This window comes from Pygocentrus nattereri, chromosome 20 (genome assembly GCF_015220715.1).
Source record: "Pygocentrus nattereri isolate fPygNat1 chromosome 20, fPygNat1.pri, whole genome shotgun sequence".
Taxonomy (NCBI): domain Eukaryota; kingdom Metazoa; phylum Chordata; class Actinopteri; order Characiformes; family Serrasalmidae; genus Pygocentrus; species Pygocentrus nattereri.
In genome coordinates this window covers 24,150,599-24,398,653 of record NC_051230.1, presented here as the reverse complement: position 1 = coordinate 24,398,653, position 248,055 = coordinate 24,150,599, and the positions used below count along the sequence as shown (strand labels likewise).

At 38.6% G+C, this 248,055-nt stretch overlaps 12 protein-coding genes across 32 annotated transcripts in view; 4 read left to right on the top strand and 8 right to left on the bottom strand.

Annotated features, from left to right (window-relative positions):
* Nucleotides 1-1,495, bottom strand: part of ebf2 (EBF transcription factor 2) — a 38,508-nt gene extending 37,013 nt beyond the window's left edge. The window contains exon 1 of one of the 2 annotated variants that reach the window (XM_037531624.1): nt 949-1,495. In XM_037531624.1, the coding sequence (XP_037387521.1) occupies nt 949-1,082 (134 nt within the window). In that variant the 5' untranslated portion in view covers nt 1,083-1,495. The remainder of the gene's footprint in view (nt 1-948) is intronic. The other variant, XM_017716302.2, reaches the window with a different exon arrangement.
* Nucleotides 1,496-7,258: 5,763 nt separating this feature from the next.
* dguok (deoxyguanosine kinase) lies at nt 7,259-25,063 on the bottom strand. Of its 3 annotated transcripts, none has more exons than XM_017716321.2 (8): nt 24,976-25,063; nt 24,043-24,109; nt 20,095-20,204; nt 15,900-16,096; nt 12,419-12,566; nt 11,481-11,596; nt 8,906-9,005; nt 7,259-7,965 (listed from the first exon to the last, which is right to left on the bottom strand). In XM_017716321.2, the coding sequence occupies exons 2-8, from the start codon at nt 24,089-24,091 to the stop codon at nt 7,939-7,941; spliced, it is 747 nt and encodes a 248-aa protein (XP_017571810.1). In that variant the 5' UTR covers nt 24,092-24,109; nt 24,976-25,063; the 3' UTR covers nt 7,259-7,938. The 3 variants fall into 3 exon arrangements, with proteins under 3 accessions (XP_017571810.1, XP_017571809.1, XP_017571807.1); XM_017716320.2 differs by lacking the exon at nt 24,976-25,063 and adding an exon at nt 24,458-24,531; XM_017716318.2 differs by lacking the exon at nt 24,976-25,063 and having other exon boundaries at nt 24,043-24,535.
* Nucleotides 25,064-27,336: 2,273 nt separating this feature from the next.
* mob1a (MOB kinase activator 1A) lies at nt 27,337-33,739 on the bottom strand. The gene is made up of 6 exons (XM_017716323.2): nt 33,482-33,739; nt 31,611-31,777; nt 31,273-31,366; nt 30,820-30,953; nt 30,377-30,540; nt 27,337-28,933 (listed from the first exon to the last, which is right to left on the bottom strand). Exons 1-6 carry the CDS (start codon nt 33,493-33,495, stop codon nt 28,856-28,858), a joined length of 651 nt encoding a protein of 216 aa, XP_017571812.1. The 5' UTR covers nt 33,496-33,739; the 3' UTR covers nt 27,337-28,855.
* An 843-nt stretch (nt 33,740-34,582) lies between these two features.
* mthfd2 (methylenetetrahydrofolate dehydrogenase (NADP+ dependent) 2, methenyltetrahydrofolate cyclohydrolase) lies at nt 34,583-41,552 on the top strand. Its single transcript, XM_017716311.2, has 8 exons — nt 34,583-34,861; nt 36,950-37,134; nt 37,919-38,041; nt 38,258-38,410; nt 38,739-38,846; nt 39,054-39,146; nt 39,354-39,479; nt 40,740-41,552. Exons 1-8 carry the CDS (start codon nt 34,782-34,784, stop codon nt 40,886-40,888), a joined length of 1,017 nt encoding a protein of 338 aa, XP_017571800.1. The 5' UTR covers nt 34,583-34,781; the 3' UTR covers nt 40,889-41,552.
* A 956-nt stretch (nt 41,553-42,508) lies between these two features.
* Nucleotides 42,509-53,715, top strand: arl6ip4 (ADP-ribosylation factor-like 6 interacting protein 4). Of its 2 annotated transcripts, XM_037531634.1 has the most exons (7): nt 42,509-42,632; nt 42,958-43,131; nt 43,996-44,169; nt 50,404-50,757; nt 51,833-51,950; nt 52,044-52,113; nt 53,184-53,715. In XM_037531634.1, exons 2-7 carry the CDS (start codon nt 42,969-42,971, stop codon nt 53,238-53,240), a joined length of 936 nt encoding a protein of 311 aa, XP_037387531.1. In that variant the 5' UTR covers nt 42,509-42,632; nt 42,958-42,968; the 3' UTR covers nt 53,241-53,715. The 2 variants fall into 2 exon arrangements, with proteins under 2 accessions (XP_037387531.1, XP_017571811.1); XM_017716322.2 differs by lacking the exon at nt 43,996-44,169.
* Nucleotides 53,716-60,916: 7,201 nt separating this feature from the next.
* Nucleotides 60,917-137,808, bottom strand: LOC108438467 (membrane-associated phosphatidylinositol transfer protein 2-like). Of its 12 annotated transcripts, none has more exons than XM_017716284.2 (29): nt 137,183-137,808; nt 118,476-118,518; nt 114,887-114,973; nt 109,453-109,673; nt 103,087-103,301; nt 101,348-101,469; nt 100,149-100,382; nt 97,596-97,919; nt 97,102-97,197; nt 93,246-93,350; nt 92,426-92,484; nt 91,699-91,749; nt 88,301-88,545; nt 87,772-87,961; nt 81,320-81,439; nt 80,684-80,910; nt 79,260-79,435; nt 78,240-78,410; nt 76,700-76,840; nt 73,352-73,519; nt 72,604-72,867; nt 70,915-71,063; nt 69,371-69,487; nt 68,970-69,086; nt 68,343-68,497; nt 66,341-66,490; nt 65,718-65,901; nt 65,307-65,435; nt 60,917-64,189 (listed from the first exon to the last, which is right to left on the bottom strand). In XM_017716284.2, exons 4-29 carry the CDS (start codon nt 109,528-109,530, stop codon nt 63,824-63,826), a joined length of 4,353 nt encoding a protein of 1,450 aa, XP_017571773.1. In that variant the 5' UTR covers nt 109,531-109,673; nt 114,887-114,973; nt 118,476-118,518; nt 137,183-137,808; the 3' UTR covers nt 60,917-63,823. The 12 variants fall into 12 exon arrangements, with proteins under 12 accessions (XP_017571773.1, XP_017571769.1, XP_017571776.1 ...); XM_017716280.2 differs by having other exon boundaries at nt 92,426-92,487; nt 137,183-137,807; XM_017716287.2 differs by having other exon boundaries at nt 72,604-72,729; nt 92,426-92,487; nt 137,183-137,806.
* Nucleotides 137,809-139,812: 2,004 nt separating this feature from the next.
* Nucleotides 139,813-141,908, top strand: c20h12orf65 (chromosome 20 C12orf65 homolog). Its single transcript, XM_017716329.2, has 2 exons — nt 139,813-140,304; nt 140,392-141,908. Exons 1-2 carry the CDS (start codon nt 140,050-140,052, stop codon nt 140,620-140,622), a joined length of 486 nt encoding a protein of 161 aa, XP_017571818.1. The 5' UTR covers nt 139,813-140,049; the 3' UTR covers nt 140,623-141,908.
* Nucleotides 141,195-143,894, bottom strand: LOC108438487 (cyclin-dependent kinase 2-associated protein 1-like). The gene is made up of 4 exons (XM_017716326.2): nt 143,761-143,894; nt 142,440-142,537; nt 142,207-142,333; nt 141,195-141,817 (listed from the first exon to the last, which is right to left on the bottom strand). Exons 1-4 carry the CDS (start codon nt 143,825-143,827, stop codon nt 141,750-141,752), a joined length of 360 nt encoding a protein of 119 aa, XP_017571815.2. The 5' UTR covers nt 143,828-143,894; the 3' UTR covers nt 141,195-141,749.
* An 8-nt stretch (nt 143,895-143,902) lies between these two features.
* On the top strand, nt 143,903-148,666 carry kmt5ab (lysine methyltransferase 5Ab). Of its 3 annotated transcripts, none has more exons than XM_017716316.2 (8): nt 143,903-144,918; nt 145,245-145,322; nt 145,476-145,608; nt 146,070-146,250; nt 146,611-146,701; nt 146,783-146,842; nt 146,931-147,121; nt 147,849-148,666. In XM_017716316.2, exons 2-8 carry the CDS (start codon nt 145,320-145,322, stop codon nt 148,057-148,059), a joined length of 870 nt encoding a protein of 289 aa, XP_017571805.1. In that variant the 5' UTR covers nt 143,903-144,918; nt 145,245-145,319; the 3' UTR covers nt 148,060-148,666. The 3 variants fall into 3 exon arrangements, with proteins under 3 accessions (XP_017571805.1, XP_017571802.1, XP_017571801.1); XM_017716313.2 differs by having other exon boundaries at nt 145,240-145,322; XM_017716312.2 differs by having other exon boundaries at nt 143,903-145,322.
* A 623-nt stretch (nt 148,667-149,289) lies between these two features.
* rilpl2 (Rab interacting lysosomal protein-like 2) lies at nt 149,290-152,594 on the bottom strand. Of its 2 annotated transcripts, none has more exons than XM_017716324.2 (4): nt 152,141-152,594; nt 151,675-151,826; nt 151,033-151,170; nt 149,290-150,168 (listed from the first exon to the last, which is right to left on the bottom strand). In XM_017716324.2, the coding sequence occupies exons 1-4, from the start codon at nt 152,432-152,434 to the stop codon at nt 150,147-150,149; spliced, it is 606 nt and encodes a 201-aa protein (XP_017571813.1). In that variant the 5' UTR covers nt 152,435-152,594; the 3' UTR covers nt 149,290-150,146. The 2 variants fall into 2 exon arrangements, with proteins under 2 accessions (XP_017571813.1, XP_017571814.1); XM_017716325.2 differs by having other exon boundaries at nt 151,675-151,823.
* Nucleotides 152,595-155,482: 2,888 nt separating this feature from the next.
* On the bottom strand, nt 155,483-165,393 carry LOC108438476 (RILP-like protein 1). 3 transcript variants are annotated; one of them, XM_037531626.1, is made up of 10 exons: nt 163,602-164,554; nt 163,137-163,150; nt 162,631-162,781; nt 161,494-161,612; nt 160,202-160,468; nt 159,856-160,047; nt 157,955-158,112; nt 157,700-157,801; nt 156,489-156,576; nt 155,483-156,093 (listed from the first exon to the last, which is right to left on the bottom strand). In XM_037531626.1, exons 1-10 carry the CDS (start codon nt 163,633-163,635, stop codon nt 156,088-156,090), a joined length of 1,131 nt encoding a protein of 376 aa, XP_037387523.1. In that variant the 5' UTR covers nt 163,636-164,554; the 3' UTR covers nt 155,483-156,087. The 3 variants fall into 3 exon arrangements, with proteins under 3 accessions (XP_037387523.1, XP_037387524.1, XP_017571794.1); XM_037531627.1 differs by having other exon boundaries at nt 163,895-164,554; XM_017716305.2 differs by lacking the exon at nt 163,137-163,150 and having other exon boundaries at nt 164,412-165,393.
* A 2,408-nt stretch (nt 165,394-167,801) lies between these two features.
* Nucleotides 167,802-235,464, bottom strand: hip1rb (huntingtin interacting protein 1 related b). Its single transcript, XM_017716294.2, has 32 exons — nt 235,071-235,464; nt 201,084-201,147; nt 200,773-200,915; nt 199,933-199,989; nt 199,728-199,814; nt 199,322-199,398; nt 197,461-197,522; nt 195,972-196,112; nt 192,302-192,359; nt 190,741-190,816; nt 190,412-190,573; nt 189,556-189,608; nt 189,369-189,441; nt 188,460-188,643; nt 186,573-186,661; nt 186,361-186,477; nt 186,110-186,211; nt 185,777-185,971; nt 178,779-178,926; nt 177,249-177,335; nt 176,925-177,032; nt 176,608-176,744; nt 175,378-175,488; nt 174,988-175,046; nt 174,850-174,880; nt 174,461-174,523; nt 171,250-171,350; nt 170,969-171,074; nt 170,397-170,520; nt 170,193-170,254; nt 169,869-170,096; nt 167,802-169,465 (listed from the first exon to the last, which is right to left on the bottom strand). Exons 1-32 carry the CDS (start codon nt 235,161-235,163, stop codon nt 169,457-169,459), a joined length of 3,207 nt encoding a protein of 1,068 aa, XP_017571783.2. The 5' UTR covers nt 235,164-235,464; the 3' UTR covers nt 167,802-169,456.
* Nucleotides 235,465-248,055: the final 12,591 nt, after the last annotated feature.

Below are 248,055 nucleotides of genomic sequence, written 5' to 3'. Positions count from 1 at the left end.
CTCATATAGAAATATGTGTGTGTGCAGCAGTAGCTAATTTTGGGGATTATAGTTCTGCTGCTGAAACATATATCAATGATGGACCCTCTAGTTTCTCCCAGCTTTTACACACATGCACAATAATGAAGCGGGTCAGGCGCTCTTTGCAGGCGGGATGCAGGTCTCTAGGCTAAAACCAGCACACATTATGTATTACTTCAGGTGTATGCATCTTTTAACGTACTGACTGCAGCGTGTATATAAATGCACGTTGGTCAAGTCGCTCGTCTAGTTCAAGCTGTAAATGGGTAAAAGTTGGAGAAGAACACTAAATGTCGGAGCATGGCTCTCACTGGATCCCGGAATTGTCAAACGAGAAATTCAAAGATTTAACGATGTTTTGAGTTCTTGCGTATGTTTATCCGTGCTACGTTTATTATTGTGGTGTTTTGTTTTTGCTTATTTCGTTTTTACAGTATTCTGATATTATTTCACTTTTTTTGCAATTCTGGAATCGACTGCTCAGGCCTCATCACTAGAGAATTCGTAAGAACAATATTCAGCAATTGCAATAAAATATCATTTCATTATTAAAACCTGTATTGGTGTTTGTTAGAACTCCTCGCAGGGCACCATCCCTCCGCCTCCCTGGCACTTTAGGGTCACGGTCAGTAAAGCTCCAGACCTGTTGATGGCTCATTTTGGTAAGAGAAAATGTGCATTTAGGGACCTTAAAGCGACCAAACTGATCGAAATTTTCGTCCTTAAGTGTTTTGCAATACGCAATTGGTGAAAATCAGGCCTGATTCATAAACGTGATTCTGAACATTTCTCATGTAATGTACTTGGAAGAGTGTGGATTGAGTTGACCTCAGACCGCTCAGCTGTCTGGAACCGGACACTTTCATAACTGATCAATTGCCCACCATTCGATTAGTTACAATCGCAGAAATCTGTAAGGTGCCTTACCTCTGCGCTGCTACATTTGCATCCACAACACCGACATTCCGCACCCATGATCGGACCGAATCCATTTCTTCCTCAAAACTTCGCTCTTTCACACTGGCAACTTCTCCAGCCAGATGCTCCTGGGCTCCGAACATCTACAAACACGCCGTACAGTCAAGATCCGCTCACCTGTGCGAAACTGGCACACGGGAGGCCACGAGAAACGGTCCAAAAAGTGTCCAAAGATGCTGCTGACTCCTCGATACACAGTAGGAGGTTTTTAAACCGACATCGAGAGTTGAAATACTTTTGAAGCAATACTTTTTTCTATCTCATCTTCAGAGTTTCTCTACGGCTTTGAGAGCAGATGTATCCAGCTTTGAGACGCAAACATTGTTCAAATGAAAGTCGGGAAAGTGTGCTCTGTCTATTTGAAAAAAAAAAACAAGAGAGAACGTTCACTTGTTTCTACAGGAAGAGTGAACTTTCCTCTAAAGGCTGCACAACAAATAAGAAAGATAGCCCACGCACTGCGTCCATCCACGGGCAGTCCGCTGTATGAACGCTTACGGCGCTGGTCCCATAGCCCCACACTGAAAGGTGAGGATACAGGGAATCACAAAGCGTTTGGAAACGGTGAGGGTTTCCCCCCACCTGTATTCCGACAAGCTCCGCCCTCGTGCTTGGATTGGCTGGTAATTCATACTTAGACGCTGGTCGTCCTTTCAGCGTTTGGGGATTTTTTTTTTACCGCCTGTATTGTGGAGCGCACCGCCTCCTGTGAAAGGATTGGCTATGAGTTTATGTTCGCAAACCGAAAGGCAGGCTGCGTGTTTGTGTGTGTGTGTGTGTGTGTGTGTGTGTGTGTGTGTGTGTGTGGTGTGTGTGTGTGTGTTTGGGGGGTGCTATCCAATCCCAGCGCGGGGGGGCGGTACTAGTCGGAAAACAGGTGGGGAAAAACATGCGTTTATCACTCGGAGAACCTAAAGATGCTGCAAGAGATGAATGAGCGACCAGAAAGTGGAGGAGGAGTCGAGCCCTGTTTGGATGGAAAAAGTGAGTTTTAAGGCCAAAAACTGCGTAAGAAAGGTCTAATTCCTGTTTACCTTTTTTCTTCGTTTCCTGGGTATTAACGCAGTTATAAACCACCTCTCATGTTACTTCTTTAGCACTTGCACCACATTATATGGTCAGACGTTTTACTTAGAAAATAATGGGAGTTACTGATAAACTCAATATTATCAACAAAAAGGTTAAGGTGCGAACGGAACGTTGCAATCCAGCACAAGAGAGCCACAGGGTTTTATTTGTTTCCATAAACCATTTTATCAGAAAAGCGGATTTCACTTTCTTTAACCAGTGTTATGACTTGTGCAGCGACTGCACTGGATGCATGAGATCTCTGACACTAAAAAGGTGCTTTCTTTAGATTATATTTTAATATTGTGAGACGTTACAAAAGGGGTACGCTTCATGAACCCCAGGGAGTTGATATATTGGGCATATGACTTTGTGATCGAACAGAGTTTTAAACCTGAAGCCCATAGCCTGACAGACTGACAGCTGCGAGCGTGAGCGCAGCAGGCAGGCAAAACAATAAGATTTCTCCAAACTTTTTTGCATTTCCGCTTTTTTTCTCTTCGCGCTCTGAAAAGGGAAGGCCTTTCCATCTTCTCTCCCTCCTGGCTGGGGCCATTGTCTGTGCGTGAGGCTCAAACGTCTAAACAATGAGTGTGACCCCCCCTACACATACACATATATACACACACCTCCACCCGGCTTCCACCAGCCATCTGCCAGCGCGCCACGGACTCAGCTGTTCGCCCAATTATGCAGACTGTCGCGGAATCCACACACACACACACACACACACACACACACACACACACAGGCCCACGAATCCTATCAGGCAACTCTAGCATTGACTGGCTGTCCCGTCCAGACCCTAGTTATTGGAAGTTAAATCATTTGCTCATTGCACGTTCATTCTTACATTTTCCTCTCACTTCCATAATTCACACGGCAGCGCACGCGTCATGGGTTTATCCTGCAGTACAGTTGGACATGCATTACACTGCAGGGCATTTATGAACTCGTTAAAATATATACCACTTAATGCACTGCCAGACATGTTCGACTAACGCAAACAATAAAGGTCAGAATGGACTCGCACCATCAGCTGAATTCTGATTTAATTAAGGTAATTAAGGTAATTAAGGTAGTTAAGGTAGTTAAGTTTAGAAGAAATTTTATTATGTATTTAATAACTGTCAAACATTTTACTTCTTTTTTTTTTGTTCATTTTTATCAGTTATATTTTAGCAGCAGGTGTCGGGCAGCACAAAAGACGTATCATAAGGCTTTTTGGCTTCTAAGAACAACATTTTTATCCCAATTCTCACTATTTCTGTTGGCTCAAATAAAAAGTGTGAAATCTTTGGGCGAATTTTGCTTCACGTCCAGCTGAGCCAGTTGCTGTCCATCTCTAGGTTTAGGGCAAAAGGCCATGCTCTGTTTGAGCATACGAACAAAGACCTATCGTGTGCCACCGCACGCTTTCTCTCCATTCTCTTACTCCCTTGGGGAATTATAAGCAAACGTTGCTGCCTTGTGCTGAGGCTAAGAAGGCGTTGTTTTGTCCGCCACATGTATTCAGGAAAGCCCCGCCCACTGCGCCAGGACTGGCTAGTTGTATCGCGTCTCTTTCTCTAGGAACAGAAAAGCCCGAATCGCCTGCACGTCCCAGCGCAGGAGGCGGAGCTTGTCAGAATCCGGGTGGGAAAGTTCAGAGCGTTCGCATTACGGCCTTAACCCGAGTCTAACACCCACCAGACACAACAGGTGTAGCCCACTCAGACCACAACAGTGAAAAGTCACATCTTTGAGAAATGCCATACATTAGCGCTCATGCTGTGGAGTATAATACTGTAAATACATACTGTATACTTTATCTGATGCATTTCCGTATGTATTCGTGCAATAGCCGTAATTATTAGGACAAATGTCTTCTAGAAACCACAGCTTGCCTGAATGAACTGAGCATATAACCTGCATTTAGCATTGCCTTCGGTTCATATGACGTCACCACAACGTGTTACAGAGAAAAGGCGATTTCTAAGGCAGTAAACAGAGAGATGAACCACTGCTGTCGCGGTCTCGCGGACAGATAGCACAGGCCTGCTGACTCGTAACAAAAAGTTCGTTTTGGTGCTGCGCCATCTGCTGGTGAAGAGTTTTTTATGTGGCGAGATCGTCTAAGGGGGTTACGTGCGTGTAGCCACGGCAAAGAAACGGCAACAACCTGTAAAACAGCTTTTAGATGTATGAAACATATTTATCACAATCTAATCATAACAAAACAGTTCCAAACGACACATGAAAAAGTTCAAGTATCAGTCATATGGTCAATTATTCCTAGTGACCGACAGTAATTAATATGAATGCTTTCATTCAGAAATGACTAAAAACATCCAGATATCAAGAAAACTCCAAGAATAATCAAAATATTGTCTTGGTAAAATCATGACTGTCCATTGCAACACCTACTATTAAGGCTACTTTAGCCCTGATACCTCGGAACAGAACTAAACATTTCATTGAAATATTATTGAACATAATTTTGTAAGATTAACATTAAATGAGGCCTATTGGTATTTAGCATTTCTCATTCACAGCAATTATCGTCAAACATCAGCAATCTGGCTACTCGTCAGTCATTGCTGTTTATAGCTTTTCTTCACTTAACCTTACTACTGCACTTCATTTCCAGCCTTGCATAGCCAGCCAACATTAAGATATCACAGCAAAATAATATTTTAACCCTCGTAATATAGACAGGATGTGTGGCGCCCTCAATTTTCCTGATTATATGGTTACCTGGTCTCTATGGCTATTAACTCAGTGTGGTTTCATTCCCTCACTGTAATGTTAACTACTGTTAATTTCAGACATGTGCACACCAAACACAATGCATGCTTTTATACAATGTTAAGATCTGTATTAAACACAGCAAAAGCAGAGTTACTTATAGCAACTCTTTAATTTAGTATGATGTGCATGATAAGGAAACTTCAATGTGGTGCCAGAGAATACACAAACACATTTCTGTGCCACCTAAACTGTAACTTTTTAAAGTAGTGTTATTTTTGTTATCGAATTATCATCATTATGATAATCCCAGTAAAATAATGAGGTATTAATTCTTAATTCACTAAGGTGTTTGAAATGCTACGTTAGCTCGCTCTCATCTCTCTATTTGCTGCATTAGAAATCGCTTTATGATAAGGCTTTTTTTAAATGGATGTACACATAGCAGAAAATTAAATGTCACATTGTTTTGTTGCATAAAAACAGTGCAGTTTTCCTGTTTGCCTTATGTTTAGTACAGGACTGCTTCCACGATTATAAAACATTTATTACATTTTTTAATTAATTGATTTCATTAAAACAAATACATTTTAGTAGATTGTGTTTAACTCATAGGTCATAGATATCTTTGTCTCTCTTTACTTCTGAAGTTTTGTAATATTTCCCCTCATTAAAATGAATCAAGCATTACGTCTTTCTTCTGTGCCCCACAAATAGGATGAAAATGTATTTCATTCAATTCATTTTTCTGTTTTCTTTATTTGGAGATATGACTTGTTCTGCCATTGTCGGAATTCCAACTAGTGAACAGGCCTTCAATAAGCTCGATGTACCTTAAGACCACTTGCAACTTTAATGTGAAATATTACAAAAAAATAGCTCAAAATAATATACACACATTTTCTTTGCCAGTCACTGCCAGCTTTGAGATAATATACTCTTTTAGTCTGAATTTAGTTTGAAATATGTGTCTATGAGCAGGGACGGTTGTTTTTTTTGCATGCAGTTACAAAAAATGCTTAAATTTGACCATATTACACCTCTAGACCTATTAACAGTGGTTTTAATGGAAGCCCAAAGTCTATAAAGAAAACAAGGTTTATAACATTTGTTTGGTGAAAATAAATCTTGGGTTTGCTTTTTTATGTTTGGTCTTTATTGAAAATGCACTGATGAAAGAATTCTGCTGTCTGTTTTTGTAAAGATAAGCAGGGCCTGAGGAGCAAACAAATTTCAGTAGATATTGATTGCTTATATAACTTGTTCAAATGTTTTTCTAACCTCTCAAGTCTTTCGTCCTGCTTAAAGTGGGCAATGTTTTTCTGCTCTTTGGTAGCATAAAATGGCAATAAACAATGTGTTTAAAGATGAAATATGGCTGTGATGGTTTCAAAAAGTTTGATTTCCAGAGCAGGAGTTCCTTTCAGGTCACACACCTTCACACAATACAAACTTTGAATACAAAGTAAAAACAGGGAAGATGCTAGTCTCTGCAGAGCTGTGGCCTGAACTAACACAGTGACACTCCTGCTGTAGAACAACGATTCTATACTGTAGTCCAATGGTTCTCAAAAGCAGTCCTGGGGATTTTTTTTTGTTTTTCCTACTGTAGGACACTTGACAAAGAATATGAGAAGCTTGTTAATTCATTATTGAGATTAAATCAGGTGTGCAGGGTGAGGGTAAGCACAAAAGTGTGCAGGACTGGGATTGGGAACATTGGGATTTACCCTACTCCTAGAAGGCCATGCATACGGTCAATTACTTACTATCCCAACGCACATCTCATCTAGCTCAACAGGTAATCAGGTAATTATCAAGCCTTCCCTGTGCTGGAATAGATATTTTGGGTGGTGGAAGAGTCAGTACTCACAACCTAGATACCGTTTCCATTAAATCTTCCTTGCACTTATATAGACTGTTCTAATGCTCATTCTTGTAAGACTCATAAAATACCCAGCAAATTGAATTTCTACTGAAATAAGTTAACACCACCTCTTCTCCACAGGAAACAACCTCAAATTTCTTTTTATTTGCTTTAACATAGTTTAACATATTGGAAAAAAACACAACAATATAAAATGTCCTATAATATTTGCACAAGCGAAATTTTATAATTTATTTTTCCTTCTAATATGTTAAATTCAGCAAATAAATAGTAACTGTATACTAAAATGTGCAGAAAACGGGTTTGTTCTTTTTTAACTCACTAAATCAACAAAACAATTTTGTATATAATCTTTGTATAAAGCAAATAAAATAAAATAAAATGGTCTTATCTGTCAAACTTGTGTTACATTTGTGGGTGCATGGCAATCAATGTCTAAAACATATAAAGAAAAGTTATAGAGTGAACAAGACTACTGAATATGTAAAACACATTCACCTTTGGTTAGGTCTTAGAAGAGAAAGGCGTTTGCTTTAAAACAGTATGACACCATGCAGAAATGACTTGCAACTTAGATTTATCAATAAACATTTTAATTCTCCTTAAGTTGGAGCACTATATAGAGCTAACTTCAATATCCAGGAAAACTACATCACCCAGATATATGGCAACACTGCAGGGAAACTTGAACAGTGAAGCCTAGCCTTCTGAACAAACATACCCTAGATATATGACAGAAGATGATGTTCAGGGGAGAATGTTTCACTGATATTGTACTCTAGGACAAGCATACCTTGACTCTGTGCCCAGAAAACCAACCCACTGCACAGCCAAAACAGAACACAATGATGTAAAACATTCAAACGTGAAATAATTGAAACATTTCACATAATGTACAACTACAACACATAAAAAAATATTAAATATTACACTGGTTTATGCATATGATACTATGTTTCAACATACTGTGGAAAACAATGTCACTCACTGACATTTTTGTCATAGCTCCAGTTTCTGATACAGACGGCTTTGTCAAATTTGCAAAAAAGCAAACATATGAGCAGTGATCAGGTGATCTAGTTAGGTCCAATACAAAAACATGGATTTTGCTCTGGAATGGCAGAATGCAGAAGAAAATCAATTGAACTGAAGAGTAAACTGCTGCTCTAGAGGAAAACACCCCCTCATGTGTTGGTTAGAGCAATATGCTGGATGACGATCATTATATTTGACAAATTGGTGTTTGGTCTTGGCATTTACAAGTCATGGAAGAAAATCTTAACCTGCAGGCAAGAACAGAAAAAAATAATACTTTGCTAAGCAGTGAATTTTTGTTATGACTATGACATTTAAGCATTACAAAAACATCTAAAAAGAAAGAAGTGATTAGTACATTCTGTTTGACCTATATTAAACTGCAAACAGTACAAAAATGACATTTATACACAATACACATTTTTGACCTTATTTACCTTACCTGTTTGTTTTTAAGTAAATATACTCTCCAAATTTTTACTTTACAAATAGAAAACGTTGGGACATAAGCATGCTTAACACAGTCACATCACCTTACCTTTTCACTACACTCGACACCCATTGACCCAGTTTTGACAGCAATATTTTTGCTACTGTTCCTTTATGCAAGTCCTCAGCTGCCACAGTTGTCACATTTTTGTGCTTCATAATGTCCCAACTGTGGGAGACACGGTTAAAACACTTGCAGAATGTGGCTTGGCACCGTAATGTTGAAATAAACGTGGATGTATGTGGACATGTGCCTTTGATTCCTTATACTTTTTAATGATATTGAGGAACACTGTTCTTAAACTGGTGGATTATTCACAGGCAAGCTTTGGCTTATCCTCAGGCCTACTTCTTTCATGTCCAAGCATGATTACACAACCTATTTAAAATGTTCTTTGAAGATTTCACAATATTCCTAGTCTTAAATTGCCCTGTCCCAACTTTTTTGGAATGTATTGCAGACAAAAACTTCAGAACGAGCGTATATCTATTAAAAACAATGATATGGTAAAACAGGCCATTTTAAATCTTTTCTTTGTACTATTTTATATCAATACATGAGAAATAACTGCTTTTTATTTGCATTTTACATACTGTCCCAAATTTCTGCAGTTGAGATTTACAGGTACTCATGCATATAATTTTACTCCAGTTTATAAAAATCAAAAATGCATAGATTACAGCAGACACATACTGTACCTCTTTAATAAGCCTGGCCTGAACCTCAGGATCTTTCTCAAACTCCAGACCAGCATCCAATACCAGTACAGGAAGATTCTTCAAGTGATCAAAATGAACCCTGCAGTAAAAATTAGAAATCTTCTACATCAGTAATGAAACCAAAGTAATTAAGCACAACCAAAACAGCGCCAAATATTTTGTGGTATATCTAACTTGTTTACCATCACTCACTAACTACAAACTGAGCTCTTAAATGAATGGTTGGGACAAATAAATCTAATTACACATTTTCCTCTGTCCTCTAATGTTGTTAATGAGCCAAGACATACTGAGTCCAAACTTTACTTCTTTTGTTTCGCACTGCAGCTATGAGGCTAATGAGGCTAACAAGTGACAAAAGCTTACACACTTTATATTTATATACTTTATTTGAAGCAAAGTCTTAGAAAACCCTAAATATACATGAAAATCGTATCCAAATAATATATTTTTAACAAAACATACGCATCACAATTCTTGACACTCCTAGTAGTCTTTCCTTTACTCCTCCAATCATATTTCCTTTCTGAAATTAGATAAAAGTGAGGTGACCTTCACAAATGGACAACCTGAAAATGTCTGTAAACACTGCTAGGCAGTTGTAGAAAGAGTACTGAAAATCCTTACTCAACAGTCCTAGATCTTTAGCAGTTAGCAGCCCCTGGGCACAAGTGTTTGGTGGTTCCCTACCCGGCTCCCTTTTTTTTGTGGTGACTTTTTTTTATATCACAGCAATTTAGATGCATGTTACATAGTTACATGAGACCCAAGCAGCACCATGATGGCAGCACACCACCTGCAGTGTTGGGCACACCACCGCTATAAGTGCGTTCTCACATGTTAACACACAGCAGACAATAAGTCGACATTTAGGAAAGACATGGAGAGCTGTAACACAATGACAAATTCATTATTAGTTTCTGAATGCTGCTAGTCAGGTTCTCACTGCCACTGCGAGTCAGTCAGCTGTTTAGATTTTCTCAAAAGTGTCCACAGGGGCACACGTCCATAAAGCCCACTGGATGATCCAGGCCTGCTACTTAAGTAACAGTGCTGTTCCTATATTGACAATTTATTTAATTTTAATATTACTAAAGGAAATAAACTGTTTACCTAAAAACTTCAAGAGTAACTACTTCAGGTTATTTTTTTGAAAATCCATAATAACAATCTGAAAATATCTGTGAGCTGACTTGCCTCACATAACTGAATATAATTTACAAACAAAACTAAAGCCTAACATGATATTCAATGAGAACAAAAAGCGTGAGACAGATTATCGTATGCTCTGTTAGTACACAAGTAGTTTTCTGACTACATGTTTGGATTGTCCTTCTTCTAGTAAAACCTCAAAGATTTGATTTAGCTGCAAGTGTTTGGCTCGTTCTGTTAAGATGTTAGGCCAACAATTAAGATGTTTAAAACTTTAGAGGAGCTGTAGTAATTTTTTTACTCCTATTTGCATATTTGGAGAAGATGGTAGCATTTTTGGATCACCAAGGCCCAATCACCTTTCACCCCTTGCCTCCACTAATTAGGCCTTAGTTTGCCCCACTGTTTTACATGTTCACGCCTAGGGGTCAAAATATTTGTTAAGACAGAGGGGTAGGGTAAGGTGTTAGAGCTACATTGCCCTCCAAATGGAGGTTTTTCAGAGGCACCTTCCAAACGGAATGTTACGAGAAAAGAAAAAACAGCAAGATAGCTGCACAAGCGATTAAAGAAACCTACAAATATAAACATTATCCCAGTTAAAAATTCCATTGCCATTGTATTGTCTTAGTGTAATGTTGTTTCAAAGTACTATGGTCCTTTTCTTCATAACATGCATAAAACAAAAAAAACAAATAAAGGGTTTAAATTAAAATAAAATAAATAAATAAGCTGAATTCAGCAGCAAGGTTACTGAACTTTAACGCTTTTTGCTATCACTGCTTGCTGGGTTGCCTAAAGAGCATCGCTAGTACTCTGTTAACAAAGTACAATTAAAGATGATTTCAAACACTACCCCTTGTAATTTGGGTTCCAAGGGCAAAGTGACACTGGAAAACAAGGGGTAGGGGTATACTTTGGCCCAAGACTCCAACACTACAAATCAGGCACCTCCCTGACAACAAACTATTTGAAATGGGTAGCAGAAAAAATCTTTTCCTATCATCAAACCAAGTGCCTGAAAATCAGGACAATGATCCAAAACATACATCCCGATCCTCATACATATTAGGTGATCACAAATAGACCTGCTTATATGATTTCTGATACTGTTTGAGGATTCTCTGTTAAAAGGATAATAATATGGACAATACTTATTGCAACAGGTATGTACTTTTGAAGATCTTTAAACATAAAAAGGTATATGCACCTTTTTTTTTTAAACAAAGTTAACCTATTTAGGGTAACCATTTGGGTAAAGAGGAAAATGAAAATAAATACAGGTGCCTGAAGATCACAAGATAAATGCCATAATTTTTTAACCTTGCTGTTATGTATACATTTAAGTTCCGAGCCATCGTTCTACTATAATGTAGCATGTAATAATGAGAGGCAAACTCACTTTGTAGATTTGTTAATGAGCCAGTTTTCATGCTGCACATGCAGTGTGTCAAGGTAGTCCAACTGTAGCCCCCGTTCTTCCTCCCTACCTCGTTTGCCCAGCCTCTCCATGCAGACCTATGGGACAAAATCACAGAGCTGATCTCAGTCAAGGGATTGATAGAGAAGATGCTTACAAGATACAAATCAACATAAATCGGAAATCAGAATATATTTCCCCAGAACGTGACCTTTTTCTTAGTGAAACACAAAATCTGGGCAGGAAATAATTGGACATGGACATGATTTTATTCTTTTAGAACTTTTCTTACACCTTAACAGCAGAAGCAAGAGAAAAAAGGCTGCAGGAAAAAAAAAGAAGACAGGTTATCATTAAAATTTGTATAAGGTTAGCGACCTAACGTGTGAACAAGAGACTAACTCGTGTGTGCAGGTCCCTCTGCCATTAGCTAACACCTCACAGCACTGCCTAGGGCAAACAGAAAACAGGGCAAATTCTGCCAGATATTTGCACTCTCTCACTCTTAACATAAACACAGATTGCCAACATAAACAAGCTGAAAAAACTGATAAGTGAATATTTTACAATGAGACCAAGTTGACTTTAAAAGGAAAGATAAAAATCTCATTCTGAACACCCACTATTCTGAATTTAACCAAAACCAATCATCCTTGTTAACAGTTTATGATCCTAATTATGGTAATAAAATAAAACTTAAAAAAGACACAACTTTGAACTATTAACATAATATGAATATTTATAACTACATAATTTTAATGAAGTCAATTTCAAAGTTATATGTCGATTACTGCCAGTGTTTCTTAGGTTTACCATGAGCAGACAAAATTGAGCACACAAAATTATTTCTGTAAGCGTACTGGATTAGGAGTTTAGGGGATGATTTAGGGAGATTAGGAGTGGTGAGAGAAACAGCACACCTGTGGAGAAGCTCTAAGGTAGATGATCCCTTCCAGCTGTACCTTAGGACCAAACTGCTCAACAAGGAAAGAATGCCAGTCCTGATACACAGCCCACTCCGTTGAATTTAGAGCACCTAGCTCAAATGAATTCAGAGCAAAAATGTACCTAAAAACAAAAGAAGACAGATAAGGTTGATAAGACTTGCTACAAGAAATAGGGACTGTCTAAAAAGTGTGTGCCCAAGTCCAGACTGCAGCACATGTGTTTTCAAATCATACCAAACAACAAAGGAACAACATTCAGCACAGTTTGTTAGCATGAACTAATAGAGGTCAATGAATTAGTGTTGTACTGTAATAGGATGCCACCAGTGCAACAAGTTAGTTCACAAAATTTCTTCCCTCCTAGATATTCCACAATGAGCTGGGAGTAGCAGTATTGAAAAGTGGAAGCATTTAGGAACCACAGCAACTCAGCCAAGTGGCAGACCATGTACAGTAACAGAGTGGGGTTGCCAACAAACGCTCTGCTGTCTCAATAACTGCAGAGCTCCAAACCTCTTCTGGCACTAACATCAGCACAAAAAACTATACACTGGGAGCTTCATGGCAGGGGTTTCCATGGTCAAGCAGATGCCTGCAAGCCTTACATTACCTAGCACAATGCCAAGTGTTGGATGGACGAGGCTGGGTTTGGGGAACATGAGGAGAACATTACTTGCCTGACTGCATTGTGCCAACTGCAAAATTTCATGGAGGATGGATAATACTATAGGGATGTTTGTCAGGGATTGGCCTAGGCCCCTGTAGTTCCAGTGAAATATTAATACTTTTGCATACCACAACATTTTGGACAGTTGTGTGCCTCCAACTTTGTGTGAATAGTTCAGGGAAGGGCCTTTTCTGTTCAAGCATGACTGTGCCCCAGTACACCAAGCAAGGTCTATATAGGGATAGCTGGGTAAGTTTGGTGTGAAAGAACTTAACTGCCTGCACAGAGCCCTGACCTCAACCCGATCAAACACCTTTAGGATGAACTAGAATGGCCCTTTGGTCCAATATCAGTATCTGACCTCACAAATACTCTTCTGGATAAATGGGCAAAAAGTCCCACAGACACACTCCAAAATTTTGAAGAATGCCTTCAAAGAAGGGAAGCTGTTACAGCTGCAATTGGGGGTCTAACTCCATATTAATGCCTATGGATTTAGAATGGGATCTCATAAAAGCTCCTGTAAAAGTAATGTGTAAGTGTCTCAATACAATTGTCCATATTGTGCATTATTCAGGATTTTTAAAAACATCTAAAAATTGAATTATTTTGCTGCTACAATAAAAATGAAGAGGTTACAAAGGACAGTTCTAAAAAAAAAAAACATCAGTATTGTATAAATTTTTTTTAAAAATTTAAAACAAGCAGATACAAGAATTAGTCGAGGCCCGGGTTAACAACGACCGCCTCTGGTGCTGTTGACCAGCAGGGTGCCGGTGGAAATTGGACTACTGTAGGTCGAAGACCATCAAAGAGGAGAGGAGGAAGGTGGGTTAGAAGGCAGTGAGAGAGAAGGAAAGGCAGGAGTGTGGAGGTTAGAGTAGGGACTCTGAACATAGGGACAATGACTGGTAAAGGCAGAGAGCTTGCAGACATGATGGAGAGAAGGTAGATATTCTGTGTGTCCAGGAGACCAGATGGAAAGGAAGCAAGGCCAGGAACATTGGAGGTGGATTCAAACTGTTCTATCATGGTGTAGAGAGGAAGAGAAACGGAGTAGGGATAATCCTAAAGGAACAGCTTGTTAAAAGTGTTCTGGATGTAAAGAGAGTGTCAGACATGATCATGAGCCTGAAGTTGGAGGTTGATGGTGTGATTTTGAATGTGGTCAGTTCATATGCACCACAGGTTGGTTGTCAGTTAGAGGAGAAAGAGGAATTTTGGAGTAAGATGGATGAAGTGGTAGATGGTGTCCCTAGAGAGGAGAGATTAGTGATTGGTGCAGACTTCAATGGATTGAAGCAGCAGTTTGGTTTCATGCCCAGAAAGAGTAACACAGATGCAATTTTTGTGTTGAGAGTGTTGGTAGAGAAGTACAGAGAAGGTCAGAAGGAGCTACATTGTGTCTTTGTGGATCTAGAGAAGGCATATGATAGGGTGCCAAGAGAGGAACTCCGGTACTATATGAGGAAGTCAGGTGTAGCTGAAAAGTATGTTAGGGTGGTGCAGGACATGAGGTATGAGGATAGTGAGACAGTGTTGAGGTGTGCAGTTGGAGTGACAAATGGTTTCAAGGTGAAGGTAGGGTTACATCAGGGATCAGCTTTGAGCCCCTTCTTGTTTGCAATGGTGATGGACAGGTTGACAGATGAGGTCAGGCAGGAGGCTCCATGGACCATGATGTTTGCAGATGACATTGTAATCTGTGGTGAGAGTAGAGAGCAGGTGGAAGAGAATCTGGAGAGGTGGAGGTTTGCACTGGAGAGGAGAGGAATGAAGGTCAGTAGAGACAAGACGGAATACATGTGTGTGAATGAGAGGGAGGCAGGTGGAAAGGTGAAGATGCAAGGAGTAGAGGTCATAAAGGTGGATGACTTCAAATATCTTGGGTCAACCATCCAGAGCAATGGACAGTGTAGAAAAGAGGTGAGGAAGAGGGTGCAGGCAGGATGGAGTGGGTGGAGACGGGTGTCAGGGCTGATGTGTGACAGAAGGATAGCAGCAGGAGTGAAAGGGAAGGTTTACAAGACAGTAGTGCGTCCTGCTATGATGTACGGTTTGGAGACTGTGGCTCTGTCTAAAAGACAGGAGGCTGAGCTGGAGGTGGCGGAGATGAAGATGCTGAGATTTTCGTTGGGAGTGACAAAGATGGACAAGATTAGAAATGAGCAGATCAGAGGGACAGTGAAGGTGGAGCAGTTTGGAGATAAAGCCAGAGAGGCCAGGTTGAGATGGTTTGGACATGTGTTGAGGAGGAATAGTGGATATATTGGGCAAAGAATGTTGGAGATGGAGCTGCCGAGTAGAAGGAGAAGAGGTAGACCTCAGAGAAGGTTTATGGATGTAGTGAAGGTGGACATGGAGATGGTTGGTGTGAAAGTAGAGGAGCAGCCAAAAGAAGAAGAAGATTTGGTGGTCTAAAACCTGCTAAGGGGAGGTAGCCAGTCTAGAGTCTAAAAACAAAATTCTTGACAAAATTAGAAATGATTTACACCTTTCAGCATTAGTGAACCTTGGTGAAAGACTGTGAGCTCTGTGACAAAACATCAGCTTTTCTGAGGCCATTCAATTAATCAAGGTACTCACATAATCGAATAAAAGTAAATAATATTGATAGAAAAAAAATGTAGACCACTCCTATTATGGTCCCTTAAATGTTCGATGCGTTTTAAAAATACTGCAATGCATAATGTTAACTGACTATGTACATAATAATATAATAGTTTATATCATGCATCCCCAAGTCAGACCAGAGCACTGAACTCTCACTCTGCCATGTGTAATTACCTGTCACTATAGATGGAGCGTTCATACACCTGTACAGCAGTGTCTCTGGATTGCATTAATTTCGCAGGAGGTGGCTGCAGCTGGGTACGCATGCGACTCATGCAGGAAAATGTCTGGAAGGTATAAGACCAGCGCTTGGGATCCTGATACATCATCTGCAGCAGGTTGCTGGTCGTTTGCTGAGGAGACAGCACTATCTGCAGAGATAAAAGCATAGAAGTAATGGAAATGTAAAAATATGCCTTTTAATTAAAAGAAGCCCAAACATTGTTCAAATGTCTACACGTGAATTTAATGAAGATAAATGGAACATATTAGTCTGTGAGAACAGCACGCCTTGCTCATTTCCCTTTTACTTCACACTTGGACTGCTTACAACTTAGTAGTAAAGAATGAAAAACCTACACAATTTCATGTTTCTGTGTTCAAACGATCCTTTGATTTAACCTGTAAAAGCATTTGTAATCAGTTATTGAAACTAGGGTGATTTATAGTCTAGCAATGTGTAGAGTAAACATTTGCATAAGCATTTTTGACAAGGTTGCTTTAAAAATGTATTTAACTACAGATTACTATTTTAACTACAGATTACCAGTTTTAAAAAAATATGTACCCTTATCTAAGAGATTACTTTATAAAAGTAATGCAACCTGATATTTCAATTAATTTTGGATTACTTGTTTTTTATTTAAAGATGTATAATTAAACAAAGAAAAGAGAACAGACTCCTCCGATGTCCAGAGCAGACAATGCTCTGGACCTGACATTCAGTAGACCAACCACTGCATCGATGCAACCTACACTCCATTCCTCCCTCATCTTTCGTTTCAACTATCCCGGCCACCTTTCCTCATCCCAATTCATTTTCTTCTCTCTCAACTGGACACAGCTAAAAACGTTTTCCTTTCTTCACTCATCTGCAATTAACTTTCTGTGTCCTCTCTCCTCCAGGCCAGCTAGATCCTCCCCACCTGCCCCCTGGAAGATAGGTGTCCTGCGCAGTAACCATCTGTATCAGCACCTGATCCACACAAACTCTTCAGCATTTTCTCCTCTCTGCTCAACCCTTCTCCTCCCCCTCTATCCTCTTCTCTCACTCCCGAGGATTTTGTCACCTTCTTTGAGGAGAAGGTTCATGGAATCTGCCAGTGTTTTCCTTCTGTCTCCACTCCCTCTTGTTCTCAATCCCCTAACCTGTTTTTCTTCTCTTTCTATACATGATGTCCTATAACTGATCAAATCCAGCAATCCAACCACCTGCCCACTGGATCCCATCCCATCCACTCAGCTCCAGGCAATCTCCATGGATCACTTTTCTTATAAAAAAAAGCTCTGATGTCAACAACTACAGACCGGTATCAATCCTAATATTCCTCTCAAAAATTCTTGAACGTTCTCTTTCTCACACAGAACTAGCTCCAGGAACCTAACCAGTCTGGCTTCAAATTGGCACACTCAACAGAAACTGCCCTTATATTAGTAACTGAGAAGCTCCAGTCAGTAAGATCAGCCAAATGGTCATCTGTCCTGATTCTTCTCGACCTCTCAGCAGCTTTTGACACGGTCAACATTACAATACTTCTGGACGTCCTCACCAACCTTGGTATCACTTGGTCTGGGTGGAAGTGGTTCAAGTCCTATCTGGAAGGTTGCTCTTATCAGGTAACATGGAGAGGGTCCACATCCTCTCCATGCATGCTCTCCACTTGTGTCCCACAAGGCCATGTGCTCTGTTCTTTTCTCTTTACACTAGTTCTCCTGGTGATGTAATATTCTCTCATGGCTTCTCTAATCACTGCTATTCTGATGAAACTCAACCAATGCTTTCTTTATCACGTTCTGACACACACAGGTTTCCAGTCGCCTCACCACTTAAAGCTCAATCTTAGCAAAACTGAGCTGCTATTCATCCCTGCAACTACAGATCTTCATCATGATCTTGCCATCTCATTTGAGAACTCTCTGATTGAAGAGGCTAGAATTCTTGGTGTGATTCCAGTTATCGTTCTCAGCTCACATCGCAAACCTAACTCGGTCATGCAGGTTTCTCCTGTACAACATCCAGAGGGCCTGACCCTTCCTTCCTATCTTTCTCACTTGAGAGTCCACATAGGTGCTTGCTCAGTCTCTTGTTATCTCAAGGCTTGACTACTGCAACTTGCTCTTGGCTTGTCTTCCTATGAAAGGCTTCAAGCCTCTGCAACTCATCCAGAATGCAGCAGCATGGCTTGTCTTCAATCTTCAGTCACGTCACCCCACTGCTCTGCTCCCTTCACTGACTTCCTGCAGCTGCATGCATCAGTTTTAAAACCTTGATGCTAGGCTACAAAGCCAAAAACAAGACCAGCCCCTCCCTATTTGATGTCAATGGTCAAAACTCCAACTACACCATAAGCCCGTCAAGGTTTGAGTACAGCTTGGCTTGACTCGCCATCCTTCAAGACGCACGGAAGACAAGCATCAAGACTTTTCTCTGTACTCGCATCCAGGTGGCAGAACAAACTCCCACTGGCTGTCCGAACAGCAGAGTCTCTCGTGGTCTTCATTGCACTATGCTGTATTAAACTTGTCCAAGTTGATACCTAGAGAAAAGAAACTTTTGTTTCTAGCAGTATCTGAGCTCAGGACTAGCTTTCTCTATAACTTACTGCAAACAAAGATATTTTCTCTAGACAAACAAAGCACTATGTGTAAGTCACTCTGGATAAGAGCATCTACTAAATGCTGTAAATGTAAGAATAATTTCAACAATATTTTTCCAACAAGAATTTAACTTAATACAAGGCAACCACAAAAATAGCACTGTTTTTTTATATATAAAGCAAAACATGCAAGACGTGCATACTTGCAGTGAAAAAGGTGATGTGTTTCGAAATCAAGGCAGAGCTCCCCAGGAAAAGAAGAGAGTGACTTTAACAGGAAAATAAAATAAGAATGGGTACACTGAGACTAAAAAACACAGGGAAACAAGTAATAACTGTACAATAACCCAGTTAATTCAACATGCAAATGCAATGTAGTTAAAATATATTGATCTAGTCATATACTGGTGCATTGTGCTTGGACTCTGATGATCGTAATTTGTAGATGCTCCCTAATCAGCTCTCAGAAGTTTCAGCAGTATACAGAAATCAACATGTGCCATGTTAAAAAAAGGCGTTAATTTCACACGAAAAACTAATCGGAACCTAGAAGACGGTTTCAAATCATTTACACATATTAACATTTTGCACCCATCATTTAAAATTTTAAGATTTTGACATGACAGCATCATGCAGTTGCTGCAGATTTGTCGGCTGCACATCTATGATGCGAATCTCCCGTTCCACCACATCCCAAAGGTGCTCTATTGGATTGACTGGTGACTGTGGAGGCCAGTGGAGTACAGTGAACTCACTGTCATGTTCAAGAAACCAGTGTGAGATGATATGAGCTTTGTGACATGGTGCATTATCCTGCTGGAGGTAGTCATCAGAAGATGGGTACACTGTGGTCATAAAGGGATGGCCACGGTCAGTAACAATACTCAGGTAGGCTGCGGCATTTAAACAATGCTCAATTGGTACTAAGGGTGCCTAGAAATTATCCCCCACACCATTACACCACCACCATGTGTTGTTTACAAATTCTGACCCTACCATCTGAATTTCTATCATCTTGAACCAGTCTGCCCATTCTCCTCTGACCTCTCACATCATCAAGGTATTTTCGTCCACACAACTGGTGCTCACTGGATATTTTCTCTTTTTCAGACCATTCCCTGTAAACCCTAGAGATGGTTTTGCATGAAAATCCCAGCAGATCAGCAGTTTCTGAAATACTCAGACCAGCCTGTCTGGTACCAACAACCATGGCATGCTCAAAGTCACTTAAGTCACCTTTCTTCCCCATTCTGATACTCAGTTTGCACTTCAGCAAGTTGTGTTGACCACCTCTACATGCCTAAATGCATTGAGTTGCAGCCATGTGATTGACTGATTAGCTATTTGTGTTAACAAGCAATTGAACAATACCTAATAAACGATACCTATGATACATTTGAGAAGAGTTACTGTTTATTATAGTAACAATCACAATCATCATATCGCCTCTTGCCATAAGTGTTAACTGACAACTAATCTCACTACACTACACTTTTTGCAACTACTGCACTGCTTGTTAGTCTCGTGAATTTCTAGTTTCTGGTTCATCTTACTTGTGAGGTTGCTTCCTCGACGTTTTGCCACTTGCTGACAGGTTCGGGTGTGACTTCCCAGTTTTGTCCTGCATTCTGCAACAACTTTGCAAAAGTCGACTTCCCAACCGCTGGAGTTTTCAAAAACAAGAATGTGGCAAAGGTATCATTTGACAACGCCCATTTGAATTAAACAAAACAAATTGTTCTCACTAAAAATGGAAATGCAAAAATATTGTAGTGGCACCTTAAGGTGCTTTTCCACTGCATGGTGGTACCAGCTCATCTCGACTCTCGGTACCTGGTATTTTAATGGTACAATCAGAGAACTTGTAGAGGGGAGAATTATCACTCTGTAATATCTCAACCGCTAGAGGGCGCTCCCGAACTTTCCAACATGATTGAGCTAATATGGAGAATTTGAGCAAAATCAGTTTATAAATGCTTTAACATTTTTAATGTATAAAAATTAATTTTCTGAACAAAGAACAGCGTAAAACATTTTAACAACACTGTTATATTTTTAGAAACTTCTGAAAAAATAAGTTAAAAATTATGCCTCAGGTACGTTCATATCATTCAGCGTGAACAGCCAATAAGCTGCACTACTTGCCAAATAATAGTCAGCACTCAGCAGCAGTAATACCAGCGTCCTGCTGCCCAAAACAAACGTACCTGTACGTTTCCTTTTTTCTACAGCAAACGAGTTTTAGGTAGCAGGATCCAAGCATTACTGCTACCGAGCGCCGACTGGCTGCCGAGTGGAGCAGCTCATTGTCTGTTGGCGCTCACTGACGTCATGGACGTATACGAGGTACTGTTTTAAACTTTTATAAAATGAGCGCAAAAGCCCTTAAAAATAACACACACACTTATCTTTCTGGGTTAAAAACAAAACAGTGGTGGTAAAATGTTTCAAGCGTTTACCCAAACCCTCTATATTAGCACATTCATTTGGGACTCGCTCGGGATCGCAATCTGGCAACCTGGAAGACATTAAAGTTAATGTCATAAACCGGTGCTACCTTGTCCAAATGTCCCACTGTACCACATGTTTTTAGATAGCGCTCTACATAAAACTGTAGGTAGGATATTGATGGCACTAAATTACCCTCAGAAAATGCTACCAGCACTGAAATCTATACGTAGGACAATTTTATAGCCTAAATCTCCTTATCAGAAAACATTACCAGCATTAGAAGAATACTTAAATGACAGTAAATCATTTTATCAAGGAGTAATACTATAAAGCTGAGTCTCTTACTAAATGAACATAAAAAAAAAACAATAAAACGATTGAAACATTAAGTTACTACACTATAGTAATGATACGCCCATGCTCAGTAGGACCACTCGATGTGTAGGACCACTAGTTAGAATACAGGTTTTACGGTAAATTCAGTCCCGTCACCCCCCACCCCCACACCCGGTTCCCCCTCACTGCGCATGTCGAAATCATGACGTCTTCAGTTGCTGCTGCTCTGCGGGGCTTTACATCCATTTGTATTTGTACCGTTATTTCGTCCTTTTCCTCGCGGTAAGCGAATTATCACATTGTTTGTAGAATAACTTGTAGTTAAACACGTTTTAAAACATAATCTGTTGTTCAGACTTCAATGATTTTTAAGATGTATTTATGCCCCATGTCCTCATCCGTCTTGCTAAGTTGTGTAAATAGAAACATTTGTTGCTGAAATAAATAAACTGCATTACACAGCACAGAAATTAGTCTGTTATTGTTGTTAGACTACTCATCTCAGTACACCTAGGAATTAGTTTCCCTGTAGTCTTTGAAGCTGAAGACTTAAGTGTTAATAGTACTAATGTGACTTGTCTTTACAGTAACTTTTATTCATATTATAACGTTACCACCTTTAGAACTGAAAATACAGGGGCAACGCCTTTAACCAGGGCCTGAGAAAAGTGGTTTCCCCTTATTTCCCCTTATATTTTACAGCTGGAGTGGATTTAATGTACAACACTGATGCTGATAATCTATATCTATGCATGATCAATTCACTCAGTAACTTTTACTCATGTTATACCACCTTTATAACAGAGAATACAGGGGGGACGTCTTTAACTACAGCCTGAGAAAAGTGGTTTCCCCTTACATATTACAGCTGGAGTGTATTTAAATGTACAATGACCCCCTTGTATTCCCCTTGTAACAGTGCTAAATATTATATAATATGAATAAACGTTACTGAGTGAAATGATCGTGTACAGATATAGATTATCAGTATAATCGTTCTACTTCAGTTTCAAAGACTAGCATTAGCGAGATAACCCACGTAGTGTCTTCTTCTACTTCTTTCGGCTGCTCCCTTTAGGGGTCGCCACAGCGGATCATCTGCCTCCATCTTGCCCTATCCACTGCCTCCTCTACTTTTACACCAACCATCTCCATGTCCACCTTCACTACATCCATAAACCTTCTCTGAGGTCTACCTCTTCTCCTTCTACCCGGCAGCTCCATCTCCAACATTCTTTGCCCAATATATCCACTATTCCTCCTCAACACATGTTCAAACCATCTCAACCTGGCCTCTCTGGCTTTATCTCCAAACTGCTCCACCTTCACTGTCCCTCTGATCTGCTCATTTCTAATCTTGTCCATCCTTGTCACTCCAAACGAAAATCTCAGCATCTTCATCTTCGCCACCTCCAGCTCAGCCTCCTGTCTTTTAGACAGAGCCACAGTCTCCAAACCAGACATCATAGCAGGACGCACTACTGTCTTGTAAACCTTCCCTTTCACTCTTGCTGCTATCCTTCTGTCACACATCAGCCCTGACACCCGTCTCCACCCACTCCATCCTGCCTGCACCCTCTTCTTCACGTCTTTTATACACTGTCCATTGCTCTGGATGGTTGACCCAAGATATTTGAAGTCGTCCACCTTTACGACCTCTACTCCTTGCATCTTCACCTTTCCACCTGCCTCCCTCTCATTCACACACATGTATTCCGTCTTGTCTCTACTGACCTTCATTCCTCTCCTCTCCAGTGCAAACCTCCACCTCTCCAGATTCTCTTCCACCTGCTCTCTACTCTCACCACAGATTACAATGTCATCTGCAAACATCATGGTCCATGGAGCCTCCTGCCTGACCTCATCTGTCAACCTTTCCATCACCATTGCAAACAAGAAGGGACTCAAAGCTGATCCCTGATGTAACCCTACCTTCACCTTGAAACCATTGTCACTCCAACCACAGTTCCTATCACAGGCACCCTATCATATGCCTTCTCTAGATCCACAAAGACACAATGTAGCTCCTTCTGACCTTCTCTGTACTTCTCTACCAACACTCTCAATGCAAAAATTGCATCTGTGGTACTCTTTCTGGGCATGAAACCAAACTGCTGCTCACTGATCTGAACCTCTCGCCTTAGCCTTGCTTCAACAACTCTTTCCCATACCTTCATGGTGTGGCTAACTTTATACCTCTGTAGTTACTGCAGCTCTGCACATCACCCTTGTTCTTAAAAATGGGGACCAGTACGCAGCTTCTCCCACGTAGTGTATGAGCAGTAAAACATCTAACAACACGTGTTACGATTTTAAACGTGTTTAACTACTAAAGTCATTCCACAAACAACGTTATAATTCGCTTACCGCGAGGAAAAGGACGAAATAACATTACAAACACAAGCGAATTAAGCCGAAATAAGCCCCGCAGAGCAGCGTCAACTGAAGACGTCATGATTTCGACATGCGCAATGAGGGGGAACCGGGGGCCTGAGTTTACCGTACTAGCGGCTCTGGTGGTACTACTTCTCTCGGGGTACTACATCTACAGTGGAAAACGAAGTAGCTAGTACCAAAAGCGGGTCGAGTCGAGGCTTTAGAGGCTTAGTACAAAACAAACACTTCGAAAATGCATATTTTATAATGCAAAACTGCTGCGTAAAGTCGACTCCACTGGGCTTTTCGCACAAAGACTTGACGTTAAATGTTCTTACCTATGTTACCTTCGATGGACACCCTCTTCACACGGCTGATTCCATCCATTCGGTGAATCAAACGACACTGGGACGAGTTTGAAAAGAAACGCCTGGTCAAGTGTAGTGCCACTGTTACTGTGTGAAAACCCATGGCTACACCTCAGACTTTCATTCATACCCCTTTCCTTAATCCCCCACAAAGCAGAACGGCTGATTAAACAGGAAACATGTTTAAGCGAAACACAATACTCTTAAATACGCATTTAACTCAGCATTGAGTCAGAAGTCATGATTTGAATCAACCACTAAGGGTTTACGTTACTTTACCCTCCGTTACTCTAAATCACTAAAGAATGGTCGCAGTCCGAGTACTGATGATGTAACCGAGCAGTTTATATAACCCGTGTCTCTAAGTTAGTTTATCTCACACAACCTGGGAAACGTGAAAGAAGTCGCATGGATCGTCGCTTTCGAGGTCACGTGTACAAACACCGTCTAACCGGTTTGCCAGACTGCAGCCCAAGGACCCCTTGAGTCCGCCTGACTTAAAATCCTACCGGCTCTCGCACAGCCACCACTGACTAAGATAAACTAATACAGAGCCTTAAATAGTTGGTGGAAAAAGAATTAAAAATTTTATTCAGAAGTTTAATTAGACGAAGGTGGGGCGGGCGATTTATGCTATTCATACGTTTAACACGGAAAGCTGCATCAGCTCTTTTTAGCACTAGAAATTATTTTTATAACCAACACCACTTTCACCGTCTCCCCAAAAGCGATCTTCGAAGGGAAGTTATTGGCTACGCTTTTATTTTTTAAAACTTAACAATACAGTACAAAAGAGGTGATACCGCATTCTTAGTAACCCGGAAACCAAGAATTAGCTTGCTATGTATATTGTATCCACCACTATTGGTGCGAACCCAGAATCAGGCACATACATATACACACCAACGCCGTTGACAGACAGCCACTGACTCGTCCAATGAGGCTGCGCTTTGGTGGCGACGTGAAGCCTGGAAGGGGTGCAGGAACTGGGAGGCTGCGTCAGAGGCCACGTTCACTCCCCTGGGTTTCGGTCGCGGGTTTCGCAGATTGGATTAATTAGACATATCACAGCCGTTAATCGGCCTCTCTGGGCGGAACCTTCAAAATAGCTAGATATGTGTCTGACTTTTACTGTAGATTGAAGACCCCCCCCCCCACACACACACACTCTGTTTCGTGGGTAGCAGTTGGAATAAATTCAGCCCGAAAACAGTGAAACAACTATTATTCCTTAATAAAACAATAAAACCCTTCACTCCCCTGTACTCCCGCACTCAGTTATACAGGTTCTGTCGATTTAAAGTCACATAAGCACTTTAAACTCTTCTACAATACACTTTTTTATCCTTACAGTCTTCTTCCTGTACAGTGACAGCTTGTTTGTCACTCCCTCTTGTTCTGTACCAGTCAATAGTGACTGGCTGTGTCGTGGCAAATCACAAAATAGTTAAGTGCTATTATATTACCTTCAGAACACATGGACTCATGCAGGTATTTACTGCCACAGTTTGATAAGTGAATTAAATAAACTTTTATGAGATTTGGATTTGCGCACATCGAATAGCAAGCCTGCATTAATAGTATGCGCGAGTGTTTATTCAAGGCAGCTTAACCAATGATCTTGTGCTTGCTGTAATATACTCAAACCACAAGATGTCACGGTTTTCAATTCTCCGAGGCTTCGAAGCATTTTTCGGCAAAATCGGGGGAAAATAATAATAAGTAATAATAATAATAATAATAATAATAAGCCTCAAAGCTTCACAAGACTTCATTTAGCCACCCTTAATGTGTTCGTAAACAAACGCACCAAAAAGTAGCACACAACGGATTTGCGAGGTTTTGCAGTTAAGTGTAAAAGTTTGCATGATAAAACGTGCAAACGTGCTGACTCTGGACGGGGGTCCACGAGAAGTGAAATAAAGACGGAGAGAGGAGAAATAAAGACGGAGAGAAGAGAAATAAAGACGGAGAGAAGAGAAATAAAGACGGAGAGAAGAGAAATAAAGACGGAGAGAAGAGACTGGCCTTCACACCGGTTTAAGGGGAGCCTGGCCACCATCAAAAAAACGACTGCAAAACGCTAAAGGGGATCCGCGAGCGAGTCCTTAATGAATGGAGGTAAAAGGAGCTGATAACAGACAGTGTTAAAGGCCAAGTTGCTCAGTTTTACAAAAAACCTCCACGTGATGACGGAGGCGTAGATCTGTAGATCTTCCTCTGAGTTAGATATCAGGTAGTTTAAAGAAAGTCGATAGATATTCTGTGATGAAGAAATGACACACACACGCAACCGCTTCTAAGACGCTTCTCCTTCTGGACCACCGGAGGGGTGGGGGTATGTGCTGGAGCCTATCCCAGCTGCCATCGGGCGGAAGGCAGGATACACCCTGGACAGGTCGCCACTCCATCGCAGGGCATGAAGAAATTAGTTACACTGAAATTAAAGATTGTATGATGTCTCTTAAAGATACTAAATCATCTGTCAGTGATGGCATAACTAGTGAAATTTATAAAACATTTATTGCACAATTGATTGCTTTATAAAAGCCATGTTTATGTAATCCTTTAAAAAATAAAGAATTATTTGCATGCCTGAAAGGCCTTGTAACATTCATTCCCAAACTAAAATAAATTATATACAGAAAACTGGAGAACAATTACTCTATTAAATAATGACGCAAAACTTTAAACTTTGCCAAAAGTTTAAAAAAGGGGACTGGACAATGTAATTGATCAGGAACAACACAGGGCAAGGCGGTGGGGGAGCTTGAGGAGGAGATGGCATGCGAAGTGGCCCAGGACCAAATGCCTGCAGAAAGACTGGTGAAGTCTTCCTCTGCACCAATGCCACCATAATTCTTTTCAAATCAACCAGTTTGATGTCATCAAACACCCACAATGTAGGCCTTTTTGATTGTATATTTTCTCAAAAGCGACCACTTATATTTCTTTCATGCTTTTTTTCAGAATAACAAGAATTATGTCTTAACTAATAATAAAATTACAGATGAGCTATGACTCCTTAAATGTGAAGTGAATATGAATGGGTGTACAGCAGCAATTAAACACCTGTGTGAGGAAACACATTCACTGAAGATTCATTATCAGCCAAGTCAGCATAACTGTACAAAGCACCGAATTGCTTATGGCACACATTTAGCACTTTAATTAGTCCATGCCTCAACAATTTGAAGCTACTTTAAGAGCTATGTTATGCACATAGTGTTTTATTTTTAGGAATAGAAAAGTTGTGGAAGACACTTAAGAGTGCAAGACAGCAACTGATTGTTTATTTAACAATTTTGAGTACAAAAAGCACAGTTTTAAAAAAAAACCTGTAAGGCACAAAAAGTTCAGCTCATGCTAGTAAGACTAAATGTAAGCTAATATTAGTACAAACAGTAAAATATAAGAATATGCCTATGCCTTACATTATTCTGACATGGCTGGAAATCATAACCTAAAGCAATTCTTTATTTGAAAACGCTGTAAAATGGAAGGTGAAAACTGAAAAAAGGTGAGAAAGTTAAAGAGAGAGAAAACATCACCTGTATAAAAATATAAATAGGTACTAGTTCTCTACAGTACATTTTAGAGAACTAATTCAACCCTTTTGAAAGCTCAAACTTTTACATTTACTCAATATTTAACTTGATGTGCTACTGTAGCAGCACAGAAATCAAGAACATTTTGAACATTTGATATTTTACAGTTATGTAAAATGAATGCAAATAAATCTGTAATACTAAAATATAAGACATCCACTGGCCTGAAGCGTACAGCTGATTCCTCAAGAACTGCAGATACAGTAGACACAGGCAGTGAGCATTTAACTAATGGCCAAAAATAAATAAATACATTTGATTTCAGCTTGGAGGAATTGTATCCTACATTGCATTTATTTTGTCGCATGAATATACAATACTTTGGTTCTGTCAAATATTACCAAAAAATAAAAATAAAAAATAAATCTATCACAGTGTGCCAGCACAAGCCATTGGTGATATTTGATACAGGAATAAGAATGACTTAAATGCATGTAAAATAAGAAGACTGTAACTAAAATGTGAACAAAAATACTGTGACTGTATAAGATTTTAATATTCAAGACAACTAACCTGACCTAAGATCACAAATGTATTTTCAGTTTAAAATAAACTTTTGCCAATGGAGTGCCAATAATCTATACTCACAGTGAAATATGTACACACCGTTTCTGTCATTAAACAACTTCATTAAAATTAAAAAATTGAAAGATTACAAAAGGTATATTTTGCATTACTGCTTGTATAAAAATGATCCAATGTTTTAATAAAAAATTCTGATGGAAGGTTCACTTAAAACATAATTATCCTCCCACACTTGGTCCTTTTGTTTAGTTCATAAGGCCCAAATAACAAAGTGAAAAAATCAACAGAACATCTACAATCAGTACATCAGTACAATCGAGACATGTATGTGTACTTACATGTAACCTTGAGTAAAATACTGTAAGTATACTGGAAAAAACCTGAATGATTGATAATGATTGATCACCATTCTAATCTTTTTTTTTTGCCAAAACAGATCAAAAGGTCATGTACTGAAAAGAAGCTGAAATTTCTAAAAACGAACTGATTCTAGCATTAAAATATCCTACTTGAGCTTTTAAATAACTCCGTTGGAAAAGCTACAAGACAAAAGAACAACACAAAGCCAAAAAGTGAGTATAAAACACAAAGATAAAATGTTGAAAAGGTGCTTGGAGGCACTAAAAGATGACTCAATGATGAGTATGTATTTATCTGTCTTTGGTACCCAGCTTGTCAATAAGGTCCTGCAGGGGAGCCAGCTCTCTGCGGTCAATCAGGTTGAATTCCTAATCAAAAACAAGAGACACTGAATGAAAAGAGGCACTGAATGGTCCATTTTTTGACGCATTACTTAATACTTTCATCTGTACTTGATTTACTTGATATATCGTCTTGTATAAAGTTAAATGTAGCTCACATTAGCTCACAAGCTTTCAGCAAAAACTAACTAACTAACTAACTAACTAACTAACTAACTGTCAAAAGCAGAAAGGAAATTTGAATGAGAAGCAGACTTCACTCTCTTCCTTATTCTGGCTGGTAACATCTTTTCTGAGCTATGTGGATGCTTTTGAATAAACAGACTCAGGCTTTTTAAGGTTATTCCAAAGTAAACAACAATGTACAGCACCACATCTGAGCATGAATCCACCGGAAAGAGTCTTAAAAACATCACTCTCATCAAACTGATTGCTGCAGACATGAACACCAGCATTTACTCTAAAATTAGGACCATCCACTCTTTGGACTGACTGGAATCATTTTGAACTTGATGTGTGCTTGGTTGGAAATTTCTGGAATCGCAGGTATGGCAGTTTTTCTTTGGAGGAACATAGCAAAATGCCTGGACTGTGCCATATGATTTGGTTCAATCTGAAACAAAATTATGTGCTAACATAAATGGACGAATGAGAGAACCTGGAAATGTGAAAAGTGCCTTTTAGCTCCATATTCAATGTTGTCCCATCTGTTTCCTTATTTTATTTAGATTTAATATTTTTAAATGTAAGATTCAGTTTTAAAATTGTCCACAGGTGTGACAACATTTGTAATATTGACAGACATTGGAACAACGTGGAAGCTCAATGCTTTAGGAGAACGCTAACCGCCAATTCAATTCTATTTCATATTACCACTTTAAATGCATTATACTATATAACTGGTCTTGTTTCTAACAGAGCTGGAAAATAGTCTGAACTAAATGTCTGAGCTAAAAAAAGCATTTTCTGTTTAGACAATGAGCTCTTACAATGTCCTCTGTACTTTGTTTATTTAAAAAACACTTTTCTGTAAATGTATCCAGCCAAATGCAAATGAATGCATCTTTTGCATTCACAGAATGACATCACACCTGTTTGACATTTTTTGCAGACAAAATGTTACCCATCAAATTATGAGTGGGAACACAAAGATCTACAACTTGTAGTTTTGTAAAGTGAATGGATCATTATATGCATACAACTAATGCGACTGATTCTGAGATGGGTCCTTCTAAAACTAATAGTGGAAAGTGAGGAATATTCCCCTGGACGTTCACACAAGTGGATGATAATCATGTTTCAAACAGAACATCAAACAACTTTTTTTTTTTAAATCATCCATTTAAAAATGGTCATTTATCAAATTTAAGAATTTCATAATGTAAATGTTTAATAAAAATGACAAAATATCATATCAATAACCCAGATGCTTAACTCCAGTGAAGACTGCATTAGTCTGTGTTCTCTTACCTGCACAAAGAAGATGAAATGCTTGAAAGAAGTGTTGAGATGGGCCTCTTCCTGCAGTTGTATGACAGAGTCAAAGTGCTGGTGGTAAATATGGGCATAGACTCTGAAAAGGCGTTTAAGAATGGTCTTTGCCACTGACATGAAGTTTTTTGGGAAAGGCACACCTGGAAAAGAGAAAAATAACTATCACTATGCACCATGGGCAAACTACTGGTGCACCACACCACTGCAGTACGGATTTGCAAACTAATTTCTTCAGACAAAAACACACAGCACAGCTAGCTCCATTTTATCGATGGGGTATTCACAGTATAGTCATTTTTCCCAAAAAGTTGTATATAAATGAATTTTAAGGTTATTATACATCAGTATATGAAAGCAAGCAATAAGCATTATTTTAATTGATTCTACAGTAATTCCTTCTGAATGAAAACCATGCTTACCAATTTTGGAAGGAAAGATGGTTTCATCATCCAGCTGATCTTGAACCCAAGTCATCAGGTAGTCAATGTATTTTGGAGCAGAGCATTTGATTGGTTTCTTTATATTGGTGCCATCAGCCCAGTGATACTCATACCTGTAGAAGCATGACACACAATTGAGTGTAAGGGTGTTTGGACAAAATACCAAAACTGAGTTTTGTCAAAACTCCATTGTATGCAAAAGTACGCTAATAAGTTTCACTTTCTATTTAAGGAATAAGAAGATAAAATCAGCATGTCTGATTACATATAGTACTCAGTTATATGCCTGAAGGAATAACAAATATTAAAACATCTATTTAATCCAAACAGATTAAAGACAGTAACACAGCATTTTTGGGAAACATACTAGGAACCCAAAAGGATAAAAAAAAATCAAAACAGAATCCCTAAATCAAGAAGATTATTCTTTACCTGGGACCTGCAGACATAACAGAGCAGCTAGTCTCAGTGCAGAATTCAGTAATGGTGCCATAGAGCATGTTGATCTGGTTAAAGAAGTCCACAGCTAAAAGAGACAAAAACTAAAGTAGTTGATCAGGCTAAAGAGATTCCAGCATCATTTTGTTCATTTCCCAAAAGACAAATGTGCTGTAAACATTGCAGCAAAAAAAAAAAACAAACAAAAAAAAACAAGAAATGAAACTTGAAAAACCTCTAAAAGATTATGAAATGCTCTAAAAATGAAAAACCTCTCTACTTCCTGTTTTTTTCAAAGATCAGTTCAAAACAATACGAACATAGACACTCACTATTGACAGCTATCCATTCGTTAAGGTCTTCTCCCTCTGGCAGCATAACAGCAGCTCGAAGGTTGCCACTTCCCAAAGTGGCTTCAGCATGCTTCAAGAGCTCATACTGATGAGAACCCTCTGGAATGTTTTTCTTTGGCTTGAACGTCTTTGAGGACCGACTTCCACTAGAGCAAAGGCAAATTTTTTTCTTTTCAATTCAGCCTTTAAACAGTTTAATTAAGCATGGTTTAAATCATCACCCCAGTGCCTCGGTACCAAACAGTACATGACGCTCATCTGTGTCAGGGTGAAAACAACTGTGATAAAATTCTTCCATCTGACAATCATACTTTTCATGCTTCATGTAAATATTGTCTCAGATCCCAAGGTGACTTCTGTTGTAGTTGTTTAATTGTATTTTTTAACAGTCCAGGAAGGACTGCATATCTCTGATAATTCACTAATGGGCTGCGAGTCCCTACTCTGAGGCACTCTGGAGCCATTCTAAGTACCATTAATCGTAAAGAAAAAGGTAGAAGCAAAAGGTGTACACCATCATTTTAAATGGTAAAAAAACCAATAGGAATGTATGAAGAAAAAATAAACCAGTCATTACACAGTCATAATACTTCAGAAGAAGCAGCAATATGACTTGGACATGTATGACTGGCAGTAAAACTGACACACAGTTTTTTTTATTACATCACTGTCAATGGCAGCAGCTACACGAGATCTAAAGCATCTTAAATGTTCCGATCCAATCAGATGACAAACGCATTGCACCTTCACCTTGTAGCAAAATGATACATACAGCTAAAGCTCAATCCCTCTTATTTATTTTACTAATTGGGGACAAGACTGATGGCCAACCTAAGACAAGCACCTTAAAAAACAATTAAAAAAAAAATAATAATAAAAAAGATGCCTGTGGTTAGCAGACAGGCCAGTAACACGCATAACCAATGTATTTAAACTTAATATTAAAATCTTAATATGCCTACACCATTCAATTATTCTGGTCCCTAGAAATAGGGGAACTATGTAAAATGGCTGTGACCCTACATGAGCTGCGTGGTTCTTCGTATAAAGACGCAAACACCCTTGAAGCTACACTTCACCCTCTTACTCACATTTATTTTATATCCAATGTGCTGCTAAATACAGTTGAGGAAGTTTAAGTGACACGGATCGAATACTTTCCATGAATTAATGCTATTCTCGCTGCGTAGCACAAGTTATCATGTATGACATAAAGAACAGTGCTTAAAATAAGTACAACATCTGGCCTAATATGTCGCTGATAAGTCTTTAATTACATTGTTCTGTTTTATTTATATCGTCAAAGTCATTGTAGTTGTCACTGCGCATTTAATTATTACCAGGTAGCTAACACTTCTAAAAGGTCTGCTGTCGTGATAAAACATAGTCAACCAGCAGCTGGCTAGATTAGCGTAGTTATCTAAGGTGCCTGACGGCCAAAACAAACCTTTTAAGGGACAAAAACGTCAGTTTCCTTCCAACCGGTAAGCCAAAACAAATTTGGTTAAAGACGGTTAAGGAAATTTAATTTAAACAAAGTTTTGTCGTTGAGCTTTGTAGTTAGATGTGCTGATCTATGAAGTAGAGTATCAAGCTAGTTACCATATCAGGTTAACCGGCTAAGTTAGTTATTCGGCTGACACGGAGTCGTTTTAGCAGTAACGATAACGCTAGCTAGCTAGCTAAGCTACATTAGCTACTACTATCTACTCCTTAGCTCGAGCCGAAACTGTTTAAAATAACATTTAACTGTTTAATAACCGTGTTGGCCAGCTAAACAGCTACCATATTAACATCTGGTGAACGAACTGCTACAACTGGAAAACAAACGTTAAACTTCGGGTACTTACAATAAGAAACTCATTTCCGTTAACTTCGCTTCAACTTCAAGTAGCGTCGGTGCAGAACCAGTTCACCAGGTAGAGAGAAGTATGGCGGTTTAATCAAAATTCTTCACGAATACGTTAATGAATGCATGAAACCAACGTTATTTTTAAACAAAGTCTTTCTCGAAGTTAACCTGAAAAGACACGCAACATGAAAAGTTCTTGAAACAGGAAGTGTTTGCAACAGCCCTGTGTCCCTTGGTGTGGGTTGACGTAGCCCAGAAGGAAACGAAACGAGTACAGTGCAATGGGGACGCCGTACATTTCAGATTTTTCGAATTGCTCAAAACGGTAGATAGCGTACCACACATGCAAAATAAAGCACGGTTTACTTATAGCAGGTCTTGAACCGACACCAGCTTCTGTGTATAACTTTATTTTGTCTCTTTAATTTATGCAGGTAGTGAGAGTTCGAGAAATCTTGTTCTATGTACCTCATTATTTGTAAGTCGCTTTGGATAAAAGCGTCTGCTAAATGTAAATGTAATGTAAATCTCTATGCTCAGATTTCACTTTTTAAAAATAGTATCCACCAGTGTTTTCTTTCTGTAATCTGTCAGCATTATTCAAGTTTAGTTTACTGACATATGTTATTACGAAGGTTTTCCGAAACGATTTATAGACCACTTTCAAGAGTTTTCTCCCCCACCCCCGGATATACGTTGTTGACAGTGGTCTTTACGCATACAAGAAACAACAGTGCTACTGATTAATATAAAATTTACTGGAGATGAATCCATTATATCTTAAAACGTTAGATTAAAAATGGTTACATTTGCATGTAGAGCATTTTTCAAAGAAACTCTTCGTTATTATATACTATATAACTACACAACAAAGTGCATGGACTACAGTAACAAATATTTTATATATATATATATATATATATATATATATATATATATATATATGTATAGTGTGAGTGAGTGTGTGTGAGTGTGAGTGAGTGAGTGTGTGTGTGTGTGTGTGTGTGAGAGTGTGAGTGAGTGTGAGTGAGTGACCGCTGTCCTGCGCTTGAGGAGGCCAATAGGCGGAGTCCTGCGATGTAATCCATCCCATTCTATGACGTACACACCGCAGGTTAAAACGGCGTACTGCCCTCCGGTTTCTCTGACTGAGGAAGGAATCCGGCTCTCTGTCTTCAGCCCTTGACGGCGCCCTTCTGGGCCCTTTTTATCTACCGGTCTGTCTGTCTATTTATTTATTTATATATCGCCTTCCATTTATGTATATACATTCGATTTGACGTCACAGAGGCTGCATCATGGCCACGCTGAGAACACTGCGGAAGCTTTGCCAGCATACTCACCATCAAGCATGTAGCCTTCATTTATCGGCGTCAAGGTACGTGGTTTTCCTGCTGCTAACAAAACAAAGTGGGTGTGTTAACACAACGCGTCGTTTGTATCTTACATAGTTCCGAACAATCCAGAGAAAGCATCATTTAGCGTACTACTCAAAGCCGGCTTAGCGGTCACGATTTATATATTGACGAAATGGGACCGTTGTCATCACTTGTAGATCCTAGGCGATATGACAGGTCATCTTAGGACAGAAGTACGTTAGATGCTGTTCCGTGGTTCGGTTGTTCGTGTTATGTAACAAATATTTTAACATGGAAGCTTGCTAATAGTGCTAGTGGCACTGTGCGCCCCCTCGCGGTTTGCCGGTAGAAATCACTCACTTGTGGCTGATGAAATCGTTTAGAACGCTTGCAGTGAAGCAACCTACCGCCTTATCAATAGTACATAATTTTGGGTGTTATCTGTTCCCTCTCGCTTCAGGTCTGTATTTTTATGTGGCCACCTAAACATCGGCACGTGCTTGTTCTTAATAAAGACATGTCTTTACTGTGACCATATCTTCTCTTATTGGGTCGAGTGGCTAAATTGATGGGGCGCTGCGTACACTTCCCGCGTGCCTTACACACATGACTTCGTTACAAGTCACCATGCACAAAACGTCTCTCATTAAAGGACGAAACGTTGGAAATTCTGGGTTGGCATTCACAGACGAATCCCAAGTAAAATGAGTTATCCTTAGACTCCTATTGATGTTCTCGATGGTGATGATGACTGTCACAAAAGCTGATTCTAGATCAGTCTAATTCCTAAGGTGGGTTATGAATTCACACCCTGATTCTCACGGCCCGTGCAGTTTTTTTTAAGTCTTAAATTCCTAAAATGGCCATATTTATTTAAACCATGCTGTAAAAGTGTAATCAACATTAAGCAGTTTCCTAGATTTTTTGGTTTAACAAGTACAATGTGTTGCCTTCGGATAGGAACTGAGATTCAATAGATTAAAAGAAAAACAAATCTTACAAGTTCACGTAAAGTCAGAGAAACATATAGCAAAGAGTTGACCCTGTAGGCATTGTTGCCATGAGGCAAGTGTGAACTGCCCAAATCATTTAGAGAAAACAAGGCTTTGACAAGTGTAGCTGATTCAGTAGTTTGTAATACGACATACAATTTGGAGCTGAACATTTTTTGTAGAGATTTGCTCTCTCACGTAATGTGAGCTCTTAACTTATTGGGCAGGTCTTTGATGACTAAGAATACCTATAAATGTGTGTGTATAACAACAATAGCCCAGTTGGAAACCACTCCCTGTCACTGAAAAACTGTTTGCTGCTACATCAAGAGGCCTCTTACATCATGCCAAATGGCTCATTACTTTTCAATGTGGCCTCTTATGTAAGCTAAATCACATTCAAAACAGTTAACAGTCTGAAATTGTGATCTCCAATCACGACTCCTCATGAACTCTCGGCGCATTCCAGACTGGAAGGCTTTGGTTTTGGGAACTCCAAAAGGCTTGCCTTCAGTCAGACTGTAACATGCTACCACCTCTGCTATATTCAGTCTACCATCATGTTCAAGGAGGCTCAGTTTCATTGACCAAATTTACTTTGGGACTCACTGGAGAGGGAGTGTGACTGTTAGCATTCACTATGAATATCCAAGACCTGACTGCTGTGTCTTACCCTGTTATGATTCTCTGGTTGTTTGATTTGTTACGTGAAATGACTATTTTGCTTGTATTTGTAAAAGGCTTTTGTCTTTTTCAAGTTATATTGGCTGATTCGAATTTAGAGCTAAAACTAGAGCTGTTGCAATTGCTTGATTGAATTTGTTTACTAGACTTAAAAATAAGAATGTAAAAAAAGTACAATTATTGATTTAATACTTACCTTATCAGTGAAGGGGCAATAATTAGTGCATATTTTAAGTTATCCTACTGGTTGCTCAAACAGTAAGAAGCAGAGCCTGATGGACACATCAATTTATGTGCCTTCAGTATCAGTGATAAAGGTTAGATTGTTCTTTCTGATGAAGGAACGTGTTCAACAACTGTTAACTTCATAATTATGGTTAATCGAATGTAATTAACTGACTAATTGAAGAATTTTGACTCCTCCGTCCTCAGACAAGAGGCCGTGGTTATCTCGGGCAGGAAGCTGGCCCGCCAGATCCGTGATGAGGCACGTGCTGATGTGGAAGACTGGGTCTCTGCTGGTAACCGACGACCCCACCTAAGTGTGGTGCTAGTGGGTGACAACCCAGCCAGCCATTCCTATGTGCTGAACAAAACTCGTGCCGCTGCTGATGTGGGTAAGAACAGAAATTTAACCTGGATATTTATTCACTGGAATGCTGCACAGATTTTTTTTTTTTTTTAGATCTTCCGTCAGTTTTCCTTATGTCTTCATGCTGAGTGTAAAAGTAAGGATAGAGGGAATGCATCATTCTCACACTTTGACTGTTCTGAAGCAGGCATGCTCCAATATAATTGTGTAATTGTTAAATGAGTGTGTTAATGATTCAAGTAGGAGTAAAAGTAGGGTTACCTATAGAATGCAGTGTACATTCTTAATACTTGCATATATTGACACAGGAATTAAAAGTGATTATATATACATGCATGCACACGCGCACACACACACACACACACACACACACACACACACACACACACACACACACACACACACATATATACATAAGCAGTGGTGTTAAATTTGGCAAAAATATAGTTCCCATCTCTGGATTGGAGTGTATCAAATAGAATGCTATAAATGTGTGACTCTGTTCTTCGTCAAATTTGATGAAAGCATCTGTTGCCCCTGGCACTTACTGATAAGTGTTATCTTGCGCCTCTTTTCCCACGTGGTGTGCCTTTACCATTTTTTTCATATTTCTGTCCTTTTACTTCTGTCTCAACTAGGAATGCACAATATGATTTAAAGTACTAGTGAAGTGGTTGTATTACTACACACTGCAATTATATTTTGTATCAAAAGCATGTTCATGAGTTAGTGAGGTGAGATGGTTAAGATTGGTCCGCTTCATTTTGAGCTTTTTTTTTTCTTCTTCTTTTTTTTGTCTTTATGTGTAGGCATCAGTAGTGAGACCATACTGAAACCCTCTTGCATTTCTGAAGAAGAGCTGCTGGAGCTGATTGACAAACTCAACACTGATCACAGAGTAGATGGTCTTCTGGTCCAGCTGCCTTTGCCTGGCAAGTTTATACATCATTACAATTTATTGTGGTTACTGCTTGTTTTCACTACATGCCTTTCACAGTATAAGAGGTGTTATATTTGACTTTGGATAATCACTTTTAACCCAGAGGTTAGAGACAAGAATATCTGATGTTTCATAGCTGGATCCATACATGTTATTGAGTCTGGTATCTGGTCTTTGGTCTTTGACCCTCTCCATCTCTCATGTGCAGAACACATTGACGAGCGCCGCATATGTAATGCAGTCTGCCCAGACAAAGATGTTGATGGCTTCCATGTGGTCAATGTTGGTCGTATGTGTTTGGACCAGTCCACTATGTTGCCTGCCACACCATGGGGAGTGTGGGAGATCATTAAGCGTACAGGTACATACGAAGGCTGAAATCCATATTATAAAACAATGTGGGGGTATTGTCACAGAATGATTTAATGCTTGTAAACTTCAATGACAAAAGGCATAGTAGTGTTGTATTGTCAAGGACCTGTCAAAAATATCACAGATATTTTTGTGCAAATAATTTGATTTAATATGAAGTAATGTTCATATAATAGATGTTGCACTTGGTAAGAAGCGTCATTGAATGTGATATGTGCTTTATGTTTAGTGAAATGTTATATTTGCTTGCCTTTAGAAAGATCTCACAGTAGGAAAAGCCTTGTTTACTTGTGTAAGATTGTTCTCTCTATTAATAGGCATTCCCACGCTCGGGAAAAATGTATTGGTAGCTGGTCGTTCGAAGAATGTGGGTATGCCCATTGCTATGCTGCTACACACAGATGGAAGGCACGAAAGGCCAGGAGGTAAGTCAGATTCATCTGGAATGTACAGATTTAAAGGGATAAAATCAGATTTTTCATATACTTGAATATACATTCTTTCTTTAAATTGTTGTCTAACCTCTGAAACCTTATGACCATGAGAATAGCTATTAGTTTTGAGTCTTCCTTTAATGCAGAGGAATATAATGGTTGCAGAATTTTGCAGTGATGCACTTCTGTTTCTGCTAGGTGATGCCACAGTAACCATCTCCCACCGTTACACCCCTAAGGAGCAACTTCGCCAGCACACAAAAATAGCTGACATCATTGTTGCAGCTGCAGGTAGCAATTCCGCTATTTTTCTAGTATTTACTTGTGTGTTTTCAGTCAAGAAAATGTTTTGCAAAATTCATATTGTATTCATATGTAACATTAATAAAAGAAACATAAGAGATTATTGTGGCTTCACACACAGTTACTTTCTATCCTGCCACTACAGTTATCTCTAGCAATTTCTACTGGTCTTCTTATCTCTGACCTGTCATGCAGGTATTCCTAACCTCATCACTGCAGATATGATAAAGGAAGGCGCAGCGGTTATTGATGTAGGCATCAACAGAATACAAGACCCACTGACTGGAAAAAACAAGCTTGTTGGTGATGTGGACTTTGAAGGTAAAGAGGGAAGAGAGTAGACTACAGTCTTATTAATCATCTTTTTAATCGTCATTTGCCTAATCAATGTACTGTGTTTTATTTGTTATTTTATTTTTTTGATAAAATGTTGTGGTTGGCTGCAGTAAATCAAATGCCCCTGTAAAGGTTACAAATATAGAGCTTGCAATTGATTCACCTTGGACTGTACACTTGCACATTGTGTTGACACGTTCATTTGCTAATGTTTCTTAGTATTTCAGACACTTTATTTTTCGGATTTTTGGTGATACACACACACACACCCACACACACACACCCACACCCACAAGAGGCTTTGTGATAACTGCTTAACTGGTAAGATCACTGTAGTATATGGCCTCACATGGATTCCTGCATTTGTAAAACTGTAACACAGTCTTTTGTCGCTTAATGTTTTGTAATGCTGGAAAAAGTAACTGAGCTATTGTTACTGCTATACCTTTCCACCTTTACAATAAGAGCAGTTGCAGTTGATTGGTGCAGCAGGGCAGACATTTGCCAAAAAACTTGTAGGAAAGGTGGCATTTTATGACAATTCCTTGTTAAAAGTGACTTATCTCTTCAATATGACCCATTCTACCCTCAATGCTTGTCAATGGAGATTAAGTGGCTGTATGCTTGAATTTCTGCAGCTGTAACTGCAATTTTTGTTTTTAACACAACTTGAACATGCCGATTGTTGATTCATTTGATGATGAATGGACTAATAAGTTATTACACACTTTAACATGTATTTAAGACTTTAACCAAACATTCACACAAAGCAATCGAGACTGTTCTCATACTTGATTCCCCAATGGTGGAACAAGCTACCTTCCACTGTCAGAGCAGCGGCGTCCCTCGCTATTTTTAAGAAACTCCTGAAGACAGAGCTCTTCAGGGAACACTTACTCTAATCGCCTCTTGCAATCTGACCACTACCAACCTCATCTCCTTCTTGCCCTCCTTCCCTTCTCTACCCCGCTATTACCCTTTGGCCTCCTTTAAGGCCTGACTATGTTTGTTCTATGTACCTCATTATTTGTAAGAAGCTTTGGATAAAAGCGTCTGCTAAATGTAATGTAGTAATAATAATAATAATAATAATGTAATAACATAGATGAACATACATTAAAGTTAAAATCACTTGAGATACATAGATTTGTTGTGACACCAACATATTTATGTAAATTGTTTGTGTGTACAAACCCAGTTGAAGTTGGTATATTTCAAACTGAATCTGAATCTCTTTTCATTCAGGTGTGCGAAAGAAGGCCAGCTATATCACTCCAGTCCCAGGAGGCGTTGGACCCATGACTGTTGCCATGTTAATGAAAAACACTATTAAGGCAGCAAAAAACCTTCTTTTGACCCCTCCAGAGAGGGTGCGCATGGTAGCGTCCTCTTAACACTCTTGGCCACCCTTCCCCTGCATTTCACATTCCATACCCCTGTTTGCTTTGGGAGGATCTCCCTGATGGGAATGCAATAGCTTTAAGTCCTATTTTTGGATACCACACTCTTTGTAGCTCCTAGCTCCACGTAGGTCAACTCGGTTCTACAAAGTGAATGACTTGGAAATACTAAAGGTTTGGCAAAGTGAATGTATTAGTTTTGTGCATTCACACATCTCCAACTAAAACGATGAGCTTTGTATAATGTGTCTAGATAATGTGCCTCAAAAGTTCTGCTTACTTAACAAAGATTCATAAGTTTTGATTTTACAGCTTCTTATTTATGCTTTGTTAGACTCTTTGATAGGTTGACAGTTGCTCATTCCTTTGAAATGCAAGCATATTTATTTATTTTCAGAGTAAATGTAACATTTTGTTGTGCACAGAGAGATTCACATTAATATTAGAATTTCAGTTGTTCTTTTATGCATATAAATAGGAGGGGTGATCCTGGAGCAGTGGTTTAAGGGAGAGAGTGGAAACAAAGAGACACTAAAGCGGAAATGTTAACACCCAAATATGACTGGTCAGATTTCTATATGGGGAAAAAAAGCTTTAAGTTTACATTGCAAATGCTTTTGTACATATAGGTCAAATAAATAACAGTATTCAACTCAAATGTTGTCTTTATTATTTTGTTCATTTTCTTGTTTAGCCTTGTCCAAACATGGTTCACTATGCAATGCTCCCACAGCCCCAGAGAGGGGGAGGTGTGTTTTTGTCAATCAACATATGTTTGACTTCAATGTTATTCCTGAAACTCCCTGTTCTGGCATCACTGTGTTTCCTTCTTGAAGTCATGGTTACTAATATCCTCTGCCATTTTTTACATTTTGGTGTAGTTTCCCAGACAGAGATTAAGCATAGTCTTTATGTAGAATTTTGTATGTAGATTTGTCATTAAATGTAAAATGTATTCCAAAAATAAGTTTAATATATTTCTTTTTTACTGTTAATATATTACTTACAATTGCAGTAAAAAAATAGAATATAAATAAAAAGCCAACAAAAACTATTGAAAATAAATATAAATCATTGTATTTGTATTGTATCAATGTATGAAAAGAGGGAAAAAAAGTGCTTAATGTTTTTGTTTGGTTCTTCCCAAAATGCCTTCCAATGTATTTGTAATCTCACCTAGAAAACCTACATACCCACGTGTTTTAAGAAAAAGTGTATTTAGAAATAAGGAAGGAAGGAAAAACATAACTGGACACTTGCAATAAAGGGTCATCAGGTTACTTTTTCAAAATATATTTTTCTTCAAAAAATACATTGGTATACATTGAAAATGTATTGGTTCATTCCAAAATGCGTTCTAAGCACTAAAGTGCATTAAAAATATATAGAATGTCCAATGTATAAATGCACTAATGCATATGAATTTAATATGAGTTGTTTGCTTTTTATTTCCATGTAAATATATACCAAATATGTTTGCAACTGTAAACAACAAACTGTTATTCACTGTTTAAATAAATACCATAAGCACATGTTAACCCAACGAAGCCTTCAATAACCGACACATCGCTTTATTTAGCCAACTTTAAAATCTGCCCTCCGAACGGCAGGCGGCAGTACGCGCGTTTGGGTTTATACAGTCTGCCAGGGATACGAAGGGCACAAAGTAGAGAATTTCCTCAAGTTTCATGTGTTTACCTGGCGTTTTTTAATAAACAGACTGATCGCTGATTCCTTGGTAGGTAACGCGATGAATCGCTAGTTGCTTGTTGCCATGTTAGGTTGAAAGTCCATTGGTTATACTGTTTCAGAGATAACGTTAGCTAGGGAGCTAAATTCAAAAGCCTTGCTAGCGAGGTGGTAATATGCCAGTTACGACACATCTCTGTCTTGTTTTGGACCTAAAATGAAGTACATAAATGGTCAAGGCACCTGCCGTTTACCAGAAAAAATGTTGGACGTAGGGCAGTATTCGGCTAAAAAAGCATTATTTTATGACCAGTGTGGTGCTCTATATGGAGCAGGGAGCCATTAGAGATTTACATGTTTGTAAATATTAACAGGTACAGTTCATATGGGGCGAAGCCGGTCTCGTAGCAGGTCTCATGAGAGGTCCGCAAGTAGGAAAGGAAGAGCGCGAGGACCAGAAAAGAACCGTCGGAAGTCCAGGTCTTCATCTTCAAGCTCTAGCAGTGCTAGTTTAAGCCCTCATGCATGTGTCTCTAAGAAGAGCACAGGTAGGCTATTTCTTGGTGTTTTTTTTTAATGTAACAGTCACAAAGACTACTCTTTCCAAAGCAAACGCTATTTAATATATATTTTTTGTTTTGTAATTGAACTAATCCAAAACCTAGGCTACCTTTATAACAGTGGTCACCAACCCTGGTCCTGGAGATTACTTTCCTGTTTAATCTAGTTCCAACTGCAATTTGGCCCATCTTCTTCTTCTTTCGGCTGCTCCCTTTAGGGGTCGCCACAGCAGATCATCTGCCCCCATCTTGCCCTATCCACTGCCTCCACCTTCACTACATCCATAAACCTTCTCTGAGGTCTACCTCTTCTCCTTCTACCCGGCAGCTCCATCTCCAACATTCTTTGCCCAATATATCCACTATTCCTCCTCAGCACATGTCCAAACCATCTCAATCTGGCCTCTATGGCTTTATCTCCGAACTGTTCCACCTTCACTGTCCGTCTGATCTGCTCATTTCTAATCTTGTCCATCCTTGTCTCAGCATCTTCATCTCCGCCACCTCCAGCTCAGCCTCCTGTCTTTTAGACAGAGCCACAGTCTCCAAACCATACATCATAGCAGGACACACTACTGTCTTGTAAACCTTCCCTTTCACTCTTGCTGCTGTCCTTCTGTCACACATCAGCCCTGACACCCGTCTCCACCCACTCCATCTTGCCTGCACCCTCTCTGTCTTGTTTTGGACCTAAAATGAAGTACATAAATGGTCAAGGCACCTGCCGTTTACCAGAAAAAATGTTGGACGTAGGGCAGTATTCGGCTAAAAAAGCATTATTTTATGACCAGTGTGGTGCTCTATATGGAGCAGGGAGCCATTAGAGATTTACATGTTTGTAAATATTAACAGGTACAGTTCATATGGGGCGAAGCCGGTCTCGTAGCAGGTCTCATGAGAGGTCCGCAAGTAGGAAAGGAAGAGCGCGAGGACCAGAAAAGAACCGTCGGAAGTCCAGGTCTTCATCTTCAAGCTCTAGCAGTGCTAGTTTAAGCCCTCATGCATGTGTCTCTAAGAAGAGCACAGGTAGGCTATTTCTTGGTGTTTTTTTTTAATGTAACAGTCACAAAGACTACTCTTTCCAAAGCAAACGCTATTTAATATATATTTTTTGTTTTGTAATTGAACTAATCCAAAACCTAGGCTACCTTTATAACAGTGGTCACCAACCCTGGTCCTGGAGATTACTTTCCTGTTTAATCTAGTTCCAACTGCAATTTGGCCCATCTTCTTCTTCTTTCGGCTGCTCCCTTTAGGGGTCGCCACAGCAGATCATCTGCCCCCATCTTGCCCTATCCACTGCCTCCACCTTCACTACATCCATAAACCTTCTCTGAGGTCTACCTCTTCTCCTTCTACCCGGCAGCTCCATCTCCAACATTCTTTGCCCAATATATCCACTATTCCTCCTCAGCACATGTCCAAACCATCTCAATCTGGCCTCTATGGCTTTATCTCCGAACTGTTCCACCTTCACTGTCCGTCTGATCTGCTCATTTCTAATCTTGTCCATCCTTGTCTCAGCATCTTCATCTCCGCCACCTCCAGCTCAGCCTCCTGTCTTTTAGACAGAGCCACAGTCTCCAAACCATACATCATAGCAGGACACACTACTGTCTTGTAAACCTTCCCTTTCACTCTTGCTGCTGTCCTTCTGTCACACATCAGCCCTGACACCCGTCTCCACCCACTCCATCTTGCCTGCACCCTCTTCTTCACCTCTTTTATACACTGTCCATTGCTCTGGATGGTTGACCCAAGATATTTGAAGTCGTCCACCTTTACGACCTCTACTCCTTGCATCTTCACCTTTCCACCTGCCTCCCTCTCATTCACACACATGTATTCCGTCTTGTCTCTACTGACCTTCATTCCTCTCCTCTCCAGTGCAAACCTCCACCTCTCCAGATTCTCTTCCACCTGCTCTCTACTCTCACCACAGATTACAATGTCATCTGCAAACATCATGGTCCATGGAGCCTTCTGCCTGACCTCATCTGTCAACCTTTCCATCACCATTGCAAACAAGAAGGGGCTCAAAGCTGATCCCTGATGTAACCCTACCTTCACCTTGAAACCATGTCACTCCAACCGCACACCTCACCACTGTCTCACTATCCTCATACATGTCCTGCACCACCCTAACATACTTTTCAGCTACACCTGACTTCCTCATACAGTACCACAGTTCCTCTCTTGGCACCCTATCACATGCCTTCTCTAGATCCACAAAGACACACTGTAGCTCCTTCTGACCTTCTTTTTACTTCTCTACCAACACTCAACACAAAAATTGCATCTGTGGTACTCTTCCTGGGCATGAAACCAAACTGCTGCTCACTGATCTGAACCTTAGCCTTGCTTCAACAACTCTTTCCCATACCTTCATGGTGTGGCTCATCAACTTTATACCTCTGTAGTTACTGCAGCTCTGCACATCACCCTTGTTCTTAAAAATGGGGACCAGTACACTACTTCTCCACTCATCAGGCATCCTCTCACTCTCCAAGCTTTTGTTAAACAACCTGGTTAAAAAGTCCACTGCCTTCTCTCCTAAACATCTCCATACCTCCACAGGTATGTCATCTGGACCAACTGCCTTTCCATTCTTCATCCTTTTTAAAGCTGCCCTCACTTCCACCTTACTAATTCTCTGCACTTCCTGATCCACTATCTCTCCCCCCGTTGTCATCCTCTCTCTCTCGTTTTCCTCATTCATTAGTTCTTCAAAATACTCCTTCCATCTACTCAGCACTCTCTGTTCACTCACTAGTACATTTCCCTCTCTATCCTTTATCAGCCTAACCTGCTGTACATTCTTTCCAGCTCTATCTCTCTGTTTAGCCAAATGATACAAGTCCTTTACTCCTTCTTTACTGTCCAGCCTCTCATACAGCTCATCATAGGCCTGATCCTTTACCTTTGCCACCATTCATTTTGCTATGCAACTAGCCTCACAGTACTCCTGCCTACTTCCTTCATCTCTCTGGTTATCCCACTTTTTCTTAGCTGCCTTCTTCTTCTGAACACTCTCCTGGACTTCCTCATTCCACCACCAACTTTCCTTGTCTTCTTTCCTCTGACCAGACGAAACACCCAACACGTTTTTGCCAGTTTCTCTCACCACCTTAGCTATAGTTTCCCAGTCCTCACGTAGCTCCTCACTGCCCCCAAGGGCCTGTTGCAATTTTTCCCTGAACTGCCTGCAACCATCCTCCTCCTTCAGCTTCCACCATCTAATCTTTGGCTCTGTCTTCACTCTCTTCCTCTTCTTTGTTTCTAATCTCATTCTACAGACAACCACCCTATGCTCCCTTGCTACACTTTCCCTTGGTACCACTTTACAATCTCCAGTCTCCTTTAGGTGGCATCTCCTGCTAAGGATATAATCCACCTGTGAGCACCTCCCTCCACTCTTGTATGTCACCGTGTGTTCTTCCCTCTTCTGAAAATACGTGTTCACCACAGCCATTTCCATTCTCTTTGCAAAATCTGCAACCATCTGACCTTCCGCATTTCTGTCTTTCACACCATACATACCCAGCACCTCTTCATCCCCTCTGTTCCCTTCACCAAAATGTCCATTGAAGTCTGCACCAATCACTAATCTCTCCTCTCTAGGGACACCATCTACCACTTCATCCATCTTACTCCAAAATTCCTCTTTCTCCTCTAAATGACAACCAACCTGTGGTGCATATGAACTGACCACATTCAAAATTACACCATCAACCTCCAACTTCAGGCTCATGATCCTGTCTGACACTCTCTTTACATCCACAACACTTTTAACAAGCTGTTCCTTTAGGATAATCCCTACTCCATTTCTCTTCCTTTCTACACCATGATAGAACAATTTGAATCCACCTCCAATGTTCCTGGCCTTGCTTCCTTTCCATCTGGTCTCCTGGACACACAGAATATCTACCTTCCTTCTCTCCATCATGTCTGCAAGCTCTCTGCCTTTACCCGTCATTGTCCCTATGTTCAGAGTCCCTACTCTACCCTCCACGTTCCTGCCTTTCCTTCTCTCTCGCTGCCTTTTAACCCGCCTTCCTCCTCTCCTCTTTGATGGTCTTTGACCTACAGTAGTCCAATTTCCACCGCACCCTGCTGGTCAACAGCATCAGAGGCGGTCGTTGTTTACCCGGGCATCGACCGATCCGGTATGGCAATCATATTCGTGATCCGCATGATAGTTTTGGCCGGATGCCCTTCCTGACGCAACCCTCACCATTTATCCGGGCTTGGGACAGGAATGTTAGATGCAGGTTGGAACTAAATTCTGCAGGAATGTAGAGGAGAACGGTTGGTGACCACAGCTCTGTAAGCAACTGCTAAAGCATTTTCAAATTCCTTTTGTATTACTGAACCAATCAATGAACTCAGCTAAATGAGGCTTGAAGTTAGTTACTTATTCGCAGCTTCTGAATTGTTTGGCACCTTATTCACAGCATCTTTCGCCAGCTGAAGTTAGCTCCTTATTCGCGGCTTCTCTTTTTGTGAATGTTGGTAAAAACGCTACATTCTGTAGTTTTTACGTTCAACAGACTCAGAAAGACTACTGATGGAGACATACTAAAGAAGGAGTTAGGAATGTGTACTGTGTTTGCCTTACCATTGTGTATATGAATATTATAAGGGTGAGTTTATAGATTAGATTTAAAGCTAATCTTGATCTAGATTTAATGTAATTTAATTGAAAAGTTTTTTTTCCAGTGTGCATAAAAAAGAAATGGATAAGAAGCTGAAATTTCAGAGGAATTTATTTATATGGAGCGAAACCAATAGCAGATTCTAAACACAGAAAAATGCTGTCCTTGAAAAAAGAAAAAAAAAAGGTAAATAAAAAGTAGCAGTAATGCACACGAGGGAATGAATTGGAAGCTGAAATTCCAAATGGATACTGAAGGCCTTATTCACATCAGGCCAGAATTATATATCCCAGACTGAGATCCAGTCTACCCCCGGAAGAAAACCTTGTTATTGTTACTGTGCAAAGAATACGTATACACACTTGACTCTACAAATGAAAAAGTAAAGATCTTAAATAAAAAGTGAAGAACTTAAAAAGCTCATGGGCATTAAAACTTATAAGGCTTTTTAACCAATGAGAAAAATATTTTAAAAAATATACTAGGAATACAAGGGAAAAAAATTATTATTATTATTAAAAGTAATGGTTTAGGATGTTTTCGTGATGTGGAGGTGGATCTTCTTTTGACGATTTGTTTTTTTTAAGCTAAAACCAGGTTTTCCTTACAGTGGGAAACTGGATCTCTGGGATTTGTAATTATTTTGGCCTGATTTGAAAAATACCAGCAATATTCCCCTGGAATTTCCACTCCTTATTCAATTACTTGTGTTCCATGTGCTATGTTGCCAGTTATTTGAATGTAATAAATCAACTTGGGCCAAACTAAAACTTGATTTCCTTACAGTGGGAGACTGGATCTCTATCTAAGATATGTAATTGTCCTGGCCCGATGTGAATAAGTCCTTTAATATCCCCAGTGGAATTTCAGCTTCTCATGCATTTACTCATGCACTATTGCTCAATGTGCTATGTTGCCAGTTATTTAAGTGTATTAAATTGGCTTGGGCCAGGCTAAAACTAGGTTTTCTTTACTGTAGGAAACTTAAACTCTATCTAGGATATGTTATTATTCTGGCCCAATGTGAATAATGCCTTCAGTACCCACATGGAATTTCAGCTTCCTGTTTATTTCATTGTGTGCATTACTGCTGTGTGAGCCATGTTGCCAGTTATTTTAATGTATTAAATCAGCTTTAACCCAGGCTAAAGCCAGGTTTTCCTTACAGTGGGAGACTGGTTCTCTGTCTGAGATATGTAATTATTCTGGCCATATGTGAATAAGAACTTCAGTATCCACCTGGAATTTCCGTTTCCTGTTCATTTCATTGTGTGTATTACTGCTGTGTGAACTATGTTGCCAGTTATTTTCATGTATTAAATCAGCTTTGGCCAGGCTAAAACCAGGTTTTCCTTACAGGGACAGCATTTTTCTGTGTTTAGAATCTGTTCTTGGTTTCATTCTAGGTAAATAAATCACTTTGAAATTTCAGCTTCTTATCCATTTCCTTTTGCGCACATTTACTCATTCTGCCTTATTGCCAGGTATGTGAGATTGGAAAAAATATTCAATTTAATCACATTAAATTTAGATTTTTAAAATTGTATACCTTTATAGTCATAATCTTCATATTCACAATGGTAAAGCAAATACAGTACACGTTCCTAACTCCTTCATTATTATGTCTCCATCATTAGTCTCTCCGAGTCTGTAAAAAGTAAAAATTATACGGCATATGGCGTTTGTGAACACTTCCTTTTTTTACCCTCAATCGCAAAAGGGAAGCTGCAAATAAGGAGCTAACTTCAGCTAGTGAATAAGATGCTGTGAATAAGGAGCCAAACAAATCTGAAGCTGCGAATAAATAACTAACTTCAGCCTTGCGCTTCCTAAAGGAACCGGAAAAGAATAGGAAATGGATCAAAATTCTGATACCAAAGCTTTTGTTTGACCATGAGACATTTTCTTGGCATTAGTGGCAAATAACATTGCATGTTACCACACTCAAGAGTGTTGTAGACATAATGTAGGACAAACGTACTTATGTTTGCAACAGTGGTATATGTTGTATACATTGCGTGTCCAAAAGTATCCAAAACCCCTTCAAGTTACTGAAGTAAGGTCTGCCCACTGCTGACACAGGTTTTCAGTTGTGCGACAGCTGGGGACAAACATCCTATTAATACCCTTAATGCAACAAGAATAATTGGATGAACAAACCTCTGGACACAGAAGTTAATTCTCAAGATAGGAATTAAGCCTAAGTCTAGACTGAAATCATTATCAATGATGATTCACCTGCAATTAATTCCAGGACTACACTTTACCATGTCTGGGAAATCAACCCTTGGTGTATAGGTAACAAAATTGCCACCTACCTTTTAAGTGGACCTAACAGGTCATCATGCATCAAATCTGTTTTAATACACATATTTTGGTAGCACAATTTTAAACGAGTTATTTGTCTGTAGCATTTCTTGTAATCCATGCAGGCCATATCAGCTGAAGGCATTTTTGTTTACTCACCATCTTCAGCTTTTGGTGCTGCATTAATAGAGCTTTTCAAACATAAATATTTCAATACTGGTCAGCAACCAGACATTGTAGAAAACTGGAATTCTATTCATGGCTTTAACTGAAAAGTAAGAAATATATTTGTATTTAGACCAGAAAACAGAGAAGAAAAAACATAAAAGAAGAAGGAGTTCTTCGTCATCATCGTCGTCTTCATCACGTAGTTCATCATCTTCCTCCACCTCATCCAGTGATGAAGAGGCCAAGAAGAAGAGAAAGCGCAGAAAGGCCAAAAAGCAACTTAAGAAAATGAAAGCGAAGGAAAAGAAGAAAGAGAAGAAGGAAAGGAAAAGACTAAAGAAGATGAAGAAATTAGCGGCTAAAGCTGAGAAAGCAGCAAGTAAAGCACCACTTATGATTTCTGTTCCAGTATCAGTTCATGTAGAAAAACCCCAGTCATGCTTAGAGACCTGGCAAAGTGATGATACTACAGAACATGGTCCAGGTATGTGAGCCCTTTAAGCCTTGCTGAAGTATCTCTGAATATATAGTTGGAATATAAGTGATAAGTTATTTTAGCACTTCACATTACAGAGATAATACAGTTGCTACATTATAAGGTACTTGTGTCTCTTGTTTATTCTTATTCACTGTTTTTACAGATGCACCTAGAAGTGGGGATAATAATTATTGTTATTGTGAATAATTGCATCACAGTATGTTATGCATTTCTGAGCATATAGTAGATATATTCAGTACATAAAGAGCACTAACTGCATGTTTCATTACAAAGAGAGCATAATTAGTTCTTTTTAACTGGATTCAGTGCAAAGCAATGTGCAACATTGCATAAAATCATTGTACTCATGTTTTTTTTCAATGTGGCTTTACTGGATCATTTTTCCCTGTGCCACCTTATTATACCTTGAAAAAACTAAATATTGTGATGCATATCATGTGCATATAATTTTTTTCCATATCACCTACCCTGTAATTAAATGTAGTTATACATTTATTGACTGTAGCTGATTTTCTACTACATAGTTTATCAGCCACTCTTTACCCTTTATTTACCAATGAAAAGTATCCACCATAGGGCCACCACTGACAAGATATTTTTCAGTGGTGGACTATTATTAACAGAGTAGTGACACTGAAAAATAGTGTCAAGGTAGTGTGTTATTTGCTGGTGCAAGTGTACCAGTATTGCAAGGATTTTTGGACTCCTCAGTGGCAAGGTATTCCACCAATTAAATATCAGAAACTGGACTAGAGGTTGACAAACACATTGTGTTTGTGAGTTGGTTCAACACAGCATATATTAGCTACAGTCAGTAATTGTATACCTACAAATGTATACTTGATAAAATGGCCAGTGGGTTTAGATACAAAGTAGGAGTTAAAAAACTTGCAACTCAGTGTGTATTTTAGAATATAAAAGGCCAGAAATGGTTATTAAAATTACAAGGAAAAATGCAGTCTACACTCCTGAAAATGTGTGTATAAACACTGCTGAAGCAGGAAACATTTTGCTATGATTCATTTAGGATTTAATACTCTTGTCCTTTTATTCCCGTCAGCGATGACTGATGAGCAGAAGGCTAGTTTTTCTACCAAGCGGCCTATGACAAAGGAGGAGTATGAAGCCAGACAGAGTGTCATCCGTAGAGTCCTTGACCCTGCCACAGGGCGCACCAGGTGTGTAGTAGAAATGTAATAGATAAGTACATTGACTCATTACTCATTGGATATGTATGCCATTCACTGTCATATGTATTTATTTTTTCACAGGCTTATAAGGGGAGATGGAGAGGTTTTGGAAGAGATTGTCAGCAAGGAGCGGCACAAAGAAATCAATAAGGTATACTGTAGAAAGTAATGAACAAAATTTACTCTCATTGCTGTCCATGAGTAAAATTTTTAAGTGAGTTTAAGTGACACTTTTTAATTCCGCAAACGGAGAAATTTCACCGCCGCATTTAACCCATCCGTTAAGTGAAACACCACATACACACTAGGGGAGCACACTTGCCCGGAGCAGTGGGCAGCCCTATCCACGGCGCCTGTGGAGCAATTGGGGTTTAGGTGTCTTGCTCAAGGATGGCTCAAAATGGACTGTTGGTGCTGGGGATCGAACCGGCAACCTTTCGGTCATAGGACCAGTTCCCTAACCTCCAGCCCACGACTGCCCACATAGGGTGTCCCCGAGCAGGGTGCAAACCGCCACTGTACAGATCGGCGGTCCGTGACGTTACCACCTGGATGCAATTTTCCTGTAATGGTATGCTTTAGAGTAAATAATGCATAATGGATAAATAATAATCATTCATTTTTAATGAAATACCTCTGTTTGGCTATTTAAATTTATAATGAAATTACAGAGTAAAAATAAATTATGAGTGTATTAATTCAACAAGCAATTAGAGGAAAGAACAGTTAAATTTGAAATATTTAGTTCTTATAGCCAATCAAAAACAGCAGCAGCTGCAACAATACTACAGAGAGATTTGGCTAGTTAAGAGGAGATCCTTTACCAGCATGTACACAGAACATACTTTATCTAAACTGTTGTTTTAAAATTAAGTAAATAAACTGAAATCTTCCCACCCAACTGCAGCGTCGTATATGATGACACCAGTTTCAGTTGGCGCAAAACCTTTTCTTGTGCAGCATAAACAGCATAAGCCTTATATAACTTACACATATATCTGATTTACAGTGCCTGAGTATGTTTTTACTCAACGATTCTATTTTTTTAAACTTTTTGTTTGTTTATGAATGCATGCTTTTTGCTCATGTATATAAATACATCTGAAGACATTACATTAAATAAAAACAAACGTATCTGAATACTCATTTTCCCTTACTTCATATAAAACACAACTTTCCATAAATGTACTCTGAAATTAATGTGGGTTTATCTACCAACAGCAATCCACCAAGGAGGATGGTTCTGCATTCCAGAAGAGGCTAGGAATCAACAGGTAGAGCAGCAACGGATCCACATAAAAGCACTCAAGCCTGAACCCTAAGGAATCTCAAAGCACATCATTATCATCATAATTATGATAGTTGTCCTTTAATTTTCATTGCCTTAGATCCACAGAATTTGTCAAAAGATGATCAGTCAAATATGTTATTTGAGCATTTGGCATATAATGCATAAGAGGTCATAAAAGATGCAGTTCCTATATGACATTGGTTCACTTTTCTTTTTTCCAAAGCTACTTCTTGAAGATCTTCAGAATGCTGTGTACGTTTACATTTGATTTGGTAATTTCTTCAGGTAATAGTTCTTTTCAGGGCACATACAGCAATGCAGTGATTCACTTTTGTGATTGTTGATTAGAACAACCCTCAACCCTCTAAGGAACAGTATGACAAGGTCATCCATCATGCGCTGACACAGGTCACAACAAATGTAACAGCATAAATGAATTATTACTGGTGTGGTCTTACTGAATGCAGCTGTCATTATTGTCATTATTTCCACATTTAGATTCTATACAGAATCTGAAATTCAGTGAATCTGATTGATGTTTTATACACCACTTGTGAGCTGAAGAATGCTGTAATATACTATAATGGTCAGAGGTATGTGGACACCTCACCTAATTATGGAGTTAACGTGTTTTAGCCACAGTTATTGCTAATAGGTTAATAAAATCAAGCACACAGCCATGCAATCTCCATAGACAAACACTGGCAATAGACTAGGTCATACTGAAGAGCTCATTGACTTAAGAACGTGACACTGCCACCTTTGCCATAAATCAGTTTGTGAAATTTAGTCAATAGTAAGTGCTAATATTGTGAATTGAAAGTCAAGGAGCAACAACAGCTTAACAGTGAAACAGTAGACCACACAAACCCACATAGTGGGGCTGCCAAGTGCTGACGTGCGTGCGATGTGTCCATCCTCTGTTGCATTACTCGCTACAGAATTACAGACTGCCTCTGGAAGCAACAACAGTGCAAAAACAAGAGCTTCATGAAAAGGGTATCCATGGCCAAGTGTCAGCTGGTATGGAGTTAATTGTGTTAATGACGTAGCACTGCGTGGTAATACCACTGATTACTGCAGCTACAAGTTACTGCTGTCGTGAAATAAAATGTCAGGCTTGGCTGTTACATTGTGGGGGTTACAAAGGCTGAGAATTCTTCAATGGTAGTCACTAGAATAGGCTTCATATTTCAGCATGCCATTTTAGGGAATGCACTGCTCCAAATTACTGTCTTCACATTAATACACTGAACTAATTTTAGAAGCAATTTAGTTTCATTACTACAGACACTGCTAGGCAAGTGTGTTGCCCTGATTTTATTTGATTTGTTGCTGTAGTGATAACAAATGGATGCTAAAATCTAAAGAGGTGAGGTTTGTCTGCGTTATTTCTGCGTCCCAGGCCACATACTAGCACACTTCATAGTATGCGCAAAATAGTGCAAATACCATTAGAATAACACTTATTAGTGTTGCAGGTGAAGTACAGAGGTGTGTGGTTTGGGACACAGCATTAGATCAGCCAGTTAGAGGTCCAGCTACAACAGCTGCTTATTAACCGCCTCTACTTGAAAGTTAGAGGTATTTGTTCACTAAGGGTAATTTATGGAGGTACACTGATGTTTGTTTTTATTCGCCAACTTCATTCTACATTTAAGGATCTTCATTGTTACTTCAGCACCATTTAAGGGTTAACAGAAAATTCAAATGAGAAGCTGGGGCCATATTACAGAAACTTTCTATTTTTTTGTTTTAACTTGAGATCTGATGGGTCAAGATAAGATTTTCAGAAATTTGTGTTACAGAAGCAAATTATATCTTAATTATCTTAAATCAACTATTATCTCTGAAGTAAGAGAGAAGTAACAAGAAGAGACTTAACCAGCAAGTAATTAACTTTAAGTACTATAAAACTAAACATAAAAAAGATAAAAAATATTACCAAAAATATTAACAACATAAAGAATTCTAAATAAGTAAAAAGCCAAGATATTTACATTTTAACAATATTTTGCCTGAAATTGACATGAAGTATTGTACATGAGTTACAACATAGTTTAAATATAAAGCTCAAGAATATTTACACTATAGAGATATTTTTAGAAAATATATTGCACATGTATTGTTGATTTATATTGCACTGGGGAAATGGTGAACAATTCACAATATGTTCTGTAGGTGTGTGAGGTCTAATGGGGCTGGAGGAGGTTCTACTGGGAGCAGTGCTAGTTGTACAGTATAACAGCAGCAGGAAGGAAGGACCTGCGAAAGCGCTTCACACTTTGTGTACATAGTCAAAATTCAGTTAGTTAGCCAGTCAGCTAGCTACCGTTACTGATATAAAAATACTGATGTAAAAATATTCCTAACTTCAAGTTTAGTTCAAGAAACTTGCCTGTTGGGCTGTTTATCAAAGCGTCGCTGCTGCCCAGTTTCAGTTTTAGTTTCCCAAAGGCTGTAGTTGACTTTTCCACTTAATAAACACACAAAGTTAGGACATAATGTAGGAAACTTTTAGTTCTCTCCATTTTGACGTGTGTGAACACACTATGCATATTTGGTTCTGCATCAGACGCTGTTTCGGCAAAGCCTGTGGTTCTTGGAAGCAGATATTATGAAAGAATCATTATTATTGTTGTTGATTGTGATGATGCTAATCCAAAAGCTCACTGAGTGGAGTTTGATTTGTTTCAAATGAGGCGCTTAAACCCTCAAAACTAGAGACATCTACAGACCAGTTACTCCTGTGGGAGCCACAAGAGTTTTTGCAGTGAAAATGTGATGGACTGCAGCTTCAAATCACAGTCCACAGCTACATCTCCCTTTTTTCCTTTTTTCTTTTTTGACATCTGTGCAAACTTTTTAATAAGAAAAAAAACTTTGTTTTGTGGGCCACAAATCAAATTTATTTGTCTAGTGCTTTTTATAACTCATATCACAAAGCAGCTTCACAGAATTCCAGTAAAGACAAAGTTTTAACATGACATGTAAAATCCCCCAGGTGAGCGAGCCAGGGGCGACTGGCAAGGAAAAACTCCCTCAGAGCTGAGGAAGAAACCTTGGGAGGAACCAAGGCTCAGAAGGGGGGAACCTATCCTCCTCTGGTCAAACTACCTACAAAGTTATTATACTACTAATATTAATAGTAGTAGTAGTAGTAGTAGTAATAGCTAGGAGCCTATGTAGGGTGGGCAGCTAGTCCAAGGCAGGTGGCGGTAGCTGGGGCGTGGGCAGCTGGTCTAAAGCTGGTAGCAGGAGAGCCCCACAGTCAGTCGTCCTTCAGTGTCCGTAGGGAGATGGAATTAGTTTTGTTCTGTTTGGGTGTATGTAAGACAAAGAATGTAAACATTTCCAGAGTGTGGCTAATGACTCCGGCAGATCTGACTATAACAGCTTAACTAAAAGGAGAGAACCAGAAGGACACACAGACACAGGAGCACCCTGAAACAGTTTGGCATCCCTCCGCTACACCGTCCACAAACCTGAGTGACTGCATGCGAGCAGCGGGATGACAGCACCAGCGTCTACTACACCAGCGTTTACTATAATTCTCTGTGTCCATGGACCCCTGGATCTGCTGCCTTTATCTAAGGGGGAACGTTAACTACCAAAAGCTAAACTGAACAAGTGAGTTTTAAGCCTAGATTTGAAGATTGTGACTGTGTCTGAGTCCCCAACATTTTCTGGAAGATTATTCCAGAATTGGGGGGCTTTATAAGAAAAGGCTCGTCCCCCAGCTGAAACCTTCTGAGTTCAACGCTTTACAGTTACAAACAGGTGGGCCTTATTGACTTTGATGTGTTCTCATCTGCTTTGTCCCTTGGTTTGCAAAAATACGTGAAGTGTGGCTGACTCATCTTAACCACACACATTTGTTGGTGCATGTCACGTCTCAGTCAAATGAGGATTTTCTGAAGACTGCCAGTGCAATTTCTGTATGGCCTTTACAGAAGTCAGGTGGATGGTGTACAAACAGGTAATTCAACACCATTGTTACCCTTCCCAGCAGTGGTTATTCAACAAAAATGACTCCAAGATTAAGGCATAGAATGTTCTGGGAGATCACAAAGAACAAAAGGGTAACATCTAAGGATTTGCAGGGCTTCTCACACTGGCTAATGTCAGTGTTCAAGAGTCCACAGTCAGGCAAACACTGAACAAGAATTGTATGTATGGAATGATATAATGAAGAAAGCTATTACTCTCCAGGGGGAACATTACTGCTTGTTTAAAGTTTCCTAAAGGCTACCTGTATGAGCCAGAAGATTGCTGAAATAACATTATATGGATGGATAAGGCAAAATATATTTTATGCCTTAAATGAGATGTAATATTTGACAAAAGCACTGCATTCCAGCATAAGAACCTCATCCCAGCTGTGAAATGGCAGTATTGTCATTTGGGTCTCTTTTGCTGCTGCTGGAACAGACCATGAAATTTTACAAGAGAATTTCTACAAGATTCTATGAGAGAATCCATCCCTGACCAGAACCTCAGCTGAAGATGGGTCCTGCAGAAGGGCAGCGACCCTGAAATAAACCAGTTAGTCCACAAAGAATACTTAAAGCAGAAGAAATGTTACATTTTGGCATCGCTCAATTAAAGTCCAGTAGAAATGTTGGTTTATCCTACGTTCACACCGGCAGTGACTTTTTGCCATGTCGCCCAAAACGCGGGTCGCTCATCACCTGGGTGTTACTGAACTCCAGCGGTACCTGTTGGTTGCCATGGTTTCACTGACGCCAAGCACAAATCAGCTGTCCCGCCAAAAATAAAAGTCCTGGCGATGAATTATTTTTGTGCTTATTTTTATTTAATGCCCGTGTCTCTGCAGTCAGTATGTGTGGGAAACAGTATTTGGTCTACTTGAGGCGAACGGACCGCCGCCGTTATTCCATCTCTAGTAGGAACATTTATCTAGGAACCAAGAATGGAGCGTGCTTCGCTGCTCAGTGCTCAATTCCTCAATTCCTCCTCAATCCCGCTCCACTTCGTCACGTGGCCGACTGGTATGACAGAGCTAAAGCCGTTCTGTGACGAATGAGCCAAGATTCCTTCAAGTGACTGTACAAGGCTGATCAACAGTTGATCCGTTTGGTTGAAGTCATTGCTGCTCAAGGGGCAGAGGTGTAAATTCAGGTCCAGAAAGTAAAAATCCTTCCCAGGATTTTGTTCCAACTCTGGAACAACTCTGCTGGTGGTTTCATCTAACCAGAGAAGCCGTGAGGTTGGAATAAAATCCTGGGAAGGATTTTTACTTTCTGGACCTGAATTTTACACCTCTGTCAAGGGGGTCACACAGGTTCCTGAAAGCAGAGGTTCACATACTTTTGCTAACAGAGACATTTAATGTTGTATCACGTTGTTGGTGTAAATGATATACATATAAACTATATAAATTGTGTTATTTGTTTCACTGGCTTCTTTTATATAGTTATGACTTAAATGAAGAGCTGATCACATTGTATGTCACAAATTCGCGTAATGATAAAGGGTTCACAAGCAGCACTGTGGGTAATACAGCAAGATTTCTTAGTAAGATTTTTCTTCCCATTAAAGCGTTTTGCATGCTGATGTGGCCCCATGTGGTGCAGCAGGTGCCCTTTTTATGCCCCTACCATTCAAACAGCCTGCTACTGGATTTATGGTTTTTTCGGTTTGGTCCATGAGCAAAGGTACCAGTGTTTTTTTTTTCTTTTTCTTTTGGCAACGACACATTCCAGCCCCATTCTTTTTTTTTTTTTTTTGTGACCAGCTTGGATATATTAAAGGGTTTGATAGCCTGGTTTAACACATTTTGAGCATTTTGAACATTTTTCTACTAAACTCTCGGGTTTCATATTGGTATCTATATCTGTGCATAATAATAATAATAATTTTAATATATAACATTTTGATTCCTGGAAAAGTCACACAGGAGCATTTAAGCAATTTTTAAAAGTGCTACAAAGGTTTGGAAGAGTGTGGTTTAAGGGTGAATAAAGAGAACTGCTCCTTATTCCAGAGCAGGATCATGTATCTCAGTCACTTGATAGACTCATCCTGTTAAAAAAAAACCAGCCGATTGAAAAGTGAAAATGCCCAGAAATGCACGATCATTATGGTAATTTTATGCCAAGCCTGTCTACTGAGATTAAACCAGATAGCTAGCTAGTTAGCTAGCTGTTAGATAGAGACAAAGAATGGATCTAGACAGACAGCTGCCAATCTGTTTTTGAGAGCACCAAGGTGAAACCAGTATGCACCAGTATGCACTATGATCCCAGACTAAAAGTGGACTCCTTATGGGGTAGGGTCAATTATTTCTCACCAGTTATTAGGTGGCGTTTTATTTTTGCTGTAAGTCATTTTTAGTTAATTCTTGTATTGGCTTTCATGTTGATCACAGACTACAAACATTTAGTGAAAATTATTGGATTAAAAACTGGTGTTCCTACTTTAGCTGCCACTAGACTTCAAAGGTGGTCACTGATTCTAGCTGCATATCAGTATGATGTACAGTTTAGCATGCTAATGCACAAATGTTGAAAGAATTGCCTGCAAATCACCCAGAAATAGTCAAGGAGAAAGCTTTAGCCCCATCCAGATCCAGACATACAGGCTTACATCAAGGACAGGACTCAGCCAGACACGGTGCTTGTTTATAATTGGAATTGGCCTAATCATGGCACCAGGTTTTTCCTTTTTTGGTATAGAAGTACTCCACATTGTACTATGAGAAAACAGAGTTGTTGATAAGATGGGACGTTAGTGGGTTTTAAGAAGAAATTTCTCCCTAAGAATGGTGAATGAGGCCCATTGACCCTACTTTGGATGTGATGGGTCTGGAAAGGTCCCTAGAGTAATCCTATAACACGGGACCCAGATCAGATCATTGTGATGTTTTGTCTCATGATGCAACTAAAGAGGAGTCAAGGTTGCATTCAGGAAGCTCATTGTTAAGTACTAGGTCAAGGTGGCATGTGAAGCAGATTAAATTTGTAGGAACAGGGGTTCTCATGATAGTAAAAGAAGTATTAAGGTAAAAAATACTCTAAAAAAAGATGTGTGCATACATCTTTTGTTTCTTTTGAGCAACCTTCACATTGTGTTTTGATTGGATAATAGAGCCAAGTTTAAAGGTGCAACACTTTGTATTTGCACATTCAAAAGTAGCATTGAGGACAGTGATTTTCTTTTCTTTATAAGCAGTGATGTCCCGACCAATGAAGAATACAGTAAAAAAGAGGTCTAACAAAATATGTAGAGAAACAGGTGGACTGCAATTGTAGAACTACAAACTGCCCCTATGCGCTAAGTGGAACTGATTAAATGCACAATGAGTGTAGATACAAGAAGGTGTACTTAATTAAAATCATGGTCATTGTATAACATTTAAAAAAACAAAACATTTCTAACATGGCAACTTTACAGAAGATGGCATAACGTTTTTGCAAGACAATGTAACATTTCCAAGCTAGTTTAGATCACGTTTATGGGCCCATTCATGAAATTTACACACAATGTAAAGGCCACCTGCTATGTTTAAAGGATGTAGGAAAAAAAAAAAAAAATATATATATATATATATATATATAGTATTTATAAACTACATATAATAAAAAAAATGAAAAGGGAAATGCAGTGTCTTCAGAAAACTTTAAGTGCACAAAACGTCTTATATAATTTAATATTTTTAATAATACATTCATGACCTACAGTCAGATTTGCATGGTAGCAAAATAAGCAAATAGAATTCAATCGCAATTGCATTTCGTGATGCACTGAATTGTTTGTGTATGTGTTTGTGTATGCATATCAGTAGCAAAAACTGTTTCCAAGAACCAAATTATATTTTAAGATACTGCAAGGGTAAATGCAAACTGTTAGCTCAAAACAAAACATCAGATATATGCCAAATGTCTGTGGACTTGATTTATTTACAAATGCACCATCAATGTCATGTTCACATCAGACGCTTGTCCCTTTTGTGCATTGTTTTGTGCCTGTTTATTGTTTTGTGCCAATAAAACACACTATTAAAAGTTGGTCACTGAGACCTAAAATATATTTTTAGAGTCATTTTTGAACGTATCAGTCGTTTTTTAAAAATCATGTCATCAGACAATAATTAATAAACTAACACTTTGTCTTTGTGCCCAAAAGATGCATAATTATGTAATGGAATTTGGGGGAAAGAGGCACTTTGGCTTTAAGACTGTGAGTTATACCTGCTCTGACACTACTAGATCCTGAAACAATACAATTTTTACAATAGACTTTTTATATTCGCAGAAACTGGGCAAAAGAAAAAGAAGGGTCAGGGATGAAAAGACTCATGACATAACTAAATGACTGTAAATGTAGGGTACATCTTGAAATAAAACCTTAAATCGTTGTGAGCAAAATGGGCATTTGATCGATTTAATCAGTTGTTACTGTGAACTGATTGACTGATCCCAAGAAAACAGATTACAAATAGATGTCAAACAAAGTTGTTGTCTCTGTGCAGTTGTTGGCACATCTGGTACTAGACTAGTAGTGCTGGACGGCTGAATTCCTGTACAGTGTGGTGATTTCTTTGCTGAACCTGATTCAATGTAGCAGTTAATTATCACGTTTAGTACTAACAGGGGTGTTAACACGTGGAAATTATCAAACCATCCTGGACTCCAGCCCTCAGCTCCCAATCTCTGTATTAGTCAAATACTTCATTGGTACAGCAATATTTATGAATTCACATCCACATTATTTCAGTATCATAAACCTCCATATGATCATGTTTTTAAAAATGACATAAACCCTTACTCTGTCCAAATCCAACACTGAATACATTTACAGTTTTTACAGTATGTACACAATATTGACCATTTTTTTATTTATGAACTTACAAAGTTATACTATACAAACTTCTTATCATATTCAGTGTAACATCAAAGCACATCCAAGGCTTCATGTGCAACCAAAGAAAAGTTCTAAAAGAGCTTGTGATAAATGAAAAAACTTTGCTCAAGCCTTTGATGACACCAGTGCACTTCTATGGCATGAAAGAGCAAAGCGACATCAAAAATATTCTACCCGCTGAAAGATAAACAGAATCTATTAGTATTCACTAATAATTGCATATAAACATGTATTGGGAATAGATTGACTACATACATCAGCAAAAACAAATTACTCTCTTGAACAAAGAAGCAGAAAACTGTCAAGTAAATTCTTTTTAAAAACAATCATGATAATAAAACATCATCTTGTAATTGGATATGGCCCAAAAGATAGATATACCAATGTTGACTACTTTGTACATCAATGTACATATACCACTTCATAATTATACAGTCAAAGTATGAGTCTTTTTGTGCATATTTACTCACATTGTCAAATGATCTCCCATACAGGACAATCTACAACAGAACAGCAGCTTTACATGGTAAAACTGATTGTTTGAAGCTAAAATAGTCAACCACTAATCTAAAGAAACATTAATCCCAAAATTCTTTCTTAATCCCTGTCTTTTTCTCACACACACACACACACACACACACACACACACACACACACACACACACACACACACACACACACACACACACACACACAGCCAACAGTCTTACATACTTGATAAAGAGCAGTTTACAGAAATCAGTACACATAAGTAGAGAAGGTGGATAAAACCATGTTCAGACAAAAAAATGTTCAGAAGTCAAAGTAGAGGGACAAAGCAATCAGTCTTGTCAAGATTTGAGGTTGTGTGTGCAATATGTGAGGCTGAACATAATGATACTTTTAAAAGCATTATCATAGTTTTACAGTGTATTGTGAATTTGAGACACTCTTAGGAAGGTAACCAGGTCTCCATGTGTCCTCATTTTTGAACTCCTCAGCTGAAATGAGACCATTTGACCATTATAGTCCAGTAGACTGCGTAAATGCTGTCTCTGTTCATGGTGGATTTAGTTAATGTATTTTTTTTGTAGCACCATAGGGGTCTACTGTTGTTCATTTGCCACTTTTGACCTTTGACAGCTCTGTTCACTCCTCTTGTGTTATAAGTCACTTTTGGCAGTTCTAAAAGAATACTTCAGCATTTTTCAGTTTTCAGTCTAATCTCTATTAGCATACTGTCAGTTACAAAAGACAGTAATTTGAACGCTATTGCCAGAATAAACTTCTAAAAGAAGCCATTAGGAAGCTGCTTAATTCTTTCAGTTAATGCTTATGCAAAACATTTTTTGTAGAATACTTTCATGAATCCACAGAATTTTTAAATTAAGTTGTTACTAGTGTAATAGTGAGAGTTTTCACAGGCTCTGACGTGGATGCCAGAAAACCTTAAGGAAAACCAAATAACCAGAAGTGCTTTTTTGTCTGTTCCTTCCTCAATACATATATGGCAAATAGAGATTATTCTGAAAAACAGTGGAGTAATAATTTATAGGTCAAAACTCAATCTGTGTTGTTCATAAACTGAGCATCTTTCTTCTAAATGTTATGTCCAATGTTCAATATTATTCTTTCTGTCCACTTTCTGTATCACTCCATTCCTTTCTTTCTAAGCTTCTCCCAGCACCCCATTTGTCACTCTTCTCTAGCTTTTGGGGTAGAAAGGGCGTGACTCTAGCTTGGAGGTGCTGCTGCGCCCCCAGCAGCCGGCTGCCAGGCTCATACTGCGTTGGGCCTGGCCACGCTCAGGCCGTTCCGTGTGCATCCGCTCACCGTCTGACTGGCTCTGAGTACGCTCCGGCTTCACGTGGACGCTGGTGGGTGAGCTGGGTGCTGGCTGTGATGACATGCTGCGTAGGACGTGGTTGCGCTTGCGCAGGAAATCTGTGTTGGCTCCAAGGCCGAAACTGGCCTTGCGTAGAACCATGCGTGCACTGCTGGCTTTGGCTGGACGAGAGCGTTGTGTGTACTCGAGCTGAGAGAGGTGGGCCGCATAGCCATCTGTTATGAACTGGAAGTAAAGAAGGACAGAACTCTGTCTGTTTCCAAGAAAATGTATCTAACATTTATGTTACACTGTGCTGTTACTGTATCTTGATTTCTGCTATAGCTAGAATGTCACATTAGTCTAAGGTCAAAGGTTTAGAATCACTTGTCACTCATTTTTGGCAATAACAAATAACTTGTACAGTGTAGATTTAAATATTAGAAACTAAAGACCAAGGCCATTTTAAGATGTTTTTTAAAAACATTTTAAGTATTCAGGAGATGTTAGAAGTTATTAAGAAGTTCATATATCATATATTGTAACGTATTTATGAAATAGTTTGTCCACATCTCCACTGAGATTTAATAACCACTTATTATATTGACCACACTTCATTTTATACAGTCTCTTTAGTATCACCTATTGCACTGTTCATCATGCTGGACATATCCATTAGAACGGTTCTAGCATCACATTATAATACTTTCATATATATTTTATATTATTAAAACATTGATACAAAACTATTTAATGGTTGTGTACTCTATTTGTCACCCTTTAATGCTTATCTGGCGACTGCCAGTGCCAATACTTACTATTGTTCCTTTACAATTTGCGTCATTTTGAAATGCAAACCACATGATGCCAAGTAGGGTTGTATCTTTTTTCAGTACGTTTTATCATAATACCTTCTTTTTTGTCCCTTTCAGAAAAACACAGATTTTCAAAGGATGTGAATTCACCCAGTGATAATTACTTGCTATCAAAAAATCCTCAAACAATTTGTTTTTGTAGCCTTTATAGCTGCTGAGGTAATGCGGACTGTTTCTCAGCCTTTGGGTGCACAAAAGATCTGTTTGCAGTTCTGACCTAAATCATTAATTTCTTTTCTTTTTTTTGCATTTCTAAATGTGCTTTTATAGTTTTGCGTTTTGGTATTTCCTCAAAAGAGATTGGTTAGATTTCTGTTTATACATGCAAAAAACTGTGACATGCATCACATCCAGTCCAAGTCACTTTTTAAATAATAATTTATAACTTCTTGTAGTCATCATTGCATCCAACAGCTATATCGAACAACATGAATGTCACATTTTGCATTTTACAAATGCAAAGCAATAGCAATGCCTATTAAGAGTACCTGACACTGATGCTGCATCTTCTTGGAGGGTCTGCCAACAATGTAGATCTGGGAGGGAGACAGGCCGATGGAGGTGTATACAGAAATATCTTTGGTGGAGCCGTAACCTGCACATGCTTTCATGTGAGCCTGTAGACACAAAAGTATGGCTAAATGAAACATAATTTTCACAAAACACCAGTTATGCTCAAACATTTTCATTCACGTATGCTCAGACAAATATCTACTCCAGTTTATCTATTTTAACTTAAGCTCCCAAATTAATGGCAAATGTGTTATTGGTAGTGTTGGAGTACCTCTGCCATTCTAGATGATGTTAGCTGCCATTTCTGGTTATCAGAATCCTTTGATCACTAAAATCAGTATGAGTGACGAAATTCATATAGGGCAAGCCCTGCAACACATGCATACCTCAGTGATGAGTGACTTAAGGAAGTTAGCCTTGTGTCTAAGTGGGTCATGGACGAGGCCATCGCAGAAAGATACAATGCCGTGAGGGAAGTTGTGCTGGGATAGCCAAGCCACCACTCGCTGCTTCTGCATGTCTGGTCGACCTGTCACGTAAATGATCAGGTAACCTAGGTCCTGCCAGTGTCTACAAACAGGAACAGGAGAAGAATAGGTTAAGACCATGAACACAATGTAAACAGGAAATAGAAGATATGTGTAAATAAAGGCCCAGAGACATACTATTCAGTTATACCTGCAGGATTCAACAGGGACATGAGATGTTAGGAAATTTTAAGAAACATATGGTATGCATAGCAGTGTGTTTCTATATGCCCTGCCAAATCATTCAAGATTATGTTCAATGTTTGCATGTACTTATTTCAGTCTTCAAAACGATTTTCTGCTGCCCTGCAGAAGTTTCACCCAGATACTACATACTTTTCACTTTGCCTTGGGTAGAGAATACAAGCAGAACCTGTGCATGACTAAATCTTCAACAGTGTACGGTCTTTTGATTATTGTTATGAACAAGCACTACTTGCACTTGCACAATAATTAGTGTGTATGCCTGTCTTCTGCCTTACCTGACCACATCCACTGCACCTGCCCGGACTTTAGGATCACTACCCATGATGGACACACTAGCAGCGAAAGAGCCATCTATGCTGAACACCACAAATTCAGTGCCAGGAGGGAGCACTGTCAGATAACTATCAGCATAGGTATGGTCACCTCTGTTAAAAAAGAATAGATCAAATAAGAATGGAATACATATATTTCAGCCTAGTCTACTGTTAAAACTGTCAAAAGTGAATGAAAATAGTTCTAAATGACAGTTGATGATCTGTCTTCTTTATCACTACAAATCAAAAAGTGCCAGAATACAGACATTAAGTAATGAAAAAGTATACACATGTAAGAAAAACAAATTTAAGGTACATAGTTGGACATTTTTGTACTTTTGAGAGTACATTTATATTGATGATTACCTCAATGAACAAAAATATACCTGTACAGTACCTTTTTTTCTGACCATGTAGGGCTGTGCAATGCTGATATGAGAAATAATATCTTATGATTTAAATGTAAAATTTCAGTGTGTATCTTACTGGATGTGCAGCAAGTACACAATCTGAAACTGGACTCAGGTAGGTGCGTAATTGCTCTAATGGCACCTACTGCTATATTTCTTCCAGTATTATTTTGTCACACTAGTACTGTGCACATCATTCCAGAAGATATGTATGAATGAATGTATGATATGTATGAAAGCTTACATCACAATGATAATAAAATGTGACGAATTCTACAGCCCTAGCTTAAATACTTCAGTTAACCACAAGCAACCCAACCACAAAACCTTCTCTTCCATTAAGCCTTGCAGTGAACTTACATTCAAACATAAAAGCCTTTTTTTGAAAGTAGAGCAAACCGTTATTCTACTGGAACCAGATGCTGCTATTTCTGAAGCCTTTATCACCATGTGCGGGTGCCCTGAATTCATTTTCTGTAATAGACTCTGCAGCATATTAGATTCTTCTCAGGCTGGATGGGTAAGCAGGTAACTGGAGTAGGTAAGCTCATTTAAGACCAGTTTACTTTCTGTTTACCTCTGTTTAACTCCAATACAAATGTACAGCTCACAACACCGATTATCTCCCCTGATAGCAAAAGCCTCACTGAAGTACAGGTTTAACAATGTATGATTTTTGGTGGCCTCTGTTATGTTAGCACATAATGTGCTTTTGACTGAGGGACAGATTTGTAGTTTTCATCTAGAATCTGTCAATCTTCAAAAATACCCACAAATCTTTTCATTTCATTCAACATCAGTTGTGCTTACAAATCTCACAGCAATGGTACATCTTAGAAATAGGGTAGGATTACAAATGAAGACTGGATTGGCTTATAATATCATTCATGAGTGATATCTTGCATTTTACCAGGATCAGAAAACAAATAATTTCAGATAATCACTGACTTTTTGGCAGCAGAATTTCTAAGATTCAAACACTTGACAGGGCAATGAAATAATGAAAATAAAAACAAGAAACATAAGAGGTTATTATCAGAAACCAAAACCACAAAGAACTGACTCATTGTCCTAAAAAATAAAAAATATTGCAATATTTTTGTTATTAAAGACTGCAAGTTCTGTCACTATATTTTCATATTGGTCAGGAAAAAGAAGACTAATTAACCCAAAACTGCTTCAAGGGTGTTGCAATTCCTTGTACCCCCAACTCATAACCCCACAATTCTTTCCCTATAGGTTGCTGTTAAAGAGAATAAATTCTTTAGGTAAAATTAATGTTACAGGTAAAATTAATGTTAAACATTTTGAAGTGTTTATTTAAATAAAGACATCTTTATCACTTGTTCATCTTTATAATCTTTATATTTGTTACATAATCCAGTGTAAACCAGTAAAAGAAACTAATCCCAAAATTATTAATAGAAAAAAAATAGTTTAAAATCACATGGCTTTTTTAATTTACATAACAAGCAAGTGATGCAAGTCTGGAATCCCAGAACTGTCTAATTATCAATCACTTGTAAGTTTATGATCTTAAAAGACCATCTTACCTGACTACCATCTTAATTGGGTAGACGCCAACACCAAGTCGTTTGCCCTCTTGTTCTGGAATTGTGTAAGAGATGCGGCCACTGCTGTTGGTCACCTCTGTACAAAGATATTCCCATTCCCCTGAAGGTGGCTGGGTCATAATATGTACATCCACCTACATGTACACATAAACAAACAAACAAACAAACAAACACAAGCTATTCAGTCGTTTTGCAACAGGGGTGTTAAACCATTCTATAAAAAACCTAATAATTCAATGAACAGAACTAATTTTGCATCCATCATTTGATCTGATTCTAAATCTTTAAATCATCTAATGTTTGACAGCCACCAATAATGCATGAAAGCAAGTGCAAGGCTTTAGAAAATACCTGAATAACTACAGAATGACTGTCTGTCTTCTGGCACAATTCCTCAATAACAATTTTTATAGTTGTACACTACCAATGGCAAATGACTGACAATGCAAAAATCCTGTAGTTGATCTTTCACTTATACATTTAAATAAAAATATGCAGAGAGTCTACTACTTGTCACATGTTATGTGTGCACAATTGTTCAGTTTGCCAGCTGGGAAGGTTAAACATAGCTTTATTATTTGGCATTCATTTTGTTCAACATCATACCTTCTCACCAGCCAAGGTTACCATATCAAGTGGTCCATACATAAAACGTCCTGTCACAACCTTCGGAGCATCTTCTGTGAAAACTGAGTCATTTACTCTGTGATTGGCCGTCATATTCTGTCAGTCAAACAAGAATATCAATAAAATTCCATTATACAGATGACAAACCCAATTAACACTGGTAAAATCTCGAAACTGAAACAATTGAAACACCTAGACTAATTCTATTTACTGCCAAACAAGTCTTCCTGACAAAAACCTTTCCCTTCACAGAATTTAGGAAAGATACTGGTAGACAAATTACCGATGCTATTGTAATGACCTATTTCAACTGTAGCCCCATTAAAAAACTGAAACAGCAAACCTATTTTTGAGTTTACATTTTCTTCTGAGCTACTCACTCGGATCTTAACGTGAGTTCTCTTCCTCAGCCATTTTTCACGTGGCTTAGAAGGTGTAAACTCTGACACCTCTCTGCCATCCAGCTCCAAAATACTGGAACTGTCATGCCTCATGACCTAGAGTGGAAATGCCAGAGAAAAAAGGGTATGTGTGTGTCTGTGTTAGATAAGTGTGCAATTACAACCTTGTACATTTCTCATACACAGTCCATATGGTAAAGCTTAAAACATTATGCTTTCAATAGCCTTAACAACAAATCATGACTGAGTAAATTGGGAAGAATGAAACAGATAAAGTATTTTTGTATAGGATGTTCAAATCTTGTAGGTAAACTTGCAGACAGCATTTACAGAGAGTCTACACTCACCGGCCACTTTAATAGGTAATAATAAATCGTATTTAACACAAAAAGCTAATCAGCCAATCACATGGCCATGACTCATTTAGCATGTAGAGGTGGTCAAAACAACTTGCTGAAGTGCAGACCGAGCATCAGAACGGGTGATTTCACTCAAGAAAGGTGATTTAAGTGACTTTGAACGTGGCGTGGTTGTTGGTGCCAGACGGGCTGGTCTGAGTATTTCAGAAATTTCTGATCTACTGGGATTTTCACGCAAAACCATCTCTAGGGTTTACAGAGAACGGTCAGAAAAAGAGGAAATATCCAGTGAGCGGCAGTTGTGTGAATGAAAATGCCTTGTTGATGTGAGAGGTCAGAGGAGAACGGGCAGACTGGTTCCAGATGATTGAAAGGCAACAGTAACTCAAACAACCAACCAAAATCTCTGAGGAATGTTTCCAACACCTTGTTGAAAGTACGCCACGAAGAATTAAGGCAGTTCTGAAGGCAAAAGGGGGTCCAACCTTTTAGTAGCAAGGTGTACCTAATAAAGTGGCTGGTGAGTGTATATTGTTCCACTCAGCGATGATCAATGATGGCTTCAAACAGTTGAAAAACACTGGCAAGCTAGTTTTTATTATTCTATATAGGGTTTAAATTGGGACATTCTAAAAGTAAAAACCATTTGTATTTGTATATTTTTGCCAGGACTGTATGCTAACCTCAAACTGAATTTCATATGTGTGCCACATTTAGGGCAAAGAATGTGTTAACACTGGAGTGAAATTCATGGTGCACAAAGACTAGGTGTATTTATCCTTCAATAACTGTATTTCTACAGAACATTATTTGTGGTAGATTATTTGCGATAATCAGGTAAGGATTACAAAACATTATAACAGTAACTGAACGTGTTGGCAAATTTCAGCTTGCTAACATTAGCAACCTGCTAACGTATGCATGAGATACAGCATCTGTCATTTCTCTTTACTACAAAACGTTATTGTACAATTTGAAACGATCCTACCTTGCATAAATCCAAGCTGTAGATTGGAAAGTGTATAGCATGTAGCGTGAGAATATACTGGATATTGCTCAAAATGAACAATGTTAGTTTAAGAGTCCCAGATACTGTACATTATTATTATCTTACCCTTGACTGAACATTGCCCTATGTTCTGTTCAACCCCAGTTTGATCTTACCTGCCTCAACAAGAAGGACACAACGTCTGTGGACTCCCAGTATGAGGCATGAAAAAGATGGGGCAATGCCACAGTGGGGAAGGCTGTCAGTGCATCAGGGCAGTAGAGTGCAAAGTCCAGACGCTTAGTGCCCCACCAGCGGGCAGCAACTATTAAAAGGGTACAAGCAAGTCAGGCTTAGATCAGGACTAATTGTTCATTGTTGAATGGTCAGCGAGAGTAGTCTCTTCATGAACAAAAAATTACGCATAATCATAGCCAATTTACATGCTAGGATAAACGTCAAAATACACCTGTTGCTGTTACAGTATCATGGCTATATCTTACAAAGAAAAATATACTGAAAGAAAAGTTAGTAATATGGACCCATTTCACATTTGCAAACAAATAAAATACATAAGTGTTTAATTAGAGAATTATAGGTTTAAGCTGCTAACTTCTAGCTTCTAGCTTATTTTCTGACTTCAAATCTCAGGATTTTTATGTCCTGAGAGTGACTGGCACTCTGTTCAGAATGGTTCATTTGAATTCAAATACTGCACAACGGCCGACACACTACATCTTGCACTATTTCTTAAATAGGGTGCAAGTTTGAACACAACCAGCAAGTCCTATGTTGTAACATGATGTTTTTAAATCTAAATAAGCCAAACGCTGTAAAGAGTTCTCTAATAAACTAACAAAAAAAAATGATAAAACTGTGGAGACATTGGTACTGATATAAAAATTTTGTTGAAGTGTCTGAATTTAAGTGCCCACTGTGCTATATGTATGAAATAGGTCCATTAAAGAATCTTTATTCAGATTTTGAATTATAATTTGTGTCAGTTTGATTAGTTAAAAGGCATTGGATTAATACACATTATTCAGCAGCCAAAATATATGTCACACAGGATAAGAAAAGATATTTACCACAGGGCACCCTGGTGTTTCAAACCACGAAGAGTAATTTTAGCAAATAACCCTGACAACAGTTGCAAATTTCCATTTGATATAATTATTTATAATTTGGAACCCAAGAGAAAACAGGACTTGAGAAAGCAGCAAGAAAAACAGCTGTGGAAAACCCCAGATGTGTTAGCAAAGTTTCAGGATAAGAGTTTAGGTGATTTCTTGGGTTGTCAGAAGCTCCTTTTCAGGGCTGTTAAAATGATTTCCTTGACATGCCCTTCATGACCACTGTTCTCTAGGACCATCAAGAATAGCACAAACTATAATACATGTATGATATATGTAAAAATCTTGATAAAGGACAACATGAAGAGGCTTTGGTCTCACAACAGCTTCACATAATATCTTAGCAGCAAGACCTCTTCAAGAATAAACTCCTCTTCATGGATAAACTATTTATAGTCAGATTCATGAGTATTTGTACCTCAACAAAGTTATTGTTACTTTAGTTGTCTATAACAACATATTGAAGTCGAAATAAAATAATGAATATGAGAATGAAATGGCTGTAATTCCTACATTGTTCACCCATTTCTTGCTGTGCTAGACAATAAAAATAGCATTTTCAAATATGTGTGGACTTTGTACAGTAGGTCCATAAACAATAATCCTGTTTCCACTTTCGCTTTCCCTATTCAATGGTCATGAAGGTTTGGAGATAAAAGAGAGATTTGTTAGATTGCCAGGTGGAGGACAGAAGATGAGGGCCAGCGGTGGGTGTGGTCCAGTGTTGAATACCTTCGTCAATGTCTGGCTGTGAGTCCATAGAAACCAGATCACACATGGCAAAATCCAAGGAAGCTGTGTTGGTTCGCTGAAAACCCAATGGAGAATATGGACTTGCCTCAGCATCTGGATCTAGGTCTGGTGATGGCAAGAAGACACTCTTTTCTTTTCTATGTGATTTGGGAGAAAGGCTCCTTGGGAAGAACTTTTGAGACGTCAAGGCGAGTTGGGCCAAAAGGCTGGATTTTTTCGTTTTATTAACTTGGCTTGTGTTTGCTATGACAAAAGACATTAGATAACTTGAACTCAGGAATTTAGATTTCTTTTAAAAAAAAGATTAAAATAAATTTGAAATTTACCTAACCAACCTATTTAACAACTGATCTCTCATCATAAAGATTCAAATATAAATTTATATAATTTGTTTTAACATGTTTTTGACACTGAAAAAGAACAAGCTAGACCAGTTTAATGGAATAAAATGCAGTGACTTTTTGCATGGACTGCATGCATTTTGTTGTGCATTTGCATTTAAACAAGACAATGAACATAAAACACAGAACTAAAACCTTCCTCCTTTACTTTCTCAAATGCTTCTGTGTATGTTCTGTTCAAGCTAACTTGTTGAACTGCTTGGAGGAAATGCGTGTGTTGTAAAGGGCATGTGTGAAAGACAAGGGGTTTATGTGATTGCATGTGTGTGTGTGTGAGAGAAAGAGAGAGAGAGAGAGCAAACAGGGCATGGTTAGGGCACACTTACTGTTGGCTATGTTGGAGGCAGTGTAACTGTCTGCCATCCCTGAGACCTGGCTGGCAATGCTGACCTCACTGGCTCGCCGCACTGGTCCCCGGGACTGGGGGGCGGTTATGGGGGAAGAGGGGTACGAACTGTCCATGAAGACACCACCATGAGACTGAACAACATCCGCTAGTGAGCCGAAACAAGGAGAGCCCATTAGACACACATCCTCAGAGACTTTGGAAACACACAAACACACACAAACACACATATACATGATGATGATATGAACAGGATACAATGCATGGTGAATTTGGCACTGTATTAAGTTTGTGAGCCAAAAGAGGGTACTGTGGTAAATAATGCAATTCCTGATGTAAGTAAACTTACAAATTGACGTTTGTGTACCTTGTAAAGACTACTTTCAAATAATTCCTTTGCCAGTAAAGTTTTGCATTCTTTTTTGAGGCAGAAATGAATATTTATTGGAAATGGCAGGGGTTTAAACCAAACACCACTATAATATTATCAATGCACTTTTTATTTAATTCTACTTTTAAATGGGTGTATTAAAAAAAATAAAGCACTGTTTTAAATTCATTTGTCAAGTTGCATAATAAAACTGTTTTCCGCTGGTTCCCTGGCCATTTACGGGGTTAATGTTTAGTTGTAAATAGCAGAAGTTTAAAACAAATAATCAAAATATGTATTCAGTTTAACCTACACAAAAGGCTTATTGTTAAACACTTATTTAGATGATTGTAATGTGTTTTTAGTGTCTGGATTTAAAAAAGCACTGTTTTATGATCACTACATATGTCTAATTCACTTATGTATTTTACAAACACAAATGTAATACTGAAGAAGGCCCATAACTAAAGCAACTATGGTAACGCTTTATTTGGAGTGGTCCTTTGCGGATGATCAATACACTCTTACCAGATTATCAGTAACTCATCAACAACGTATCAGTGAAGTAGCAGTAGTGCAACATCTGAACACATTGAAGTAAATATCTTGTAGATACTGTTCATACATTACTTACATTAAGTACATACATTGTTAATATGTTAGTTCCATTATGCAAACTTAACCTTACCCAAAACCTAAACCTAACCCTGACCCTAATCCTAACCCTAACCTTAACCTCAACCCAAACCTAGTCTAACTCTCATGTTTTTAACATGTTACTGAGAGCCTGGTGAGTGTTTGTTTCATCTAAAAAGAACCACTCAAAATAGAGTAGCACTGCAAATATGCACATAAATCATTGAATCTTCAGTTGTTCAGATGTTCTTATTTCTCCAACTCAATACTTACCAAGAAGATTACAGCTACACAGCATTAAATAGCTTAAAATAATGTGTTGCCAAAAGTTACATTCAAAGATATGCAAGGTACTGTTACATACATACTGTAAAAAATATATATATAAAAATATATTCTCCCCATGTCTCTCTTGGAGACAGGATACATTTGAATTTATACTGCTACACCAAATGTATTTGCTACTGAACGAAGTCAAATACTAATGAACATTAGGTAGCACACAAACAACACCTACTGGTTCATTAAGAATGCATGACAACAGTGTAATTATACAAGTATAATTACAAGTAATTACTTATGAGAAACTTCAATGGCTACAAGCCACTTTGTGGCTAAAATGACCATTTGATATGAATAAAATGTTGGCACACCTTAGTTTAAACATCGCAAATGAGATAAAATCAATAAAGCAAGCTTTGTGACAGATACAGGTTACTCAAAAGCAACCAGCAAAGGTGGTTCAGAAAGTAAAAATCCTCCCCAGGATTTTGGTCCAACTCCCTGGCTTCTCAAATTAGCTTAAGCCAACAGGAGAGGTGTCCAGTCAATGAGAGAGGACTGTTACTTTTTGAACTTAAATTTTTCACCTCTGGCAACCAGCAGACTTCACACATGAACACACACATGCACAAATACAGGAAGAGAGAGGCAAGACATGTAAATGAAGATACCTCATTGTGGGCGCACACATTACCCATGTGAATCTACAAATCACCCATCCACAAAATGATGGATGTTATAGTTTACTAGTGTACTTATCAAAGTTTTTTCAGACTTGTCTTTTATATATGCATGAATATAAGAATTCAGGGTAGGGGGCCCTTCATAAATATTTAATATCTTCATAAATTTGGGGGCAGTGCAAAGTTGGCTTGGCATGGTCTGGACTGAAACTGAACTTTACGAACACTAAAAATGTGAAAATAAATGCCACAATGGCTTACACAACCAGATGCCAGACAGGCAAAGGTTGAAGTTAATTTTGGCAGGTTTATACAGAAGAGCATACATTTACTCCTTGTGCAATTACATTTGAATATAGCAAAGCAGAGCTATTGTTTTACAACCTAACAACCCTTCTTTATTATGAAAAAAATGACAGAACTTAATGTTATATAAGTTGTAAATATATCTAAAATGTAAGCTACTTTACACAACAAAACTGCAGCTGTCCTGAAAGTGGAAGAGCCAGAAAAATTGAGCCCATTTTCAGCGTGTAAATTCAGTTGGAGTTTTTTCCTGTATGGGTAAGGCTGAAAAAGTTCAAGAACAAGCAAAATGGAATGAATTCAACAACAGAAATTAGTGACACATTGATAAGGATCATTTTTAAGCAGATTATGATAACACAGAATTGTAATTATTGGCTGGTACCAATATTAATAACCAATTTCATACATTTTAGTTTATATTAATTAATAACTAATCTTTCTGAATTTTAAAGAATGATACTGTAATCCTATCACAAAGTGCAATAAGCAGTAGACAGGTCAAAACCTGAAGGCTGATAGTCAATTACTCGTACATAACCATAGCATAACTATATCAGACATGACACATTTTGTAAACATTTATGTATTTAGTAGATGCTTTTATGCCATACAATGTGTAATGGTGGGTGAATTTAACATTAGGAGTCTTATTATTTAGTCTATATTATTTAGTGGTTTTCTTGTCTGGACAAGGGACAGATCTTCCAATATTCCATGTGTGGCGTAGTGGCATTATCACCTATGCTCCTATGCCAACCACTATATATATATATATATATATATATATATACACACACACACACACACACACACACACACACATATATATATATATATATATATATATATATATATATATATATAGTGGTGGGCACTATATACGTGCATTAGTAATTATTGGCTGTAATTCAATTATCAAACCACTAAAAATAATTTAGTTCTCTCATTTGTCAGCTAGTAATATATCAACCACATAAATCATGATGAGCCATCATGCACCCCAAACACTCAGCAGGGAATGGTCAGACAGACGGCAGAGGTTACACACAGTCGAGAGATGAGGATGTGGCCCTGGACGTGTTCTTAGGCCAGTTGAGTACAGGCACGGAGATGCATGTCTCACTGACCACTTCCTGACAGTGCTGCAAACTCTCCAGCAGCAAGTGAGGGTGAATTTGCACTGTCTCCACTGAGTAGGATAAAGGGTAAAGAATCAAAAGTGACAAGGGAAGAACAGTGGGATCAAGGTTCGGTGAAAGGAGAATAGGAGGGCAAAGGAAAGGGAGAAAAAAAGGAAGTCAAGGAATGGACAAAAAATCATAAAGCAGCAAAGACATAAAAAAACAAGGGCCATGTTTCATTAACCTGTTTTACAAGTCCCCCATTAACTTGCCCTTGACACAATCCTTTGAGTAACTTTCTTCTGACATATTAACGGTCAACACATTATTCCAGTAAGTGAAATGAGATGAGATTGGATGAGCACTATCAGTTTAACACCCCTTTGTCGTACCTGAATCTGATAATCTAATCTGACTATGCCGTGTGAATCTACCCGATTAGCCCAAACACAAGCTTTTAACATCTTTTAACATTTGAAGTAGAGATGACATGATTTTAACATCATGTCATCTCTACTACAAAGTGCACCAGTCAGTTTTTGCATTTCATTTCATAAAGTTAAGCAAAATTGCATTTATTTCTGCTGAGCCTGTTGAGCCAACATAAGTAAACAGGGAGAATGCAGGCTAAACAGCTTGCTAAAAAGTAAGCTAACAGTAATTACCCCTAAATATGGCCAATATTCAATATTTTCAACAAATAACCAATTTTGGCTTATTGTATAAACTGTAATGCAGATATTGATTATTGTGTTCTAGAGGAATTTATAAAAATGCACAAACTGCACTTAAATACACCGCAACTGATTGGTTTAAGGGTCACAACAGCCGAACAAAAGGAAAAGGGGTATTTACAAATGGAACTAAAGTTAATATATAATAGATAATAAAATGTAATAAAACATATTGCTAGGTGCATTTGTGAACCAAAGGGTAACTGTGATAATAACTTAACCCATGGCTGTGCAAACTCAAGCTTATTTTGGGAGGCAAATGCACTCCATTCATTTTTCTGTGACCCGCAATACCCACAAGTTGTGGGTGTGGCAGTTAAAGTCAGAAGGGCAACTTAACAGGGGCATGAGAGACAAAGGCAACAACAATTAAGTCTATAAATAAACTGGAACGATCATGACGATGATGCTGACAGGTAATGTTAGAGCCCAGCAAAGACTTCAGCAGATAAATAAATAAATAAATAAATGCACACATTTAGGATTAGGATATTAAGATCTGATGTCTATGCCAAAACAAAAAAGTTGGTAGTAGTTCAAAAATATACAGTATTAAGCGTTTTAAACAGCAGTAAGGCTATGCTAGATTAATGTTCTCTGTTGATATCCAAATATGGATCTTTTTATTCAAAAAGTTGGCCATTTTATAGACTGCCATTTCAAGCACACAGAAAAAAAGCTATTTGTTTTTAGATGCTAAAGCAAGCGCTCAGAGAGGTTTCTATCCATTTACCGAGCAGGGCAGAGTTGCCATCCCCCAGAGGGAAGCGTTGGTATCGGGGCACGTTAAAGGGAGGCAGCAGGTGGAACTTCTTCTCTAGCAGGGGCTCCAAGCGCGAGGCAGATGGGTCAGCCGGGTGAAAAAGGTTGTAGACTTGCTGACAGGCAGGACGCAGCTGAGCCACTGGGGGGCATCAGAGGAGAACACAGCCTTACAATTCCTGAAGTTCTCAACGCTACTGCAGTAGGTAGCAAGTGTGGTCAATGTGACAAAAATATAACAATGAAACTGGCGAAAAAGTCATTTGCACAATACATAACCAAATAAAAATAATTATTATATAAATCCAACTTTGTGTAAACTATTATATTATATTACAGGTTTATAAGATGATCAAGGAGAAAAACTCAAAACTAATAATATGAGTCTGACATCCAGTCAACTACTTGTTGCAGTTTATGCAGTTACTACATAGTGGTTGCTTTGGTCCTATAAATATCCTTGGTACATGCAGTTTTTCAGTGGTCTGGAACTACTGACGATACCCATGACACCCATGCCATAATTTATCATGACAATAATAACATGCTGTCATATTGCACACAGCACACAGATTCTGCAAATGTCCTTATTGGTCCAGTCCAGCATTATGACTGGGAGGTCAGACATTTCTTAATTATTTAACTTTGTTCTGAAATCATATCCATAACATTGCTTTGACTGCTCCCTTATTTAGAAACTCTTTAAAATCAGTGGCTTTCAGTTTAAAGGTTTAAAGTGTAGTTTTTACAAACTTTTTGCCAACAGATATAAGTGAAGCACAGTATTGCTTTGGGCTGAGGCAGTACAATCCACAGTTGGCATTCCAGCTTGTTATCTGAAACAATAACTTAATCAAATGACTATTGTTGTCTATGAAATACCTTCTCATATGAGTACCATTTGAGATAGAATACAATTCCAATAATTACATTTAGATGGCTATTGTCATTTCTTTAATATTTAGGATGCTGATACAAAAATAGCTCTTACCATCCAGCATAGGAATTACAATCTTCCTAAGGGCAAGGACCAAGCCCAGAGGGGACCCAAAGAGGAAGAAGTCTGCGACTTCAAAGTCAAACTTCCCTAACGCACCGCCCTCCAACATTGTACTGTTACTGGATCTGCGAGAGCTTGGATCATTTCTTAGCACAGTGGAGTGCAAACTGGGAACACAAAACACATCAGGACTTAAAATCTATTTTTAATTTTTAAAAACTTTTATCTAATAAGCTCAGTAGTTGTTAAGAAGAAATGGCACTCTCTGAAATCTATATCTCATTAATTATATCAAGTGCATAAAAAGCACTTCCTAACTGCCTAAGCCACCTCCTCACACGTAACCACGTGAACTGAGAAGCAGTACATCTTAAAGTGTTTATGATAGTTTTAGTCCATCAGGTAGTTGAGTAATAATTATCAAACCTAATTGAGAGCTAATTTAAATGTGTGTAAACTAAGGCATTAAAATAAGCAGTATCACATCAGGCTATTAAGCTCTTTAAAATGAAAAGCTCATGAAAAGTATAAAATGTCAAAAAGTAGTTTTAAATCCAGCTATGATTTTATTGTTTGCCTACTAAAGAAAGTGTCAGCTCAAATGCATGTCGGGATTCAGAGACTAAGATATTCTATAGACTATATCTACTCTGCTGTATTTCGCCTATATTCCTTTTAAAAATTAAGTAATTAACTTAAAAACCACATATTAAGTAACACTAAACAATGGAACTCCTTTAGGTTATACAACCCTGTTACTTTGTTTAAAAAAAATTGGGACAGGGACATGTTTATCACTGTTCCCTCACCTCTTCTTCTCTTTAAGAATACTCTGTAAGTGTTTGGGAATTGAGAACAGCAAAGCTGTAGTTTTGAAAGTCAAATGTTTACCTATTATTGTTTACAGAGCTGATATAGGATTTCAGCTGCACAACAGTTCTGGGTCTCTTTTGTCATTATTTTATGTTTCATAATGTACAATCAGTTTTCAATGAGTGACAGGTCTAGACATTTTGCACAGGGTCCCAACTGGTTTGGAAACAGAATTGTACATTTTTGTCCTGTATTGAAATTTGTAATTGCAACATGCATGCATTAATGGGAGAGCTTATGCCAGTTTGCTTTGTTTTAATGTCCAAAATCTATATGAATTGTCGATCTGATAAACATGACTGTGTCAGGTCTCCATGGTGCTTTGCATCTTGAAAAAGTTTCTGTTGTTATTGTAGAGGCACTCTGGAATTCACATGTAGATAGCTTGGGGAAACTATTAAAACATTAAAATTTTTATTTACATAATTTTACAACTCATCTGAACCATGTGGACACTGTATGGAAACGTGATGAAATACTATATTGACACAACAGTGTCTGTTCAAATAATATGGCATATATTTAGTGTCAAAAATACAGACCTGGACAGAAAGGCTTGGTGCTGCTTGATTGTATCTATCTCATAGGTAGAGGAGTCACTCCTCTTTCGGGGAAGCTGCCTTCTAGGGTCATCAGGACCTCCAGTGTGGGGGATGTCAATATTACTGCGGCTAAGCTGTCGGCTACCCTCCAGGGTGGACAACATCCCTGAAGAAGCTGTGTCATGGCTGCAGTTGATGATAATACCAGGGGACAGGAGATCTGGATCCTGGGGGGAATGGCCAGCATACGGGTGATGTGGGGGGGGAAACTTAAGAGAGCACTGTAAACTAACTGAACATTTCAAGTTCATTATTTGAATGTACATATACAGTGTGTTGCCTGTTATTAATTACGTATCCCTACCTTGTATTTACATTCATGGACAAGTTTATAAGGTGCACCTACCTATAAATATATGTATTCTGTCTGTAGCCCATCTGTTGCTGCATAATTTTAGTCACCCTCTACCCTGTCCATCAATGGAAATAAACCACCATAGGACCACAACCGATTAGACTTTAAACTATAGACTTGCTAATGAAATGTCTAAATCAAAATTAACATCTATTTCTGTATAGGTGTAATTTCACTGTTACCAGGTTGAGTAGAGTGGTGTACCAGCACATTGGTCTTACCTGAACGCTCACCACACTCCCACGCCGACTACTGCTTTGGCTTTCACATACTGTCTGACTGCTGCTGCAGAGTGCATCAAACCCCAGGATGCCCCCAACACAGTCTCCTATCAGACACACCTGGAAAACAAAAATAATACAGTTGGAAAAGACCCAACTCAAAACAATATACAATCAACAGTGTATATATATATATATATATATATATATATATATATATGTATACACATATACACACACACACACATGCATATTATATATTAAAAAGTACTCAAGTAAAAGTTGACATGAGTAACATTTTTACTCTAGTTGTGCTTTTAAAGTTATACTATTATGCTTATAAAAGTACATGCTCCTGTATGTATTTAAAGTAAAATGGTAAAAGTTTGTCTTTAAAAATTTTTTCTAACTCAATTTTTAAAGAGGACCTTTTTATTGAGGACCTTTAAGTAAGGCCAGGGCCAGAATGAGAATTATTTCAGACAGGGAGTTACATAGTGCAGACAAGCCCACCTCAACCTCTACAAACACACACAACACACTGATGTCCTGCGATGTCATTGCAGCAGGGTATAGGCTATTTCTGACAGCAGTGCAGTGATCACCTTACATATTTCAACATTTTTAACCTGGATACTAAACATAAGCAATAAATCAGAATGCCGAATTCACACAAATAGAGGCAACACTGAAACAGCCTTACTATAAAGCATGCATCAGCTCAGCACAGACACTGCCCAGAGATGACAAGTCGACAAAGTTAAAATCAGACAGTTAACTGCACACAAGGCAGAGGTGAGTTACTTATTATTATACAGCTTTCAATTCATTTGGCTCCTTTGTTGCAGTGCCTTCGTCGACGACTGAAGTTATTCGTAGCTTCTCATTCAGCAGACAATAGTAAAATAAAGGAAGTGTTCACATTTGCATATTTTCGCATTAGCTATTTCCATTTTGACAGACTCAGAGAAACCAATGATGGAGGCAGAATAAGGAAGGAACTAAGAAGGTTTACTATGTTTGTCATACCATTGTGAATATAAAGAATATGATTTTAAAGTAATAAAATATCTATTTCAGGCTAAATTTTTAGTGCTGCTGCTAAAATTTTACTTTGCAATCACAGCGTATACAGACAAATAACACATTAAATGCAGTGCATAGTAAAATGAAACTATTTTTTCTACAGAGTACACAGCACTTGAGGTGCTTCAGTTAACTGCCAATGGAAACAGAAATAGCCTGGCTAGAGATGATAAGAATGAAGATGCAGACAGTGCAAGACCTTTAAAATTAGCTGAGTGTAAATATAGGTGAAAGTTTATTACTGTAAAATTTGTTCTTTAAAACTCTATAAAAATAAAAATAGACATACAGCTACTTTTTATTATTGACTCTATCTATCAATTTATTTATTCAATCTCTCTATTGATTTCTTACTGATTCTTATATTATTGATTCTATTGATTATATATATATATATACACACACACACACACACACACACAAAACACACACAGTATCTAACAAAAGTGAGTACACATTTCTGCAAATATTTTAGTATATCTTTTAATGGGACAACACTATAGAAATTAAAACGGGATACAACTTAAAGTAGTCAGTGTACAACAAATTTACTGTCCTCTGAAAATAACAACACACAGCCATTAATGTCCAAATTGCTGGCAACACAAGTGAGTACACCTCACAGTGAACATGTTCAAATTGTGCTCAAAGCGTCAATATTTTGTGTGACCGCCATTATTATCTAACGCTGCCTTAACCCTCTTGGGCATGGAATTCACCAGAGCTGCACAGGTTACTGCTGGAATCCACTTCCACTCCTGGTGGATGTTAGACACCCCCTTCCGCTTGAGGAAGCCCTACAGCTGCACAGGTTTACATCTCATACTTGGCCAGTTCATCACCTTTACCTTCAGCTTCCTCAGCAAGGCAGTTTTCATCTTAGAGGTATGTTTGGGGTCATAATCAAGTTGGAAAACTGCCATGGGCACTGTGGGCACTGTGAGGTGTACTCAGTTGTGTTGCCAGCTATTTAGAAATTAGTGGCTGTGTGTTGAGTCATTTTCATAGGACAGTAAAACTATACTGATATACAAGCTGTACAGTGACTAAGGTATATCCAACTCATTTCTATAGTGTTGTCCCATGAAAAGATATAATAAAATATAATCATATAAACAAAACTTTGACATCATGCATAACATTTTTAGTTTATGGTCCAGGTTTATGTTCCAAAAAGGAAAAACAAACAAAAAAAACAATTCATGTTTTTTTTTTTTATAGCTTTGCTTTACAACTGATATGACTGACTGTCCACTGCAACAGACATTTTAAAACAACATAACAATGTGAATAATATATATATAAGCTTAAAGTATAAGACCAAAGGATGGCTTTGTTGGTTAAAGTACTGTTACATTTTTATTGTAAGAGAATTGATTGTAAACCACAGAAACACAAAAAAGGTAAAAAATGTGCTGATTTTTCCATTGCTTTCAATCATTCCCTCTTTGTATTCCTGACACTGTTCAGACTGGCTCCTAATGGCTTGCTTCCACTGCAAATATCTCTCCAAGATAAAGTGGAACTATCAGCAAAAAGATTAAAATTAATCATTTTAAATTAGGCGATTCATCAATTTTTTTATGCATAATTACAATACTATTAATCTAATTACATTTCATTTAAATTAGCATAAAATCTTATATTACCTTATAATTATAGTAACTTATAAAACTTATGAGCCTAAATTAATTGGAAGGTGCGAATAAGTAACTAACTTCAGCCTCGTTAAGGTGTACAACTTAGGTCACTGCCACAGTGGGCAGACCCAAAAAAGACAATGTGTGAAGACAATGAAAACAACACTGCAATCTTAAAAACCTAAACCTAATGAGGATACTGCCACAGCAGGCATGAAACAGGTCTGTGGTCTTACCTGTGATGACTCAATGCAGTAAGGTTAGATTTTTATAAAGCCCATTCTTACAGAGTATCACAAAACTGAGTACACCCCTCACATTTCTGCAGATATTTAAGTTTATCTTTTCATGGGACAACACTGACAAAATGACACTTTGACACAATGAAAAGTCGTCTGTGTGCAACTTATATAACAGTGCAAATTTATTCTTCCCTCAAAATAACTCAATATACAGCCATTAATGTCTAAACCACCGGCAACAAAAGTGAGAACACCCCTAAGAGACAGTTCCTGAAGTGTCAATATTTTGTGTGGCCACCATTATTTTCCAGAACTGCCTTAACTCTCCTGGGCATGGAGTTTACCAGAGCTTCACAGGTTGCCACTGGAATGCTCCTCCATGACATCACGGAGCTGGTGGATTTTCGAGACTTTGCGCTCCGCCACCTTCCGCTTGAGGATGCCCCAAAGATGTTCTATTGGGTTTAGGTCTGGAGACATACTTGGCCAGTCCATCACCTTTGTGAGGTGTTTTTGGGGTCATTATCATGCTAAAACACTGCCCTGCGACCCCGTTTCCGGAGGGAGGGGATCATGCTCTGCTTCAGGATTTCACAGTACATATTGCAGTTCATGTGTCACTCAATGAAATGTAACTCCCCAACAACTGCTGCACTCATGCAGCCCCAGACCATGACATTCCCACCACCATGCTTGACTGTAGGCATGACACACTTATCTTTGTACACCTCACCTGATTGCCGCCACACATGGTTGAGACCATCTGAACCAAATAAATTAATCTTGGTCTCATCAGACCATAGGATATGGTTCCAGTAATCCATGTCCTTTGTTGACATGTCTTCAGCAAACTGTTTGTGGGCTTTCTTGTGTACAGACTTCAGAAGAGGCTTCCTTCTGGGGTGACAGCCATGCAGACCAATTTGATGTAGTGTGCAGCATATGGTCTGAGCACTGACAGTCTGACCCCCCCCCCCCCCCCCCCCCCCTTCAATCTCTGCAGCAATGCTGACAACACTCCTGCGCCTATCTTTCAAAGACAGCATTTGGATATGATGCTGAGCACGTGCACTCAGCTTCTTTGGACGACCAACATGAGGTCTGTTCTGAGTGGGCCCTGCTCTGTTAAAATGCTGGATGATCTTGGCCACTGTGCTGCAGCTCAGTTTCAGGGTGTTGGCAATCTTCTTGTAGCCTTGGCCATCTTCATGTAGCGCAACAATTCGTCTTTTAAGATCCTCAGAGAGTTCTTTGCCATGAGGTGCCACGTTGAAACTTTCAGTGACCAGTATGAGCGAGTGTGAGAGCTGTACTACAAATTTGATCACACCTGCTCCCTATGCACTCCTGAGACCTAGTAACACTAACGAGTCACATGACATTTTGGAGGGAAAATGACAAGCAGTGCTCAATTTGGACATTTAGGGGTGTACTCACTTTTGTTGCTGGTGGTTTAGACATTAATGGCTGTATATTGAGTTATTTTGAGGGAAGAATAAATTTACACTGTTATATAAGCTGCACACAGACGACTTTTCATTGTGTCATTTTGTCAGTGTTGTCCCATTCTTTCCCTCTCTGTTCCTCCTGTACATACCAACCCTCCATGCTGTTCTTTTACTCTGTGCAACCTCCTCTCCATTCCTCCCTTGTGCCTTGTTTCAACTATACTAACTAACCTTCCCCACCATGACTCATTTTCTTCTCTCTCCCTGGACACAGCTACAAGTACTTTCCTTTCTTCACTCTCATTTGCAATTATCTGTCTGTGCCCTCTCTCCTTTAGGGCACCAAGGTCTTCTGCATGCATTTGCCCCATGGCTGACAGGCGACCTGTTCAGCAACGAACAAGAGCTAAGAAAGGCTGAAAGTGGAGGAAATCCTAGCTTGACTCTTTGCTAATACAAATCTCTTCTTTCTAATTTTAACACTTAAAATAACTGCTGCAAAATCATCTTTCTACAGAGGGAAACTGAAAGCATCAACATCTGATCCACACAAGCTTTTCAACACTTTCTCCTCTCTGCTAAACCCTCTTTCTGCCCCACCACCATCTTCTCTTACCCCTGAGGATTTTGTCACCTTCTTTGAGGAGGATTATATATTCCACCAGTCTTTTTTCTCTGCCATTAGTCCTTTCATTTGTTCTCATCCTCTTGCTCTTACTCCCCTAAAGCCGGGGATACACTAAATGACTTTTATTCCGATTTTAGCTCCGATTCTCAGCCTGACCAAGTATGTGCTAGTTGGCACTTGTCCGCAGATTTCTGGGTCGGTCTGAGTCGACGGAGAGAGAATCGATTAGTGCGCAGACTTTTTGCCTCCTAATCATATTTCAGACCAGTCAGATCAAACGTTTAGTTTTTTCATCCTGACTCCGAGCTTAATCTAGTAGTGTAAACTGGTCAACGGTTCAATCTGAAGAGACTCCCACAGACAATGAAAACTGAGAGTGTGAAAAAAAAATACCACACTGATCATATTTTTAAATAAATGACCCTCACTTAAACATGTTTACCTGTTGCTTCTTTACTGCGTCAGTGAAAATACCAGAGAAAACAGCTGCAGCAAATCCTTTCTTTCCTCAGTCCTTTCAATTTCCCTATTCAATTGTGTCTCTTAATCAGTCACAATCACTCTTAAATCATTCTTATCACTGCTATGCTGATGACACCCAACTAATACTTTCCTTCCCACCTTCTGATACTTCTGATAGGTTTCCAGTCACATCTCAGCATGTCTGACTAGCATCTCTTCATGGATAGCAGCACACCACCTGAGGCTCCATCAGGCCCCTGCAACTCATCCAGAATGCAGCTGCGTGGCTTATCTTCAATCTTAATTCAAAGTTTACTTATGTCACACAACTGCTGTGCTACCCACACTGGCTTCCTGTAGCTGCCTGCATCAGATTTAAAACCCTGATGCTTGCCTACAAAGCCAAAAATGGACCAGCCCCTCCCTCAAAACTCGAACTGTATGTAAAGCCCTTTGAGCTTCAAGTACAGCTCGGCTTGACCCACCAACCTTCAAGATGCTTGGAAGACAAGCATCAAGACTCTTCTCGGTTGTAGCACCCAGGTGGTGGAACGAACATGGTCTTCAAATGCAGACTGAAGACACACCTCTTCTTACAGCACTTATGTGAGCACTTTTATAAGCACTTACTGAAATGTATTATACTGCACATATTTTATATTATATTGTATTGAACCTGTCTAATTCAGTTTTTTCTCTAGGTTTTAACACAGGCTTTAGTTTCTAGCAATATATGAACTTTTCCTCTAGCCTATTTGTACTAGCTAAGAGTAGCCAACAAAGCACTTTTTAAAGCTACTCTGTCTGCTAAATGTTGTGAATGTAAATGTAGATACACATATGTGTATGTGAGTGGGTCTATATGTGTGTATTAGTATTACACACGCACACACAGTCATACAGAAAACAGAGAGAGTGAGAGACAGACTGCTTATGATATGCTCACCTGCCCTGAGAAGCTAGCCCCATCCAGGGACCGGAGGAAGTCTGAATAGACCTGATTGGCTCGACTAATTACAGTTGCCACAGCATCTTGATACTGCGGGGAGGAAGTGGCAAGAAGCGGGAGAGCAGCCAGGGGAATGTGGTCTTGACTGCTGGATAAACAGCCTTCATCATAACTGTATGGGCTCAAACTGAAACAACACGGACAGTTCAGGCAAAATCAAATGTACACATTTTTACCTAATTTTACCTATATGCAAATCCAGTTGATCAGAGGACACAAGTTGGAAAATGGATAAAAGCAGGAACAAAATACAGATGTTATGATGGCTGCTACTACTGCTTTTACTTATGCAACAAACCATTTTTATAGATAACAGTATGTCAGGCTGTGTTACACATCACATAAGCAAGTCATAAGCAGTTCCTGAACTACTGGATGTAGTTTGAGGTAAGAAGAGATAATAATACGAATACTATTATTATTAATAATAATAATAATAATAATAATTAACTGATTTCTTTCTTACTTGGACACTAAAGAAAAGGCTTCAGCACAGATGGCTGGACAGGGCACCAGACGAATAGCAATATGGCCCAGGGCAGAGGGATAGTGCACGCGCATGACTGTGTCGAAAGCAGTAGTAATGGTGTTGACGTCGCCTTGCTTGGAGCTTTGTTCTCCACAGCCTGTGTCCAAAATGTTTCCACCATGAAGAACAAGGATCAGGACATGGATCTTGGAGGACTGCAAAGACTGAGGACAAAAGCCATCCTGAAAAGAAAATAAGGATGGATGCATGGTAATTGAATGGGTGGGTGAGTAGGTGGATGAAAGAAGGATAAAAAAAATTGAATGAATGAGAGGTGTCAAGACAAATGAATGTCAATTCTGTCTCTTAAATGCCATGCAACTGTATAGGCAAAGACTCCTCCAGTCAGTCTGCTAAAACAAGTAGCTAAAGGCTAAAACACATCTCAGTTAAAAATAGTGCTAGAGTGAGACATTTAGAACAGTGTGATCACACCTCCTTAACAGGTCCAATACTGTTTTGGGTGGCAATACAAACTTTTAACATTCTGAACTCAGGGTGGAATTTAATTATGAAAGTCATTTTTAAAGGTGCCAAATAAAAACACTATAACTGTTTAGAGAAAACAACACATCAATATTACTGAGTGTTGCAGAAATTCCTCCGGCAATGACCTCAATAACCATTGCCAGAAATTATTCCAGTTTTGAAAATACTGTGACATCTCAATGTCGCATTAGCAAAAAAATATGTCAGATGTTCAAAGTAAGAGGCTGTCTTGCAGGTGTTTGTAGCTGCTGTCAATTTCACAAATTCCACTGAATAGTCACTGGCATTGGCATATCTAGTTTCAGGTTGAGTCTAGAACAGCATGAACAGTCCACAATTCACTTCACTTTTGTAATAAAATGAACTGATGTCTTTGCTTCAATATAATAATCAGTATCTTATAGTACAGCATCCAAACATATGCTACATATTAAACTGGTTCTGTATTAAAATGGTTCTTGATTCCTTTACAACTACTTAACATTCTACTATGGTAACTGTTATCCACTGACAATACTTAAATCATTTAAATGCACAGCATGTGCCTTGCTGAACTCACATATTATAGATTATTTCTATAGCTTTTAAACACTGTGCCAACCATCCCCATAACATGTGCCAATCAACCCCATGTGCACAACAATAATATATTCATGAAAACACAAATTGTAGAAAAATGTTTTCTGCATTGAATTAGTCTGTTTTACGATAAAATATCCAGTTTTCATTTGCTGTAGGGATTACTGTAATGTGTGGTATGCATTGGATAAACAGGAGAACATGAAATATGTGCCAACCAACCCTGCTCTCTTTCAAACGAGCAGATGCACTAATTTTGTTAACAATTATTACATAAAAAATTGTCCATTTCCAACAGATGTATTATTTATGACTGTATTGACTATAACAAATGGCTAGGTACAAGACACTTTGCCCATGCTACTAAAATAAGCGCAGAACTCATTTGCTAATCATCATAGTCCAAAAACCTAGACCAATCTTAGCAACACAGTACCAGCAGATATGTTCTGTACATAAATAGGGTAAAGTTGCACAATGAGACATGAGTGTGGAAGGTCAAACAGTGAGGTTTGGATAGGACAGTGGGGCAGGGTATAGTCTTAAATTGTCAAAGATCATTTGCTTTCATAGAGTTTCTTTTCTCAAGGTTAGTTGTCAATCAGTTCCCATATTCTAATGTTAGGATTAGAGGAAGAATCAGCGAACTGGCATCATCAATACACTTCTACGAAATGGCTTCCTATTAAAACAAATTCTGCTGATTTTCTAACCATAAACCGATAGGAGGGTTGCAGCCCAAGAGCATGTAAATTATATGTTTGTGGACAGTGAGTTGACTCACTGTAACAAAAAGATGTTATACTGCCAATCCTGACTGTAAAATATCTGCAGCAAATATAATTGATCTTCCTCAACTGTACATTTAATTACATTAATTCGAAAAAGAACTGAAACCACACACTGGAAATGTGGCAGGTAGAGATTAAGTTGAAAAATGCTGGAGTACGCCTTTAAAACACTGCTTGCAATATTATGAATAATTACAAAGATTAAATGCTAAATACAGCAAATGTATGCACCATAGACATGAAATTATCCTTCATATATTTTTATACATCAGTGAATGTATGTCAGTGAACATTTTAATGTGACATGACTTCAACAATCGCTGGTTTAGCTACACTACTGCTGTTGTGTACTTTGCCAATTTTCTGAAAGTAATATATAATACTGCAGTAATATTCAGTGAATTCAGAGTACACAATACGCAATATTTTATTTTTACCTATGGTTGCTATAAAGCTGGAACAAACACTATGCATCTACATAACAGTAGTGGCATTAAAGTAGGTATTTTATTTAGTGTATTAAGAAATGGGGAAGGCCAATCAAACAGTTTAAAAAAAAGATAATAGTCTAAGGATCCTGTTAGCTCCTTGTTATTAGGGATGCATCAATAACACTCAAATTTCTCTCCCGATATTGTTTCTGACAGCTGAACTCAGGGTAGCAATAATGAATACTGTTTTTTCTTCAAAACATTTATACTTCACAAATTAGAATTACTGAGAATTACTTTAGTGTGTGTAAGGTAACAAGACACTGTAACTATATACCACTTTCTAACTAAGAAAGGGAAAAAGTAATAAACACATAAGATCAGAAATGACAAAGTCTTGGATAATGCATTGTTATAATTTTATAATGATGGTGTCAAAGAAACAATATTGAATGTGGATTGTCCATGTTTGCTGATGCCAAATCCATTTTAAAAGGTTGACAAGCGCTAATACTGATCCAGTATATCAGATCAGTGATTCGCTACTTGCTACTATAAGGCTTTAATTTGACTGTGTGGCATCACTAGTTGTTGTTTACCGGCTCTTAACAATTTGCTAAATTTTTTTATGGTCAGTGTTCTAGAAATACTTACGATACCTGTGAAGTACATTGTGACATATTTTATCACAATATTCATAATATTTTGTCATATTGCCTATTGCCAGTATCATTACTAAAGACTAACATGGCTGCTAGCCTTGACTTATCCATAAGGAAAGGAACAGGAAAACAGGAAGCTACCACAGACAACCAAAATGATGTGTTCGGGGAACTACTCTGGACATAACACATATGGTTTTATTTTGGTAGTGCAAATTAAAGAGCCATTCATCAGGATACATCACATTTAGTTTGCAAAATAACACACAATTACTACTGTATGAGACTCCAAACATTCTTTAACAGTGACAGAGAACAATGTGATGCATGTTGACAACTTCATCGACAATTTTCACTACCAAAACCAGTCCTTGTTTACTTACTGAATGGTGCCTGGTTATGGTGATGATGGGGATGTTAGCTGTGCCACTCATCTACAGCATGTGCAAAGGGACAAAAATACTACAGGAATAAATTGCTGATTTATGGCTTATAACAACTTTGTGTTCAACTGTCTTTGGCTATGGAATCCTCTCATGTCAACAAAATTACATATTAAAACCCACTTGTATTTCTTGTCTATTTCAATTACCCTTAACAAATTATTTAGCAAAAACACAAACACATCATTGAGCCATTATGGAACCATATGAATGGAATATCTGCAACTTCATTTTGTTTAGACTGATAATATTCATTTACCAAAAACTGTTTATCCTCCATATTGCTTAGGAGAAGAGTTTAAAAAAATCTCTTCCAAAGCAAATGAGCGGATGGCAGCCAAGAGTGAATGTGACTCTCTGATCATATTACTTATCATCTTACATACCTTTAAAAGTGTGCATCTTTTCACTTACTATTATTCTGCTATTTTTAATTTTCTCCATATTTCTCCCAATACAGTCATGCATAGTTGCCTATGGATAAAGTATAGCTGAGACTTGATTGGCAGGTATTTTTTGTGTTGACCCTCAAGATTACTCTCAAGATCTACTGTCTTATAAAATCCCTTAGTATGCTACTAAAATGCTCTTCTGATAAGAAACCAGGTTCATAAAGACAATTATGAGCCACTAATTGAAAATAAACTAACTAAAACAGATTGCATACCTCATCAAACCTCTCTTGACTGGCGGTCCTTGTATATTCTCCCATGTCTTGGTACATGTCTTCTGGTGACAAAAAAATAATATCAGTCAATAACAACAATACCATCCATATGTCCTTTATGCATTTACTTATTTAGTTTCAGATATAATTTCTCATTTACAATCTGTCACAAATTAAATGGCATAAAATACGGTATATCCATGCAGAACATTATCAAACTAAATAAGCCTAGTATAAGTGTCATATTATATACACTACATATTCAAAAGTTCATCTCATCTTAAGTTTCTTCTTAAATCAAGGGTCCCGCCCTGTCCTACAGTAACAGCCTCTACTCTCGGAAGGCTTTACACTAGATGTGGAAACATTATGGGGATTTGATTGCTTTTATCCAAAAGAGCATTAGTGAGATCAGGTATTGATGAAGAATGATTAGTTCTGGATCACAAGCAGCAGTCCAGCTCATTTCAAAGGCACTGGATGGTGCCCCATCACTCCAAAAAATGCAGTTGCTATTCTCCACAGACTGGATGCTTTGGGCATAGTGATCTTAGGTTCATGTGTATCTACTCCAAAGCATCCCATTGTAACTGGTGATGCTTTTCTATGGAGATTACACAAGCTGTTTGTGTGCAACTGAATTCTCTAATTACAAGGTGTATACTGGTCAACATTTATATTGAGATAATCTAGAATAATAAGCATTTTAGCCCTTATGCCATTAATGTGGATTATGAACCTCGATGCAATAGCCCAATAGCAAGGTTTATTTAGCAAATTCTCATTCTTCATTCTTTAAAAGCATACAGATAAAAAGTACCTGTAGATTCTTCTAGATCCCCTGCTTCAATCTTATCCATGAGATCGTTAGAATTCCACTTGGCTATCTCTTTAGGAAATATCTCCTCACTGTCTGAAAAGTCCTCTGTAATCAAAGAATAAAAGCACAAGCATCTAGTTACATCATGTCTTTTAATAATATATAGTTTAGATAGTAACAGTGTCTTGAGAATGCTTTAATGTTAAGTATGATTCAAGCATGTAAGTATGATTTCCATTGTAGGCCTGAAATAACAGAAACCTGTGCAAATAGTGTGAATTCAGGAACCGAAGCAATTCGTTCTTTCAATGATTTTCTGTGACAGTACACATGATCATGGCCAATATTTAGAGACATGACATATACCAATATTTTGCCTTGTATATGACCTGTGCCAGCTCTGTGCCTATACCTGTCTCTGTACTCACGACAAAAATACCTGGGCAAAAGAAGAAAGTGTCTGACCTCACCCAGACCTGACCTGACTTTAGAAACAGCTCTCTATGCATTTAAATCTTTATTCATAAAGGTCTCATTTTGAGACAGTTGTTTTTATAGTACTGTTGTTATTGTTTTTTTTTTCCTTTTTAATTGGAACAGATTTGTTTGAACGTTGAAAGTAACTTAGAAGTATAGTAACGAGTATCAGGGCTAATTTTTCAGGATGTAATGAGTAATTTAATCTGTTGAATTAGATTGAGAGAAGTGATTAGTAATTTGTAAAGAGTTACCTTTTATTATTGATCACCCCAGCAGTGATGATGGATTTTTTGCAGGCACTGAATGTACTCAATCTAAGCATCTTTGTTACATTACCGTAAGCAAGTAAAACAGGTAAAAAACATTAAATAAACAATTGAATTATATAGAAACACATTATTTCTGACTAATGTTTAAATTGACCTTGTTTTAAATTGTAAACTTGAATGAGAATTGCTAGAAGACCTAGTGTCAATTTCCTAAACCTAAATTAAGCCTAAGCCTAGACTTAAAAAAATGTTCAATGGCACAGTGGTGGTGTGGGTTTTTAGTAGTTCTGTGGTCAGAAACTGATCACTGACAAAGGACTATAAGATGACTGACACAAATTGTTAATGGATGAAAAGATGATGAGCTATAATTTCTAGCTGTACACCTACAACACAGGTGTGTCTTATGGTGATCAGTAAATTCATAAACATTTCTGTAAATGTGCAAAATAGCCAATTTGGCTAGTTTTCAGAGAGTATTGTGTTTGAAAACCCCAGCAACGCCGTGCCTTATATACTTGTAGCAGCATAATACATGCTAACATGCTACTACCATGTTGGTGTCTTTGATGTTCTGTGACCATTCCAAAACATATCTGCTCAGTGGTGGCCCTATTTTTTGTCCCTCGCAGATATGGTAGAGGAGGGCTGATAAATTGTGCAGCAATAGATGGGCTGTAGTCAGTCATTTTATACCTACCAAACTCCGCTATATGACAGGTGTCTGAAAAATGGTCAACAAAGTGAAGGGACCTAGTACAAGTAAATAATAAATTGGCAAATTCTATTATGATATTTATAATCCACTATTAAATGTCTTACATTTCTTGCATTTCTTTTATTAACTAAGTAGACGTTCTGCTCAAAACCATGAAATTTGTTGTCTAGGCGTGACCAAATGATACGATTTGTTTTTTTAACATTTTTTTGGAAATGAATAGGGTCAAATCTGCAGGACGTTACTATGACAAGTACCTCTTCACAAAAAGTTTGTCACATCACGTTCTCACAAAAGCAAAGGATGAGTGTCCAATCTTATCTTCGCAAAGGGCCAGTGTGGCTGCAGGTTTTCATTCCAAACATGCAGAGCACACCTAAATCGACGTGTTTAATCAGTTGCTTAGTCTTCTAAGAGCTGATCATGCGAGCTCCTGCTTTGTTGGAATAAAAAACCTGCAGCCACACTGGCCCCTTGCAGATTGAACACCGCTGCACTAAAGAACAGACCAAGGTGTTTTTTATTGTTCCCCCCATAAAGTGCGTTTTTCTTATCTGGTCACACCCTCTACCATTTCTAATTGGCATACCTTTTACTTATTGACATGATTAATACATTTGAATGCATCATGTTTAATAATTCAATAATTCTTAACAGTTTCAATAATTCAATTATTATTTTCTTCTTCAACTTTGATACTATACAACAAAAAAAAAAACGAAATAAGAGAAAAGAAGATGCTTTTAAAATGACTCAAAATTATGAAACCCAAAAAAACAGGAGATGACCAAAATTAGTAAAAGCATATTTTTTCCAAATACAGACAATATACATGAAATCTGAACACTGGGCAGCAAGAAACATTCTATTTGAGGACACAAAATTCACATGTGCAAGACTATTTAAATGCTGGTGTTGTGATCATATATTTATTTCAATATATTTGACTATTTAAAGACAAAAAGCTACATGAGCAAGACATTTAGACAAAAGAAAAAATTGTTAAACAACAACACTCTTTGCAAATCCGCCATCAAGTATAACAGGCCAGTAGTCATCAGCACAGCACAACAAGCCTTTCCAGGGAATTTGCTCTTATTTCATCTGCAGACCCAAAGCATGCTGAGTTTCTGGGTAACATAAGAAGTAGTCTGTGCCAGGAAGACATGCAGCATGAAGAAGACAGAAAGAAAGCAACAGCACACAAAGTAAAAGTTATCCAAAGCTGCAGATCTAGGATCAGATGCCCCAACCACATCCCAAAGCCCAGCTACCAAACAGAAAGAGAGGGCAAACCTGATTCTCAGTTTGTATGTAATAGAGACCACTACCACCGACAACAAAAGAGACCAACATTTCCTGAGCTGCATGCAAGTTTAAATTACATTTGAATTTAATGGAAGGAAATAAACTTTGCAAAACAGCTTTAAATTTTAAATGTTGTGTGATGCTAATGATAATCAATAATTAAGACATTGTTGTGGCAAATACAAATATAAATAACCAGATTTTTTGCAAGTTCACATTATAATCCAGTGATCAATAAAAAGTTTATATAAATAGTATCAGACTTTGGAAGCATAAGCCAAGTCCTAAATCTTACATGCAGCTACAGTAATTAAATCTTTTGTTTCCCAAACAACTGATGTTGTGCCATTTCCCAGCATTACTTAAAATGTTTGACATCACAACATTTTACATGCAGTTTCTTGCCAGCTTTGCTTCTATGGTCACTTTCAGTGAAGCGTAGGCTAAGAATAAAAATATGCCTCGACTTTTCCCAACCTATTTGGCATTAAGACTACTGATCATTTAAGTGGCTAATTTATTCACACAATATTTTACAATGTTATGAAAAAGTATTTGCCTGATTTTCTTATTGCAAAGTTTTACATAGCTTGTGCTGTCATTTTGTAAGATGCAAAGGCAGATCACTGTTTCATTGCCTTTTATTGTAGTGAACCAATAAATAAGGCCTACCCATTATAAACTGGGCAGAGTTTTCAGAATCAAGCCATCAGTACAGTTTTTAAGGTCAGAAAGAAGTATGTTTGTACAGAGCATTGTTCTAGCTAGTGATGCATGTGTTCCAGAAATAAACAGAACTCTTTTTAAACTTGAACTCTCTATGATGCTGAACTGACTGGAGCTTGAAATATATCAAATACCGTAACTATAACCTTTGCTGTAGCAGGGGAAGTACCCACAACTGAAACTGTGAGAAAGATGGCAATGACTACATTTGGAATGACCTTAATGAATTATGAAATGTGATCCCCATTATGTCATTGAATATAAGGTTTTGGTACAGGAATAAAATGCAAAAGACAACATACTTTATTGCAACACACACAGCACTTCCACTCATTTAGGGAGAGGCAATATTTACCATGTGCATCAAAGAACTCTTCGTCTGAGTTATCCTCTGAGTCACGAGCAATGCTCTGCATCCTCCATTCTGAGATACTGTGACGGGATGGACTCACTGGAATGTGATAAAAATCAAGCAGTTTCACTGATGACATTTATAACATATAAATGCAGGAGGAAATTGTAAACAGAATTTGAATTTACTCTAAAATCTGGGAAAAATAAGGAAAATAAGTTTTTAGAACAGTAGTGTCTTGGTTTTTGACTGGTCCTGTTTGAGTGTTGTAAAGTGCAGCAGGCAACATCTTAAACTTAAGATAGAAAAATGTCTATACAGTGACAATCTGGCAAAAAAAACATTGAACACCCTTATCAGTGTTATACTAAAAATGCTCAAAATTAGCATATCACAGTGAATATGCACTATAGTATTTAAATCAAGACACCCAAATAAAAACAAACAAGACACAACTAATAACACAAACACTGTGAGCTACAGCATTGCCCACACACCTCCTCTCTTGGATGATCTGGAGGACCTGGATGATGTGGACCACTGCTTGGTCAGTGTGCCCCTTGCCTGTAGAGTGTCCACCACTGTAACCTCTTCTCCTGGGTTTGGGCTGGGTGTGTCCTGAGCCTCCTGGCTCTTCTCAGGGAAGGAGTCTGCCCCACCATTGGCCTCCGTTGCCTCCTCAGCATACTGTGCCATTTTCTGGGCCAAGGCCAGCTGGGTTTCCAGCTCTAATTGCCGGATATCTTCCATGGTCAGACCATACCACTCATCCTGCCAGCACCAGGCCTGCCGATGGGCACGCACCATCACCTTCCTAAGACCTGTCAAACATATTCAAATATATTGTTTTGCCTTGTTTTTCATATACAGTAGAATTAGTGCTAACTGTATAACCCTGTTTTCACAAAAGTTGGGACCCTGTGCAAAATCTAAATAAAAACAGAATGCAATGATGTGCAAATGATTTAAACCCTATACTTAATTGAAAATAGTACAAAGGCAAGATATGTTAAAACTGAGAAATGTTATTGTTCTATGAAAAATATATGCCCATTTTGAATTTGATGCCAGCAACATTGGGACAGGAGGAAGAAAAGACTGATAAAGCTGTGTACCAAAAAAAAACCAAAAAAAAACTAAATGAACATCTAACAATGAATTACATTATATGGCAGCAGGTCAGTAACATGACTGGGAATGAAAAAAGAAGCTGAGACTTTCAGAAATACACTCTGTGAAAGTCTGCTTAGGCAAAAATAATGTTTCTCAGTGTAAAATAGCAAAGACCTTGCAAAATTCATCACCTATAGTACATAAACGCTGAGACAGGAGGAACAAGCACTGAACGAGCTGTACAGTGCTATCAGCAATCTCCAAAACACACAGCGAGATAGACTGTTTCTTGTCACTGGAGATTTCATGCCAATCTGAAATCAGTGCTCTCTAAATTTCACCAATATGTGGACTTTGCAAGCCAGTAGGCTAATGTGCTGGGTCTTGTTTACACAAACATCACCAGCGCATAGTGGGCCGAGCCCTGCCTCCACTATGGTTACTCAGACAACTCTCTGTGACGCTCACACCAGCATACAGACCACTCTTCAGAAATGCCAAACTGGACCAGAAGATGAGAACCTGGCCGCCAGGAGCTACCTCTGTTCTTCAGGGCTGTTTTGAATACACTGATTGAGAGATGATCAGAGAAGCAGCAACTTCCAGTGACTCCATCAACATGGAGTAGCATACAGAATCAGTGACTGTCTCCAAAACCATCATAGCACACCCCAATCCGAAGCCATGGATGACTGCAGAGGTGCACATGCTGCTGAGAACCCAAAACAAGGCCAGAGGTCAGAAGATAAGGCACACTCCCCCTCACTCTCACCCACCTGGATAACAAAGACATCTATGTCAGATCACTGCTCATAGACTTCATTGCAGCATTCAACACCATCATCCCTCAGCAGCTGATTGAAAAAAACTGAGCCTGCTGGGCCTGAACACCTCCCTCTGTAACTGGGTCCTGGATTTCCTGACTGAGAGACCTCAATTAGTCCGGATCGGTAACAACAACTCCAACACTACCATACTGAGCATCCTTGCCCCTCAGGGTTGTATGCTCAGTCCAATGCTGTCTTGTCTGTTTACTGTGTCTGATGTCTGTTTTAATGATCAAATTTATTGTATTGTTTCTAGTTTAATGTTTTGCACACTTACGTTTGCACGTTCACACTTTGTATATTTTGTTCCATGTTGCACCTTGTTCACTCAGGCAGCACTGCATTAAAAACAAGATTCTATAACGGAAATCACTGCATGGGCTCAGAAATGTGAAAAAGTGTCCTGTGGTGCCTTGCACATGTGTAGGCACCATTAATGCTGAACAATATATACAGGTTTTGAAGCAACAAATGCTGCGATCCACATGACTTGTCTGTTACATGGAAGGCCTTGCTTATTTCAGCAAGACAATGCCAAACCACATTCTGCACATTCTGCAGCAAAAGGGAAAGCAGAGAATTCCAGACAACACCTGTTCCCTGCTACTTCCTCCAGCTGCTGCCAAGCCACTTTGGAGGTATAATCCCTACAGTGGGTCCTAGGCCAACTTCAGGGTCTTTCCTTAGTCGGCTATGCCTGGTAAAATTCCAATGGAAGGTGGCCAGGGGGTATCCAAATCAGATACCCAAACCACCTCAACTGGCTCCTTTCAAAGTAGAGGAGTAGCAGCTCCAATATGAGCTCCTCCCAGATCACCTTATGAACTATGAACATGGCTTATGAACCATGTCTACATTTTTACAGACAGATGTAGCAAAATAGATTGTGACATTTTGAATAAAGAAAATCTGCCCTGCCAGAGAATAAATCTATTCACAGAACGAGCCAAAAGAATTATATTAGGAATATCGCTATTCAATGAAATTAGGCATACATTAGGAACAGACTATTCAACGAGTGAATATGCAACCATAACACATGGTCTTGGGATTATTATTGTTATTACTGGTTCATCAATGTAGTTAAAACAAATACAAAAATACACACACCAACATCATGAATGAAGCGTTCTATTTTGGACTGCATGCCCCAGTAGCGGAACTCCACTTTGCAGAGTTTGTAAGCACACATGATTGGTGACTTGCTGGGATCTTTCACAAAATCTTCAATCCAGTCATCATTCAGAGGCCCCCGATTGGTTTTAATGGAGTGGTATATACGAGGGTCCTCTTCTGCTTTGTACTCATGAGGTGGGATTGGGTCCTTCACTACATCAATGAGATCTGGACAAGAATTCAACGAGACACACTGTAAATAGGTTTCCAAACTGACACAGCTGATCTGTGCTGCTATTTTAAACAGAAAAATGCCATCCAGCAACCATCATATTAACATACTGAAGTATGTTAATATGAGATCTGTAATTGTATGAGATCTTCCTTGAATTGTCTTTCTTGAATCTTTATGAATTTGATCACAAAATCATAAAATAACCAGGGTCAATCTTAAGACAACATTCTATTCACTGTTAATTTTGATTAAGCATTATAATATCCAAATAATTGTGTTTAGGTTTTAGAAAAAATAAATGTATTCTGACACCTGACAAGCACCATTAAAGATGTAAGCTTATTTTCCATTATGACAATATTGGACAAAAAAAACATACATTTTTATATTGTGATGACAAAGAAATATTACATTTCCCAGCCACAGAATGTGCTCTAAAATATTACAAGAATGGAATCTTGCTTAGGAGTATTAGAGAGACTATAAATTCACTATAAATTCCAGTCTTCTGGTTGTCCATTAAAAATATTGTAGCCATCTGAATTAAAATAAGCTGAACTGTTTAAATCTTACAAATCCCATAGAAATATCAAAATGGTTTTATATTTACACTTAAGTATTCAATTAAATGATACCTAGTAAATCAAGCATCTCCATCTACACCCTACAAGTACACAGAATTTTGGTCATTGGTAATAATTCACAAAGACTTATAATAAAATTAAAACAGTATCACTAAATGGCCTCTAGAGGCCACATGAAAATCTGAAAATCTAAAAAGAGTCTACTAATTGTTACAGGGTAAACATAAGGCCTGAAAAATAAGCATACTTAAACTGTTAAAACTGATCTTTAATCCACAAAGTCGTTTGATGTAATCATTGCCTAATCAATCAAGTCCTTCCAAAACTATTCAACAATTATTCAGTGATCAGACAGAATGGGGATCTCAACATACCTAGAGTTCTTTGCCTCCTCTCCACCGGAGACAAATTAAAAACATCTGCTTGGTTTCCTGTATCAGATTTGTAGTACGTCTCAATGTCAATTGAAAACTTCTCTACAAATGGGCAAGTGTATCTAGGAAGAGAGAAGAAAGAATGAGAAATGAGATTAGATGCATTCAGTCTGAAAAATATGATAAGCATAGAAATTCAAATTCTACTAATATTCACATATTACCTTTATCACTGATATCTTTACCTTTCTACCAATTTATTCCTCTTTGTTATTGGAGTGTACTCACCTCCACCTCACTCTGCACTGTGTTATTACTGTTTGGCATCCCTAGCTTATTAAGCACTGCTCCGCTCCTTACTGGTTCGCTCCTCCTCTGACTCTGCCTTGGCACCTTTCCCTCATTATTATTTGCATCTCTTCTTAATTTGTGGCTTCATTAGTACATAGATATACCTTTTTTTGAACCTTCTCTAGTCTGCCTTAGTTTGTTGGCCTATGTATCACTCCTAAGACTTACCATACAAAACTGTTTGGCTGATTTCAATGTCATTTTGGTTCATTTTATCACCTCCATGTTGTCTGCTTTCCTGAGTGATGTGTTACTTTACCTCTGCATGCATTGCCAGGTGAATTAATGTACAAGCATATCACAATTATGCATAGAGTATCCACCTATTTTTTTTCTTAATGTCAAAAAAAAATTAAAATCATTAAGATGTATGCAAAGTCAATCACAGTGATTTTATGATGCACACAAAGTCATTCAGAGTAATTTTATGCCCTATACAAAGTCATCCAGAGTGATTTTATGCTACATGCTCTATTCTTAGAAACATAACAAGCTAGAATTGTCTCAGTGATAGTACCAGACAACCAATTGGTCAATGCCTCTCAAAGCTATTCTACAAAAAAAAGTATTATATGAAATGATAAGTTCGCTGGTGGTTTTGGATAGTACATAGAATGGCTATACTTGTGTTGCAGACACTGAGACTCCTGGTTCCTATCACACATGACTGTAACAGAAAGAAATTAGTTTGAATCAATGAACCATTTCACATAAAACCTCTCTGAATTTCTAAGTACTTACTAGTAGTAGTAACTAGTACTTACATCACAACCACAGCAAAATAAGTTACCTATAAGTTGAATTGTTGTTACTTTATTGAAAACAATGAATCATGTAGAAGTTCAAGTAGCCCAGCAAAAACAACTTTGGTAGGAGTAAAAATGTATCAGGTCAAGAAAAAGTGCAGGGTTCCCAAAAAAATGTCAGCAGAACTTTGTTAAAACAGTTAATGAATGGCTAAAGCGCAACTGAATAAGAAGTAGATTGCTTTCCTGGCAAACATACCTGAGTACAAATAAATACACAAAAGTGTTATTTGTAAATACTCAGAAGTACAAATCCTTCAAAATATATAACTGAAAAAATGTAACCAGCTGCGATCCACTTCACACTGTCACAGTCTACAAAAAATAAGTATAAAACAAGAACCTTTGATATATGCTATGATATAGTTAGATAAGAACAGTTTAAGATCTTTTTTAAATTTCATGTTTTCATGTTAAAAAGTGACAGTGATTTGACACCATTATCTTGGGAGCACTTGAAACAGCTTGAAATAGCCATGAGAGGCAAAACCCTGGTATATACTGTATGAATGAAAAGACACACTGGCACAGACTAAGAAGAGTTAAAAGACAGATAGGTAAGGGAAATATACAGACACTCACCGTGTACGTGTGTATGGATATGCATTCCAGGATTCCTCCTCCACCCTGAGAGCGGCCTTGGGCAGGATGGAGCGGAACCAACTGGGGATGTGCATGCCTATGTGATAGACCTTGTGTGTGTATTGACCATTTCCACCAGGTCCATCTGTATATGGGCGGTTCTCCAGGATCTCCACACCACTGCCCTCACCACAGCTCTCTTCACGACTCTTTTTCTGGAGGCAGGTGAGAGAAGGAACGTGAGATTACAATACAAAATAATCAATGTACAAAATGCATCCTTAGGTGTTATACATAAACATAACTTACCTAAAAGGAACTGCAAAAGGAACTAAAAAGCATAAAAGATTCATACTGTGATCACTGCCCACAACAATGTGTGGAAACTAATACATAACATTTTCATTTTTGTTTGTTTCTTTCATGTAATATTTCATTTAACTTCCCTCATTGTAACATACAAATAAGAGAGGATGAGAGGACTGATAGGATGGGTAGGGAAAGAGGAAGAAGTTTCTTTTTGTTCTAGAATATATTGATAAGTTGCTTTTTGATTTACATAAAATAAAATTAAAAAATTGATCTGCATCTGATGGCATATATTCATTTTTTATTAACATGTGTGAATGTGACTTTTTCTTCTACAGTACATGAATTTTCACTATCACATACAGAGCCAGTTCATTAGACTACAGCAGAAGATAAACTGAAGTTGATCTCCCGGTGTATGTGTATTGTTGAGAATCACACTTTAAAGGGACCTTTTAAATTAGAATTTAAATTTCATAAACATTTGACTCAAACTTTCAAATCCCCATTATTTGATTTCATGAGCCATTGCCTCTTCTTTTCATTCTGTCACTTTCGGACTAATCAATGAAAATGGAAAATCAATATTTGAGAAGACCACAGCTGATGATTCCATTACAACCTTGGCATTCTATGGAGACAACCAGTGCTGAACAACAAACCAGTTGTTAAATTGAATTTAAATTGAAGACCAGTTAATTACTGTTCTCCTTTCTTGGATAAGGAGTACACCTCTATGTGTCTTTCTTTAGACCTACATGGGCATGTCTTTGGTGACCAATTTGTCAAAGTACACAGATATAAATTACTGTGTTACACGTAAGAAGAATTTAGTAAATCCAAGCTCTACATATGGTCATGGCCTATTCTGAAAACTGCAAATGATGAAGGAGGTAGTCTTTTGCACAGTGAAACTGATTTTCATTTTGTGTGCATGTAATAGGATACTCTGTTGGGAAAGATCAGGTGTAGCTTTTTTGGTCGTGTAAACATGCAGAAAACATGGTTTTCAACCTGACTAGTTTTGATAATCTATTCTACACCAGCAAAGTCCAGCTCAGTAGCATAACTGGAAACCTGAAACTTGAATTTATAATGTATGTACCAAATGAACGTACTTCAAATTGAATGTTTTTGATTTATGATACATGGTATTTGACATCTAGGATTTGAATTAGTGCCAACTGGTGGGAGATGTACCAAATGTCTGGAAAATCAGATAAACCATGAGAAACCATATAGCCAGGTCATGCAGTTGAATGCAGAGTATTTCCAATCAAATCTACTGGTCAATAAATATGGTTTAACATTTTAACAGCAAAATGTGTTCTGTTTCCAAAACCATTTTGGGTTTTGGGTCTTTATGTAAACGTTTTAAAACTTTTGTCAATGTAGGTGATGGAAACAGCAATTATTATAATATTAAATATTTTTTTAAATATAGATTTTTTTTTACATTTGAGCAAATGCTACATTTATCTTAATAATTGTAAATAAAGTTGATGGAATGCTATTTGCTGATGCCTGTGTGGCCTAAAGTCAGTGTGGGATGAGCAAAAAGGGAACGGAAGAAAAGCGAAGGAGGAGCAGAGAGGAGTGTGAGCCGTCCAACTCAAAGCTTCTCATTAACCCTGACAGGCGTTTCATTACATGTGCTCCTACTCTCAACACCACCAGTGGCTGATCAGAGACACACACACACACACACACCAACAGTCTTCTCTGAGACACAGAGCACAAAAACATCAGGATCAGTCCTCCTGGAAGACAGAGCCATTTGTTGAACAACTACAAGAAAGTCTCACTTTCCCACTTAACATAAAGGTTTTCAGCTAGCCAAACATGGTTAGAAGTTCACTTCCTTAGTTTTACACTGGAAGCTAATGTAGGTAGCAAGAAAGCAAGCTCACAAATTAAAATAATTCAAACTGCATATATCACATCTTTGCTGTTAGGTAATTTTAAACAAACTTTCAGACACTGTAAAACATACTGTTACCTATAAGAAGCATGCTGCATAGATTACTGATCATTTAAGAACAGGGTGAGGAGGGGGGGGTAACGAATTATGCTGATAAAAAGATGGAGTACAGTCAGTAATTTTAAAGCTAAAACACACCTACAGCACCTCCAAATAGTATTCAACCCCCTGCAGATTTTGTTCAACAAGCTAGCATAGCAAAAAAAAAAAACTATACAGAGGAGGAAGAAAAATGTGCATTAAACAGAAAAGTCTTTAATCTTAGCCTACTCCTCTATGCAGATCTTCTCCAAGTTGTCTAGGTTCTATGGACATCTCTTGTGGACTTTCCACTAGTTTTCAATTGGGTTAAGGTCAGGAGACTGACTAGGCCACTGCAACACCTTGATATTTTCCCTCTTAAACCAGGCTTAGGTTTTCTTGGCTGTGTGCTTGGGGTTGTTGTCCTGTTGGAAGATGAAATGATGACCCATCTAAGATGATTGAGGAGTGGAGGTTTTTGGCCATCTTCCCGTGGATGCAGACCAGATGGCCAGGCCCCCTGGCTGAGAAGCAGCCCCACAGCATGATGCTGCCACCACTATGCTTGACTATAGGGATGGTATTCTTGGGGTCGTATGCAGTGCCATCCTCTTGCCAAACACCCCGGATGTGGTTGGCACCAAAGACCTTGATCTTGGTCTCATCAGACCACAGAACCTTGAACCAGTCTGCCTCAGAGACGGGCCTCGACATGGCGCTTTGAAAATAAAGGTACCTTAGGGGCTTACCTGGAAGGGAGACCATTGTGGTGGAGTACGTTACTACAAGATCTTCGTGGAGCTCCCTCCTTGTTGCCCTTGGGTCAGCCTTGACCATTCAGACAAGCCTGGCCTCAGCACAGGAGGAGACTTGGAAAGGCTGTCCAGGGCGTGGAAGATTAACAGTAGCTCCACAAGCCTTCCACTTCTGGATGGTGCTCCCAACGGTGGAGACAGGTAGGCCCAACTCCTTGAAAAAAGGTTTTGTACCCCTTGACAGCCTTGTGACCTTGTGACAGCATGTGAAGCTCATTGTTGTTAATACCTCAATTACTTCTCAATACTTGAGGGAACTAAACATAATTCTGGTGGTTTGAGGGGTTGAATAACAATTGACCCTCTGGTAAAATTTGTAATTTAAAAAAAATGAATAAACAGTAAAATAAAATAACATTATTTTTTGCTGCAGTGTATTTCACATGTCCAGGCCCATCTACTGTCCAAATTTCACAATGCTAAGTTAACTCCAAATGTGTAAAACTCCAAAATCTGCAGGGGGTTGAATACTACTTGGAGGCACTGTATATGGTAAATTAACCTGAAAAAATGGACAAAGAGAGTAGAAACTAAGTAGGTGTAATTAATAAAGTGGCTGGTCAGCGTATTTAAATATGTTTTTTTCATGATGTACAAAAACGATAAATTCAAAACAGTTCCTTTTGCAGGTTGGTTTTCCTATTTGAACTGCATAGACTTGGGAGTGACTGTTACATTTTAAAACTAACATTTACGTTTAATGTTAATGCTTATATACATATGTTAATTTTAATTAAATAAAAAGTGAGGACAATTTGGTTTTAATGTTATGGGCTTTTTTTTTGTTTTACCCAATTTTCTCCCCAGTTTAGTCATCTGCAATTCCACCTGCTAGTTAGGACTCCCCCACTCACACGATACTATCAATGCTAGGAGGGTGAAGGCCAACACAGGCTTCCTCTGAGACCTGTGAAGCTACAGCATCTTTTCGAACTGCCGCTCACGCAACGTCACTGAACAGCTGAACGTGCTTGGAAGAAAGCACCAACTGCCAGATCTGTACGGATCTGTACACCCAGAGAACGAAGCCACTTGTGCTCTCTTGGACTCCCGGCCACGGATGGCTTTGGGCTTTTTAAGTCTGTTGTCACAATTCAGTTCTGGAACAATAGTTAACAACAAGGATACTGGAATGTCATATCCCTCAACAACATGGCAGGTAAACACCAGTCATTTTGTTACCATGGCAACACCCAGTAAGTTAAACTGAGACTCCTTTTTAAGACTTCTTCTTTCTCTCTTTCTCTCACTGCACAACCTTCCCACTCACTCTTTTCCTTCCAACCCCACAACTCTCCTTCTCTTTTTTTCTGAGCAGCAAACATAGAGAAGATATAACCAGAGGCATGCTGCCACTGATGTCATTGGTTGTCAGGGTAACAGTGGTGCTGTGATTTGAGCCTGGGTCATCATGGGTCATTGGTGGTGCAGGCCAGAAACAGCCTTACTCTTTCAGGATCAAGAAAATAACAGAACTAGAGGCCAGAGAAAACTCTGATGTTCTCTGATGTACTGAAACCTACTTCGGTATAATCTGAATAGAAACTGCGATTAATGATACAATGCTTTATTGTTCTGCAAAAAACATGCTAATAGTTGCCAATTACAAAAAACTGTTCAACTGCAAATATTTCTGCAAAAATATATATAAATAAAATAAAAACAACACCAGCAAAAATCTTTTTCTGTTCTACCCAGTCTTTCTTGGAATCTACCCAGGGTCAGAACTCCATCAACTGCACAATGCAACTAACAAGTGTTCTCTAGACATCCTGGGCACAGATGGCTTTGTCAGGATTCAAACTCACAATTTCTCAGTGATGGACTAAGCCCTTAGGCACTTGCCTCATTTTGTTAGCATGCATGCTGTTATTGGGGCTGTGTTCACTTTAATAATATTGTGTGTTAGCTGTTATATTACCAAATATCTCTACACATTTGCCTTAAAATAAACATTTACTACTGATAAATTAGACCCCTGAGTGACAAAGCTTGCAAAAAAAAGAAATTCAATTCTCAGCACAACAAGAAAACAAACAACTACTGGGAAATATTAATGAAACAGAAGAAGTCTTCCACGTGGCAAAAGCAACCTGGCATCCAACTGTAATCTTGTCAGGTTATGACTGCCACCACACAAGCACAGGGACACAAGATTGATCACTGAGCAGTACTGCTAAAACTAATCTGGTCATTGTGCCATGAAGAGGGTACAGAGTGCAGTTTTATCCCTTTGCTTAATGAAATTGCACTATTAATAGTGAAAGCATTATATGTCACTGATGACACCTTTTCAGTCTATTTAAACCAAATGCACAAATAAACAGTGCATTGAAATTGTGGGAGGTTTGTGTCCTTCACTTTTAAATATAATGTTCTTCATTGTTTGCAGTGCCTCACTCAATATGAGATCTCTTTAAGATGATGATTAGTTATTTCTCCTGAAACCAAGTCTCACTCTGTTAAGCAGTAATTTGTCTATTTCTCTAATAGAAAATTAGTATCAGGAATCACAGCTGAATTATGAATGATTTTCAATGAATGATTTTGTCGATTAAGCTTGATTTTTTATTTTAATTTTTTTAAAAGAAGAAGGCAATTTTACACACTTCTATAACATAAGAATAGTTCAGTCCCTGGAGTTACTAAATAATAACCCTTAGTATGTAAGAAGTCTGGGGTTTTAAGGGGTTACGTTTCTTGACGAATTGGCAACCATTAGTTGACAATTTGCATATTTTAAATTCTTCTACAGGTCTCTCTCACATTAAGAAGTTGACCAACACATCCATTTACATAATTGTTTTTGTAAATATAATTTCTTTTTGTAAAAGGACACATTTTTGTGTCCTTTTACAGCTTCCTAGTACACATTAATACAATTAGCAAATACATATTCATTAATCTTTTATATGGTTTGTTACATGGCTTGTTCAGTCAAACCATAAGGATCTGTATGTTAGCACACACTTCAATTCCTCACTCACATAACTTCATAACTTACACAACAGTTTAGAGCAATTACTGAATAATAATACTAACTACTGTAAAGTAATAAAACCAAGAGTTCAAGGTATAAGTTCATTTTTATTGTTTGACCCTTTTAAAACTACTAAAATAACCAGTGAAGTCATTTGTAATATTATAGAACTACTAACATATTCATATAATAGTTCAGCCCTAGTTGTAAATCATAGAAAAAAGACATTGGAACAAACCTCAAAATCTTTGTGGCTTTACCTGGATCATGTAGAGCTGGGCAATGCGGTACTCCTCCACACTCAGAGGCATGGGGATACGGTATTCTTTGATTAGCATCCTGGGAAGCGTGACTATTTGAGGAATATTCGAGGAAGGGATACAGGGGCAAGTGGAGAGAGAGGGAGGGAGGGGAAAGGGCTTGAGGAAGAAGGAGGAAGCGAGGTGTGTCAAACAGCCACCAAAGTCATCAGTGCCAAAACCTACAGATAATACAGAGAAGACAAAACAATTTCATGAACAACATTATTTATACTATTATAAGCTGTATTGTATCTTGTATCTCCACCACTGCAAAGAGCTTAAATATTACAAACTGATCCCTTATTATTGTTTACCTCTTAATCCACCGAACAAGGCATCCATTGAGACTTAATAAGCTTGTTAAATAATTAATCCTGTTATAGAATCGTTCCACTGTTTTGAGTACTACAGTTTTATTTCAATAAAATGAAAGGCACTACAGCAATAATAAAGCGCAACAAGTTTGGCCATTACTACAAACCACTGAGTGGATGTGACTGATGGGCTCCAAAGGTCACCAATGGTAAAAAATATTTCTATTTTGCATTCCTTTCTATTTGCTTACAATGTTTTTCAGTACAAGTAATATTATGGAAATAACTATTTGAAAACATTATGTAGCATGTATAAAAACTGTAAGTATGTCCAGTTGAGGATTTTTAAAGAGGATTCATAATTAAGGCAAGAGTCACAAAGGACTACACTTCAGCATATTTATTAGTAAAATCATGTTCAATGGATTCCTGCAAGTCTCAGGTGAGCTTGTCATTTTTACCTGTATGTATGTTATTCTACCAAAATAAATAAGCAAGCTAAAATGGTTACAAATAAATTTATCCATCATGTCACATGCAATCCAAAAGGCAATGAACTTAATTCAAAAAGCTAAAAATCCTTTGTAGAAAACCACATGAATGACATAGGTCACAATTTTCACTTCATTTGCTCATGAATCCTTTAATCAACATATCTACATGGCATGTCAACTGATAAAGCTATTGCACACTGTACTCTCTCATTCTTGGCAGATGATTACAAGAACACTGAAGAAGACTTTTTCAGACCTCAACCTGTCTGTAGATCCTGGATCATCAGGTGTAGATTTCTTCAAACTCCAGAATCTAATGAATCTGTGTGGTAATTCCCCTTATCAGGCAATTTCATGTTCAGTCTGTCTGTATGACAACTACATTCAGTAGCGTACAAGACTTACATACAGAATTAACTGGGGGCGAAGAAAAAGAGTAGGTGTACGTCACATGGTCTGGCTAAGCAAAAAACAGATTAAGTCTGGGGGAGTGATTGGGTGCACCACGGCACCATAAAACAGCAAACTAGGATAATGACTTTGTTTTTTTGGGAGTTACTTGCACACTGAATAAGTATAAAGAATTATTGGTGTTTACTTGGTCACACCTGATGGTGAATTTCATCTGCAGATCCATAAAATATTTAAGAAAATGTAACAAAAATGTGTCTCTGCCATGTGATTTGCAACAAAACAGAAGTAAAACAGAGGAATGAACATATCCATGTCTGCACTCAGCCATGCAGGTATGATTAAAAGCAGAAACAGCTGTTTTTTACATTGGCATTAAAAGGTTTCAAATCAGATTTCAAATTTCTGTCATTTAATCTACTCTTTTCCTTTAATAAAACTACTTTGCAATGCTATCATCAGTTATAACAAGACCTAACATCACAGAAAAGTTTTAGATTTTTGTGCACAAGAAAGTACCACTCTGAGCTAGAAAAAAATGTGTATAAACATGTTTCACAGTCCAACTGTCTTCAATTGTCACTCTCAAGTATTTTGTTTCTTTTATATAATGATAGAAAACACTACAGCACACAGAAAGCTCCAATTCCATATACTGATGCCCATCGAGGACACACATGTTAAGCAAACATTCCTAAAGTCTCTGTATGTATTTCAGTTGAGATGTTAGGTTAGGAGTTAAAGTATGGTTATATAACATTTAAGCCACATAACTATGACCAGCACAGTATTTTTTTGCTTAGAACAAGGGGGGGTATTAACTTTTGTTATTCACCCTATTACACACATCTACCTAGACCTACAACCATCCAGGGCTTAATTAAGCATTCATGATGTCAGCTACTGTGACGTGAAGTCAAATGACCAAAATAGAAAAACAACAAGGGACAACTAGGTGGACTCTGGATTACAGTATTAGCTAATATTCTGGCTTACTTAGTTCTCACTCAAATCCCCTTACCACAAGGTTTTATTTCAAACTCTGCTACATGAGACCAAGTACTTCTTCTGGGGGTAAATGTTATCTTTCTTTTTTACTCAGTGCCCTTTTTATAGCTCTTCCTGCAAAACGCAGTCTTGTAGATGGGATGGTACATACAAAGAACATCACGCTAGACTCAAAATAACTGGACTCTTGGGAAGTTCTGGGAGGTAAAAGTAGGCTAGTGTGGGCAATGTGGCAGAGCAGAGGAGGGTTTGTGGGAGGAAAAGGCAAGGCTGATACAGAGCATTGGCTCAAGTCTTGTCTCCCAAAAGCAGAGGTGTGCATTAGAGGGCACAAATATGTGTTTTGTACTTTTGTGAGTACATCATAGGTATTACAGTATTTCTAGAAAATGGAATAACTGCACATATCAAAAAGACAGCTTTAAACCAGTTATAGATAGCCTGTAAATAACAAGTGCATAGTACCTGCATAGACATTTAATGGATTAAGAATGGTCAAAAATTCCCCTAAGCACACTCCTATCACTTTTATTAGGAGAACTATATTGCTAAAATATTGTACTATATTGCCAAAAGTATTTGCTCGTCTGGGACTGTAATGACGTATAAACCAGTGTTTCACCTACCTCCCCTGCCAATCTCACAAGCCAGTTGCCAAACACATATTGAAGTATGTAAAACAAGATTGTTACTGTTACACTTACTGAAAGTTAAGGAAATCCAGGCAGAACCTTAAATGGGGGATGGCAGGTAAAACTGTTTTTGGTTATATTTCCATCTTATGAATATGATCTTGTTTCCTAGTATGAGTTAATATTCTACCTGCTGCGTTCTGTTAAAAAAATCCTGTGCATTAACAATAGACTGTTTAAGAAGAGTATGGTGTTTAAATAATGTTTTACCATTATGTAGATCAGGGGTGCACATCTCTCCAGCCCAGGTCTGTAGTTACCCTACTCAAACATACCCACTAAACCTGTCAATTAACAGATTAATTAAACTAGGTGTGTTTAAGTAGGTAAATCACCAAACTGTGCTAGACACAAGCCTTCCAGGACTAGATCCAGCCCTGCTCTAGATCATTTTGCCAAACTTGAAATATCTATAATAATATGATGGATTTAACAGATCACAAATACTGCCTACAGAATCTAGTTTCTCCTGTTTCTGAATCAAATTAAAGAACTGTGTCATAGTTTTAGACTCTAAAAATCACTGGGTGTCATGGTACTGCTGTGGTGCCTGGGGAGCACAAAGCACGCTTATGTCCTATTAAAACAACTCACTCTTTAAATGCAGCTTAAGTTACCTACTTACAACTTTTTGACAAGTCACTCATTCATTAAATACTGTTCAGTAGTTCTTCCATATAAAGACCTGTTGCAATTTTCCTTAAGCAGTGCTTATTCTTATTCCATCTGCACAGTAAACACATATCAAACTCAGCTAAATCCGCTATATCCGTCAAACACATTTCACTTAGAGGTCATAAAACAGCCACGCTTTCTCTTCTTGAACTGCAAACTTCACTGCAATCATGGACAGTATCCTATGCAATAATCTGGTCATATTCAAGCAAGATACTTTGGACTGGAAATTCTAGCAATACTCTTGTTTTTGTTCTAAAAATACAGGCTGTCTTCTCTGGTTTGAATGTAAGTGTGTGATATGGCACAATCAAAAATGTTGACATAATGGGACCCACATATGAACTACAGATAGATAGATCTGGGGGTAAGGCCTTCTCAGAAGTTGCACAGAAATTGACATTACAAAAATATATCTTGACTTGCTTCTCAGCCAGTCATGATTGTCTCTAAATGTTCCTTCCATCAGCAGGCGAAGGTAGAGCAAACCTGCAATGACAATTACTGTACTTGTTAAAAATGATTTTCATATGATGTCAAATGATAAATGTTTTTTTCACTAGCTCCAGCGTTGGCTTTAGCATTAGCTCATCTATTGCTAAAAATTAAGTGGCTAAACAATTTTCCTGGTTTGATAAATGAAAACAGTTTCCAGATTCCATTTTTTTCCAAATTTATTCAGTCTACATTTTCGTAGGCTTTTTGAGAAGTTTGTAATATAACGTACATAAAATGTGTGAATAATTGCTTTGCCTAGCTATACACCTTGGTTTAAAACCAAGAACAAATATAACAAATAATAAATACTGAAGATCGATAGTGCAAATAGTAGTGTTCTAGTTACAGACTTACAGAGGAAAGATACAGTAGAGCCATAATATGAAGCAGATGATTTTCTACATGGTAAAAAAATTTAAGCCAGGTCAACAATGACAGCTTTAACTAATTAAATAATTGAAATAAATGTGTGTGCACATATCTACACCTTGCATAACTGGGGGCCTGTCCTAAATAACTCTCTATTTTTATGCTACTTACTAGAAGCCTCACAGGATTTGGAAGAACACCACAGTCTTTTAGATTACTTAAGTATCTTAAGTAAAACTCATTGCCATGCAAAGGTTTTTTTGTATATTTACAATATGTTACCTTTGATTCATCTAGATAGTAAAGTAACACTACAGGAGTGGTAATGCAGAATGTTCATTATGTGGTTATGTGGTTCTCTTACAACATAAAAACATCAGATATGCCTGCATCTCAGGGTACTGGTTCTGTGAGTAGTCAAAAATATCTACGATAAATGAACAACCTTCATCAAGAATGTTTTAATACTGGCTATGATAAACAACTTCATGAGAAGTCAAACAATGAAATCCTTAAAATCCCAAGATTTTACAAACTAAGGCTTATTATTCAGTAACTATAGTGACTTCAGTGTAAACTGATTGAGCTATTCTTGGGTGATTGTGTGTAATAAAACTTTGGGACCCCTTGGTTTACCATGGTCATTTAAGGGATTACGTACTGTTGAATCTTATCAGTTTTTACTACATAATACTCTGATAATCAGAGGGAATGTTCTACTACCTTTATATACTAACTGAACTAAAGCCTCATTGGTTTAGCAGTAAGCAATAGAGACATAATATTTATATTTATGTTATATTAATATTTTATATATCTATATATGTGGTTTAATTTCCATCTGATCTTGACTTTTGATTGAATTATAAAGAAATACGGTTGAGAGAAAAGCAAAAAAACAAACATAAAGTTCTGGAAAACATGCACTGACCATAAATAAGAATTTCAACATTGTGGGTAGCTTCTCAGCATCCACGCAATGACTACAGTCAAAGGTAGAAGGACCCAGGAGTGAGATCTGTGCAACAGGGAGAAAAGACCTTATGTAACTCACAGAAATAGCCCAAGAAATGGAAAATAACTGAGGACCACGTAATCATTTCATACTTTTGGAAAAATCAATGCATCAATTAACTGCAATGTACTGTACATTTTGAACATTAAGTGGGGAGATGTAAGTAACAGGGTAACTTGAAAAAATAATTGATCTCCATTACTTGTATTACTGAACATACTGCAATTTGCATGATTAATACCCATTACAATGTAATAATAGTGTAATTTAAGTCTATTAGATAACAGTAAGAAAATGGCAACCATAAATCTCAGGCCTCATGACTGACATAAGCAAAATGTTTAATAGGAGAAAAGTTCTGACATTTTTTCAAGTGAAGTGAATGAAGATACAAACAAGGGCACTGTATGTGTGCTAAAACACAGGTCTGACTATTCTCAAGTTCAAAGTGAGGTTTTCTTTTTATTACCGGCTCAATGTGCAAAACCATACGGTTTATCACATGCTGGCAAGAATTTTAGGCAGTAGTTTGTCATAGCCATGGAATATCATTATTGATTCCCTTACTGTTATTATAGTTAATATTTTACATTCTTTTTTTTTTTCGGAATGTCACTTGTGTCATTGTATGGACTAAATACAAGTTGTTTTTTTTAACTTTTAAAAGTCATATATGTAAACTACCTCGGCTCCTTTTTAACTGCTATATATTGTGCCTTATTCAAAGGGTAATCTGAAAAACAAACTTCAGTCACTTCATTTTGGATGCTTGGAACCTTTGAAAGACTACGAAATGTGTAGCTTTAATTAGACCTGACTCACTGAGTTCTGAACCTAAACCCGACTGTCTGATCCTGACTTTAACCCAACCAAAATCAACTGGAGACTGAATAAAACTCTATATGGAGCACCTGTTATCTTTAAGTAACAGTGGCAACTGTGATCACATCAGCAATAAACAACATTTTAACTAAATTATTCATCAATCAATGCCTTTGAAAGTTAACTCTTTCATTTAAAGAAATTTAAAATTAATTTTTCCATCATATGGCTTTTTTTAATTAAGATAGTTTTTAGCACTTGTGTAGGGCTGCTCAGTGTGCACAACCAAGAACTATCTACATTGATTTGTAACTCTCTAAACCATATTACCATTGGTATGTCGGACAACTTTTTTCCAGAAGAGAATGGGTAGTGCTCTTCAAAGTAGTTCTTGTAATATCTAGTAATAAATTAACCTTGATTTTTTTTTAGTTCATTCTTATTCCAAACACTCTTGCTTCTGTATTTAGCTTTTGTTGCAAAAAAAAAAAAATATGGTGGCCAATTTTTAAATGGCCAAAAGAAAACTGACCCAATCAGAATTTTTTCTCACCCACAGTTTAGAACTATTTTTATTATTATTAGCATTATTACAGCTGTGGTAATTATATAAAATAGGTCATTATAAAGCAAAGTAAAATAGATCTACCTAAGGCTATCATTCTACTCAATCCAACATGGACCTGTATTTTATTCAGCTTTATTTGCTTTGTCAAGTTTTTATAAGCTTCCTTTTATAATAACCACAAACCCTTTACATTGGACATCAAAGCATTTTCAAAGCTGATTAAGTTGATGCTCTGTACTGTCATTGTCTTGCTTTCTAAAGGTCTAATGGTCTAACTTTTTTAAAAGATATTGAAGATTAAAAAATCTATAAAACAAACCAAAAATATTCAAACAGAAAACAAAATGAAAACTAAGAGAAGTTCAATTGTATTTCATGGAGACACTGAAAACAGAAATACGCAACCATTATAATAGTGGTTACATAATTTCTTGAGGTTTTATTGATGCACTATGTAGCCCACAGAATAACTAGGTTGTTAGCAGCTCCAGCTGGAACTGATGGCCTAGATGAAGACGGCAAGCTGGATGGAATTGCCAAATTATTTTAGTAATCTTATTCTTCTGCTGTTGAAATCAAGTTTTCCGCCCATCTATCAGAATTAGGGCGGTTTATTGTTAATTACACAGCATTGTGAGAATTTTGCCAATTATACAATTTCTAGTTTTGTTTTTTTTTAATTGGCCCTTCCATGTATTCTTCATATTTTTGTTATGCCATCACCTTTTGTGGAATTCCTGGATATTTTTGTTGCTTACATTATTTCTTGCTGATGATAGCCACCTAATCACAGCACTACAGTTTAGCAATTGCTAACACCATTTGTGTGATATGGCCAAATTCTTGTAGCCCACTAACAAAATAAAGCAACCTATTGTTTATATCTCTGGATTTGCTAAATCTCAGTTTCATCTGAACATGCATAAACAACTTCATTATGGCATGGCGGAAAGTTGGGTGACACTGCTTATAGCGGCATTTGCTAAGCAGCAGCAATACAGAGCAACTTCAAGAATGCAGTCATCTTTTTTTCTGGACAAGTGGTAGGATTTTAAATGGGTTCTTAGAAGACCTCACAAAGAAATCCCAGTTTTCCCATTTCATTGTACCTCCATAAGTTCTCTGAATAACATTGCTATGGTGTTTTCCTAAATAGTTCAGGACACTGGAGCATTTATAAATTAATTTTAATTAAGAACATGGGCAATGGTTTTAGAATAGGCACTGATTTCAAATAATAAAACTCATTAGATGACCTGATTATATAGTCACATTGGCACACTATAAGACTATGGTAAAAAAAATGACTAGTCTTTTTAATATCTTAAAAAGTACAAAGTGTTAAAAAATAGCATAGCCATTGTGCCATTTACAAGACCTATATGATACGTTTTTAACAAAGTTTCTATGTTAAGCAGTTCTTGACTTATTGATTCTGGAAGAGCAATAAGAAGAATATGAAGAAGAAGCCTAGGAATAACAATGCAGAGCTTTACTTTGCAAAAACTGTAACAATCAAGCTCACACTGAAAAAATTGCTTCTTCTTTACCTCAAAATTGAGAGCAGGAAGGAAAAGCACACACATCAAGAGCGTATATTAGCTTAAGGCTAAAATATTAGCTTGTAGCTAAAATATTGGACTTTTAAATGTTGAATGCTTTAATGAAGAGAAAATGGAAATGTTAATGTTAAGACAGATTTTCAGGCTGTCTTTATTTTTGCTGCATCAAAAGGTGTATTGAATCAAAATCCCACCATATCATATAAAATTGATTTATGCATTCCTTGAATCAATACATGCTTAGAAAATGTAAATGTTTAATTAATAGATTTATTTTACTATTTTAAGTATGTTGCAAGTGTACCTTAACTGCACAGATAGAATCTGCATTTAATTTCATTTTTGTGCTCTATGTAAGCAATAGTTGGATGAAGCCTGTTTAATGGTTTCCCATACCCAATTCCACATGAATGATGATTACTATTTTATAAAATATTTCTTTTGCATTTACAGCATGCAACAAATGGTTAGACCACAACAAAAATTCTGATTTAAGATAAAAAAAAAAGAATACATTTACTGTACTGGGTTTGAAATAAAACACTGTACTCACATTGTGCCACCTGGACTCCAGGCTCTGGGTCTTGTCACAGCATCTAGCAATATTGAAAAATGAAGGCTAATGTTAACACAATGTTACATGGTACTGTCTTCACCATGCTGCACACCCATCCATTTAAAAAAACAACAATAACAGTAAAAATAATACAGCTACTCAAAAGTCAAGTGCAAGCTGTAAATGTTTTAAGTCAATTAAGCACTTGAGTAAAATAACACTCAGTTTTCACTTTTAGCTTAGATACAGCATGATATACTTTATGCCCATACATAACAATCAATAGCATCCCCATAGTGGTCAAAGATTGCTTAGCTTTTTGATTAATATTATTTTAAAAATAATCTTTATTCATGGTATAATCTTGTCTTGAAAATGTTTCTTAAATCTATGTGTGCCACAATTATTGGCACCCCTAGAAATTCTTAAGAGAGAAATCTAACTGCAGTATATTCCCAACCCTATTCTTTTTTATCAGGTCCATTCACAATGTAGTAGTAATGTGTACTCTTATAGTTGCAAGGCCATTGCCTGTTTGTGAGAAACCTATATATGTATACATAATTAATAATGTGCCACTACACAAAACCCAGCCAAAGTGACATGTGCTAATAGACTGGCATGGCATGGCTTTGTCCTGCAGACAGACAGAAAATAAAGCTTTGACATTGAGCAGTTTTAAATGCTACTGAATTGTTATAATATAGATTACAAAGAAGAATCAAATGTTTCACAAGATTCATTCCACACATAGACAGAGACTAAAAAAGTATGGCAAAATGAACTGGTCCTAAAAACATATGCCTACACATTCTGATTATGACAGTTTTACACACTTGCATCTTGTAAAACTGCACGCTGAATTAATAATATGGGTTGATAAAACAGGATCAGGTTAAGCCTCTCAGGTTAAAGCCCCATCTGCTAATGGAGCTTAGTACTGGACCACACTAGCTAGAAAATGAATTCCTCACAAACTCCAAATATCAAATTTATTTGGTACCCATTAAATTTTGTTCATCAGACTGGGCTCTAAAGTTATATCGTTAAAAGCACTGGTGCAAATTCAGGGTGCCCTTTTTGAAATTATACAAGATAATTACTTTTCAATGTTATTGAAAAAAGTACACAGCCAATGTTTTTGATAACATATTTTTGAGAATTTTAAGTCAGACTGAAACATAAACTAATCTTTTGCAAAGTGAGCACTGGATTATATAGTTAGTTAGGATGGGCTGTGCATTACAGACATTCCACCATAGTTAAGGAGCTTTTAGCCAGAATACTCAAAATGCGATGCAGTTTGTAACGGTCAAGGCACAACTAAAGAAGCTTTGGTTTGTGTGGGTTAGGAATGGTTGGAGGAAACATTTCACCACAGCTTCTTCCAGCAAAGTCCCACCCAACTTAATTCCAACACAACTGTGCAAGAACCTCCACTGAAACAACCAACATAGTTATTTTTTGACAGTTGACAGAAAATTACTTTTACTATTGAACCAACAGTTAAAAACAGATTAGGCAAATAAGCTGACTCAAGCTCATTTTTTGCATGCTGAAAAACAAGATTTACACATCAACAAAGGAGGATGATGAATATAAGAATTTAAGAATATAAGGTTTTACAATGAAAGCCATCAGTACAGCTTGAATCCTTTTCATCTCATACACGGTAAAACATTTTAGTAAGAGAGAGAGTTTAGAGAGAGAGAGACTATGTTTGAACTTGTTATATGATTGTTTAAAATCATTCCAGAATAAATCTCTATTGGTCAGGAAAACAAGTGAATCTGTTGTTTGTGTTTATGAACGTGTTCATGAACAGAGAGTATTTAAATCCTTTAAAGAGAAAGTAATACCAAGCAGAAAACTGTATCAAAGTAAATACAATCACTGCATCACTTCTCTTTTAAGGTTCTTTTAAGTAAAAAAAAAAACACCTTAAAATTTGTTAGGAGTAAGCAAAATATTAAAGAAATGAAAAATGAAAGGCAGAATGGATGAAAACAGAATAACAGCAGGGTTAATGCTGTGCATCATGCAATGACGTGAAAGAGAAAGGGAGAGGGAGGGGTGAGCTATTTTAAGGCTGCTTTGCAGTGATGGTGGAGGGGACTGGCTCCCTCTCTTCCTCATTTAAAATTGCAGTAGTGTAAAATGGGCACCCTGAGGAAGGGTGAGGATGCTTTTTTCAACCTTTCTTTTCATCAAAAGCTATCTTGTAACACCTCGTTAGCTTTGCTCACCATGGCAGCTAGTAGGCAGGTGGGTCATATGAGAAAAGCAGAATGGTCATCCACCGAACACATAATAATTCAGACAAAAACATAAATGATGTGTTCTGGATTTTTTCACTCGGTGAGTACAAAATACCTGTACATCACTCATGAAGTAAGGATATGGCCATGACAATTTCCTATCGTGACATCAATGACCATAAAATAATATATACTACAGTCTAAGTAAATGTAAAAATAATCACCAGCACTGCTACATTTAATCTTCAGATTATAGCTATGTAAAATATGTTGTCCTTGCACATGCAGGTTATTTATTTCTACCTTTTAAAAAGCCAATTATGTTGCATGGTTATCAAATTCTTAAAATTTTAAAAGCTAGGATTATCACTGGGCTTTATTCCCCAATATATCATTAAAACCAGTAACTGTACAATCCCTATCCTTAAGTTTATGGTTAAAGCACTGATCCTGCAATGGCTGATAAAAGCACATTTTTTTTAAAACTAGTTTAAATCATAGTCATGACATGACATAGTGTGGTTTTATATACCCAAAACAGCCATAATTCACAACCTCTTAATCCCTTAGAATTAAACAGGCTGTTTTTATTTACTGCAGCTTAAAGCATATGTAAATGAACTCTGCCTCATTCAAAAATCCAAACTGAAAAACTCCATATAGTTTCAACATGAATGTTTGCGCTATGGGCTGAATGGACGAATATGGCTGCTGTCGGAAGAAAACCTCGTTTTTCAGTTTTTGACATTATTTGAAAATGCTGGTTGTCCTTTACATTGTCTGTAAATTTCATGAAGAATGGACTAAAAGAAAATGACTTGGAAAAAAAGTCTGGTTCCATTGACATTAAAAGTGAAGTAGGGTTTACTCTTATTTATTCTTTTTATTAGTATTATTTATTATTTGGAGAAAACATGCTGTTTTTGCAGCTTACAACTCACAACTACCATCTGACTCTTATTTCAATCTAGGAGGCTTACGCTTTATATGCTATGGACACTTTAATCTTGGTACGCTGGTATCAAGCTGGTGAACTATCACAATGGTACGTTAAGCTTTGACTGGGACAAAACAAATTACTTGAGAATGTGATTCACCATCAACAATATAGTTATTTGTTTAGCATGTTCCTTAAGCATCTTACCAATAGTGATAGGACATATCAAGCTAGTTTTTTTATATATATATATATATATATATATATATATATATATATATATATATATATATATATATATATATATATATGTATATACTTCTTGTGTTGAGCACTGGTGTGGGCACAGTCCTCCAAGGTTCTACATCGTTGCTGTCCAATGAAAAACCTGTATCTCCAAAATAGTGAGGGCAAAAACGTTCTTTACTTTCGATGCAAGTTAATGGAAACAGCTTTTATTCTAAGCAATGTTGGAGCATTTCTATTGGTCATAATGAAATTTTCACACAATGTAAAGAACAGTTGCTGAGCTCAAATGATGCAGAAAAGTAAATATCGTAATAAATGGAGATACATGTTTTTCATTAGACAGTGACGATATACAAATGCTCTTGGAAATTTCTACAATCCCTTTTCCTCCAAACCTTTTACTTACATTTGTCCCCTCTCACCATCTGGGGACACACTTAAGCAGTAGCAGAGTCCTCTCTTAACCAAAGCCATCATGCATGCTACCTCTATATGTGGAAGTTAGCTTCACATCAAAAATAATGCCAATTCTCTTCTGTCAGTGGTATCAAAAGTAAAAGTACTTAAATCCTTTAAGCAAGTAGATATGCTGATGGCCTCTGTTTACCTGTGTGAAGAATATGTGACCTAGGAAGATTTTTTTTTCAAATTGATGTATCCACTACTTAACATACCAGAATAGTAATAAGCACATATATTTTAAACCAGTTCTACCAAATTAAATGTCTCTGAATTCATCTGAACTGACTAGAAAATAACTGATTTTAGCTTCAATGCATATCTCTTTTTTACTGACAGCTCTAATTAAGGCTCTCTGTCATTATATTGCCTCTTTAAATTTTAATTGTTGATTACCTTGATAAAGATGAATAAAAGACTATTAAAACAGCTAACGGCGTTAACCTGTTCAAACACAAATGTCACTAATGACATGTAGAGAGGGTTGTTCTGTCATTCCACAGCATTACATTGACCTGACATTCTGGCAGCTGTACAGTGCTCTGACAAAAAATAAAAACCTTTCTGTTTTGGATGCTGAGATGGTGAACATAGCAGCTAAATGCTGCGTTTACTTTTTTCTAACCAGAAGTGAGTGCAGTGCATGAGTGCTGCCTGACAACAGGTTATTAAGACTAATATAACTCAGAGGAGAGATCATATGACATGATCAGACTGTATCAGTGCAGTGGGAGCTTGTGAAACCAAGGCTGCTCTGCATCTCTAAAAAAATCTTTCTCACCACGACTTGCTTGATATTGTTACAGTGCATGTTTAATATCGCAGTACACCAAATTCTTCAGACAATCGAATACGGAATATAATTAAATCAAATATCAGATACCACTTCGACAGATAATGGTGCTTCTACAGATGTGCAGGTTACTCACTGATACCTGCCCCTGATACCATGACAAATCCTAGCTTTTGAACTTTACACTAGTCTGGATTGCCTCTTCATCTCCCCAGAGAACATAATGCCCATTATTTCCATAAACATTCTAAAAGGGGAATCACAATGCACAGCAGAAAAGTGTATCAGTCTATTTCAGAAGAGCTTGAGCCCAGAGAAAACAGCAGCATTTTTGGAGGTCACTGACAGGACTTACAGTGACGTGACACTGACATGACTTGCAGTGTTTTTTTTTTTTGGTTTTTTTTTATTGATAATGCATTTATTTGTGTTTTTCAGACCTTACCTTCATGCACAATTATCTCTGGATTCCCTAAATCTTTTGTTGATATTATGAAGTGTATAGAGTGAATTTCCTATATAAATTAAAAACCTTGCAATCCCTGGTTGAGGAACATTATTTTTTAACTGCTTCATTTTTTGCTAATGCATTTTGTTGTGCCTCCCACAACCCATCATTGCTCAAAAATGACTAGGCCTTTTGTGGACGCTTCTTTTATATTGAATGATGGTTGCAGCACTGATTTAAGTTGTTTTGTTTTTTTTTACATTTCAAGATGTTTCTAGTCTTATTCCAACTTTTTTGGAATGTGTTGCAGGCGACAATTTTAGAATGAATATTGTGAGATATTCCAAAATTATAAGTAGATTTAGAAGAATTAGAAGCATCCAGGTAAGGCTGAGGCTTTTACAAGAGGGACAAATCAAGGGTCACCTCAATACCAAAAAATACATCAACAGTTTACAAATAATATTTGCAAAGGGTTTAGGTTTTGCAAAGTATCATTAAAAGATTCAGAGAATCTTGAGAAACATGAAGGCCAAAGACCAATACTGAATGCCTGTGACCTTCTGTCATGCAGATGGCACTGCATTAAAAATGGACATGCTTCTGTAATGAATATAACTGCATGGGCTTGGATTTTGTCAGTAAACACAGCTCATTGCTACATCTACAAATGCAAGACTCCTGTGCAAAATGGAAGGAATTTATTAACATCAACAGAAACAACGACTCTGTGCTAAAGTTATCTGACACAGACTGATGCAAAGTGGAAATACATGCTGTGGTCTGATGAGTCCACCTTTCAGAGCAAATAATAACAATAATAAAAATATAATAATAATAATAATAATAACAACAACTGTGAATGCACCATTAATGCTGAGGGGTTCATACAACAACCATTATTTCAATAAACAATCTAAGAGTCAGACTACATTACGTTTCCACTGTGCATTAGTGCTTTTCAGATGAACTCAAAGCCCAGAGAAGTCAGCATTTCTGAACATTGCTGAAGTATGACTTACGCTGTGCATAACGCAGACTTGTATTTTTGGAGCAACATATGCTGCCATCTTGACAAGTTTTTTTTGCTTGTTTCAGCAAGACGATGCCAACCTACATTCCGCATTAATTAAGATTAAATGACCCTTATTAGTCCCACAACGAGGAAATTTCACCTCCACAATTAACCCATCTGTGAAGTGAAACACCCCATACACACTAGTGAGTGCGCGCACACACACTCACAGACATGCACACACTAGGGGGCAGTGAGCACACTTGCCGGAGAGGTGGGCATCCCTTTCCGCAGCACCCAGGGAGCAGTTGGGGGTTAGGTGCCTTGCTCAAGGACACCTCAGTACTGTCGGCCCTGTGGATTGAACCAGGGACCTTCCGGTCACAGGGCCGGCTCCCTAACCTAACAGCCCACGACTGCCCCTGCATGACTGTGTAGTAAGATGCTACACTGGTCTGACTGTAGTCCAGACCTGTCTCCTATCAAAAAATGTGCTGTATTATGAAGCACAATATGCAATGATGTATACATTGGATTGTTGAGCAGCTGAAGCATTACACAGAGCAAGAAAGGGACTTTCACAGTGATAACAATTGGCGACAGAACACAAACTTATCGGTTAAAACATTAAACATATCTTTTTACTGTTTTTAATGTTTAAAAAGGCTCTGCAGATTTGCAGATCTGTTTTCATTTACATTTAACCTACTATCTCAATTTTTTTGGAACTGGGATTGTACATAAGTTATTTATGACTGAAAGAAATCTTCACCTCAGATCAGAAATCATATTTAGAGACAGAGAGGGAGAGAGGCTTTTTTTGAGTGCACAGCTTCTAGAAACATAACAGAAAGTGGGGAAAAGAAAGGAGGCGAGCTATTTTTAAAGCAGAGGAGTCAGCCTTCAGTGGTCAGAGAAAGAGAGGCCAGGGTGGGAAAAGAACCACTGGAATGATGAGTACTTTCGCTTTTACTCATCATGACATGCCTCCATAAAAACAAAGTACAAAAATAGACAAGAACAAAGCAAATGAGGATAAACAAATGCCCAGACACAAAGGCAACAAATTTTGAACTGATGCATTTGGTGTGTTGGTGTGAAATGATGCAACAGATTTTTTACAATTGTGGTGATAGGAACTAGAAGTTGCAATAGCTATTTTATTAACTATCCGACCTGTGAACCCATGTACCTATATCTTTATAGTTTTTATATGCGATGCAGATAATGGCTTATAAAAATCATACGTTTTCTTAATGTGTTACTGGACCCTACAATATTTTTTTAAATGTGTTCCATACTTAAACCTCACCTCAGAAACAGTGTTTCAGGGAATGTATTCAGAGGCACTTCATATGTCTGGTTCCTATCACCACTGCTGTGAACAGCTCTGGCTCTGTCAGTCTCTCTAGAATGGCATATTTCACATCAAGCCACTCAGACCTTTGTTTACATCTTAATGATTTAATTATGCAGACTTTTAGAAAAATTTGACTTTAAAAATATCAGTGTTTCTTGATCATTATAATCTACTAAACAAATGATGGAGTTTGGATAAATAAATAATTTTAAAAAGATCTGATTTTGTTTACTTTTTAAAATTTTTCAAAGAAAACTTTATTTGGCTTAGTTAACATTTAACTACTGGTCAGCCTAACCCTAGCTGTAAACAAAACTGCATTCTTCCATACCGTGTAGGGCTTGGCAATATGAGAATATACATTGTCATCATGATAAATTCTGTCACAATACAATATGCTTTGAGACAAATCATGAATATTGTCAATACTGTAGAACACTGACCAACTGCATTTTTCATTATAAAGAGAGCAAAATTTGCAGTGTTTCACTGGATTTATCGCATCACATTATGGCAAATATTAAATAAAAATGATTGTATTCACAATCACTGACTGCGCTTAGCCGAGCGCTAACCTGGCGCAATATTCTCCCCTTTCTTTTGTACTCAGATCTGAGTTTTTTAGTAAAGCTGAGTCATAGACTCGGCTTTTAACTTGTGTGACTTATTTGGAAACACCACTCACTGCAATATGAATATCTCTGTGACGTTAATTAGCTAGCAGTTTTATCCGTTTTACAGATGTTTGTGGAACAACAGAACCAGTATGTATTCTGCACTCACCATCAAACTCTCACACTCACTATCAAACTCTCACACTGACTGTCAAACTCTCACACTCACTATCAAACTCTCTCACACTCACTATCAAACTCTCACACTGACTGTCAAACTCTCACACTCACTATCAAACTCTCACACTCACTATCAAACTCTCACACTCACTGTCAAACTCTCACACTCACTATCAAACTCTTTCACACACTATCAAACTCTCGCACTCACTATCAAACTCTCACATTCACTATCAAACTCTCGCACACACTATCAAACTCTCGCACACACTATCAAACTCTCGCACACACTATCAAACTCTCACACTCACTATCAAACTCTCGCACACTATCAAACTCTCGCACTCACTAACTCTCACATTCACTATCAAACTCTCGCACACACTATCAAACTCTCGCACACACTATCAAACTCTAGCACACACTATCAAACTCTCACACTCACTATCAAACTCTCTCACACACTATCAAACTCTCGCACTCACTATCAAACTCTCGCACTCACTATCAAACTCTCGCACTCACTATCAAACTCTCGCACACACTATCAAACTCTCGCACACACTATCAAACTCTCGCACTCACTATCAAACTCTTGCACACTATCAAACTCTCGCACTCACTAACTCTCACATTCACTATCAAACTCTCGCACACACTATCAAACTCTCGCACACACTATCAAACTCTCACACTCACTATCAAACTCTCTCACACACTATCAAACTCTCGCACTCACTATCAAACTCTCACACTCACTATCAAACTCTCGCACTCACTATCAAACTCTCGCACTCACTATCAAACTCTCGCACTCACTATCAAACTCTCACACTCTCTATCAAACTCTCGCACTCACTATCAAACTCTCACAAACACTATCAAACTCTCACACACACTATCAAACTCTCACACTCTATCAAACTCTCGCACTCACTATCAAACTCTCACAAACACTATCAAACTCTCACACACACTATCAAACTCTCACACTCACTATCAAACTCTCACAAACACTATCAAACTCTCTCACACACACTATCAAACTCACACACACTATCAATCTCTAAGGCGTTCTTGAGAGTGAGTGTGAGAGAGCTTGCCAGAGTGTACGAGAGAACTTGATGGTCACATTTTTTGATTTTTGATTTTTTGATTAGCAATTTCTGATTCACTCATAGTCAAATATGCCTGTCCCCCATGTGCGGTAGTTCACTTTTAAAAACAGATAGTTCAAAGGTCCTTTAGTAAAGACAGTGGTTCTGTGTAGAACTAGGAGCACAAAAAAAAAACATTTGTATGATTACAGAGCTCTTTGCATGGTGAAATGTTTCTGCCAATTGATAGACAATGTGCTGTTGATGGTTATACGCATGACTGAAGTCGTTTTGGTGCTATAGTGGTCCGTATATTCTCGTCACAACGTAGCTTTGTTTCACAGTTTCACAACCTAAACATAAAATTAAATAACAAACAAAGAACAATGGAATAAAGGGCTGTAAATTACTCATCCAAATAAAAACATCCATCACTTTGACCTGAGGTAGATGTGCAGAGGGCACACGTGGTCTCAGAAACTCATAAATCTCTGAAATCAGGCTTGTTTGTCGGGTTTGTGCAGAATCCTGACTCCCCTTCGTGTGCACAAACCTCTCTCAGGCAAACAGACACTACAGATTATACTCACGATTTTGGATGTTGCTGTGTGTAAATAACAGTTAATCCTTGCTTTTCTTTCACAACAAACAGCACATCTGGACCTAAAGCCGAACACAGAGTCTCGCAGAGAGAGTTTAGTTTAATGTACCGAAGGCACTGGTTGGTGCCTCACTCTAGGATGAGTGAGGAGTGTGTTGGTGAAGAAGGAGACAAAGGAGAGGCTACTGAATAACACAAATAACACACACATACATTTTAGACTAACAGAACAACATTTACATCATTAAACCACAGCACCATCCCTTAAGTGGTGGAGCCACAGAACAGATCCACATACCGCACCTCGAAAGCTCCTTCCCAAAATCAAAGCCGCAGTATTATATGAACAGTATGAACACAGCACAGCGAGGAGCTCACAGCTTTAACTGTTAAGTCTGGAGTTGTGACACAGTCACTATAACAAAGTTCAGATCTGGTGATGTGACACTACAATTCATTTTTCTCATTACTATTGGGCTGAGTAACATTCATTCCTCTTTGATTTAACTGTTAAATGGTGTGGGTCTAGTAGAGTCCCTTTGCCCTATCGCTTCAGTTTTTGCTGATAGAATAGCTGCATCAAACATACAAACACCTATAAAACATAATGTTGATTTCTGAGCTTCTGCCACCATACGTGCACTCTGCACATTTATTTCCGGTTAAAGTGATAGAACTTTTTACATTTGGATAAATAAACGAACCTTTATTCTACTTCTTTTTTTCTTTATTTTATGCTCAGTGTGTGAAACTATGAAACAAACTATTTCATATTTCCATGAACAATAAGAATAAAAGATGAGAACACACAAACCACTATAGCACCAAAATCACTTCAGTCATACATATAAGCATCTACAGGACATTGTCTATCAATATGAAGACCCATTTCATCATGCAAAGAGTGATGAAGTGAGAATGTTTAAAAGTGAGTGTGAGGGGGTTTGATAGTGAGTGTGAGAGGGTTTGATAGTGAGTGTGAGAGGTTTGATAGTGAGTGTGAGAAGGTTTGACAGTGAGTGTGAGAGTTTAATAGTGAGTGTGAGAGAGTTTGATAGTGAGTGTGAGAGGTTTGATAGTGAATGTGAGAGAGTTTGATAGTGAGTGTGAGAGGTCTGAATGTGAGTGTGAGAGAGTTTGATAGTGAGTGTGAGAAGTTTTGGCCTCAATGGCCTCTCTTAATTATGGACTGTATGTCATAGAAGAATAAATAACTACATTACCCACCACAATCTACTGATTCCCTAACTACACCTCTATACAGACCCTCAAATCCTAGCAACCACTTCATTATTATCTCACTTTTTACCTAATGAATACCTAATGAATTAATGAATAACCTAATGAATAACAGCATAGATAGCAAGCCAGCATCACCTTACATTATCAATGGCAGGCTGTTTAGCTTACCACACTTAAAAATCCCTGTCAGTCATGAACATTGGAAAAATGGAGGCTGCTCAGTCTGCTACCATAAAGATACATGAAAAATGCCGACTGAACTCAGAATGCATTTCCCATGAGTGTGCAGGGACATATTTAAATGACAGTAAAATGACAGTGGTTTTAAACCACATATCCTTCCTGTTTAAGCTAAAGACATCTTTTATTGACATTTTTTGGGCTGGAAACTAATTTGGCTGGAAACTACTTCATAGACTAGGAAAATTCTCTAATTCTCTTTCTCTCAAGACACATCTTAGGGGCAGATACTCCAGGGTTGGCTGTTTGTATTTTTATGCATATTTTTATTATTTCTGCTTGCTGGTGAAATGAAAAAGGAAAGAAAATAGCTAATGTTACTGCTAGAAGGCCAAATGTCTTATTGTGACCATTCAACTGTGGTAACTGTTATCAAATTTTCATTACAAAGGAGAAAATGGATTACTACATATTTGACTCCCATGCTGAAAAAACATCTCAGCCAACTAAAGAACTCTTAGCTCTTTGACCAGCATGAACATCTTGACAATGGCCATCAACCAGTTCTCCAGCATAAAGAATGTTTTCACCTAGTGAACCACGTTGACTATCTGAGCCTAACAAGAATATAACTAATGACCATCAAAGACTAGCTTAGACCATTTAAAACCAGCTACCAACAAAAGCTGGTTCTCAGATAAGGTGGACAATAAACTAAAAGCTAAAGTTAGCATAGTTTTCCTAGAACTCTGACCCTAGAAACCCACAGATCTGCACAGTTTTGTGCTTTTGCTAAATGAACACACCCACTCCAGCTCAGAAAAGGATTATGAACTGATTATTTGGATCAGTTGTGTTGGGAGCAAAGAAAACAGAAAATGGAAAAACAGAAAAACAGCAAAGAAAATGTGCGTGGCAGTGGGCCTCTATGACCAGTTTGGAAACACTGTTTAGTTAGCTACCTGGCTAACTCAGTACTTTACCTCAGTTTTGCATGTTTTCTTTGGCTGACCTCACTGTTCTAGTTTTAGCATGAGCCTAATCACATTTTCCAGTTCTAAGCATTCTATACTCGGCAGGCATTCCTTAACTGACTTACATCTAACCAAGGCAAGAGCTGATACACTAATGCTAGCTAGCACTGAAGTTACATTGATTAGTAAAATTAGTAAAGTGAATATTGATTTGTAAAGTGACATTCCACAGATTTTCCTAAATTTCTGCTTAATTGAATCGTCAAGATGTAAACAGAATCATTCGGAGTGAAACTGTCCATTCTAGAGAAACTTATTCACAATAGACATAATAGGAAACAGACATCTGAAGTGGTTAACGCCTCTAAAAACTAAATCACAGATAGACCAGGTGTGTTCATGAGAAGACAGATATGTGGACAGATTTGGGCAAATCTGCTACTAACAAAAGTACTTCAAAAACCAACCCACTAATTTCTTTAGTCTATGCTCTCTTAACATCTGGAATACAATGATAACAGCAGCCAAAACAAGCTAGCTAGCCAGCTAGTAAATCATCAATTTTTGGAATCATTTTTTTAGCAAAGCGCACCATTGACCTTATTTTTAGCTCCACCTTCATAAGGTGCTAGATTGGTTCTCAAAAATTTCACACTCAGTTTGTTCCCATTTTAATAAGCCAACCCACATTTAGGCCAATATTTTTCGTGGTGTCCCCAGATGTTGTGAGATCATGTCTGGTCCCATGAGACTACATCACAGAAAGAATGAAACAAATCTTTTTCATGATGTCTGAAGGTTTGTTTTATGATAGTTTTCAGACAGAAGATTGAAGGTTTTGGCATAAAACATATATTTTCTTTAATCTGTTCACAGCTTAGAGGTGCATGCAAAGCACTGTAACCAGGACAGTACCCAAAGATGTATTTGCTTTTCATATCAAAATCTTCGGAATCATTCTACATACATCTGAATGCAGAAAGTGCAGAAAACTTCAAATATAATCGGAATTCTCCATTAAGTGCTGCAGATTCACAATGGTTGTGACTTATGTTATGTAAGGCATGCTAGGTATTTTAGTGAGAAAACACTGAAAACTGTAAAATCATGAATTCTTTCAAAATATTGAGGTTTAGGGCTACAATGTTGCACTACAGATATCACATAACATAACATAACAGAATGATGCAGAACATATTAGGCTGAAATGGCTCTTTAAGGAAATCCACAAACTCAATGTTATCTATTGTCCAATAAATGCAAATACTAGTACATTTTAAAATACTTTTTCTTTGCAAAGGTAGTTTGCAATTCACAAAGTTCACTGCATTGTTACTCACACATATAGAGCAAACATTTTTAAGCAAAGTAACCTTAATTTTGAAAAAGAGGAGGACCACAAGCACCAAACTGCACTTCCTGTTTTGTCATGAAAAGGAAGCGATAAGAATCTGTATGCTGTGCGAACGCTCTAAGACTGAAATACACAGATAAGAAGAACCTGAGATACAAACCTAAAGTTAACTAAGAAATGTTATCAGTCATCTTCATTAAATGTACAGTGTACTACTAATTCCTTCAGGACAACAAATGGCCATTTTGAACTGAAGATTTCAACCAATTCAAATGTACAAATAGTTGTAATGATTTTTCAGTTTTTTCTTTAAATGCTTGGCTTACATTGAAAACTATCTGATCCAGCATGTTTTAAAAATCTTTTTTTTCCCAATAATTAATATATTATGTACAGGAAGAGGGTGTTTAAAACATAGAACAGGTTTCTGAGGTGTAAGAGTGGCAATGCATCTTTCACTGATGACCACAGCTATGTACATAAAAATAGCATATGTCATATCGACACTGTTAGAAGTAAAGGTACCATGCAGGTCTATGATTCGTTCAAAAAGGTACAATGTAAGTGTACCCTCAAAGGTGCAACAGCGGTTTTAAGGTCCAACTGTGTAGCTAATTTTTTCTTAGTGGAAAAGTTGACATTTGTATCTTTTAAAAACAGAACAATAAAATAAAAAGCCTGGAGACGAGACAGGGTGTGTGGAGTCAGTACAACTTAATATAAAAAAATATATAATTTCAATGGATTATGGTACAATTATGTTTCCAGACTAAAGGTACAGACATGTACATTTGAGGGTACCACCACAGTGACAAAAAGGGTACTGCCCCAGTGACAGTGTCGTACCTTTTTTTCTGAGAGTGTACAAAACATCAGGTTTAGTTAAGAAACAAAATGTGTAAAGGGCAAAAGAGGGAAAGTTCTAATTAAAAATGATGGTTATTGTATTTTATTGTTAATATTTAGGGCAAACACAGATTTTGCATTTTCTTTGCATTACATTAATAAAACCCATACACATATAAGGTGTTGTGTCAAAGAAGTGGGTTTGAGGTTTCTCTGTACCTTGGCGTAGTCTAAAATCGAATATAGTTCACCCCAGGACTCCAGGACTTGTCTTTTGCAGGGATTCCTAAAAAACTTTTTAAAATGTTTGGCTCTATAGTTGCCCACTCTTTTAGAATCTGGAAGGAGGTGGAAGCAATTATGGGAGACCCCTTTCCCTATACTAATAGAACACCTCTCTGGTATAACAGTGTAGTCAATACAGGTAATAGGCCATCTGTATATAAAGCCTGATCTAAACAAGGCATACATACCCTAAAAGATATTTTAATGAGGAGGGTCTGAAATCATTTCAAGATCTCACAGTTTATTTAGCCAGGTTTTTCCCTTTTTATAACTAAGACTGAGATCTGCCCTAAAAGCTTATGGTGTCCCCTGGTCCAACCAAATAATTTCACACCCTCTACAGAAATGGATAGATTCTACTGCTATATCAAGAGGCATGGTATCTATAGTGTACATGTCACTCCTTAAGCGGTCATATTCTAATCCTTCAGTGTCTTTGTTATTAGATATTAATGGAAGAATTGCTTTATTACTTCAGAAAACCCAGCACATCATATAATTCATTTTTAGTTAAGTTAGTTTAAGTAAGTCACATCTGTTCTGCTGTATAAATATAAAGGTAGACAAGAGCCAGCAGCAGTAAGTACACATATGCATATATTTTGGGTGTGTCCTAATGTGAATGTCTTTGGGTCAAATGTTCAAGATACTTTCTCTATTATTTTGGGAAATATTTATACTACTTGATTGTATACTAGAATTCTACTCATCAAAGTAGCCAAAAGGACAATACTGAAAATATAGTTTATAGTTCCACTCCTGTGCATCTTCTTTGACTTAATTATTTTTGAGACATTACTCTTTTAAAGTATACAACGGCCAAAATAAGAACAATTGTGTCCTGCTCAAACACTGAGAAAGAACTGTTAAAAACAATGAGAGAAGGGGTGGAAACTTCAGTATAACTACTGAGTTCATTCATCTCTTTAGTCAATAATTTGTTTATATATCTTTTGCTTTGTATGTATGTCTTTTCCTCTTGTGTGGGTGTGCCACTGACCATCACTGGCGTCGTCATTGATGTTGCTACTTTGATGTCTAGCTATGATTTTTGACTTTGTACTGTGTCTGATGCGGGGCTCTGTGGGCATGTCTTGGGCGTTTTAAACATAGTTCTTGTGTTCGCTTGTTAATAAAATACAAAGAAGTGAGTGTGAGGGGTTTTTCTAGAGTCCACTAAGCTGTAATTAAATATTGAATATAACTGTCAAACACCTCCATAAGGTCATTTTCACGTGTGTTTAGTTTTCACCCACAGGTAATGGGCATTATTTGCGTGTACAGGCATTAGATAACTAATCTGAGAATGTTACTGCTTTCTTTTTTCTTTCTTTTTTCTGGCCTAGGCCTATTCTATAAAGCATTCCATTGGTCTGCATCATAAATCAGTCAACAAACATCTGTCCTGATCAGACTCTGGCTTTTTCTGGTCATAAACGGTGAGAGAGAGTTAAGCATTCATTCATACATTTAATGCAGTCACCCTGTTCGAAGTATGCAAGGAATGCTTTAGTGTCAACGTTCGTTCTATACATGACCAGACCTGTTTCTTGTTCTAAAGCAAGTGGGTTTACTCCAATATCACGACTACTTTATCTTTTTTTGAATGTTGGAAAAATATTTAGAGAATCTGACACTATGTAGATTAGCAAAGTAGCAGTGCTTCCTTTTCAAGTTCAGTATGAGTATGTAAGTGTCCCTAAAGCTACAGACGCATCTCTAAAGATCATCAAATGAGCCACGACATACATGACACAGTGACACACAATGAAAAGTGATAATCATACTTGTATATAGCCCTCAAATTTCAGGAATTAATCAATTTCATGATAGCTACAGTGAAACATTGCAGAGTCTGTTAGTAAAACGTAAAGAGTAGTAGACCAAGGGTAAGTGTGGTCTGCACTCTTAACAATGAAGATTGGCACCTTTATTTAAGGGTTCTTTAGAGTGATAACACAAGAACCTTTTCGGCCATTTATGTCAAGATGTGCAAGTGTGAATAACCTTTGTAAAGTTTAAAATATGTCAATATAATGTAAAGGGTGTAAACCAATTTAAGGTTTTGTCAAACCAAAGAGCATTTCAGAGTGTTCATTCTGCTGTTTTACATGAATACATTATGAATTTATTCCCAGACATAACTCCACTGGCCCCAGGGGTGATGGTACCAGTCAGTATGTGCATGTGGAGCAGTGATCAAAAAAGTAAGGCAGCAGATGGCACAGTAATCAATGTCATGTCACAGCAGAAGGCAGTCAGACCTTCACACAATAAATGTGGGCAAATCTTAATCCATAATCACTATATCTTTTTCCCGCTTACTTTGTTATATCAATTTTGATTGGTAATGGAAAAGAAGGATGAAATGTGTTTTTTTTTTTTTGTAGATGAAGAGGTGAAGACTGCATCAGCATCACAAAAAGCTTTGCTGGAAAATAACATGTTTGGAGTTTTAGACAAAAACTTGAAAAAAGACATCTTGGTGTAGACAATATACGCATTTTACTTATGTAACTTAAAAAAATACGTAAGTATCTTTCGGAAAATCAAAAGTCAGGCCTACAACAAACAATCAACTTCTGCAAGCACATACTGCAGTAATAGCACATCCAGGGACAGGCAAAGAACGACTCAGCCATTACACCCACACAAACACTCACAACTCCCAATGCCACCCACATGCACAGTTTATTTTGAACACTGCTCAATTTCAAGAAGTCTATGTTACTCTGACCAGATACGGAGTTTATATCACCAAGATAATACTTAAACATATGTTAAGCTACTGCATTTCCATGTAATTAAGAGGACAGCACCTGAAGCTGGTGTTCAACAGTTAGACAACTATAACTCTCTACAATTAATAGTAGTAAACTCCACAAAAGATTAACTTCATAATACAGCACCAATTAAACCTTGTATGCGCAAAGTGGCATATGGAGTGCTGCCACTGCATAACTGAACTGTGACCCATATATAGAGCATTATATATAGGCCAATTCATGATACCATAAAACATTATAACAAGTTCAAGGTTAGAAAAGCTGAACACTGAAATTTTCCATATTAGGTTACCTATGATTGTGGATGAAGGATAACATCTGATAAAAGCAGCGCTTAGCAGCCATGGCTGGCATGTGACCATAATGCACTGCTTATTCATTGTTATTCGTATGGTGAATATCGTTGATTTAAAAAATGCATAGATGTCAGGAACGCTTTGCTGGTCCAACTTGTCTACCGTTGCTGCCTTTGATATTCCAGCAGACATAATCCTTGATCCTCAGGAAGGCATAGCTTGAGAGAGCTCGGGCCTGTAGCTGTTGCTGGATTATGCCGTGCAGTTCTACAAAACATTTATACTGATTTATAAATGCGGCAGTTTATTTACATCACGTCATCTCGCACAACAAGCTGCATGTAAATGAATGTTGCGTTTTTCCATCTTGGTGTGACACAACTCAGCGAGCGTGTCGGAGGGAACGGCGCTTTATCGCACTGCGTCACGATTCAAACATTCTTGATGGAACTACTAAATGTTTGGACCATTTAATTCACACGAGGCCGATTTTATTTGAAGCGATCGGCGCGCGGTCCTACATTTCTTTGCACGGATGACTCGAACTACTTCACATGAACAGCCGCAGAAAAACAGTGCTGACCTGAAGTAAACCAAACATCTCCATCAAATCAGTTTCCTAGCAACATTGCAGCATGGTAATCAGAGATTGATGGCCGCACTGCCCATCACACATCCCCACAACACAGAGCAGGACACAAACCGAACCTGGGCATTTCGATGCACTTACCGATTCGGAAAGTTTTGATCTTATCGCCTTCAGTTAATCTTTGTCTTGGTTTCTCAGTCCTGCTTTACTCATGTGAGAACGCTAAAAGTTCCAGTCCTTCCGGATAAAATGCAGGATCCACGTAATGGAAAAAAGGCTCCTTTTCCTTCTCAAATACACGCTGACATTAACTCAGCAGTTCAGGCGTTTGCGTGGAGTGTATTCATATCGTACTTTGGTGCAAACCGCAGCACATGAGATACGTTAGTATAATTCATCGCGGATATGAAGAGGCACTCAGCTTTTCGTGGAGCCGCCAACATACGCGTTGTGAAAAACGTCACGTTGTAAAAGCCGCCAGCGAAGTAATGTAGAGCGCCCTTGACTTCGTTACATCCGCGTTGCAGATCTGAAAAATGCAGCCCGTTTATGGCGCGTTCCTCGCAGACGTGAAAGGAATCGGAGTTTCTGCAGAGTCACTTCTTCTTCTTTTCCCAGGCAAGCCCCTAAATGGCGAAAAGGGTGCATCCATGCCATCTTAAACACTAAAGGGTGTCTGCCCGCTTCATCTGCGTGATCACTTCTGTAACGATCTGCCTTCACTGTTTCCTCTCGCACACGACTAAAGCAGAATGTAGCGCTCCGCCTGCTGGCTTTGGTCGTTACACTGTAACAGCTGATGGAGCAAAACAACGCACGTACTTTGAAACCCTAATAGTGTCGAGCAAGCAGTGTCACAATGAAATAAGGCCCTGCAAAAAAATCAAATAACGCGTTAAAGAGCTATATTTTAGTTCTCGAGTGGGGTCTTCAAATTAAGTGAAGGCTTACACCAATAAACTTATTACACAGCTAGTATGCATGTAGTACTATATGTTGTATACACATTACACACAGGCTATTGTAGTGTAGTGTAACCACTGTATGTGTTTGGAAGCAGCAGGTGTTACATATTTTAATTCTGGTGTGTAGGTACAAAATATGAGTATTCATTTATTCCTGTATGATGCACCTTTAGGATGGTATCGTTAATAAGTTGTAGATACTAATGCTTCTAATCTGAATCAAGGGTTCAATCTTATTCACATTCCAACAAAGCAGCACACGTTTGGCTGAGACACGTTGAGTAAAGCTGTACAATCACATGTGCTGCTGTTTGATTAGAATGAAAGCCTGACACCACACCAGCCCTTTAAAAATAAGACTAGATACCCCTTCTCTGAATATTGAGTGTGTCATCACATGTCTGCCTGCTCCTGTGTTTACCGAGGCCTCATTTTTTGTTTCAGTTGAAAATTGTTCTTCTAATTTTACTGAGAACGCTGCTCATGTGAATGCGCTACAGTGCTCTTCTTCAGCTTGAGGTGCACCTGCTGAACAAGTGTCTGCCTTTGATACATCTATTTTACTATTTATGAATCTTTTGATTGAGACACTTCTTTCCCATTTGCCCGTCTATGCCATCTGGACATACTACAGCTTCTACTGTAGCCTTCTCTGATTACACTAGCGCACATCGGTGTGCTCTGTAGAGATTAGCCGAGAATTTTCTGGTTTACGAATTATATAAAGTCAGTAATGATGCTGCGAGTGCAGGGGGCCAAATATGGGGTCCATCTCTCATACACACACAAACACACACACAACACACTTTCTAAACCGCTTATCCTTCTGAGTTGCGTCCTGACTGCATGTCTTTGGATTGCCGGGGTTGCATGTCATAACTTTAAATGATGCTTCTTCTACATCCTCCACCCTATTTACCAGACACTGATCAAAGTCCACCATCTTTAGCAATGCTTTGTTTCTTTACAGGCGCCTATGAGAACTGTGGTGAAAGAAGGCTTAGAATTTCAGACAGCATTACCATATAAAATGTCTTTTGATAATAGAGTATTTAATATTGCAGATCCTTCAAGCCCATGAACAGGTGATGAAAATGACAATTAAGTGATGGAGGTCTCTGTTAGTACGGCTTAACAGGTATGGCTTCAATTTCTCCATCTTTGGGTGGATCTCAGAACTACTTGAGTGCCCATGTCCTGTGTCCTCTATGCCATGCCATGGAAATCAATAAACGTCTGTCGTCTTTAAGGATGTATCCGTTCTTTAAATGCCTTCAAAGGAATCGAGGCGATAGGACAGAGGAGCCTTCCAGAGCAAGGCAACACATGTGCTTCCTATATCAAAGTATTTGTTGTTGATGTTGGTCTGCAATATAGTTCTGCTGCGTTCACTCTGTGTCCCTACTGGATGATTTCAGTGGATGGTGCTATAAAAGGCTGATAAAGTTAATACTGTTGTTGATATGGTTAAATTCAGAAAGAAGACTAAAGAGTGCTCATGTGAAAACTCAGTCGAGAACAGAATGTGTTGTATATGGCAAATCCTGTAAGCCAAGTAACACGTCGTTAAATTGACGACTGAGTGAAGGACAAGATCTCACTCCGTCACTGCATCTCTTCCTTGCATCCCGAAATGGAGGATCTAAAACCAAAGGGCAAGATACAAGGAAAGAAAACAAAGACACGCAATTAAAGTTGTGAGTTACACATTGAGTTAAACCTTTTGGGGGTTTTTTTTACTTCAAATTTCCGTTGTTCATTTCAGGTTCCAGTAGGGGGCGATGCACTAATCGTTACTACACCATCGGGAAAGAGAAGAAGAGGGATGAGCGTGACTACTACGCACTGCCTCAGTGTGAACTCTGAAACGAAGCCAGTGTTTTCTAGCCAGCTGGATTTCTCGGGGCATTTGTAAAAGTCTTGGGGAGTCTGACAGCTGTAACTACACAACAGAAGAAGTAGTCAGACCGACCGTTTGTGTTTAGGATTCCAAACACTAAATTTGGGACGTTTTTAAAAGGTTATGTCCCGTGAACGCGCATTATGGCTGCGCGGCTCGGTGTCCAGAACATGTTTTTCAGTACAAAGAGACCAACTAGGGGAACAAGTCAAGGATTTTTCCCACTTTGGTCCATCATTCAAGGAGCAGGGAAAAAATACCTTCCTGACCTGCCAGTATTGAACGAGGACGACTTGGAAGAACAGTTTGTTCGTGGCTCTGGACCAGGTGGACAAGCTACTAACAAAACCAGCAACTGCGTTGTACTGAAGCACGTCCCGACAGGCGTCGTAGTAAAAGTATGTTCCTTTTTCAAAAAGCATCTTGGTGTTTTTGTATGTCAAAAATGGCCATTTATATTTGTATTCTGTCACTTTCTTTCCCAGTGTCACAAAACGAGGTCAGTGGAGTTGAATAGGAAGCACGCACGGGAGATCATGCGTGAAAAACTGGACATTGTGTACAAAGGGAGCGACAGCGAACTGCTAAAAATGAAAGAAGAGTCGCGGACGAGAAAGCAAGAAAAACGAGCAAAGGTGAATGAAAACTTGGAGAAAAAGAAACTCCTCAAAGAAATGCTGTCAACTGACGCGAAGCGAGGAAATAACAACGGATAAGGCTCCAACTGGCCGCCTATGGACAGGATCACTCAAAACAGCATTTCTGAGTTGTCCTGAATTAATACAGTAATGTCGGCAACACAAGCTGATGCAACATTTGTTATATCTGTTGTGCCCTCAAATGTATTCAGTAAACCAGTAAATTGGGTGCGTGGTTGGATAGTGTAGTGGTTAACACCTCTGCCTTCTCCACTATAGACTGGGGTTCAATCCCCACCAGGGTAAACACCCTACACTATACCAATAAGAGCCCTTGGGCAAGACTCCTAACACCGCCTTGGCCTACCTGTGTAAAATGATCAAATTGTAAGTCGCTCTGGACGAGAGTGTCAGCCAAATGCCGTAAATGTGCGTTCAGGACGAATACTCGTGTACTTCTCTTAAACCCATAGAAAGTCTGGCCAGCGGCATGATGCTGTTTCTTTCTGTTGCACGCAAATGTGCGTTCGATTAAAATACCGTAGTACCCTCATCATCATTCTCGAATTTGTTGCACGTGCATAGAAGCCTAATATCAAATTAAAATCGCTAAAAAACGAAGTATAAAGTAATAAATTGTCAGTTCAGTATTCAGTTACCAAACGGATTTATTATTTTAGAAAATACAATATTAATGTGTCTGGCAAAGAGAACTAGAGGATGAAACTATCTACATGAAAATGATGCATTTATTACACTTGGTAATAAATAATTACGAAGACGCAAACCGTAACGTTACATGACGTTTGACACATTCTGAAGACCCTACTTGTTTAAATGCCCTCATTTCAACCATGCAATTTTAGAAAACAAAAAGGCATTTAAATGTAACATGAAAAGTTTTGACATATCCTAAACAATTAAAAGCAAGAAAGAGATTATAATGTTCCCAAACTGGAACATAAATATATCCAGGGAATTCCTGTCAAGTACAAATCGGGCTCGTTTTTGCCTTTCCTTTCTGTATCCTGCTACATTTTACAGAGGCCTCTATAACAGTGCCTGAAACGGCATTTGATTGTAATGGTGAAAAAATAACAGTATGAGGAAAGGCTGTTCATTGCATGTTGGTACACTGTCTTTTGTAGTTTTATCTTTTGGAGAAACGGATCCCTGGTTTGCATATGGTGGAATAGAGCTGCCCTTTAAGACCTTGCGTTTCTTTCGGTTTCTGCCAAGCACTCACGCACAAGACCCCTGGCATGGATGATCCCTGGAAAGAGGGAATAAACAGTGAACTTTTTATAGATTTATTTCTTACATACTTTCAGTGGACACTGTGCAATAAAGATTTTAAAATATGAGTTGACATTTTCTTTGACATTTCATGCTGAAAGTCAATAACATAAGGTACATTAAATTACAAGGCGGGTTGTGCATGCAGCACATACTTCCACAACTTGGATCATTAGGTCTTGTCAATTTTGTACTTTAATCATTTCTGATAGTATAATGGATAAACAATTTGGGTAGGTAATATTGTTCTTAGCAAGTGACTACATTTTACAAATAATAAAACAAATTTACTGTGTTAGTTTATACCTGTTATCATATCCAAGCAGCAGAGTCAGTAGTAGTTGTTGCTCATATGCTCGTCCTTACCTCGTTTTAGCCTTTCCATGGCGGTTTTGCTCCCAGCATAGGTTGGCCTGATTTCCTTTCCCAGCTCTTCAATGATAGCTAGCAACTCAGCATATTTGTTTTGAGGCACTTGTGTTCCACTGGTGCTCTGTCAGAAAATGATTAAAATCCTCATGTTTTTTCTAAAGTAAATTCAGTGACTATTTATCACGTATGGCTATTTTACCCATTTCGTAGGTTAGGTATAAACTCACCTGGGGAAACCCCAAAGATGGTGGTCCAAAGTCATTCACAATAGGCCTATAAGACTGCAGTGTTGCTATATTTGGAGACTGGGGATGTGTAGTTGTTGCTATTTTGGGGGAAAAAAAATGAGCAGAATTAAGCGGGCTACTTGCTTTTGACTTGAATTAAAAGAGAATGCATAATTAAAATAGATCAGAGTGGTTTGATATGAAATAATCCTATATACAGAAACTGTTCAGAGAGAAACTGGTCACAGCGGTGGTGATAAAAACTAGATGATCAACTGTTCAATGTCTTTAAAAGTTATTTCACAGAAAATTACTACAAGAAATGATTATGAATACACTGCCCTATGACTGAAACAATCATTTACAATAGTTTTGCAATAAGCTTTTGGTTTAAAACATATTTTTAAAGTACTTACTGGCAAAGATGTGCATGTACATGTATTTTTATGTACATATAAAACTCAAAAGTTTATTCATATAATGCCTTTTTATAAAAGGCGTCACAAAGCAGCTTCACAGAAAAATCCATGTCCAAGCCACCATTAGCAAGTCAATGGCAACAGTGGCAAGGAAAAGCTCCCTAAGCACAAGAGGAAGGAACCTTGAGAGGAAACGACATAAAAGGGGAACTCATCCTCTTCTAAGGACACGTATAGGTTCACTGGTGGGCTTGGATAGTTTATAAAGTAGTTATATTTGTATTGTAGATATTGAGACACCTGGTTCCCATCACCACCACTGTAAAAAAAAACCACTATGAATGACTTTCTATACATCGCAACGATTACTGACGTTTTGAAAAACGTGGAAAAATTTTAATGGTACATTAAATTCCGTCCTGACAGTATAAGTGCCACACTGTCGCTATTGCTTTGTGTACTTTGAGCATATATTGCAATACTCCCCTGTAAACGCTGGGTGTCATTAAAGGGTCAGAACATTTCTTATCCAGATCAGTCTTTAGCCTTTTGAGCAGACTATCATGGAGGAAGCAGAACATACAGAATTCAGCAGCTAAGTGATACATTTTAACACGTTTTGTTAAGACCACTATCATCCGGACAAAGCGAAATATGCGGAGCTTTCGCGGAGTCGTTCTGTTGATGAAGTTTCACTCTTAAAACTTTGCGTGGGAGAAAAGAAAGGGTTTTAAGATCGGCTAATAATGGCGGATATGAATCAGCTTGCAGGATCTGACCTTATGTATGTAACTGGACAAAAACTACCGACACGGGCTTTCCCCAGGTATTCATTACAACAGCGAACCGTGAATCGAAAAAATACAACATATTTCACAGAATAAAGACCGAATTTCGAATACCTGGATTCACGGAAGTTCCTGGAACGTGTTGGTGGATGTTCGGTTTGTAAGACATTCCCAGAGACATTATAAATGGAAGAATTAAAAACGTCCTGAAATCACTGAAGCGTCCCTGTCTCTCCCTCCGACACTTTTTGTTTACAGCACAGCACCAGCCGGCAAATATGGCCGTCACTTTATATTGACACCCACAATGCAATATCATTACAATAACAAATGTATGGCCATTCCACCTAAAAAGGCATATTCTATGTATTTGAGTCGTCACTTCAAAAATGTGAAGGTTTGATAAAACCTAGGCAGACACGACCCTTTTCATCTCTAAATATACTGGTGAGACATGAAAAGTAACCATGGCGTTAATGTTTGGACAACCACTTTAAGGATAAAAAGCAGACGCCAGTGTTTCTTTTTTTTTCGCAGAAAAGTGAAAATGAACTTATAATATAATGAACAATGTGTCAAGGGGTCATCCATAGTCCAGGGTTCTGGCACGTGTCCTAGTCTCTGTAACTAGGCTGTTCGAGATGCTTGATTCGTTTAAGATTTATTATGTTATTAAAGTCATTTTTATTAGAATGGATTTACTTTAAATCAGATTAGAATTTGCAACCATTGAACAAGGATACGTGTTGGGGTGATATACAATATCGACTTTTATTATCGATGAACAGGGCAGTTTCTCCATATCTGTGAGTTTGTGTACATAGACAGTTTACACAATAAAACTGCTTCAGCAAACAGGATGCAGTGCATGAACAGCAAGTCACTTAAATTATTTCTGAGATTGGAAGGGAAAACAAAATTATGAGAAGCGGCAACATTCCCAAAAAAAAAAAGAAAATCCACAATGTTAGTGCACCGAGCTGGAGTGGCTGGGGGAGGTGTTCAGAATTCAAATCCCCTGCATGGCACAAAAGGTCTGAGTGATCTGGGCCAATCACAAGGTCCTTCCTCTAGCAGCAAACCAATAAACGACGTGGTAGATTTTTAAAACCCCGGAAGCTCACGTTCCTTAAAGCCTTTCAATATCAGCACAATCGAATCGAAGTTATTGAGCTATTACTTTTACACATTTTTACAGGACAGTTTGCCCTTTGGGAAAACAATAGTCTCTTGATCCATAAACGGTTGGCTGAACGACTGAAATGGCAAAAGGTAAACAAAATAACGTTACTGTATTGTTTAGTTAACCCGACTATGTCGCCAGTAGGTTTATCGATATAACGCCCCAGGGCGGATTTATTGATGAACACAACGCTTGGTTTACACGTTTTTTACTCTTATTTTCTTTCTTTTGATGCATGTGTGCAGTCCCTTCAAAGTTATGAGATGGGTTGGATTCGTTTTGACAATAAAAAGCCCAGTTCCTTGTGGATGCTTCATTGTATTGCAGACAAAAGTGCACAGCGGTATAATATAGAATGGCGAGGTTTCTCTCTGAAAAGTTGGATAATCTTGTTTCACTTTTTTGTCAAGGGAAGCAGAAAACTCTGGCCGTCGAGCCATGCAAAAACAAAGCTGAAAGAGAAGCCAAAGAAAACAAACATGAGACGAAAATGGTAAGATTGAAGAAACGACCTTTCCGCTACAACGCGAATAAAAACAACAACCTATAGCGTTTTAACGAATGATCGAATTGAACTGGTTTGTGATGAGCCATATATTTTGACCGTTTTCGATTTTTTTTATTGTTTAAATTTGTTCATTTATAGACTTGTCCAGAACAATCAACCCCGCACAGTTTTGCAAGTCCGCTTTCCCCCCATCGCAAGAGTCCCCTTTTTCCCATTAATGAAGAAAATTCGTCGACCTGGAAGGTCAGTGACACAAGCAAGCACGGCGACGGTAAGTTAGTCAAACTAAGATTTGCTATACTGAAGCTGCTCGTTTGATTGTTTACATTCCCTTTCTACATTTGCTCACAAATTGCGAGTAGGCTACGTATTTGCAGTTCTCAGTGCACATGTTGTAGCTACTTCTTTATCATGAACTACTTGGTAGGTCCGGTCCTCCGAGCTAACAAGCAGAAGAAAATAATGTGGAAGCAGATGGTCCACGCTAGTCAGGATCTCATGACCACCTCATGTGTAGTATGAAGAGCTCATTGAATTTTTTGCAGGGCTCCTATTTTCAGGGTAATTGTCCACATAGCGATGTGATCATCAGAGATCAGTTTTTTTTGTCTTCTGATTCTGTTGGTAGAATCTATCATGAATATCACCTTGGAATGGATGATAAGCTGATCTGATATCTGACGTGTGTATCCAACTATTTGAAATGGCTTTCGTGGTTTCCTTTTTTCTCAGTGAGACTCACAGTAGAGTTGCCTTCTAATCAAGAGAATAATGGTGCACGGATCTCCTCTTTACCCAAAGAGAAGACTGTCACACTCCGTGAAGAAGGAGGAACCTCTGGTGTGTCACTATCAAACAAACCTGAACTTGGGACCCATGTTAAAGTCAAAGTGAACAAGCCAACCCAGAAAAAGTATGTGTTTTAATCACTTTTTAGGAGTAGAACACTTATCAAGCTATCATTTTTATATACAAAGATACATCTACTTAACTCCAGTGAGAAGCACGTTTTTTATTATTAGTGATATTTTTGTTATGGTTCTAGATTCAAATTTCATTCCAAATGAAGTTCTTGAGGAGTCTTGTGATGTCACATACTTGCGGCAGTTATTGCATGTAAAATGTTTGGGATGAAACTAACTTGAGCTTACTTATACTGATATTTATGCTCAATCTGAATTGGAGGAGTAAACAACAAAATAAAAGTTTCTTCTATGGTTGGTTTTAAGGAAAACAAGTTGACTCATGCATTCTTCATTTTGTTCATTTGCAGAGCAGAAAGTAAAAATCCCCAGCACAGCCGGAAGGTCACAGATTATTATCCCATTAGACGGAGTTCCAGAAAAAGTAAAGCTGAATTGAAGGTGAGTGACCATGATTGAAATCTCATGCTGCATGAGATTCTTTAGGAGACTATAAACAGTGTTCTCAAATTTTGTCAACAGTCTGAAGAGCAGCGACACATTGATGACCTAATCACAAACAATGTGGAAGATGGACTCCAGGTTAGTCAATAAGAATAGCTTTTAATGTCTTGTGTAAAACTGGTATTTTATTAAACTTGATGGACAATGGTATTTTCTTTGTAAACAGGTTAAAAATATTGAAGGAAAAGGAAGAGGTGTTTTTGCAGACAGAGACTTCCGTAAAGGCCAGTTTATTGTTGAGTATCATGGAGATTTACTTCAAATTGCTGATGCCAAGAAAAGAGAGGCGGAGTATGCTCAAGACCCTACAAAAGGCTGCTACATGTACTACTTTCATCACCTCAACAAAAATTACTGGTGAGTCTTGACCAAAGATGGTACTGCTTGTGTCAATACTCAGTACACATATTCAGAGCTTAGGCATAACTTTTATGCATTGTGCATTCACTGTGCTTTCCATGTATGTAAAGTAATTGCTCCATGTTTTACTAATGGGGCAGAATAATACTGTATGTCACAGAGTTTGCCATTGTTCTGCCCATTTCTAATAATACTCATGCATTCTCTCTTGTATTTAGAGATTTTTAGCTAAACATGTTCTTTCTCTTAGACCGTTTTACTTCTATAATAAGATGGAAATTTTAAATTGGTTTTCCCCAAAACAGCATGCAATGCAGCATGCATTTCATAAATGAGCATCTTATATGTGTAAATGGGGTTCCTAGGGGGTACAACTTCACCCCGGCATACACTATTTTTAGGCATCAGGAAGAACCAGCTTTAGAACTAGCTAGCTCCTGGAAGATCAGCTTATGGTCGTGTCCTCTTCTAGAGAGACTGGACTGTGCTGGGTAGGTGAGGCTGGGTATGGTGATTTGTACTGCACACTTTAGATTTGCATCATTTAAGGCACCTGGGCAGTCTTGCATGTTCCCGCTATCTGCCACATGAGAATGGTAATCAGGAAGTGACAATTTACCTCACCTGATCTCCACTGGAAACACGACTGGGTCTAGTTTATAGATCCATATGGTTAATGTTTAGAACAAGCCTGTTTAAAATAAATAAATAAATTCTCTCGTAGTGTGGATGCTACTAAAGAAACTGATCGACTGGGTCGACTGATCAACCACAGCAAAAATGGGAACTGCCAGACCAAACTACACAACTTGAATGGAGTACCTCATCTTATTTTTGTAGCATCCAGAGACATTAAAGCAGAAGAAGAGCTTCTTTATGACTATGGAGACCGTAGTAAAGAAGCCATTGCTGCTCACCCTTGGCTCAAGCAGTGACACCTCTGTTCCATCACATCATCCTGCTTCAAGTGGGATATAAATCTGAAGGAGAAACTAGGTTTAGTCATGTAAGATTAGTGTTTGCACTGTTTTTCATTATAAAATTCATTCTAATGTAAACCATCCTTAATCTTGGATGCTTCCACTGTTTTGTTCTATTGACTGTGTCCTTTTTCCCTTGAGTGCCAGGTGGACCAGTTACTAGTTTAAGAACTACAGGTACAGTTGGGTTTATTAACAAAATGTGCAAGTACAAGGCATAGAATGAATAATATAATGGGTAAAAAAAAAAGTCTTGTTTTTGGGTAAATGCTGCAATGAATGGAGATGCTGTGAATGCTTACGATTTTATATTTGGCCAGTGTAAATGGCAGTTTTGTGCAGATGGTGTTAATGGAGAGGGACCTTTTTTTTTTTTTTTTTTTTTTTTTTTTTTGGCAGTGTTTAGTGACGTTTTGTTTAAAATGGAATCTAAAGTATTATAGGGTGAAATGTGACTCATTGAAGAGTACTGTTTTCATGAATTTTGGCTTTTATTCAATATAATGCCATGTGATGTAAAAATCTCTACTGCATTTTATATAAATATGAATTTGGTAAAATTTATTCTGTGTATTATTTCAAGAAGTGACCATCTCCTTTTTGAATGGACATTTCTTGCAGAACAATAAAGTGTACCTTTTGTTTATTTCTTGAGCTCTATGGCAGTAGTGCTTGAAGTGTTAAAGAAACCTAAACTGGGCTGAGTCTGCAACTTTGTTTATAAAAATCGTCATATTTCAGTTAATGCCTTTAGGCCTTTGGATTCGGGTTGTCACTCAGCCCTTAAACTTATCATGAGTCTTGTATTATTCCCCATTGTACACTGCGTGCTAAGGATGGGACTCCATTGAGAACTTTACTTTTAATGTAACAGTGATAATACCTTATTCGATGATGACCTTATACTTCTGCTCCACATAAAAATATTCTGTGGTAAAGCGCCTTTATACTGAAAACAAATTGATTTTTTTCCCCCCCAACTGTATCTATATTAGGGTGTGTAGAACTTCAGTGATTTGAGGGGAAAAAAATTCAATTCTAGACCATGTGTGTGTGGAAAATAAGGCCAGAAATCCTTCTACAGGTTAATTCTCTACTGATGCCTTGGTAGTTTTAGAAAATTCTTTTCCAGTCTTATACAATACGTATATTAGTTCCCATATTCAAGAGAAGACAAGGTGGTAATATAATTAGGTTATATAATTCAAGCACAGTATTTCAGGTGTCATATTTGGCCCATTCTATTCTAATATACTGTCGAGGCCACAAGTGTTTCCTTGTTTTGGTTTTTTACTCAACAGATGTGCATAAGTTTCCTAATTTCTCCAACCAAGAACTAACTCCACACAGTTTCAGGCAGAAAGCTTTGTCTGCTAATACATCTAACAAAATAAGAGTCTTTGCATTTATAGATTTGTAATCATGTTTTCATGTGATGGGTATGTAAAAGAACAAATATGAATACTAATTTATAACATTTCATCATTCTTTCCGATCACTCTCATTATACCTTGATAATACCCTGTATACTGCTATACCTGACCTCTAACCTAGATGAAGCACTATTTAAATCCTGTTCATTTGAAGTAAAACTCATAACATGGCTTCCTGATTTGTGATATTTGCTTAACTGTTGAGCTACAATAGTTTAACTGTTATCGAATCAGACATTTCAATCAAATAACCTTGGAGTACATTGAGTGAGATCCTCATCTACAATGTAGCTGAGCCAATAAATCAGGGATTGAGATTTAAAGTTTTGTTTTCTAGTTTCACTATGTGAAGTCACATATGATAATGTATTATGAACATTAGCTCACCTGCAAATTCAATACCTAATTTTTCCCCATATCTTCCAAAATAAACAAAGATAATCTTCACAGTTTTGTCAGAGTTAACATAACAATAACGCAATGTATTATATGAAAAATATAAAGAGAGACGATTGTTTATTCCTTTAAAAAGCCAAGGAAGGATTCTGAATATAAACAGGCTTTAAGTTCAGTTTTTGCAGAGCATCCTAGGAAGATGTTGGCTGTCTTCTATTTTCTTTTAAAAAAGAACCGGAGAGAGACAGAGAGAGAGAGAGAGAGAGACAGAGAGAGAGAGAGAGAGAGATTTTATCTAGTTCTTTTTATGTTCATACAGGCTTGCTGATGTGGTTTTAGAACACAGTATGACAAAGTGTTTGTAAAAACGATCTGAAATTCTGAAAATGAAAACTAGTATGTGAATGCTGGGGGTAGCCACTTAGACAAATTTATCAGCTATACGGTAAAATATATCTGTAGCTAATCTTAATATGAATCTGTAGGCCCAGTCCTGTTCTTTTTTATATAGCAACAGAGAAAGTAGAATCACAGAGAGTTTGTATTATGCATGCAGATATGTTTCACTATGTACAGTAAGGAACTGTTGCTAGTTGTGTTTCAGTGCAGATGTCACTACCACTGGGGCCCTGCCATGCTAAACTCTTGCTTTTTTGCAGTACACATCCTCTTGGCCAGTGTTTAACGCTGCTCATGGGGACCCACTGCCCTGGCAGTTTCGATTATTCGCTGCCTCAGCACATCTGATGCAGCTCATGGAGGTCTTGTTAATCAGTTCATAAGCTGGAGCAGGGATAGCTGGGCATGGCAGTGGGTCCCCAAGAATAGGATTTAGCCACACTGTAGCATGAGATGCAACAATTTAGTAACATACAAAAATTCCAGTACAGGCAACATGCATTGCAATACCAATAACAAAGCCACAGCCATCTGTACAGCAGCAGAAATACTGGTCCTACTAATGACACTACTTGTGCCACCAAAAACGTATATTTGCGCACTATTTAAAGCAGTTCTCAAATTGAGTCCCCACAGCCTAGCCAGTGTATGACAGTCCATGACAAAATGTAACTTTTTAACAAGCCAATAAAGAACTTACAGTTTCTGAATAGTGGTCTTTTCCTCTTTTTGTTCTTCTTTGTTATCCTCTGTGGTCACAGAAAGTGGGGGGTCAGAGGAGGGAGGGGTCTCTAGATCTACTTCAACCATGTTTGGCTCTGGCTGAGGCAGAACACCACTACACAAAGAACAAAGGCAACCAAAATGAAAAGATGCCAGTTGAGGGCAGAAAAAGGCCTATTATGTGATCTTTCTGTAGCTGTATACAAAACACATTTGCAATTGGCCAATTACAATCCAAGTGAACTGGATTGAATCCATCTGCAGTGCTACAGTATGTACAGTGTACATAAACTGTATTATCTTGTTGATTTGGCCACAAAATCTTATTTACAACAAAACTACTGCGTTTTCTCACCAAACAGCTTGGAGTAACATAAATTGTTCTAGCGCACTGAGAACTGTGTAGTAAAGGTTAGATTTTGTTTTTTGTCTCTCATTGTTTTAACAAAGGGGACATATTATTTGATATTTTCATTGAATCACTGTGTGTATCCAGATGAGAAACTCTACAACTGAGAAACCCCTTCGTCAACTTGTAGCAGCTGTATGCATTTGAATTTTTACAAGCCAGCAAACTTGGGGTCTTTTCCAGCTGTTCAGTAGAATGACTGTGGTATACCTTTTGTAAAGCTGTAGCTCTTCTTGGGCCAGCAGTAACTGTCCTTTGAGCTGGTTCCTCTCCTGTAAGACTTCTTTTAACTCCTGCATGGTGAAGCGTGGTCGGTTGGGGTCCTTCAAATCTATCACCAGTTTGTCAGGGCCAATTATCTGCTACAACAAAAGGTTAAAATTTTACTCTTTGTAAACAGCTACACTTCATTCATTTTGAAGGTACAGCTGTAAAACAGTCACAAGCACATTAGACTTAATATCTCCACATTTATTGTATAATATGAGTGACTCTGTAAGATTTCGCTTTTTTCCCTCAAGTTCTAACTACCAGTGGGCCCACGTGATCTTCTAAAGACGTTCTTCCCTCGCAGAATTCGTATGTGGTGGAGTTCAGTAGTTAATTCTCTGAATATATCGACTTAAGTCAATGACGCCATCAAAGCGATGAATGGTGTTCATAAAACAAGACTCACGTTATCATTTTCACCTGAACCTCCTGCAACCACTCTGTCCAGCTCCCCTTTCCAGTTGTCCCGTTCCATCCTGAGCTCCTCCAGCGACAGGTTATACTTGCTGACCATTATTTCGAACATTTCCAGCACACGAACAATTTTGAATTGTAATTCTGACACCTCTTGACCGCCTCTGTTAATTTTTAGCAAATCTTTACCAATCACGTATGAAATGTCATAAACATCTTCAACCGTAAGTTCCAGCGGGTCTTTCTCGAAAGCAAGAACGGGTGAACCATCTTGTAAATCTCCCATTTCCTCGTAGCTGACTAGCTGAAGTATCCGAAGCGCGATATAACCAAGTGATCTCCTAAATGTGGTGTATTAAGATATTTAGTTAGTCTGTCAAGTGCGTTCACTTTGCTGATAACTTTGCTTCCTTGTACCAAATTACGTGTTGCTTACTTGGCGACTATGTTGACTGATGTGTGAACCAGCCAATGGAAATCCCTCCAGCTGCATCCAATCGGCATCAAGTTGCCATAGCGACGGCTCAAGCCAGGCAGACAGACGCATACCGTGGGCACCTTATCTGTCTGAACGCAAGGAACAGAGGGGGGGACCCGACAACCTACTTGTACCGAATTTTGACTGCAGGGCGGATTCCACTCACGATTACAGTTGTTACAGTTGTGTACAGCTGTTGTGTGTATTTTCATTCACAGTAAACACCAGAACAGGACATAAAGCCAAAGAGTCTCACAGTGATATCTTAAATAAACGTAACGTACTTTGAATTTAAGCAGTCCTCAGCCGACTGAATGCCTTTGAGTCATAACTTTGAGTCATAAAGTCCACACTTCATTCATTGTTATGAGGAAAAAAAGTTTAAGAAACATTAAAATAAAGAAATTTAAACAACAATAAATACAGGACTACATATATATATATATATATATATATATATATATATATAAACCAAATAGCATAAAATAAAACCAATAAGTACTTCTTATTATAAGTTCTCCCCAAACCAGCACAATACAGCAAATATAACACTACTATCCTGCATGCATTGTCTAAATAGTTTTTAATCTTATCATACAGATTTTAAATGCACATAGCTCTTTACCAGCAATGGCATTCCCTCAGCTGCTCTCTGCCTCCCCAGCCGCCCACCGTGCCATAGATGCCAGTGAGGTTCCTGCTTATGATTTGTATTTAAGTTTGCAGAAGCAGCACTTTCGCTGGGGGTTGCATCCCACATCTGACACCAGTTTAGAATCGGTGAGGAAGAAGATATGGAAAATCGTCTGCTTTAAGCAAATGCTCCTTTAATGTACACAGCAGCAATGAAGAACTGTTACTCAGTTCCCATACAGTTAAGTATGGGAGCAGGCAAGTCACCAGTAGTCACGCAACTGTAGCCCACGGGAGATACACAGATCCACAGCTTCCCCACAGACCAGCACAATATAGCACATATAACATTGCTGCGTCTCTTAAACTGAACATCACCAACTAACTAACAGTGCTCCCATGCTCCTCTGTGCATCGCCACTCTGCATCACACATCTGTGGCCAAACAAGCCAGTAGCAGGACACTACAATATATACTTGTGGAGCCCCCTGCTTAAATGATCCGTGGGTTATATATTTTACTCTAAAAAAACAAGTGAGAGCATAGAAATAAATAATTAAATAAATAAAAGAATACAATGCAAAAACAAATACAGGAAGAAGTGGAAAGAGCAACATGAAAGGTCAGAGGAGAATGGGCAGACTTGTTCAAGATGATAGGCAACAGTAACTCAAATAACCACTTGTTACAACCAAGGAATGTTTTCAACACCTTGTTGAAAGTATTCCACAGAGAATTAAAGCAATTCTGAAGGCAAAAGGGGGTCCAATCCTTCCCTAGCAAGGCGTACCTAATAAAGTGGCCAGTGAGTGTAGCTTACAAAAAAGAGACTGCCCATATTGCCTAAATTGCACAGAAATAAAAAATAAATTGCATAAAATTTGGGCAGTCCCTATCAGTTTACAAAACGATACAATATGAAAAGCTTCCCTATTTGGCAAGTTTATCAGCGCACCACAGTGTACTTTTTGGGCTTTGTAAAGTTATATTATATGCTATCCAGTTGTCCTAAATCCATCCATCCATCTATCCATTTTCCAAGCCGCTTCTTCGTCAGGGTCGCGGGGGGGGTGCCTATCCCAGCAGTCATCGGGCGGAAGGCAGGATACACCCTGGACAGGTCAGTTGTCCTAAATGTTATTTATAATAACAGTATAATACTAATAGCAGCAAAAGGAATTACGTTGCAGGCCTAATGTACATACACCATGTATCATACACTGAGGTCATGAGAGCTCCAAAAAGACTTGTAAGGACTTAGCTGAAAAGTGTTAAATGAAAAATGAAAGCTAAGCTTCTGAGAGTCAGGCATAATTATTCTGCTTATTAAATACCTTGCTTATGTTCTCCCACTTCATCTCAGTAAAGAAATACTGATAAATTCACTGATTTTCACACCAAACTTTAATGTGATATTTTATATATATATACATACACACACACACACACACACACTCATCAGCCACTTTTTTAGGTACACCTTGCTAGTAAAAGGTTGGACCCCCTTTTGCCTTCAGAACTGCCTTACTTTTGCCTCAGAACTACTCAGATCTGGCACCAACAACCACGCCACGTTCAAAGTCACATAAATCATCTTTCTTCCCCATTCTGATGCTCGGTTTGCATTTCAGCAAGTTGTCTTGACCACTTCTACATGCCTAAATGCAGTGAGTTGCGGCCATGTGATTGGCTGATTAGCTATTTGTGTTAACAAGCAATTGAACAGTGTACCTAATAAAGTGGCTGATGATAGTGTGTATACAGTATATATATATATATATATATATATATATATATATATATATATATATATACTCAATATGTAATGACTTACAACAGTGCGACAGTAACGACAGTACAAGAGTTTTTAAAAGGCCCATATGATGGAAAACAACATATCCTTTGCTTTTTTGAAATGACAAAGTTTGATTCAGTATGTAAACATTCTTAACATTTTAAAATTGATCATTCTGTTTCTATACAGTCCAAACTAAGCTGCAAAAAAAGCCCTTTTGAATTTGTTTCTATAATGTCACAAAACCCAACAGCTTTATATATATATATATATATATATATATACAGTTTAGTTCACACTTAAGGAGGATTGTTTCAGCCTGGACTGCTTTTTGAAGGCACAACACATGGCAGCCAGACAGAACACTGTCGCTGTCCAAAGAAAAACAAATTAAAGCAAAGGGCAAAAACATTTGATACTGATAATGTAAGTTAATGTAAAGATATTTTATTTGATACACTTTTGGAGCAGTTCATCCATTCATTATGAATCATGAAATTGTATGTCTTTTGGTACAAAACCCAAATAAAACCCACACAAACATCTAAAGTCAGACTGCAACTGTTTCACCTCCAGCCATAATTTCAGCTAAGTTTCTTCAATATTTAGATTTCTTCTTTTATATTTTGAGACAGTAAAGTGTAGATCTAATGACCATATTTTTTCTAAATAAATAGCTGTGATAAAATCTTGTGTCTTGCAGGCAATTTTGCATGACTAGTATGTTCTCATATTTTTTATTTATTTTTTGCTCTGTACTTCAGCACAATTTTGGCCATTATCTGTTAGTCACATGTACGTTGAGCAAACAAATGCAGTTAAAAACATGAATTCTTAATTGTGAACCCTGAAGTGGCCATTTGTAGCCTATCACTGCAATCAGAGGAGTTTTTGTGAGAAACATTGTATAAAACATGTTCACATGTATTTGTAAGTCACCAAGTAAGCTTGTTCTGGAGTATGTTGTCTTGTTCCTCCAATAACACGTTCCCGGTTTGTGACTTTTTGTGATCTTGTCAAAGAAAAGCAAATCTAAACCTGGAGAGGAAGAGGAGAGAAAACAGGGGCTCAATGTACAAAACTTTCAAGGGTCTTATATTGTCAAGATAACGTGAGGTGCTGATGTGTGAATGTCTGAGTCTTCAAATTTCTGTCTTGGAAACTTCTAGTATGTTCGCATGTTTTCTTCTAGTATGTTCTGTGTCTTCATTTATTTTGTCTTAATACTAGGTGAAAAGGATTTATATACATTTATATACAGGGTTAGCTGAACTGTCATTTATCTATACTTTGCATTTAATACTGTACATCGTTATATTTTCAGTTTGTTAAATAACACCACTCAATTTTTCAGTACACTAACATTTTATAAGCAGTGCTAGTAACTGTAAATGGTTATTGCATGACAGCTATAGAAACATCAAAAACAATACCACTGAAATGAGCCGACTGATTGGCTGCAGTGTGGGGTCGTCATTTATCAAACCTGCTGCTACCATCGGCATAACAGCAGTAAACAGCCTGTTCCAAAAAAAAAAGAAAGAAGACTCAAGCTTCTATATGATTATATTTTAAGGTGCAGTCATAAGTTCAGTGCAATAAGTCCAATTCAATATCATGCTCTTAAGTCCAATATGGCCCAACTAACAAAGGTTTCAGAACAACTCAGAAGAGATGCTAATAAAGCTCATAAAGACTGGGGACTCCATGAGCCCAATATCACATCCCTCAGAGTTCATTAATAGAGCACTGTAGCATCCTCAAATAAGCAACAAAGAATCCTAAAGGGACATATAAAGAACTACTGGCATCTTAGTGTTTGTGAACACTTTTCCAAAATTTGGTAGAAAGCTGAGATGTTACTCTAGCATAAATTATACATTCCAAGTGCACACACACACACACACACACACACACACACACACACACACACACACACACACACACACACACTCACACACACACACACACACAAAGCCTCTTTTCCTTCTGGGTCGCAGCGGGGAGCTGGAGCCTATCCGAGCAGTCGTTGGGTGGAAGGCAGGAAAAACCCTGGACAGGTCACCAGTCAATCACAGGGCAGACACATCGACATATACATTCACACACACACACACACACACACACACACACACACACACACACACACACACACACACACACACACACACACACACACAAGCTTCTAAGCTGCTTCCATTCCTTTCTGTTTGGGGTTTGAATGTTCTCCTCATGTGGGTTTCCTCAAAGACATGCAGTCAGCCCAATTTGACATGCTAAATGGACCCTATGTGTGTGTGTGTGTGTGTGTGTGTGTGTGTGTGTGTGTGTGTGTGTGTGTGTGTGTGTGTGTGTGTGCGTGTGGGTGTTTTTGATGACATTGCTCTACAATGGACTGGCAGCCTGTCCAGGGTGTTTCCTGCCGTCCGCCCAATGACAGCTGTGGTAGGCTCCAATGTCTTACATGACCCTAAAGGACAAGCAAAAATGTGTATATGTGTGTGTGTATGTTTGGTGATATATTGTTTAGCCATTCAAGCAGAAATCCAGTCAATTCCAAAAGATTCATAACCTTTCTCACAAATGTACATGAGGTTTTGTTCTGTGTTAATTTAATGTGCACATTCCTTTTATCTTTACTTACAGTTTCTTGATGCCTGATTCAGGTTGATTGTTGGAGGAGGGCTGTAATGCAGGTAAGAGCACAGGTACCAGAGGACTCAGCTGGTCCTCCAATTCTTCTTCACTTTAAAGGAACAAAAATATATATTTATGCACACATGAGCATGAAGCTCAGAACAGCCTTATGACATTTCCCTATATGTGATTTTTTGGTATCTTTGTGTTATGTAATGTTACATTTCTCTTGACATTTGTCACTTATATGTGATTGATGTACCTTTTATAATATGCCAGCTCCTCTTGTAGCAGAAATACTTGTGCTTTGAGCTCATTTTTCTCTTGCAATACATCTTGCAAGTCCTGCAGGGTAAATTGAGGTATGTTGTGATCCAATGCACTATTATCTTCTTCCTGGTCGTCTTCACACAGTGCCTCCTGGTGCCCAAAGAAAACGTCATGAAAGCATCAATGCATGAATGAAAACAGAAATAAATGTCATGTATAAATTATATTATATATATAAATTATATTTTTCCATCATTACACAAATATGTGCAAAGTATGCAAGTAGCTTCCCTAAAATGGTTATTCATTTTAAAAGTTGCATTTAATACCCATCAGTATGTTTTGATTTGCAGCAAACTATTAGGTAATCAGTCTCTGTGCTGAACACATAACAGAGTGTAAATTGACCATTCTACTGAATTAGCTCAGCCTGCAGTCCCATAAACAAAACAAAAAAAAAAACAAAAACATTGTGTTCAGACCTTAGATATTAGTTGTAAAACCCTATCCAAACCCTATCCCCTATATTTCAACTTATGAAAATCCTTCATACATTAAATAATACATAACAATATTTATTTATTAGTTACTTCAGTAAGTTTAGAGTTAATTTTAAAATAATATATTAAAGAAAAAACGTTTCATGTCCCTACTAAAACTGAGTCTTAGTTTTCTAAAGGACTCCACCAGTTGCCGAGCGGGAGGAGGTACAGAAGCATAAAGTCCAGAACCAGCCAATTCTGAGACAGTTTCATCCCCCAGGCTGAACAGCCAGTAGTGCTGGTGTATCGGTCTGTAGGCCTGTCACTGCACCTCTCAGTCATCATCTCCATGGACAATGACCACCTCATCAACATCTCATCAGACTCACTCTGATCCTCTGCACCTTCAGTCTAGCAAATCTGTAGTTACACATATAGATTGACATCTGTACATCTTCTATCTATATCCTGTACAGTCTGGAAGATTTCTATATCAGTATTCTATCCCTGTGAACCTGCATGTCGTTTATTATCTACCTCAGACTAACTGCACATACAGAATGTGTACAACAGCACATTTTATCATTTTATTTCATAAGTTATTACTGTACAACTGTACATTGGAATAGTTCAATACTAGTGTATATTGTGTATATGTGTATATTCAGAGTCCGTCTATATATATAATTTTTTTTCTATTCTATTCTATGCACCTAAGATTTTCACTCACTTTCCACCTGTGTAAATGTGATGTGACAATAAACGTGATTTGATTTGATTGGATTAGACCATAGGCACCTTATTTTATCCACATGTCTACATTTTAGATGGGGAAGTGATACTGCATGGCCCTCGTGGCAACAGCGTGAGTAGTTAAAGTCTATTGTTTTGAAGTATGTGTCCCAAGGTCTGAAAATCAGGGTGTAACACTAAGAATTGCTAAAACACATCTTTTCTGCAACTACATAAACTTTGTTTTAATAAAAATGTTGGAAACTATTGTTTTTACAGAAGTACTACTAGTTGTACGATATGGAACATCTACTGTCTCTACTGTAGCCATGTTTACAATATATTAAACTAAAATTACTTAATAAAAAACATATATGTTGTATATATAACAAAATGAACAAAGCCTACTTAAATATAGGGAGCTGATTTCTTCCTGCAGTTCTCAGTTGAAGAACCACTGCTTAGGTCACTGTTTGACATGTATCAAGCAACCAGTGAGCCAGATCTACGAAATCTTTGCTGTTTCAGAAACACGATTATGTTTAATATGTAATTAGTTTCTTCACTTTGCCCACCTAAACCTTTGCCATGGGGGATGTTCAGCAGAAATCAAGCAATATAACAATAATATAAACGTTAATACAAAGTAACAGGCCAAAAAGCACTCATGTAAGATTACCCATAGTGAAGGTGTCACCTCACTGCCACCCTCAGTAGCACAAATATGATGATCTTCTTTGCTTCCCTTTTCTGTATGGGTCCTGACCAGCGCAAGGCTCTTTGGAGGATCAAAATGTTCAGCTAGAGAATCCCATTCTGTTTCACACTCTGCCCAAACAGTTTTCTCTATATCCCCTGGAGTAGACCTGGGCTAGATTGGGGACAAAGCAACATTTGACATTCCTGCCTTTTCCGTTATTGTGATTGTTTTTATTTAACTGTTTATGTTTTATGTTTTTACCACTATTCATTTTCTATTCTTACAGGTAAACAAACCATGAATCAATAGGCGTTTTATTTATTACCGGCTGCATATGTGATGTCTTGGATAGCTGTCTTGGAGATGAGCAATCCACCAACTCTGTGGCTACATTTAGGACATCTGCCTGGTGTTCTTCATTCAGATAGGCCAGTTGCATCTTCACTGACCCTAGATCCTGCTGCCTAGCCTGAGACAAAGCCTCCAAATTGGCCCTCTGCTGGATGAGTGCTTTACCCTGGGCTTCAAGTATGGAGATCCAGTGTTTCAGATCCTGGTTGATTTTCATTAATCTGTGCTGCTCCACATGAAGCTAAAAGATAATAGAACAGTGTATGGATAAATAGTTAAACAGCAGCAAAATTTCACAAATGAAGTTAGTCTATGGGCCATTTTCCCAAGACATAGATTAAGCCTAATCTTAAATGATACTGAAAAATGGACAAAATGATTGCAGAGAACTTTAGAGGTTCTCTTTCTGAGCTACTATGGAGAAAGTATTGCTGCTGACAGTTCTACACATGTGTCTCAGTAGGAATACTGATCTAAAATGAGGTCTAAGTGCCATGTCATCCATCCATCCATCCATCCATTTTCTAAGCTGCTTCTCCTTCAGAGTCGCGGGGGGCTATGTCATTCAGTGATGTCATAAATTGATCCCTGAACAGCAGTTACTATGAAAAGTTTGATAAATATGGAGCAGTTAATGAAAGTGACTAGCATTATGTCAATTAACAGCATTATGGAAATACACCACTACCAGTTACCAACTTCCATTCTTTGTCAGTAACATTAGCATGTATTTGAGCTCTTCTAATGATTAAATTACATGTTTCATTGATTTAATAATGGGAATGAAATACATTAATAAATTCATACTTTAGCCCTCTAACCAAATAAGCACAATCTACACTGGTTGGATTTGATTTACTGTACCCAAGAATAGCCTACGTATTACAAGTAGCTTACATATTACATGACATTGTGTTAACGTCATTCTTTTTTTGTTTATACATTCATATAAATATACTTTAAAAGATCTCTTAAAAATACGTCTTGTTCCTTTAAATACTTTTTTAGTCATTTTAGTCTTTTTTTAGTAATTAATTTAATTTAAACTGCCATTTCATAGGACAAAATGACTTTGAAATTTTGAAAATTTGTGAAAACAAGTATTTGTTTAGGTACTAGTTGTGTTCAAATGTAGAATTTTGAATTTCAACGATTAAATTAAATAGTGTTTTGATGTTTCTTGACCTTAGTATAGTGAGGAATGTTTTATTTCATGATGCATGTTAGGCTGTGCATATAGGATAAAGTATGACAGTATGACCTCACTGTTTCAATGTCATTATTTTTCAGTGTAATTTCACGGTCTTTGGCCTTTATCTCATCTTGCTGCTGGTCAACCCTCTCCTTCAGCTTTTTCGTTAGCTGATGTTCACTTTCTCTTGTCCCTGTCCAAAGATATTAAAGCATGAGTCACTTAACTTGCAAACTTCAACAACAAAACAAAATTCATTTTTGTACATTGAAAAAATTGTTTCACAAATGACAAAAACCAGAGCTGCTAGAAAATCAAGCTTCACTTACTGAGCATGCTTACAAACATTCAGGTATGGTTCTGTATAGACATAGCAGCCTACTAGTGTCATCTATAATATAGCACACTGTAATGTTTTATCAGTACCCACATATGACAGCCTTTTAAGTGTTTGTGTGTGTGAAAGACAGGAAAGATAGTGTTCCATGATTGCAACTAAATATACAGTATGCTCTCAAACACTCCTAACATTATTTATGCCATGCTCTAAAATAGCACCTCATTACATTTCACTAGTCATAGCACACACAATATATTACAGTAATAAAACATATTTCATGTAAGACATATGATCTCAAAGTGGTATAGGCAGAAAAATTGTGACCCACAAAACAAATTGTCGGGATGTTATTTATATTAAAAAAATAATGTACAATTCATTTGGTTGTCTTCTGTACTTTTGTTCTTTATCCCTGCATTCCAACCATTTGGATCTAAAATGATGCAAAAACTTTACATTTCAGATTTAGAAGCTTGATGTTTAATTTTATTTTTAAAATAGCTTTTTAATTCAATCTTTGCCATTTTCATAGATGATTTCAAATAAGTACTCATAATTTCTTGCATTGCTGTTAAGCTTTAACACACACTTTGAGTTGCCACCAGTATGAAGGTGCTATATAAATAATATTCTTATTATTATTATTAGTAGTAGTAGTAGTAGTAGTGGTAGTAGTGGTAGCAGTATATTATTATTAATAATTATTTATTTCTTTTTTACTGTTGTTGTTGTCACTGCATGAAATGCACCAGTGATAGAACAGAGTCTGAGAACAATAATATCAAACTGGATAAACTCAGTAATTTACACAAAATGTATATTTTACCTTAGCACAAAAATTGTATGATGTGTATATCCCTTAGTCTGATACCTTCATTGTGCTGAAGTTTTTCCTCAGTGTTTTGCTGTTCTTTGAGAGACAGCCTTAATCTCAGTGACTTGTTCTGGACTTGGAGGTCAGCAATCTGTGACAATAAGTCCTGATTCTCTCTCCTCCATGTGTCTTCTACCTGTTCAAGCTCCTGAGACAGGCAGAAACAAGCACAGATATAAAGACAGTGGTGTTCACAAGCACCCTATTACCATGCAAGCAGTATTACTTCTTTTACATTAGACACAAACACGAGACGATGAGACTCCATGAATTTTGTGATTGAGGACAAAAAATATATATTTTGTATCTAAAATGTTTTACTACTATTTTATATTTGTATGCGCAAACAGAAAATACTCAGAGCTGCTTTTGGTACAATATACAAGACAACAAGTAAGCACAATAGCATTTACCTTTTACAGTAATGAAAGAATATCACTGTTTTATAAATATTGATATGATGCAGGGAGCAAGTGTATTATATTACTGTGAGGAGTACTCACTGATGCACACCCATCTATTGACATTGGTGAGCATTTAAAATGAGGAGAAAGAGAAAAATTGTAAAGAATTATGATCAAGTTACCAAAGTTCCAGAAAGAAAGACACACACAACTGCCACAGATTGCTGGGTTCCGTAGAACAAAGTGAAATTGTGTGTGTGTGTGTGTGTGTGTGTGTGTGTGTGTGTGTGTGTGTGTGTGTGTGTGTGTGTTTCAGTATCATAACTGCAGCACAACTGTACTCTTCTTTAATAAATATCCTATATCAAATATAATAATCAAATAAGGGTGGGCAAAGTATAAGGTAAAATATATCACAACATTAAAAGACAATTTCACAATGTATCATGTATATCATGACATTTTGACACACAGACACAATGTGTACTCTGAGTGCAAAGATTTTCACTCGTTCCACATACTGTACTGTGCTGGATCAAATTAAACAGGTTTCATTTTGCTCACTTTGTAATGAAGCATGTAGTAGGTCAGTGTTCATTAAATATGCACGATATCCACGACATCCTCAGAAAAGCAAATTGTTTATCGTGTTGACAAAATGTTATCATGATATTTCACACTCCAATATCAAATCTAAATGTTCCACTGAGATGGTATGGCCAAAGTATAATAGTGGGTTTTTTGTGCATGTGTGTTATATTTTGTAATTCATGCGTTGATTTGATAGACCCAAAAAGTCTAATCCATGTTTGTTATACAGTAAAAAATACTGTATCACTAAAACAACCGTCCCTTACAAGACATCTCTCTGTCTTCTTTTCTCAGTTTCAGCAGAAGGAATTAGCAGCGTGGACGTTGTGTAGTCAAGTCTTTACAGCATTCATTCACAAGTACATTAACAATTGCCAGTGTATCTGCCACACTTGAGCTGTTAACTTCTCAGAAGTTGCAGTCTGGAGTTTTTTGTCTGGAGTTATATTGGCTAGCGTGTTCGGGAGCATCGTGTGCTCACAGACATGTTTAAAGAAAACACTAATCAAGTCCTCCGTGAAAACTCTGGAAAAACACACCGAAAACATTCTCATCCATTCTGAAACGCTAGATCAGCAGCCATGCTGCTATTAATGGAAAGGCAGCACTACGTGCCGAGTTATTTTTAACCCAGCAGATTCTCAGCTGTGAACTCTAGCGCCTCCTACTGAGGGGAGCTATTTATTGCAGCCAGTCTTGCAATGTGGTGATTCAAGCCTCTTAGACATGCAACAAAACCTGTAACCCATATTTATTCCAAACCACAAAAGCAGTAAACGCAACCTTTTCACGCATTTTCTCTTTCTCCATGCGATCTCTCCGCTCGAGCCGCAATCTACGCAACTCCATTTCCAGGTCGTCGTTCTCCGCGCTTTCGCAATTCCGGCCGACCAGACCCTCCAATATTTCCAGTACCCTTACGACTTTAGGCATTAGGCGAGTTAATGACGCGCAGCCATGCTGGTCGACAATACGCTCGAATTCCTGGCCCAGCACGGCGGCGATATCATACACATCCAGGACGGTCAGCTCTGCGGCGCTCTTCTCCAGCACGCCTCCGAATGTATCCATTGAAAGGAGGTTTCGAGAAATGTCAACTCTCAATAAACTGCCAAGTTACTCGGCTACTAACGCGCTCTGTTCCACATAAATAACCATTTCACAAGTGTGGTTTAGCCACAGGGGCTAAAGACACTGGATATCTTTGGTCGAATCCAGTGCGCATGCCGAAAGGATGGTCCTGGTCGTGGTTGTGCTCGAACTGTGGCATCAACATTTTCAGTCTGTGCGAATCTATTTAAAGCAGCACTCTGACTGTCCATAAACAATCTACCAGCTTCATCATCAGCCTAAATTCTTGGAGGCAGAATGAGCGTTAAATATTTCCTTCTTGTGCTCCGAATAGTAACGGACCGCTATAAAGCCTAAATGTTATAATGTGATAGCTTCTTCTTCTTCTTCTCTCGGCTGCTCCCTTTAGGGGTCCCCACAGCGGATCATCTGCCTCCATCTGGCCTCCTCTACTTTTACACCAACCATCTCCATGTCCACCTTCACTACATCCATAAACCTTCTCTGAGGTCTACCTCTTCTCCTTCTACCCGGCAGCTCCATCTCCAACATTCTTTGCCCAATATATCCAATATCCAACAGCCTGTATGAAAACGTATTTAGCCGTACTACAGCCTCTATTCGCCTACATTAGCTTATCACGTCTGCTTTTCTATCAGTAGCAGTCACCACAATTATCTACCTTATTTCATCTGTAGTGAAAGTGCCGACTTAACCATTTGTGCGCCAGAAGAAAGGAGAAGACAATTGGGGGAGGGCCTTCAATATTTTTTTCATGGATGCAAAATCCAGGTCTCAACCTATTTAGATTTTTTTCAATGTTCAGAAAAGTATGATAATTTCTTTAAAACAATAAAACTACACCAAAGGAAACTTTCCCACCAACCCCTACACTCTAGGCTCTGGGCCCTGGCAGTGATGCCCCTGCAGGTACAAGATGTGGCAGAATGCCCAATAAAGTGTTCTGGCAGTGTTTCTGCATGTTAGGTCACCCCCTAAATGACTAAAGTCTTCCAAAGTATGTATGCTGACGTGCTGAGCATTAAACCACACAAACATAAAAAAGATGGTTCTTTGAGGTTTCTTTAAGGAAATAGCTCTCTATAAAACCATGAACACTCCACTTGCACAATTAGTTTCTTCAGATTGATGGAAAATGTGCTTTAGATGGTTTTTATATACTTTTAAAAATGTTTTATATAGTACAAGCTTGACATCATAGATATGCTTGTACTGTATAAAGAACCCTTTAATCATGTAAAGGGTTATTTGATTATTCAGGGTTCTATATAGAACCATTTTCTTCACTAAAGAACACAGACAGACAGACATATGTCCTTTTTTATTGATCTTTATTGGATGCTTCAATAGCAAAAGAGTACAGCACATGATAAATACAGAAATTACTACAAATGTTAACACACACTGGTGAAAAGACATCAGTGCATAAACATGAAGAACTGCAGGAGACTATGTTTCTGACATCAACTGAAACCTTAACATTCAGTATTGTGTCAAAAGTGGGGCCCTGAAAATGTATACTGAAACCTTATATGGAATGAGCAGATGAATGAAGGTGCTCCTGAAATAGATGAGTAGAACTATTTAAAATGTTCTCAACATTTTGCTTTGCTCTGTGTTTGGCATCTCCTACAGTGATGTTGCCCAGACCAGAGCATAGAAAAGCATGTTGGCCACAAGAGACTGAAACAATTACTCCAGTAGTTAGCTGCACATATCAAAAAATATGTTTGTGAATTAAGTCCAGACTATCATTCACGTGGGTCCCTATGGACGTTTAGAACTCCACATCCTCCTTGATAATGAGACTTCACAGGCCCCTTAACTATCTATCCATTTCTGTAACTGATGTTAAGTTGCAGGTGGTTTTTCCTGCACCACAAGGAGTTGTCCAACAGCCTCCGATTCATTTGCAGTGTGAATACACTGTACAACGGAAGTCACAGAACTTTTGTAGCTTGGCTGGTGAGCTGGTGTTGTACTGTAAGTTACACTAGAATTCTGATATGTATAGAGTGAAGAGGAAGAGGAAAAGTGAAAGGGCTGTTCTCTGGGATTGTGCTGCTCACTGCCATCTCCAACAGACAGTGCTGGAACCTCACAAATTGTGGCCAGTTGGTCAGGCTCCATGATTCAGACCATTGCAAGGGAATCAACAAGCAAAACCCTGAGCTTGCTTCCTAGTGGGAAAGGCAGGATGGTGTTGACATCACTAGAGAAACATTGTTGTGACAGTGTCTCTAGGTTTGTCCAGTTTGGAGTTTACTCTGTGGAGCTCAAAGATCATAGCATCATCCACACCTACACTCGCCGGCCACTTTATTAGGTACACCTTGCTAGGTGTAAAAGGTTGGACCCCCTTTTGCCTTCAAAACTGCCTCAGTTTTTCATGGCATACTTTCAACAAGGTGTTGAAACATTCCTCAGAGATTTTGGTTGGTTATTTGAGTTACTGTTGCCTTTCTATCATCTCAAACCAGTTTGCCCGTTCTCCTCTGACCTCCCACATCAACAAGGCATTTTTTTTTGTCCACACAACTGCCGCTCACTGGATATTTCCTCTTTTTTGTATCATTCTCTGTAAACCCTAGAGATGGTTGTGCATGAAAATCCCAGTAGATCAGCAGTTTCTGAACTACTCAGATCTGGCACCAACAACCACGTTCAAAGTCACTTAAATCACCTTTCTTCCCCATTCTGAGGCTCGGTTTGCACTTCAGCAAGTTGTGCTGACGACATCTACGTGCCTAAGTGCATTGAGTTGCGGCCATGTGATTGGCTGATTAGCTATTTGTGTTAACAAGCAATTGAACAATTGTACCTAATAAAGTGGCCAATGAGTTTATGTGTGTCTGGTGTCTGCATGAAGGGGGTCTTGATAGTCCACAACCATAGGTCCAAGCAGCAGCTGACTGAAACACCAGTCTATGGGAGGTCTTTATGATGAGGTTTGATGTATGAATGCAATAGGTCTGTAGTCCTATGTAGGGTGCTGTCTTTAGAATTAGAACTAGAACTAAGCAGGAAGCATCACTTTCCTTTATATATTAGGCATTCAGACAAACCAATCAATATAGACAATTAAAAGTTTCCATTATAAACATTTATTATTAATTTAATGTTTAGTACAGGGAGACCATCAAACATAATTAAGATATATTAAATGATTTGGGTTTATAAAGATTATATAGACAAAATGAAAGAAAATTAAAAAGTTGTAAGATACTCTTTCACAGAATCAAAACACCCCATGGTAAGAGATCACTTGTAGTAGTCAGTACATATGCTCTCTCCTCCACCACCATTGTAACATCCTCATTTTGACCATGGAATACAGCAGTGAAAATGTTATGTAACATATTTAATAAAAACAACCCTAAAAACCTGAGACTGAAGACCAATGAGAATTCTTCATTGCTCCATCTAGAAATGGTCTAATCTATAATGAGACGTGCCCCTAAACCAAAATCGTCTGAGATGAAATGGCAAAACGGGCAATTTTTAAGAGATTTTTTTGAAACCAACAATGTTCATGTAATGTAGTGTGTCTCTATGTGATTAAACATGAATAAATCAATAACGGAACAAAAACAAAAACAGCATAGATTTTCAGAGAACTGGGAAACATGAGTAGCAAGACACATTGACCAAAACCTAAAACAAAACAACAAAAACACCACAAAACAAAATACCCTGTGTTTGTGCTCTATTTAAAATTAGTAATGTAAATCACACTAGGTCTGACCCATCTTTCTTCTTTCTCTGCTTAAACCATCCTAGTCATAACATTCCTCCATTTCTCACTGCGGAAGAGATATTTAGTAGTCACACCAGGAGCATAGTTGGATTGCCACTTTTTCCATACAATCAAATATTTTAACTATTATTTCAGTCTTATTATATGTAATTGCTCTTAATCAATACCTCTCTATTTCCTATAAACTCCAACTTATTTCAGTTTAAGTCTAATGTACATTAAGTTTCTTACTTTGTGTCAAAACAGAGGTTAAACTGAGCAGTCTAAGAGACTTGGATTAAGAAAACACAAGCATTTTGTAATCTTGAATATTACAATGATTAATTCTTTGTAAAATATGTCGATTTTATGGAAGACTATTCTTGGATAAGCATGTGTCATCATCTTAATATTAAAAAGAAAAAGAAAATCACTAAGTTCATGATCATTTCAAGTGTACACAATAGTTTTAGTAAAGTCAAATACTGAACCCAAATAAGTGCAGCCTACTTTACACACCCCAGTCCTACATCACCAATATAATACAAAACATACCCAGAGAAAATAAACAAAACATAAAAAAAGCAGTAACATCAAACTTTCAGGCTGTATTACTGACCCAAAGAATAGCTTTATCCACCATTACATTCTTTACATTGTTAAACAATTTATGTCGATGATATATATTCATGTTTAAAAATATTCTTGTATAATGTCTGAGATTCAACTCATTAGATTCAAAGTCTTAGTGAGTAATAAAGGGATCTTACAGATTACTGCATCACTACTCCATAGTGCAGATTTAAAAAAAGCTTCTAGCTTACCTCTGTGAGGAACATTTAATAAACAAGGCATATTAATAATTTGTTTAATATGGTAGAATGTAAGATAATTAGGCACACACAAGGAGATGGGCTTCTTAAGACGATTTAAACCTGGCTTAAAGCAGGATGAATGTCAATCTGAGATCCAGGTTCGCCGATCTTCATCCACAACATTTTTACCTGAACTGCAAGAAAAGAATCAAACATTTAAAACTTGCAAGATATACAACAAACCCATCTTGAACAGCCTACGGCTTTCGCAAGTATGAAATCTCAAGCAGGTGCCTGTTCTAAGAGCTTTCACTTTGCTTCACTCAACTTAAGTCTAAATTTTATCCTAAGAAAATTTGAGCAAAAGGCTGGGTTCAATAAACAAAAGAAAAAAATCACCCCGAATCACCAAGAATCACCCTGCCTTGAGGAAGGCTGCTCTTTATATTGTCGAGGAGTCATTCCCAGTTTCTGGGAATTTTTCTGTTAATGTGTACCACTTACAAATGAGAAAATGTGATGTCCTAAGGATGTCAAGCAACATTAAGGTAAAGCACTTTTTCACGGTTAAGATTCACAAGTCAGTGGAAATTTTACCATGTTTTTGGGTGGAAGGTTGGGTTTCTGAGCGAGCGCTGGTTTCTTCATTAATGCAGGTTTAGAGGATTTGGGAGAGGAGGGGGCAGTTGGTGAAGGGGCATGCAGCCCATTGTCTTGGCTTAGCTGTTCCAGAGGAGCTCCTGCGATCTCATAGTGCTTTTTTCGCAGCTCTCCCAAACGCAGGCGCTCATTTTCAAGCATGGTCTCCAACTCCAGGACCTTCACCTGAGGGAAGGGTGATCGAGTGATAAATGTGGTTCAGATTAGATCTTTGCACACATTCCTGCTTAGGTTTGTTCTAATAAATGTACAACAATATACCTGGGACTCCATCTCCTCTTTCTTCAACTTGATCAGAGACATTCCAGAAAAGTCCATTGTGTCTGTATATACAAGCACAAAAGAGTTGCAATTAACTTGTGACATATTCAACTTACAATTGTTAAACAAACCTTTGATGTGAACCAATCAGCAATTAAAATTTTTTTTGCATATTTTACATTTTATGTTTTGTTTTCACTTTACCTTTGTCCTCAATTTGCTCCTGCCCTGTCTTAGTGGAGGCTACCACATTTGCAGCCATCTCATTCACATGACGAGAGGCTTGCTGAAGACTGGACAACTTTTTACTTCCGCGATCTGCCTTCACCTGTAAAAAACGATTTCCTTATGCTATATATTTGTCCATCTCAATCAATTCCAACATTTACACACACATTTTCTATACCGCTTATTTTTCTGGGTCACAGGGGGTACTGGAGCCTATCCCAGTGGTCACTGGCCTGAAGGCAGGATATACCCTGGACAGGTCACCAGTCCATCGCAAGGCAGACAGACATATACATAGGCAGACAGCACTACCCTCTACATATAATACCCACAGTGGTATAAGTGAGACATTGCAATGTGTATAATTCAACATTGAAAAGGGGGTAAAAGCCTGGAGAGTTTCTTCACAAATTAAATAAAGCACAAATGCTGTATACCCTTCTGTTTAGCCATAAGAAAGTTACACGGCTTGACACTGACTGCCTTAAAGAAGATGGATGGATTGAATGCAGAAAAATCTTAGACAGAAAGTACTGGTAACTCCAAACCTTAGATGCTGCAACCAGCTGTGCAGTGCTCGCAGCAATCTCATGAGAACACACAATAAGCTCTTCATACTTGCCCGTGTGTAACACCACTTTATCAGCAGAGTCACTGACAAAGAGAGAGAGAGGAGGGGGGATAAATCACCATGCTTTTACTGCAGAGTGCAACAATTTCACAACACACCAGAAAATACAAAATATTTATAAAATGTTTTGTAATAACAGATGAAATTACACAATCTGTAATACCAGAAAAATCAATCAATTTTGGCAGGAATACCTACACCATCTGTGTTGCCCCCCAGCCCACTGCCTTGGCGGCAGAGATAAGCCCCTCGGTCCAGCGAGAATTTCGAGCATAAAACTCCTTCACTGTTGCTGCACCCTAGGGACAACAGAAAATGGCCACAGGGAGCTTATTCAAAAACAAGTGAAACATACTAAAACGCAGGGAGAAAAGATGATATTAAAAAAACGATATTAAAAAAAGAATATATATACCTGGCCTTAAGAACAACACTACTACACTCTTACTGTTTAATATAATTACACAAAGCCTATGCTTACTTATTATGAAAACATCTATACTACACCAAGCAAAAGTTTGAAAAGACTTACTAGTAATAGTATCTTAATAGACAGTAGATTTTGATGACTTCCTGATCACTTAATATTTCATTATGTGTATTTCCATAAGTAAATCATCATGGATGAAAGCAGAGAAAAATAGAAAATGGAAGTAATGTGGACAAAAGCCATTTCAGTCTAAAGCCCAAATTAGACTAAAATGCATATAATACCATACCAAGGAGCATGGACTAAGGAGATCAACTTAACTTCTTGAACCAACGTGCACAGTACCCTTCTGGGGGTCATAATGATTCAAGCTAGAGACATGATGCACATATCAGAAGACTAAGCAGACTCTACACCCTAACTAGTCAGCATCATCAACCTGCGACATCAGCATCAGCAAGTTATGTAAGAAGATTTACAATATGTCAATCTATATGTACAAGTACAGATTTGCTAGTTTGAAGGTGCAGAGGATCAGAGTGAGTCTGATGAGATGTTGATGAGGTGGTGATTGTCCATGGAGATGATGACTCAGAGGTGCAGTGACAGGCCTACAGACCGATACACCAGCACTACTGGCTGTTCAGCAGCCTGATGGCCTGGGGAAAGAAACTGTCTCGGAACCAGCTGGTTCTGGACTTTATGCTTCTGTACCTCCTGTGGAGTCCTTCAGAATCCTCCTGGTCTTCCTCAGGCAGCAGCTGGTGTATAAATCCAGGAGGTTTGGGAGCTGGACCATGGTGATGTGCTGGGCTGTCCGCACCACCCTCTGCAGAGCTTTCCGCTCAATGATAGTGCAGTTTCCATACCAGGTAGTGATGGAGCCTGTTAGAACACTTTCCACAGTACATGGGTAGAATGTTCTGAGGATGCGGGAGTTCATGCCAAACCTCTTCATCTGCCTGAGGTGGAAGAGGCACTGTTGAGCCTTCTTCACCACCCGTGTGGTATGTATGCTCAATGTCAGTTCCTCTGAGATGTGAACACAGAGGAACTTTACGCTGCTGACCCTCTCTACCGTGGCTCCGTTGATTGTGATGGGGGTGTGCACTCTCTTTTGCTTCCTGAAGCCTGCTATGAGCTCCTTGGTCTTGTTGACATTGAGAAAGAGGATGTTCTCCTGGCACCAGTGTGTCAGAAAGCTGACCTCTGTAGGCCTCGTCATTGTCATTGGAGATCAGGCCAACAATTGTGGTGTCAGAGCAACCGAGTGCCAGTCATTTAGAGCATTAACCCTGGCTGCCTTTGGAACTGGTGCAATGGTGGCCAGTTTGAAGCACACGGGAACAACTGAGAGTGAGAGAGAGAGGTTAATGTCTTTAAACCCCTCTGCCAGCTGATGTGCACAGGCTTTGAGAGCGATCGCAGGGTTCCCGTCAAGCCTGGCTGCCTTGCGGATGTTAATGCGCTTGAAGGCTCTGCACGCGTCAGCCAAGGAGATGGAGGGAAGTGACTCCACTTTAGCCCTGTACTCATGTTTGGCTCCTTTTATGGTCTTACAGAGAGCATAGCTGGCTTATTTATACTAATTATACTAATTTCCTGAATTAAAAGCAGCGGTACACGAGTTCAGGGCATCACGGACCTCACATGAGCCATGGCTTCTGATTGGAAAACCATGAACTGTTTTTGTGGGCACAACATCCTCTGTACACTTTGCATATCTCTGTGCATATAGTAAATATGCTGTGCTGATAGTAAATATGCAACTCAACTTGAATTTAAAAACAAAGCCTTCTCTTGCTTCTCTTGCTAGACATTCTAGACAAACACTTTCTGGAAAATGTCGCACTTGTTTCCAAAATCTTTATTAGCAAAAATTTATAAAATTTGGCAGGCAATAACTAAAATTTGAAGCAAAAATTTGCCAAATTAATGGAGATATCAATATTCTTTTAGTATTTACATGTCAAATAATGACACATCTGAGTAGCCCGGTGTCTCCTGAAAACAACAGCATATGTGACAGTCTAATGTAAATATTTCATAATTGTAATTGACCAAAATATCAAAAATATGCAAAATTACCCAAGGGTACTAAGAATTACTTGACATATACTGTCATATACATATACCTCCTATCACAATCTATTTCAAAGATCAGAAGCAAAGGAGGAGACAAAAAAAAGAAAAGCAGAAAAGGTATGTAACAATATGCAAAAACTACTACTAAGACAACCTCATCACTTTCATAAGGTTATATACCCTCAATGGGTGTTATGTTTAAACGATATCATCTGTCTGTTAAGCACCTTGAGCTTGCTGCTGCTGGTATGAAAAGGCCTTTATAAATAAAGATACTATTATATTTAATATTAAATACATATAATAATCAAGCTTTACAGCAGAGGTACAGTGAAGAAAGAAAAATATTAGAACAAGGAGGTGAAATGCGTTTTTTGTTATGTATACATATTGTACATAATACGTATTGTTATGACTATATAACAAAAATAACCCTTTTCACCCTTACTGTCCCAATATGTTTGCCTTTCACTGTACATAAGCCAATCAGTTTAGTACAGCACATGACCATGTACATGAATGCCGCATGAACACTGAGTTCCCATGACTAAGCACAGAAGAGGCGCTGCTGTTTGCTGGTGAAAGACTTGTTTTTTGCAAGATTGTTTGTATGGCAATCTTTATGCTACAGCAATATAACAACAAGAAGTTCTCAAAACTGAACAAGAAAAACCTTCTAATAAAGCTATTGAAAGAAGTAAAGTAAAACTAAGTCAAACTTAAGAGCTGGTTTGTTCTACCGCAGAGAGCTTATATGAGAGAAACTGCAAAAATATTAAAAGAAACACACATGTGCTCTAGATGTTAATTGCTGCAAAGCAACACCTGGAAGACATCAGGTATTAAGACAAAACCTAGTCCCACAACTGTATATACAGAAAAAGTCAAAATTACCCTTCCACTTTCCACAATCTCCTTCTGCAGGTCTGTGGAGGAGAGTATCAGGAGCCGAATAGCCTGTAAGAAAGGGAAACCAAAGTGCATTAAGGAAGAAAGAATTTAGATGAGATTGACAATGAAAAAAAATGCAGATTATCACCAAATATCCTAAGATTTAACATTCAAATTCAAAATATGCTAACATTCAGCAGTGAAAAGTATCTAAAAACGATCATTTCTTAGTATATGAAAGTTAACTGCTTTACACTGGAGTTTGGCTTTTTAATTTTTTTGCTTCTCAAGATCTCATAACTGCACTGAATGCAGACATAACCTTATAATTCTAAGCTGACAATATTTCTAAAAGAGTAGAGCTGATCGTTATTTGAAAACTTCCATCTTACCTTCATGAGATCAGTGCAGCTATTCAGTATTCTAAAAAGGCATACAATTGGGGAAAAATAAAAAATAAAACATCAAGTTTAGCAACACAAACCTGAGACTTTTACTCTAATAAATAAATAAATAAATAAATAAATAACCTCTCATTCACTTCCAGTTTGACTCCTTCAGTGTCTCGTCTAGCCTGATTCATCATTTCCTACAGGTAAAACATTTGTAATTAAACAACCTACAAGTATATCAACTTCAATATCATGTTTAAAATACCAAATGCTCCTTCTCCCATAGGAGGTTCCATGACACAGATGACATACGACACAGCACAGATTCCATTCAAGTTCAAAGCACTTTCCTGATGTGTAGGCAAAGTTTTTACTACCATACAAGCTGAGGGTAAAACAAACAGCTATTAAAACTGGGCCTGTATTGAGTGACTCTATCTAGTCTTTGCAATCTGATAGCTTCTCCAACACAGGTTGAAAAGTTAGCTGGGAAGTCATGCTTGTGGCCTCTCCTGTTCTCAAACTTACATCAATCCTCCTCACAGCTTCCTCTATAGCAGCAGAAGTGGCAGCCATCTCTTTATCTACCATGTCACCCAACTCATCCTTTCCAACATCCATTCCTTTAGGCCTCAGATCCTGAAGAAAAAAAAATGAGAAAGACGGATAGTAACCTTAATATATGTTAATATATGTATATAATTTAGACTATAAAAGTGGATGCATGTTAAATATGCACATTTAAGCAGCAACTGATGGCCCCATTCTGTAATCATATACCCCCTGTGCACCTACATGTGAAATTTGTGGACTGCACTGGTCCTGGTTCTATTAATTTGTGCACTGGTCATGTGACTGCGAATATGAGGAGCACAGTTCAAACTCAGTTTGGCAACAACGGCAGGGGATGAGAGTGGATGTTTCCACAAATGGAGATACTCTCATTATTGGAATTTATTTCACACAAAGACCAAATTATTTCTGTGAAGCAGCAGGAATGAAGGTACGGAACTCAGGGCGAAATAGAGAGACTCGTAGCAAGACACAAAATTGAGGAAATGTTACCACTGTCTAATGTAGAGTCGCCATCATTTAGGCTAGGAGTCACTGACCCACCTTAAATGCTGCCTGAGGTGGCAGAATGCAACTGCTGCACAATTTAAGGTGGAACAGGAGAATTCAAATGAGAAGCTGACTTCAGCTTCGCAACTTCTTGGTGTTTGACCGTTTCTTTTGGCAGATTAATCGCATCAGGAAACCAGCTGGAGTAATTCTAAATGCTAATAATTCCTTTCGTCCTTTTCGTTAAAACTTCCTCTTTGCCTTTTCTTTAGCTATTAGCCAGGCGAGACTGTCTGTGTTGCTGTGTGACCAGTAGTCCATGTGCCAGCCTTCAGGGTTAAAGAGTGAATTAGCAGTTATAGGCTGAGCTTTATTTTACTGCAAAAGAGGATTATTATTTAACTGTCGAAGAAAAATATAATCCAATAAAGGCTTCTATCACTTAAATATATATGGACTTGTTAAGAGAAAACAGTAATACAAAATATATTGAAATTCATTTTATACATATGTAATATTGCTGTTACTGGTACATTTTGTTCCTAAATAACCTAAATAATACATTTTCCAGAAAGTAATGAGTAAAGTAATACCAATTTTAGTTAAGTAATGAATAATCAGCAAGGCAGCAAGTATAGAATAAATGTCACTTTTGTTATGTTGCTTTTTATTTTGCTCTTTTCAATTCTGCCTCACCTGTGCAATCCGCAGGATCTTTTGTACCATCAAGCGAATAGAGGCAGGGTCAGCCCTCTTTAAGGATGCTTTAGACTTCAACTCCTCCAGGAAGCGCAAACTCTGACTAGCACAGCCCCTGCAGCTCTCTGTCAATCCTGCAGACACCATAAATGACAGATCAGTCAAGAGGATTACTAGTAAAATCCATTAGAACACAACTGGCACAGTACAGCAAGTTTACAAATGTAAATTTGTACATTTTATGTGTCTGTGTGAGAATTTGGAATTCAGAAGCCATGTTTGTGGCGTTTGCACAACTGAGTGGTAAATCTTACGGTCAGCATGATCAGTTGGTGCCATGTGTGCTGTTGCACTCCCATTGATGATGGTGTCAGCAGTCAGATGAGAAAATTGAGCCAGAGCCCTTAACAGAGCGCCAGCATCTGGATCAGACACAGAGAGAAGAGAGTATAATACACATAGCCAGACACAACAAAACTCAAATTAGATTTGGAGAGAGTAGAGCACATACATGCTACGCTCTCATCTACTTGTGGGGCAGCAAAATCCTTAATAATACCCAATTATATTATTGAATAATTAATAATATTTCAGAGGGGAAAAGAAAAAATATAGGAACAACAACAACAACAACTCACCTCCCATATTCTTCAAATAGTGGGCATGGCCTTCCTGCACTTTATCAATAGAGCCCAGTGTGGCTTCTGCACGGCTTACAAGGTAATCTAGGAAAGAATATGAGAAGATATTACGTTTCTTTGTCTTCTTTACCCTCATAATGCTCTACGCATCACATCCACAACTAATGTTGCGAGCAACCCAGAGTATTCTTGGTCATTTGTCAAAAATAAATGAAAACAAAATGCAAAGTTGTTTTTGTAGATTAAATGGCTGGTATCCTCACACAGTGTGCTTGTATCTTCTGACTGAGATTTGTCTTTCTGCTGGTAAAGGTAGGCATTGAGGTAAAACTTTTAGCTTAGACTCTGTAAGCCACAAGGCTGTATTGTTCACCCTAGTGCTCAGTTGTAATTACTAGCCTAAGTGTGGCTTCAGGTTAGCCAAATGTATGAACTGCAGGGGATGAGCTACCTGAGCTTCAACACTGGCTAAATATCACTTTGTAATTCTTCGTTTATCTCTTTTTGTTTCCAGTTTTGAATGTCTAACACTACCAAGAACTCAGCGACTCCAGCAGCCCTGTCCTCTGCCTTTAACTTTTCCCATTCTCCGAGAGACTGGCAGGGCTGGAGCCTCTTCATCAATTGATCCCGACTTATACTCTTGGGTGACTTCAACTTTCCATCGAACAAGCTGCTGTCATTTTGCCTCCTTCCACTGCTATTATCCTTTGACCTCACTCATAACCAGACACCCCAGACACACATAGCAGGCAATGTTCTGGACCTGATATTCAGCAGACCTACCCCAACACTGGATGTCACAGTAACCTAACTTCACTGGTCTGATCACCACTTTCTATATTTCACACTTTCCCTCCCTGCTACTCCTGTCCATACCACCCCTTCATACTCTTCTTTTACTCGGCATAACCTGCACTCCCTTTCTCCGTCATCTCTTACTTAAACTATCTTAACTACCCAACCCCATCCTGAAGCATTTTCTTCTCTAACTGGACTCAGCTACAAACACTGTCCTTTCTTTACGCTCATCTTTTCTCAAAGTAGCAATTAATTTAAAGTCACACCTCTTTTTACAGCACTCAAGTGAGCACTAAAATTTTAGCAATTATTGAAATGTATTGTATTGCACTTTTTGTTTAATTTGGTATCTTTTTTCTAGGTATCAACATAGGCTTTCGTTTCTAGTGATATCTGAGCTCAGGATTAGCCGTTTTCTCTAACCTATTTCTAAACTACCAAAGTTACTTTCTCTGAGTAGGAAACAAAGCACTTTTCTGAGTTGCCCTGGGTAAGAGTGTTTAAATGCTGTGAATTAAATGTAAATATAAACGTAGTTTGTGGTAAAAGTAAACACTTTAGGTGTGGACTCTACTTTCATTTTTATTGAAAAGCTATTAGTGTTGCTTTTTATATCTGACCTATGCATGAATAAAGTGTACTTTAAATTGTCAAATGTTTACCTGAATGAATTTTTGCACTGTGTATGGATTCTCCATGTCTGGAAATGTATATAAGTCGTAATACCTGGTGAGCTGGTGCAACGGATATGCAGAGGGTCATCCAGTTTGGCCACAGCATCCTGAATGATCATTTCTGCTTCAGCCACTGTACCTTGCAGCAGGGCAAATTGCTCCTCCAACAACTTCTTCTGCAACAGCTCCTCACGACTGACCTGCAGACATACACATGACAGACATTAATTGCTTTGATGCATTTTATGGTATTACTTCACAGATAATAATAAAGCAGTATCTGTAGGGAAAATGACCATCAAGACATAACTGCAGACCACAATCTCACAACTGCTCTGATTATATGTATTTTAAAGGCATCTAAAGCATCCAGCTTTGTCTTCATTTCCATGCATATTACCAACATTGTACAACAACAGAGATTCCAGCTTATGAGCTTCTAATCTGTCAGCAAATTGAACAAAAGCCAGCTAATTACATTAAAACACTAAAATGGTTGAAGATAGTTGATGGTTGCTAAACTGTTATTTAAATGTTGCTAGGCGGTTGCTATGGCATTCAAGATAGTTCTTATGGTGTTGCTAAGTGCTTGATATGGTGTCCCAGGTTTTTGCTAAGCTGTTGCTAGGTGGGTGCTATGCTATTAAATATACTGGTACCCTAAATCCACTGCTTTCTTAAATCTTGTGCTACCTTAAATTCATTGAAACCTTAATTGCCTCATTATTTTCACTGCTAGCTTAAATCCACTGACACCTTAAATTTACTGATACCCTAAATCCACTGCCACCTTAAATATTAGGCTACTTTAAATCCACTGCCACCTTAAATTCACTGCCAGCTTAATTTTACTTATATCTTAAACCACCGCCACTTTAAATTTGTGATGTGTGTATGTGTTGAATGTGAGTGGTTTATGTGCTTGTGGTATGTGTGTGTTGTGCAAGCGTTCGAATGTGTATACATGTTTTAAATGTCTGTGGTGTGTTGATTATGTATTATTACCGTTTCTAGTGTTGTCACTATTTTATTGCTGTTATAGCTGCTTTATGACTGTTCTATTTCTATTATGATTATTTAAGTTGTTATTACTATCATTATACTATCACATACTATCATTCAATTTTAACTACTGTTATTACTACTGTTATTGATGTGCATTAGGCCGTAAGTGTGAGTCTATGTGCATGAGTGTGTATGAGTGTTTGTGTGAGAGATGCGCATTGTGACATTACTTGTGGCAGTTGGATTTAATGTTTCACCATTCATTTTTAACAGGAAAAAGCACTTTTACAAAAATCGCACATGGGATCAGTCCAAAAAGCATAGGTGCACTACCTATATATGAGGAAGATTTGTGCAGAATTTGATGGTTGAGTGTGAAAAACTCTGGACTGTTGGCTTTTCCAGGCCAACTTAATAATAAGAAGAAGATTACAAGGAACAGTAAGTTGGCTTTTCAAACCCAACCTAATAAATAGAAAGATTTCAAGTTTGTAAACAAACTTCAAGTTGGCTTAAAAGCCAGCTAATTTGATCTATGAATGATCTTTTTACTAAAACCGTATGCTGGATCAGTCCAAAAAAGCACAAGTGCACTATTCCTGCATATTAGGAACATTGTGCAAAATTTGGTGGTTGTATATAAAAAACTGTGGACCGTGAAAAGTTCATAAAATTTGAGCACAGAATAATAAAAATGACTAGAAAAGGGAAAATTCATGAACGAACTTTAAATCAGCTTGAACAGGCATGCTAATTACGTTAAAACATTAAAATGGTAGAAGACAGTTGATGGTTAATAAAGTGTTGATAAATTGTTGCCAAGTAGATGCTGCAGTATCCGACATGGATGATAAAGCGGTGCAAAGTGTTACTGTAAATGAAGTTCCACCTTAAATTTAGTGCCACCTTAAAAGAAGGTCCACCTTAAATTTTGAGCTACGTTAATTGCAGTTCCACCTTAAATTCAGTGCCACCATAAATTTAGTGCTATGTTAATTGTAGTTCCACCTTAAACTCAGTGCTACCTAAAAACCTAAATCATCTGGGCCACCTTAAATTTAGTGTTATGTTATAATTGCAGGTCCACCTTAAGTTCAGTGCTACCCAAGTGCAAATCCGCCTTAAAAGCAGTTCCACATTAAATTTAGTGCTGTTAATTGCAGTTCCTCTCCATGGATCACCACCTTATCGTGGTGGAGGGGTTTGCCTTCTTGAATTATCCTAGGAGCTATGTTGTCTGGAGCAAAAGCTCCAATGATGGGAGGGGCAGTAGTAGGGGTTGGGTGCTTTGTGGATCGGGCAGTGTCCGAAGGTGTGGGCCTTGGCGTTCTGATGCTTGGTTGCTGAAACTGGCTTTTGGAACTTGGAATGTTGGAATCCTTGAACCCGGTGGTGGACACCCCATGTGAGAGATGCCATCAAGCTGAAGGAGGAGTCCTACCGGGCATGGTTGGCCTGTGGGACACCAGAGGCAGCAGGCAGGTATCGACAGGCCAAGCGATCTGCGGATTCAGTCATCGCCAAGGCAAAAACCTGTGTGTGGGAAGAGTTTGGTGAGGCCTTGGAAAGTGACTAAGTCGGCTCCGAAAAGATTCTGGCAAACCGTCAGGCGACAGGGGAAAGCAGTGTGCCACTAGCACTGTATATAGTGGAGATGTGCTGTTGACTTTGACTGAAGACGTCATTGGGCGGTGGAAGGAATACTTTGAGGACCTTCTCAATCCCACCGACACATTCTCCAGTGAGGAGGCAGAGTCTGGGGACATGGGAATAGGCTTGTCCATTACTGAGGCCGAAGTCGCTAAGGTAGTTAAAAAGCTCCTTGGTGGTAAGGCTCCAGGGGTGGATTTGTCCAGAATTCCTCAAAGCTCTGGATGTTGTGGGGCTGCCTTGGCTGACACGCCTTTTCAACATTGCATGGAAATCGGGGGCACTGCCACTGGATTGGCAGACTGGGGTGGTGGTGCCTCTTTTTAAAAAGGGGGACCGGAGGGTGTGTTCCAACTACAGGTGAATCACACTCCTCAGCCTCCCTGGTAAGGTCTATGCAGGGGTACTGGAGAAGAGAGTCTGGCTTACAGTCGAACATCAGATTCAGGTGGAGCAGTGCGGGTTCCGCCCTGGTCGTGGAACACTGGACCAACTCTTCACCCTCTCCAGGATTCTGGAGGGTTCATGGGAGTTTGCCCAACCAGTCCACATGTGCTTTGTGGATTTGGAGAAGGCATTCGACTGTGTTCCCAGGGATATTCTATGGGAGGTGCTTCGGGAGTACGGGGTACATGGCTCTTTGCTACGAGCCATTCAGGCCCTGTACAAACAAAGCAGGAGTTTGGTTCGCATGGCCGGCAGTAAGTCAGACTCGTTCTCAGTGAGAAGGTCAGGGCTGCCCTTTGTTACAATTCTATTCATAATTTTTCATGGATAGAATTTCTAGGCGCAGTCAGGGGATGGAGAGTGTCCGGTTTGGTGACCTCAAGGTCATATCGCTGCTGTTTGCAGATGATGTGGTCCTATTGGGGACATCAGGCCGTGAACTTCAGCTTTCGCTGGATCGGTTTGCAGCCGAGTATGTAGCGGCTGGGATGAGAATCAATACCTCCAAATCCAATCGAGAGGAGCCAGCTGAGGTGGTTTGGGCATCTGGTTAGGATGCCTCCTGGACGCCTCCCTCGGGAGGTGTCACAGGCAAGTCCACCTAGGAGGAGTATGACTATATTGCTCAGGTTTGCTCTCGCTGTTCTAAGTGCCACCACATCACCGCATTTGAAAGCGGTGTTTCGTGCTTTCAGCCTTGCCCATACCTCACTGGTCATCCAAGGTTTCTCATTGGCCTGTGTGAAGATCTTTTTAATCACACTCACGTCCTCCATGCACTTCTGAATGTATGCAGACACAGACTCAGTATACTCATCTACCCATGTGTGATGATTTTCAGTGGCTGCTGCCTTGAGCATGTCCCAGTCCGTACACTCGAAGCAGTCTTGTAGTGTTTCCATAGCTCCTGCAGGCCAGACCCTCACCTGCCTCATGGTGGCTTTTTCCTGATCAGTAGGGGCTTGTATGCTGGAAATAGCATCACAGAGAGATGGTCTGAGGTGCCAAGGTGGGGGCGGGGTGCTGCCTTGAATGCCTTTTTGATGCTGCTGTTCTTTCCTGTGGTTGCAAAGTTCACATACTGATGGAAATGGGGAAGTACAGTTTTCAGATTGGCCTGTTTCAAGTCTCCCGCCACAAGGAAAACTCCCTCTGGATATGTAGACTGCATTTCGCGGATGGAATGGTAGAGAACATTCAGGGCTTCTCTGGTGTTTGTGCTGGGGGGATGAACATGGCTATAATGATGATTATATTGAATTCCCTGGGCATATAAACAGGCCTACATTTTACAGTCAGTAGCTCCACATCAGAAGAGCAGTGACTCAAGATTTTCACTGCGTTGTTACACCAGTTGTTGTTTGTGAATATGCACACACTGCCAACCCGGGTTTTACCAGTAAGAGGACTAGTTCAAAATAGGTCCAATTCAAACAATACGCATTTTTTGAAAAAAGACAAGAATTAGTGAATGACTTGCATTTGCAAATTTGTCATGATCGCCTTTCTGCATTATTTGATACTAATTGCATATTTATAACCTGTACGGTGTACGGTATACGGTATAAGACTTACTCATTTTAGTGTTTTAAAACATGAGCAGCGTCCCCCAGTGGCCAATATTAGTGACATTTAAATTTTGAATATGACAGACTCATAGATCCTGATCCAGGACAGCACTTTGTACAACCCCAATTCCAATGGAGTTGGGGCGTTGTGTAAAACATAAATAAAAACAGAATACGATGATTTGCAAATCCTTTTCAACCTATATTCAATTGAATACACTACAAAGACAAGATACTTGATGTTCAAACAGAAAATTTTACAGTTTTTTGCAAATATTCACTAATTTTGAATTTGATGCCTGCAACACGTTCCAAAGAAGTTGGGACAGGTGCATGTTTACCACTGTGTTACATCACCATTCCTTTTAACAACACTCAATAAGCATTTGGGAACTGAGGACACTGAGGAATTATTGAAGCTTTGTAGGTGGAATTCTTTCCCATTCTTGCTTGATGTACAACTTCAGTTGCTCAACAGTCCGGGGTCTCTTCATAATGCGCCACACACTTTAAATGGGAGAAAGGTCTGGACTGCATGCAGGCCAGTCTAGCACCCGCACTCTTTTACTACGAAGCCATGCTGTTTTAACACGTGCAGAATGTGGCTTGCTGAAATAAGCTGGGACATCCCTGAAAAAGAAGTTGCTTGGATGGCAGCACATGTTGCTCCAAAACCTGTATGTACCTTTCAGCATTAATGGTGCCTTCACATATATGCAAGTTACCCATGCCATGGGCACTAACACACCCCCAGACCATCAGAGATGCTGGCTTTTGAACTTTGTGCTGACAACAATCCAGACAGTCCTATTCCTCTTTGGCCCAGAGGACACGACGTCCATGATTTCCAAAAACAATTGAAATGTGGACTCGTCAGACCACAGGACACTTTTCCACTTTGCGTCTGTCCATCTCAGATGAGCTCGGGCCCAGAGAAGCCGGCAGTGTTTCTGGGTGTTGTTGATATATGGCTTTCACTTTGCATGGCAGTTTTAACTTGCACTTGTAGATGGAGTAATATCGGTTACAGAACGATGTCAGTTTTTAATGCGGTGTCGCCTGATGGATCGAAGGTTATGAGCATTTAATGTTGGTTTTCTGTCCTGTCGCTTACTTGCAGAGATTTCTCCAGATTCTTTGGAACGTGTTGCAGGCATCAAATTCAAAATGAGTGAATATTTGCAAAAAACAATAAAGTTTATCCAATTTGAACATTAAATATCTTGTCTTTGTAGTGTATTCAAATGAAAATAGGTTGAAAAGGATTTGCAAATCATCGTATTCTGTTTTTATTTATGTTTTACACAAAATCCCAACTTCGTTGGAATTGGGGTTGTAGTAACATGCCAATCTTCAAGTCAATCTGACAATCTTTCGTTGTGCAACACTTTTTTGCTTGTTATAGCAGCACCTGCAGTTCCACCAAACTCAGTCGATCTTCTACGACTGCCGTAGCGTACAGGCATGTGAAGTTTCATAACAATTGGTCAATGCGTTTCTGAGTTGTAGCTGTCTATGCATGAGTTTTGAAATTTGAACTCCAACCACATTTTTGGGTGGGGCCTGGACACAGTCATGAAATTCCAACATTTCTGATTATTACAGTTCAGCTTCATAAGATTCTAGTGATAACAGATTTGTGAAAACTCAGGGACTAGTTTGCTCTCTTGTTATTTTGCATAACATGCAAATTACATTAAAGTCTACAGAGATTTTTAATATGGCCAAAATAACTGATTTGTGCACCATGACATACCTAATCAGGTGCAAAAATAACTTTGTTTCTTTGACATACGGTACAGAATCACCAGCCCTAAATGTACAAAGCTTTGCGAGAGCGGCACCATCAGGCCGATTAGGCTGAGCTCCAGCACCTGAGTAGCAGGAGGGACTACCTCCTATTGACCAAGTTTAATGTCTGTAGGACTTACGGATTTGATCTGCACAATTCATTTTACTGGAGAAAAAGAAGAAAAATCCTAACAATAACAATAGGGTTCCAGTACTTCGAGCTTAGACTCCGAAGAAGAAGACGAAGACGAAGACGAAGAAGAGGAGACTACACCCAAAGTGTAATTTTTGCACTTCAAATCTACTTTTACCAACTGCCCCAAGTGGAAACACATTTACAAAATATTCTCCTGCAACAATTTTTATTTACACATCGTAAAAATAAAGAATTCCCCAAGCAGTATAGCTGTGCTCCTCTGCTTCTGGCATACCTAGAAAACCAGCAAAACTGTTTTTTTAAACCAGTTTCTTGTAACCAATTCTGTAACAATTTCAAGAATTAAGACAAAGCTGCTTTGGACTCTAAAGGTGAAATGTTCAGTTATAACCAAGTTGAATTAACCCACATACATTTCTAGGTCCAGCCTACCTTCTCTTTCAACTTGCCCTGAAGTTCTCCAAGCTCCTTGCTGCTCCTTTCCCTTTCCTGCACAAGGGAGGACTCCTTCACCTGAGCTGCCTGCCTTAGGGCAGAGAGCTCAGCTTCTTTTTCACTGACACAGCGCATCAGGCGCTCCTTTTCCGCCTGGAGTGAGGTCATGGAGGTGTTCATTTGCTCACCAGTCTATAGTGTAAAGAGCAAATGTGAACATACATATCAGTAAGATCAGTTATCAACGGATAACCACAGACACATACATTCTAACAAGAAATAGAAAGATGGAGACACACAACTTTTATCAAGATACAAACTTATACACACCTTCTCGCAAGTTTGCAGGGAGTCCTTGATTCGTTGGATCTCTCCAATCTTTTCTTCCAACAATCGCTTCAATTTATCCATCTCAAACTTTTGCTCCTCCACCTGAGACAACAAATTCATAATATGCATATTTACGATGTTTCACTGGTCAGTGAGAAGAGACAAACCAAGCTATTAGCTTGCTTAAAACATGACTTCAGTTTCTTTGAACATTAATCATCCAGCTGAAAAGACGAGTGAGTTCATGAGACCTTCATGTCAGATTCCTGCTTGACTCTTTCCACCTCAAATGCCAACTGTTGCTTTGTTCTGGCCACCTCTTCTTGTGTCTGTTGAGTGGCTGACAGCATCTTCACGGTGTCCGCACTCTGCAAATTCCAGACAATGCTTTTTAGCATCTCTCTCTCTCTCTCTCTCTCTCTCTCTCATACACAAACACAGGCACACACACAGACAGTCATACCTTCCTAAGGAGTTCTGCATGGTTGGCTACTAGCTCAGCATGCTTCTCCTTTAGCTTGTTATAGCGCAGTTCTGTAGCCTGGGCCCTCTCTGTAATGTAAAAGTCAGCATAAGTTTCCCTAAACAATCCAGTGAGGATGGGTGATGTGGCAAACACATTTTCACAATAGACAATATACTAACACAACTTTATGACGTTTGTATATTGTATGTGGCTTTGCAGTAACTATATACTGATTGTTGTTATTATTAATACTCTCTTTATAATTGGTCTAAATCTGTCATTTATACTGATAAGTGTATCATGATGTAATACATTGTTATATGAGCAACCTCTACAAGTCAGTGTATATGTAGATATGCACAGTTCACGACAAAAGTATACCACTGTTCAATACTAAAATAAAAAAAATAAGCAGCATTTGCTGCAATATTTTAAGGAGTTCATAGAAATGTGTGATGATGAGTGATGTTTTTTTTAATACTTAAATGTAGCCTAGTTAAATTTAGTCAAAACAAATAAAAAAATAAGTACCTCCTAACCCTGTCTACAGCTGAAATGTTTGTTGGTAAATGTGATCTGTCATTCATGGCTTCACAACCGCAAGTGAGACTTTTGCCTTAACAAGGCCAAGAACTGCCTACTTTGACAAAGGAATGTTTGACTACATAAATAACCAACAACTGACTGGTGTTTTACAGTAAAACACAAGGCCAGAGGAAAAACAAATGGATAAATGTCAACCAACACACAAGGATCTCAATTTAAAGTTATGATGTTTTAGCAATAAAGCCACTAAATAACTTGAAGATGATATGTTGTGAACTTTTTGCTTTCGAATCAGCATCTACATTGGTATGTATTACATATGGTTATGTAGCATTGCAGGCTCAGTCACAGCACAAAGAGAAGGCAACTGCTTGCAAAAGAAAGGGAGAAGTATTGATACAGACACAACAGATATGCAATCAGAATGGAACTAACAAAAATCACAAAAGCTGCATCTAGCTTATCTTAGCAGTGGCTTAAGAGCAACTGTGGCTTACCAGCACGTAGCATAGACACTGCACATTTCATTTTGAAAGCATTTCACAGATTTCATGTTTAGTGCTGAAATAATGCAGTAATAGGATAAAAGTTGTGAGCTCTGGTAAACACTGCAAGGATTTGTTGAATTTGTGTGAATTCTTGAGGACTAAAGATTGCAAATTTTTAAAGAGGAACATCACAGTTACAACTGTGAACCATGGTGGATGTATTCTGTTAATATGGAGCTGTAAGAGCTCAGCAGGTCTCGTGGAGGTGACATTATAGATTTCATCATGAACGCTAACATGTACACCAAAATACTGGAAAAACGTATTGAGAAGTTTCCAACTCTCAAGACACTTGGAAAAAAATTCAAATTTCCAACACAACAGTGATCCTAAACACTTTGAAAAGCACACAAATTTTTAAAGAACAACAAATTAAAAATCATCACTTGGCCAAGTTTTTCACCTCACCTGAATCCTACTGAACATCTCTGGGGAATCTTAAAGCAAAAAGAACCTGAAAAGAATCCCCTGTGAATAATGGCACACAGAGTTGCGCTATGTTTATCTATAAGGAGGTCCGCACAGTTCCTTTTAATGATTCATTACAATATAGTTAAATAGTTCTACAGACACACAAACGCAATAACTGAGCCACTTTGTTGTTGTTGTTTTTTTTTTTTGCTGTATACTGTATGTTGTTGTGAAACAGTACACTACAAATCAGCATAAAGATGTCTACACTGTCTTCCGCCCGAAGACTGCTGGGATAGACTCCAGCACCCCCCCAACCCCCCCCAACCCCCCCCCGACGGAGAAGCGGCTTAGAAAATGGATGGATGTCTACACTTACTCTCTGCCTCCACAAAGGTAGACTGTATGCTCTCATGCTCTGCGTTACGGCTTCGCGTGGCTTCCAATTCCATACGCAGCTGCTCGTTCTCCACCAGGGCACGCTGCTTCTGCACTCTCTGCTCCTCCAGCTCTGCCTCTAGGCTGTTGATTTGAGACTTTAATTGAGTAATATAGCGTTGAGCCTATGAGAGAGAGAGAGAGAGAGAGAGAGAGAGAGAGAGAGAGAGAGAGAGAGAGAGAGAGAGAGAGAGAGAGAGAGAGAGAGAGAGAGTGTGAGTGTGTGACACTGTGTTGGTGAATAGGACGGCATGCATTAAAAAGGGAGAGAGCCTACAGTGGATAGGTGGGCATATGCACCCCACAAATGCAGAACCCATCCATATATCCTCAACTAAATATCTAAAGCTGGTCTAAATCTTGTTGTTAATGTAGTTATAAATTAAAATAACACTGACAAACCTTTGCATTGACTTATGTATAAAGTGATCAGGTTTAAAATTCAAATTCATCAAAAGAATAAAGAGATTAAGGGAGAATATAGTCCACAATGCTAAATAATAATTAAATAAATAAATAAATGAAAGTGGACCTTCCATATAAAAAAATCATTTTAATTTCAACTGCAATAATAACATAACGTCACGTTTAGCAGACTCACACCACTGCAAATCTTAAAGATTCCCAAGACACTTGCACATATTTTTAGAAAACAGTTATGCATTCTTTACATGGAGTAATTCTGATTTTAGATTTTAAAGCCATAAATAATAATGTTACTGTCTTTATGTGAGGCAAGGATGTACAACAGCGTTAGAAACCATGTCCCTAGTGTGGTTGACCCACACAGTATAAAGAATAAAATGTAATATTATGCAATCTTGTATAAAACTACAATGTTTTTTTCTACCTCAGCTTTGATCTTCTCAAGTTCTGCTCGCAGTAACTCAATTTCTTTCTTCAGATTTTCAATCTGTAGGTCCCTTTAGAAAACATATACCATGCAACATTTCAAAAGAGAAATCAAAACAGTTCATTTTAGTTCATTAAATAAATAAATAAATAAATAAATAAATAAATAAATAATCTTTTCATACCTGTCGTCAAAACCATTATTAGGTGGCCCGAATGCCTGATCAAATATGTCAACCTGGGAGCAAAAACAACAACAACAACAACAAAGACTTTAAAACTACAGTCCATATAATTTGATATTATATGTGTGTAACAGCAAGTAAACAAACAAATTCCCGATAAATCTGTAACACATACAAGCAACAAAGTTCGTGGCTGCAGATGGGTCGTTAATCACTTAGACTAGATTGTGTCTTTGAATTGCAAAAAAAATCTGAGCAAAACTGTTTTTTTCCATTTTTTTTCCCTTTCTTTTTTTATTATTTTTGGAAACAACAAGACACCAAGTTCTGCAGACTCAAAAGGAAGGGGACCATTCAGCTGGTTATAAAGTGCACAGTTTAAAAGCCTGCATTTGATGGTATGTGCTGAGTTAGTCCCTAAGGCATGGGGCAGCTTACGCATCTAAAAAGGTACTTTCAACATCTGATATCTGTTTAATGTTTTATCGTGAATAATATAAAGGTTTATGAGATTTGCAAATCATTGCATTCTCTTTTTTTTTTCTTTTTTTTTTAAACATGTATTTACATTGTACACAGTGTCCCAACTTTTTGGAACTGGGTTTGGGTATTTTTTTCTATTTTTTATTTAAAGAAATGTTCTTTTTATTCAGTGGATTATAGCGATGTTCTATTTCTTCAGTGGAATGTTAGAAAATGAGGTACTTTCCTGATCCTAGGTGGGAAATTCAGGAATTTTAATTTAGGAACTATAAGGTATGATGCATAATAGAAACAGTATTAATGTAATGTCCAATGCAGTGTCCTGTTCCTTTTGAATACTCTGGATTTGCTTCTACCAATAGAAAATGCTCACCTGTGGCTGTGAAGCCATGCTGGCTGGAGGAGCCTCACTCACATCTATTAGTGGTTCAGGCTCATCCTCTTCCTGCTCCTCAGGTTCCTCATCATCTGGGATGACAACCATTGGTTTCACATGCTCTGCTAGTGCAGAGGCACGGAGGAAGTTTGGAGGGGACTGCATCAAAAATCATAGACATATGAGTAAAACAGCCACACAGGTAATATTATATCTTGTAATTCAAAAAATATTTAAATATTAAATAAACACACTAGTTTATAACATTTACATCTAAATTATATGAAATTATGTTTAGTAAAATTAAAATGACTACTTTTTCTTACATCAGGTAGTCTTGGGATCTGGATTAGCCTTTTGAAGTACTGCATGTCTCTTGCTTTATTAAAAAATGTTTTGAGACTGAAAAAACACACATCAAATCATTGACAACAGGTTAACATTTCAGGTTAAACTTCTATATATTCTTTTATGTGCAATGTAGATATTTGGATTTCTATAAAGCTGATGATTAATGACCACACCTGTTGTAAAAAGTATAAATTAATTAAATGTGACAAAAATTCCACTGCCAAAATAATATAATCCAAAATGACTAGTCAACTAATTCACATATTTCCCTATGGGAGGCAAATCCAGCCAAAAAGGAAATGAAAATGAAAACAATAAAATGTAAATGCAAAATTGCCATTTCTTTTTCCAAACATCTACGCAAATATCCCGCCAAAATTGAAAATTAAATGAAATGCCTTCATTTGCAATTTCATTTTTCACATGAAAACCAAAAATAAATTTGTAATTTCATTTTAGTCGTTATTCTGGTTTTTCCATGGCCAAAACTAAAATGAAAAAGCTAACAGACAAAAGAAAACACAAACTTCACTTTGGCTTTTCTTCATGAAATGTAGAATATGTGTCAAAACTAAAATCAAAATGCGATGTTTACTTTCTTACTTCTTTTTCATAGTGATCGGCTGCAAATCTGACAAAATTAAGATAAAAATGCTAAATGAATAAATCAACAGCAAAGTGACCATTCCGTTTTCATCGTGGACGTGCTTTAACTGTCAATGAAGAGGCAAATGAAAGCGAACATCAGCCCCACCTGCTGGAGATTCACTTTTCATTTTCCAGTTTTTCTATCTGACCAACATGCAAACTGTCACTTTGCTGTTGATTTATCTATTTTGCATTTTAATTTTGTCAGATTTGCAGATTTCTTACGCTAAGAAAAAGAAATAAATTAAACTTTGCATTTTGATTTTAGTTTTGACACGTATTCTACTTTTCACAAAGAAAAGCCAAAGCCAAAGTGAAGTTTTCGTCTGTTTTTTCATTTTAGATTTGGCTGTGAAAAAACAATGACGACAAAAATTAAATGACAAATAGCTGTTTTCAATTTAGTCACAAATGGCTCGTGCTCATGTGAAAAATGAAGTTGCAAATTAAGGTATTTCATTTCAATTTTGGCAGGATGTTTGTGCAGATGTTTAGAAAAATAAATGGCAAAAAGAGGTTTGCATTTACATTTTATTGTTTTCATTTTCATTTTGCCTCCCATAATTTCCCCAAGATCTTTTTACAGGAGTCTTGTCCCCACCACATGGTAGACACAACACATTTAAGTTGATACTGCATCAGACTTGCATAATATTATTTGCATAGAGTGAGATTTGCCAGTAGGATTTACCAGTTAAATTTTACATACTGACATGTTACATTGGACCCTTGTACCATATTTATTTATGCTTCCAGGTGGTTGTGTGACAAACACAGAATTAGTTATTTTGCGGGCTTGCACATGAATATTTAACCTGGTAAAATAATAGCATATTTTACAGGAGGAAAGCGTTTGTGCTAGGCGCTTGATAGTAGTATTCAACTTGCCTATGGAACTGATCATGGAAACGTTCACGATGGCCCTGGAGTGTATCAGCTGGTAAACCTAATCCCAGAATATACAAGCACATATACAAGTTACATCAGAAACCACTGCCAGTAGAAAATGACACTATATATATATATATATATATATATATATATATATATATATATATATATATATATATATATATACATACATATACACACACATATACACACACACATATATACACACACACACACACACACACACACACACATACATACACACACACACACACACACACGAGTACATTTTTATCAATTTCATTTACTATATAGGTGCATTTCGTAGTTCTGCAATTACAGACTGTAGTTCATCTGTTTCTCTGCATAATTTGTTAGTCCTCCCCTTTTCCCTGTTCTTCAATGGCCAGGACCCCATAAGTCATACTATGACAGAGAAGGTATTATTTGGGTGGTGGATCATTCTCAACACATCATGGATACCGATGGTGGTATTTTAGTGTGCGTGCTGCACTGGTACAATTGGATTAGACAGAGTTTTTAAACATCTTATTTATACTGCTGGACTGAGAATATTACACAAATCAAAAACATCCAACCAACAGTATCTTGTGGGCAGTGTCCTGTGACCACTGATGAGGATAAAGAATGACTAACAAACTGTGCAACAAGACATGGGTTACTATACACCAAGGTGGACCAAAAGTTTTACTAGCTTTTTTTTCCTGCAGACGTTGTTATACTTTTTTTTTCTTTTTTTTCTAGTTTTTAACCAGAAAAATCGAGATATAATTTCAGTAGGGGGCGCAGGTTTTGGACAGGTCATACATTTACACAGTTGCATGCACAAGCTAACGATATGACTTATGGTTACATTACAAGTTTTTTTTTATTTTCTAAGTGAGAACAAGTTTACACTCGAGAACTAACTTAAAGAATATGCTTGGGAGCAGAATGTGGAGACACTGAGCTTTCTATGCCCTCCCAGCAGATCAAAGGGTTCCCATAGTGGTGCCAAAACCAGGGAAGTGCAGAAAAAAAAAATGCCACCACAGAGTCCACTTGGGGAAATTATCAAAAGCCCTCCATTTCTTGCAGCAGATCCAACATCAAACTCTCCTTGATATGCAAAGAGAACTAACTCTCTCTCTCTCTCTCTCTCTCTCTCTCTCTCTCTCTCTCTCTCTCAGAAAAGGAGCTACAAATCCCTCACACTTGAGTCCTCTGTAACCTTGGTTAATGCTGGCTGTAATCAAACTTTAATCCACCAATGTTTGAATCAAGACGTGGCACCAGAGAATGCTTATTGGGTAAGGGTGTGGGTTTTGTTCATGAAGACATTCAAGATTAACAACTTGTGCCAATCACTACTTATTTAGGAGTTAAAAACGTAGCGTTAAGGTGGCAGTTATTCCTCACCTTTCTAATCCTCTGATCTTGGTCCCGACTGAAAGAGATCCTGACTAACTGGCCTCAGTTTGAGGGGTTACTGATAGAACTATTAGAGGATGGGTCCCACAATAAGAAATGGTGTTGGACATTTGTCGCTCAAGACTCAGTGGTCCATCTACTGCCTCTGCTAATGGGAGAAGCCATTCATCTGGCACTGTTTCAGAAGGTGGTCGAGAGACAGCTTCTCGGCCAGCAAAGGAATGGAAAGCCACGCCCCAGGACTTTGTCCTTGTGACTCCCCTAAGGGTGAAAGTAACTGATGATCAGTTACTCGAGCAGGGAACACCCCATCTTATCTCCATTTCTATGTTATTTTGAAAGACCAACGATATAGAGTGGCAAGGGTCAAATCTCTCAAGCTGTGATCCTGAAAGTGATCCTGACTGATTAGGGTGCTACTTTCATGTCGCACACTTTAAACAAAGTGTTGGGCATTAAATCAATTCACACTAGTGAATATGATTTAGATATTTTGTTCACAATGACACAAAAAATTGTAATAAGTGGCTAGAACCCCTGTTGTCTGCAGTGCAAGAGGTGGCGAAAGCCTCCATGGTGTTCTCATGGTTTTCAAATTATTATATGGGAGGTGTCCGCATGGCACCCTATATGGTATATTCAGTATGGGCTCCAGAGTGGCACAACCGTCTAAGCGTTGGCCCCATCATCAGTAGATCAGAAGTTTGATCCCTGGTGATTCTATAGCCATACATAGCTTGGAGTCCAAGAGTGCACAATTGGCCTTGCTCTCTCTTGGTGGATAGGATGGCCCACCTTCTCCCCAATCACTCAACACAATGTTAGGTCAGCAGAGACACCTGTTAGCTGACGTAACACATCTGGCAGTTGCCGTTTTCCACTGAGTGCGTTCAGCTGTCCAATGACGTGGCAGTTTGAAAAGATGTGGTGGCTGGCTTCACAGGTCTCAGAGAGTGCCTGTACTAGCCTTCACCCTCCTAGCGTTGGTAGTATTAGGTGACTGGGGCAGTCCTAACTAGCTGGTAGAATTGGAAACGACTAGGTTGGAGAGAAAATTGGGTCAAAATAAAAAAATAAGTAAAACTCCACACACTAGGACACTCAACTCCAAAACATCAAAGCCGCACTTAAAACAGGGGTACTTGGCTATGTGGGATTATACCAGGAGACAGTGCTTGGATTACTCCCATGTCAAGCTCTAAATTACAAGCCAAGTTGCAATGACCCAGTGTCAAATATGAGGCAAGATGATCAGAATGAGGCAGAGCACTTCAGACATATCACCTTTACCTCCTAAAACCTGGCATGGCTGTAGGCAGCGGGCCTTATCTTATCGCTTACCTGGACATAAAAAAAATAATAAATTGGTTTGTAATGAAATCAAGGCTATACTCTACATGGGTGTAACTGAGGAGTCTGACACGGACTGGTGCAGGCCAGAGGTGCTTGTCCCCAAGCCCAACAGGACTGTTCGGTTCTATGTGGACTACAGAAAAGTCAACATGTGTCTAAATTTGATGCCTACCTTATGCCATGTTCTGATGATCTGCTTGATCGATTAAGTACTGCTTGTTTTTTATTCAACACTGGATTTAACCTGGCAGATCTCCTTGGACTCAAAGGAAGGGTGCAGTTTGACATGTGTAGGAACAGTATCTGGGCTTCCACTTGGATCACAGACAGATGCATCCCCAAATTGATAATACTGCAGTAAATGTGACAAAAAAGAGGTGAGACAGTTCCTGGAGCTGGCAGGCTAATATCATAGGTTTGGACGCCACCAGCCCGCTGACTAAAAAGTCAGCAAAAATCACTAAAAAGGGAGCACAAGAACCAGTCCAGTGGACAAAGCAGTGCCAACAGGCTTTTATCTGGGTTAAAGCAGTTCTCTGTGCGGGCTGCATTCTCCGGACTTATCTTTCCTTTTGCTCTGCAGACTAATGCATCAGACAATTGGCTGGGGGCTGTTTTGTCCCAAGTGGTGGAGGAGGAGGAGGAGGAGGAGGAGGAGGAGGAGGATCACCCAGTACTGTACATCAAAGGTCAAAAGCTGTCAGTAAGTGAAACCAAGTGAGATTTAAATATGTGGTCCTCACTCTACGTTACTCCTTATTTTCACTTAGAAAATCAACAAAACATGTAATATGACCTTTTCATGCAACATACATATTTGTGTTACATCCTTTATATTATGTGCATACATTTTTTTGCACTGCAGTGGTGCAAAGACACTCACAAGCATGTAACTTGAAGAGGAGTTTGACAGAATAATGATACAAGTGACTGCAGTCCTGGATGACCTGGATTAGCGGAGCTAGTTTGCACTGGCCTGCTGTCAAGGTTGAGATGGCAATGGAGGTATTGAGCTGTCGTAGGACTGTGAAAAAACAGAAAATGATGAGGCATGTACTTACATTGTTCATAGCATAAAGTACCTTTGTTACCAATACTATCAAACGTAGAAATACCCAAAGAACAATTTCTACAACAAACCATTAAATCATAAATAAGTACTAAGTTACTTAGTGTATATGTACTGACTGAATATGGGACTCAACCAAGTTATTCCTGTTCTCAAAAAACTGTCCCATGTACATTAACTTGTGAGCAAGGCACAGTACATCATCCATTAAAGCTGACTATTCCCAGACAAAAAAAAAAAAGTCATATTATTTATGGCTGGACAGGATGAACTCACAAAGAGATCAGAGAGAAGGAAGTTGCCTTTTCCTTTTTACTCTATCCTGATAACAGGAACTCAAAATTAGGCTACTTAATGCACATTAAGATGCTCACTGGCAACACAGTTAGTTTTGGCCTGCTCGTTAAGCCTGCACCTGTTGTTAGAAATCTTGGTGTTCTGCTTGACCCATCACTTAATTTTGATCTGCATATCAAGTTCCTCACTAAGACTGCATTGTTTCATTTACGTTACAATGCTCGTCATCGACCATTCCTGACCGATAAAGATGCAAAAAATTTGGTTCAAGCCTTCATAATGTCCCCTATTGACTACTGTAACTCCCTCTTTGTTGGTCTCCCTGTAAAATCTATCCAAAAGCTACAGTACATTCAGTACTCTGAGGCTAGAGTTCTCAACCATACTAAGCGTTCAGCTCACATCACCCCCGTTCTCTTTCAGCTACACTGGCTACCAGTGTAGATTAAATTGAGTGAGTCACCAGATTGGAAAGTGACACTCACTTTCCAATCTTATATCTTAGGTAAGTCTACCCTGGACAGTTAAAATATGATGACTAAACATCAAATTCCCTGTGACTATTAGCAATGAGATTTTTACTTCTGGAACCAGACTGTTTATCCCTATAGGCAGGTGAAAAGACGAAACACTGATTGTGTCTGAAGACCTTGTGCAGATAAACTGTTGCATGTTTTGCAAGGAAGATAACTTTGTGATTATTAAATCATTTGTGCAGGTCATGCTTCATTAAAAATCACCATCTATTGAAACAAAGCCATGATAGACAGATAGAATACTAATACAAAACGATGCACAGATTTTAACAGAAATATATTTTTAAAGAAATATCATCAGAAGTATAACCAGTTAGACTAAAGAAGATGGCTTGAGACGGGATCTGGCTGGTATATAATGAAATGTAGAAACACCACAAGTCCGGAATGTACAGCGCTCTACATGAACTTCCTGTTTACCATGTTTTCAAGGAGACTGATCCTTAAAACAATGGTGCAAGGACACTCACCTGACTCTGCAAGCCGAAGCTCTACATCCATGTAATCAAACACCTCAACAGTGAGCTGGAACCTGAGTATAAGAAACCAAGACAAAAGCAGCTTTGTCACACTTTGAATTAACATCTTGTCTTCTGTTGTAAATAGAATCATTATCAAATGTGCCCAATATTTTGTTCCCAATTCAACATCAAAAATTAACAATAGGGAAAACACCACAGTGACCTTATCACATGACCAGCGGGGAACAAGTGTAACTGGTTGGGCAAGGCCTGGGATTGCCTAAAGGGCATATGAATAGAAGCTTTTTGAGTGCAATCAAGATGGTCAAACCCACAGTCACAGCACAACAAATGTCAGTGGAGCTGAAAAGGTCTCAGACATTACTGCATTTTAACAATCAATAACGTCTGAAAAATATTTTTCCTTAATTCATTACATATTAAATGAAATGTTAAATGAGTAGACCTTTAAACCTAGAAAATAAAAATATACAAGCAATAGAACTCATTCTACACTGTGAGCAATAACATGGCCTTATTAAATCTGGACACTTTTTCAGTTCAAGTAAATCAAACAATTAGATTTTGTTGAATTTCAAATCAATTCAATCTGAAGGCAAATGCCAAGGAAGTTAGCACTTCATGGAGTTTTCTGGAGAAAAAAATGCCTATGTAATAATAGCAGACAATTCCAGTGCAAAAGCAAGCTAAGGGTAAATGAAGCTCAGAATGTTAGTCCATGAGACGTAACAAAGGCCAAAGGGTCAACAATGTAAACAAATGCATGTTTCCATTGGTTTACCATTTTCCTAAAACATCATAAGGTTTGTTCTAGTTATATAATTAATATGAAACTAGCTTAGCCAATTTGAAAACAGGGCACCTCTGATTTAAAACTAGAGGTGCTGAATATAAAATCCCTCACATCTAAGCAATCAGTGTTAAAAAAAAAAAAAATAGTATAATAACAACAAGTGTGCCATACTGCAGAAAACCTTCACTTAATAAAGTTTTTTAGTAATTTTTATTTTCCTTACAAATGAAACGTACCACATTTTAAGATCTCTCAATCAGAAACCAAGCTCTGACATTTGGAAGTCTATGTCCTCTGAAAATCCAAAAGTTGTGTTTAAAAATTCCACTGTGTTCCATTTTTTTCAAATTTTGTTTGATCAGGAGAGAGTAGGGCACAATTTAAATGATTTAAAATACATATGCATAATTTATAATACAATGTGTTGTAAAATTTTAAAGGTTATAATAAATAATTATTTTCTGCTATTATCTTTGTTATGCAAGTTAGATAGCTTCCTGCACACGCCCTTCTCTGACATGCCCTGCTCTCTTTCAATTTACTTCAAGCTTTCACTTTCGTTTTTTTTTCCAGAGCGGTTGAAAAATATTCATTTTATGACCATTACTGACATGACCACTTGCATCAGGTATTTTCTTTTATTTATGCACACTGCTCTTGTCAACCACGAGTGGGGTCATTCAGCTATCTGACAGTATTTGTTTTTGAACTATGCATAATGTGCTGCAAAATGCATCAGTTGATGGGGGGCATGCTCTTGCATGGGTTCCCCTTTACAGTCTTAGTCCCTCTAAAGGTTTCTACCTGATTTTTCTGTAAAGTTGCTTTGCAATAAAGCTTGTTGTTAAAAGTGCTATATATAAACATCACTTCCATTGTAGACAGCTTCTTGTTAGTGATCCAGGTTTCTTTCAGCTATTACTATTGTGCTGCAATAACCTAAACCTTATGAAACAAACAAAAAACATTAAGCTCTGTCTTCGGAATACTGTTCTTTTGTCTGTGATTTATGCATGACAACACAAGGGCATAACAGCAAAATGAAATATTACATACACATTGTTGATATCTGTTCCTGCAGTTCGCTCCAGGACTTCATCTGTGGCTTCCAGGTTAGGTGGGATATCTGGATGCTACAAAAAGACAACAGAAGAGAAATTCTACTACTCTCTTTGTTTTTGTTTTTTTGAGTCTCCCTTTGTTTCTACTGTTACTGTAACTTTCTGAAGTTTTGCCTCAAAATATCATTTCAAGTTGGCTTTAAAAACAACCAGCATTTTCTCTTGAATGTATTCAAATATTACAAAGTGGGGTTCAAAACAAAGTTGCTCTAGGCTTATGAATACTGTAGATGGCAAGTTTAAAAACTAAAACCCTTTCAAATTTATACTATGCAAATATTTCTGCAAAAATGTACAAATCTTCAAACTACGTCCAAGAAATCCTCATCTACAGCTCTCACCTTGGTATGAAATTCCAACTTGGAGCAGAGGAGCTTGGTATACAGCGCAACAAGTTGGCCATATCCATGTCTGTCCCTGAGGTTTCCCTAGAGACAATACTGAATAATCACTAAAAGGACATTAATAAGTCACTTCATAAGAAAACAAGAAACATGTTTTAAACAATAATTCAGGTAATAACCCTTGTGGCAATCTTTAACTTACCCATAGTACTCCTGTCTCAGCAATGTTACTGTAATATCTCATGCAGTCTTGCAAGCTCTGTTAAAGTAATTAAGAGTCAATATAGCTGCTCACCAAACCTTTGGATGCTATTACCAGAATACCATGTCCTCTAACTGTTCAACAGAAACTCACAGAAAAGTGCATTTATTCAGCACTAAAGTGAAAATAGTTTCAGGATCTATTGTCAAAGCATCATTATGAAAAACAGAGAATTTAGTAAATCCAGAAGATCAGTTAAGCAAAAAATACCAGGTCTCACTTTTGTTCAAATTAGCACTCTGATACAGATGTTTAACTTTGATTTGATGAATTTGAATAGAGTTAAACGATAAACTTCCATTTAGCCATACTAGTGAAGTACTTCTTTAAATTATTGTTATATATCAAAATAAAAAAGGTCCCTTTCTAAGATTTATGATATCAAAATTAACATTCTGATTAAAAAAAAAAACCAAACATCTTTGAACGATATTAGGAGCTGTCAGACACTGCTGATACTTGAGTTCTTCTATACTGTTCTTTATTAATCTATGAAATCTACTAGTAATTACAGCTAGATTATACACACACACACACACACACACACACAAGATTTACAAAGATCTCTATAACTAGTGACTCATATGTTAAAAGTAAGTTAGCAGAGCGAGATAAAACTGTTATTAATTATGATTTAATTCTGAAAGAAATACTGAATATTGTAAAATTTAGTGGACTGAAAAAATATACAAAGTGAAACATGCATTACTTCATGCTATAGAAAATGTTATGGATTAATTAATGTTATAGAAAAATGACAGAAACGTGGAAAACACTTACATTTGGGTGACCATCACGGAGAACTTTATGCAAAACGTGGCAAAACTTCCAACTAAGAATAGTACTACTGGACAAGGGTAGACCAATAGCATAAGACCAGAAAGTGTACGCTCCCTTTTCCCGGTGGGTTCCCAAGATAATTCCTGAGCTCAGAGTCAAGGACCAAAGAACATTACATAACAGATACAAAAATTAAATTACAGTTTCAAGCTCCCTTTATCAATTTACGTAAGTCAGTACACTGATAAATAAGTATAGTGCTTAATTAAATGAGAAAAAGAATTCAGGGTGAAGATGCATCTGGAGGATACTGCGGGCATGCTTCTCCTTCACTGGTGTCTCGGTGGAGTTAATAGCTTTACTGATGCTGCTGAGCTGATGGAAAGAGGGAAAATATGAACAATAAAACCAAATAGCATACCGTGTACAAAACTGCATACCATTCAGTGCATTTTAGCACACAGATCAAAGCCAAGTCATAAAACTGTTTAAAAGACCACTGTAAAAGCGAACACTGTGGAAATGGTTTTTGTCATTTAGTCCACATACAGAAAGGCACGATTACATTTTACCTCGTTCAACCTAATCTACCAATAAAGAACTGTTTTTGTCAAGAGAAACAAAAACCTATGGATTCAACGGCTTAAGATAGGTGCCCCTATTCTGTATCTGTACACTCATGTTCATCTTAGAAAAGCAAGCATAGTTTCTTACACATCTTATGTTTAGTATTGTTAGAAAAAAAGCAGTCCTGGGCTGGAGCTAAGGGAACTGGCCCTGTGACCGGAAGGTTGCCGGTTCGATCCCCAGTGCTGACAATCCATGACTGAGGTGACCTTGAGTAAGATACCTAACCCACAACATTTGCACTAAAAGAAAAATGTACTGAGAAATGTACTAAATGTTAGGACTAGCTCGTAATCATGATAATCCATAATACATCTGCACCAATTTCTCTGCCACTTTTTTCTGGTGCATTTTTGCATTTTCATATATAGACAAAGGTCAAAATCAGTCAACATAAAAGTTACACTTTGTTATCAATGTTACGCTTTGTTATCAATGGCACTACCTCTCTAAAACCATGCAGAGTATTAAACACTAGTTATGACAAAGAAAAAATAAGGTCATAGTAGCACATTTATTACATCAAGTTCAAACATACGGAGAAGCCCTAGTTTCTACAATATATAAAACAGGTAAAAATTCTGGAATCATTTAGGAAAAAGGAAAAAAATAGGGTCACATTTTAAAACCCTATACAGGATTCACAACCTTACAAACTACCACCTTCAGTGGGCAAAGCATTAGTGGTGGCCAATCAAAGTTCTGTGGAGGCAAGCCCACTTCGCTTACACAGACGGAAAAACCAATACAGGCAAGTTCATTCATTCACATTCATGAAGGTAGAAACAATGTAAATGAACCCCTCAAAAGTAGAGTAATGAATTTATAGTCTACCTGTGTAACTTGAATGGGATTTTCACAGGGAAAGCCTAATGCTTTAAAACAGAACAATAAAATAAAAAGCCTGTCTTGGGTGTGTGACATCAAAATCACAAACAATATAACTGCAATAGAATATGGTACAATTATATTCCCTTCTGAAAGACATACTAAAAGACATACTCTTGAGGGTGTCACCTCACTGGCAAGAGAGGTCCCACCCCAGTGACCGATTACTACCATTTTTTGTGAGAGCGTAGTAAAGATGCCACACATTGTAGAGATGCCAACTGTAGATATTACTCAGTAGGGGTGGCTATTGTTAGAATTTTATTGATACCAATACTGATACTGTACTCTGTAACTGATGTGAAAAGGTTATGATCATCTACCTACTGTTAAAAGTATTAACAACCATAAGCTGTAGAAAAAAAATATATCCCTAGTTGTCAGGTGAGCTTACAACAAGCTCAAACGTAGGCTACCTATGCTGGAAACACTTTTTATGAGAATATTTAGACTGATATTTAGACTGTTGACCATCAAAACTTGAAGTTGAAGTTGGTTTCCCATCAGATAGTTTCTTGTTTGAATTTTTCCATTCCACCTTAAATGGTGCAGCAGTTATTATAAAGTCTGTTGCGTCCACACTGTACACTGTTGCACCCTTAAAAGGTGGAAAGGGAAAATTAGGGAGTTTTTCCTTGCCACCGTCACCCACTGGCTTGCTCATGAGGGCTTGGACCCAGATTTTTCTGTAAAGCTGCTTTGTGACAGCACCTGTTGTGAAAGGTGCTATATAAATAAACCTTGACTTAACTCAAGCTTTGTAGTTTATTTAGTGATTTAAGCTACCAGTCTACACTCACCGGCCACTTTATTAGGTACAATTGTTCAATTGCTTGTTAACACAAATAGCTAATCAGCCAATCACATGGCTGCAACTTAATGCTTTTTGGCATGTAGAGGTGGTCAAGACAACTTGCTGAAGTACAAACCAAGCATCAGAACGGGGAAGAAAGGTGGTTTAAGTGACTTTGAACATGGCATGGTTGTTGGTGCCAGACGGGCTGGTCTATTTAAGAAACTGCTGATCTACTGGGATTTTCATGCACAACCATCTCTAGGGTTTACAGAGAACGGTCTGAAAAAGAGAAAATATCCAGTGAGCGGCAGTTGTGTGGACAAAAATGCCTTGTTGACATTAGAGGTCTAACTACTTTTTGTAGTTGGCTACCAATATTTGTAGCTAGTAGCTGTAGCTGCTACAGTTCCATGAACTAGTAGCTGTAGCGCCTACAAATTTTTGCGTAGCTATAGCAAAAATGTTCGCTACAATTTCTCTACAGGCTTTAGGCAATTTTATGTGCAAAATTCGAGCAACAAAATTGGGTCATTCGTACCGGTCTATTTCCTGTACTATATCTCTGTTGCTAATAAAAAAAAATTATTTAAATGCGGCCGTTCACCGGACTGGTTGCAATCCTGACTGAGCAAAATCAGTAGGTTAGTAGGCTTATCTCGGGGATCGCAAATGAAATGTTAATAAGCGCCAATTTGTCCTTTCAACAAACATGAAACCACCTTGGGAGCCACAACATTTTATGTCCGTTTTACCCCCATAGCTGTATGTCTCGGTATGTGGTGATAGTACAGGCTAAAAATATAATAATAATATAATATTAAAATAATATATAATATAATAATATAATAAACAAAAGCTCAGACTAACTTTGCTCTGCTTTAACCTTTAGCTCAGCTGTAGCCACCTTTCTCACATCTCAGGAAACCTTTCTGTGAGTTTCTTGTAAAATGTCCCTCGATGTTTGACTTTTTACGAGGTTCAAGTCACTTTTCGCCCTCCACCTTCTCGTTCGAACTGTCCCGTTCCACCTTAAATGTACTGCTGCGCATCTCGTTCAAATTGTCCTGTTCCATTTTAAAATGTACTGCTGCAGGAACAGCAGAATTAGAAGCAACTTCAGCTTCGAGTTGTTGCAGATTTAAACGTATCAGTATAAACCAGCTGAGTGATTATAAATGTAAATAAGTCCGTTAATCTCTAAACTACCGATGTTCATCTCAAATCTCTCTCTTTGCCATTTCGTTATGTGCACCGCTGTGCAACAGTCTGCACATCAGTCTTTAGCATTAATTAGCCATTCTGTTCATTGTGAAAACTGTGTTAGAACCGTGTGTTAGAATGATTTTACAGCAAAGGAGGATTATGTTATTCTACCTAAAAATCTAGTTCTGCTGTGGAGCCACAACAGCGGAGATATTATTCAGGCCTGATTCTCACCCCAAACAGAGCTACGGTCACTGATGAGAATTTTGAGGCTAAAATGTTAAGTATAATAAAGACTCTGAATGTCAAGTCTGCACATACACCGATCAGGCATAACATTATGACCACCTCATTGTTTCCACACACACTGTCCATTTTATCAGCTCCACTTACTATATAGGTGCACTTTGTAGTTCTACAATTACAGGCTGTAGTCCATCGGTTTTTCTGCATACTTTGTTAGCCCCTTTTTACCCTGTTCTAGGTCAGGAACCCCCATGGACCCTCACAGAACAGGTACTCTTTTGGGGTAGTGGATCGTTCTCAGCACTGCAGTAACACTGCAAAGTCAAAGACGATAATTCATCTGCTGCTGCACACTTTGTATTGGTCATCCTCTAGTCCTTAATCAGTGATCACAGGACGCTGCCCACAGGACGCTATTGCCTGGATATTTTTGGTTGGTGGACTATTCTCAGTCCAGCAGTGATGCTGAGGTGAACAGTGAAACTCCAGCAGCCCTGCTGTGCCTGATCCACTCAGACCAGCGCAACACACACTAACACACCACCATCACATCAGCGTTACTGCAGTGCTGACAGTGATCCACCACCCAAATAGGACCTGCTCTGTGAGGGTCCATGGGGGTCCTGACCACTGAAGAACAGGGTAAAAGGGGCCTAATAAAGTATGCAGAGAAACAGATGGACAATTACAGTCTGTACTGTAGAACTACAAAAGGCGAAGTGGTGCTGAGAAAATGGACAATGAGTGTAGAAACAAGGAGGTAAATATTTTATGCCTGATTAGTGTATCTTGTTGATATGTGTAAATTGGAGTAGTTTAATTTCAACAGTTGACAATGCTTTGCACAAAATTCTCTGTTTGTATTCAGTTATTGTTGATTTTTGTTAGGTAAAACCTGGAATGACTGACTTTGCCTTTAGTCTAAATCCTTATTGAATATCACACCTTTGGTTGTGCAAGTTTGATTGTTGGTTACACCTAAACTCACTTTTTGGTGACCTTTTTATATATTTGCAGCTTTTCAATTGTTTCTTTCTGGCACAGGATTAAATGCAGTGTCTTGTTCACACTGTCAGTTGGGCTTGTTTGGTGTGTCAGGTGGAGATTCACAAACATTCTGACAATCGAGCTCTTAAAGTATCTAAAAAGTAGTGCACTACATTTCAAAAAGTAGCGACTACTCTTTCTTGAAAAGTAGCTAAATTGTAGTTAGCTACAAATTTTGGGAAAGTAGCTACAAAGTAACTCATTTTTCAGTAGCTATCGCAACCTATTCATAAGCTGGCTGAAAACCAGTGTGTAACAACGCCTTAACATGCAACTACTGTTTTGCATTTAGCTGTATTGTCATGAAATTACTAAAGTGAGCCCACATTTTTGAATGTCTGACCCTTTCAGTCTTGACCAGACAGCACAGAATGACACTTGGCATTCAAAATAGTTAAAGCAGTCAGAAGTATTTAAATGCTTTGTCACACGGAGAAGAACACCCCTCCCACAGATCCAATCATTACCATCTATGCTATGTAGAATGAGTTAACATTACATGAATACCAACATCAGCATCGTTTTTCCAGAAGCTTATCAAAAGTTCTGGAACTGACTAGTCAGGAGCTGGTACAAATTTTAGTACTGGTTCTCATTACCCATCCCTAATATTCAGCCTTCTAAACATGAGTTTGTCTGTGTTCCAAAGAGCCTAATTCATTTTGCTCACAAACTGGCCGTGCCCAACAATATAAATACAGAGCCAGTTGCTCTATACACTCAATTATGCAAGGACCCTGCTTCAAAGCTGTTTATCATTTACATTTTGGATGAGAGGATGAACTACCCATCTGGTCACGGATATAGAAAAAGAAAAAAAAAAATGAGAATGAATTCAAATTCATTCAAATGAACTTCTGTTCTCTGTTCTCCAAGTGTGATATCAGCACAGAACAGTAACATTTAACAAATTACAGAAACAAATCAAATGTGATGTGCTGTCTGGGCAGTGCTTCTCTCACTAGTCTGTCTTGGAGGGCTGTATTCTGTGACTTTCCTTGTCTGACAAAACAGAGTGAAATACAACTATTTGGTACATTTAATGAACGCCAACTGGCAACAGTGTTTACAACAGTGACGACAGCTGAAAATATCGTCGGGGTGTCTCTTTCCTCCACCATGGACATTTACACCCCATGCTGCATTCGAAAAGCCAACTGAATTGTGACTGACCCCACAGATCCCTCACACGAACTGTTCTCTCTTCTGCCATCTGGAAGAAGGTACCACAGTATCTGGGCTCTCACAGGCAGACTGGGCAACAGTTTCTTTCCACAAGCCACCAGATTCATCAAGTCCCATGGGCTGAAGTGAAGGACACCCCCCCCCCACACACACATATGGAACACTGTATTTAAATATAATTACGGCATTTCACTGAAATACGATATAATTGTAGATCTGACTACTTGCATTTTGCACTTTTTACTGCCTCAACAATACTTGACTTTTTTTTTTTTTTACATTTTTCTTTACTTTAATATTGTTAGCTGCTAGAATTACTATATCAACCAAGAACTGTATTACATTGCTGTTCTGGCTGCTACTTCAGTGACTGCTATGCTCATATACGCTAGGCTATCTGCTAAGCTGCTAATATGTCACAGAATGTTACATCCTCCTTTACACAACTCCACATACTCTTTGCATTTATTTAAGTCTTTAGTATTTATTTATTGTACTGTGTTGTCTGCACCATGTATATTGTATTGTCTTGCGCTTGTGTGGCACCATGGTCCCAAAAGAATGTTGTTTTGTTTCACAATGTATATAGCTGACATGATAACCCACTGCATGTAAACATGCTCATATAAGAAATAAAACGTGCAGCAGCAACCTCTGTGGAGACCAAAGGCGCATTCGTCATAGGCAGATGATTTTAAAACAAACAAAAAAAATGATTATCTAGTCTCTCAGCCAAGCTTTAGTTACAACTCTGGGCTAATGCAAGTCAGAAAGTAATGAATTCAATTGTCTGTTGATTAATTATTGAATTTGGAATTGAAATGTTAATTAGATGGGATTACTGGGCAGTATAACTTTGACAGTACCTCTCAGTAGAAATAACCATCAATTATTCAGCTTAGCCACAGTACAAGAAGTGTTTTGTATTTGAAAATGTATAAAAGCCTTGCAAAATGGTAACGCAGTAATAACTCAGTGGTACATGAATATTTTTAGCGTTCTACCCCTACAGAGATTAACTTCAAGGCTGAAGGAAAGTGATATTTATATTGAAAACATTTGGTCCCCATTACTGAATTACTTGCCTCACAGCTTGTGCGAAATAATCCCCTCCTGAGACTTTGAAATTGAATGGTCTTTATACTGTTACTGTTCTGAGCTGTTTTTTAATTCACATTTAAATTTTTATATTACATGTTTGTATGTATGTGAATATATATGCAAATACATCTATACACACACACACACACACACACACACACACACACACATTATATATATATATATATATATATATATATATATATATATATATATATATATATATACACACACACATACACACACACACACACGCACAGGGCTGGATGTGTATGTGGGTGTGTGTGCGTATATGGACGTATCTACATTTTTTTCCTGATTCATATTTTCAAAATCATGTTTGTGGTGCCAAGCGTCTTAGAAAATGGATGGATGTTTGTGGTGCCTGAACAGTGATAGTGAGGGGTGAAGCAGTCATGGGGACTACATTTTACAATATATATATATATATATTTTTTTTTTTTTTTTTTTTTTATTTATGTGAATGAAATAAATTATATATAAATGTTTTTGATTATTTATTTCTTTGTGTGTAATTCCAGATTTTTTTTTTACTCACAAATTAAAATGTAATTTAAAAAAAATGTATAAAAAGGAAATCTGAACCAGTCTAGCCTAGTGAAGCTGATAAACTTAATAATATCATCATCTGTATTTTTTCAGATGCTTTGCCTTTTTTTCAGTAGAGGAGTAAATATTGCTTGATTGAAAATTGTTTGTTTACACATTGTTCTGTTCTGTATACATTCTACTTTTTCCTAGGACAACAGATGGAGCAAACTGTTTTAAAGGAGAGAAGAGTGTAGTGAGAGTACTGGGGTGTCAGGTGACTGTGTAGCAATTGCAAATGGTTTCCATGGCTCATGGGGTCCATGGCAGAAAAACGCGCATCACACAATAGGATAAAATGTAGTGCAACGATAATGATACATAATAAGAATACAAGATTAGAAGAACTGAATTTTTTTTTACGTTTGCAGACCAGTTTTATGTCCTGTGAAAACCAACCAATGAGAAAATTAACACTGTTTACTCTTTCCGTCAATGATCTAGCAATGCAGAGGCCTAAACAACTGCCTGTCCTACCTATAGCTAGCACAAGGTTTTGATTAACAATTCAATTCAATATAATAGTATTAAAAACCACCTGGAAATTTAAAAACCACCTGGAAAGTTTTTCTGATACCTACCCGCAGCCAAGAAAACAGGATCAAAAACACAGTAATAAATAATATAAAATATTACACATTAAAACATGTTAACATGTTGACTTATAAGGGGTCTTTAAATAGCTACATTACTGCCACACTATCTCTTCTGTGTAATACAACTATGATGTACTGAGCAAAATGTGTAATATTTTTTGTGCAGCCTAACTGTCCTGGGGTTAGTTGAATTATTAAAAAAAAAAAGTGTGTTAGTGGGAACTTCAGTTAAGAAGACAACTGATGCAGTTTTTAAAAGTTGTTGAGTTTCTCAATATTATATTACTTAATAAGTGGTTTTATTATGACTTTCATTAAAACATTTATGCTCAAAAAAGCATATACACCTAAAAAATTTAATATGAAAGAGGTTTAAGACGCAGCATGGAATTTTTTGTTCCTTATTTTTTTGGGGGGGGGGGGGGCAATCAATAAGCACATATTTTAAGTAGAAGATGTCATGCAAATTAAGTCTGTCCAAATATTTATTTCCTTAAATTTTAGGATGCCATGTGAGAAAATATTTTCAATATATGTTTACACCGAAGCTCCAGTCTCCTGACACTTTCTGCCCAATTTCTAACACATGGGTTCTTTTTGGACCAATATCATGGAAAACCCGCTCTTGGATTCCCAAGGAATCAGCTAATTAGTGGTGTAATAACCAGCAGTTAGTACACTGTTAATGAATAAATAAACTATGAAATAATGACAAATACCAATTAGCAGTGAACCCAATTACTATTTACTAAGTACTTAATCAGTAGCCAATGAACCATGCTAAATAAACGGTTAACTAATGTCTAAATAGTGAGAACGTAAATACTTACAAAGTTAAGTAAAACAATACTCAATTACCTTAATTAAATGTAACCATTTACAACATAAGCAACATAGAAAGAGTGAAACAGGGAGTGAAAGTAGTGGTTCAGCACAGAAGAAAAACTTTAGGGGACCAATGCCTGACAACTGAGCTTAAGAATGGAGTTGGATGAGTGCCATGTGCTGGCACAAAGTCTGTGACAGATGGCCAGTGAGCACTGTGGCTTTTGGCCAACCTTCATGATGAATTGAGAGAGTTAGCAAGAGACAGACAAAGAGACAGCAAGCATATGAAAGAGACTACACCACATGTAAAACAAAGTTAAAAGCTCAATAAATAACACTTTCTTTTTTAATCTTGCAACACCTATTGGTGTGGGTGATAACGTGCATATATACTGATATATACTGCTCCCCCATGTACTGAGAGGCAATCACCTTTTCTTCAGTTTATGGCTTCACTCAAAAGTTACTAGTAACTGTAAGAAATGTGTGTTTTCAATTCTATGTAGCCAATAACTGACACAGCTGTTATCATGACCAGTTGAGACAGTAACACTTATCTGTTTAATTAACACATGACAGCTCCCAAAGACACTGAGCAATGTTATATAAAGTTTGTTCGAGATGGAGATATTTCTGAATTAAAATAATTTCATTTCTGCTATACTCTTATCACTTGCAGTTGAAGCTGACGTTAATGAGAAAGTGTCAGACAGATATTTACTCTTCCTGATGGGTGCCAAGCACAATTATATGAATACCAAGTGTTGCAGATTAGAAACTAGAGTTGCATATTTAAACTTTTAAAAATATACAATGCATGCAGACAGAAGAGTAGCAAAGATCCTCCATTCAGTTGTATTCAGCAACACAACTTACTTGTCATTTACTGCATTAAATAACCTTTAACAAAGTGACTAGCAAAGTTTTCACAACTTTAACCAATGAGCATGCAAATCTTTTTCTTCTACTGCAAGTTTTCCCGATGTTGTCACATGATCTAAACATGCCATCGTCCATGTGTGTACATGCTCTTGGTGCCTTTATGATAAAATGGTTCTGACAAGCCTACAAAGTAATTTGAGTCTTCACCACAGGCGAGTCTGTTATGAAAGAAACTTAAACCTAGGTTGTAAACAAGGTTAGGTTAAATGAATCAGGGAGGGGATGACTATTTCTCAGATCCAATTATTAAAACACTACTCACTACTCTGGTACGCATATTATTCAATTGTCCTAGACCTCAAAAAAAGCAGTGACTTGAGCATATGAATCAGTTCCAGCTGTGATGAAACAAGCACCTGCACACTATTTCCTTATTTACCATAATTTATAAATGGCTCCCCTGCTCTTCAACTTACCTTACATACGTATAATTTATAGGAAACACTAATTCACACGGATATTGAAATTGAGTCAACATCCACCACAAAAAAAATAATAATAATAATATTTTCATCTCAGGCCTCTGACTAGAGAGCTTCTCAGGCATGGGACCCATCCATTCTATTAACTTTATTTAGGAGATCTTCATTTATTAAAAAAAAACAAAAAAAAAAAACTGCCATTTAAAACTTATAGTGGCAGTAGTACCTTCATAACTTAGAACATAATACATGTCTTTCTACAACAACACAAATATTATATATATTATATATACACACACATATGCTTGTTTTTGTACGTGTATAGATATATGACGTGTCATAACTATGTAATGAAAAAAGTACCTGTATAAATACTGGGGATAGGTTCTATGAAGACTTGAGCACGGAATAAAACCTTACTCAGGCAAGAATAGTTTAAATTTTACAGGCATTTCTCAGTGACAGTGACTGAAGACACTACTGAATAGGAATAGGATAGTGTATTTAGTAATTAGCCATCACTACTTTTTCAAAGTATTTTGCTCAGCACTGAATTCACTTCAGATGATAAACAAATGGTATGCTGATTAAGTGACTACTCTTTTCTGGAGTAAAGCCAGTGCATAAATCAAGTAGCCACTCCCATCTCTGTCATTTATACTGGGATTCCCTATCCCATGCAAGTCAGTCAGAAACATTACAGATGTCCAGTGGTAAACTGGCATTACCTCACCTCACCAACAAAAACAAATCTTGTTTGAATAGGGCTTAATAAGAAGAATAAATAGAAAAGGAAATTTTGTGAATAAGTGAATTTGGCATGACAGGTAGTTGCCAAGGTGTTGCTAGGCCATTGCTGTGGCATCCCTGGTGATTGCTAAGGTGTTGCCAGGCAGTTGATAAGGCATTACAATCAGTTGCTAAAGAGTTGTAAGGTCATTGCTATGGTATCCCAGGTGGTTGCTATGCTATCCTAGATGGTCACTAAGGTGCAGCAAGGCTGGTATAACGGTATCCTAAGTGGTTGTTAAGGTGTTGCTAGGGCTTTGCTATGACATCCCAGCACTTGCTATAGTATCCACAATTGTTGCTACAGTGTTTCTAGGCCATATCTATGGCATCCTAGATGGTTGCCAAGGTGCTGGGAGGCCACTGCTATAAAATCTATGGTTGTAGATTAAAATCTATGGTTGTTGACTTTTTCAAGCAACTTAATAAGAACATTAAGAACAGCAGCAAGTTGGCAATCAAATTAACTAGAAATTAATGGCTTGACAAAGCCAGCAAGTAATGCTAAATTAACACCTAAAAAGTGTACTTCCCAAAGAAAATGCAGAGTTGATTGAGCACCTCATTCGAGGGTATTGCTAGGGTGTTGTTGTTGCAATGATGTTACATGTGATTGACAGGGCACTGCTAAGTGGCAGGCAAGGTAACTGGTTGTTAGGGTGTTGGTAAGTGGTTACTGTTGTACTGGAGGCAGTTATGGTATTCCAGCTGTTTGCTAGGCCATTCCTATGGTATTGATAGGATGCTGTGGGATATTTGGTTGTTGGTAAGGTACATTAGCAGTTGCTAAGTTACATGAGGCTGTTGCTAAGATGACAACAGTTGGTTGTTCTAGTGTATCAAGACCAAATGCTCAGAGCATTTCATGATGATCTCAGTGAGTGTGCAGTCTATAGACTACTGATAGCCCCATAGACTTCATTTGGCACTTCATTCAGACTAGAGCCTGGTGAATTATAATCGAGAACAGGACACAAACTAATGCAGGGTAAAATAGACCTTGGAGGGTTTGACATGGGAGGACCATGTGGGTCCACCTCCTGCATGGTCCAGCAGGGGGGGACCTCTGCAGAGCCGTATAGGTGGTGGGGCATGGCAGGGAGGTCCTTGGAGGCAAGGACTCCTGCAGCAGAAACGGGCTCTTGGCAAGTGGAACGTAACCTTACTGGAGAGGAAGGAGCTAGAGCTGGTGTCAGCTCTGGAACTAAACTTCCTTACGGGGAGGAGGGTGAGAGGCGCCAGGCGTTGTCGTTTAATATGATTTATGACCATATGTGCTGGACACTAGGGTGAAGAGAGGTGCTGAGCTGTCAACTGATCACCATCTAGTGGTGATTTGGATCAGATGGCAGTGAAGACTGATGGTCAGACCCAGTAGATACAAGTGAATAGTGAGAGCTTACTGGGAATGACTAGCAGAGGCCGTGTTCAGAATGGTTTTAAATCCCACCTCAGGGAGAACTTCTCTCATGTTTCAGGGGACACTGAGTCCAAATGGGCCATGTTCAAAACCTCCACTGTGAAAGCTGCCAGCCATAACCGTGGCCAAAAGTTTATTGGTGCCCACCAGGGTGGCATTCCAAGAACCACCTGGTGGACACCAGTGGTGAGGTAAGCTGTCAATCTGAAGAAGGAGGCCTTTAGGGACTGGATGTCAGAGGACTCGCCATGGAAAAAGACTTTTGGTGGTCTTCAAAGAGGTTCTGGACAACCGCCTGGGTGTCTTCATTTAAGCTGTACTCAGCAGGGGTGGAGAAACTGTAATGAGAATAATCTCAGTCAATGGAAGGAGCACTTTGAGGAACTCCTAAACCCAGGAGACATGCCTCCCTCACAGGAGTCAGGGCCAGTCAGACTCCATTTCCATGGTGGAGGCCACTGAAGTACTTGGAAAGCTCTTCAGTGGCATGGCACGGGGGATGGATGAGATTCACCCAGAAATGCTTAAAGCTCTGGATGTTGTGTGGCTGTCATGACTGACATGCCTCTGCAATGTCACATGGACCTCAGCAACAGTACTCTTGGACTGGCAGACCGGGGTGGTGGTCTGCACTTTTAAGAAAGGGGACTAGAGATTTGTGTGCCAATTACCAGGGCATCACACTTATCCTCCCTGGGAAAGTTTATGACAAGTTGCTGGAAAGTGGAAGCTCAGATTGAACAGGAACAATGCAGATTCCGTCCTGGCTGTGGAACAATGCATCAGCTCATGCAGATTTTGCCAACCCAGCTTACATATGTTTTGTGGACTTGGGAGAAGGCTTACAACCACGTTCCCATAAATATTGATACTTCCAGCGCCGCTCTAGGTGGCTTCCTGTTCCAGTAGCTCTGTGTCTTCTATTTGTTTTGTAAATAGCATCTTTTTTACCCACTTTCTTTCTTTTCTGGATATTAAGGCAGGGCCTAAAGTTGTTATACACCTTTGTAAAACTTTTATTGACTTTTCAATGGATAATTGAACTGAACATTCAGACTATGACTGCCCTCGCTTTGTCTAAATAAGGAAACAGCTGATTGCGCTTTGGAAGCCTGCGGCTTTGTTTACAACACAGCGGCGGTGATTCCAGCAGAGCTGAGACGTCCTTACCGGGGCTGCAGAGTGGGAGAGAAACAGCAGGAAAAGAAGCAGAGATACAAACTAAGTCCTCCTTCAATAATTATGGGAAACATACGGTCACTGGCTAACAAAATGATGAACTGTTTACTCTAACATGGACACAATTGGAATACCAGGAATTCAGCATTCTGTGCTTCACAGAGTCATGGCTAGCCTGTGCATACCTGACTCTCATGCTCATCTGAATGGTTTTACTACTGTCAGCGTGGACAGAGACCACAAGCGAACTGGTAAGAAGAAGGGAGGAGGGCTGGCTGTGTTCTTGAACAATAGATGGTGTAACCCTGGTCACATCACGGTTAAAGAAGCAATTTGTAAGCTGGACATTGAACAGTGTGTTGTAGCTATGCGTCAGTACTCTCCCCCACGCAAGTTTTCTCACTGCATTCTGTGTGCTGTGCACATTCCACCTTCTGCTAACGCGGACACTGTTTGTGATGTCATCCACTCAACCATTGCGAGGGTGCAAAACCACAGCCCTAGTGCAATCATGGCAGTGTCTGGAGACCTCAATCATGTTACCCTCTCATCATGTCTGTCCATTTTCAGCTAGTTTATGGACTGCAAATAGAGAGAGAACAAGACTCTGGACATGCTGTATGCCAATGTCAAGGAAGCATATAAATCCACAGCTGTCCCTCCACTGGATCGTTTAAACCATAACCTCGTTCACCTCAACATGTGGTATAAACCCTTGGTTCAGAAACAGGCAGTGACCACAAGGACAGTGAGGAAGTGGTCATCTGAGGCTGCAGAATCACTGAGGGCCTGTCTGGAGGCTACACAATCGGGTGTCCTATGTGAACCACATGGTGAGGACATTGATGCAATAACATCATGCATCACTGACATCAACTTCTGTGCAGACTCCACTGTACCCTCCAGGACTGTCAGATGCTTTCTGAACAATAAACCCTGCATCACAAGTGACTTAAATCTCTGCTGAACCAGAAGAAAAGAACATTTATGAAAGGAGATAGGGCGGAACTGAAAAGGGTACAAAAATAGCTTAAAACCTCAATTAAGAACAAGTCCAAGTTAGAAAACAAACTTGAGCTGAATAACACTTGTGATGTCTGGAGAAGCCCAAAAGACATCCCTCGCTTCAACCAACGCAGCCCTGTTCCAGCAGAGAGAAAGCGTGAATGGGCAAACAAGTTAAACCAGTTCTTTGTGCGGTTTGACAATGGCTCCTCTCCTGCTCCATTGTGTCTGTCTCCTACGCAGATTAACACTCCTACATAACTATGCCATGGGCCATCCACAGCCTCATCTTCCTCCACCACAGCCTCATTCACATCTGTGACCATCAGCACCCACTGTCTGCAACAGACACCTCTCACCCTGCCCCCACAAATAGTGACGTTACATTCACTGATAATCAGGTGAAGGTTTAACTGAAAAAACTCAAGCAGAGCAAAGTAGCAGAACCTGATGGCCTTGAACCTAGAGTGCTGAAACTGTGTGCAGAGCAGCCATGTGGAATTCAGCACATCTTAAACATGAGCTGCAGCCTGAAGAGAGTCCCAGTTATGTGGAAAACATTTTGTGTAGTTCCTGTCCCGAATAAAAAAGCAACTGACAGCACTGAATGATTATCAACCGGATGCACTGACATCCCACTTAATGAAGACACTTGAAAGGCTGACGCTAGCTCATCTGAGACCTCTGATCAAAACAGCTCTTGGCCCTCTGCTGATTGCATACCAGGATGGCATTGGAGTGGATGATGCAGTTTTCTACCCGCTGGACAGAACCTACTCTCACATGGACACATCAGGCAGCACTGTGAGGATCGTGTTCTTCAATTTCTTCAGTGCATTCAACACCATACAGCCTGTGCTGTTAGGGGAGAAACTACAGCTGATGCAGCTGGATGAATCCATCAACTCATGGACAACGGACAATCTGACTGGTCAATCTCAATATGTTCGACTGCAGGACAACGCTGTATGCAGTGTTGGGGCAACTTGTACACCTCTGACTTCCGGTACAACACAGAGTCATGACATCTGCAGAAATTCTCAAATGACACGGCCATTGTGGGGTGCATGAGGAATGGACAGGAGGAGGAATACAGGAAGCTGGTGAAGGACTTTGTTGACTGGTGTAAGCTGAACCAGCTGCAGCTAAACATAAGTAGGTCTTGTCACCAGTCCCTATTGATGGAGTTGATGTGGAGGTGGTCGGGACCTACAAATATCTGGGTGTGCACTTAGACAAAAAGTTGGACTGGAGCTGTAACATTCTCACAGTGTACAAGAGAGGCCAAAGCCATCTCTACTTCCTGAGGAGGCTAAGGTTTTTGGTGTGTGCACCAAGCTCCTTTTGACATTCTACCAGTCTGTTGTAGCGAGTGCTTTATTAGAGTGCTCTCATACTTCTTCTTATTCTTCTTCCACACTTTTTTGTGATTAATACAGCCCAAACATACAGACTACGTTCAAACTGCGTTTCAAAGTTCTCTGCGCTGTTACTTGTGCTATGTATTTTTGGATTTGATGGGATTGGTAGTTTTTAAATAAAATTAAGTTTAAAAATTAAAAACCTTCTTTAAGAACGAATGCCGGAATGTTCAGAACTTCAAATTCTAACTGACATCGATGATGTCACAGCAGGCCACTCAGTCTCACAGACACAGCGGTCACACAGGGAATCTGCTTTAAAATCCTTAACCTTTCACCTATAAACTCCATTTCAGCTTTAAATGGTAGAGAAACTTATCCTTTCTGAAACCCCAAAATATATCTCATCATTTTATCAATTAGCTTTAGAGTTATGAGCATTTGTTTGGCACTAGGCACAGAAAACTGCCCTGTTCACTCCCATGTAAATTTCTCAAAATCAGAATCTGCTTATTTCAAGATTTTCTCTGGGTTTAACTTGTCATAACTCAGAAGTTTTCTTCTCAATACACACAGCATTACACCAAAATAATCCTCAAGGGGTCTTCTCACCATCTCTCCTGTTAAGATAGAGTAAACATTTCCCGTGTTATGACTGTTTGTTCAGAGGGTACAAATCGGACTCAAACAAGGCTTCTCCACTAAGAGCTGCATAATAATAGAATGACACAATCTGAATGACTCCCCCAAACACATACATCTCTCCCTCTCACACACACACCACACAGACACATAACTAAGGAGGTGTTGTTCACCTACACACAAATCACACACACAAATCACACACACACACACACACACACACACACACACACACACACACACACTCTTGCAGCTCTTTTCAAGCACTCTTGCAGTTCCTTCAGGAAATGCACATCTAGTTGCTGTTGTGTACTGGGGAAGCTGCATTGACAAAAGTGCTCTGAACAAAATAAATAAACTCATTAGGAAGGCTGGCTCTGTTGTAGGAGTCAAGCTGGACTCTTTGAAGGTTGTGTCAGAAAAGAGGACGCTCAACAAGCTGTTCGCCATCTTGGACAACACTTCACACCGTCTGCATGTTACATTAATAAACAGAGATCTTACCCACTGCTATAAGGTTCTACAACGAGTCTCCTTACTGCAGTGACTGTACTGATCTCCTGCTGACTGAAATGAGCTGAACCACACCACTGATAATACACACTGTGCAATATATCACAACTATTACTGTAATGACATTTTCACTATGCACTTTACACTGTAATACTGACACAACTCAAGAGTCAGTTATGTCTATATTATGTGCTTTTAGTGAACCTCATACTGCTCCGTGCCTTCTGTCTGTAAATACAACAAATCTGTCACATCCATCCATCCATCCATCCATCCATCCATCCATCCATCCATCCATCATCTTCCGCTTCTCCGGGGTTCGGGTCGTGGGGGCAGCATCCTGAGCAATGAAGCCCAGACCTCCCTTTCCCCAGCCACTTCCACTAGCTCCCTGGGAGGGATTCCGAGGCGCTCCCAGGCCAGCTGGGCGATATAGTCACGCCAGCGTGTCCTGGGTCTTCCCCGGGGTCTCCTCCCAGGTGGACTCGCCTGTGACACCTCCCGAGGGAGGCGTCCAGGAGGCATCCTAACAAGATGCCCGAACCACCTCAACTGGCTCCTCTCGACGTGAAGAAGCAGCGGCTCTACTCCGAGTCCCTCCCGGATGACCGAACTTCTCACCCTATCTCTAAGGGAGAGTCCAGCCACCCTGCGGAGGAAACTCATTTCAGCCGCTTGTATTCGCGATCTCGTTCTTTCGGTCATTACCCAAAGCTCATGACCATAGGTGAGGGTGGGAACATAGATCGACCAGTAAATCGAGAGCCTTGCCTTATGGCTCAGCTCTTTCTTTACCACAACAGACCGGTAAAGAGCCCGCATCACTGCTGACCCAGCACCAATCCGCCTGTCAATCTCCCGCTCCCTTGTACCATCACTCGTGAACAAGACCCCAAGATACTTAAACTCCTCCACTTGAGGCAAGAGCTCATCCCCAACCCAGAGAGGGCTCTCCACCCTTTCCCGCGTGAGAACCATGGCCTCGGATTTGGAGGTACTGATCCTCATCCCGGCCGCTTCACACTCGGCTGCAAACCGATCCAGTGAAAGCTGAAGTTCACGGCCTGATGTCCCCAATAGGACCACATCATCTGCAAACAGCAGCGATGTGACCCTGAGGTCACCAAACCGGACACCCTCCATCCCCTGACTGTGCCTAGAAATTCTATCCATAAAAATTATGAATAGAATCGGTGACAAAGGGCAGCCCTGACGGAGTCCAACTCTCACTGGGAAAAAGTCTGACTTACTGCCGGCCATGCGAACCAAGCTCCTGCTTTGTTTGTACAGGGCCTGAATGGCTCGTAGCAAAGAGCCATGTACCCCGTACTCCCGAAGCACCTCCCACAGAATACCCCAGGGAACACAGTCGAATGCCTTCTCCAAATCCACAAAGCACATGTGGACTGGTTGGGCAAACTCCCATGAACCCTCCAGAATCCTGGAGAGGGTAAAGAGTTGGTCCAGTGTTCCACGACCAGGGCGGAACCCGCACTGCTCCTCCTGAATCCGAGGTTCGACTATAAGCCGGACTCTCTTCTCCAGTACCCTTGCATAGACCTTACCAGGGAGGCTGAGGAGTGTGATTCCCCTGTAGTTGGAACACACCCTCCGGTCCCCCTTTTTAAAAAGAGGCACCACCACCCCAGTCTGCCAATCAAGTGGCACCACCCCCGATGTCCATGCAATGTTGAAAAGGCGTGTCAGCCAAGACAGCCCCACAACATCCAGAGCCTTGAGGAACTCGGGACGGATCTCATCCACCCCTGCAGCCCTGCCGCCAAGGAGCTTTTTTAACTACCTTAGCGACTTCGGCCTCAGTAATGGACAAGCCTATTCCCGTGTCCCCAGACTCTGCCTCCTCACTGGAGAACATGTTGGTGGGATTGAGAAGGTCCTCAAAGTATTCCTTCCACCGCCCAATGACGTCTTCAGTCGAAGTCAGCAGCACACCATCTCCACTATATACAGTGCTAGTGGCACACTGCTTTCCCCTTCTGAGTCGCCTGACGGTTTGCCAGAATCTTTTTGGAGCCGACTTAAAGTCACTTTCCAAGGCCTCACCGAACTCTTCCCACACCCGGGTTTTTGCCTTGGCAATGACTGAAGCCGCAGATCGCTTGGCCTGTCGATACCTGCCAGCTGCCTCTGGTGTCCTACAGGCCAACCATGTCCGGTAGGACTCCTTCTTCAGCTTGACGGCATCTCTCACCTGGGGTGTCCACCACCGGGTTCGAGGATTACCGCCCCGACAGGCACCAACTACCTTGCGACCACAGCTACAGTCAGCCGCTTCAACAATGGAGGAGCGGAACATGGCCCATTCTGAGTCAATGTCCCCCACCTCCCCCGAAATCTGGTCAAAGTTCTGACGGAGGTGTGAGTTGAAGATCAATCTGACAGGTTCTTCTGCCAGACGTTCCCAGCAAACCCTCACTATACGTTTGGGTTTGCCTGGTCTTACTGGCATCTTCCCCCACCACCTGATCCAACTCACCACCAGGTGGTGATCAGTTGACAGCTCAGCTCCTCTCTTTACCCGAGTGTCCAGTACACATGGCCGCAAGTCCGCTGACACGACTACAAAGTCAATCATTGAACTGCGGCCTAGGGTGTCCTGGTGCCATGTGCACTTATGGACATCCTTGTGTTCAAACATGGTGTTCGTTATGGACAAACTGTGGTTTGCACAGAAGTCCAAAAACTGAACACCACTCGGGTTCAGATCAGAGAGGCCATTCCTCCCAATCACACCCCTCCAGGTCTTACTGTCGTTGCCCACGTGAGCGTTGAAGTCCCCCAGTAGGACAATCGAGTCTCCAGGAGGAGCACTGTCAAGCACCCCTTCCAAGGACTCTATGAAGGCTGGGTATTCTGAACTGCTGTTCGGTGCATAAGCACAGACAACAGTCAGGACCCGTTCCCCAACCCGAAGGCGTAGGGAAGCTACCCTCTCGTCCACCGGGGAAAACCCCAACATACAGGCGCCGAGTCGAGGGGCTATGAGAAAGCCCACACCTGCCCGCCGCCTCTCACCATGGGCAACTCCAGAAAAGAAAAAAGTCCAGCCCCTCTCAAGGAGATTGGACCCAGAGCCCAAGCTGTGTGTTGAGGTGAGCCCGACTATATCTAGCCGGTATCTCTCGACCTCGCGCACCAACTCAGGCTCCTTCCCCGCCAGTGAGGTAACGTTCCAAGTTCCAAAAGCCAGTTTCAGCAACCGAGGATCAGAACGCCAAGGCCCACGCCTTCGGACACTGCCCGATCCACAATGCACCGCACCCCTACTACTGCCCCTCCCATCGGTGGTGGGTCGATGGGAGGGGGGACTCATGTAGCTCCTTCGGGCTGGGCCCGGCCGGGCACCATGAGTGAATGCCCGGCCACCAGACGCTCGCTGGCGAGCCCCTCCCCCAGGCCTGGCTCCAGGGTGGGGCCCCGGTAACCCTGATCCGGGCAGGGTACACGAGTCCTGCTTTGTTGTCCTCATAGGGGTGGTTATGGATCACACTTTGTCTGGCCTGTCACCTAGGACCAGTTTGCCATGGGAGACCCTACCAGGAGCTTTTGCTCCAGACAACATAGCTCCTAGGGTCCTTCAAGCACACAAACCTCTCTACCATGATAAGGTGGTGATCCATGGAGAGGAAATCTGTCACATATGCCATGTAAATATGTAAATAGATAGAAATCTCTCTCCCTCTCTCTCTCTCCCTCTCTCTCCCTCTCTCGGGTCCTTTGGAAGAATGGAGTGCCAGGGCCACTACTCTGGGCCTGGAGTGAGAATTGTGCATACGTGTTCTTGGCATTAGGTCAAGTTTGCTCAGTGTAAGTGTTGGACTCCGCCAAGGTTCTGCCTTGTCACCACTCCCGCTCCTGTTTTGAAGAAAGTTGAGGTTGGTCAGGATCCCAGTGGGACAAGGCCCCAAGGTCATCCTTAGACCTGCTGGAAGGATTACATCTCCAAGTTGGCTTTGGAGCAGCCTGGGTGTCCTGGAAAAAGCTGGAGGTAGCTGCAGGGTTCAGGGTCATCTGAGATATTCTGCCCTCCTAACTGCTACTGCAACCCTATCTGGATTAAGAAGTTTCAGATGATGATGGTGGTGATGATGATAACAACGAGGATTAACAGGTTCGAATACAACACGCTTTTAGTTATTTTCTCATATTCCTACACTGATCTCATCTGTAAATTCTGACAGCCATTGGACAGATACCTCAACATTCACACTAAAGGTTCTTTTATACCATAAAAGTAAGCTTCATTGCAAGTGTTTTTACTGTGTATAAGTCGCAAAATTCATACCCATGTTATTTTTATCACCCTCTTTGTGGCTGCACTGTCCTGAAACATGTAAACAAATTACACTGCGAGTCCATCCAAAAATGACAAGCATACTAATTGGTAAAGGCTCTTATGATCCTGCAAAGTTTGGTGGTTCTAGCTCCAGCTGTGTTCATGAGCTAAATGGCTAACACTTTTATACTTTTGCAAAATGTTGGTGGGAAGCTCCGACAAAACATACAGTTGTTTGCGTTACATGCCAGAGATTTACACCATCCTGGCAGTCACTTGATCTAATGCTTTTTAAGTATCTATTGCACAGAAGCTAATCAGCAAGAGACATAACTGACCTTACTTGCTGCATACACACACATACAAAGAGCCCTGGTGCACAGTTCCAACTTATTACAAGTTATCCTTTTCTAAAACATGCAGTTGTAGCTTTATAGCTACTGCTAACATTCTAGCTTCTATTTGGTTACAATAGGACAAACAAAAAACCTAAATGACACTTTACTAAACCCCAGTTAAAGGCCATCATTACTTCAAAAGACCAGCTTCTCCCTCCATATGTCTGTCTAACGTTCACTCCCTTGATAACAACCTGGGCTAACATGAACTCAGACTGTAACTGACTACTCAGCAGTGAGGGATTACTCAAAGAAGCAGCTCAGTCAGTCATTCAGGCAGGAGGGTCCTGTCAGTGTCTTTTAAACTGTTCGTATATTCGTATATTATCTAGTGTGTTTGTGGCAAATCAGTGAAACTTATACCTAACTGGTATATCACTCCTTACTATTGCTTTTCCATAAAATACTGGAGTTACAGATTTTGTCATTAGCAGTTTTACAGCAGCTTGTTTCGTACATCCATTCTGTTATATCTACTGTTGCTGATAACGATATTAGTTATATCGTTATCTGTCTCTGCTGGGACGTCTTGATGATATGGCGCATGTTGTAAGACTAGGTGAGATCCTCACTAATATGAAAACCAAGGACTTTGAAGTTTTTCACCCTCTTCAGTAGGCCTAAACTCATTAAATACTACAGAATGTATGTGTATGAAAGAGAAGCAACAAACGTAAACACAATGAATAAAAGGATAATTTAGCTAGAACTACAGAAACTACAGCACAAAAATGCAGTATGACAAAATCATTAACTTGATTACAATAACAATAGTTTAACCATTTAATTTAATATCCCAGAGTGAGTACTAGTGAATACTAGTCGGTAGTCAAAAAAGTTTGACCAATACCAACATTCTGATAACCACTGATACTGTGTGAAGCATGCCAAATGTTGGTACCATGCTAATGAACACAGTGCAGTAAAGGTGACTCTGCACCTTCATGGAGTCAGTAACACTTCTGTGTTTACAAAGTTCCTGGTCACTTTAAACAGTCCACGTTGGCAGATTCCCGACAACAATACACAATACGGGTGGAGGCCAGGAGGGGAAAAAGGAGGAAAAAAAGAAAGAAAAAAAAAAAAAAAACATTTCCTACTAAAATCTGTCTATGCCCGTTTTATCTTGTTTGAAAACGATAACGAGGTATAAACGTTAATAAGTGATTTGTTTTGGAAAATAGACTGTAGAGAGACTGTACTGTCCTACCGTGTACAACTTCATTTCCAAAAAAGTTGGGACGCTGTGCAGAATGTAAATAAAAATAGGATGCAATGATATGGAAATTATGTAAACCATATTTTTCAACCGTCAGTGGTATTATAACAAAGTGGAAGTGATTGGGAATGACAGCAACTCAGCCACAAAGTGGTAGACCATGTAAAATGACAGAGCAGGGTCAGCAGATGCTGAGGTGCATAGTGCGCAGAGGTCAGCAACTTTCTGCAAAATCAATCGCTACAGACCTCCAAATTTCATGTGGCCTTCGGATTAGCTCAAGAACTGTGCGTAGAGAGTTTCATGGAATGGGTTTCCATGGCCGAGCAGCTGCATCCAAGCCTTACATCACCAAGCGCAGCGCAAAGCGTCAAAAGCTGTCGTGAAAAGTGCCTCCACTGGACTAGAGCAGTGGAAACGTGTTCTCTGGAGTGATAGATCATGCTTCTCTGTCTGGAAATCCAATGGGCATGTCTGGTATTGGAGTTGCCAGGAAAAGTATTTGACTGCATAGTGCCAAGTGTAAAGTTTGGTGGAGAGGGGATTATGGCACGGGGTTGTTTTTCAGGAGTTGGGGTCAGCCCCTTAGTTCCAGTGAAAGGAACTCTTAATGCTTTAGCAGACCAAGAGATTTTGGACAATTTCATGCTCCCAACTTTGTGGGAACAGTTTGGGGATGGCCTCTTCCTTTTCCGACATGACTGTGCACAAGTGCACAAAGCAAGGTCCATAAAGAAATGGATGAGCAAGTTTGGTGTGGAAGAACTTGACTGGTCTGCACAGACTTCAACCAGACAGAGCAACTTAGGGATGGATTAAATGGGATGTCACTCAAGTTCATGGTGGTGTGTTAATGTGTGTTGCGCTGGTCTGAGTGAATCTGACACAGCAGAGCTGCTGGAACTTTCAAACACCTCGGTGTCACTTAATCAACCAAAAATATTCAGCCAACCGCGTCCAGCGGGCAGCGTCATGGGACCACTGATGAAAGACTAGAGGATGAACAACACAAACTGTACAACAGCAGATGAGCCATCATCTCCATCTACAAGGTGAACCGACAAGATAAGAGTGTCTAAGAGTGGAGTGTCAGCTGTTTTGTTCTATGCAAACCTGGTTATTTGCTCACTGTAATGTGCTAATAAGGGTTTGACCTGCCATCACCGATGAAAAAAAAAATCCTCAAGGAAAAGCTGTGGCTGCCTTTCAGTAATGATGACAATATTCCTTCTAGCTGCAACTTCCTAATTTGCTTACTTTAGTAGCCATCACTTTGATTAACTAAGCTTTTTATTACTGTGCTAAACCAGTAAAATCACATTAACAACAGGGGTTTCAACTAGTTCAGCCTCATGCTGATAGCTAGATTTTGTTCCTAATTTGCAATGGCACCAGAAGTGTTGTTATTTATATATAACAGCAGTTGCAAAAAAACACTAAAACAGCCACTGAACAATTGGCCAGTAATATTTTGTGATTTTGTTATAGACTTGTTGGCCATGATATCTATGACTGCTCTCAAGACAGAAATGGGATTTGTTTTTTATTGTTTACATGTATTATGATGTTCCCCCACTAGCAGAGGCTCCTTTGGCTGGGTATGCTAAGAGGTTGCTGGGACCTACCGGAGTGACACTACACCAGCAATACATGGCTGCACGTGCTGGCTGAGTGATGCTACATCATAGCTTTCTGGCTGCGTGAGCCAGCTACAGGATTGACGGCTGCAAAACAATCAGGGTTAGTCACTTGAGCGAGTGAGGCTGAACACTGGCCAGCACGCTCATGGCAGGCGATGTGAATTATCAGAGTTCGAACAAGGCATAACGGCGGGTGCCAAACGGATGGGACATTCCTTTTCTGAAGTTGTGCAGGCATGTAACATTCTCCAATCCACAGTGACACGTGTGTACTGCCTCAAAGCAATGGGAAAGAAAATAGGTTTGGTGATGGTCATTTTTCAGAAATTTAAGGCGGAAATTAAAAATTGCCAGGGGTTTTGAAGTTAACTCATCAACACCAGACAAGATTACCACTGCTTGTATACTTCATTACATCTTACGAGTAAACATAATGTTTGTACTTAAAATTAATGGCATGTAAATCTCCACATAAAGATGTGGTAGCAATTATGCATTGCAATGGAGAAAAATATATAATAATAAAAATGCATTTTTGTAATGCATGATAAGCACCAGAAAACAAACAAACAAAAATAAAAAAGCACCAGCAATACAGTAGTTTCACAGTTACAAGGTAAAAACTACCTTGCAATTTAATTAGCAATAAAAAATATTTAAGAAGGAACCAGATGAAAGAAAATTTTACAATATTTGCAAATAACTGAGTATATAACAGCATAATAGTTTATGTTTTTATAATGGGTTTTTTTTTTTGTTTTAAGGCCTTTCTATAATTGGTCTAAATATTCTGGTCTTGTTATAATGAAGTTAGTCTTGGTTAGATTTAGTAACAAGATTTATCACAATAAAAATAGCATGATTTCTTACTGCCCATCCCAAATTAAAACAAAGTACTGAAACATGATCAAATGACATGAAATAAACTGTGGGGTCCCAACTGTAAGTTAATAGGAATTAACCTACCAGCCTACCAGGAATTAAAGTACCAATAAGACAAATTAAACTATCCATAGATCTTCTCAGACAACTTGAAAAAAGAGGAACACGTACTGAAAACAGGGGAAAACAGACGGGGGTTTTGAGAGCGACAGTGAGAGTACATATGGAAAAAAGAAAGGCAGAGAAAATAGAAAGTAAAATGATCTTCGCTCTAGCTATAGAATAATTTGCATTTTTCAAATCCTTGTCCCTAATGATCCTTGACCTACCTGTACTTCTCTTCCCTTCATTGGCAAATCCAAAAGCCAGAGCCTCCCTGTACTGTGCATTTCCCCTGTTTGAGGCTTGATCTATTCTTGCCTGCCTGGTGCCACACAGTGATAGTTTGCTGTTGTTCCTTATCAGCTTAAATAAACAGTCCGCCTTGGCTTCAACTGTGGTAGTCAAGGGCAGAAAACTATTCATGTGACTCACTATACAACTACAGCCAAATTCACTTTCCCATCACAAGACTTATGACTTTTCTACCTTTTTAACAATGGCATTATGTCGTTTTTGACCACTTAAACATTCACAGTGGCGGAAAAAGTAATTACTGGATTTAATAGTGTCAAACATCCTTTAGCAGTAACCTCAAAGCGTTTCCTTGTACCTGTGGATCAGACCTGCAGAACATTCAAGAGGAATACTGAACCATTCCTCAGAACTGCTTCAGCTCAGCCATATTCTTTGGATGTATGGTGTGAACGGCTCTCAAGACCATTCCACCGCATTTCTATTGGGTCAAGGTCTCGGCTCTGGCTGGGCCACTCCAAAAAGCAAATTTGAAGCCATCAAACCTTGACAAAATTATTTCACTCTCAACGACAGCGATCAGTCCAACTCCAGAGGCAGCAAAGCTGGCCCAAATCATTGTTTCCTCCACTATACTTCATGACTGAATTAATGTTTTCACGTGGTATGCAATGCCCTTTTTATGCCATATGTAGTGATGTGTGTTCTTCCTAAACAATTCAAATGAGCATTCCGTGTTGTGCCTTTGGCTGGGTACAAACTTCCAGGGATAGTAGATCTAAATCATCTCCATTTGTAGACAAACATGTAGACTGATGAACACTTATTCTTTGAGATTACTTTGCAACCTTTTCCAGCTTTGTGCAATTCAACAACTACTGACCATAAGTCTTCTGAGATCTCTTCTTTGCAAGTCATGGTTGATATTAGCAATGCTTCTTGTGTATAGCAAACTGAAAGTTAAAGTAGCTCTAATCCACACTTCCATTCTTATTTTACTGAAGGATTCAAGATGAAGAAATGAATTCAGGTTTTCCAAATCCTGACTCCAATTAGCTTTTGTTGAAGTCATCTGCCTAAGGTTCACTTTTTTTTTTTTTACCTACTCTGTGGATATTGCTGGCACAAAATAGGAAATTGTTTGGTAAAGAAGCTTTGTCAACATGTCTCCTACATTTTGTGTTTGTTTTTGTTTGTTAAATGTCATCAAACTCAGTCTGTTGAAGCAGAGAACAGTTCTGACTTTCAGGTCAAAGTAAAACGTTACTGACCTTCAAGGAAAATGTGACAGACCTTCAACTGCAAACTGTTTGTCCCAGAAAGATTTTTCTGTCATTTTGGTCACTGTTTCTTACACCAGAGCTGCACGAGAGAAGTGTGCAGATGCTGGCCAATCAGATAATGAAAATAGATGGAGAGAATCCAGATGCCATGCTCATCACACTGGAAGACATTAACAGCACAAATCTACTGAAGGAAATGCTTAAGACAGCAAATCACTTATGGAAAGGAATTGTTTAGTGCATTAAAAGTGAACATGCCATCACACTTGTTGCTCTTGGGCATTCCAGTCTCATTCACTTCATCCCAACATACAGGCAAAAACTTCTTGATAGTCCTGAAACCTACTCTGGAGTTCTGTTAGTGGACTTCAGCTCGGCATCCAAGACTACTGTGAAATTTACAGCTGATGCAGGTCAAACTGTCCCAGCTTTCTGTGGCAAATCCCATCTGCAGGTGGATTTATAGACTTTCTGACCAACACCAACCTTCAGTCTCTATAACGAATGACTTTCTCTCTGAGGAACTAGCTGTGAAATCTGCAGAGGATATCACTGTGGTGGGCCTCATAAGAAGCTTCACCTGGTGCAGCGTCAACCATCGTACATTGAACATGTAAAAGACTGTAAAGATAGAGGTGGATTACAGCTGACCTCTCTTATCCTGGACATTACCTCTTCTTGCCACTTCCCTCTGGTAGAAGATTCCAGGTCATCAAAACCAACACAGTCAGACATGTCAACAGCATTTTCATTAACCATAGTTGACACCATGCACTTTAAATTTAAACCAAACCCAACAACCCTTCCTTACTGTATTGCAGGATAACGCCTCTCTAACATCATGCATCATTACAGAACTGCACAAATGTTTCATCAATATTGCTTGGAAAAAATAAAAACTAATTTCAGTGTATGAACCTCATGAAGGTAGCATTAAAAAAGCAAGCTGTCCCCAGACATGTATTCTCATAAAAAGATATTGTCTACCCTTGCAAGCCTAATACTTCCCCTGACCCATCCAGTGTTCGGACAACTTTCGGACAAGAAATCTACAATACTTTAAATGAGATAAAATTGATGCATCATATTGCCTTTGTTTTTATGCTTTTTAGTTAGTATTAGTTAAGCAATTTGAAGCCTTTCCTCTGCATGCTTACTGTCCACTCCCTTTCTCTGGAGAGAAGACACCCCTCTGGAAACACAAACATATGCGCACAGGCATGCGCAAACACACAGACACTTCCTGTGGAAGCCTGGTTTCTATGAAGACAAGTACAGCAGCACCATGGAGCCACTATGTTGCTTGGCAGCTACTGGCAAAGGAGGTAGGACCAAGTAACTGAAAGTATGCAGTGCAAACCAGCCATCCTTACTGCACCATTTTGACAGATTTGACTAAAAATATTTTTGTATATACAAATGGAATTTCAAGGCCTATATTTATGCTCAGGCCCCAAGCAACACTTTCTAATACACTGCAAAAGTCAAGCCTGCCCACCACTATGGTCAGTCCTACTGGGTTAAATAAAAAGGTTTGTTTTATTTTTTTAGGTGTTTTGAGAAGGGAAAAAAAATATGTTGAACATTGATTTGCATTATTTTTAACAATTGACCTTTTCAGCTAAAAATGTTTGAACACAGTATTTTTTTGAGTAATGTTTGCAAATCAACATAAATTTAAAAAGTAACATAATGGCACAAATAAAAATTGCACAGACCTAATGGCATGTTTCTATTTAGCACAATCTGTTACGATTACAACAAGCAGATTAATGAGGATTCGGAGAGCAGCCATAATCATATACTCACATGGTTTTTGTTAAGAGGGGTGGAAGACTAATGCTGCATTAATGACCATGTTGGATCTAGGCTTGTTTCTGACTTCCAAGAGGGAAAAGTCTGTTTGAATGGCTATCCAACTAATTCTGAACTGAAAACGCCAACATTTCACAGAATTCTGTGACGTCACTTCAGCACAGCCACACCATAGAATAAGAATAAGAATGAATTTTGGGTGTTTTAAAGCAGAGTATTAAGTTTCTATTTATGCATAATATCTACATGATACACGAGGGTCCTTGGATAATCTGAAAGCAAAGTTGTCGGTGCCAGATTTTTGATCAAAATGCATGACATTGTGTAATGTAAAACCTTTTCATTTCAAGAGCCTTTTTGCATTCAGTAGCCAAACAAACGGTACTCTGAGTGTCCAACTTTTCCCAGACTTCAAACATTTGAAACAGCGCAAATGTTTTCCTAGTTCTCATAAGTGCAGCAACATTATATAACTTCATTAACTCCGTCTTCATAATTTTAATGGAGAGCATCAGTACTTAGGCTGGCAGTAGGGATTTCTTAAGTGCTGTTGGTATTGCATGTATGGCATATTTGCAGGCTGGGTACTGTAGTGAGAAAACACTGAAGAACAAAAATTAATAGAAACTAATAATATAAAGATAATTCAAAATCAATCCTGAGTTAGAACATTACATAACATGATAAGCTCATTAACTGCCTGTTTTATGACAGAATGCTCCTTAATTAACTCAGTATTCCAGTTACATTATGTTTAGATTACATCAGATTAAATCAAATTACAAAGTATCTCTTTAGTAAATTACTCAAGATGACAAATTTTCAGGATCAGGGACAAAGGATCAGAACAAAATATAATACTAACATACACAGTATTCAAGTACTTTGTTGTTTATGATATCAATTGTAGCATATCATACTGTACTACTGGCTGACTCTGGCTCCATGGGGCTTGGGATGCATGGCCATGGGTAGAGGCTCATGGTTGGTATGTGCCCTCCTAAAAAAAGAACTGCAGATGTCTTGTTCAATGTCATCTTGTTTGCCGTTAGTTAAGGCTCGTGTATGTATTTAATTGTGCCATTTTGTGACTAGAATATAGGTTGTTTCTGTGCGAAGGGGAGTCTACTGTCAGCATGAAGCCTGTGGCTGGTGGTGACCTCCAAAAAGGTTCAGTGCTTTTATGTGCTTTTCTGTCTACTGTTTAATACACAGCACTTCTCATAATGGAATCATGGCCTCCCAAATGTTTTTTTCCAATTACACTAGTGTCAGAAGTGGGACAGCGCCTCCTCAGTAGCCTGGAGTGGAACTGCACTGCGAAGAACTGCAAATGAAGGGGCAGTGTGTGAAGCATGTTGCCGGCACAGCGAGGCTCTGTGAAAAGGCCCAACAATGTGGCATGGCACGGGAAGCCTCAACAACAAAGCAGGCATGATAAGGCTTGAGGCCGCAGGTGGCATGGTGAGGCCGGAGGTGGCATGGCAAGGCCGGAAATGGCATGGCGAGGCCGGAGGCGGCATGGCGAGGCCGGAGGTGGCATGGCGAGGCATAGTAAGGCACAGTAAGTCACAGTAAGGCAGAGCCGGAGAGAGGGGAGTTAACATAAGCAAAACCGGTGAAGGCTTTAGCATGGAAGTGTGGCAGCAAGCAGCTGTAGGAGTTGGTAAGCCAGTGTCAGAGAGAGAGGACACTGTGCTGCCTGGTGCTGCAAGCCTGGGCCAGGAGGCAAATGGATGCAACAGCTGTGATAACGCATGCTCACCCACACAAAGAGGGGCACATCAAATGGCTGGAAGGTGACCACCATCCAGCTCACTAATGGTGGAGGCAGGTCCCAGCAGATCTTTCTGCTCCTCGCTAAAAGTGTTTTTGTTATCACTCTGCTCCAGCTCTAGATTTTGTATATCCCGCTCACCCTTTGCTCCTTACTCAAATGTGTGCACAGGACATATACTTTATTTTTAATACTGAAAATCCAAACTCCAAGCTCTGCTCACATGTTCTGCCTGCTATAAATCCAGTTTCTTTGCTATAATGTAGAAAACTATATAAAGTATTATTACTTACAAGGACACCTAAAGTGTATTAACAAGGAGACCTTAACATGTATTTTATGGACTGTTGAGTATTTTACTATCTCTGAAAGGCTGACACCTACATTAATATAACTGACCATTGTGATGTTTTCCTGTGGACATCATTGTATGCCAAAAACGCAATCTGATTTACTCAAAGGTTTCTCGAAATTTCTCAACCTAGCAGTGACAATTCACCCCAGGTCAACAACTACAAACTCATCACTAATGTTATGTTGAAAAAGGTCCCCATCCCCAAATAATAAATGGTAGAAGATGCACCTCTGCTGATGTTTTTCCAGAAAAGAATGGTACAAAGGGTGTCAAATTGTGTAGCAACAGTTACATATCTACAAAGTTCACCTGATGGAGCTGATGGAATGGTCAGCGTGTATACAGGCAGGCTAGTAAACTGAAACTCTGTGTATATCATTGCCAATCACATCTGACCCTTTAGGAACACTTAGGTAGTCATCCATCACTTCTTTCACTAGGGTTTAAAAGTATTTTTTAAAAGTGATATGCGAGTAAAACTCCCTCAGTAATTCATAAACAAAGGAAAAATCAGAGAAACACAAATTAAGTAATACAACATAAATCACACACGGACTACAAATGTAGCTTAAAATACTAGTCTTCATTTTCAGGAAAGTATTTAACACAAGTGGAGCCATAATGAACCTGGAAAACTTGTAAACAACGTAAATTTTACTGCCACACACAATGAAGAAGAAGGTTTGAGGGGCAAAACTTTCTCCAAAGTTAAATGAGTGGTAAGTGACATTCTACTTTGCCATATGAAACAACTAGCATGGCAGTGTTCTTGAAATTGTATACTGATACCCATCAGCTTCAGTTATACAGAGGTTTTATACTACCCCCCGGTGTTGTGGAGAGGCAATCCATTTGATGGTGAAAAAACGGCCACAGCTGCCTCTAACCACAAATATAAGTGCCTGAGGTGTGGCTGGTTGTCTCCGTCAGGACGCTAAGACTGGATTGTTGCTGGACCTGTTTATGGAGCAGGAGAATGCTCTTAAGCATACTTCCATATCGTTGCTGTCGGAAGAAAACCTTGTATCTCCATTTTTGACATTTTTCAGTTTTTGACATAATCTGAATGTATCTGTTACTCTTTACATTGTGTGTTAATTTTGTGATGAGTGGCCTAAAAGAAATCACCCAAAATGACATGGGAAAAATTCTGCTTCCATTGACTTACATTGAAAGTGAAGTATGGTTTTTCCTTCTCCTGTAAAGTTACTATTTAGGAGATAAAAGATTTTCTTCCAACAGCAGCGATATATGAAAAAGGAGAGAGCACAAATTTCTAAATGCAGTAAAATGCAGGGATATATTATGACATACATACGTATATACATACATACATACATATGGACATAAACATATACACACATATACATATATATATACATACATACATACATATATATATATATATATATATATATATATATATATATATATATATATATATATATACATACATACATATACACACACACACACATATACAGACACATATATATGTATACACATACACACATTGCTGCTGTCGGGAGAAAACTTGTATCTCCAAAATAGTAACTTTACAGGAGAAGGAAAAACCATACTTCACTTTCAATGTAAGTCAATGGAAGCAGAATTTTTCCCATGTCATTTTGGGTAATTTCTTTTAGGCCACTCATCACAAAATTAACAAACAATGTAAAGAGTAAGAGATACATTCAGATTATGTCAAAAACTGAAAAATGTCAAAAATGGAGAAACAAGGTTTTCTTCCGACAGCAACGATATGTACGTACATATACACATATGTATACATACACACACACACACACACACACACACACACACACACACACATTTTATATATACACATATATAAATACAGTGTTCTTTCTCCTATAAAGGTTTTGTTTTGAGAGTGATGTTAGATTTATAAATATTTATAGATAGTCCTAATGCATAATGATGTGTTAATTGTACAGTTGCATCATGGACGCACATATAGTATTCATAATTTAATATAAAGCATACTCATTACATCTTGTCTGTCTTCAAAAACAAAGTCACTCATGAATGGCCAACTCTAATAAAGCCAGTCAGCTTACTTCAATGTACATCCCAAGTGCCAGAACTGTTTGGTCACAACTCATTATCAAGTGAGGTACAAAATGAGGTAATAAAATAAGAACACTTAATAAAATGGCCTAGTTTCATTTTAACAGTTCAATACCAATGTATCCATTACCATGGACAGAGGTTAGCGGGGACACTGTGTTTCTATGTTTATATGTTATTGATATTATTAGTATTAGTAATAGTAGTAGAATGTTGTGTGGCTTGCAAATGTACAATCGAAAACTGTTAATTCCTATAGACTAAAAATAATTTACGGCTTTAATAGTCGGTAATACGTCATTTGCTTCAATGTGATCGACGACGCCTGTGAATTCCTAAGCAGATGACGGGAAGTTCATCGGATAGGAGCCACGACCTCTTAGCAAAATGCCACGAAAAACACGACTGACCGGTTTCACAGGCATTTGGCCTATCGAGTTTTTTTTCCCTCCAATAAGCCAAAAACAAATATAAACTTGTTATTCTTTATGTTATTCATTACACACAGTCAAGCCCTGACACAACTGGAACATAGCAGGCCCGAGATTTAGCGACAAACCCGTAATTCATTTATTACAGAATCATTTTTACTCCCATCTTTCCATTTCAGACACCTAGCACCTGGTGTTTACTGAGGTCGAAGTAGGCCAGCATTTCCTTGTCAATTACGACCGCCTGCGACAGCACATTTGAGTTTGGTCTTAGTAAAGAAAACGTTCACAACCTGTACCAAAGCACTGGAGGGTAAAACACCACAATTCAGCGTCCTTAATGTATACGCAGCTTACCTGCTGTTTATCGAAATGCTCCCTTTCTGCTCCTAGATTCGTTTCCGATCTTCTACTCTTCACCCGTGATGGCACCTGTCGTATTGTGTTCATCCTTTCTCGTAGCCAAGTTTATCTCACGGATTTGACGCAAGCTGTAGAAAACGGCTAGTTTCTCAATGAGAACACTTCGCGTTTGTCCACCAAGTGACAAGAGAATATTATTTTCATGTAGGTTGTCAAGTACAAGGATTCATTAGTGGCTAATTCCGTGCGTTCGCCTCTTACATTTAAACTTGCACAATCATGTCGCTTTGCCGCACGACTGTGGGGAAGATAACGAGCATCTCGCTTGTAATTTGTTCCAGCAGCTCACAAAAGCGTAGGGATGGCGTCAAACATCAGAGCCAGCCTCGCTGAGGTCACGTGATGTGTTAAAACACGCCTACTCTTGTCTCATTTATGAAAGCAAAAGGTTGCAAAAGTATGTGGCTTGAGGTAGAACACTCGCTCGTCGTGGCTCGCTCGCTGTGGCTTAGTTGTTTGCGACTTTGTCCAATAACATATGGCTGCAGATCCGCAGAACCACCGTTTAACGTCAGCAGGTTCGAGCCAGTGGCGTTCGGCGCATGCGCCTACACTTTTTTTTTCTCAGCGAACTTTAGGGTTAACAACATTAGCTTTTGTATGGGGTTTCCAATACATTTAAACGTTATATTTTAACGTTTAAGCTAAAACAAACTTTGGTTTGAACGCATAGAGCTTCACAGGGTAAATTATACAAACTACAGCTGATGTGACCTGGGTAAACTAATCGGTTATGTACACAGATAGCTCAATTAACTTACCAGTAACCCTTATGTAGTGTTCATATTTCTCTTACTCAGCTAGTGTTTGTGGGTCTGGTAGAACCACCATGTTATTAGGCTTTTAGATCAATGCAGCCATAACTATTTATGTGAAAATACCAGATGTTTACTTTATCCCAAATACAAGCAATAAAGCATATATCATTATTTATTATTTACAACCCCAAATCCAATGAAGTTGGGACGTTGCTTGTGAATGACTGAGCCTTTCAGGGATGCTGCCTTTATACCCAATTATGACACTCACTTGTTTCCAATTAACCTGTTCTCCTGTTCACCATGTTCCAAACAGGTGTTTTTTGAGCATTCCTCAACTTTCCCAGTCTTTTGTTGCCCCTGTCCCAACTTCTTTGGAACGTGTTACAGACATCAAATTCAAAATGAGTGAATATTTGCAAAAAACAATAAAGTTTATCCGTTTGAACATTAAATATCTTGTCTTTGTAGTGTATTCAATTGAATATAGGCTGAAAAGGATTTGCAAAGCATCATATTCTGTTTTTATTTGTTTTACACAACGTCCCAACTTCACTGGAATTGGGCTTGTACCTCAGTTCTATAAACAATTGTGCTATCATTTTTTTCTGATCAAATGCAGAAAAGGAGAAACTATAATAGCAATATATGGGTGTTTATTTTGAACAAATATAAATGAAGCAATGCTAAGAAAATAAACACTTTTGTATTAGTCTGAAAAACATCAGCATCACTAAACAGATACAGCATCCACATCAGTCCACACAGGACAGCAGCCCCACTGAACACAGTCTACTCATGCCAGCCTACACTACACATGAGGGGCAGAGTTTTACTGTGTGTGCCGAAAGTGTTTGTTGTACATGCGGCATGTATGCTGTGTGCTTCTGTCCATCTTGGGTCCAAAAGCCTCACAGTGCTTCTTTCTGTTGCTACTGGCCGCAACCTAGAATGATGAAAATACTTAGATCAGGATTTTTTTCATGTTTGTCCATCTGAAGTCCATCTGTCAATCAGATCTTTAATTACTGCTAATTACTGCTTAAGATTTGTGTATGGAAGTGGAAGTTTTTGAGGAGGAAATCATTTTAACCAGCTTTGTTTGCTGAAGTACAGGATTCCAGCCTCTCTGCAGTAGTTACACTATACTAAAGATTGGTTTTGTGGGGCAGCAGATTTGTAGTGATTAACTGTGCATTTTGAATTCTTTGCCTGATTGTTTCACTTTTTTTGAACATTATTGAAGAAATTCCCCGCGACCCTGACGGAGAAGCGGCTTAGAAAATGGATGGACGGATGGATGGATGGATTGAAGAAATTCATAAATCATTGCTACTGTAGGCTGATGGTATCTAGAATTCAGTAGTTCAGGTCAGAACCATTGGCTGCACACAGAGGACTTTGACCTCTGCACTCAACCCATCCTTGAAGTGAAACACCCACACACACATTAGTGAGCACACAACAAGGGGCAGTGAGCACACTTGCCCGGAGTGGTAGGCAGCCCTATCCACAGCACCCAGGGAGCAGTTGGGGGTTAGATGCCTTGCTCAAGGGCACTTTAGTCATGTACTGTCAGTTTAGCAGATCAAACTGATGACCTTCCAGTCATAAGGCTGGTTCCCTAACCTCCAGCTGACAACTGCCCCCAGTAACTGATTCGTTTGTAGTTAATTTAGAGATTGTGCTAGTTAATAGTCTAGAATTATTCTTGATAGTTTAAATTAAAACAAATTTCATATGAGATTAGGCAATGATGTGAGATTGTTGTGCTCTAGGGGAGAATGGCTGAATGGTCTATGTTTACATCAAAGGTTGAAATTAAGTGCGAAAGACAACATTATGGAAATTTTTCAATCAAACCCATCAAAAATCATGAGAACTGGCACATCTGCTGTAAAGGTACAAGGCTTTTCCCTTTCTGGCTATTGAGGCAGGTTTCAGTGCTATTAGAGATTATGATGTAATGTAGATAGCCTGAATTTACTAAAGGCCTTTTTTCTACTGTTTTCTGATATTTTGAATGTGTTATTTGAAAAAACACCTAGGAATTTTATATGTTAGGCTGCAGCTAACATCACGCATTCGATAGCTTGCCGGATGTACGTAGCATCGGTAATAAGCAAGACTACAAGAAATGAGCCCTGCCACCACAACTCTGACTTTACAATGAATATTTTAAATAAATAAATATACTCTGTATGGATTGGTTAATAACATATTTTAGTTTAAGCGTCTTGTGAAAGCAGAGCTGACTAATATTTTATGCTGAGTGACTGTGCATCTGCATTAGATTGCTATTTGTTTCTCTAATTGTCTCATGGACATGCATGTAAGTGAGCATGATCATTTTAGCAATATTTATTGAATCAAATTTCTATTCTGACTTTTTGAAAGAATGTGTTATTAATTTAAAGCAGAAAATAAATTATTTTAAAAAATAATTGCATGAACAAACTGAGAAGACAAAGTCCTCTAGAGTGGTTTATGTGGCACGTTCTCTACAATGAACTATTTCTGATCCACATCTCGTTGATTTAATTATGCAGACATTCTGAAAAATAAGTGGAATTCCCCTTAAAGCATGGCACTAAATTGCTATTTTAAAATTGTGTATGGAATATTTATTCCTTTCTTCTTCTTCTTGTTATTATTATTATTATTATATTATATTATTATTATTAATAATAATAATAATAATAATAATAATAACAGTGATGATATCAATAATATCAATAATAATATCAATAGCATTCAAAGTAACAAGTAAATCAATGCCAATGGGGGCAGTTTTGTAAACGGGGTGGCACTTCGTCTTTTTCCCCCAGAGAACTTACTTCATATTTCCACTTCAAAAGAAAAAAAAAAACCTCAAAACCAAATGTATTGCTCTCTTAATTAATAACATACACTCATTAGTCACTTTATTAGGTACATATTGTATCTACATTTGCTGGGTAGTTTGTCAGGTCACATAGCATATTCCATTGCTTTACATTTACACATTGTAGTCCATCAGGACCACCACTGATTAGGCATGTTTCAAGTGATACATCATTCTCAGCACTGCAATGACACTGACATGGTAGTAACATGTCGCAATGTGTGTGTCGCAATCACCAACAGCAAGGTTGCTTTCTCAACACTTTAGACTGTATTAGACACATCTTTGTTGGATCACCTTGATGATGTAAGGTAAGAGAAGATAGCTTATCTGTTGCTGCAGAGCTTGTTTCAACGCCAAGTCTTTCATCAGTGGTTGGTTTCTGGCCACAGAATGTTGTTGGCTGGATATTTTTTTACTATTCTCAGCCTTGCAGTGACACTGGATGGATTAAAAGTCCAGCAACACTCTTGTGTATGATTCACTCTGTGTAGCACATACACACCAACACGTCACTACCACGTCAGTGTCACTGTTGTGTTGAGAAGTGTCCACCTGTGATGTGGTAAGACGAGACCTACCCCATCACCAATGAACAACATCCCCTAGATAATAAGATACATGTGTGTATACGGGTGTATGAAGGTACTTACCTGTGTCTGCCTATGAGGGGGAAACAGCAAAAGGGGGAAAGCAGGGAGACCTATTTACCTTATCTTTATCAGGTGGATCAACCGATGGGGAGAAAGGGGGGTGGTCTATTCCTTATCTAATACCCTGTGGAGGAAGAAAAAGAAAATTATTAAGATGTTATATGTTAATGGCCAAAGCAATGTACTTACCGGTAATGGATTGTATAACCTAGGTTGACTGTATCTAACACTATTGTTTGTTTTAAATGTAAATCACACTGTTCTGACCACATAGTGGGGAATGGGATCTTCGAGGATGGGGCTTATGACTTAAAACCCGTGGGCTTCTCAGAGAAAGAATGCTACTTCTCTCCACGGCTGCCACCAGAAAACACTAGCTGCCAGTAGTGTCTAAAGAATAGATGCTTCTCATGCCAGGACTAAGCCTGAGCTTAGTATATAATGTAAATACACTGCTCAAAAAAATAAAGGGAACACTCATAACACATCCTAGATCTGAATGAATGAAATATTCTCATTGAATACTTTGTTCTGTACAAAGTTGAATGTGTTGACAACAAAATCACACAAAAATCATCAATGGAAATCAAATTTATTATCCAGTGGAGGCCTGGATTTGGAGTCACACACAAAATTAAAGTGGAAAAACACACTACAGGCTGATCCAACTTTGATGTAATGTCCTTAAAACAAGTCAAAATGAGGCTCAGTATTGTGTGTGGCCTCCACGTGCCTGTATGACCTCCCTACAACGCCTGGGCATGCTCCTGATGAGGTGGCGGTTGGTCTCCTGAGAGATCACCTCCCAGACCTGGACTAAAGCATCCGCCAACTCCTGGACAGTCTGTGGTGGAACGTGGTGTTGGTGGATGGAGCGAGACATGATGTCCCTGATGTGCTCAATCGGGCCAGTCCATAGCTTCAATGCCTTCATCTTGCAGGAACTGCTGACACACTCCAGCCACATGTCTAGCATTGTCCTGCATTAGGAGGAACCCAGGGCCAACTGCAAAAGCATATGGTCTCACAAGGGGTCTGAGGATCTCATCTCGGTACCTAATGGCAGTCAGGCTACCTCTGGTGAGCACATGGAGGGCTGTGCGGCCCTCCAAAGAAATGCCACCCCACACCATTACTGACCCACGGCCAAACCGGTCATGCTGAAGGATGTTGCAGGCAGCAGATCGCTCTCCACGGCGTCTCCAGACTCTGTCACGTCTGTCACATGTGCTCAGTGTGAACCCGCTTTCATCTGTGAAGAGCACAGGGCGCCAGTGGTGAATTTGCCAATCCTGGTGTTCTCTGGCAAATGCCAAGCGTCCTGCACGGTGTTGGGCTGTGAGCACAACCCCCATCTGTGGACATCAGGCCCTCATACCATCCTCATGGAGTCGGTTTCTAACCGTTTGTGCAGACACATGCACATTTGTGGCCTGCTGGAGGTCATTTTGCAGGGCTCTGGCAGTGCTCCTCCTGTTCCTCCTTGCGCAAAGGCGGAGGTAGCGGTCCTGCTGCTGGGTTGTTGCCCTCCTATGGCCTCCTCCACGTCTCCTGTTGTACTGGCCTGTCTCCTGGTAGCACCTCCAGCCTCTGGTCACTACAGTGACAGACACAGCAAACCTTCTTGCCACAGCTCATATTGATGTGCCATCCTGGATGAGCTGCACTACCTGAGCCACTTGTGTGAGTTGTAGAGTCCGTCTCATGCTACCACGAGTGTGAAAGCACCACCAACATTCAAAAGTGACCAAAACATCAGCCAGAAAGCAGAAAGGTACTGAGAAGTGGTCTGTGCTCCCCACCTGCAGTACCACTCCTGTATTGAGTGTGTCTTGCTAATTGCCAATAATTTCCACCTGTTGTCTGTTCCATTTGCACAACAGCATGTGAAATTGATTGTCAATCAGTGTTGCTTCCTAAGTGGACAGTTTGATTTCACAGACGTTTGATTTACTTGGAATTATATTGTGTTGTTTAAGTGTTGTTTAAGTTCCCTTAATTTTTTTGAGCAGTGTACTTTATGTTCTGTTTATTTTGCTTTGTACAGTTTTTGTTTCATGTTTCACGTCGTGCAAATAAACTGCCTGCTTGTGCACTCAACCTTTGGTCTTGCCCATCCTATTAGTCTCCTCACCCCCGTAGACCTGACCAGGAATCCATACACAAACCCGAAATCCTCTACTTGAGGTGTAACATCTTCACACCACCACTCAAACAATATCTGCATGTTGGTGGTCCTGTGTGAGTCCTGACTCTTGACTGTTGTTGACATGACTTTTATTGTGAAATGCGATTGGCACATAGTATGTGCATTCATTGACAAAGTGAGAAGGGTCTGACTGCAGACTTTCACGCCAGCGGTTTCAGGCCACTGGAATGCATAACCAGTAGGACCATGAAATTGTGCAATGTAAATAAAAGTCCTTATAGGAAGCATTATGAGCATCTCTGATGTAAACAGTGACTGTTTGTGCTGATTGTATGTGTCACCATGCATATTACCATTCAGTAAGGGATACCATGGCCAATATACAAATCAATGCAAACCATAAGCCAAAACACATTAGAAACCAAAACAAACTGAAAGAAACACTGAATGGTTTATTTCAACAAGGATACGTTCAAAAGCTATTTTCCTGTACATGTAATGTAAGTGTACACATAAATCCCTCGTATTCACCCTTGTGTGGTTTTGGGGTCTGTGGATTCATATTTATGTCAAGGCCTGGTAGGAAGCCTGGCACATGGGTGTCAGAAAGTCTGTCACTTAGGTCCCAGACATCATCTGCATGTTTAAAAAGAATGCAGTCACTGTTTGACATCGTAATTCATGGTAAGAATGCTCTGCTGTATGTGTCTGGTATTAGATATAGGGATGGGTAATACGATTATGTATCAAATATATAATTAGTTCTTTTCAACTGGATTTAATGTAGTGCAGCATATAAAACATTGTTCTAGTTTTTGAGAGTACTGTAAAAATCAAATATTGCGAGATGTGTGTATGTGTATGTATGTATATATATATATGTATCAGCACCACTTACTACATAGGTGCACTTTGTAGTTCTACAGTTACAGACTGTAGTCCATCTGTTTCTCTGCATACTTTGTTAGCCCCCTTTTACCCTGTTCTTCAGTGGTCAGGACCCCATGGACCCTCACAGAGCAGGTACTATTTGGGTAGGGGATCATTCTCAGCACTGCAGTAACACTGACATGGTGGTGGTGTGTTAACGTGTTTTGCGCTGGTCTGAGTGGATCAGACACAGCAGGGCTGCTGGAGTTTTTATCAACTCAGTGTCACTGCTGGACTGAGTATAGTCCATCAAAGAAAAAATATCCAGCCGCTAGCGTCCTGTGACCACTGATGAAGGACTAGAGGATGACCAACACAAACTGTGCAGCAGCAGATGAGCTATCATCTCTGACTTTACATCTACAAGGTGGACTGACAACATAGGAGTGTCTAAGTGAGTGGACACAGTGTTTAAAAACTCCAGTAGCACTGCTGTGTCTGATCCACTTGTACCAGCACAACACACACTAACACACCACCACCACGTCAGCGTTACTGCAGTGCTGAGAATGATCCACCACCCAAATAGTACCTGCTCTGTGAGGGTCCATGGGATCCTGACCACTGAAGAACAGGGTAAAAGTGGGCTAACAAAGTATGCAGAGAAACAGATGAACTACAGTCTGTAATTGTAGAACTACACAGTGCCCCTATATAGTAAGTAGAGCTTACAAGATGCAGTTACAAAATATGTATTACCTTAAATTTAATTAAATATAGAACCTAGTAAATCAGTAAGTAATGAAGTATCCATACCATTTTTGCAAATCAAAATTACTGCTTTTCCAGCACCTTTTGTCAGGTGTCACAAGAACACAGACGGACAGGTCTCACTGTAGGCAAGAGACATGCTGAAAAGAATAATGAATACCTGATAAAATTGAACTGCAAACGTTATAAAAAACATTACACACACTTAAACCTCTTAAATAAAATCATGGAAACACTACCTTTACTGCACTGCGTATATTTGCCATTTTCTTTCACAAAGCACACTGTTGGTGCTATGGGCCTGTAAAATCCATCAATCCTCCCTATTATGGAGTACAAGGTTTTTGTGTCTGGACACATCACATTCCACATCCACGCTTCTGGAATGCAGTCTCTGCAATGAAGGATTGCAGGAGATGAATAGCTGCCATTTCTCTCTGGAACCATTCTGAAGGACAACAAGCAGTTCAAGTGACACATGGCACTCATCTTTGGCTATGACCTGCTTCTCTGCTGTCTAAAAGAGGGATGTAACCAAAACAGAGAATTAATTAAAATATCCTTTGTGATTCTACAGCACTACAGCAACGTCTTGGCCTCAGTGAAATAAATAAAAGTGAAATATGATATGGATAAAAGAAATATAAGCAAAATAAAAAGACACCATTTTTGTTAACTCACTTAATCGCTATGTCATAGTGTCATCTTACCAATCAAATACTGAGACGTTGATGATTTTGACAGGCACCTCCTCAGTGACCTCAAAAACGATTCAGATTCTTAATGGGAGCTTCTAAAATCATGGCAATACAGAAAATTATTATAAAAAAGTAGGAAAAATACGTGTTAGTTTATCTATGCACATGAACCGCTGTTACGGTCTTTATTAAAATAGGCAGTATAGTTTACAGGAAAACAACGTTTTGTAGCAACATTGCATTTTTTTGCCAGAACAACATGGTGGACTGTGTTCATACTGTGTGGTGTGGGTAGCTAGTTGAACAGGACTTCTACTCACTATGTGTGTTCTGAGACCTCCCATTGGCTGTGACCTGTCTGTGATATCACATGCATAGAACCTCTAGCATTGCCCAGTCTTGTACAGTTCTTGTAAAGTATATATACACAGTATACTCTAAACAACACATTGTTAAGAGTGTACTGCCAGCAAAATATGGGGATAGTTGTCCCAGACTAAACCTCTTCCTGAACTCAAAAGAATTTCCTAAGGTGATTCAATATTGGCACTGCATTGGTATGAAACCGTGTGCTGAACTACCTCTCAGCTCATGCTTTTCAAAAGTGGGAACATATAGCTGCACACAGATTTATAAATTAATCGCAACAAACCTGAAGCAGAAGTCTGTTTGCGTGTCTGTCCGCTTCTGCTTCTTTTTTGCAGTGGATGTCCTTCATCATCTGCCTCCAGCCACTGTATGTGAAATCTGTTCCCTTCAGACATCTGTTTAGTTTTCTCTTGTTTTGTCTTGCACACAGACAGTGAACACTGTACACAGGCTTCAACACTATAACAGTAAAACTACATAGCATTTCTACTCTTTTTAATTTGTGTTAACTCCATTTGTGAAGTAACAACAAACTGCACATTTATAACACTCACTTTCTCTTGAGCCAAAAATAAGTCAAGGAACATAGCATCCTCTGCTTCTCCACGCCTCTGTCATTGTGACACAAGTGATTGTGGTGGAAAGAACTGAACTGAAATAAAGCCAAATTAAAGATGCTACCACAAAACAAGAGAATTAAGCAGATTAAAAACCACCTGGGGCTACCCACAAAATGTGAGTGTGTTCTTTGTCATTTGGAAGCGCTGGATTGCGGTGGAAAGAAGTTTGAACTGAAATAAAAACACATTAAAGACATTCCCACGAAAAACAAGAAAATGAAGATACCCAGACAGCAAACATCGAAGTGGAGGAAATTCATTGTGTTCTATTTTGAGACGTAGATATTGGTAGGTCAAATGTGTTTTGCTCTCCTGCTGAATATGCATCTGCGGAATGTCGGAAGATTGTGTTTCTACCCATTTTCTGGCACATTTATCTTGATCATGTTTATTTGAACCTGTACTATGGCATTGCTTTTTGTTTTACACCACAAAAAACACCTCATCCTGTGCCGAGTAAAGCACTGAAATCCCCACTTCAACATCTAATAAACCACAAAGAACATTACCAGAACTGACATTTTCAACCATTTAATTTGTTTTAATTGTGCATTTCTTAAACAGCTTAAGACATGTCCCTACATTATTTACCCCATAGCAACCAAAATCAAATGCAGTGGCTTATCTGCCCATACACATAAGAGAACAGATTTTTCACGGTTTTATCAGCACTGCCAAAACATGAGCTCAAAAGTTACATGCAAGTTCACTGGTCATTGTAGACTCTGGGACCCCTGACTCCAGTCACCACTGTAAAAGAAAAACCTGTGATGCCAGCTGTCAGGGGTGCAACCAGGCAGTACAAACACAATATACCATAGAGTCTTGTTTATTATGACAATTAGGAATACATTGGTATTCTTAAAAACACTGTTTTAGCAAGAACACAATAAACTAAACACATTTACAATCAGGCCAATTGGACATGCTAAATTGCCCCTAGGTGTGAGTGACTGTCTGTGTCTGTCTGTCTGCCCTGCGATGGACTGGCGGCCTGTCCAGGGTGTATCCTGCCTTCCGCCCGAGGACTGCTGGGTTCAGAAGGTAGCAGCAAGATGAGGGTTCAAGGTTGATTGCACAGAATGTATATGAATTGTCTATTGATGTGTATTTTGGAGTTACAGTGACAGAAGATCTCACACTGTTCACACAAGCGCTAGCAAACATGAATATTAACCTGGTCCAGCCCTACTACCTTTACCCTCATGAGAGTTTTAAAACAGGTTTAAAGGGAAATTGCACTTTTTTCCCAGAATCTCCATAATCAAATGGTCATGATATAAACAAAGTCATTCAAAGTGGTTTGTACTAGACTAACTTGAAGAATTGTTCACAATGGAAGTAACAGGAACCAGATATTTAAACAGTGTCAAAGCTCCTGCACAGAAGGTTATTACATGAAGTGGTTATGCATATAATACCTGATGTCATTATTTTTACAATAGTTTTGAGAAAACACAGTTTTACATGTGGCATCTTAAAGCAAAATACTGCCCAAAGGAAAACATTTTCCATTGTCTTACCATCAACAATACATATGAACTCAGAAGGCACATGTAGGTACACTGGTGATTTTAAGTAAATAAAATTGCAATATATTACTGTACATTGTAACCCCTGGCTCCATATATCACCACTAAAGAAATCTGAGTCTAACGTTCTTTAAAAGGAGTTACTTCACATCAAACCACACCAAATTACTTTGTTTACATGTTAACCATTTAACTATGCAGAAATTGAAAAAGGTGGAATAACTTCCCCCATTAACTTCAGCCTGTGAAATAGCATTGCTACATATGATACTTACATCAGAAATAGCTAGCTAATATAAGTAAAAAGTACAATTAAAGAAAGGTCAAAATCAATCATAGTGTCAAGGGTTTTAGTTGTGTCTGATGCGACTGAAGCCAGGCCTGTTTTCGAGGTGTCTGGTACAAGCTGGGCTCATACTTTAGATTAATGCCTGTGTAGACCTTTAAAACAAACAAGTGTTTGCTAAGAAACTCTGATAATTTAAAACTATGAATGGATTTATTATAAGAATTTGAGTGGTCTTAACATGTACTGTCAAGTAACAAATTGAATACCTGCATAGGAGCAGAAGGACGTCTGTTGGGATAGAGCAGGTCTCCAGGTAATGGAGGTATTTCTGAATCTGATCTCAATGAAAAAGGAAAAGGTGTTAACACTTAAAACACTGTGAGATAATGTTCCTTTTGAATAAAACCACATAATTGTACGTAAAGTGTACATAAAAAAAATTTGACATCTGCAGATCTCTTTTCACCTGCTGGCCCACAGCCCTTCAGCTACAAAGGTGACAGGCCATTAAGAACTAATACAAACAAAAGAACTCCTGGAAGACAGGTTATAAGTACAGTACTTTAAAAACATGGGTCATATGCTTTCAGTTTTGGTTTCCAAAGGATCAGCTTAAATGGGAGGGATCTAAAAGGAATTATCACCATGTCTTCTTGTTAAAGATTATTGATTACATCCCTAACCATGTGGCTTGCCCTACACTACCTGCTCAGCTTAGACTGACTTTCAGTGCTACTTCTTTAAAAAAAAAATTAACTGATTCAATTCACATCATTCAAATAACACTGAACAATTTAACTCTGAGTAATAAGTAATTTCACACATTTACAAACATAAAATCATGGAATCCTGCTGTGATAGCACTTTCTTTGCTTTCAAAGATTCTAACAGGACTATGAAAGAACCCTTCCATTGCCTAATGGCTTATTTCTGTAGAGACATATCAATTCCTTGTAATAATCCTGTTTAATAAACTATGGTCATTAACAATAAATATGCAAAATTTAGACTAATGTGTAAACTGACACATACATCAATGTTGCCATAACTACGCTGCAGTTCATTAAGAATTATCCAAACAAAGATGTATATAAACACTAACTTATCACCGTTTTAACACATTCCTTCTAGGGCTGAGCAATATGACAATATTTAATACAGTATTTAAAAATATCATGGATATCTTCAGTACTTCGGTACTTCTAGAGTACAGACCAACTGCATGGTTTATTAAAAAGAAAGCATCATTATTCCTGTTCAATCAGATTCAGTGCAGCACAGAATGTGAAAAGAAAAATCACTATGTTAGTTAACAGTATTTTTTTT

Coding starts and splice junctions, on each gene's coding strand:
- kmt5ab (XM_017716312.2), top strand. CDS start 145,185: ATGGCGAGGTTTCTCTCTGAAAAGTTGGATAATCTTGTTTCACTTTTT. Junction 145,323..145,475: donor ACAAACATGAGACGAAAATG/GTAAGATTGAAG, acceptor GTTCATTTATAG/ACTTGTCCAGAACAATCAAC. Junction 146,702..146,782: donor AAAGTAAAGCTGAATTGAAG/GTGAGTGACCAT, acceptor TTTTGTCAACAG/TCTGAAGAGCAGCGACACAT.
- arl6ip4 (XM_037531634.1), top strand. CDS start 42,969: ATGGGGCGAAGCCGGTCTCGTAGCAGGTCTCATGAGAGGTCCGCAAGT. Junction 44,170..50,403: donor TGTCTCTAAGAAGAGCACAG/GTAGGCTATTTC, acceptor ATTTGTATTTAG/ACCAGAAAACAGAGAAGAAA. Junction 50,758..51,832: donor TACTACAGAACATGGTCCAG/GTATGTGAGCCC, acceptor TATTCCCGTCAG/CGATGACTGATGAGCAGAAG.
- LOC108438487 (XM_017716326.2), bottom strand. CDS start 143,827: ATGTCTCTGGGAATGTCTTACAAACCGAACATCCACCAACACGTTCCA. Junction 142,334..142,439: donor CATCTTTGGGGTTTCCCCAG/GTGAGTTTATAC, acceptor ATTTTCTGACAG/AGCACCAGTGGAACACAAGT. Junction 141,818..142,206: donor CATGGAAAGGCTAAAACGAG/GTAAGGACGAGC, acceptor CCCTCTTTCCAG/GGATCATCCATGCCAGGGGT.
- mob1a (XM_017716323.2), bottom strand. Junction 30,541..30,819: donor CATCTTTCCTTCCAAAATTG/GTAAGCATGGTT, acceptor TCTCTTTTCCAG/GTGTGCCTTTCCCAAAAAAC. Junction 28,934..30,376: donor ATTTCATCTTCTTTGTGCAG/GTAAGAGAACAC, acceptor GTTTTTGATTAG/GAATTCAACCTGATTGACCG.
- rilpl2 (XM_017716324.2), bottom strand. CDS start 152,434: ATGGGAGATTTACAAGATGGTTCACCCGTTCTTGCTTTCGAGAAAGAC. Junction 151,827..152,140: donor GTTCAGGTGAAAATGATAAC/GTGAGTCTTGTT, acceptor CTTTTGTTGTAG/CAGATAATTGGCCCTGACAA. Junction 150,169..151,032: donor AAGACCACTATTCAGAAACT/GTAAGTTCTTTA, acceptor TGTCTCTCTCCG/GTTCTTTTTTAAAAGAAAAT.
- LOC108438476 (XM_017716305.2), bottom strand. CDS start 164,699: ATGGATACATTCGGAGGCGTGCTGGAGAAGAGCGCCGCAGAGCTGACC. Junction 162,782..164,411: donor AAGAGAAAATGCGTGAAAAG/GTTGCGTTTACT, acceptor TGCCTGTCTCAG/GAGCTTGAACAGGTAGAAGA. Junction 157,802..157,954: donor GAGCTGGCATATTATAAAAG/GTACATCAATCA, acceptor GTTCCTTTAAAG/TGAAGAAGAATTGGAGGACC.
- hip1rb (XM_017716294.2), bottom strand. CDS start 235,163: ATGAACACAATACGACAGGTGCCATCACGGGTGAAGAGTAGAAGATCG. Junction 171,075..171,249: donor TGGGGGGCAACACAGATGGT/GTAGGTATTCCT, acceptor TCTCTTTGTCAG/TGACTCTGCTGATAAAGTGG. Junction 170,097..170,192: donor AAGAGGAGATGGAGTCCCAG/GTATATTGTTGT, acceptor CCCTTCCCTCAG/GTGAAGGTCCTGGAGTTGGA.
- mthfd2 (XM_017716311.2), top strand. CDS start 34,782: ATGGCCACGCTGAGAACACTGCGGAAGCTTTGCCAGCATACTCACCAT. Junction 38,411..38,738: donor GGAGATCATTAAGCGTACAG/GTACATACGAAG, acceptor CTCTATTAATAG/GCATTCCCACGCTCGGGAAA. Junction 38,847..39,053: donor AAGGCACGAAAGGCCAGGAG/GTAAGTCAGATT, acceptor TGTTTCTGCTAG/GTGATGCCACAGTAACCATC.
- LOC108438467 (XM_017716280.2), bottom strand. CDS start 109,530: ATGCTAATCAAAGAATACCGTATCCCCATGCCTCTGAGTGTGGAGGAG. Junction 100,383..101,347: donor GAGGAGGCAAAGAACTCTAG/GTATGTTGAGAT, acceptor ATTCTTGTCCAG/ATCTCATTGATGTAGTGAAG. Junction 71,064..72,603: donor ACAGCCAGACATTGACGAAG/GTATTCAACACT, acceptor CCCTTTTAATAG/TTGCTGCCCGCTGGTGGGGC.
- dguok (XM_017716318.2), bottom strand. CDS start 24,175: ATGGGTTTTCACACAGTAACAGTGGCACTACACTTGACCAGGCGTTTC. Junction 20,205..24,042: donor GTCCATCGAAGGTAACATAG/GTAAGAACATTT, acceptor TGAAAACTCCAG/CGGTTGGGAAGTCGACTTTT. Junction 12,567..15,899: donor CGCTCCATCTATAGTGACAG/GTAATTACACAT, acceptor TTTTGTTTTTAG/GTACATTTTTGCTCTGAATT.
- c20h12orf65 (XM_017716329.2), top strand. CDS start 140,050: ATGGCTGCGCGGCTCGGTGTCCAGAACATGTTTTTCAGTACAAAGAGA. Junction 140,305..140,391: donor CGACAGGCGTCGTAGTAAAA/GTATGTTCCTTT, acceptor TTTCTTTCCCAG/TGTCACAAAACGAGGTCAGT.